This window comes from Oncorhynchus tshawytscha, linkage group LG14, assembly GCF_018296145.1.
Source record: "Oncorhynchus tshawytscha isolate Ot180627B linkage group LG14, Otsh_v2.0, whole genome shotgun sequence".
In the NCBI taxonomy this organism is placed as follows: Eukaryota; Metazoa; Chordata; class Actinopteri; order Salmoniformes; family Salmonidae; genus Oncorhynchus; species Oncorhynchus tshawytscha.
The window spans coordinates 28807962-29080523 of NC_056442.1; the positions used below are offsets into that span (position 1 = coordinate 28807962).

The 272562-nt window shown below is 43.2% G+C and overlaps 6 protein-coding genes across 22 annotated transcripts in view; 4 read left to right on the plus strand and 2 right to left on the minus strand.

Annotated features, from left to right (window-relative positions):
* The first annotated feature begins 17950 nt into the window (after window positions 1–17950).
* Window positions 17951–34131, plus strand: zgc:113279 (uncharacterized protein LOC553749 homolog). 2 transcript variants are annotated; one of them, XM_042297295.1, is made up of 10 exons: window positions 17951–18527; window positions 19730–19851; window positions 19963–19987; window positions 20534–20580; window positions 20707–21467; window positions 22930–23035; window positions 28104–28250; window positions 28529–28589; window positions 30266–30429; window positions 31378–34131. In XM_042297295.1, the coding sequence occupies exons 1-10, from the start codon at window positions 18308–18310 to the stop codon at window positions 31393–31395; spliced, it is 1671 nt and encodes a 556-aa protein (XP_042153229.1). In that variant the 5' UTR covers window positions 17951–18307; the 3' UTR covers window positions 31396–34131. The 2 variants fall into 2 exon arrangements, with proteins under 2 accessions (XP_042153229.1, XP_042153228.1); XM_042297294.1 differs by lacking the exon at window positions 31378–34131 and having other exon boundaries at window positions 30266–30742.
* Window positions 34132–38248: 4117 nt separating this feature from the next.
* Window positions 38249–42765, minus strand: atf5b (activating transcription factor 5b). Its single transcript, XM_024444882.2, has 4 exons — window positions 42513–42765; window positions 41491–41727; window positions 40007–41192; window positions 38249–39443 (listed from the first exon to the last, which is right to left on the minus strand). The coding sequence occupies exons 3-4, from the start codon at window positions 41170–41172 to the stop codon at window positions 39257–39259; spliced, it is 1353 nt and encodes a 450-aa protein (XP_024300650.1). The 5' UTR covers window positions 41173–41192; window positions 41491–41727; window positions 42513–42765; the 3' UTR covers window positions 38249–39256.
* A 22096-nt stretch (window positions 42766–64861) lies between these two features.
* LOC112267386 (alpha-2-macroglobulin-like) lies at window positions 64862–94551 on the plus strand. Its single transcript, XM_042296558.1, has 36 exons — window positions 64862–65263; window positions 67728–67911; window positions 69235–69391; window positions 69626–69678; window positions 70412–70432; window positions 70608–70776; window positions 70936–71020; window positions 71233–71347; window positions 71481–71592; window positions 71675–71784; window positions 72350–72517; window positions 72681–72917; window positions 73250–73313; window positions 73599–73744; window positions 80841–80990; window positions 81506–81715; window positions 81969–82044; window positions 82314–82455; window positions 82681–82906; window positions 84978–85104; window positions 85592–85713; window positions 86217–86268; window positions 86425–86508; window positions 86793–86969; window positions 87338–87419; window positions 87682–87838; window positions 88386–88460; window positions 90036–90201; window positions 90280–90476; window positions 90693–90908; window positions 91116–91234; window positions 91676–91766; window positions 91951–92019; window positions 92233–92338; window positions 94068–94107; window positions 94244–94551. The coding sequence occupies exons 1-36, from the start codon at window positions 65163–65165 to the stop codon at window positions 94245–94247; spliced, it is 4410 nt and encodes a 1469-aa protein (XP_042152492.1). The 5' UTR covers window positions 64862–65162; the 3' UTR covers window positions 94248–94551.
* Window positions 94549–197216, minus strand: LOC112266940 (pleckstrin homology-like domain family B member 1). 15 transcript variants are annotated; one of them, XM_042297277.1, is made up of 27 exons: window positions 197138–197216; window positions 171739–171840; window positions 166661–166784; window positions 163827–163997; window positions 150790–150915; window positions 132443–133992; window positions 117287–117547; window positions 116079–116225; window positions 115684–115821; window positions 115086–115145; window positions 112910–113038; window positions 110346–110501; window positions 109942–110052; window positions 109308–109397; window positions 108179–108304; window positions 105675–105833; window positions 105101–105247; window positions 103974–104090; window positions 101158–101260; window positions 100662–100754; window positions 99737–100022; window positions 98199–98289; window positions 97793–97939; window positions 97458–97677; window positions 96688–96773; window positions 96493–96522; window positions 94549–95615 (listed from the first exon to the last, which is right to left on the minus strand). In XM_042297277.1, the coding sequence occupies exons 1-27, from the start codon at window positions 197162–197164 to the stop codon at window positions 95475–95477; spliced, it is 4938 nt and encodes a 1645-aa protein (XP_042153211.1). In that variant the 5' UTR covers window positions 197165–197216; the 3' UTR covers window positions 94549–95474. The 15 variants fall into 15 exon arrangements, with proteins under 15 accessions (XP_042153211.1, XP_042153210.1, XP_042153213.1 ...); XM_042297276.1 differs by having other exon boundaries at window positions 117236–117547; window positions 197138–197215; XM_042297279.1 differs by lacking the exon at window positions 197138–197216 and adding an exon at window positions 187826–188064 and having other exon boundaries at window positions 117236–117547.
* A 4613-nt stretch (window positions 197217–201829) lies between these two features.
* mfsd1 (major facilitator superfamily domain containing 1) lies at window positions 201830–213603 on the plus strand. Of its 2 annotated transcripts, XM_024444897.2 has the most exons (16): window positions 201830–202030; window positions 202263–202315; window positions 202794–202906; window positions 203512–203554; window positions 204290–204357; window positions 204455–204563; window positions 204681–204783; window positions 207451–207549; window positions 208046–208157; window positions 208941–208997; window positions 209375–209531; window positions 209863–209960; window positions 210161–210273; window positions 210367–210414; window positions 210570–210630; window positions 211479–213603. In XM_024444897.2, the coding sequence occupies exons 1-16, from the start codon at window positions 201868–201870 to the stop codon at window positions 211480–211482; spliced, it is 1401 nt and encodes a 466-aa protein (XP_024300665.1). In that variant the 5' UTR covers window positions 201830–201867; the 3' UTR covers window positions 211483–213603. The 2 variants fall into 2 exon arrangements, with proteins under 2 accessions (XP_024300665.1, XP_024300666.1); XM_024444898.2 differs by lacking the exon at window positions 211479–213603 and having other exon boundaries at window positions 210570–210634.
* Window positions 213604–226035: 12432 nt separating this feature from the next.
* The window catches only part of LOC112266944, a 101734-nt gene continuing 55207 nt past the window's right edge, over window positions 226036–272562 (plus strand). Inside the window, exons 1-5 of the mRNA XM_024444901.2 lie at window positions 226036–226202; window positions 226457–226547; window positions 237872–237939; window positions 238048–238134; window positions 241649–241796. Of these exons, the coding sequence (XP_024300669.2) occupies window positions 226180–226202; window positions 226457–226547; window positions 237872–237939; window positions 238048–238134; window positions 241649–241796 (417 nt within the window). The 5' untranslated portion in view covers window positions 226036–226179. The remainder of the gene's footprint in view (window positions 226203–226456; window positions 226548–237871; window positions 237940–238047; window positions 238135–241648; window positions 241797–272562) is intronic.

A 272562-nucleotide genomic window follows, 5' to 3' on the forward strand; every position in this document is an offset into this window, starting at 1 on the left:
AAACTATTCCTACATGTATCTACACCACAAGACCAAAAGTATGTGGAAACCTGCTCGACAAACATCTCATTCCAAAACCATACATCAATATGGAGTTGGCCCCCCCTTTGCTGCTATAACAGCCTCCACTATTCTGGGAATGCTTTTCACTAGATATAGGAACATTTCTGTGGGGACTTGCTTCGATTCAGGCACAAGAGCATTAGTGAAGTCGGGCACTGATGTTGGGCGATTAGGCCTGGCTCGCAGTTGGTGTTCCAATTCATCCAAAAGGTATTTGATGGGGTTGAGGTCAGGGCTCTGTGCAGGCCAGTCAAGTTCTTCCACACCAATCTCGACAAACTGTTTCTGTATGGACCTCACATTGTGTACGGGCCAGTAACCGAAAGATTGCTAGATTGAATCCCCGAGCTGACATGGTAAAAAATCTGTTGTTCTGCCCCTGAACATGGCAGTTAACCCACTGTTCCAAGGCTGTCATTGCAAATAAGAATTTGTTCTTAACTGACTTGCCCAGTTAAATAAAGGTTAAATAAACTGTTGCCACAAAATCTGGCATCTCTCAAACCCAGATCCTGCCAGATGGTGAAGCGTGATTAATCACTCCAGAGTCCAATGGTGGTGAGCTCTACACCACTCCAGCCAACGCTTGGCATTGCGCATGGTAATCTTAGGCTTGTGTGCGGCTGCTCAGTCATGGAAACCCATTTCATGAAGCTCCCGACAAACAGTTATTGTGCTGACGTTGCTTCCAGAGGCAGTTTGGAACTCGTAGTGAGTGTTGCAACCGAGGACTGACGATTTTTTACGCGCTTCAGCACTCGCAGTCCCGTTCTGTGAACTTGTCTTGCCTACCACTTCGCGGCTAAGCCGTTGTTGCTCCTAGACATTTCCATGTCACAATAACAGCACTTACAGTTGACCGGGGCAGCTAGAAATTTGAAGAACTGACTTGTTGGAAAGGTGGCATCCTATGACGGTGCCACGTTGAAAGTCGCTGGCTGTGTGCTCAATTATATACACGTTGCTGAAATAGCCAAATCCACTAACTTGAAGCGGTGTCCACATACCTTTGTGGATATTGTGTATACAACACAGGTAACGGTGGACTTTAACCGAATTACATAAATGACATAAATTGCCCCACACTATGCCAAATACTTTAACTGCTAATAATTAACATTTTCCACTAGGTCTTGCTATTCACTGTAACGCACTACCTTTTGCCCTTGATTACTTAAAAGTGACAGCAGTTTTTAGACATTGACTTTATGTTTTATTTCATCTCTAGATAAACCAGATTTTCTGTGCATCTGTCTGAGTGATGCATTCTTTTTGATCAAATGTTAATCAGTAGGTGTTCTGTAATGTTTAATATGGTCATGACAGACAACTAGAGGACACTAAGGAGAATGTTCATATTGATAGTTTAGAAGGTACAACAGTTGGGAAATCCCCTCTTTCTACCCAAGAAAGATGAAGTCTCACGGATGACAAATTTCTTAAAAACAAGTTATGGCAAATCAGTTACTGTACGAGTGACTCTGTAGGCTAATACACGTCATGTCACAGAGGATTTCACAAATGTACAGCAAGTGTGTGATTCCTATGGGGATCATTTCCTTCACAGAGCTAACTATCATTTGTAATGCACCTGAGCAGCATCTGCCGTTGGACACACTGAAAAATGCTACAATGCTACACTGTTTCCAAGTACCATAATACCCATGGCAGAGTATGCTGTACAGTACACTCTCCCTGAGAATCCTCTGTCATCTTCTCACTCATAGACATCAGCCATGGGTCTCAAATGCACGCGGACAACACTTAGGCAAGCGCTCCACCTCCTAGCCACAGATTTGTGAATCACTAGATTATTCTAAATTATTCACTAGATTAACTCTGTGAGGATGACAATGTACTGTACAACTTATGATGGTTTCTACGTTGTGAACAAGACATCACCTGTGAAACTTGAGCAATTTTGGGATACTGTAAAATGGACACACACGTTTGCATACACGCTCTAATTTTCATAAATGAACTATTGATCAAGTTGGATTGAAACCCTTCAGTGCCCTTCAGTGCCTCACTCCCTCATTCTGTGGCTGAACAATGATAAATGGTGCCATGAGAGGGACTTTCTCTGTTAATATTGGTTAAACAACAGCTTTCCACTGAAGAGTACCTACTGTATAATCAAGCAGCCAGCCATGCAGCCAGGCGAGCAGTCAGTCAGTGGACCACTCACAATGTTATTTTTCTTCCAATAAACATCTGAAGCAAAATAGCCAATCTAGGTTGCATTTGTCACATGATTACAACAACATCAGAGAACTGCATAAAAAGGTACATTTTCTTGGAGACAGGAGATCTGAAGATTTTCTCTCTCGAAATGCACTCTTTATCAGGTAAGACCCAGATACAGACAATGTCGAATTAACAATGGTTTAATAATCCAACAGGGGCAGGCAATAGACAGGTCAAGGCAGGCAGGGGTCAGTAAACCAGAGGTGGGGCAACGGTACCGGACGGCAGGCAGGGTCAGGGTCAGGGGCAGGCAGAGTGGTCAGGCAGGCGGGCTCAGAGTCAGCACAGACAAGGCAAGGGTCAAAACCAGGAGGGTGAGAAAAAGTGCTGGTTGACTTGACAAACAAGGTATAAATACACAGGGGATAATGGGGAAGATGGGCAACATGTGGAGGGGGTGGAGACAATCACAAAGACAGGTGAAACAGATCAGGGTGTGACACTTAGGTAACAGGGTTCCAAAAAGGGTTCTTCGGCTGTCTCCATGAGATAACCCTTTTTGGTTCCAGGTAGAACCCTTTTTGGTTTCAGGTACAGCAGAAACCTTTTGGGTTCCATGTAGAACCCTCTGTGGAAAGGGTTCTTCATGGAACCCAAATGTGTTCTACCTGGACTCAAACGAGTTCTACCTGGAACCAAAAATGGTTATCTCATGGGGACTCCGGCCGCAAAACCTGAACCTATTGGGGAGGGTCTGGGTGGGCATCTGTCCGCGGTGGCGGCTCTGGTGCTGGACGTGGCCCCCACTTCACCATAGTCTTAGTCCGCCCCATTGTCCGCTTCCGTGGCCTCCTAACCACGGCGACCCTTCTAAATTACCCCACTTGACAGAGGGGCAGCTCGGGACAGAGGGGCAGCTCGGGACAGAGGGGCAGCTCCGTACTGGCTGATGACTCTGGCAGATCCTGGCTGACTGGTGGCTCTGGCAGATCCTGGCTGACTGGTGGCTCTGGCGGATCCTGGCTGACTGGCGGATCCTGGCTGACTGGCGGCACTGGCGGATCCTGGCTGACTGGCGGATCCTGGCTGACTGGCGGCCCTGGCGGATCCTGGCTGACTGGCGGATCCTGGCTGACTGGCGGCACTGGCGGATCCTGGCTGACTGGCGGCACTGGCGGATCCTGGCTGACTGGCGGGACTGGCGGATCCTGGCTGACTGGCGGCACTGGCGGATCCTGGCAGACTGGCGGCACTGGCGGCTCCTTGCAGACTGGCGGCACTGGCGGCTCCTTGCAGACTGGCGGCACTGGCGGCTCCTTGCAGACTGGCGACACTGGCGGCTCCTTGCAGACTGGCGGCACTGGCGGCTCCTTGCAGACTGGCGGCTCTGGCGGCTCCTTGCAGAGTGGCGGCTCTGGCGGCTCCTTGCAGACTGGCGGCTCTGGCGGCTCCTTGCAGAATGGCGGCTCTGATGGCGCTGCGCAGACGGGCAGCTCAGGCGGCGCTGGGCAGACTGGAGACTCCGGCAGCGCTGGAGAGGAGGAAAGCTCTGGCAGCGCTGGACAGGCGGGAGACTCCGGCAGCGCTGGAGAGGAGGAAGGCTCTGGCAGCACTGGACAGGCGGGAGACTCCGGCAGTGCTGGACAGGCGGGAGACTCCGGCAGCGCTGGACAGGTGGGAGACACCGGCAGCACTGGACAGGCAAGGCGCACTGTAGGCCTGGTGCGTGGTGCCGGCACTGGTGGTACTGGGCCGAGGACACGCACCTCAGGGCGAGTGTGGGGAGCTGCCACCGGAGGGCTGATGCGTGGAGGTGGTACCGGATAGACCGGACCGTGCAGGCGCACTGGAGCTCTTGAGCACCGAGCCTGCCCAACCTTACCTGGTTGAATGCTCCCGGTCGCCCTGCCAGTGCGGCGAGGTGGAATAGCCCGCACTGGGCTATGCAGGCAAACCGGGGACACCGTGCGCAAGGCTGGTGCCATGTAAGCCGGCCCAAGGAGACGCACTGGAGACCAGATGCGTAGAGCCGGCTTCATGGCACTTGGCTCGATGCTCACTCTAGCCCGGCCGATACACGGAGCTGGTATGTACCGCACCGGGCTATGCACCCGCACTGGGGACACCGTGCGCTCCACCGCATAACACGGTGCCTGCCCGGTCTCTCTCGCCCTCCGGTAAGCACAGGAAGTTGGCGCAGGTCTCCTACCTGGCTTCGCCATACTTCCTGTGTGCCCCCACCAATAAATGTTTAGGGCTGCCTCTCGGGCTTCCTTGCCAGCCGTGTTCCCTCATATCGCCGGCTCCTCTCTCCGGCTGCCTCTGCTCTCCTAGCAGCCTCCACCTGTTCCCATGGAAGGCGATCCTTTCCCGCCAGGATCTCCTCCCATGTGTAGCAACCCTTGCCGTCCAATACATAATCCCATGTCCATTCCTTCTTGCGCTGCTCCTGCTTCCGCTGCCTGTCACCACACCGCTTGGTCCTGTTGTGGTGGGTGATTCTGTAACGGTTTTCTTCTGGTGAAGGAGAGGCGGACCAAAATGCAGCGTGGTTATAATTCATGGTTCTTTAATAATGAAACCATACATGAATAAACTACAAAAACAAGAACCGTGAAAACCCGAAACAGTCCCGTGTGGGACAAACACTGACACAGGAGACAACCACACACAAAACCCAACACAAACCAGGCTACCTAAATATGGTTCCCAATCAGAGACAATGACTAACACCTGCCTCTGATTGAGAACCATATCAGGCCAAACAAAGAAATAGACAAACTAGACATATAACATAGAATGCCCACTCAGATCACACCCTGACCAAACAAAACATACAAACATACAAAGCAAACATTGGTCAGGGTGTGACAGTATTGGCAAAACTAGGCAACAACAGATTGAACATGCTTGAACATCCATTAAAAACCAATGATTTTAATATGATTTTATGTGAAGTTAATGTGGTAACATGTGCAACATGTGATAAAATGAAACTACATGTGACAACATTTGAGCACATGAGGAAACATGATCTCATGTGAAATAAATGTGACAACATATGGATGCAATATTTTAACATGGTATACTATGAAACTACACGTGAAAACCCATTTTAACTGTCATTATTTTAGGAATATGTTACTTTACTTTAAAATGCATAATTTACATTAATTCAATTTAAACAGTCATGGTCCCCTGCAGGTTTTGTCTTGTTCCCGGCTTGTTCCAGGAACGTCTCCAAGAACATTTGTAGAACGTTGTGTCATGGTCCCCTGGATGCTTTTGTGTAGTTGCGGTGAAAATACAGTAAATCTACAAGTTACTGTATTTTTACAGCTAAATTAAGGCGCTAACGTTAGAAGACAGTATGCTGCTGTACACTGATTACTTGGGACTGAACCTCACTTGTGAATTGAACTCGCAACCCCTTGATTGCTAGCTACCTCAAGTTCCTGCTACTCCCCTAGTTCTGTGGACATAACTGAGATTGGCTATACATATATTGCCAAGACTATATTTTTACACTTTGCCTAAAGTAAATACAACAACTTGAAGGTGTTATTTCTATAAAATGGCAGTATGCCTCTCTATAATGTGCCATTTTGTACTCTGATCACACTTAGGACTCAACCTTAAATGGGATTGGAAGTATAACCTCTCGGTCACTAGTAACGGTAATGTCCTGCTACACCACCAGGTCTGTGAGCATAAAAGAGACATGACCATAGACTCATTGGCAAGAGTGCATTTCTGCACTTTGCTAAAAACGTTGTTAAAAGCTGACATCAAATCAAACTTTATAGAATGGAATGCAATACAATGTGCTTCACAGCAAAAAGTACAAATTAAAATAAAAACTTAAATATGTACTACACAACAAACATAAGAGGATAAAAAACTAAAGGAAAACAATAAAAACTGAACTACTAAAAAGCACCCTAAGGAAAAGCAAAGCTAAAAAGGTCTGTTTTAAGATCTCTTTTAAAAATGTCCACAGTTTTGGCTCCAATCAGGTTCTCTGGCAGTCTGGGGGCATAATAACTAAAGGCTGCCTCTCCATGCCTTTTGGTCCTAGGCTTTGGGATAGTTAAAAGGCCACTGCCAGAGGACCTGAGGGACAAACTGGGTACATAATGGCAGACATGTATTGGGGTGCACAATCGTAAATTGATTTAAAAACCAACAGAAGAATCTTACAATAAATTCTAAAACTCACAAGCAGCCAGTGCAGAGACCTTAAAACCAGTGTGATGTGTGCTCTCTGTCTGGCCTTGGTCAGTACCCGTGCTGCAGCATTCTGTTTGTTTTGCAGTTGACCAATGGCTTTCTTGGGTAGACCAGACAGGAGAGCATTACAGTAGTAAAACCTGTTTGTAATAAAAGCATGGATGAGTCTCAGGTCTCAATGTTCCTCAGGTGGTGAAATGTGCAGCCAGATTCTCTCTCTGTGCTTTGGCTCCAACAATAACTGCCCCAGTCTTATCTTGATTTAGCTGGTTCAGCTGTGAGTCATCAAAGTTCTTCAATCACGAATACAGTCTAATATTTTATCCGCAGAGCTAAAACTCTCTGGTGACATAAAAATGTAACGTTGTGTGTCGTCTGCAGAGCAGTGGAAATAAACGCTGTGCTTTCTGATAATGCTGCCAAGGGGGTGACATATATAAACGAAATAGTACCGGACACCGTGCTCAATAGTGTTGAATGCAGTACTCCAAGGACAGACAGCTGTTTGGCATCTGTGTGGGCACAAAAATAATGTACCACTTAATGTACCACTTAACTTTAAGGCTTTCTCTCTGCTGTGGTGGGCCTGAAAACCAGATCGGAATTGAAAATAATAACGTAGCTGTCTGAAAACCATTTTCTCCAGAATTTTTCTTAAGAATGGAAGGTTAGAGATTGGCTGAACATTTCTAAGAACTGAAGAATCTAGATGACTTTTCTTCAGAAGTGGTTTCACCATAGCAGTGCAGTGGGGAAAGTGCCTGTGAACTGGTAGTGATTAACAATAGCTTACACTTCAGATACAGTTCAAATCAAATCAAATCAAATTTATTTATATAGCCCTTCGTACATCAGCTGATATCTCAAAGTGCTGTACAGAAACCCAGCCTAAAACCCCAAACAGCAAGCAATGCAGGTGTAGAAGCACGGTGGCTAGGAAAAACTCCCTAGAAAGGCCAAAACCTAGGAAGAAACCTAGAGAGGAACCAGGCTATGTGGGGTGGCCAGTCCTCTTCTGGCTGTGCCGGGTGGAGATTATAACAGAACATGGTCAAGATGTTCAAATGTTCATAAATGATCAGCATGTTCGAATAATAAGAAGGCAGAACAGTTGAAACTGGAGCAGCAGCACGGCCAGGTGGACTGGGGACAGCAAGGAGTCATCATGTCAGGTAATCCTGGGGCATGGTCCTAGGGCTCAGGTCCTCCGAGAGAGAGAAGGAGAGAATTAGAGAACGCACACTTAGATTCACACAGGACACCGAATAGGACAGGAGAAGTACTCCAGATATAACAAACTGACCCCAGCCCCCCGACACATAAACTACTGCAGCATAAATATTGGAGACTGAGACAGGAGGGGTCAGGAGACACTGTGGACCCATCCGAGGACACCCCCGGACAGGGCGGTTCGTTGCTCCAGAGCCTTTCCATTCACCTTCCCACTCCTGGGTAAGACTACACTCAATCATATGAAGTCAGAAGTCAGAATTTTACATATATCTTAGCCAAATACATTTCAACACAGTTTTTCAGAATTCCTGAAATCTAATCGGAGTAAAAATTCCATGTCTTAGGTCAGTTAGGATCACCACTTTATTTTAACGAATATGAAATGCCAGAATAATAGTAGCGAGAATGATTTATTTCAGCTTTAATTTCTGTCATCACATTCCCAGTGGGTCAGAAGTATACATACACTCAATTAGTATTTGGTAGCACTGTCTTTAAATTGTTTAACTTGGTTCAAATGTTTCAGGTAGCCTTCCACAAGCTTCCCACAATAAGCTGGGTGAGTTTTGGCCCATTCCTCCTGACAGAGCTGGTGTAACTGAGTCAGCTTTGTAGGCCTCCTTGCTCGCACATGCTTTTTCAGTTCTGCCCACAAATGTTCTATAGGATTGAGGTCAGGACTTTGTGATGGCCACTCCAATACCTTCACTTTGTTGTCCTTAATCCATTTTGCCACAACTTTAGAAGTATGCTTGGGGTCATTGTCCATTTGTAAGACCCATTTGTGACCAAGCTCTAACTTCCTGACTGATGTCTTGAGATGTTTCTTCAATATATCCACATCATTTTCCTTCCCCGTGTTGCCATCTATTTTGTGAAGTGCACCAGTCCCTCCTGCAGCAAAGCACCCAAACAACATGATGCTGTCACCACCATGCTTCACAGTTGGGATGGTGTTCTTCGGCTTGCAAGCCGCCCCCTTTTTCCTCCAAACATAACAATGGTCATTATGGTCAAACAGTTCTATTTTTGTTTCATCAGACCAGAGGACATTTCTCCAAAAAGTACGATCTTTGTCCCCATGTGCAGTTGCAAACCGTAGTCTGTCTTTTTACGGCGGTTTTGGAGCAGTGGCTTCTTCCTTGCTGAGCGGCCATTCAGGTTATGTCGATATGGGACTCGTTTTATAGATACTTTTGTACCGGTTTCCTCCAGCATCTTCACAAGGTCCTCTGTTTGATTTGCACTTTTCGCACCAAAGTACGTTCATCTCTAGGAGACAGAACACGTCTCCTTCCTGAGCGGTATGGTGGCTGCGTGGTCCCATGGTGTTTATACTTGCGTACTATTGTTTGTACAGATGAACGTGGTACCTTCAGGCATTTGGAAATTGCTCCCAAGGATGAACCAGACATGTGGAGGTCTACAATGTTTTTTCTGAGGTCTTGGCGGATTTCTTATGATTTAGTTTGTTAACAAGAAATGTGCGGAGTGGTTGAAAATTGAGTTTTAATGACTCCAACCTATGTGTATGTAAGCTTCCTACTTCAACTGTATGAAATTAAAAACTGTTTTGAAGAAGGTGGTGGGGATAGGATCGAAATAGGATCGGGATAGGATCGGGATAGGATCGGGATAGGATCGGGATAGGATCGGGATAGGATCGGGATAGGATCGGGATAGGATCGAGAAGGCAAGTAGAAGGCTTAAGTTGTGATTTCACTTTCCTGAGCATGTCTGTGTCAACCAGGGAAAATACATTCATAGTGCCTTTGCGTGGTAGGCTACAGGGCACATATAATTAAACTTCTCATCAGGTCTTGCTTGACTGATACCTAGCCTAATGTTTATCTTATCTCTGAAATATGCTGCAAACTCATCACATTTAGATGTGGAGGAAAGTTCACATAGGTTTGTGGGGGTAGAATTTATCAGGCCATCAATGATCAAGAAGATGATCAAATGATTCTGATTATTAGTGATCAAGTGTATGTGATAACAAAGAGCCATATAATATTTAATATATGGCTAGTCACCATGTCATTGTAATATTCACTTCCCTGCTACACCATCAGGTTAGTGAGTGTGCAGATTAGCTACAGTAAATTACTGTGAATTATTCAATCATCTAATTGCAACTGGTTGAAAGTAAGTCATTGAAAATTAAAATAAACATTAACTTTCTGTCAACCAGCTGCCATTAAGCTACTGGAAAATGCAGAGTAACCTCTTAACAGTACAGCGATTGCAGAACTGATGGCAGAACTGAGTGTCAAAAGAGGTGCTCGACCTTCTACAACATAACGATAAACTAGAACACCATTTCCACTAATGGTTGCCACAAATACAGCGTATTTTAGACCGTGGCCCTAAATATGCTACTGGATCCCCACCATTTCTAAAACATGTGTTTTTGGAACACTTCACATGTGACATTTCATATGTGAAAACATTTGTTTTTAGAACACTTCACATGTGACATTTCATATGTGAAAACATTTGTTTTTGTAACACTTCACATGTGAAAAGGTGTTTTTGGAACAATTCAGGTGACATTTGACACGTGAAAACATGATCACTTGAAATGCATGTGTTTTCTCCATAAGGCTGAGGACTGTGTTAGGATTGTTGTAAGATGTTCTCAAGACGTTTGTTTTATCAGTCGTCAAGACATCGCATGATGTTCCTTAAGGCCCCAAACCATTTATAATCCAAATAATGGTATGGTTGGTTAAAGTAAGTGGTACGCTGTTCAGCTAAAATACTTCCCTATCTGGGATTTGAACTCACAACCTCTGGACTGAAGATGCATTGATCTTTCTGTTGCACCAGTAAGTCTTCAGCAATCACCTACCTATAATACATCTTTGCACTTAGCAAAAGAGCGTGATCTTTGCTACTATTTCAGTTAATCTGACTACTCTCATCATTGATTTAATTGACTTATTTCAGCCATTTAAGGGTTTTCTGTATAGTCTAATGTTGGTGGGGTATATTATTCTGCTCAATGTTATTCAATGTTGAACACACTGTATGTTACCTGTTTTTGTATTCACATGTGAAATGTCACATATAAAGTGTTCCAAAAACACATTTTCACATGTGAAATGTCACATATAAAGTGTTCCAAAAACACATTTTCACATGTGAAATGTCACATATAAAGTGTTCCAAAAACACATTTTCACATGTAAAATGTCATGTGAAATCATGTGGTTTTTCTGTAAGGGCTAACTCAATGACAAACATCTTTAGAAAAGTATGATCCTCGATGAAAGCATTTTGACATGATCTATTGAAACAAATATAAAGATGACTTACAGCCCCAACAGAGCGTGTAGAGGCCTGTTTCATAGTGCCTATAGAAAGTCACTCTCCAATAGACCCACCCAACACATTCACAGTGCTCCAAGTATCAATGACATGTGATTCATATCCCTGCTAATGCGAGTCAAATGCTAACGTACATATTTGCTCAAGGAACATAAACTGTAAATCTGAATGTGTTATTTCAAGGAGAACTTTCTGCAAATTGTGGATGAGTAGTGGTACAGTAGGTGCTGAAATATGTCTTGTAGGTTTTCCCTACACTCAACCAACCAGTTTAACTGTTACATTCATAAACAGTTTTCTGGGAAGTTTTCTGAAGTGATGGGATGATAATTCCGCATTCCTAATGGAAAGGAATACAACCACAAGTTCTGACTAAATGGTCTGAGTACAGTTTATTGGTTACACATGCCTTGGCCTATTTAAATCCCTGCATAGTAGATTTTAGTATGAAAGTCGAACATAACCCCATATAACACCAAGGGACCCCAAAAGGCTAGGGCCGGCTCTGACTACATGTGTGGGTCTGGATGTGGGTACACAGCCCCTCATCACGAGGTCAGATTTTTTTCGTGGCTCCCCACCCCGATCAACGTTGCCCATCCCTATACTATTTCATTGGACATTGTTCTTATAAGCTGAAACAGTAACATAAACTGAACCACCAAGTTTCGACTTACTCAGGCAAAGTCTGCTAAAATACCATGGTTTAGTCTTCAAACTTCAGTACCTTACTCACTAAAATAAAAATGTATGAATTGGTAGTCCCTCTCCTATTATTCCAATACACTACTGCCACCTAGTGTAGATATGGACGAATTACCACAATACACCAAGGTCCCACACTGTAATACAGTAACTATAGGGCAGGCTATACTGTATCACAAACAGCAGAGGGTGCAATGGGATTTGAAACAATGATGTAAATCAAAAAAATATACACTTACAAATGTACACTTATAAAAACATCATAGTAGAACTCAAATGATGAAGTAGTTTAGTAGGCTAAATGCATTGTTAGCCAGCGAGGAGGACAAGCGGAATCAATGAAATACAATTGAGATTTACTCAAAGAACCCAGCCTACAGTTTCTTGGAGACGTGATACTATATTTATAGACTACTTGTTCAAATCCTGTAGATGGCAGTGTTTTACTGCTATACACCAAGGGTTTTTCTCAACCCTCTCTTTTCTGAGCCCTATTGAACTCAATACTTCCCAATTGTGTGTCCTTTTCTGCCCCAAGTGTGCACTTGTTCACTTCCCTTCATTTGATTTACAGTAAAAGGAAAGGCCTGTTAAAGTGGAATTTACACAAATCCAGTGGGTTTAAATGTGTGGGAGAAAGAAAGGAATGCCAGTGCTAGTAGCAAGGTAGGAATTGTGACGCAGGGTCAATTACAGTAAAACTCACTGAGGCCCTCTAGTGGTCACCATTTCCCTGATTGAGGATTGCTGTTGTGAAGAAATGTACAGGTTTGCATAGTATAATAGGCCAACATTTTCACAAGTACAAATATGACAGTACTTCTGAGTGGTTGGTGTCAATTAGAAAAGCATCATCGACAAAACAGTCAATTACATAGCCATTATTTCAGGGTAAGGGAACAGAGAAAAACGACTAGAGGGTAACCTGTGTCAGTACAAGTAGTTATTTCTGTTTATCAAGAAAATACCAAAAAGAGAGCACCTATGTTGTAAACACTGTATAACCACTGTATAACCTGTATAAGCTACTTTCTAGCCAGTTACTGTACATAGTAATTAGTCCTGATTCAATTTCCTGAGATAATGTAAACAGACTGATGGCCCAAACGGGCTGATGGCTTCGGAAAACACTTCAGATGTGTACAAAATTAGGTCTGATTGGAAGGTCAAACAAGGGACTGCATTCTTTGACAGATGATAGGATGATGCATTGACTCTTGCCAACTCCTCATCTTCCTGTGCTAGTGTAGCGCATTGGGATATGTGAAATGTACTCCTCAGCATTAAGTGTCTCGCTTGCTTCGTTTCATTAGCTAGCTTCTGAGGTGGCGCGATCGGCTAAGACGCTTGAGGAGGGTGCTCACGTGTGTTTGCAAGGCAGAGGTCCTGATTTCAAACCATTTACGGGAGGAAGTGGTTGTTGCTACGCGTGCAGTGCAGTGCAATGTCCTTTACAGTGGTGCCTAGTGACTTGGATCTACAGTTATGCTCAGCTCAATGCTGGGGTCTCTGTTGAGTGAGTTTGAGAGGTGAATGTAGTGCATGAGGATGTGTGACACCTACTCCTCAGCCTTTTATGTCCCGCTTGCGTCGCCTCATTAGCTAGCTTTTGAGGTGGCGAGATCAGCTAAGATGCTTGAGGAGAGAGGTCACGTGTCTTTGCAAGACATAGGTTCCGAGTTTGAGCCAGGCAGATATGGGCCATATCGGGAGGAAGAGGCACTGGCTAAACAAGCAGCGTAACAACATTTACACTAGGTCCAAACACATTCCTCAGTGTCCACTAAGGGTAAGGTGTTCCCAGACAAAACAGACCCATCGTGTTACAGGTGTTCCCAATCCCCAGACAGACAGATTAGTATTTGGGGTTAATGTCTTATTGGAAGATCCACTTGCGGCCTATTGTCAGCCTGCAGAGGCAACCAGGTTTTTGTCAAAAATGTCCTGGTAGTTGGTAAAGTTATTGATGCCGTTGACCTTAACAGGGGCCCCAGGACCAGTGGAAACAAAATATCCCCAAAACATCAAAGATCCCCCACCATATTTTAGCTAATCTTTATCAAGGATGTCAATAATTATGGACACCACAATAGACAGACAGACAGACAGACAGACACAGACAGACAGACAGACAGACAGACAGACAGACAGACAGACAGACAGACAGACAGACAGACAGACAGACAGACAGACAGACAGACAGACAGACAGACAGACAGACAGACAGACAGACAGACAGACAGACAGACAGACAGACAGACAGACAGACAGACAGACAGACAGACAGACAGACAGACAGACAGACAGACAGACAGACAGACAGACACTTACAGCTCTAAAAGACTCAACAAAAAAGCTGGTCCTAAAACTCTTGATCCATATCTATTGAAACTTGATGCTGACTACATCACTGAGCCCCTTACCTACCTCTTTTATCTCACCCTTGAGCTAAATGTCATCCCCAGTGCTTGGAAGTCAGCTTGTGTTCTGCTCCTGTTAAAGGCAGGTGAACCCTGTAACCTAAATAACTGCAGGCCAATTTCTAAGCCATCAATTCTAGATAAAATCTTGGAGACCCTAGTGTCTAATCAATTAAATAAGTTTTGATGTATCAATTACATTTTATCGAAGTTTCAATCAGGTTTAAAAAAATAGTATGGTAGCTTATGGTTCAAGAGTTACCTGTCAGCCAGAACTCAGTTTCATGGCAAGGTGTCAAATGCTAGTTTTAATTTTTATGCTGATGATACAGTCATTTTTTGTTGTGCAGCAACACTGATTAAGGTCTTTGAAGATTGTTTAAGGTCTGATTAAGGTCTTTGAAGATTGCCATTAATATTGCTTAGGCTCAGCTCTGTCAACTGAAGTTGATGGTTTTCACATTTTCCATTTAAATGACATTTTAGTAATTTAGCAGACACTTATCTGTGAGGGACCTACAGTTAGCACATTCATCTCAGTGGTGGGTGGGACAACCACATATCACAGTCATAGTAACTACATTTTTCCTCAATAGCTATCAGCAAAGTCAGAGCTAGTGGGGGGGGGGCTCATGGTAGATACATTTTACATGACATTCTCTGGCAATAGCTCTGTTGGACATGTAGTCAGCGCACACTCAAAACTTGACAACTCGTTAGCATTGTGTTGTGTGACAAAACTGCACATTTTAGAGTGGCCTTTTATTGTCCCCAGCGCAAGGTGCACCTGTGTAATGATCATGCTGTTTAATCAGCTTCTTGATATTCCACACATGTCAGGTGGATGGATTATCTGGGCAAAGGAGAAATGCTCACTAAAAGGGATGTAACAAATTTATGCACAAAATTTGAGAGAAATAAGGTTTTGTGCATATGGAAATTACTGGGAACTTTTATTTCAGCTCATGAAAGATGGGACCAAGACTTTAGATGTTGAGTTTATATTTTCGTTCAGTGTAGTTTCAGTGCAATACTGTGTAGGCCTAGACCTAATGTGTTCAATACAGCTTGGCTCTCTGGAAAGAGAACAGTTGGACGAAGAAATAATATCCTAAATGTGACACACCAACCGCCTCTTATGCATAATAAAAGTATATCTTGACATGGCTATAGGGATATAGGCTATTCGTTTCCAAATGAAAAAAATGTCAATAAGAGAAAAGACAGTGAAGTATGGTAGGCCTTTTGCACGTTCGAAACTGAGGGACAAGGTAGGCCAGTACAGTAAATCAAATCAAATCAAATGTATTTATATAGCCCTTCGTACATCAGCTGATATCTCAAAGTGCTGTACAGAAACCCAGCCTAAAACCCCAAACAGCAAGCAATGCAGGTGTAGAAGCACGGCTGTAAGGCTGTAGGGTTTTTTCTTGTGGGTTATGAATGTTGAGTTAGTCGAAGATCCTCTCCGAGAGCTCTCAATGCACCACAGAGGGAAGCAACAACCTATTTTAGTCCTAGTCCTAGCTGCCTTTATGTTACGTCAATCCAGTCACTCTCAACTTGTGGCGATTTTAGCCTGATTTTTGCATGCCAGAAAAGCCACTACACAACACAAAAAATACATTAATTGCATTATAACGGTGACAAACGGTGCCCACAAACATTAAGCTGTCCCAACATTTTACCACTGCTATACCTGGCTATCAGTGGAGCCTTGTCTGGCAGCGAAACAGTTCATTCAGCGTTATTTACTGCCTTTTGAAAAAACATAGCTGATATGGCTGACTTGCTTAAACAAATGTGGTTTCTAATGACAATTGAGATGTACAAACTATGGCATAAGGGGACGACAAGCGGATAAAAGGCAATCTGTAATTTCGATTAAGACAATGAGCAAGTTAAGATGGGCGGAGTCAATATAACTATTTGTTTAGCACTTTGAAATTTACAGCAACATAATTCATTACATTTTTTTATTCGTTCTTTCAGTGTTCTCCCTGTACACCAAGTCAGAACCATAGGATAAATAATGAAAGCTCTTACAATATTCGATGATTACATTTCTCTAAAACAGGTTATAGGCTACATGTGCATTGTGCACCACCAAGTCAGAACAGTAGGCAAAATTAAGCGGGGTAAACAGACCAAATGATTAGGGTGAGGCACATGGGCTACTAACATCTTACTACACAACATACAGTTAGTATTACTTTCTTAGCTATAGTATACATATCTCCCTGGCATATTACATAATTTATACAGCATCATACAATACATTTTTGGACCTTGTTGTGCTGTGCTCACTTGAACAGGAAGGTGGCGCAGTTTCCTTTGTGGGAAAATGTTGTCATCAAAGTCTGGCATTCTCTGGATTTTTGGCGCTTTCAAAAGGTTGAATTATGATGATGTCATTGATCTTCAGGTCGTAGCTCGAGAAAGAGGCCAAATTTACAATTCCGAGTTTGATGACCGTTCAAAATGTATTTCCCCAGCCGGAGCTAATTTATTCCCAACTTCCCAGTTGTCTTGAACTCACTGAAGTCAAGTTTTCGCAGTTCCGAGTTAACAGTTGTTTTGAGCACGGCACAAATCATGCTTCATTGACAGCATGGTCAATGTTGAACTTGGAAAAGTGGGCCCACACTGATTCCTTCCAAACCACTTATTGAATTTGCGATTTCCAACTTGTTGTGTAATGTTTATGTCCAATGGCCGATGAGCACCGATACGTTTTATCTATAATTTCTCTTCATTATTTCTCTTCATATGATAAGGATTAAAGAGGATTTGCCTGTAGACTGTCGACTTGATTCATGATGATGACTGCTAGCTAAGATTTTGAAAGTGTGATGTTGACATGATCAGTCCAATCAAAAGCTACTGTACATATAACGTGATTTGACATAATTTTATCTGTGGCCAATGACCTTGAGCCTTCTTGGATGGGCACTTCTATGGCAGTACCCAACGGGCTATAGAATTTTTGAGGTCTACCCTTACACTTGGCAGTTACGTAGTGTCCCCATGAGTGACAGAACATGGAGCCAATCACGGCGCAACGTATTTTCTGCTGGCTTGCCCCACCACCACAGAAAGCACTGAGCTAGGCTGAACGGCTTGCATTTTGGTGCCTTACTCAAGAAAACAAAAAGACCATGTTTGTATGCTGCTTTATTAACTCAAATATTTATATATATATATTTTTTACATTGTTTGCAAACTGATATGTGACACATATTAATGCCAAAATAACATGTTTTTATATAATATTTTTTTTGCTAAAAATGTGGGGCTCAAAACAGGAGGGCCTCTGCCCCACCTGCCCTGAATGACAGGTCGCCACTGCTCTAAACCTCCCAAAAACATGTTTAATTTAAGCAATAAGGAAAGGGAAAGGGGGATACCTCATCAGCTGTACAACTGAATGCATTCAACTGATATGTGTCTTCCACATTTAAACCAACCCTACTACAATAAGCCAGAGGGGGTGTGGTATATGGCCAATATACCACGACTGAACGCTGTTCTTATGCACAACACAACGCGGAGTGCTAGGACACAGCCCTTAGCCGTGATATATTGGCCATATATCACAAACCCCGGAGGTGCCTTATTGCTATTATAAACTGGTTACCAATGTAATTAGAGCAGCAAACCCATGGTATTTGGTCTGATATACCACGGCTTTCAGCCAATCAGAATTCAGGGCTCGAACCACCCAGTATATAAAGTCATACAAATGTTTTGTTTTACAGGGTCAGCCATAGTAGTAAGCTGCCCAAGGAGCAAATTACAGTTAAGTGCCTTGCTCAAGGGCACGTCGACAGATGTCACGTGGTTTATTCAAACCAGGGACTTTTCGGCGAATAGCCCAAAGCTTTAACTGCTATGCTACCTGCCGCCCACTGACCTGAAAAACAGGTGATAAGAGCAATTTAGAATTCGCTCCACCAGGTGCTTTGTGTAGGGCAGGCTACCGCCTCACTGAGGGATTTCAGACAAAACAGACCTTGAACGCGGGTATTTACACTCTATGACTCCCAGGTAAACAGTCTGTTTCAATATCTTGAGAGTTCTCCGTTTGATTTTGTTTCCAACTAATACATTACCCCACTGCTGCAAAGGAGAGCGATATGCGTGGGCGATATAAAAGTAAGGAGAACGCGGGCAGTGAATGCATCCATGCTTTTGAGGGGAAACGGGACATTGGAAACGGGCTGTTTAGGAGTTACGACTCACCTATGCCAGGAGAACCTGCCAGCTACTCGGAGGGGCCAAATTCCCCAAATGGAGGTATCCTGACCAGTTTGGACGACGGGAATGGGCCTTCGACAATGAACTCTTCTTGGACAGGTCAGCACAATTTAGTGAATGCATTTCTTGTCTAATCAAATGTAATTATCCAACCAAATATCATCATTTAAGAAGTTGACATGCATAAATGTTTTATCATAACCTTACTGAAAATGAGAATGACCACTTTAATGCGTCAACTTGTGTTGAGTAGTCTACATTAGACTAAAAGGTGCAATGCAAAAGCTTTTTGGTAACACCTTACATCCCAACCTGGTCTCAGAGCATGTATATTATTCTGTACGAAATCCAAGACAGTCCATTTAGTATGATATGTTACGTTTCGTATGGCATGTATTAATTTGTGGATTTAATTTATGAATTACAATCCGTATGATATGTTTGCAAATTTCCTAAACTTACAAAATAGTAAGAATTACAATACGTACAATCCGTTACGAATTTGCAAGATACATGATATGAATTCCAATTTGTTGTGGCTAATACTAATTTTAGCTAGCTGGCTAGGGGTTAGGATTAAGTTTAGGAGTTTGTTTTTTAAAATGTTTTTATTTAAACAGCAAGTCAGTTAAGAATAAATTATTATTTACAATGACAGCTTAGGAACAGTGGGTTAACTGCCTTGTTCAGGGGCAGAACAACAGATTTTTACCTTGTCAGCTCAGGGATTCGATCTAGCAACCTGTCGGTTACTGGCCCAGCGCTCTAACCACTAGGATACCCGCCGCCCCCATTAGCTAAAAGGTTAATGGTTAGGGTTAAGGGAAGGGCTAGCTTACATGCTAAGTTGTTGCAAAGTATATAAAAAAGTAGTAATTATTTGAAAAGTTGCTAATTACCTAAAATGCTAAAGTTGTCAGTGAGGAGATTCGAACACGCAACCTTTGGGTTGCTAGTTACCTGTTTTATGTAACTAATTTGAGTGTCGCCGAAATAAGTTTACTATGTTATGTGTAGTCTATGAGAGCAGGCTGCACATCCAGGTATAAATTTCATATTGTCTTACAACAAGCAAGGCTCACACTGTTGGTTGTTCATATACGGTACTGTGCAATCTATAGGATTCATACAGTACATGTGATACATTTTTGTAAATTACATTAAGTCATATTTTAGGCCTTACTTTTTGGAATGAGTGATACATTTTAGGATAATATGATCATCAGATATCATGTTTCTTTTTAGGCTGTCTGAATTCACAAATCAATTGCATTCTGTTGCAATATGGTTTTATTCATCAGGTCCAAAACGCTCCAACTATGACGGTGAGAAAAGGTACCTGGGAGTCAGGGTCAAAATGCCTGTGAGAGACATGCTTAATAAGATTCGCATAGCGAAGGGAATGGACCCCAAAAATATCCAGGTATGACATACTGTATATTCATGGTGGCTAAATTGCTTGGAAGATCATTTCCACATTCCCCAGTCAGATGTTTTGACATATTCACAGTTTATCCTTTACGTCTTTCTACAGGGTAACTGCGGCAAGGCATTGAAAGGTTAGGAAAAAAACTCCTAAAAATTCTATTATGCTTATGTTCTTGGCCTATAACAAAGATTTAACACTTCTGGCTGTCTCCTCAAAAGTGTGTCTTGTTCTGCTCCGGAATTAGGGTTGTTTACCTTCTGAAAACATTGTGTCATAAAGTGCTTGGTATTGGGTGAGGCTGATCACACGAGGTTCACATTTATAAAATGTAGTCAAAACTTTACTTAAAGCCGATAGATATAATGCATAATGATGTACACATCAATTAGTAGTAAGACATACGCATATTTTACGTCTTAGCATTGTTTCATAATAATACAGTATATCACAGCCATTTTGAAAAAGAGACGTGTTGGATTCTGATTTCTAACAATACAAGTTAAAACGTGTTACTGATATTTCATCATTACAATATGAACATAAATAACACAAACTGTCACAACAACAATTATGTACTATTACACAAGCATTTATGTTGTGGGTAAGGGCATGCAACAGCAAAGATACTGTCAACTTCATGAAACCTGCTTTTCAAAATTCCTTATATTCTTCACAGGAGAGAAGAAACGGGTAAATACCAATAGAGATCGCAGAAGTAGCAAGGTGAGTGATTTACAGTACATCATATGAATAAGCCTACATGTCTTTTCACCAGGTGTGCCTTGCTCTAACGTGGACAGCTCAGCACTCAACACTGCATACTTATTATGTGTGGCCGCTGTGTTTCAGAGAAAACAACCTACAAAGAGCCTGGAGGAACTCGCCATAATAGTGGAGGTGTTGGAGGAGGATCTCAAAGCCAGCAAACCATACAGCCAGTCTAACACGTCTGAGTCACCTGATTACAGCCCAGAGCCCAACGTGCAACCATGGAATAGTCCAGAGCAACTCCAGCATAGTCACTCAATGAAGTTCAGTCAGGAAAACAAGATGCCACAACAAGTTACAAACTACTGTATGTCAGAGCTAAAGCTATCCCGCTCAGCACACAATCACAACACTAGTGTTCCTCCGTTGAACTCCCAAGGGCGGTGTATCAACGACGAATCCGACAATATGATGCCCAGTCCAGATTCATATATGACTTACTCCCCCAGCAGCACCAGTGAATGTCAAGTGCCATCTCCCCAATATTCGGGCTTTGCTAGCCCCCTGTCCCCCAGCTATGAGTTAGGTCAGGATGGAGGTAGTGACTACCAGGATAGCTTTAGCCCCCAGTGCCAGGATAGCTTTAGCCCCCAGTGCCAGGATAGCTTTAGCCCCCAGTGCCAGGATAGCTTTAGCCCCCAGTGCCAGGATAGCTTTAGCCCCCAGTGCCAGGATAGCTTTAGCCCCCAGTGCCAGGATAGCTTTAGCTCACATTGGCTCAGCTACATGGGCCAGAATTGGAACAGCACAGCATACTTCTGGAACCAGCTCCAGAGGGAGGAGAGCTTACTGGCGGTGGTCTCTGACACAGAGGTTCTGGCCACAGACAGGAACGGAAGGACGTAAGTTGAAATCACAATTGATATTTTAGCCTTTTCGTATTACTGAGCCTTGCTGAGCTGTAGCCTGGTCTTGTTAGGCATCCACCAGAGAAACTAGCACAGTGCGGTTCAGGTCGGCACAATAGTGTGAAAAGGGTACATGTGTCTGATACTGTATCAGTGCTTGCAGACAGTGCTAGTACATCGTAGATACACCAACTGTTGATTTAAATTGTATACCCCGGGAGGCTATAGCAGTATAATAGCTGTAATGTTATGGAGTTTCAGACAGAAATGTGAGATGGTATCACTCAGTTTGTCACTAAAGGCAGTGTACAGAGCCTTTATGTGACAGTATGGTGAATGGATGCTTTGTAGTAATTTAATGAGATATTTGTTGTCCTAAGATAAACAGTAACCTGTTACAGACATATTAGTTTTCCTACAATAATTCACAAACACCCAAATTATGCCAAGACATACTGAGGGTATCTAATAGGCAGCAGTTAAGTGTTAGTGTTGTTACGTTCCCCAGCAAGAAAACCAAAAATTGTCGCTCAAACAGAAGGAGGAACTAGCAAAGAGTCATTGACGAATAGGTGGGGTTTTAGGACAACAACTGGGACCTAAAACACTCCCACTAAATTTGCCCAAGAGGCAAACAAAAGAAAACCCACACCAAACTTAAAGACAGGAAGCAAACCAAAAAGTGGAGCAAAATGAAAACATGGAAAGTCAGATAAAGGATTGTTTGTCTAGAAATCAAATGGGGAAAGCCAACTAAAGGTGTTAACCCGCCACATCTCTCAAGACAACTGGAGCACTGGGCCAGCCACTCTAAATATCACATGGAACAGCACCGGTGAAACACCTTCCGACTAAGGAGATGGACAAGCCAGCACAGGTGTAACACATACGGACTAACGAGGTGACACCAATCGATGTGCCCCACATGCTAACGTGCTAACGTCCAACCTCAAAATATAAATGGAAAATCCTGTAACAGTGTTCCGAAGAAATTTCCTCATAAAGTACAATACCATCATGACTCATGGGGCGTTGTCTAAAATTGCACAAAAAGTAAACAATGACTGAAAATCCATGACCAATGTTGGTATAGGAGGACAATAGACAAATAATTGTTTGAATGGCTGACTTTAGTGACAAACACAGCAAGAGGTATCTATCTAATGTACATTTTGCTGTGAAATGTCATGTTCTTGATAGAATTGATAATTTAAAAAATATATTATTACTTTCAAGCTACCACTGATTCGAATCAGACTTGCATGAATTATCATTGGCCAGCCACAGAACAAAACAAAATTCCCACATTGTTGATGTACGATTGACATGCTGCTATGTATCATCCAGTACATTCATGTTAAAATGTAATTTAATGCATTCATGTTGTTAACCATTCAAACTCACAGTGACATTTATGTGAGTACACTATAAATACGTTTATTGCTTCTTTCTTTAGAGCTCTCCACAGAGTTGTGGGTCAAGGCAAGAGGGCCCTGGGATATGTGATTGCCAAAAGGATGGCAGCTCTGAATAGGCTGGATGTCAAAGACTCAGAGGGAAAGGTAAATCAAATGAAAAATATAGCATGACTTATATTGTTTTCTGGTTGTTCAGATTCATTCAGACGTTCAGATAACTTTGAAGCAACTGTATACTACTGCTGAGCGATTAGTGCTTTTTGAGGTTGGTTCGGTTTCTGTTAGTTTATTAAAAAAGAATCACGTTTTTCGATTTCAATGTACTTTTTTAGTTTAGACATTAAATGCACTAGGCATTATGTGGGTTGAATGCTTTAACACAGAATAAAATAATGAATAAAAGACCCATTATGGTAGTGGCTGCCCATTTACTGCTTATCACTTATTATTAACCCTCGTTTATTCACATTACTTTAATAAAATATTTGTTTTATTTGATGACTTTATTATGTCATTCTGTCATCTCTATAAGTCATAATGTCATCTCTATAGAGCTGCTGCCTACGCTGTCTGACAAAATCACTTTTTTAGTAGTTTTTCAAAGTAAATAAGGCATACTTTCATGACTGGGGAATATCAACTATCAATCGCTTAGATCATATATTTTCAGCTAGAGATACAGTGCATTCGGAAAGTATTCAGACCCCTTGATTCAATCTACACACTATACCCCAAAATGACAAAGCTGGACAAAGATTGTTTCTTTAGTGAGTCAGATGCGAAGGATATAATGTTGCTCCCAGACAAGGCTCAAATCCCCGTCATTCACATGAAGAAAAGGAAATACTAATTGCGCAGATCAGCGTGCCTTGTGAGAATTTGTTGCCTAGTGGTTAACCGCCTCTACCGTCCGATCTATTAGCCAACATGCAATCACTGGAGAATAAACTGGATGAGCTCCGTTCAAGACTATCCTACCAAAAACGGTAATATCTTATGTTTCACAGAGTCATGGGTTTTCCAAGTGTTGGCAGGACAGAACAGCTACATCCGGTAAGACGAGGGGTGGGGGTGTGTGTCTATTTGTCAATAACAGCTGGTGCGCGATGTCTAATATTAAGGTAGTCTTGAGGTATTGCTTGCTTGAGGTAGAGTACCTCATGATAAGCTGAAGACCACACTATCTACCAAGAGTTTTCATCTATATTTTTCATAGCCGTCTATTTACCACCACAAACCGAGTCTGGAACTAAGACTGCACTCAACGAGCTGTATAAGGCCATAAGCAAACAAGAGAATGCTCATCCAGAAGCGGTGCTCCTAGTGGCCGGGGACGTTAATGCAGGCAAACCTAAATACGTTTGACCTAATTTCTACCAGCATGTCACATGTGCAACCAGAGGGGAAACAACTCTAGACCACCTTTACTCCACACACAGAGACGTGTACAAAGCTCACCCTCCATTTAAAAAATCTGACCATAATTGTATCCTCCTGATTCCTGCTTACAAGCAAAAACTAAAGCAGGAAGTACCAGTGACTCCCTCAATACTGAAGTGGTAAGATGACGCGGATGCTACGCTACAGGACTGTTTTGCTGTCACAGACTAGAAAATGTTCCAGGATTCATCCAATGGCATTGAGGAGTATACCACCTCAGTCAGCGGCTTCGTCAATAAGTGCATCGACGATGTGGTCCCCACAGTGAATGTACGTACATACCCCAACCAGAAGCAATGGATTACAGGTAACATCCTCACTGAGCTAAAAGCTAGAGCTGCCACTTTCAAGGAGCAGGACACTAATCCGGACGCTTTTAAGAACTCCTGCTATGCCCTCAGACAAACCATCAAAAAAGTGTCAATACAGGACTAAGATTGAATCTTACTACACAGGCTCTGATGCTCGTCGGCTGTGGCAGGGCTTGCAAACTATTACGGACTACAAAGGGAAAACTAGCCGTGAGCTGCCCAGTGACTTGAGCCTACCAGACAGGCTAAATGCCTTTTATGCTCGCTTCAAGGCAAGCAACACTGAAGCGTGCATGAGAGCACCAGCTATTCTGGATGACTGAGTGATCACGTTCTCCGTAGCCAATGTGAGCAAGACCTTACCTGGATGTGTACTCAGAGCATGCGCGGACCAACTGGCGCCACCCATAGCACTCACGTCAGTAGTCATGAAGTGCTTTGAAAGGCTGGTCATGGCTCACATCAACACCATCATTCCGTAAACCCTAGACTCACTCCAATTTGCATACAGCCCCAACAGATCAACAGATTATGAAATCTCAATCACACTACACACAAAAGGAATGCTGTTCATTGAGTACAGCTCAGCGTTCAACACCATAATGCCCACAGAGCTAATCACTAAGCTAAGGACCCTGGGACTAAACACTTTCCTCTGCAACTGGATCCTGGACTTCTTGACAGGCTGCCCCCAGGTGGTAAGGGTAGGCAACAATACATCTGCCACGCTGATCCTCAACACGGGGGCCTCTCAGGAGTGTGTGATTAGTCCCCTTCTGTACTCCCATTTCACCCACAACTCTGTGGCCAAGCATGACTCCAACACCATCATTAAGTTTGCTGACGACACAACGGTGGTAGGCCTGATCACTGACAACGATGAGATAGCCTGTAGGGAGGTCAGAGACCTAGCAGTGTAGTGCCAGGACAACAAACTCTCCCTCAACGTGAGCAAGACAAAGGAGATGATTGTGGACTACAGGAGGGCCGAACACGCACCCATTCACACCGATAGGGCTGTAGGGGAGCCGGTCGAGAGTTTCCAGTTACTTGGTGTCCACACCACCAACAAACTATCACGGTCCAGACACACCAAGAAAGTCATAAAGAGGGCACGACAATGCCTTTTCCCCCTTCAGGAGACTGAAAAGTTTTGACATAGATCCCCAGATCCTCAAAAGGTACTACAGCTGCACCATCGAGAGCATCCTGACCAGTCGCATCACCACCTGGTATGGCAACTGCTCGGCATCCGACCGTAAGGCACTACAGAGGGTAATGCATACAGCCTAGTACATCACTGGGGCCAAGCATCTTGCCATCCAGGACCTATATAATAGGCGGTGTCAGAGGAAGACCCTAAATATTGTCAAAGACTCCAGTCACCCAAGTCATAGACTGATCTCTCTGCTACCGCACGGCAAGCGGTACTGGTACGCCAATTCTAGGTCCAAAAGGGCTCCTTAACAGCTTCTACCCCCAAGCCATAAGACTGCTGAACAATTATTCAAATTGCCACCCGGACTATTTGCTTAGCCCCCCGTCTTGTTTTTACACTGCTGCTACTCGCTGTTTATTATTTATACATAGTCATTTTATCCCTACCTAAATGTACAAATGACCTCGACTGTTATTTTATTGTTACTTTTTATTATTATTTTTACTTTGTTTATTTTTGTAAATATTTTCTTAACTGCATTGTTGCTTAAGGGCTTGTAAGTAAGTATTTCACAGTAAGGTCTTGACCTGGTGTATTTGGCGCATGTGACAAATAAAATTTGATTTGAAGGACATTCAGAAACTTGTCCTAAAGCCACTCCTGCGTTGTCTTGGCTGTGTGCTTAGGGTCGTTGTCCTGTTTGAAGATGAACCTTTTCCCCAGGCTGATGTCCTGAGCGCTCTGGAGCAGGCTTTCATCAAGGATCTCTCTGTACTTTGCCCCGTTCATCTTTCCCTCGATCCTGACTAGTTTCCCAGTCCCTGCCTCTGAAAAACACCCACACAGCATAATGCTGCCACCACCATGTTTCAGTGTAGGGACTCTGGAGCTCTGTCAGAGTGCCCATCGGGTTCTTCGTCACCTCCCTGACCAAGGCCCTTCTCCCCCGATTGTTCAGTTTGTCCGGGCAACCAGCTCTAGTAAGAGTCTTGGTGGTTCCAAACTTCGTCCATTTAAAAATGCTGTAGGCCACTGTGTTCTTGGGGACCTTTGCAAAAAAATCTAATAACCTGTTTTCGCTTTGTCATTATGGGGTATTGTGTATAGATTGATGTGGAAAATGTTTTCTTTAATCCATTTTAGAATAAGGCTGTAACATAATAAAATGTTTAAAAATGGAAGGGGTGGGAATGCATTGTACCTCTCTGTCCCTCTTGTGCGTTCTCTCTTCTTTCCGTGTCTGCTCCGAACAGAACAGACACGCTGGCGTTCTACATCTCACAGTTCGGACACACCCCTGCCCCTCGTCAGATGTAGCTACTGTCCTGCCGATACACGGAGAAGCCAGCCAGCTCAATATTATCAGTGTGGTCCTTCAGCCACGTCTCGGTGAAACATAAGTTATTACAGTTTTTAATATCCAGTTGGTAGGATAGTCTTAATCGTAGATCTTCCAGTTTGTTTTCCAATGATTGCACATTGGCCAAAACTACCAAGCGTAGTTGTGGTTTACCTACTCGTCAGCAAGCCCTCCTCCTCCCTTTTCTCCAAATTTTCTTCACGCTGATGACGGGGATTTGGGCCTTGTCTCGACAAAGCAGTATATCCTTTGTGTCGGACTCATTAAATAAAAAATATTTTGTCCAGTTTGAGGTGAGTAATCGCTGTTCTGATGTACAGAAGCTCTTTTCGGTCTTAAGAGATAGTAGTAGCAGCAACATTATTATGTACAAAATGAGTTGCAAAAAGAGTAAATGAATTGCACAATTGTTTAGGAGCCCGTAAAACAGCAGCCATCCCCTTCGGTGCATTATGTATTAACCAGTTTATAATAGCAATAAGGCTCCTCGGGTTTGTGGTATATGGCCAATATACCATGGCTAAGAACAGTCCAAAGAACAGCCCTTAGCCTTGGTATATTGGCCATATACCACACCTCTTAGGGCCTTTAATCATAGCAGTCAAAACAATTTAAATCGACATCCGTTGATAGAAAATAATCTGGAGAGTTTAATAAGGGCAATTTATTTTCTCTTGCAACATTCTTAACATTCTTAAACTTGCAAGAATTATTATTTTGATGGAAAAACGAATTTAGCTTCTTAGCCTAAAAATGACGTAGATATTCCCTCTTAATTCGCTGAATAAAGGGTTTCATGGATAAATGTGGCAACTCCTCCATTGCTGAAAAAAATGGGCTCGTTTTTAGGCCTTGTGGGTGGGTTTTCTGAGATCTTTGGTTTAAAATGTTTAGCTCAACCTGGCAATGCTGGTGGATTAAGCCCCTGACTTCTGTTCCCAGACTGCACTTCACCTGGCTGCCCAAAAGAACCAACACCTGATGGTGGCTGATCTGATTCACCTTGGTGCCTGTGTGAACGAGAAGGACAGGAGTGGAAAGACATGCCTGCACCTCAGTGTCGAGAATGGATACATTCGAGTTCTGGAGGTAAATATAGCCATCTGACTTGCAATACTGACAGGCCAAACCTGTTCTGTGAGCTGAGCTCTTTAAAGGATAGCTTCAAATAGTATTTGAAGTATTTTTAGGAGATACTTTAAAGTTTCCTTTTAACGTGCTACCCTGTCATTATGATTCATGTAATTCTACTGCATCACCTTCACAACCCAGTATGTCAGGTTTGGTTTGTTCCCTCAATTAAATTGATACCCTGAACCTCAATAAGATCTTATGGTGTCTAATAGCATACATATTTCCTCTTTTAGGTTCTGAAAAATATGATGAAAGAAGGGATTTATGTAGATGTCGAAGCTACAGATAATTATGGTATGTTTGGCTTTCTTGTTCTATTCAGAGCGTTCCGTTTAAAAAAAACTCTTAATGTAAGTCTTATATTTAAAGCTGCAATATGTAACTTTTTGGGTGAGTTATAGATCTTTCATTCTCATTGAAAGCAAGCCTAAGAAATGGTTGATCTGTTCTATGTGCTCTATTTCTGTGCTTCCCTTTCTTAAGTGTAGTTTTTGCATCTTTTACTTTCGGTTTTGTACACCTGCTTCAAACAGCTGATAAGACAATATTTTGTGTTTGAGAATATATTTCACAGAGGTTTAGATGGTACAATTGCTTGTTTTGTTACATAAACTGAAATTAAGCAAAATTATTCGAATTTTAGCAACCACGGAATGGCGGAGCAAACTCTGCATATTGGACCTTTTAAAACGATAGTTCACTCCAAAATGAAAGTTTGTCATATGATTCAGACCTCAAAAGTACTCAAATGTCAAGATTAATCCACATCCCACGGCATTAGTTGTGCAGATTGAGCTATATGCCTCAACTACAAATGAATGGAAAAGATAAGCACAGAATAAAATCATCTTTTATATTTTCCATTCATTTGGGACTGAGGCATATAGCTGGATCTACACAATGTCCTGGAAGATGGAATTATCTTAACAAAAGACTACTTTTGAGGTATGAAAACATTTAGTTTAGAATGAACTGTCCCTTTAGGAATGCTCATTCAATATACTACCTGAGGGGTCAACAAGGAACAGTAATGCTAGCCTATTCAGCTGGTTATATTCACATCAAAAAAGTTGATGATTTTAGATTTACAGTATATACAGTGCCTTCAGAAAGTATTCACCCCCCTTGACTTATTACATATTTTGTCACCCATCTACACACAATACCCCGTAATGACAAGGTGAAAACATGTTTTTAGAAAGGTTTGCAAATGAGTCAGTACATGTTAGAATGACCTTTGGCAGCAATTATAGCTGTTAGACTTTCTCTGTAAGTCCTAAGAGCTTTGCACACCTGGATTGTACAATATATATACATACCCAATGTTCTTTTCAAAATTCGTGAAACTCTGTCAAATTAGTTGTTGATTTTCATGTTTTGCCATAGATTTTCAAGCAGATTTAATCAAAACTGTAACTCGGCCTCTCAGGAGCATTCACTGTCTCTGAAATCCCTGAGCAGTTTCATTCTTCTCCGGGCAACAGAGTTAGGAAGGACGCCTGTGTCTTTGTAGTGACTGGGTGTATTGATACACCATCCAAAGTGTAATTAATAACTTCAACAAAAGCAGACATTATTTTTACCCATCTACCAAAAGGTGCCCTTCTTTGCGAGGTATTGGAAAACCTCCCTCAAGACATTTTAGCTTTCAATTTGTAAATAATTAGCAAAAATGTCCCTAAAATATTGTTCCACTTTGACTTTATCGGGTATTGTGTGTAGGCCAGACACAAACAATCTCAATTTAATACATTTAGAATTCAGGCTGTAAAATGTGGAAAAAGTCAAGTGGTATGAATACTTTCTGAAGGCACTGTACATTGAAAAATCCACGACCACAATGTCATTGTCATAACCCATGTTTCATACAGTGATAAATTCCCCTCTGCCTTACATACTTTGATAGGTTTTGGGTGGTTGGTCTTATTCTACAATGCCTCATGTCTGTGCTTGGTGTGTATTGCGGTCAGGACTCAGTGTGTTTCAGTGTGCAGCAGTGGCTCTGAACGTCACCGTGCGAGAGCTGGAGAAAAGTGTGGCACCTAGTCAGATGAGACTCCACACACTACGCAAGGAGCAGATGATGGAGACACTGGGGTGTCTACTGCAAATGGGAAGCTACCATCACACTCTGGTCAGTCTCCCTATAATATAGGCGGCTAAAGTTTTTTCCATTTGGAAGTCATAATGTGTTTAAGTTACTAAGCTAAGAATGTGTTAAGTTTGAACGAATCCACACAAATATACAGATACTGGAGTACTTCCATAACCATTCATGCTCTGTTTGCTTGACAGAGTTAAGCCTTGAAGTGCAGGAGATTAAAATGCTGTCAACTACTCTCCCTCAGGATAATCAATCAAATGTATTTATAAAGCCCTTTTACATCAGCTGATGTCACAAAGTGCTATACAGAAACCCAGACTAAAACCCCAAAGAGCACGGTGGCTAGTAAAAACTCCCTAGAAAGGCAGGAACCTAGGAAGAAACCTAGAGAGGAACCAGGCTCTGAGGGGTGGCCAGTCCTCTTCTGGCTGTGCCAGGTAGAGATTATAACAGAACATGGCCAAGATGTTCAAATGTTCATAAATGACCAGCATGGTCAAATAATAATAATCACAGTGGTTGTAGAGGGTGCAATTGGTCAGCACCTCAGGAGTAAATGTCAGTTGGCTTTTCATAGCCGATCATTCAGAGTTAGAGACAGCAGGTGCGGGGAGAATGTGGGGGGAGAATGCAAACAAAGTGGAAGCAAAATGGAGTCCTACAAGCTCATGCAAGGAGTGGTCTCCCGACCCAGTAACGTGAGCTACTTAACTTGTTCACTATTTTTCATAAGATTTTCAAGGGGGGTTGTAGACAAGAGGCCTTATTTATAGTACTGTACATTTTAGTTTGTCTTTGTTTTATTGCACACACAAATGTAAATGTCATTTCTTGCTGTACTAAAATAATTGTGTTTTTGATGTATCAAACACAGTTTGATTTGGTTACAGTTTGATTTAAAAGGGTCCTCCATGAAATGAATAGTTTCCAGAATCTATTAGATTTATGGTTCTAATTTGGTGTTTATCTCTTTCTTAGGGGAACTACGTGACTTAGATGGTGTCCATCCACACAGCTGTTCCTTATGAAATTATGTGTGCATCTGCCAAGCAAGGCATGCCAGAGAACTGACAGTTAATGTTTCTGAGTTGTTACAAGCTTGAACTTGTCTTGGAGTAAGGCCAATGTGGTTTAGAAAGCCTTTAATTACCTATCTCTTTGTTACGTGGCTTTAAAGTGAGAGGCTTTCTTCAAGGCAAGGTACAAGTCTTATGTAAAGCATCCAAGGTTTTATGTAAGCTGAAACACAATTGTAAATTGAGTGTTTTTGTGGCTTGCGTTAAGACTTTGGTTGCACATTAGCTGGTTTCTGTGAAACTTCCACTGTTTGTTACATTAAAGTAGCAACATGTTAATGCAAGTTAAGCTCAATTTTATTTGGTGAATGTGTTATTGGTGTTGTATGTAATACAACAAGGGAGTCAAATTCTTTCATACTCACATCTTGGAGGGAAAGTGATAATGTTCAAAGCAACTAGTAGCAGCTAGTCGCCAACATGTTGTTACACGGTTGAAAAGTAGATTATACGTGTGTATGGGTGTGTGTGTGTATATTTCTATTCTGTAATGAACACCAAGGTTATCAACAATATTCTTATGTGTATAGGCCTATATGTTGAATGTACGTTAAAGGTGAAATCCATAAGTTGGTCTCAGCCGATGGAGAGGGTCATTGCAAGTGCAAAACAAAAGAAGTAGGGGAACAGGCACCTTCATTGGCTTAAATCAAACCACATTGTACTTTGTGACATTTCCACAGGAGACAAAGAATTTGTCATTTTACTGCTTTGTTATACATTTTAGTCTGGTGTCGCGTTATATTACCAAGATGGTCATCTCGTTCCAGACACATTCAAGGCTTGTGGTAATGTGTGTGGTTACAGGTTTTTGAAATTGTAGTGAAGTGTCATTTAAAAAAATAGATATATATCTTAAAGACATTCACAAAATATAATTTACTATGAAGCAAAAAGGTTGCTCTTTATTTCACACAGTAAGTCGGCATTGCTCTTTTTGTATTGATGACAGTACGTTCAGAGTGCGGTCAGGTGAACTGGTCCACTAGTACAACCATGAATCTCTGATCTTTGTTGTTTTTATAGTGGCGCTTGGGTGTTAACCCTGAATTCTTTGACTAAATCCTTTGGCATTTTATAATCCCATTAATATGCTGGCTGTATATCCCATACTTCCGATACGATAGCTTTTTATTAGTCCCTGAAAGGACCTAATTTCTTCACTTAAAAATATTTGGTGGTTTGCATGGTGTTGTTTTTGTAAGTAATGGTTGTGATGTAGCTGGCTTCATTTCAGCTCCAACTATTTAAAGCAGTTTTTATGTGCACTTTTTTCTTATAGTTGTAATGGTATAGTTGTTAGTCATTTTTATTACACATATAGTAGTATGTAGTTGTAGTGGTGTAGTAATTGTATTTGACATGCATTTTTGTTAAAGTTTTATGGTAGGACTAGTAGTAATTGTAGTGTTGTGTGGCTGCAGTAGCAATGTAGCTGTGGCTGCAACAGCAATCATAGGAGTTGTGGTAGAAGTAGTGAAAGATGTGGCGCAAAGAGAGTAGGAGCAGTACTGGCTGATACTTTTAGTAGGAGTTGTATGGCCTTGGTTCACAGCATTCATATGAAGTTCATGAAAACCCTTTATTTTCTTCTATTATGGTTTTGTTATTGTTTCGTACATGTAGCGCTTTAACAGGGGCTGAATTGGGACTATGCAGGTGGTGGAAATGTCCCTGATTTCTATGGAATATATTCAATTTCGACTCTATCCTGTCTACTAACATTTGGTGATAGAGCTCAACAATCCCCAATTCAACCCCTGGCATGAATATACAGATGTAGGATCTTAATTTGACCCAGTTTGCTACAGCAGGAAAATAGTCCTGCATCAACAGGAAATGGGAATTATGATGTGGATTATAATTAATGGAAATATATGAAGGGATACATTATTTTTAAGGAAAAATGTCAAAGTATAAAGGACAAACTTCAGAATCCTTTTTAAACCTAAGTACACAACACAATTTACTTTTCCTGCATTGCAGGAAAGTTCTGCACAGAACAAATGAAGATCCTACACCTGTAAAGTAACTATTTTATCCCACTATAAAGGGAATATTATCTGTAATCTGGTGTTTGGTATGTAATGTTTTATATATATTTGTATACATTGATCAATATAATGGAAACATGTTTTTTTTGAATGAGATATATGCACAACTCAGATCTTTGGAATTGATTAGAGATGTTCAAACTGAAATAATCAAGATTAACACACAGATCTCAGGTTAGGATTCAGCTAACCTCGTCCCCAGGCTCCGGGTCAACAGAGAGAGCGGGCTGGGGATGAGAATAGGATTCAGTAACAATAGTCAGGCTAATATAGCCATCCATGTTCATTATTTCTGTATTTGTGTGCAATTCTAATTTAGACTGGTTGTCTTGAGGCTTTGTTGATCAACGAATAAGCTGGAAACTAATAGGAATGCAAGCAGCTATACATTTGTTTTTATCTTGCTGGAGGAGGGTTGTTGAACAAATGATAGGCTGTCACTCACATATTTGGGTTTAGTGATGCCTGAGTGTATAAGATGTTTCTGGTGGTGCACTGTTCCTGAATGGCTACATAGCTGTTGCACAGCCCCTATATTAAGTTGATTCATGTATACCACTTTCCCATGACCTTTATTAAAGATTAAAAGCAATTTTACCTGAGGCCTTCGCCTTGTTTCAGTCTGATTACAGTGTTCCAACATGATCTCGCAAGCTTACATATTCATTCACGCAACCTGGTCTCAGAATTTCGTATGATTCTGTATGTAAATCCAAGACACTCCATTTAGTATGAAATGTTAGGTTTCGTATGGTATGTTTTAATATGTTGATCTCCGTCACCCATTTCGAATGACATTACAATTCATATTATGTTACAATATAATCAATATAAGCATTTTCACACTGAAGTCGTTTAGTACGCCCAACTGTAGTCAGGTCAAGACCCTGGTGAGGATGACAAGCACACAGATGAGCTTTCCTGAGACGGTTTTAGACAGTTGTGCAGAAATTCTTCAGTTATGCAAACCCACAATTTCATCAGCTGTCCGATGGCTGGTCTCAGATGATCCCGCAGGTGAAGATGCGGATGTGGAGGTCCTGGGTTAGCGTGGTTACACGTGGTCTGCGTTTATGAGGCCGGTTGGATGTACTGCCAAATTCTCCAAAACAACGTTGGAGCCGGCTTATGAAAATGTAATTCTCTGGCAACAGCTCTGGTGGACATTGCTCCAGTCAGCATGCCAATTGCACACTCCCTCAAAACTTGAGACATCTGTGGCATTGTGTTGTGTGACAAAACTGCACATTTTAGAGTGGCCTGTGCAATGATCATGCTGTTTAATCAGCTTCCTGATATGCCACACCTGTCAGGTGGATGGATTATCTTGGCAAAGGATAAATTCTCACTAACAGGGCTGTAAAAAATGTGTGCATATTTTTTTAGGAACATTTCTTGTATCTTATATTTCAGCTCATGAAACATGGGACCAACACTTTACATGTTGCATTTATATTTTTTGTACGGTGTAGGTAGACATATAAGGCAATACAAAACTCTAAAAACACACACTGTATGGTCAAGGCCTCTTGAATACTTTTCATGCAAAGCATATACAGAACAAAAATATAAATGCAACTTGTCAAGTGCTGGTCCCTTGTTTCATTGTCCCATGTTTCAGTGGGTGGGCCTGGCTCCCAAGTGGGTGTGCCTATGGCTGCGCCCCTGCCCAATCATGTCAAATCCATAGATTAGGGTCTGATGAATTTAGTTAAATTGACTGATTTTCTTATATGAACTGTAACTCAGTAGAATCTTTTAAATTGTTGGATGTTGCGTTTGTATTTATTTTCAGTGATTGTGGTCTGAGAAAGTTTGATGTTTGTGTGACATTTCTAAACCCATGTGGCTCACTGAAACAGTGACTGACACCCGCAGAAACATTACAGAGAAGACAGGATGCTTTGATAAGGCATTATTTAAGTTATACAAAACTTGTCCAGATGTTCAAAGCACTTTACATTGTATGGCGCTTAACTCCTCCCTTCCATTACCAATGTGTTGCACACACCTGGGTGACCATAGAGACCACAGAGAATCAGGATTTTATCTTAATATCTTATCTGATGAATGATAGCTTGTACAGAGTCGTGCCCCTGACTTTAACTGCCCTGGGACAATGAGATGTCCTTGAACCAGAAGGAAGAGTGCCCCCTACTGTCCCTCCAACATCACCTTCAGCAGCATCTGGTCTCCCATCCAAGGATCAAGCAGGCCAAACTGTGTTTCAGGGGAATGCCAGCAGTGGGATACATGGTGGTATGGCTGCAATTCACATCTATAGTCACACTTCTGAGAGTCTTCAACGCTGAGCTGGACATCCTGTGGTGAAGACATGAATTACTGCCCTGAATTTTTTTTAAATTCTGTTCAAGTTTCTGTCTGTCTGATCAGGTGAACAATGTATTATGTTTCACAGCGATAAAATGTATAATCTTTACTGATCTAACTGCAAGTGTAACTGAATGAACCTCCAAATGTGCTATACTATCAATACAAATTGAATCACAAAACATTAGAAGAGGATATCACTCAACCACCCTGTGAGAAGACAGTGAAGCACTAGAGCAAGATATACAATTTTATTCATTCCAGCAACTCCCTATTCTAACTTTGATCTGCAAGAATTGTGTAAGATTGCCTCATACTTTCAGAGGCCCATGTAGTATGGATATGGAGAGGTTTCGCACACCCTCCTAGTGGTGGTTGATGAGATTGGGAACTTATGTTGTCACTTCAAGAGACAGATACCGGTCTTTCTCAGTGTGACTTTGGCCTCTGGGTATGCAGTAGATTAGTACTTTAGCTTCATTCCAGTCATAATTGTTGTATTGACCATTATGTAGAAATATGAGACCAACAGATTGTTGATGTATGTATGTATGTATGTATGTATGTATGTATGTATGTATGTATGTATGTATGTATGTATGTATGTATGTATGTATGTACGTATGTATGTACGTGTGTATGTATGTCTGTATGTATGTATGTATGTATGTATGTATGTATGTATGTATGTATGTATGTATGTATGTATGTATCTATGTACGTATGTATGTATGTATGTATGTATGTATGTATGTACGTATGTATGTATGTATGTATGTATGTATGTATGTATGTATGTATGTATGTATGTATGTATGTACGTATGTATGTATGTATGTATGTATGTATATGTATGTACGTATGTACGTATGTACGTATGTATGTATGTATGTATGTATGTATGTATGTATGTATGTATGTATGTATGTATGTATGTATGTATGTATGTACGTATGTATGTATGTATGTATGTACGTATGTATGTATGTACGTATGTATGTATGTATCTATGTATGTATGTATGTATGTATGTATGTATGTATGTATCTATGTACGTATGTATCTATGTACGTATGTACGTACGTTCTGTATGTACGTATGTATGTATGTATGTATGTATGTATGTATGTATGTACGTATGTATGTATGTATCTATGTACGTATGTATGTATGTATCTATGTATGTATGTATGTATGTATGTATGTATGTATCTATGTACGTATGTATCTATGTACGTATGTACGTACGTTCTGTATGTATGTATGTATGTACGTATGTTCAGTATGTATGTATGTATAACTGACCCTTTCTGTGTTTTCCTCCCTGACTTTACACGAGAGAGTGTGTTCTCCTAATACTGTAGTGACTGTTTGCAAGCATTACAGAAATTGAGTTTGTGTTAAGAACTATTTCCCTGTAATTTCCCTATAAAATATCCCATATTTCCCTGAAAAACACAAGACTTTATGGTGTTCAGAACTTTTACTCATTTTCAGCATTATATGATTAATCATTTGTTACTGTACATTCCTCTAGTGGTGAAAAATAGATTTGCTTACTCTCCCTGCAATGCAGCCAACCAGACCAGAGGGAGTGAAATCTTGGTTCATAACAGACACAGAAGGGATGGGCATCTCGCATTCCTACTCTTGTCTGTCACTTTGAAACTACGGCCTAAATAAAATGCATAGCCTACTGGGATATGAAGGAATCGAATAGGTGTATACAAAATGGTGATACAGCACTACACCTAACCTTTCTATCGGGGTCAGGGTTTCGGCCATATTGCTACAACAATCTGATTCCTTCAAAACTACACACCGACATATTGGCAGGTCGAGATGGATCCCCAATAGCCTGGTGAAACCAGCCTGATCGCTGCGTTCACCATTCTGTAATATGTGGAGTGAAATAGAATGGTGAATGCAGTTGGTTCTAGCAGACTAGAGCCACAGATTGTGAGAAGACAGCTTTCACCTGGTCAGGTCTGCATGAGTTTGAGAGGGTACCTTTCAGTCTGGATAATGCCCCTGCAATGCCCCTTACCACCGCATTGGGTTTGTACGTGTTTGAGCGGATACTTTTCGGCCTGTGTAATGCCCGACACAGCGGTGTCCGGGATGATGGTGAGACTCCCTATTGACCTACCTTGATGTTGTTGTTTATTTGCTGGACTTTGACAGACATCTAGTCCACCGTTAACAAGTCTTCCAGAAGATACATTAAGCTACATGACCAATCACTGTTAGCTGGGCTATAAAATAAAAGTGCACTCCCTCTGTGGGTCCCACAGAAATGGATTGAGCAACACTGATGTAAACTGTGTCTGACTTCTATAACAGTGTAATAACAATGTATTGTAATAACAGTCCACAAAGAATACATGATAAAAAACATAACTAGTTTATTTGGCTGCAATTTACCTCATAGTTAGTTACCAGACATCATCATCTATCAAACAAGCAGACCTGAATTGAACACATACTCATCAAATAAGATTCTCATGAAGACATTATGCCCAACAACAATTTATTGTTGTGTCAACAGGTGATTGTTTTTTCGCAAAATACAGCCAAGAAAAAACCAAGATGATAAAATAGTGAATGCCATGTATATTTTCCCCATTATGTAAAAGTGGACAAACATCCTGAGTATGATTCAATATTTGAGGGGGAAGCTCTGTAGAAATAGTCAGCTAATGAAGCTGAAACAGTTAAAGCATGACTTGAGAAAATGCTCTATGGAAACCATTATATCAGGAAGCCATGCAGTTCAGAGAATGTTGTCATTTTCAAATAACAATCAATCATGCTTTTTTAACAATCAAACATGCATTTGGGTACTTTAGCAAGGTCTAGGTGGTTTCCTACATGTTCAACATGAGCATTTTAGCAATCAAATATTCTAGTAGTTTGCAGCATTTATTAATGACCTTTTCCACAGCATTTTAAACATTCCTTCTTCAGTCCCTTATACCAAATGAGTGGAAGAAGCAAAAGGGTACTTAAATTAATAAATAAAACAAAACGTACAATATCACAGAATAAAGCTTCCTTCCTTTATGCTGCCATTGAGTGTCAATAACACAGACATAATTCAATCGCTTCTATTATTGTTAAAAAATGACAGTTAAACAGTCAATCATTGCAAGCTCAAACAAGGCAGGTCAGTGTCACAGTGGTCACGGACAGTTTATTTTAGTTCCCTCCTAAATTCAACTAAGGCCTGAAGTCATTCAGGGAAACATTTGTAAAAATACATTGTGTTGTTTATTGTCTGTAACAATAATAAAGCGATTATATTATCTATTTTTTGAAAAACTACCAAAATCATGCAACTATAATTTTGAACAAACAAGTGCTTTTGATGTGAGTGCTGGTGTTGTGGGTGGGAGATTAGGCACTGGCATCTTGCTTTAGGCGTTGACTACGTGCCTTGTAGACCTCGATGAGTAAATCTTTGACATATTGAATCTCTCGTTCCACTGACTCCGCCTTGTCGCGGAGCTCCCGGTTGTGTTCCTCCAGCCCATGAAGCTCCTCCTCCAGTATGTCCAGCTCCGCCCTCTTACGCAGTCGATACCTACAGTTTACAAAATACCAGGGTCAGCTTGCACCTGCTGTACCGTTGGAGCCCCCTCCCCTTTCCCCTTATTTTGTCCCTCTCTCAGTCCCCACCACAAGTGGCAGTTGCCAACCTATCCTACACCCACAACATCTCATCTATCTTTGTAGAAGTAACCATGACTTGTCTGAGTCACTGAGCTACAGTAGGTTGGCAGTTCAATATCAGTTCTCTCTAAGAGATAGAGAAAGCTAGTGTCATGAATTTAACATGGACATGTTTTCCCAACCTCATCCCTTAAGTGCTAGATTTCCGGATATGTATCTATGAACATCCAAGATAGCAGGTCCTATTAGAAGAGTTCAGATTTCAGATTTTATAAACACATTTATATCTGAGAAATTATTGTAGCACTATCACACCAGTGAAAAGACACAGTGATCCCATTCAAACCAGAGATGAAGGTCTACTTAAAATGTGCACAGACATGTTTTTGGTCAGACTTTAAAAAATTACCAAACATTCTATCATCACAGTTTTTATTTAAACTTTATAAAATCAGTACATTTTTCACAACATACCTGTGAGCAGCTGTTTTGTTCTGGTCTCTCTTCTTCTGCTTCCGTTCTCCGGTATGTACTTCCAGAGGGACAGCGACAAGGCCTGGTTTGAGGCAGCTCAGGGAGCATGGATCTTCCTTTAGCCTCTGTACTGCTTGCCTGTGAATGGGCGAGTCCACCATTGGCCTCTCGCTCTCTCCTCTTGACAGACATTCGTAGCTTTGGTCTCCAAGACATTCTGGGAAGAGGTAGTGGCCATGCTGGGGCTCTATACCATGTACTTGTGTAGGCTCTTCGATTTCACTTATAAAGCTATAAGGCTCTGTATCCGCAATGTTCGGGTGGTGGTGGTAATAGCCACCGTTTGCCTCTGGCTCTTGAGGAATACCTCCAGAGAGTCCACCATCTTTGTTGCAATGAAAGACCTCCAGCCCCATACCATCATAACCCCTGCCACTAACCTTCATTCCATGCATCAACTGTCCTTCTCTCTTGGGGTGGGTATCGAAGGACCCACCCATACAAAAACTTCTGGTCATCTCTTCACTGCAAAAAACGTCCTCTGTAAAACAATAACTTTCCTCTTCCTTCAGCAATACACCACATTCTCTGACTTTCTTTACACTGCCAATGTTCTTCCCAACTCTCTTCAATGTAGAAAAGTGGTTAACAGCAACCTCGCTTCCTGAGGAACTTCCTTTGGCACTCCAGGTGTCATGCTCAAGTTCCTCTCCAACTTTGTTGACACCATCTGAAACTATTCTTCGGCAAGTATTGTATGAACAATGATGACAGTTGTATGGGGATTGTCTAGCCATTTTGGGTCTTCCAATGGGACCACCACAGAAGCTTACTCGGTCGAGTTCCCCTGTTGCCAGGGTAACAAACAATGGGCTGGTTTCTGATTGGTTGCCACTGTACGAAGCATAGGGCAACTGGTAGTAAGAATGGGCACCCATTGCTTGGGCACCTTTGTCACATTTTGGTGATTTGTCCAATTTGGTTGAAGTCGATTCAGACCGGAAGTAATCCTCAAGCTGAGCAAGCTCCTCTTGCAAAAGAGAGGTCATGACCTCCAAGTCAGAGGGCACCTTGACATCATGTTCCAACGGTGAGGGCGGAGAAGATGAGCTACAAGAGGATTCAGTAGTCGACTGGAACGAAGACAAATCAACTTTTTCCGTCATCCAGTCCGTCTGACCATCACCTATGAAAAAAAAATATTTTATTAAAATATTGAATTCAAATGTCCATATCGCAGGCATAAAATTAAATGAGGATTTTTTTTAAACGGTCCTTTAATTTCAGACGATAAACGATAAATGTAGAAAAATATATATATATATCCTTGCGAAACTAACCGATCATTTGAAAATAATTGAACGCCATCGTCTTCATTGGGAAAATATCCACTTAGCTTCACTCATTGTACGACATTAGCTCGTACTGCAGTGCGGTTCCACCTGGAATGTGGAAAAATAAAAAAGCGTCTTGCCGTAACTCACCAATTATGTGCTGTCTCTCCGGTAACTCCACCCCCTTCCTTCCCTAGGATTGGCTGACGTTAGCTTGTTGGGAAGAGGGAATGATGAGGTCGACCGTGCAAACAAGAGGAATTTTCCTGCGAAGGATCGATATCGCCATCGTGTCTTTTATTTCGGTCAAAATGGTGAAATGCACTAAGTGTGCGAGGGTTCCAGAGAAGCGTCACTATGGACAGAGTGGTGGGAACACTTGAAGACCTGTGAATGACAAAAAAATCTACTTAAAACAATCAACAACTCTACTGAATTTCCACACCCAAACACCCCATTTCACCCCACTGCCACACCCCCAAAACCACCACACACTAAAAACAACTGTTAAAATTGTACAATTATCAGAGGGTCTTCACAGACCAAAAATGGTTGAAGATTCCTGATAATTGCATTTTGCATCCATAAACCAACATCTTAGTTTTCACATTACGAAACTACTGAACTTTAGGAAAATAAGTTAGGTTTGGAAATCTGTTTCAGGGCTATATAATATTGTCTCTTTGAAAACTCACTCCCCTCATAAAATGCAACTATAATATCTCAACAACATATCAAATTGTATTTGTTATAATCCATTTCACAGTCCAGGAAAGCAGTGCCTACACGACAGTATAGTAAACAACGTTTATGTTAGTTAGCCTATGTGTATTCTATATCAAATATTAAAAAGTATTATTTTTTCCTCTCGTTCCAACTATTATATGTTTATGTTTTAAATATATAGCAAATTTCTACATTTGACAAATATAGATTTTACTAGTAGCCCACTGATAAAATATTTTTCAGTGGCAGTTCTCACCTCTGAGCTCAGTAGGCTACTGTAAAACTGTAGATTCTAAATATCTCTGTTAGACTAAAAGGTCATTACAATAACCCCAACATCATTTCAGAAATGGTTAATAAAACAATTACAATGTCAAAGCTAACATATTGAACACATTATACTGGACAACAACTGTAGAATAAAGAGAACAAATAATTTCACTTACCCCATTATTTCTCAATAGTATAGTTGTTTGGAAGTGCGTTGCAAATGCAAAGCACAACAACTAGTGACAGGGAGGTCAATTTAATAAGTCATCTCTTACTTAGAACACAATGACCTCATTTGGTGTGTTATGAAGACGATGAGTTTCAAACAGAAAGTTTAGGGATCAGCAACTTCTTCTGGAACTACTAAATCCGGACCGTATCACACTGTTACAAATCAATCCGCAGTTTACATTTTACCCCTTTTATCGCGTCATATCCAAGGGACTTTCCACCCTGTTATTTCCAAAATACATATTGTAATAAAATGGAAATAAAACGATGTAACTTTACATTATTTACATGTAAATAATAATATATATTTACATTTCTACAACCACACTTGGGTTGCAAAAACGCAATTCACCTCAGGAATCATGGCATTTTTAAGGATCATATTTCCGAGCTAATATCTTGTTAGTAAATAAATTGTCACCCACAGAGAATGTCCTACATAAAGCACTCTGTAATAACGGACACGGTTTATAACGGACTATTTAGTCACACACACGGGAGGAAGGATACAGTCTTGCAGTTGGAAGGTGTAACTTTTGTTGCAGCACTGTTGCATCAGTTACGCAGCGGGTTCGCCGAATGTTGTAGGATTGTGGTCACACTATTGGTTTATCTAGACTAAACCTCTTATTGGTCGATTAGGAATTGTCAAATTATTTTTAATCGTCATAGATCCAATGGTATTTTGTATATGTGTGTACAAGTAGTAAGGTGATAGAGGCCACCTGCCTCTTTCAGTATTTATTATTTCCTCCATAAGACATTACCTCTTTAATAGTTATAATAAGAAGGTTGCAACCTATAACTTTACGAATGAGCAAATTCTATTATAAATGTAATGCACTTTAGTGTAATCAACCAGAGAAAAACTTAGTAGGCTGCTAGCCATCAATTTCATCTCAACTAAAATGGTCAAACTTCTATAAAAAAAGTCTTATTAACATATTTTGTGTGTAGAATATTAATAAAAGTAAAATAATAATTCCAAAGGGCTATATGGTTAGAAGGACAAAAGGACACACAGGAGGTCAAAGCAGCTTACACTTGACTTTATCTCTCATTAGTACAACAGTTACACCACTCTCTGTCTGGAGTTGCTATGCATTTTCCTCACTGAGAAACCAAAAGCTGATTGAAGCAGCCATGTCTTCCTGTTGCTATAGTAATAGGGAACACTGCCCCCCTTTGAAAACATGCTTTTTGGCGTGTCTGTTGCCAAGGGTTTAAAATAATCCCCTTACCTCTGCGCTTACAATGTTCTTGTTATTGCACTCATTGCAGCTTTTGTGCATACAACCTCTTAATTCTTTGCATTTTTAATATTCGTGCCATGAAGTTCATGAAAACTTCCTGCAGTCGTCTGACCCTTTCTACGTCTATTCTTTCTCGACGTGTGGAACCTAACCTGCAACCGATATTCTATTGTAATATATTAAAATTAGACTCTTATCCATTCCCAAAATAATGCACAAAACCGGTCATAGTATAAGGATACAGGACACACTTTTTTGTCTTTTTTGTTTGCTTTCTTCGCTGTTTCAATTTCTCACAGCATTAACCATCTGATAGGAGCAGAAACGCCACCTGGTGTTATCAATAGCATTGTTGAGGAATGTAGTCCACTTGCTATTGTAGTCCATTTGTTATTGTTTAACATCTCTCCAGGAGACCAGCACTAGTAATTTGGAATGTAACTATTATAATCATATGGAAGAGTACTGTTGCTTTTTGAGAGGTTCTTTAAGATTTGGAATAGTGGAAAAATTAAACATGAAACACCCAATTAACACTGATGCATGCTATCACGAACGGATGTTTGTGTGTGTGGATGTGGACAATGTGCAAATATTTTCATGTTTTTTTCCTTTTTTTCAGTTCGAAGAGGTCACGGAGAAGGTTTATATTATAACAGGCATATTGTATGCATATGATATGCGTTCCGTAGTCACATATCATCTCGTATGCCGTACCTATATAATTTTATGCTATATTTTATACATTTTCTATCTAAATTTCATTTATTGAAAATAATACAAATCATATTTTCTGCTGCAAAAGCGTTGCCCTCTCTGCAACTACTGTACAAGAATCTTTGGGAGATCTGACCCTACATCATAGAGAGAACTGCTTTCAAAGGAGGGCTTGCACTTCGCAAGTATGGCACATTGGTAACAGTTACAGCATAGTTTCATCACCAGCTCCCTACGAATCCTGCTTACATTAACTTTTTACGCGGATTGGCAATATGGGAAGCAACACTACAGGTTCCTGCCAATGCAGTGGCACTTTTGAAACCTTTAATACACCCTCCCTCTCACATGACTTGTGTGTAAGATGTCATTATAGCGATTAAATCCTGTACTATAATAAACAACGGAATTGCTTCCTTTACTTGGTGTAGGTATACATCCTTTACAAAAATCTATTTGTATAGAATAGTCCTGAAAAATTATATCAGAGGCCAATTTGCAAAGATATGACCTTTAATTTGATGAAACCTTCTTGAAAGTCAATCATCCCTGAGGAAGCTTGGTAGAAAGAGGGAGTGTCATTCTGTCATCTTATCATGCAGCACAATGTCATGCAATGTACTGCATTGTCAAATGTGGTTCAATCTCCAGCAGGAACTAAGAACTTCATCTTTTGTAGGTCTGTATGACATTCAGAAGAAGAAATCATCTCTCTGTTTAATTAATACAAATGCTTATACATTACTTACAAAAATACTTTGAATCATATTGACATTGAGCCTGAATATTAATACCATAACATATCTTACCCTGATATGGATGGTAAAACTAGATTTTTTTAAAAATTGTTCACTGGGCCAAATGCATCACTTTAGGATATTATCACGCTTTAGGGAAGACCCAGATGCAGACAGTGTCGAAGTAACAAAAGTGTATTACTACAGGAGGGGGCAGGCAAAACGACAGGTCAAGGGCAGGCAGAGGTCAATAATCCAGTGTGATGTGACAAGGTACACAACGGCAGGCAGGCTCAGGGACAGGGGAGGCAGAATGGTCAAAACTGTGAAACTAGAAAACAGGAGCTAGAAACAGACAGGAGCAAGGGGGAAACGCTGGTAGGCTTGACGAACAAAATGAACTGGCAACAGACAAACAGAGAACAAAGGTATACATACACTAGGGATAATGGGGAAGATGGGCAACACCTGGAGGGGGGTGGAGACAAGCACAAATACAGGTGAAACAGATCAGGGTGTGACAGATATTGTATTTTAATTTGGTTTAACAGTATTGCTGTGCTGTGCTTATTTCCTGTACACAAAAGGTGAATGATGGTGGCAGAACAAAGTGCAGTGTTCTGGAAAGTCTGGTTTGAGCTTGAGCAGGAATATTGAAGTAGAGGCTAAAGACAATTGTTAAGCATGCATTTTAAAGCTTCTCGGGTTCTCATTACATTTCATTTCTCATTTCATTTCATTAATCATACCGGTGACATTCTGTTCACCTTCATCTTGAGCTCCCTCACAATCACCTTCAGTCAGTAACTGATAGTGGCTCAGATTGGGGAGGTAGTTAGTATCCTATGCCCCCAGCCCTGACTATGAGCTGACCAGGACCAGGAGAGCTAAGGAAGCAAACCACAAAATAACTGTATGTCGCTCTGGATAAGAGCGTCTGCTAAATGACTAAAACGTAAAAGGGTTGCAGTTACATGTTCAGATAATGTTACAGGATTACTGAATCTCATTTGAGTACTGCAGTCTCACATAACAATATGGGTTGAAATAGACAACAATCCAGTGATTTCAAGCCATTGTAGTTTCATCACAGCAACAGAGGAATAATAAGCCTTGAATTTGATCTAAGAGCCAAAGAGAACAAGTGTTTTACAGTATTCAAATAATGTTATTTTCCCTCCCTCAGCACCTTACTTACTCCCACCCAACAGTCTATTGTGAATCCCACCCTGAGAATATTTTTGGAGTGCCAGTCCACTAGGGGTTATCCTGAGGGATTATAGATACTAAATACTGGATAGGGAACCCAGAATGGGTATGAAACAGCAACAGGGATGCTCCTCAACAGCAGTACTGCCATGATCAGTCACTCTTCCCATGACAACAGGGGCCTCTTGAGCCTCAGCAGCAGTCTGGGTCCATAGGGAACTAACAGGCAGCAGCAGCCAGCTGCTCTCCTGTGTCATCCACAACCACAGGCTCAATCAGTCCCTCATCAACAGGCCAGCCACATGGAGACAAAGCTCCCCAGTCTCCACACACAAGTGCATCCATATGGCTTCTAAATACTAAAAAGAGCTGATGTGTGCTCTGATGAAGATTCGTTGTCAGAATGTGTCAATGGGCGTTTGTTTTTGTCACTCTGATTGTGAACATTTTGATGAAGATGCAGCAGATTCAACTCAATACAGTTGAGTTGTAAGAGCAGGATCACTTCAGAAGGAGCCTCAAGGAAAATATAGAGTAGACTTGTCTACTTGGGGTGATTCAGATACTGCATTACAATACCCTTGAATTAGATATTGATCAGTATTCGATATTGACCAGAATGTACTATTATTCTGAATTACATTGTTTAAATATGTTCATCTATCAAGTGCGCAATGATTCCTCAAAATGAGCCCATCCCAAAAATGAAGAAATACTAAACAAGGATCTCTGCCAGGGGTTCTTGATATAATACTGTGCTTGAGTCTGCTGCCCTCTTCTGTTACTTGCTGTAGATGATCGTAGAACTGACACATCGTCTTCAATACATTAATAAGGAGATCCTTGAGGACCACTTCTCAAAAAACAATTATGTTGAGAAGAAACAAAGGATTGTCCAGCAACAACAATTAAGAGCACGCACACAACACATACTGAATCTTGTGTGTGTATCTGTGTGTGTACGTGCGTGTGTGTGTGTTTGTTTTTTGTGGTGCATGTGTGCGTGTGTGCGTTTGTATGTGTGTGTGTGTGCATCTTCAAGGCAGAGTGTGGTGTTGTGGTTCACAAGTCTGTAGGAGCTGGGCGTCAAGCCATCAACAACTCTAAGGTTCACAAGGTGCTCTCTTCTCCAGCCCCATCAAAGGTTATTACTGGACAGGGAAATATGAACAAATCTATAACACACAGTGAACGATTGGCAAACGTCTTCTCACAGAAAGAAAATAAATTGTATACTGGTTCACATTTCATATAGACAGTAGGATGTCTTGAGAAATGTTCATAGCCCTAGAGCTGTCTAATAATATCCTGTCCTATCAGACCAAAAGAATGTATGAGCATGCAGCCTCTTGGGGAGAGGCTTTTCCATATCCGTTGGTAAATTCCTCTGTTTACCTCCCAATGTCTGACTGTGCTTTCTGTCTCTCTTTAAAACCATCATTAGGTGTGCTTGCTGAAGCCAAACACAACTTTAGAAATGTTTCATACTTATTATTAATGTGCTTGCTGAAGGCAAGACCACTCCAGATGTCTTACATATTCATATTATTAATGTGCTTGCTGAAGGCTAGACCACTCTAGAGTTCTTACATAGTTGTGTTATTAATGTGCTTGCTGAAGGCTAGACCACTCTAGAGTTCTTAAATAGTTGTATTATTAATGTGCTTGCTGAAGGCTAGACCACTCTAGAGTTCTTACATAGTTGTATTATTAATGTGCTTGCTGAAGGCTAGACCACTCTAGAGTTCTTAGATAGTTGTATTATTAATGGGCTTGCTGAAGGCTAGACTACTCTAGAGTTCTTACATAGTTGTATTATTAATGTGCTTGCTGAAGGCTAGACCACTCTAGAGTTCTTAAATAGTTGTGTTATTAATGTGCTTGCTGAAGGCTAGACCACTCTAGAGTTCTTACATAGTTGTGTTATTAATGTGCTTGCTGAAGGCTAGACCACTCTAGAGTTCTTACATAGTTGTGTTATTAATGTGCTTGCTGAAGGCTAGACCACTCTAGAGTTCTTACATAGTTGTATTATTAATGTGCTTGCTGAAGGCTAGACCACTCTAGAGTTCTTACATAGTTGTGTTATTAATGTGCTTGCTGAAGGCTAGACCACTCTAGAGTTCTTACATAGTTGTGTTATTAATGTGCTTGCTGAAGGCTAGACCACTCTAGAGTTCTTACATAGTTGTATTATTAATGTGCTTGCTGAAGGCTAGACCACTCTAGAGTTCTTACATAGTTGTATTATTAATGTGCTTGCTGAAGGCTAGACCACTCTAGAGTTCTTACATAGTTGTGTTATTAATGTGCTTGCTGAAGGCTAGACCACTCTAGAGTTCTTACATAGTTGTATTATTAATGTGCTTGCTGAAGGCTAGACCACTCTAGAGTTCTTACATAGTTGTATTATTAATGTGCTTGCTGAAGGCTAGACCACTCTAGAGTTCTTACATAGTTGTGTTATTAATGTGCTTGCTGAAGGCTAGACCACTCTAGAGTTCTTAAATAGTTGTATTATTAATGTGCTTGCTGAAGGCTAGACCACTCTAGAGTTCTTACATAGTTGTATTATTAATGTGCTTGCTGAAGGCTAGACCACTCTAGAGTTCTTACATAGTTGTGTTATTAATGTGCTTGCTGAAGGCTAGACCACTCTAGAGTTCTTACATAGTTGTATTATTAATGTGCTTGCTGAAGGCTAGACCACTCTAGAGTTCTTACATAGTTGTGTTATTAATGTGCTTGCTGAAGGCTAGACCACTCTAGAGTTCTTACATAGTTGTGTTATTAATGTGCTTGCTGAAGGCTAGACCACTCTAGAGTTCTTACATAGTTGTATTATTAATGTGCTTGCTGAAGGCTAGACCACTCTAGAGTTCTTACATAGTTGTGTTATTAATGTGCTTGCTGAAGGCTAGACCACTCTAGAGTTCTTACATAGTTGTATTATTAATGTGCTTGCTGAAGGCTAGACCACTCTAGAGTTCTTACATAGTTGTGTTATTAATGTGCTTGCTGAAGGCTAGACCACTCTAGAGTTCTTACATAGTTGTGTTATTAATGTGCTTGCTGAAGGCTAGACCACTCTAGAGTTCTTACATAGTTGTATTATTAATGTGCTTGCTGAAGGCTAGACCACTCTAGAGTTCTTACATAGTTGTGTTATTAATGTGCTTGCTGAAGGCTAGACCACTCTAGAGTTCTTACATAGTTGTGTTATTAATGTGCTTGCTGAAGGCTAGACCACTCTAGAGTTCTTACATAGTTGTATTATTAATGTGCTTGCTGAAGGCTAGACCACTCTAGAGTTCTTAAATAGTTGTGTTATTAATGTGCTTGCTGAAGGCTAGACCACTCTAGAGTTCTTACATAGTTGTGTTATTAATGTGCTTGCTGAAGGCTAGACCACTCTAGAGTTCTTACATAGTTGTGTTATTAATGTGCTTGCTGAAGGCTAGACCACTCTAGAGTTCTTACATAGTTGTGTTATTAATGTGCTTGCTGAAGGCTAGACCACTCTAGAGTTCTTACATAGTTGTGTTATTAATGTGCTTGCTGAAGGCTAGACCACTCTAGAGTTCTTACATAGTTGTATTATTAATGTGCTTGCTGAAGGCTAGACCACTCTAGAGTTCTTAAATAGTTGTGTTATTAATGTGCTTGCTGAAGGCTAGACCACTCTAGAGTTCTTACATAGTTGTGTTATTAATGTGCTTGCTGAAGGCTAGACCACTCTAGAGTTCTTACATAGTTGTGTTATTAATGTGCTTGCTGAAGGCTAGACCACTCTAGAGTTCTTACATAGTTGTATTATTAATGTGCTTGCTGAAGGCTAGACCACTCCAGAGTTCTTAAATAGTTGTGTTATTAATGTGCTTGCTGAAGGCTAGACCACTCTGTTTAAATTTGCATAAATTAGCATAAAATAACACACCAACAGTAATAGTAACTCACAAACTGTTCTAGCTAGAGACACCAAATCAACTTTCACATGTTCAGGCTATCCTGTCATAGCAATCAATCAATCAATCAAACAAACATTCCAACTATCTATAGTTTTTCAACATTTAAAAATTGCCTACCCCAAGGTGGTAAGGGTAGGCAACAACACATCTGCCACGCTGATCCTCAACACAGTGACCCTTAGGGGTGTGTGCTTAGTCCCATCCTGTACTCCCTGTTCTCCCACAACTGCGTGGCCACGCATGACTCCAACACCATCATTGGGGCGGCAGGGTAGCCTAGTGGTTAGAGCGACTAGTAACCGAAAGGTTGCAAGTTCGAATCCCCGAGCTGACAAGGTACAAATCTGTCGTTCTGCCCCTGAACAGGCAGTTAACCCACTGTTCCTAGGCCGTCATTGAGAATAAGAATTTGTTCTTAACTGACTTGCCTAGTAAAATAAATGTTTAAAAAATAAAAAAATGTTTTGCTGACGACACAATGGTAGGCCTGATTACCAACATTGATGAGACAGCCTATAGGTAGGAGGTCAGAGACCTGGCAGTGTGGTGCCAGGACAACAACCTCTCCCTCAACGTGAGCAAGACAAAGGAGCTAATCGTGGACTAAAGGAAAAGGAAGGCCGAACACTCCCCCATTCACATCGACAGGACTGTAGTGGAGCGGGTCAAGAGCTTTAAGTTCCTTGGTGTCCACATCACCAACGAACTATCATGGTCCAAACACACCAAGACAGTCGTGAAGAAGGCACGACAATGCCTATTCCCTCTCAGAAGACTGAAAAAATTTGGCATGGGTCCTCAGATCCTCAAAAAGTTCTACAGTTGCACCATCGAGAGCATCCTGACTGGTTGCATCACTGCTTAGTATGGCAACTGCTTGGCCTCTGACCGCAAGGCATTACAGAGGGTAATGCGTGGGGCCCAGTACATCATTGGGGCCAAGCTTCCTGCCATCCAGGACATCTATACCAGGTGGTGTCAGAGGAAGGCCCCAGTCACCCAAGTCATATACTGTTCTCTCTGCTACCACACGGCAAACAGTACCGGAGAGCCAAGTCTAGGTCCAAAAGGCTCCTTAACAGCTTCTACCCCCTAGCCATAAGACTGCTAAACAGTTAATCAAATGGCTACCTGGACTATTGACATTGACCCCATGATACTGAAAATGTCCTTATACCCATCATGAGCTTGCTACAACCTAGCCTATGAATAAAGGTTTACAACATAGGTGCACACAGGTTGAGAGAAACATTTGAGATGACAGACAGGGACACATGGACAGACAGTGACACATTCAACAACTTTAACATCTTCAAAACTTTGTAAACTATAACAATTCAAATTAGAATGACTTAGAATTGGTTAAGAAAGAACAGACTGGTCTATACAGACAACAGGCAGAATGTGTTATGCACAAAGCTTGGCAAAATGAATACTTCAACGAGCCAGTCAGCTCAATGAGTGCTTTGCAAACCTTACAGCAGTCGAATCAACAGAGGGGATAGTCCATACAGACCAAAAGGTAATTAACAATACATATCACTCTTTTTACTCTGAATTGTACTCATCACAGGTTAAACATGATGATACTGATTGCACCAGTTTTCTAAATAATGTACAACTCAGACAACTCAGACATCTCCCTAATCCTGCAGCATCTCAATTAGATGCTCCAATCTCTTTGGCTGAGCTTAAAGAGAGAATACAAAACTAGAGCATAGGAAAATCACCAGGCTATGATGGATTCACAATAGACTAATAGAGTTATTGACTGTTTTTTGGGCGCAGTTGGGGAAGCCACTATTTAATATGATCCAGTTCTCTGTGTCCAGAAGGTAATTCTTAATAGATGTAAACAAAGCAATTATCTCGCTTTACTTAAGAAAAATAAAGATTCATTAGAGTGTGCTCACTATCAACCCCTATCACTGTTAAATTCAGATGTCAAACTATTTGCAAAATTAATGTCTCGAAGACTTGAATCTTACATGACAAATTTAGTTCATCACGTTCAAACTGGCTTTATAAAAAGTTGTCTGGCCTCTGACAACATCTGCCGTCTATTACACATCATTGACACAGCTGAAAATGTGGAACTACCTGCTGCTGTTCTTTCACTTGATGCCAAAAAGGCCTTTGATCGCCTTGAATGGCACTACCTCTGGACAGTACTCAAACATATGGGCTTTGGAGATTGTTTTATCAATATGATCAAAGTACTGTATTCTTACCCATCCACTATGGTGCTTCCTGGGAAATGATGTTCTAAACAATTCCCCATTGACAGAGGGACAAGGCAAGGCTGTTCTCTCAACAGCTTACTCAACAGCTTACTCTTCGCTTTATCACTAGAACCTTTGGCTCAGGCAGTCTGTCAGTCCACACATGTTCCTATCACTGCTCACAACTCTGACCACCATATCTCCCTTTATGCAGATGATATTTGATAGTATATTTTGGAGACGTTCCTCCTTCTCTACCTTTCCTTCTCAATATCTTTAAAAACGTCAGTTCAATCTCAGGTTACAACATTAATTGGTCAAAATGTGCACTATTACCACTGAATGAAGATATGAGGAATACCTCCTTGTCCCCTGACATCCCAATAGTAAGCCATTTCAAATACCCAGGTGTTGACATCTCCCCGTCCTTACAGATCACCACCGATTTGAATAGTGTTTAAAACAAATAGAGTCTGACCTGCAAAGGTGGTCTCAATGCCCATTATTCAAGCTCTGTTCATACATGCATTTCCATCGTTAAGATGAACATACTTCCACGGATAAACTTTTACAGCCTTATGATTCCCCTTTCACATATTGGAAGAAACTGCACACTTTGATCTCCAAATGTATATGGAAGGGCAAGCGTCCTCGGATCAAAAGGTACTGAGACAGAAGTGTTCTGGAGGCCAAAATCGCCCCAATCTCCCGGCCATCAGCATGGTGAGGTAGGCTATCTTGGAGTGATCCAAGGGGAAGGAGGGCTGAAGCTCAAAGACGAGGGCACACTGACCTAGGAACACCCGACAGGTGTTCCGGAGGAGGTAAGTGAGGCTCCCGAGAAGGTGGATTGACCAATGAGATGGCGCTGCTAGCGGCTGTGGGGGTTACCACATTGGCAGGCGGCCTCCCAGACAACTGTGGAATTGCTCCAGCAAACTGTCCAATGCCCAGTCATGGCGTTCAGACAATATTTGTACCCCCACCACAAAGCCACGAAGCAATGCTTACCGATGGTGGTTTCTTGGGTGGAGATGGCGTTGCGCAGCTGGCCCAGGTCTGCTGGGTCAGTCATGGCCAGTTTGTACTATCAGGAATCAAGGTAAGACCCAGAAGCAGACTGTCGAAGTAACAATGTTTATTATAGCAACAGGGACAGGCAACGACAGGTCAAGGCAGGCAGGGGTCAATAATCCAGAGTATAGGGGCAAAGGTACAGGACGGCAGGCTCAGGGTCAGGTCAGGCAGAGGTCGGTAATCCAGAGGTGGGGAAAAGGTACAGGACGGCAGGCGGGTCCAGGGTCAGGACAGTCAGAGTTGTTGGGCAGGCGGACTCAGAGACAGGACAGGCAAGGGTCAACACCAGGGGGGCGAGAAAAGGAAAGACTGGGAAAAAGCAGAAGCTGAGAAAAAATGCTGGTTGACTCAACAAACCAGATGAACTGGCAACAGACAAACAGAGAACACAGGTATAAATACACAGGGGATAATGGGGAAGATGGGTGGCACCCGGAGGGGGGTGGAGTCAATCACAAGGACAGCTGAAACAGATCAGGGTGTCACAGGGTATGACTCTACGAGCTTGGTACACCTGTATTTGGGGAGTTTCTCCCATTCTTCTCAACATATCCTCTCAAGCTCTGTCACGTTGGATGGGGAGCATCGCTGGACAGCTATTTTCAGGTCTCTCCAGAGATGTTCGATTGAGTTCAAGTCCGGGCTCTGGCTGGGCCACTCAAAGCTACTTCTGCGTTCTCTTGGCTGTGTGCTTAGGGACGTGGTCCTGTTGGAAAACATTCCCACAGCATGATGCTGCCACCACCAAGCTTCACCGTAGGGATGGTGCCAGGTTTCCTCCAGACATGAAGTTCTCATGGTCTGAAAGTCCTTTAGGTACCTTTTTGGCAAACTCCAAGCGGGCTGTCATGTGCCTTTTACTGAGGAGTGGCTTGCTGTCTGCCTGCAGAGATGGTTGTCCTTCTGGAAGGTTCTCCCATCTCCTCAGAGGAACTTTGGAGCTCTCTCAGAGTGACCATCGGGTTCTTGGTCACCTCCCTGACCAAGGCCCATTCTCCCTCGATTGCTCAGTTTGGCCGGGTGTCCAGCTCTAGTAAGAGTCTTGGTGATTCCAAACTTCTTCCATGTTAGAATGATGGAGGCCACTGTGTTCTTGGGAACCTTCAATGCTGCAGGCATTTTTTTCGACCTTAAATCAACAGGTGTATGACTTTCCAAATCATGTCCAATCAATTGAGTTTACCACAGGTGAACCTAATCAAGTTGTAAAAACATCTCAAGGATGATCAATGGAAACAGGATGCACCTGAGCTCAATTTCGCGTCTCATCCCAAAGGGTCTGAATACTTATTTCAGTAAGGAATTTTATTTTTAATACAACACTCTAAAAACCTGTTTTTGCTTTGTCATTATGGGGTATTGTGTGTAGATTGATGAGGATTTGTTTTTATTTAATCTATTTTAGAATAAGGCTGTAACGTAACAGAATGTCAAGGGGTCTGAATACTTTCCGAATGCACCTTATGTTCTCATGTTCTCTGTGGGTGGGAAGGGGAGGGGTGGGGGGATAAGTGTGTATCTGTGTAATGTCTGTTGATTTGTGTTTTTCTGTCTTGTCAACCCCAAAATTATAAAACTTGATAAAAAAATGTCTTCTTCATAAATCATTAATATCCCAGCAAACAACAATAGCAACTCTTGAACCATTCAAGTTAAAGACACCAAACTAACTTTCACAAGTTCAGGCTATCCTATCAATAAATCAATCAATCAATTGACCCATCTATCTACTTTTCAACTATAACCAGTTGCTACCATACCACCCTTTTAGGCCTCACTCCCCACTATCTGAGATATTTGCTGTAGCCGTCATCCTTCACATACAACACCCGTTCTGCCAGTCACATTCTGTTAACGGTCCCCAAAGCACACACATCCTTGGGTCGCTAGTCTTTTCAGTTTGCTGCAGCTAGCAACTGGAACGAGCTGCCACAATTACTCAAACTGGACAGTTTTATCTCAATCTCTTCATTCAAAGACTCAATCATGGACACTCTTACTGACAGGTGTGGCTGCTTTGCGTGATGTATCGATGCACAACCTTCTTGCCCTTTATGCTGTTGTCTGTGCCTAATAATGTTTTTACCCTGTTTTGTGCTGCTGCCATGTTTAATTAATTAATTGTTTAAAAAAAAATCCCAGCCCCTGCCCCCACAGGGCCTAGCAAGCACAAACATTTTCTGTAGATTTATATACTGAACAAAAATATAAACGCAACAAGCAACAATTTACAGTTCATACAAGGAAATCAGTCAATTGAAATAAATTCATTAGGCCCTAATCTATGGATTTCACGTGACTGAGCAGGGGCGGGCCAAGGAAATGAGGATAAGTTTTTCCCCACAAAATAGCTTTTTTATATACTCCTCAGTTTCATCAGCTGTTCGTGTGGCTGGTCTCAGATGATCCCGCAGGTTAAGAAGCCGGATGTGGAGGTCCTGAGCTGGCGTTGTTACACGTGGTCTGCGGTTGTGAGGCCAGTTGGACGTACTGACAAAATTAGCAACGTTGGAGGCGGCTTATGGTAGAGAAATGAACATACAATTCTCTGGGATCAGTTCTGGTGGACATTGCTGCAGTCAGCATGCCAATTGCACACTCCCTCAAAACTTGAGACATCTGTGGCATTTTATTGTGTGACAAAACTGCACATTTTAGAGTGGCCTTTTATTGTCACCAGCACAGTATTGATCATGGTGTTTAATCAGCTTCTTGATATACCACACCTGTCAGGTGGATGGATTATCTTGGCAAAGGATAAATATTCACTAACAGGGATGTAAACAAATTTGTGCACAAAATTGGAGAGAAATATGCTTTTTGTGTATATGGAACATTTCTGGGATATTTTATTTCAGCTCATGAAACATGGGTCCAAAACTTTGCATGTTGCGTTTATATTTTTGTTCAGTATAGTTATTATGATTTGCCTTCTGCTGGAACCTCTAGCGCAAAAAAAGCTAATGCTACCGAGACTAAAGCAACTTTAAAAGGTGCAGAATGTCTCCAAGTTGCTTGAAAAAAACGTTTTGATACTACTTATACTTTTCACACTACAAATAAATGTGCATGAATCCCAATGCATTTCAATGATAGAAATGCCATTCAAACTTTAAAACGTGCAGACCTGTCTGGAATAGGTTGATTGTATACAGATTTTTGATAACATTTTTAATACCATTGGACACCCTTTAGTTTGTCCATTTTCATCTCACACGTTTTTCCATGAATTTTTCAAACTTTAAAATTTCAATAGCTCCTTGGTCATGTGACCTACTGACTTCAAACAAGGTTCAGAATATCCACTCAGTGGGCCTACACATTGCACACCCTTTAGTTTGTCCATTTTTATCTCACTCGATTTTACATTCATTTTTCAAACTTGAATTGATCCTTGGTCATGTGACCTACTAGACTCAAACTTTAGAATGTCCACGGACTAGCATTATATATTGCACACTCTTGTTTGTGTACTGTAAAATCATGCAGTGTACCGTACATTTTTCATAGTTTTACATTTCAATAGCTCCTTGGTCAATTAGACACCTAGGAAGCATGTGGTGGATATACACCCATATTGCATAACCTCTAGTCATGTATCTTCGATATTGTTGTTCATTAATATTAGTTTGACAATTAGTGGGTTCAGTCCAGTGTTGTGTTTACCCTTTTCTTTAATATTTATCTTTAATAATTGGTAGTTCTAAGTACTTATTTTCCCTATTTTTTATTTTATTTCTCCTCAGTATTTAACAGCTGTACAGATAATATCTCCTTTCATCATTAATATCAACCATAAAGGAAAGGGTAAAGTACGAGAGTCATGCTATTAATTGTCCAAAGCAGAGATGGAGAGTGAGCTAGTGAGGTAGGCTTCAGTGGGTTTGCTGGTCAATACATATATGAACATGTAACCACAGTAATGGTGGCCAGTAAATCAATGAATAAAAATGTCATTTTGGCAAATTAAACAGAAATTATAGACCTTTAATCTTTTCCAACATGTCAGACACTTTTCTTCAAAGTACAAAACATTTCACAGTGTTAACTTTCTCTTTATCCCTGGTTGATGTACATTTCAGAGCCTCTTCAGTGTGGATTTCAAACAACAAAGACTGCACCAAAGTGTCTTAAAGTGTGTTTGTCATAATAATATCTGATAATGTCAGTTGTTGAACATAATATTTCTATTTGCAATAGCAATTTATGGTATATGCAGTTGTGGAATATTCCATGTACTAACACTACATGTAGGACGGACATAAGACATTCCCACATACAGTAAACACAAACAGAGGCATTTTTCAGCTATGATTTTACCACTCAGAAGCCAGAATGGATATGACAATGTGGCCAGCACAGGATGTAATACACCCTTAAAGCAATCTACTTTTTGAACTTCTTGACTTCTTAGCTGGTAAACTGCTACTGTGTGTCAATAAAAGAGGCCAAATTAGGGGTTAGTGTACTCCAGTAAAAAAGTTCTGGTTTAGATTAAAAACTATTTCCCTGTGTCCCCGTTCATAGGGGCATGAGAGACTAGTCAGTGGTAGAATTGAGTTGGCACTTTATTGACCCAAACATCCACAGACCCACAAGGTTGAAGTTACTCATGGTAAGTAATTTTTTTTTTTTTTTGCATTGACGCATTGTGTCATCTAACTGTGAAATAATAGGATCCAAAATGTTAGGAAATATTTGTTCCCATAAATACATAGAAGGATGTCTCGCCTCATACCTCTGACACTTTAGTCAGGCTGCCAGACTGTAAAAACTGTATGATGGGGCCGGCAACGGAGTTCCTATTGACTAAGCACACAGAGCCAATCAGGAGAGAATACATACAGGTCAAGGGTGCCAATTGAAAGCCAAGGGGTGTGTCTGTGCCTTTTGGATTACTCTCTCTTTACAGAGAACCCCTGTGGTTCAAGTCAAGAGCTACCCTTCCCCTTTCAGTCTGCTCTGCATATGTCTGAAAGTGACAGAGCCAGCAGCCAAGAGAGTTTTTCACTGTATGTCATAAAACATTAGTACACTTATGAATGTACAGTTGAAGTCAGAAGTTTACATACACTTAGGTTGCAGTCATTAAAACTCATTTTTCAACCACTCCACACATTTCTTGTTAACAAACTATAGTTTTGGCAAGTCGGTTAGGACATCTACTTTGTGCATGACACAAGTATTTTTTCCAACAATTGTTTACAGACAGATTATTTCACTTATAATAATAATTCCAGTGGATCAGAAGATTACATTCACTAAGTTGACTGTGCCTTTAAACAGCTCGGAAAATTCCCAAAAAGTATGTCATTGCTTTAGAAGCTTCGGATAGGCTAATTGACATCATTTGAGTCAATTGGGGGCAAACTACCTGCCCTCCAGGACACCTATACCACCCAATGTCACAGGAAGGCCAAAAAGATAATTGAGGACAACAGTCACCTGAGCCACTGCCTGTTCACCCCGCTATCATCCAGAGGGCGAGGTCAGTACAGGTGCATCAAAGCTGGGACCGAGAGACTGAAAAACAGCTTCTATCTCAAGGCCATCAGACTGATAAACAGCCATCACTAACATTGAGTGGCTGCTGCCAACATACTGACTCATCTCTAGCCACTTTAATAATTAAAAATTGGATGTAATAATGTATCACTAGTCACTTGAATTAAAAAATGCCACTTCATATAATGTTTACATACCCTACATTACTCATCTCATATGTATATACTGTACTCTATACCATCTACTGCATCTTGTCAATACCATTCGGCCATCACTCATCCATATAGTTATATGTACATATTCTTATTCATTCCTTTACACTTGTGTGTAAAAGGTAGTTGTTGTGAAATTGTTAGATTACCTGTTAGATATTACTGCATGGTCGTAACTAGAAGCACAAGCATTTCGCTACACTCGCATTAACATCTGCTAACCACGTGTATGTGACCAATAAAATTGGATTTGATTTGAAGGTGTACCTGTGGATTTATTTCAAGGCCTACCTTCAAACTCAGTGCCTCTTTGCTTGACATCATGGCGAAAACAAAAGAAAGACCAAACGCCTGAAGGTACCACGTTCATCTGTACAAACAATAGTATGCAAGTATAAACACCATGGGACCACACAGCCGTCATACCACTCAGGAGGGAGACGCGTTCTGTTTCCTAGAGATGAACGTACTTTGGTGCGAAAAGTACAAATCAATACCAGAACAACAGCAAAGGACCTTGTGAAGATGCTGGAGGAAACAGGTACAAAAGTATCAATATCCACAGTAAAATGAGTCCTATATTGACATAAACTGAAAGGCCGCTTAGCCAGGAGAAAGCCACTGCTCCAAAACCGCCATAAAAAAGCCAGACTACGGTTTGCAACTGCACATGGGGACAAAGATCATACTTTTTGGAAAAAATGTCCTCTCGTCTGATGAAACAAAAATAGAACTGTTTGGCCACAATGACCATTGTTATGTTTGGAGGAAAAAGGGGGAGGCTTACAAGCCTAAGAACACCATCCCAACCGTGAAGCACAGGGGTGGCAGCATCATGTTGTGGGGGGGCTTTGCTGCAGGAGGGACTGGTGCACTTCACAAAATAGATGGCATCATGAGGTTGGAAAATGATGTGGATATATTGAAGCAACATCTCAAGACATCAGTCATGAAGTTAAAGCTTGGTCGCAAATGGGTCTTCCAAATGGAGAATGACCTCAAGCATACTTCCAAAGTTGTGGCAAAATGGCTTAAGGACAACAAAGTCAAGGTATTGGAGTGGCCATCACAAAGCCTTGACCTCCATCCTATAGAAAATTTGTGGGCAGAACTGAAAAAGCATGTGTGCGCAAGGAGGCCTACAAACCTGACTCCACCAGCTACACCAGCTCTGTCAGGAGGAATGGGCCAAAATTCACCCAACTTATTGTGGGAAGCTTGTGGAAGGCTACCTGAAAAGTTTGACCCAAGTGAAACAATTTAAAGGCAATGCTACCAAATACTAATTGAGTGTATGTAAACTTCTGACCCACTGGGAATGTGATTAAATAAATTAAAGCTGAAATAAATCATTCTCTCAACTATTATTCTGACAATTCACATTCTTAAAATAAAGTGGTGATCCTAACTGACCAAAGACAGGGAATATTTACTAGGATTAAATGTCAGGAATTGTGAAAAACAGAGTTTAAATGTATTTGGCTAAGGTGTATGCAAACTTCCGACTTCAACTATATGTAAAATGCTAATATGTATTAGATCCAGGACAATGGAATAACTAAGACCTGAATTTTAATGCAGCGTGTTCCGATTCCTCGTTCTCTTTCTGTCCAGCAGGGTTAACTAAAAACACTTGGCCTGATGGTTCATGCAGATACTGGGGAAGCAATATAGAAATGTATTGATCCCTTAAATGATTTTACTATTAAATCACCCATATCACAACCCTCATACCTCTTCACAAAAATGTACCTAAATCAATTTTGGGAAAAGGATTTTACACAATGGACTTCCCGTGGTTCTGGTTCACATTTAAGAAACTCATGACAGCATTGTAGTTACCGAAGTTCACCTGAAATAAATAATTTCACGTTTGCCACTAAGCCAAACATTTTTTATCAATAGTTAATCCTTTAAAATTCCACTAACAGATTGTATTAGTACCTTGGGCAGACTTTGCTTGCGCACTGAACTTCTTTCTCCATTTAGAATGACTTGGGCTGAGTAATGATTTAGGGTGTAACTCTTTGTCCCGTGACCACAGCTTTTTGTGGTGGCTTGAAAGTACCATTCGGTTGTTTGTTTAGAAAGTAAAACCACAAATGCTTTGAATGTGAAGAACATTATACAAATAATTAAGCAACAACTAAATATGCACAGACATTTCAGAGAATGTCGGTTAGTTAGACAGGATTGTTTATCGAGATTTAAAACAAACATAATTACATTTGCATTTGTTTTTATTTGTCTAATATATTCTGCCTAGATTCAATTTATTGGGTCATTGTCACATATAAACTCAGCAACAACAACAAAAAACATCCTCTCAATGTCAACTGAGTTTATTTTCATCAAACTTAACATGTGTAAATATTTGTATGAACATAAGATACACCAACTGAGACATAAACTGATCAAGTTCCACAGACATGTGACTAACAGAAATGTGTCCCTGAACAAAGGGGGGTCAAAATCAAAAGTAACAGTCAGTATCTGGTTTGGCCACCAGCTGCATTAAGTACAGTAGTGCATCTCCTCCTCATGGACTGCACCAGATTTGCCAGTTCTTGCTGTTAGATGTTACCCCACTCTTCCACCAAGGCTCTTGCAAGTTCCCGGACATTTCTGGGGGGAATGGCCCTAGCCCTCACCCTCCAATCCAACAGGTCCCAGACATGCTCAATGGGATTGAGAGCCGGGCTCTTCGCTGGCCATGGTAGAACACTGACATTCCTGTCTTGCAGGAAATCACACACAGAACGAGCAGTATGGCTGGTGGCATTGTCATGCTGGAGGGTCATGCCAGGATGAGCCTGCAGGAAGGGTACCACATGTGGAGGAGGATGTCTTCCCTGTAACGCACAGCGTTGAGATCGCCTGCAATGACAACAAGCTCAGTCCGATGATGCTGTGACACACCACCCCAGACCATGATGGACCCTCCACCTCCAAATCGATCCCACTCCAGAGTACAGGCCTCGGTGTAACGCTCATTCCTTCGACGAGAACCACGAGAAACGCGAATCCAACCATCACCCCTGGTGAGACAAAATCGCGACTCGTCAGTGAAGAGCACTTTTTGCCAGACAATCTGTTCCAGCGACGGTGAGACATCACTGGCAACAACGTCACCTATGGGTACAAACCCACCGTCGCTGGAACAGATTGTCTGGCAAAAAGTGCTCTTCACTGACGAGTCGCGATTCTGTCTCACCAGGGGTGATGGTTGGATTCGCGTTTCTCGTCGAAGGAATGAGCGTTACACCGAGGCCTGTACTGCCTTAAAACAGGCCTACAAGCCCTCAGTCCAGCCTCTCTCAGACTATTGCGGAGAGTCTGAGCACTGATGGAGGGATTGTGCATTCCTGGTGTAAGTCGGGCAGTTGTTGTCGCCATTCTGTACCTGTCCCGCAGGTGTGATGTTCGGATGTACCGATCCTGTGCAGGTGTTGTTACATGTGGTCTGCCACTGCGAAGACGATCAGCTGTCTGTCCTGTCTCCCTGTAGCACTGTCTTAGGTGTCTCACAGTACGGACATTGCAATTTATTGCCCTGGCCACACCTGCAGTCCTTATGCCTCCTTGCAGCATGCCTAAGGCACGTTCACGCAGATGAGCAGGGACCCTGGGCATCTTTCTTTTGGTGTTTTTCAGAGTCAGTAGAAAGGCCTCTTTAGTGTCCTAAGTTCTCATAACTGTGACCTTAATTGCCTACCGTCTGTAAACTGTTAGTGCCTTAACAACTGTTCCACAGGTGCATGTTCATTAATTGTTTATGGTTCATTGAACAAGCATGGTTGTCACGCCCTGGTCTAAGTATTTTGTGTTTTTCTTCATGTATTGGGTCAGGCCAGGGTGTGGCATGGGGTTTTTGTATTGTGGTGTGTTTTGTCTTGGGGTTCTGTTGTGTTTGTATTGGGATTGTAGCTAGTGGGGTTATCTAGCAAAGTCTATGGCTGTCTGGAGTGGTTCTCAATCAGAGGCAGGTGTTTATCGTTGTCTCTGATTGGGAACCATATTTAGGCAGCCATATTCTTTGAGTTTGTCGTGGGTGATTGTCCTTAGTGTATTTGGTCCTGTCTCTGTGTTAGTTTACGTAAGTATAGGCTGTTTCGGTTTTCGTTACTTTATTTGTTTTATAGTGTTTGTATTTAGATTCGTGTTACGTTTGTTGAATAAACATGGAGCGCAATCTACACGCTGCATTTTGGTCCGACTCTCCTTCACACCTAGAAAACCGTTACAATGGTAGACAGTGTTTAAACACTTTACAATGAAGATATGTGAAGTTATTTGGATTTTTACGAATTATCTTTGAAAGACAGGGTCCTGAAAAGGGGACATTATTTTTTTGCTGAGTTTATATGCCTTGTTAGGGAGATTAAGTATCATACATAAGGTGTTATGTAGTCAAAAAGTGTGTTTATCTGACAATACTGTGTTTATGTGATGACACATCTTCACTATTTACTTAAAGTGACAGAATAAGGGCCATAAATATTCAGGTGTACATCAGAAACATTCAGCTCCAATTCCACTTAAATACATAATGATATTACATGTCCTTAGACTTGGTTAGGTGCACATCTAATGTACTTCTATGTTCATCATTAATACTGTATGAATTTTTTTTCTCCACGATATGTTTAGAATTGTGATTGAAAAAAATGCTTATTGTCATGTTACGACTAGTATTTATTACCTCATCCACAAGCTATTTGTGGGGCTGCAGAGTTTTAAACTCTGAATGTTGGAGAAGGAAAGAGGAATTTTTGTCTGTAGACCTCACATCAGCAACCACCACCTCGCAATTGTTTCTTTGCCACAGAGCTGTGACCTGCAATATGCAAATAAAACACATTTAGAAGAGTTATTGTCCTCTTAAACATGAACTGAAAACAAACTATCACAATCCTTTAACATTTGGAGAGAAAAAAACATACCTGGCCTACAGCCTCATTGTCTTCGAGTGGACATTCTGAACCTTGTTTGAAGTCAGTAGGTCACTTGAACAAGGAGCCATTTCGATTTTAAAGTTTGAACAATTCATGTGAAAACGTGTGAGATGAAAATGAACAAACCAAAGGGTGTGCAATACAGAAGGGTAGTCAGTGGACATTCTGACACTTGTTTGAGTCAAGTAGGTCCTATGACCAAGGAGCTATTGAAAATCGAAAGTAAAAAAGTGTGTACTTTGTTTACGCTCCCTAACTAATTCGACTAGGAATACCAAATAGTGCTCACATTTCCACATGTTTATTAGCTTTGGAATGCGAATGAATGTCCAAATCGTGAAAATAATGTTGTGCGCAATTTTTCCAACATGCCACTTATTTGGAGTCTTTGGCTCAAGTGGATTGAAAGCGCGAATATCGAACTGGAAACTTTCTTTACCTCGGTGGATGTTCGAGGGGGGAAGAGTTCCTGCAGATGGAATGCCCATATGCAGGAACGGCCGAATTTTGGGAAAAATAGCTTGAGGTATTTTGGTGTCATTCTGACCATCCCATTTCTCGCGGGGCTGTGACTGTTTGAGAACTTCTTCGGAATTGGGAGGAAACGGGAGGTGGTTGCCGTGTGCCAAACTATTTGGAAGGGAGTGACACAAGAGGGTGCATTTGGGTATAAACAGCACCGTTTGTGCAACTTTCCTGACCATCTGGACGAGGGAAGGGAGCATTTCGAAGTGCGGAGGATGTGTACCACGGTTATGGCCATGGCTCTCAACTTCCTTTGCCTTGTATTTATCACATCAGTAATTTTACGAACTGCGACATCGAGCACCTTCAATGAATCGTAAGTACGCTACAAAACATTTCACGTACAGTAGTAGGCAGTAGAAGCAAGTAGTATTTTCGTCATTTAATTGAGGGATTAAACTCACAACAAGAAATTGTTGTTTACATGTTTGGTTGCATACCACAGTCTATAATCAAATTGAGGAATTCATTATTCTCCAGGCTATGCACCTGCAGATGTAGGGTAGGTCACCTGAGCAATATAATTATTTTAGTTATAAACATAATATTACATAACAAAATCGTGTATATACCTACTGCACTGATATAGCTGAATATCAGATTTTAATTGTCTCCATTTGTGAATAACAATATATAAAAAAGTTGGAAGTGGGAAGGCCACAGGGACAGGAAAAGTACCATTCTCTTTCTTTCTTGCACGTGAGAGGCTTTTCATACCTTATGAGACATGCTGGCAAGCAGGCCTGTACATTTGTGGGTTACAAATCCGACTTGTGATAGTCCGTATTAGTGTGCTTTCCTCCAATGTTCCTCTGTGCAATCATCCCCAACAGGGGCTTCATGCACCCTCAAAATCATACAAAGTATGTAAGGATGGCTGTGGGGGGTGTGGTCCATAGGGAGCTTAGGCCCCTGGCCTGAAGTTGGAGAATGTGGAATGTTGCTTTTCTAAAGTCTCCCAACTTGCCAACAGGCATGCCAGCTAAGAGTAGCTTGCTTGTCTAACTTGATTGATAGCCTGAAATGGCTTCTTGGTAGCTTTATAAGGTTATGACACTGGGAACATATCTGGGCCAGCTAATGCCAACTAAATACAATTGCTAGGTGGTTAGTAGTATCATAGAGAAACAACAAAAATAATAACGGCCCTAAGCACACAGCCAAGACAATGCAGGAGTGGCGTTGGGAAAGGTCTCAATGTATTTGAGTGGCCCAGCCAGAGCCCGGACTTGAACCCGATCAAACATCTCTGGGGAGACCTGAAAATAGCTGTGCAGCGATGCTCCACATCCAACCTGACAGCGCTTAGAGGGTCTGCAGAGAAGTATGGGAGAAACTCTCCAAATACAGGTGTGCAAAGCTTGTAGCGTCATACCCAAGAAAACTCAAGGCTGTAATTGCTGCCAAAGGTGCTTCAACAAAGTATTGGGTAAAGGGTCTGAATACTTCTGTAAAGGTGGTATTTCAGTTTAAAGTTGTAATACATATGAACATTTCTATGAACCTATTTTTGCTTTGTCATTATGGGGTATTGTGTGTAGATTGAGGGGGGGGGACAATTTAATCAATTTTAGGAGAAAGGCTGTAACATAACAAAATGTGGGAAAAGTCAAGGAGTCTGAATACTTCCCAAATGCTGTGTGTGTGTGTGTGTACACAATCATTCAACAGTTTGGAATTAGAAATGTCCTTGTTTTTTAAAGAAAAGCACCTTTTTTGTCCATTAATATAACATCAAATTTATCAGAAATACAGTGTAGACATTGTTAATATTATAAATGACTATTGTAGCTGAAAATGGCAGATTTTTAATGGAATATCTACATAGGCGTACAGCGGCCCCATTATCAGCAACCATGACTCCATTGTTCCAGCCAATCAGAATGAGCTTTTCCTCACAAAAGGGCTTCATTACAGACAAGTACTATTCAGTTTCATCAGCTTTATGAGTGGCTGGTCTCAGATGATCCCGCAGGTGAAGTAGCCGGATGTGTAGGTTCTGGGCTGGCATGGTTACATGTGGTCTGCGGTTGTGTGGCTGGTTGGAGGTACTGCAAAATACTCTAAAATGACATTGGAGGCGGCTTATGATAGAGAAATGAACATTAAATTCCCTGGCATCAGCTCTGGTGGACATTACTGCAGTCATCATGCCAATTACACGATCCCTCAACTTGAGACATCTGAGGCATTCTGGTGTGACAAAACTGCACATTTTAGAGTGGCCTTTTACAAGGTGCGCCTGGATAATGATCATGCTGTTTAATCAGCTTCTTAATATGCCACATCTCTCTGGTGGAGAAAGGAGAAATGCTCACTAACAGGGATGTAAACAAATTTGTGCACAAAATTTGACAGAAATAAGCTTTTTGTACGTAATGGAACATTTCTGGGATGTTTTATTTCAGCTTATGTAACATGGGACCAACACTGTACATGTTGTGTTTTTATATGTTTGTCCAGTGTGTATATGTATATCTATTTTAAACAGTACAAATCTGAGTGGGCATTCTGCCTTTGTTCACCAATACATGGTTGACAGACCATCAAACAACTAATTGGTATTCCCTCCAACACTGTCTGAAACGGAATCAATTGTGCCCTCAATTTCTCATTGTTTGGACTCTGAGTGGGGCACATAGCCAGAGACAATTAAGGTCACTTTGTCCCCAACTTTAAAAAATCAGTAGGCTACAAAGGAACTAAAGAGCTGTTTGAGTACACTGCCACTTAAGTGTTATTACCACAGCTGCATTCATGCTGACTCTTTCCCCTTTTAGGATTTACTTGGTGACGGTCAGCTCGGAGGTGGTAGGAGGGACCACAGAGAAACTTTGTGCTCAGGTCCACCAAGCCACAGAGCCTCTGTTGTTGAATGTGTCGCTGGAAATGGAGGGTGGCAGCGGCACCATTCTACTGGAGGAAGACGTAACACAGGACTTCTATCGCTGCATCTCCTTCCAGGTCAGCTGTAACTGTGCTGTGTTCAGCAGGCTACAACGTTGTGGACCACTCTGATATAAATATTTCATGTAGAACCAACATGCCTCTCTGACATGTGGGTTAAGGAATCATGCCAGCCCTATGTATGACATTTCTAACTGCAAAGTTCCACAACGATGTGAGCTACTGACTGTGGCCCTATTCTATCGTCTCTCATGCAAAAGCATCCCGACCACAGTCAACAAGCCAATGGGTTAAATGTTGACATCATTTCTTTACTTGACTAACACTGACCTGAGTCATCAGCTTTAATAGTAGCTGACACTTTGAATTGGGTCTCTTTCCCATCAGTGTTGGGTGTTACACAACTTGTGCCTCGCTTCATATTGATTTTAGTTGAACAGTTACCCCTATCAGTTGTACATACACTGAGCATACCAAACATTATGAACACCTTCCCAATTTTGAGTTTTGACCTTAGAACAGCCTACATTTATCAGGGCATGGGCTCTACAAGGTGTCAAGGGTTCCACAGAGATGCTGGCCCAAGTTGGCTGAATGTCCTTTGGGTGGTGGACCATTCTTGACACATCACACACAGGAAACTGTTGAGTGTGAAAAAAACAGAAGCGTTGCAGTTCTTGACACTAACTGGTGCACCTGGCACCTACTATCATAGCCTGTTCAAAGGCACTTATCTTTTCAATCTTTTGTCTTGCCAATTCACCCCCCGAATGGGGCACATGCACAATCCATGTCTCAATTGGCTCAAGGCTAAAAAAACCTTCATTAACCTGTCTCCTCCCCTTCATCTACACAGATTTTTGAAGTGGCTTTATCAAGTGACATCAATAAAAGGGATCATAGCTTTCACCTGGATTCACCTGGTCTATATATGTTGTGGAAAGACCAGGTTGTTCTTAATGTTTTGTACACTCAGTGTATGTAAGATTACAGTTGATAGAATCTCCTGGCTCTTCTTCTGTGGTCATTTTGTCATCTAAACAAAGTACTATTCATACTAGCTTTTAAGTTACCTATGTGCATTCATTCAACAAAACACATTCATTTCAGTCTTTTATTTTGAAGAGTTTGGTTGTAACTCCATCATGTTATGTGGAACTCAACTTGAATTCCAGGCTGGGTGTTGTATGCAAAATGATCAAACCTATGAAAGGCAATAGCAGTTATATTAATCATACTTTGCTATGCTGAGGTTATCTACCACTTAACAAAAAGCCCTCTGTTCTCAAGCTACTCAGTCAGAGAGCCATACTTTGGTTAGGAGCTAGAGGATTGTAGAAGTTCTACCAAGCTTCCATTCTTCTGTTCTTCATATTGTAGGTACCCCCAGTGAAGGCTGACAGTGTGGCCACTGTTCTTGTCAGCATCAAGGGGAGGAAGGATGAGATGAGTAAAAAGACCAAGATCCTTATCAAGCCTAAAAGGTTCTTCACCATTTTCCAAACAGACAAACCAGTCTACAAACCTGGACAGACAGGTAGTTAGATACAATCTTTGATGAACACTGAAACTGACCCTTCCTGAGTTATTACTTGTAAATGTACTAAACTGCCCCTTTTGTCTGGGCCAACTGTTGATTTTGATTGATGATTATGCATATACTTTACAGTATATTTGTGAGGCCATCAGAAAGGTCCTTCCTGAAATGGATGATGGATATACTGTACATAGACAGATACTATATAGACAAATGTTTCTACCCCTTTTCCAGTCAAGTTCCGAATCGTCTCGCTGGATGCCAGTTTCTTGTCATTCAATCAGATGGTAAGTTACTCTTTCAATGTTGTTCAATATAAATACAGTTACTCTTTCAAAGCATTTAAGTTGGGTTGAACAGGACAGCAGTGTTAGTCAGCTTTGGAACATTCTAGGGAGGTGTAGTTTGGGAGAGGTTTACTGTAGTTGAGTAAGAAAGGCAAGTGATGGAGCAATGATTTCTTCCTCTTGCAGTCCAATTTTGTCTACTATTATTTTATTTGTTTAATGGGTCAGTGTGTGTGTGTGAGTGTGTGTGTGTGTGAGTGTGTGTGTGTGTGTGTGTGTGTGTGTGTGTGTGTGTGTGTGTGTGTGTGTGTGTGTGTGTGTGTGTGTGTGTGTGTGTGTGTGTGTGTGTGTGTGTGTGTGTGTGTGTGTGTGTGTGTGTGTGTGTGTGTGTGTGTGTGTGTGTGTGTGTGTGTGTGTGTGTGTGTGTGTGTGTGTAGGTGGCTCAGCAAACATGTGGTCAGAGTTCATTTGGCCTGGCTGTTTGAGCAGAGCATCTGAGTCAACATGAGATCAAGGCCTGCTCTGTACTGTAACTCTGTAGATAAAGATGCCTGTACTGTAGAAACTGTTTTGGAAAGTTATGAAATGTTTGTTTTAAACCCATTTCCTGAAACGATAGTAGTTTCCTTTAGGCCTCCTGTGAAAATAATTTGAAAATAAGTTTGAAAATGTTTTTTGGGACAACTTTTTTTTTTTTTTGTTAACTGCTGAATGTTTTGTTTCTCTTTTCTAGTATCTAACAGTGGAGCTTCAGGTGAGACTCCATTCAAATCCATTGCAACTAAAAACCAAAGCTGTATATAACATAAGCAATAATAATGACATGATCTCCCTTCAAAAATGTTACCTGCCAATATGTACTGTGGCATGATTTTATACAATGCCTAACAAAAATACCTACCTTCAACCTATTATGAATCTATATACAGGACCCAAACTCCAACCGCATTGCTCAGTGGTTGAACCAGTCAACAGTGAGTGGAATTCTGGACCTGTCCCACCCCATGTCCGCAGATGCAACGCAAGGAAGTTACATCATCACTGCATGGAATGAGAAGGGAGAGCAAACTTCCCAAAACTTTGACATCAAAGAATATGGTGAGGAAATTGGCATGGGATAAAAAGAGAAAAGCATGGGGTAAAAAAAATCAGATTATATTGTTTTTCATGGTGATTCCATTGTGGTCTGGGAGTATGTTTTTGGTGTAGTTCAACAGACAATGAGGAAATAACATTTGATATGTATTTTTTTTACAGTTTTACCCAAATATGAGGTCAAAGTCTATCTACCCCAAACAATCACTATTCTGGACAAGCAAGCAACACTGAGAGTTTGTGGAAAGTAAGTGCATAAGATGATAGACAGTAAGATGATAATGTAAACTGGAACACTTTATGGACAGAATATTAAGCCTTAATTTGTGTGTTGCATAGACTACACTTGCTATATACTGTCCCATGTTTGATACTTGCTCATGTTCATAGTTGTTTCTATTTTTACAACACGTGATTGCCATTCTTGAATTGTTTTTCTTCTGTTGACTTTGTTTCTAGATACACTTATGGAAAACCAGTGCTGGGGTCTGTCACGGCGAAAGTTTGCAGAAATATCATTCAATATCGCTGGTTATATGATGATATTAATATCTGCGAGTTGTATCTTATGAAAGTAAGTATTTTTTTATTCTTGTTATGCCAAATTCTTTGATGACGAACACTCACTGTGGGGAAATGTTGACGTTTATAGACGTTTTCGTAGCGGATTTAAGCTGAGCTACAATAACTGTACTCATTCTGCCTAGACCGACACAACTGGTTGTGCAACACAAATTATTGACGTGACCCGGTTCGGTCTAAATGAATCAAAGTTTGATGACTTCGAAGTGGAGACTGAGATGGAAGAATATGGAACGGGTAGGAGAGAGCCTTATCTTGAATGTAGAGGTGTTTACATGCTCAACTGTTGACCTCTGACCCTTGCCTGTGTTCTCTCCAGGGGTCATCCTTAAAGGTAGGGGCAAGGCAAGCTTCACCAATGTCATCATAACTGTTCGTTTTGAGGACGTGCCCCAAGCATATAAACCAGGAATTGCATACGAGGGGAAGGTGAGGACAAACTATATTAACAAATGCCTTTTTAATAACACTGCAGAAAATGTTTTACTCAGAAAAATGGATTTGAACATGAAGTGGTGATAAATGTTAACATGTAATTTGGAGCATCTAAACTAGGCTTTTGATGTCTTGTATGCAATGGGAGTATACATTCAGTATGTTGGATGTCTAAACTAGGCTTTTGATGTCTTGTATGCAATGGGAGTGTACATTCAGTATGTTGGATGTCTAAACTAGGCTTTTGATGTCTTGTATGCAATGGGAGTGTACATTTAGTATATTGGATGTCTAAACTAGGCTTTTGATGTCTTGTATGCAATGGGAGTGTACATTTAGTATATTGGATGTCTAAACTAGGCTTTTGATGTCTTGTATGCAATGGGAGTGTACATTTAGTATATTGGATGTCTAAACTAGGCTTTTGATGTCTTGTATGCAATGGGAGTGTACATTTAGTATATTGGATGTCTAAACTAGGCTTTTGATGTCTTGTATGCAATGGGAGTGTACATTTAGTATATTGGATGTCTGCAGTCATCCTGTCCTGTGTTTTCAGATCAAGGTGACCGGTCCCGACTCTAGTCCCGTTCCCAATGAGCCTGTGTATCTCTTCCTACAAAACAGTGGCAAATCTGAGAACTGGACTCTCACCACAGACAGCAAGGGCATTGCTTCCTTCTCTCTAGACACTTCTCTATGGAGTTCTGATTCTGTCTCTCTGTCGGTCAGTGGTCACTCACTCATGTTTTCCTCTATTAAATATTTAATGATATTATTTAAATATTAAATTCTTTGTTCTGAGTGAGATCATTCATTTCTCCTGATGTATTCTCCAAGGTTACTACAATTGTTTATTTTTCATATATTTTCTGTGTTTCTTGAACCAGGCTCGTTATCAAAAGGTTGAGGAGGATTATCCGTACGAGCAGGGTGTGCGTAGACCAGAATATTCATCCGATTACCAATTCACAAGAAAATTTTATTCTAAGAGCAAGAGCTTTGTGAAGATAATGCAGGGCAAAGGGAAGTTCTCCTGTGAGAAGGACGGTATTGTTCTTGCTCGCTACATAATCCAAGGGGTGGAGCTGAAAAAGGGACAGACGACCCTGGACTTTTTCTATCTGGTAAGATTAAAGGGATGTTTCACTCAAAATACAACCTAACATGATTTTTACACTTTGTCTGTGGCTTTGGGATATAAATTTTACTTACTTCGGTATTTGATTGTCATATTGTGTTGCGTCTGGAAATATTTTAAGAATGGCTCGGGCAAACCGTACAGTACTTTACATGCAGTTGAAAAGTTAATCATTGGTGATATTCAGTAATTTTACACTTCAATAATGCATTAACTTCAAGATATTTGCTAGCAGATCTCCCAGTTTTAGCCAATGTTCCAGTCTCCCTGGGTCACTCTCTGGTTATTAATGTTGATGCTGCCACCTGGCTGTCCCAGGTTATATCTAGAGGCAGCATTCAGCAGCACGGCCATCTTCCGGTGACCGTTACAGAAGGAAAAGGTAAATACATTGGACTTGGATTCTCCCGAATGTTTCTTGACGTTTTTCATTAGAACTTCTCAGAACCCCACTTGATTAGAGGACATGCCTAATGGCATTAAGCTGGCATGGGATAAAAAGCTGTCACGACAGGATTCAATCATCCAGATTACATCTTCAATACAAGCTCTTACTGCACAGTATATTTCAAGTTCATACGCTAATCAGAGAACACAATGTTCGTATTGGATGATTGCTGGTTTACGGTGACTTAATGGCAATCCCATTGTCCATCTCTTATTTTAGTAAACCAAGGGGAGCTGACTCTCTCGCTGCAGCGGATGCCTGAGCTGACCCCTTTTGCCCAGGTAGTGGTGTACACCGTGTTGCCTGATGGGGAGGCAGTAGCAGACAGCCGAGACTTCCCCATTCACCTCTGCCTAAAAAACGAGGTAGGCAACTCGGCATCTTTTGCCAGCCACATGAGATGTCAAAATGTCTCATCAGAGAGCCTGAGCCATGTATATACTGTATATTGGGGCAACATGTGCACTATCAATTTCCAAAATGACTTTGCATCAGACTATGATATGAAATGCTTCAACTTGTCCTCTTTGATCATCATGTTCGTCGGGCCTGTTTCTATCCCTCTAGCATTTATTATGTTGTGTGGGCTTTATTCCAATATTCACATCAGTATGCTACTATACTTGAAATGAACCAATGTGTTGGACATGTATGCTAGTATACAGTGCCGTCAGAAAAGGTTCACACCCCTTTATTTCCCCCACATTTTGTTGGGTTAGCCTGAATTTAAAATTGATTTAATTTAGATTTTGTCCACTGATCTACAGACAGTACCCCGTAATGTCAAAGTGGAATTTTGTTTGTAGAACATTTTAGAAATGAATAAAAAATGAAAAGCTGATGTCTTATTAAGGCAGTAATGTATTCAACCCCTTTGTTATGGCAAGTCTAAATAAGTTCAGGAGTAAAAATGTGCTTAATTAATCGCATAATAAGTTGCATGGACTCATTCCGTGTTCAACAATATTGTTTAACATGATTTTTGAATGACTACCCCATCTCTGTACCCCACATATACAATTATCTGTAAGGTCCCTCAGTTGAGCAGTGAATTTCAAACACAGATTCAACTACAAAGACCAGGGAGGTTTTCCAGTGCCTCTCAAAGAAGGGCACCAGTTGGTAACAGATGCTGACAATCCCTATGAGCATGGTGAAGTTATTAATTAGGCTTTACTACAAAGATACAGGTGTCTTTCCTAACTCAGTTGCCGGAGAGGAAAGAACTGCTCAGAGACTCTACAATACTAACCTAAATGACAGAGTGAAAAGAAGGATGCCTGAACAGAATAAAAGTATTCCAAAACCTGCATCCTGTTTACAAGAAGGCACTTAAGTAATTCTGCAACAGAATAATGCAAAGAATATGAAGCGTTGCGTTTGGGGCAAAACCAATACAATGCTTGTCATCAGCAAGGGCTAAGAAACAGAATACAGCTATAAGCACAGGCAAAATCCTAGAGAAAAACCTGGTTCAGTCTGCTTTACAACAGACACTGGGAGACAAATTCACCTTTCAGCAGGACAATATCTTAAAACACAAGGCTATTTCTACACTGGAGTTGCTTACCAAGACGATATTGAATGTTCCTGAGGTTTGGTTATTATTATTAATATATATGTATACATTTTGAAGGCGGAAGTTTACAAACACTTTGGTTGGAGTCATTAAAACTCACAAATTTCTTGTTAACAAACTATAGTTTTGGCAGGTCGGTTAGGACATCTACTTTGTGCATGACACAAGTAAATTTTCCAACAATTGTTTACAGACAGACAATTGCACTTATCTTGGTCTTGGTTGATTTCTTTTGAATTTCCCATGATGTCAAGCAAAGTTTGAAGGTAGGCCTTGAAATACATCCACAGGTACACCTCCAATACCGATGGCCCGGCTAGCTGTCTGAATCTCCGTTACCCCAACCAACCTCACTACTCGCTGGACCCTTATGATCACTCGACTAAGCATGCCTCTCCTTAATGTCAATATGCCTTGTCCATTGCTGTTCTGGTTAGTGTTTATTGGCTTATTTCACTGTAGTGCCTCTAGCCCTGCTCATTATACCTTATCCAACCTTTCAGTTCCACCACCCACACATGCGATGACATCACCTGGTTTCAATGATGTTTCTAGAGACAATATCTCTTTCATCATCACTCAATACCTAGGTTTACCTCCAATGTATTCACATCCTACCATACCTTTGTCTGTACATTATACCTTGAAGCTATTTTATCTCCCCCAGAAACCTCCTTGGTCGTCTAGAACGTCCGGAACAGAGAGTAAAAGGAGGTTTCTGGCCTGTTCAACCTCTCTTTCGTGTCGTCTGAGATTCCCAAAGATTGGAAAGCAGCTGCGGTCATCCCCCATTCAAAGGGGATGACACTCTTGACCCAATCTGCTACAGACCTATATCTATCCTACCCTGACGCCTTTCTAAGGTCTTCAAAAGCCAAGTCAACAAACAGATTACTGACCATTTTCGAATCCCAACATACCTTCTCTGCTATGCAATCTGGTTTCAGAGCTGGTCATGCACCTCAGCCACGCTCAAGGTCCGAAACGATATCTTAACCGCCATCGATAAGAAACAATACTGTGCAGCCGTATTCATTGACCTGGCCAAGGCTTTCGACTCTGTCAATCACCACATCCTCATCGGCAGACTCAATAGCCTTGGTTTCTCAAATGATTGCCTCGCCTGGTTCACCAACTACTTCTCTGATAGAGTTCAGTGTGTCAAATCGGAGGGCCTGTTGTCCGGGCCTCTGGCAGTCTCTATGGGGGTGCCACAGGGTTCAATTCTTGGACCGACTCTCTTCTCTGTAAACGTCAATGATGTTGCTCTTGCTGCTGGTGAGTCTCTGATCCACCTCTACGCAGATGACACCATTATGTATACTTCTGGCCCTTCTTTGGACACTGTTAACAACCCTCCAGATGAGCTTCAATGCCATACAACTCTCCTTCCGTGGCCTCCAATTGCTCTTAAATACAAGTAAAACTAAATGCATGCTCTTCAACCGATCGCTGCCTGCACCTGCCCGCCCGTCCAACATCACTACTCTGGACAGTTCTGACTTAGAATATGTGGACAACTACAAATACCTAGGTGTCTGGTTAGACTGTAAACTCTCCTTCCAGACTCACATCAAACATCTCCAATCCAAAGTTAAATCTAGAATTGGCTTCCTATTTCGCAACAAAGCATCCTTCACTCATGCTGCCAAACATACCCTCGTAAAACTGACCATCCTTCAGATCCTCGACTTCGGCGATGTCATTTACAAAATAGCCTCCAATACCCTACTTAATAAATTGGATGCAGTCTATCAGTGCCATCCGTTTTGTTACCAAAGCCCCATATACTACCCACCACTGCGACCTGTGCGCTCTCGTTGGCTGGCCCCTTCATACTCGTCTCCAAACCCACTGGCTCCAGGTCATCTTCAAGACCCTGCTAGGTAAAGTCCCCCTTATCTCAGCTCGCTGGTCACCATAGCAGCACCCACCTGTAGCACGCGCTCCAGAAGGTATATCTCTCTTGTCACCCCCAAAACCAATTCTTCCTTTGGCCGCCTCTCCTTCCAGTTCTCTGCTGCCAATGACTAGAACGAACTACAAAAATCTTTGAAACTGGAAACACTTATCTCCCTCACTAGCGTTAAGCACCAGCTGTCAGAGCAGCTCACAGATTACTGCACCTGTACAGAGCCCATCTATAATTTAGCCCAAACAACTACCTCTCCCCCTACTGTATTTATTTATTTTCCTCCTTTGCACCCCATTATTTCTATCTCTACTTTGCACATTCTTCCACTGCAAATCTACCATTCCAGTGTTTTACTTGCTATATTGTATTCACTTTGCCACCATGGCCTTTTTTTGCCTTTACCTCCCTTATCTCACCTCATTTGCTCACATTTTATATAGACTTATTATTCTACTGTATTATTGACTGTATGTTTGTTTTACTCCATGTGTAACTCTGTGTTGTTGTATGTGTCGAACTGCTTTGCTTTATCTTGGCCAGGTCGCAATTGTAAATTAGAACTGGTTCTCAACTTGCCTACCTGGTTAAATAAAAGTGAAATAAATAAAATAAATAAAAAATTGACTCAAATGATGTCAATTAGCCTATCGGAAGCTTCTATAGCCATGACATAATTTTCTGGAATTTTCCAAGCTGTTTAAAGGCACAGTCAACTTAGTGTATGTAAACGTCTGACCCACTGTAATTGTGATACAGTGAATTATAAGTGAAATAATCTGTCTGTAAACAATTGTTGGAAAAATGACTTGTGTCATGCACAAAGTAGATGTCCTATCCGACTTGCCAAAACTGTATTTTGTTAACAAGAAATTTGTGGAGTGGTTGAAAAATGAGTTTTAATGACTGCAACCTGAGTGCATGTAAACTTCCGACTTCAGCTGTACAATGACACCTTTGTTTTTAAGCCCTTGATTTCTAAACCCTTGATATTATTGGATCTGATTTTAATCGCTTACATTTCGATGGCCATAATAAATAGATATAGTGATAGTGGACTACCTTGTTTTACTCTTCTTGACAGTTTAATACTTTTTGAGAAGTAGCCGTTATTTACAGTTGTACACCTAGGGTTATTATCCATAACTTTTAACCTATTTTATGAGATTCTCCAAAATGGAAATATTCCAGGCATTTCTATATAAATTCCAGTCGTACTTTATCCAAAGCCTTTTCAAATTCAGCTATGAATGTTGCTGTTTTGACTTAAATCGGCTTGAAAATCTTTCGCAAGACTTGAAAATGGCTGTCTAGCAATGATCAACAATCAACTTGACAGAGCTTGAGGATTTATTTTTATGGGCAAATATTGTCAATTCAGCTGTGCATTGGGCTGTTGCGGTGACTGTATTACCGCCGCTCCATCGGTCATGAAGGCAGTCAAATTCCACGTGACCGTTTAGTCACGTTAATTAGGCTTCTCCAAGTTCTGATGCTACTGATGGTCATTAGTAGCCTACCAAACTTGCTAACTGCCTGGTACTCGGCACTCTATTGTCCCTCTAATCACTCTGACATCAATGCAAATGTATTGAAAATTGAATCAAACACTTAATGAGAGCCCATGAGCTCATTTTGCAAAACATTTCTATAGGCTATGCGATTGCACGAGAAAACAACAGTGATTGCCTCTACTAAAAAGAGGAGGATTCCATCAGCTTTCCTATAGACTAGGCCTACTATATTTATTTCTCAACTTTCCTAATGTTAAGCACATTGTTTATCTTTAGAACAAGAGTATAGCCTACCCGGCTGGCATGAAAATGAACCATGGGAAAAGTGTCCTCCATTTGTTATTTAAGTGCTTAGATGAATTTTTTTCCTGCTGCCCCTGTTTCGAGACTGGACCACTATCATGCACCTTTCTAAATCCAAACAAATTTCTCTCACACATTATTTAGTATGTAAAGTCAAGATTAAATCAAGAATAGGCTAATATTGTCACCCATCAGACTATCACTTGTGAATTATATATTATCACTTGTGAATAATGCCCAGCATAAGAAACTGCCTTTTTTTGCACTTTAAAAAAAATCATAGTCGCACACCTCATGTAGCCTAGTCCATAGGCCTATATGTTTTGACAAGGGTTGTATCACAACTAAAGTGGCCAAATAACTTCTTAAAATGAAGCGCTTTAATACGCTTTACAAGGGGTTTAGAGCCTGACTGGCATACATAAGCAGCGCGTGAGTTTGGGGAAGAAAATGTTCACTATAAGAATGCACCTTTCTAATAAAAGCATTACATGCATAATCTCATTTGCGGTCAATTTTGATAATGGTGTTTTCCCGCTAGTGGAACATTTGCGCTTATAGCCTACTGCCATGTGCGCTTTGCTGCGCTTATATTTTGAAGAAATAGGCTAATAGTTTATCAACATTTTAAGCTGAACGTTCGGATTTGTTTCGTCAGCCACAGTGCGTAAAAAATATTTTTTTATGCTAGAGGTTGTATTAATTTGGGATTTATTGCACCCCACAACTTTCCCAGACTATGTTTGGAATATTTATTTATTGCACGGAATAGAATAGGTCGACTTTTGTACTATAGGGGATAGAAGATTGACAAAAGCTAGAGCTTTTGCTGTTCGTTAGGCCTACTCATCTTGTTGGCAAACAAAAAGTAAATGTGAACAGTTCTTCCATTATCTTCAATATGCACCTCGCAATTGTATAAGGACGAGCGCAGTTGCATCCCCGATGTGTCTGTCTTCGCTTGTAGCCAGTGAGAGAGGTCCGATCACGTGACGTAGAGCCATGTGAGTGAGAGGCGCAGTCGAAGGGCACAATGCAGCACTCCGGGCCGCAAAAGGCATGGATTTTTTTTAGGGTGCATTACAGCCACAAAGGGGATGCCGCCGTGAAATGCGAGGCATTATCAAGTGCTTGTCAAATTGTGAATGAGAGACTGATGAAGTGTGTCCATCCTGCGCTATAAACAAAGCAGAGCTTATGCCTTTCAAACGACTTTTCAAATGATCATTAGTCATCATGCAGCCTTACAATGTATTAAAAATCAAAACATATAGCCCAACGTTTGTAGAACAACTAAAGTTACATTAATAACTCTAAATTAAGCATATAGGAATACCTATTTCTTTGTTAACCGCTCAACACAGAATAGCCACATATGCGTACTCCCTCAAAACGTTTGAAGAAAATATTTATATTTTATTCAGCTTTGTTCAATTGTATTGTTCATACTATAAAATAATATCAAATAATGCCATGGAATTATAAGCAAATCATGTCTGCTAATTAACTAGTGTAACTCATAGCCACATCAGGACCTAACATAAGGACAACTCAGAGTATGCTGTTCTGTTCTTCTGAAATGGACTACATTTTCTTCATATCATGCTTCTTTAGACCTGTCTAAAATAAATAATGGATTTATTGTGAAGGTGTAGGCTATATTACATGGATTTATTAGACTTTTTAAAATGGATGTATGCTATGTATGTAAGCCAGGAGATGCTAAATGTTTGTTCATTAACGGTCAATTACCATGAGGCCGAACAGTTATTTGCTTGACAATCACCGGCTGACAACATTTTGTGACTGCCACAGCCCTAGGTGCGCAATAACTCAAAAAGACTCACAGCTGTAATCGCCACCAAAGGTACTTATACAAAGTATTAACTCGGGGGAGAAATACTTATGTAAATTAGATTTCTGTATTTAATTAAATACATTTGCGATCATTTTCTAATAACGTGTTTTCACTTTGTCATTATGGGGTTGTGTGTGTGTGGATGGGTGAGGAAAAAATACATATTTAATCCATTTTGAATTCAGGCTGTAACACACAAAATGTGGATTATGTCAAGGAGTATGAATACTTTCTGAAGGCACTGTAGATATGTTTAAACATTTTCTGTGATGTCTCATCCTTTTCTCCTCTCCAGGTGTCCCTGAAGTTCTCGTCCCTCCAGGAGTTGCCAGGGGAGAAGACCTCTCTGAGCCTCCAGGCCCACCCAGGGTCTCTGTGTTCTCTCAGGGCCATCGACCAGAGTGTGCTGCTGCTGCAGCCTGAACAGGAGCTCAGCCTAGACTCTGTACGTTCTCCATGGTTCTGCATCCCAAATGGCTCCCTATGTAGTGCACTACTTTTAACCAGGGCCTCATTGTGGACAGTGCACTATATATAGGGGGCCATTTGGGACAAGACAGCCCATCACATTCACTTACTAACCATTGACTCACCACACTAAGCTGAAGCCTAACCATGATCACACACACCACCTTTGGCATTGTTTTTGTGCACCCATGTTTTTCAAGGTGGGATTCGGCTCATTTTCAGCTTCCTCTAATCATGTCTATACCACTGTCTGATAATTAAAGTTTAGAAGTTTTAACTTGTGGGACTATTTAGTTGGTTCTGTTGTACCACTAAATTGAGTGCAGATAAAGTATTGGCTATATGCATTTAACCCAGGTGTTATCCTATGCACTAACATTGTCCTAACTATGTACTGACCCTATGACCATGCACCGACCACGCTCTGACTGTCAAGATGCTGCGGGTTATTAAGTCAGTATTACTAGAAGTATATTACTTCCCTCTCTGCAGGTCTTCAGTCAGCTGCCTGTTCAGAAGTTGTCTGGATATTCATACATGGTAGAAGACCCCTACCCATGCCTTCGATATCCTCCAAGATTTGAAGAGGCGACGATTAGGCCCCTTCCACCTGTACCAGAGTTGGTTGTACCTGATTGGGGGAGACGCTCATTCAGGTTTGGCCCCAGCGACGACAAAAACGATGTCTACAGCATCTTTAAAGTATGAGACTCAAATAAGTTTGTCTGTTTTGAAAATGTATATGAAAGACTCAGGCTAAAATGGCATCTTTGTAAAGTAGACACTGAATTAATTAAAATAGAATGCTGTCTATGAAGTGACTTTTCAGAAATAAGTAAAAAGATGTTTGGTTTTAAATTGATTCAACCAATACCCACATAATTGAGCAAAACTGAAATACAGGTATGATCTGGCCTTTACACTGACTGTTCTATTGCTTTACTTCTCATTTTAGGAAGTTGGAATCAAGATCCTGACCAACTCTGACGTGAAAAAACCTTACCACTGCAACACAGTCTTTCCAATGGAAGGTATTCTGTTTATATACTGTGTATGATAATACTGTGTTCTCAACATGGCTCATCCTAATATAGCTACTACTGTACCTTTTCCAAATTATATTCTGTCTACACACCATTTATATTCCCACTCTAATATCTACTTGAATTGTTTGTTCTTAAACTTTTATTTGTATTGTTGGACCTAGTAATGCCAGTGTTTCGCTGCACCTGACAAAATGCCTGCAAATCTGTATTTGATATGCTAATGTATAAACCTTCCTAGTCTCAACCTAATGAAGGATTTGTTTCTATTTACAGCTCGTCCATGAACATGATGCCAAATGAGGAGCGCGCACAACCCTCTGGTGCCTCTGACAGGCCTAAGGAGACCGTCCGCACGTACTTCCCTGAGACCTGGATCTGGGACCTGGTTCCTGTGGGGTAAGCTTTCTGACAGACGCCATATTTGTAGTCCAACACACATTCCTTTCCATGGGGTGCTGGGCTGACCATGCCTACTAAAATGGCAATACTGAAACCACAGGCATGTCTTTGTCCTAGGGGTTGATTTAAAAATAATCACCTAGTCTGCTATTTTATTGACCATGTTATGTGTTCTGATGTTAATATACATGGTTTTTATTGCGCCTTTTTCACCACGACCAGACTTACAGGAAAAGTGAATGTTGAGAAGACTGTCCCAGACACCATCACTAAGTGGGCTGCAGGGGCGTTCTGTACTTCCTCAGTGGGTTTTGGCCTGGCTCCCAACACTGGCCTCACTGCCTTCCAACCCTTCTTTGTGAGCCTGACGCTGCCCTACTCTGTCATCCGGGGGGAGATGTTCACACTCAAGGCCACAGTGTTCAACTACCTCTCCAAGTGTATCATGGTAAGCCCTCCCAGGGTTGTCTCTTTCTTTACCTCTCCAGTCCCACTTCATTTGGGTAGACCAGGGGTAGGCAACTAGATTCAGCTGCAGGCCAATTTGTGTTGGAGCAAATGGTCGGGGGGTGGGGGCAGATGATGACGATAACGAAACAGCATCGACTGAGTTCCTCTGTCCAGTGTCAGTTATTTTGCCCATCTTAATCTGTTAAACAGCATCGCAAACTGAGTTCCTCTGTCCAGTGTCGGGTTTATTTTGCCCATCTTAATCTGTTAATTTTATTCTGGTTTGGCCAGTCTGAGATGGCATTGAATTTTCATTTTTCGAGTTTTCTTTGTTTCTGCCTGTAATCAAACCCAGAAATGATACTCTAGTCTAAAGAAGGCCAGTTTTATCAGCACAACAGTTTTCCGCTGTGCTAACATAATTACAAAAGGGTTTTCCAATGATCAATTAGCCTTTTTAAAATTCTAAACTTGGATTAGCTAACAAAACCTGCCATTGGAACACAGGAGTGATGGTTGCTGGTAATGGGCTGATGTAGATATTCCATTAATAAATCTGCCGTTTCCAGCTACAATAGTCATTTTATAGTTAGTAGTTTTTTAAAACAATTTTGTACATTGTATAATAGTGATGACAACTCAACTATGAAATAACACATGGAGTAACAAAATGTTAAACAAATCAAAATAGATTTTGTATTTGAGATTCTTCAAAGTAGCCACCTGTTGCCTTGACAGCTTTGCACACTCTTGGCTTTCTCTCAACAATCTTCAGGAGGTAGTCACCTGGAATGCATTTCAATTACCAGGTGTGCCTTGTTAATTTGTGAAATTTCTTTCCTCTATAATGCGTTTGAGCCAATCAATTGTGTTGTGGTATACAGAAGATAGCCCTATTTGGTGAAAGACCAAGTCCATATTATGGCAAGAACAGCTCAAATAAGCAATGAGAAACAAGTGTCGTTCCTTTAAGACATGAAGGTCAGTCAAAACAGAAAATGTCAAGAACTTTGAAAGTTTCTTCAAGTGCAGTTGCAAAAACGATCAAGCGCTATGATAACTGGCTCTCACGAGGACCGCCACAGGAAGGGAAGACCCAGACTTGCCTCTGCTGCAGAAGATCAGTTTATTAGTTACCAGCCTCAGGAATTGCAGCCCAAATAAAGCTTCAGAGTTCAAGTAACAGACATCTCAACATCACCTGTTCAGAGGAGACTGCATGAATCAGGCCTTCATGGTGAAATTGCTGCAAAGAAACTACTACTAAAGGACACCAATAAGAAGAGACTTGACCAAGAAAAACAAGCAATTGCTATTAGACCAGTAGAAATCTGTCCTTTGGTCAGTCCAAATTTGAGATGTTTGGTTCCAACCGCCATGTCTTTGATACGCAGAGTAGGTGAACGGATCTCCGCATGTGGTTTCCACGTGAAGCATGGAGGTGTGATGTTGTGGGGGTGCTTTGCTGGTGACACTGTCTCTGATTTATTTACAATTTAAGACACGCTTAACCAACATGGCTACCACAGCATTCTGCAGCGATATGCCATCCCATCTGTTTTGCACTTAGTGCAACTGGACAATGACTCAAAACACACCTCCAGGCTGTGTAAGGGCTGTTTGAGCAAGAAGAGCAATGGTGTGCTGCATCAGATGACCTAGCCTCCACAATCACCTCAACCCAATTGAGATGGTTTGGGATGCATGGACCGCAGAATGAAGGAATAGCAGCCGTACTGGGGCTCAGCATATGTGGGAACTCATGAAGCTGGTTGAGAGAATGCCAAGAGTGTGCAAAGCTGTCATCAAGGCAAAGGGTGGTTACTTTGCAGAATCTAAATATATTTTAACACGTATTTTTTGGTTGTCATAGTTATGATGTCTCTATTCTACAATGTAGAAAATATAAAGAAACCCTTGAATTAGTTGTTTTTGCTAAACTTTGGGGGAACAAATCACTCACGAGCTGGTTTTGGCCCATGAGCTGCCTGTTGCCGACAATCTATAGACGCTCTGACGTTTTTGAGAAATCTAGTAAAGTTGCAATTGACCCCATGTGTTTCTCCTAGGTGAAGGTGACTCTAGCTGAGTCGAACCAGTTCACAGCCAGGCCATGTGAAGGCTGCCAGTACACACTGTGTCTGTGTGCTGAAGAGAGCAGGACCTTCAAGTGGATCCTCACCCCAACTGCTCTAGGTGAGCCATACAGTACTCTGCCAATCTATCACAAGGCTCTTGCAATAGACTCCATGTACTCCCTACACCTAGGCCCTTACCCCCTAACCCTTTGTTTGCAGAGCTGTAAGGTGTTAGAAATATGGTAGAAGCTCCACTACACTGCTTATACCCATCCACACCTTTCAAATAGTGAAGGGTTAGGGCCAGAGGGGTAGGGAGTGATTTGGAAGCAGTGATGCTCCTGTAAGACAGGGTTGTTGACTTCACACAGCTCTCGTTAGACTGAAATTTACGTTGTTGACGTTTATCTGATACACAAATTCCTTGAATATGACATGCTCAAAGATCTCCCTCAGGGGTTATCAGAGAAATGGAGGGATGGAACAAAGGAGGGAACAGTTGAGGCTGGAGGTAGTGGGTGAAAGGGAGCAAGCTGATGGAGGGGCAGGTTCATGTGTGACTGGTCTAGACTGGAATGTTAATGTTTCCCTGGACTGAACTATAGGGGAGGTGAGTGTGAAAGTGAGCGCCGAGGCATTGAAAACTGAGAAGCTCTGCGGCAACGAGGTGGCCACGGTGCCAGAGAAAGGACGTATTGACACCGTTGTGCAAACACTGCTGGTGGAGGTGAGTGTCTGTCCTGTATAGCAAGTCCACTGTTTTTCTCCCACATTAATTAAAAAGAGATCTGGGTTTTCAGTAACACTAGGGCAAGGGTGACTACAGTACAATTTATATCCCCTGCTATTTTATGTTACATATTTTGATGCGAGGAGACAAACCTGGTTTGGTGTTTCAAGCCCAAATGCAGTTAGACTCCGGCCCATGCATAATAACTTGAAAATGTGTATATATTTTTAAGAAATAATTACTTGGTGCATATATTTTACATTTTAGATTAAGCTGTATAGCTGGACCTACACAACAGACAGTCTGGGATGTAGACTTAGCTTAACATTGGTCTACGTTTCAGGTTTAAAACGTTTGATTAACTTTGATTTTGGAGTGAAATGTACCTTTAAGTGGTTACCATATAAATTCTATGGTAGAATTAACTTGCGTTGTCATCATGAGACTTTTTAAAAATGTTTTACATATCTTTTGGTGCCGTTTCCCTTTCCCGCTATCAGGCCGAGGGAACCCAGGAGACGGTCAGCCACAACGCTCTGCTCTGCCCTGCAGGTAATCTCCTGGCGTCTATCAGACATACGTTCTCATAATTACCCCGATGATTAAGTTGACGTGCATTTGTTGTGGTTTAGATGACAGATACTTTTTAATTGGTTAAAACGGTTCTCAAGTCACTCAGTCTCTTGTTTATCTGTCTCGCGTCACCAGAGGGCCCAGTGGAGAAGGACATCTCTCTGAAGCTGCCTAAGGTGTTCGTGGAGGGCTCTGCCAAGGCCTCCCTCTCAGTACTGGGTGAGAATTATCCATCTGTTTTGCTGAATTTTCACACCTAACTATTTTAAGTTCTAACATTTTCAGGATATGTTTTCCATTTTGGTGCAGATGAAGTGTAGGCAAGGATTTTTCATCCCTCTATTCATGGAAGTGGATATTCCACCTGCAGATCTATGATTGCCTTAAGGTTATGGGTGAGGATCAGGATAAGCATTGGCTATTTTTATGGTTAAGGTAAGAAATGGGCCTCTGCTGGTCGACTATCCACTGCGATTGTCTCAATGGTTGGTCTCTTTCACCAGGTGACCTGATGGGTCGGGCCATGAAGAACCTGGACAGCCTGTTGCAGATGCCCTATGGCTGTGGAGAGCAGAACATGGTGCTTTTTGCTCCCAACATCTACATCCTCAACTACCTGCAAAGCACCAGGCAGCTCACCAAGGAGATCCAGACCAGGGCCACAGGCTTCCTAGAAAGTGGTGAGTGAGCTGGATCCAGTTCAGTAAGGCACAACATGTGTTGCAAAGAAAACCAAGCAATTATCAGACCTGTTCAGTTACAGCCTAAAAATGACAATCTTCTTACTGGACACAACCCTGGTGACATGGACTGCAACGGTTATTGAAATGTTTAATGGCACACGTAGCATGCCCTGGGATATGACAATATAATTTGCAGTAAGCCTTGTACTTTTTAAATAAGCTGTCTGGTCCTGTGTGCATCTCACCTCTGACTAGCAACAACCTGTTCTTTATATTTGGCTCTGAACCAGTTAACGTCACCTTCCACATACAGTACAAGTCCCTAGAAGGAGTGTCTTTGTTCATTTGGCCATTTGTGTTTGCAGGCTACCAGAGAGAGCTCAACTACAAGCATGACGATGGCTCCTACAGTGCCTTTGGGAAGAGCGATGAGTCTGGAAACACGTGGTCAGTTCAATTGTCCTAATACCTTCTTACATTATTCCTCAATTTACTTCTCTTTTTTTTAAGTCATGAAAATGACGTTAGATTATAGGGGGTTGCAGTATGTTATCAAGGTAAGAATGTGATGGTCTCAAATACATACTAGTATGTGCTATCGCAAATATAGTTGGCTTCAGCACACACAGTATGGCTACTAGCTTCTGTTATCGAGTCTATGATCCATAGTTTAGGCAAGGCTCACGACATCTGACCTGTGTCCACTCAGGCTCACCTCCTTTGTGCTGAAGTCCTTTGGAGGGGCCAAGCCCTACATCTTTGTGGACCCCGCCCACATTGCCCAGGCCAAGGCCTGGTTGGCCAGTCACCAGCAGACGGATGGCTGCATCGCGTCAGTGGGGAAACTCTTCCATAACGGCATGAAGGTAAAGGGGAGTCAGACCTCAGTGGGTAATAAGAGGAGTATTATACTGCTGCCACCAAATGTGAGAAGGTGACGTTATGGGCAGAGATTCAGCAGGAGGTTCTGGTGCAAGTGTCCCCTTCTATTTAGAGTGCAATGGTGGAGTCTGCATAAAATCCTAGATGACTAACAAACAAAAGACTTGATAACAACACATAGGTTAACATCAAATATGAATACTTTACATACTTCATATTGCACTGACTTGTAGCAAAATGTACTGTTCAGGAGGACCTTAGGACCCCACGTGTGCCCCAAAGGAGCACATACTGAGCACAAGAATCCCAAGCATGTTTTAGCCGGTCCTGAGAACACACCACCTCCCTAAAGGGACCTCAGTCTGACTAGTCCCAACAGCATTTGTGCATCTCCAAAACAGTACAGTTTTTTTGTGCACCATTATGTGAATGTTTTAAACAGTGCAATGTTTTTACCTGATATCAATGTGACTTTGAAACTAACACCTTGGAGTACTGTATGAAGTTTACTGGCATCCTTTGCTGTCATAGGGAGGGGTTGGGGATCAAGTGTCACTCACTGCCTACATCACCGCTGCACTGCTGGAGCTGGATGGCAACACTTCTGTGAGTTATCACCTCTTTCATATCCAAGTATTTAAAAAAAAATCTTATTGAATAACAAGGCCACATTTGGTGCTTTTATCAAAACATGAACGGCCCTAGTGGATATTTCTGCTTAGCCGTCCAACTACTTCACACAATTCTAAATAAGATGATATCACCCACAGAACACCTCACTTGCCATATATTCTAATTTGTTAAACATCCCAATATAACAGTTCCTTCTGGAAACGTATTCAGAATTTTGTTACATTAGCCGTAACATTTTTTAAATCCTCAGCGATCTACACACACTACACCATAATGACAAAGCGAAAATGGGTTTGTAGAAATGTTTGCAAATGTATTGAAAATTTAAAAAAAGATTCCTTATTTACACAAGTATTCAGATCTTCTGCAATGAGACTTGAGATTGAGCTCAGGTGCATCCTGTTTCCATTGATCATTCTTGAGGTGTTTATACAAGTTGATTGGAGTCCACTTGTGGTAAATTCAATTGATTGGACTTGATTTGGAAAGGTGCACACCTGTGTTTATATATATATATGTGCATGCCAGAGCAAAAACCAAGCCGTGAGGTTGAAGGAATTGTCCATTGAGCTCCGAAACAGATTGTGTTGAGGCACAGATCTGGGGAAGGGTACCAACACATTTCTGTAGCATTGAAGGTCCCCAAGAACAGTGGCTGCCATCATTCTTAAATTGAAAAAGTTTGTTACTAATAAAGACTCTTCCTAGAGCTGGCCGCCTAGCCAAACTGAGAAATCGGGGGAGAAGGGCCTTGGTCAGAGGTGATTAAGAACCTGACGGTCAGTCTGACAGATTTCTGGAGTTCCTCTGTGGACATGGTTGTCCTTCTGGAAGGTTCTCCCATCTCTGCAGCACTCCACCAATCAGGCCTTTATGGTAGAGTGTCCAGATGGAAGCCACTCCTCAGTAAAAGGCAGATAACAGCCCACTTGGGGTTTGCGAAAAGACTCTCAGACCATGAGAAACAAGATTCTCTGGTCTGATTGAACTCTTTGGCCTGAATGCGAAGGGCCATGTCTGGAGGAAACCTGGCAACATCTCTACGGTGAAGCATGGTGGTGGCAGCATGCTGTGGGGGTGTTTTTCAGTAGCAGGGACTGGGAGACTAGTCAGGATCAAGGCAAAGATGAACAGAGCAAAGTACAGAGGTCCTTGATAACCTGCTCCAGAGTGCTCAGGACCTCCGACTGTTTTGCCTCTGGAGAGACCTGAAAATAGCTGTGCAGTAACACTCCCCAACCAACCTGACAGAGCTTGAGAGGATCTGCAGAGAAGAATGGGAGAAAATCCATAATATGTTTTTGTCCAATTCTTCTCTGCAGAGCCTCAAGCTCACTGTACACAGTATATTCACTAGTTAATTTATTTATATTGCTAACATTCAGTACTCATACCCGTATTAAAAACGTGATAAAAGGGCTGCGTTGTATTCATTAGGGAGCGCAATGGACAACCCATTTCTATTGGTCCAGATATTCCCTCATTTCAATCAGTGTTCCTCTGTTTGGTGCCTAATAAACACAATCCTGTTGTCTGTTGGTGTGTCAGGACCCCATGGTGGAGAAGAGTTTGATGTGTCTGAAGGCAGCAGTGTCTGACAAGCTGGAGAACACCTACACCATAGCCCTGCTATCTTACACCTTCACCCTGGCCCAAAACCAGGACATGAGGGCCAAGCTCATCACCCACCTGGACAAGATAGCTGCTACCTCCGGTATGTCTTGTCTCTTTGTGAAAATGTATGTCTCTACCTTTCTGACTGCTGGGAAACTGACAATGAAAATTCCCACAGGTGGCAATCGTCACTGGGAGAGAGCAGAGGCTTCTGGGACGAAGACTGACTCTCTGGAGGTGGAGATGACATCCTATGTGCTGCTGGCGCTGCTCTCCGGTCCCACCATGCCAGGCTTTGGGCTGGAATACTCCATTGGCATCGTCCGATGGCTGGCCCAGCAGCAGAACCCCTACGGAGGATTCGCCTCCACACAGGTACTCTATTGGTCTGGTAGACATTTATTCACTCTAGCAACTCCTCTGCCAATAGATCCTACTGTTAGTACATGGATCACACCAAATCCTTATTTGTATATGAAATGTAGCAAATTGGACATTTGTATTAAAGCCTTTACAATCATTTCACAACACATGGATTTCCTTGAATTGTTGTGCTGAATTTGATTTCCCCCCCCCGCCCTCTGTCACCAGGACACAGTGGTAGCACTGCAGGCCCTGGCCAAGTACGGTGCTGCCACCTTCCGTCCAGAGGGCGCTAGTATAGTCAGTGTGAGCTCGGCCGGCGGCCTGAAGATGAAGTTTACTGTGAATCAGAACAACAGGCTGCTCTATCAGGAGGAGCAGCTGAGGGAGGTCCCTGGGGACTACAACATCAAGGCACAGGGCAAGAGCTGTGTGTTTGTGCAGGTCAGGCTCCAGTCGTTTTTCCCTTTGCTGCCTCTCAGTACTGCATGTACTGAGTATCTGGTTTGTGTTCAGTAGAGCACACTGTTGCACAAAAACTAACGTTTCAACCCTAGAATTTCAGCATTAATGGTAATGCATGTGTACTACTGTTCATTGAAATGTGTATGTTGATTTCATGCATCTCAGTAGTATCGTCTGTCTTTTCAGATCGCCATGCACTACAATATTCCCCCTCCTCCTGACTTCTCTGCTTTCAACATCTCAACACAGACGCTTGGGAAATGTGACGGCACCAAGAAATCTCTGATCGTGTCTGTGGCTGTCAGGTACAGTGGTATTCCTTTTACCCTTGAAATAGCAGCTGAAAATAATGACTGAACCACCAGTGTGTAGATGCATTTTAAAATGCGTGTTTAAAGCTGCACTAACTTTTTCGGCGACCTGACCAAATTCATGTAGAAATTAGTTATAGATCTGTCGTTCTCATTGACAGCAAGTCGAAGAAGTGCTAGATCTGTTCTGTGCTTCCCATTAAGTATCGTTTTCATCTTTTCCTTTCGGTTTTGAACGGCATAAAATAAAACCTGTTTGGTTACTGAAAATATATTTCAAAGCGGTTTAGATGGTCCAATGATTTTCTTGTTTTGTCACTAACTTTGCTAAAATTTGACTAGTTAGCTTAAGCTATCAGGAAATGTCAGAGCGATTCCTGCATATTTGCACCTTTAAGATAATATCCATCCTTCATCTGACTCTGTGACTGACAGGTACAATGGTCGGCGAAAGGAGACCAACATGGTGATCATCAATGTCAAGCTTCTCTCCGGCTTCGTCCTGGACAAGTCCTCCCTCGGGCCTGTGAGTCAATAAGAGAACCTCAGTTTAGGGAACACTCCTGGCCCTAAGTATAATCCCCTTGAGGATTAGTTGATGTATAACATGATAATGGCGTCTGTTCTAATTGTAATGCCAGTATTTGTCCTTCGAACGTTTCAGTTGAACTGTCTATGACACAATCTTATCCTGTGTTCTGTTCTTCCAGTTGAAAAATGACCCCACTGTCAAACGTGTTGACCTGGAGGAAGGACATGTCATCATCTACCTAGATGGGGTAGGAACATGAATAATGAATGTTGCATCTAAACGGGGCTGTCTTTATCGGTTACAGAACCAAGTTGGATGTGGTCTCATTTGCATCTACACACTGGATTTAACTTGAACAGTAACATCAAAGTAAGACTGTAGTGGAGGTTTTACACAGTAACACTATGTGAATCTATAACATTGAACTGCAATGTCAAATGTATTATTCCTTTTCTTCCAGCTCAAGCAGAAGGAAACGAAGACGTACAGCCTGGCCATAGAGGAGGATGTGCCTGTGAGGAATCTGAAACCAGCTGTGGTGAAAGTGTATGACTACTACCAGACAAGTAAGAATTCCATCTAACACAGTGAAATGTGTAGGGTTGCCAAGAGCTTTAAATAAATGACGTGGTTTTCCCAAAATCCCGACTGGAGGATTCACAGAAAAGGGAGAATAAGCAGGATATCCATTATCTTCCAATCAGGATTTATGGAATACCAGGGTATTTAAGTTTCCTGTAATTCTGCAACCTTAAGTGATTTCATTCGCAGAAAACATTGTGCTCCCCAAGGGTTTTCATAAACTCATACTCTTTCTCAAATGGAAAAAGATTAACACTGAACTAGATATTAGACCGTGTGTCAAACCCATTCCAGAGGGCCGAGTGGGAGTTTTTGCTCCGCCCTTGTAAATGTTTGAATTAAGGTGACCTATTTGTTATTTTACCAGGTAAGTTGACTGAACACATTCTCATTTGCAGCAAGGACCTGGGGAATAGTTCCAGGGGAGAGGAGGGGGATGAAATTAGTAAGGAAGTCCCCTCACCTGGTTGTCTACGACTTAATTGAGAGAAACTAAATCCAGCAGACGAGGCCCTCCATTAAATGAGTGACACCCCTTGGATTAGACCATAAGTGTCAACTTGTTAGCTTTTACTAGAAATGCACTGTGATGCAAAAAAAATGTCCTCACTGTCAACTGCATTTGTTTTCAGTAAACTTAACATGTTCATACAAATATTTAAACAACTAAGACATGTTACTCCACCAAGGCACCTGCAAGTTCCCGGACACTTCTGGTGGGAATGGCCCTCGCCCTCCGATCCAACAGGTCCCAGACGTGCTCAATAGGATTGAGATCCGGGCTCTTCACTGGCCATGGCAGAACACGCACAGAACGAGCAGTATGGCTGGTGGTATTGTCATGCTAAGATGAGCCTGCAGGAAGGGTACCACATGAGGGAGGATGTCTTCCCTGTAACGCACAGCGACGTTGAGAGAGCTTGTCATTGCAGGCATGTCCGACGATGCTGTGACGCACCGCCCCAGACCAGACCACGACGGACCCGCCGACTCGATCCTGCGCAAGAGTACAGGTCTCGGCGTAACGCTCCTTCTTTCGATGATAAACGCCAATCTGACCATCACCCCTGGTGAGACAGAACCGCTACTCGTCAGTGAAGAGCACTTTTTGCCTGTCCTGGCTGGTCCAGCGATGGATTGCGCCCATAGGCGACGCTGTTGCCAGTGATGTCTGACGACCTGCCTTAAAAACAGGCCTACAAGACTTCAGTCTGAGCACTGATGGAGGGATTGTGCGTTCCTGGTGTAACTTGGGCGGCAGTTGCCATACCGATCCTGTGCAGGCGTTACACGTGGTCTGCCACTACGAGGATGATCAGCTGTCCGTCCTGTCTTAGGCGTCTCACAGTACGGACATTGCAATTTATTGCCTTGGCCACATCTGCAGTCCTCATGCCTCCGGCGCATTCACGCTGTCTATAAGCTGTTAGTGTATTAACGACCATTCCAGAAGCATAGGAAAGTGTTAACTCTTACTAATCTTTGATAAACAAAGGGATGCTTTTTTTTTTGTCTAATGGAATACCAGTTTCCAAACCACCTCATTCTCTGAAATATTTGCTACTGGCATACGTGTCAAGGTTACGTACATAACTCCGGTTCATTGAAAGGAAACAAGACATCACCAGTATGGGCCCATTTGTTCACCCCTGCAGTGGGAATGAATTATCATTATAAAGGAACTGACCTCCTGTTCCTCTTTTCTGTTCTCAGGTGATGAAGCTGTGAGTGAATACAGCTCCCCGTGTGCAGAGTAGGTACATAACAAACTACATTTCTAATACTTTCATTTCACAAACTGAAATTTGTCATATCTAAATTTGTCAGTTAAGCTATGAGTAAAATCCTAGGCAAAGCAGGGAATAGTATATTGATTGTCATTTTCACAGGTGATCGTCAATGAAGTGTGACAGACAGCCGATCAAGCTGACTGGACCTGGGCTCAGCCAATTGCTTTCCTATTTAGGAAGCATGTTTTTTTGGCAGAGCTCATAAAATGGAGGGGTTCTATTTGGTGCATACAGTTCCTGGTTACACATTGACCAACTTGTAATCTGTTTAACATTAAGTGAACACAATTGAATAGCTGGGCCTTAAGATTTTACCTCTACTTCTGTTGTAATCCTGCTAAAGTGATTGTAGTGTTTCTACTGCAAATTGAAATGTTAATAAAACCATGCTATGGATTCAAAACAAATGTTACAGAGTCTGGTTTAATAGATCTGAATTGAGAATCCATACATGAAAGTGTACAGTCAACATATGGTGTGTCAGATGGGAGCTATGTTCAACAGTGCGGGAGACTAGATGTATACTGTTAACTGAAGAGCCTTGGCCATTAGACTTCTTTTGAAATGTATTTTTGTACAATACTGGTTGAATGAGTGACATTTTACAGTATAAAACCTTTTTCTAGCATTGAACATTTGGTTATACCCATTTCGGTTTGGGGAAAATATATCAAGGTCTTTTCTCACACTTGAGTGACATGGTTAACCATAAACCATAAAGAAATACAACGTCAAGCTACCAGATCATGACATTCTAAAGCGGAAGCAATTTGACCTGGCGTCACCACCTATCCAATCAGATCTACAGGGGGGCTGGAACTTACTGTTCAGTGACAATAACTGACTAGGATTATGACCAAGGCACAGAATGATTAGCATTATTGTACTGTTTGGTCTCAGTGGAATGGCTGTCATCAGGACTTGGCAACATTAGTGGAATCTAGTTCAGCAGTAAGCCGATGGCTCAACAGTTCGTCTTCCTCACTGGTTTCAATGAGGTTTATTCTCCACTATTCCAGTGTAAAAAAAAAAAGTGAACTATTAGACACTGATACACAAAGTAGGTCTCAAGCAAGAGCCTGTAACACTCAATTTGGCAAAAATAAAGGCTTTTGAGCAGAAAGTCTGACATTGGTTATATACAGTGTCTTTTTCAATCTGCGGGCAGAAGTAGAAAAACGTCTATTGTAAAGTGATTTCAAAATAGATACAATGAACGTAACAAGGCAATTTCCCAATACTGGGAGAGGATAAGGCCTGAGTCTATTGAAGTGTGTCCCAGCTGTCTCCTTATGATCGTTTCACTGCTAGGCCACCGTACACAAGTCTCTTAGTTCATGAACTGCGTGTAGCCCTCTGCTCCAGTTACTATAACATCCATCCATATCCTCATGGCCTCCGGGGCAGAGGCCACCATGTAGTAGAGTCTGTCGTGAGTCTTCACACAGAAGGTCAATGAGGGATTGGGGCTCTGGGATTGCAGGGGAGAGAGAGGTCAAAAGGTCAATAATGTGGCGATGACATGGTCATTTAATGACTCGGTTAGAGCGTTGGACTAGTAACAAAGGTTGCAGTTAACTAGGCAAGTCAGTTAAGAACAGTAGGTTACATTGTCTCCGATTCAACTACAGTACTAGAGCTTGGTTACAAATAAATGTAGTGCACCCATTGTACTAATTCAATCATATCTTAAACAACCCCAAAACCTGTGTATTACATTTGCCCATATCTTTTTTTTCAAAAACTGATCGTCTCGATGGACAATGGGGCATCTATGCCGACAGTCACACTACTGAACCGGTTAATAAGAATTCAGCCTTACGCTGCTCCACCACACACGCCTCTCTTTGAAACTAAGGCAGGAGCTCAGAAAAGTGCTGAAGGAGAGTCAAAACAGGATGCAGTATAGTCCACACACCATAAGACACCCAATGCACATTTTACAGTTGCACACATGCACTTAGTTCATAAGCTATATACACACACACCTGGATAATCCACCCATATTTAGTCTGTTTTAATTGAAGGGACAGATTCAAACAACCAATTCCACAGAGGAAGGGAATTATCACTAAGGCTTGCTTTGGCAAACAACTCCAATGCAGGAACTAAAGACGAATGTGAGGATCCAGAGGTGCACTGTTCTGTAATGGCTGTGGGTTTTCATTGTGTCTTGTATTAAACATGCATGATCACACCCCTGGTGGGTATTCAATGGAATATGTAGAGCTGACACAAATCCTTATTCCACATGATACACTTCTGTGTAAACAACCAAACACGCACTTGGGTAAAGAGGGCAGAGAACAAGCAATGGGTGAGTTCACTGAGACAAAAGTGGTACGTACATTGGTCAAATTGAGGTTGAAAAATATTTTCTGTGAAACCAGTCAGTAAAAGCAAAAGAGTGAAGAGAAATGAAAGCGTGGAAGAAGCACAGTACAGTATTGCATCAGTACAGTGAAAGTATAAAAAGAAAAGTGATTATAGAATTCATTTGGTTCCGTATAAAGATTGTTCTCCGAGTGTTGGGTAGAAAGTACCTTCGTGGCGCTACGCAGGTGATCGTAATAGACCTCTTCAATGGCCTGGAAATAGATGACTCCTTTCAGTTTGGTCTCGTGCTTGTCTGTTGAGTAAATTAACATGACAAAATGCTTGGGTAAAAATATCACATTTGCGATTTCTAGAGTAGTTTCTTTGATGACAGAGAGAGAGAGTCATGGAATATACTATATGTAGTGTAAAGGGGCAATGTTTCCCCTTTAGTGGAGACTGCATTCACAGTAAACACGGAATGTCTGCTTAAATCAGAAATGACCTTTAATTTATAAATCGCAGAATTTGTAACGCTTCAGCGTTGCAGATTGAATAGAGCCCCTGATTTCGAAATTCTACCCTTATGGTAAAATATAGCAGCTCATTTCATCAACCACTACAAAAACACAACCAGGGGTAACTTTATGCCCCCTTTACCTTCAGGCATAAACTGCACTAGATCCTTGCTACAGAAAAATAATAAAACCGTAACTTTCTAGGAAAAGTAGTTGCAATTTTAAATTGAATAATTATTTTATAATTTGCATATTACTGTATCTAAAGCCTGCTACCAAAGCACTACCCACAAATGTGTATTTCCCTTCTGTATCCTAATGCTCATATCTATCAAACTCATTTACACCACCTTTCACAAATACAGTCTACATTAAGGTCAAAGGGTATGAATATGCCATCTACTGTATCTCCCATTGGCTCGATCCGAGCATTAGCAGCGCACTAATGTGTTTGTATATAAATGGCAGCATTTTCTTACCAACGTAATAGGACAAGGTCCTTTTGAGGCGGTCGAAGACAAACCAGCGTTTCTTCCACGACTTGATCTTGCCGCCCATCTTGACCAGGTAACCCTTACACATCTTGTCTGTGAGGATCACGTGGTGAGAGGTCTCCACGTTGTGGCCGGATGACTCGATGTGGGAGCGCAGGTCAAACTCCTCCTTGCGGATGGGCAGGTAACGAGTCATAGGACGGGCCTGAGGAAAGGAGGAAACAAACTTGTAACGAGTGTTTCAAAAGCCTGTACGACTAACAGGATGAGAGAGAGATCTCAAACTGTATATTCTTTTTGTTATTGTGCCTCAGGCTCACCTGGGAGAAGTTCTTGCTCCTCATCTTCACCTCCTTGTCCACCAGCTGCTGCCTGTGCACCGTCTCGTCCTGCAGCCTCTTCTCAGCCTCCTCGCGCCGCCTCCTCTCCTCCTCCAGCATCTGCCTACGGGCATGGCTCTCTCGCTCCTGGAGAGAAGGTGGAAAAAGATCATGAACATAGGCCCTTTTTACATCAGCAGTTGTCACAAAGTACTTTACAGATACCCAGCCTAAAACCTCAAACACCAGGCAATGCAGAGGCACAGGAAAGAATGCAGGAAACTGGGAAGAAAGAGGAATCAGGCTCCGAGGGGTGGCCAGTCCTAATCTGGCTAGAACACTGAAGTAAAACATCAGTATGGGATCTGATAGGAAGCTAGCCATGGCATGTGAGGTAGTGTCTTACTCTGGATTCTATGAGCCTGGCCTTCTCTAGGTGGGCTTCCTTCAGCATCTTCTCCATCTCCTCGATCTTCAGCGCATCCATCCCACTGGCACTGCAAACCAGACACAGTCAGAGATACATCTCAAATAGCAATGACATCCATGGGTTACAGTGTATTAATACTCTTAAGTCCTAAAACTGTGTCCCGTTCGGAAAAACCAGCCCCAAAATGGCTAAAGATCATCAAGCTTCTTACATAGGAACCAAGTAAGTCCTAAAACACCGTTCATCACTGGTCATAGTAAGTTACTATGTGGACACTAACTACCACAAACAGTTATTAACTATCACCGAGTGTTATAAAATGGGTCATGAAATGTGTAACTGTTTAGAGATTCAATGCTGTATACACTGGAAATGTCCCGTCTTGGACAGGTTGTGTTCATTAAGGTCAACATTCTAAAACGTTTTGCAACAGAAGACGAATGACTGTTTCTCATTGGACATGTCCAGATAGTAACCTCTCTGCTTTGGACAGTTTATTTTCCATTTCCTGCCTACTGAACACAACCCTAATGAGTGCTTAGGCCTGACGATTACAAGCCATCTTTGATGTCCTGTTTTAGAGTGGAGAAACAGCTGTGCTTTCACCAGGTGCAAAGGGAATGGACACATCTGTCTTGTCTGTGTGCGACCACACAGTCACTCACCCAAATGTTTAACTGGCCAAAATACAAATGTTGACTTTTAACCAATCACAGACAGTAAAGGGAACATCCCTTCTGCTGTAGCCTACACATGTATCCAGTCTTGCATCCCAAATATCACCCTATTCCCTATATAGTGCACTACTTTTGACCAACGCTCAAAGGCTCTGGTCAAAAGTAGTGCACTATATAAAGAATAGGGAGCCATTTGGGCACAACCCAGTGTGATCACCTAAGCCAGGATCATAAAATATGGTGAATAAATTATTTGGGAGAAAGGCAGTGTTCAGCAAACAGTCTCTGGCATGTGTTTACGGAAGAGCGTTTCGCTGTTCATAATGGTCGGCGATAATTCATGCACGACAACAAACTTGACGAGTTCTGTATGAACTGGGAAAACCTTTTGACTGTGATAAAGACGGCATGTTTGAACTAGATTTAGAGAAATATTTTCAATTTTTCACACTATCGTGTCGACTGAAACCAAACTGCGCTGCCTCGGATACTTTACACATCGACCTTTTCCGCATGGTTCCAGCACACCAGCTCAGGACAGACAACCTGGGTTAGTTCTGCTCAGTAGTGTAAAAAGCCCTCTATTGTACGTTAAATATCCACTAGAATAGTGATAACAGTGGATGGACAACAGCTGAGCAGACACACAGGCTTCTTTTGTCACTATTAGACAGACTAATGATACGCGACACAGCTTAACAGATGGTGCACAATTCACAGTCAGACCGGACGTGGGGAGGAGTCATTTGACCCATGTGGTTACTTGTCACAGATCTCTTGGCAGAAATTAGCCAGTGTGAGTGTATTCCAGGATATGCATGTGTGTGTTTCTCTGACCTGGACATGTTGTCAGGGGAGCAGGCAGAGTTGTTGCCTGTGGAGACGCTGGTGTCCATGCTGTCGGAGCTCTCCAGGCTCAGTGTGTCGTACGGCTGCTCGCCCGCCGATGGCGGCTGGTGGTGCAGGATGGAGTGGTGCACCATGGGAGGGCCGTGGGCGTGTGAGGGGGCGTAGAGGTGGGTCTGAGAGCCGTGGAGCGCATCCCACTGGCACTGGGCCTCCACTGCAGCCCGCTGCTTCAGCTCAGCCAATCGACGCCGCTGCTCCTCGATCACCTGTTGGCCTGAGGGTGGAGGGAGAGAGCTGATCTGTGGCTTGCTTGATCACATCCAGCAATACCCTATCATGTCAGTTCCAGGATATATGGCAGCGCTCTCAGCATGCAGACACACACTCACCCCCTAACCAACTCTCTCACACACACGATTCATATCCACTTGCCAAGCAAAAAGTCATGATCATCAGCATCACCCAGCTATGAAGGGGCAGTAAACCTAAAGATTACATGGACTCACAGGCAAAGTAGGATACCACAGGTCAGCGACAGATGAAACCAGGCCCCACACATACATATGTTGTATGTTTGATGTACTTGGCATTATCAAAAGCCCAAGCTCAATTCAGCCAGCAACATGTTTCCTCATCACCAAAGCTTCCGTATGTACAGTAGCAGCAAAAATACAAATACTACATGATCAAGTCATCTTCAATTCAAAGCCATGCTCGCTATCCATGATATAACTGACAGACATCTAAAAACAGCTGAAAAGTTAAAAGGGGAACAAAAGGTGGCCCCGACAGTTGAAAAGCACTGCTTCCACCGAACGCATGCATTGTTGATTCTCAGCAGGAGGATGGAGACAGACATGAACATGGAGAAGAAGGGAGAGTTTATATGAGTTGAACACGAGACCAAACCCACTCCCAGGTTGAGTGGTCTGTCTGTCTATCTGTCTGTCTGTGGGATTGTCCATGGTGGAGCAGGGAGTCTCAGACGTGGAAGGCAAGGAGGACTCTGTGACAGAGTGGAGGACAGTAATGGAGAGAGGGATGGTTGGGATAGAGGAACGGATGGACAGGGTGACAGAGAGACAAACAGGACAACATGGTGGTTAAATAGGAGCTGGAGGAGGCAAGCGAGAGAGGGGTCGCAACCATGGAGGAAGAGACTGGGTGAGGGGGAAGTGGGGTGATGGAGACAGGGACAGGGTGTGGTTTCTCTGAAGCATGACAGGAAATCTTGAAATAACAAACAACAAATGTGGTTAACAGAAACCTGGAGAGGACCATCTTAAACACATTATAACTATACTAGTTCCATGTTGATGTTTACTGCTGGAACCCTAGAAGGAAACTCTTGCCTCAGACCAGAACATGGGACAGAGTAGCCTGGTGTAAACCTCCCAAAAGGCGGTTACCTTTCTGCTGTAAGGCTAGCGCTCTCTTGGTCTCTATGTCCTGCATGGTGGCAGCCAAGTTCCGTGGCAAACTGCCTGTACTGTTGGGAACCATCAGTGGGCTCTGGAAGGACACAAAAGAAGGAGAGTGATTGATTAAATTCAAAATTGGGGTGGCAGGGTAGCCTAGTGGTTAGAGCGTTGGACTAGTAACCGAAAGGTTGCAAGTTCATATCCCCGAGCTGACAAATCTGTCATTCTGCCCCTGAACAGGCAGTTAACCCACTGTTCCTAGGCCTTCATTGAAAATAAGAATTTGTTCTTAACTGACTTGCCTAGTTAAATAAAGGTAAACGAAAAAACAACAATTAAAAACGCATACAACAACATTTCAATGCAATGGAAGTACACATATTAAAAACCATCAAGGTTTACACAAAAATACTTACTTCCAACGTGGTTGTCACTGACTGGCCAAGAAGACATTCAGTGAATGGGACTTACATAAAACATTTTAAAATGTTATTATTTCACCTGTATTTAACCAGGTAGGCTAGTTGAGAACAAGTTCTCATTTACAACTGCGACCTGGCCAAGATAAAGCAAAGCAGTGAGACACAAACAACAACACAGAGTTGCACATGGAATATGCTATGCATTAACCTTTGACGCATGACAACAGCTACAGATAAACATCAAGCTCTCGTTCTTGTGAGCAATATAATCTAATATTATCAAATGTAATCTGATACTATCATGTAACACATGCCTACCGTTGTTTACCAGTATGTAACCATATGCTAGGTCTAATCAATCACCAGGTGACCGGAGCAGGATACATACACGATATACACAAAAGTATCTGGACACCCCTTCAAATTAGTGGATTCGGCTATTTCGAGCACACCGCCATGCAATCTCCATAGACAAACATTGGCAGTAGATTGGCCAGTGACTTTCAACGTGGCACCGTCATAAGATGCCATCTTTCCAACAAGTCAGTTTGTCAAATTTCTGACCTGCTAGAGGTGCCCCGGTCAACTGTAAGAGCCATTATTGTGAAGTGGAAACTTCTTGGGGCAACAACGGTTCAGCCACGAAGTGGTTGGACACACAAGCTCACAGAACGGAACCGCCGAGTGCTGAAGCGCGTAAAAACATCTGTCCTCGGTTGCAACACTCACTACTGAGTTCCAAATTGCCTCTGGAAGCAACGTCAGCACAAGAACTGTTCGTCGGGAGCTTCATGAAATGGGTTTCCATGGCCGAGCAGCCGCACACAAGCCTAACATTACCATGTGCAATGCCAAGCGTCAGCTGGAGTGGTGTAATGTGTGCCGCCATTGGACTCTGCAGCAGTGGAAACGCATTCTCTGGAGTGATGAATCACGCTTTAGCATCTGGCAGTCCGACAGACAAAATACGGGCGGATGCCAGGAGAATGCTACCTGCCTGAATGCATAGTGCCAACTGTAAAGTTTGGTGGATGAGGAATAATGGTCTGGGGCTGTTTTCATGGTTCAGGCTATACCCCTTTTAAAAAAGGCATAGCGCTACAGCATACAATGACATTCTAGAAGATTCTGTGCTTCCAACATTGTTGGGGAAGGCCCTTTCCTGTTTCAGCATGACAATGCCCCTGTGCACAAAGCGAGGTCCATACAGAAATGGTTTGTCGGGCCTCCCGGGTTGCAGTAGTTAAGGGCGCTGTACTGCAGCGCCAACTATGCCACCAGAGACTCTGGGTTCGCGCCCAGGCTCTGACGCAACCGGCCGCGACCGGGAGGTCTGTGGGGCGACGCATAATTGGCCCAGAGTCGTCCGGGTTAGGGAGGGCTTGGCCGGTAGGGATATCCTTGACTCATCCCGCACCAGCGACTCCTGTTGCGGGCCGGGCGCAGTGCGCGCTAACCAAGGTTGCCAGGTGCACGGTGTTTCCTCCGACACATTGGTGCGGCTGGTTTCAGAGTTGGATGCGCGCTGTGTTAAGAAGCAGTACGGCTTGGTTGGGTTGTGTATCGGAGGACGCATGACTTTCAACCTTCGTCTCTCCCGAGCCCGTACGGGAGTTGTAGCGATGAGACAAGATAGTAGCTACTAAACAATTGGATACCACGAAATTGGGGAGAAAAAGGGGTAAAATTCACACACAGAAAAAACACACAAAAAGGAAAAAAAAAAAATGGTTTGTCGAGATCGGTGTGGAAGAACTTGACTGGCATGCACAGAACCCTGACCTCAACCCCAATCGAACACCTTTGGGATTAATTGGAACTCTGAAAGCAAGCCAGGCCTAACCGCCCAACATCAGTGCCCGACCGCACTGATGCTTTTGTGGATGATTGGCAGATAGTCCCCGCAGCAAAGTTCCAACATCTAGTGAAAATCCTTCCCAGAAGAATGGAGGCTGTTATAGCAGCAAAGGGGACCAACTCCATATTAATGGCCATGATTTTGGAATGAGATGTTCAACTGGCAGGTGTCCACATGCAGTGTACCTTCAAATTGATTGTGCACAAGGGCCCTATGTGCTTGTGGCCTTTCTCATGGAAACTGAACTATTATGATGAAGCTAGCTAAATCACAAGATTACAGCAAATGGCTGCCTCAGAAGAGTACTACACAATCCAGCCACGAACTTGACCACCCTCCACCACCAGTACCTTCTATTTTCATTTGGTTGTATGCATTTTAGGCCTGAGTAGGCTGCAATTCAGATTTAGCAGCAAATATGTACTATTCAAATGAACCTTAAATAATAATAGTTGATTACTACATAATCACTGAAGACCCTACTAGCCAACCAGTAGTGATGGAGCGGAGGTGATGAGGTTTACCTTGGAGGTCGTGTTGCGTCCCAGTGTAGTGGCTAAGTACTGCAGATGGGATCCGGAGCCTGCTTTGGGTTGATGTACCGTCTGTCCAGCATCACTGTCCAGCTTGGAACGGAACACCTGGGAGGAGGAGTGAAGACGGACCAGGATCAGCTATCAAAACGCCGTAGACTAATTTTTTGCGGTTACCGCACACATAGTAAAACATGTATTACATTAAATGGAATGAGGAATATAAACTGTGGTGCTTATTCCAAACTTGTCTGGTGGGAGATGCTGTGAGAAGTAGAGAGTAAGAGTACAAATACAAAACAATTAGGTTTCTTTAGCGTTTCAAAAAAAGGCACATTTATTGACATTTCAATTCAACCAACATATTGATTGACATCTTTGAAATGCTAAAGCAACCTACTTTTGATGAGTGAACTTTAATTGCTACTACTACTACTACTATCATCAGACACAGCCAGAGACAGTGATTATTACGTCAGCACCAGCAGCATCCCTTTTATTGGTGGTCCTTTGATTCCTCCCACAGGTTTAATGACAGAGTCAGTGTCAAAGTGCTTTACTGGCAGATGTCGGTGTGTAACCACAACCTTCAGGTGGTTTGTCCCACAACCTCAGTTGGCCATACAGTATGAGGTCTTATGGCTTTTCATTGTGCCAGTAAATCATCAGAGATTGATTGTAGTCTAGGCTATACCCAGGTTAGGGTCAATTTAGTTCTTGGAATTGACCTCAACCCTTTGGCTGTGCTTGTGTGTACTGTAGTATAACCTGGTAGTAAATTTAATACAATGCACATAATACAGGATCATTTTTGAAGATTCAACCCGGTTGAACATTTTATATTCCAGTGCAATGTAATGACATCCATGAGTGGTACTACTGCTTGATTGAATACTGACAAAACATACTAACAGATTACCGTAAAGCATGTGGAAGGTGCTCAAAGAATTCACAACGCATGAGTGACATGCAAGACCAGACAGACCATCATTGATATATTAAATCAATCAACAAAGCACAATGCACTTGGAAAAGCCATTTTCATGGGAAGACAGAACAGAAACAATGGAAGAGGGGAGGAAGAGAAAGGAGGAGACGGCAGCGCCTCTGAGAATTACCTGCATAGGCCTGCGAGTGGAGAGAGGTTTAGCTGGGAGAGGGGGAGGGGGGCAGAGCTGGCTGCTCTCCACAGCAGCCATCACCTCCTGGTACCACTGCTCTAAATCGAGAGTGGGGATTTGAGGCCTACTGCACTCAGGCTGATACTGGAGGGCCGCAGTTAAGAGTCCACAGAGGCAGCAGAGAGGCAAAAAACAGAGTGGACAGAGCAAGGGAGTGGAGGAGGAAGAGAATTAAGAAAATAAAGCATTAATGAGCAAATAAGAGGATCTGTTAAAGTGATAGAAATATAAATCTTTTTCTAAATGTTATGTTTTTTTGTGTGTGTCAATGTTCATCTTCTTGAAATATCAGCAAATGCTAACATAAAAGTGTCTCAATGGGGAAACACTGGTTGAAATGACGTCAATAGAACCAGTTTACAACCAATTACAAACATGATTGAAAACTGGTTGTAATGATGTCATTCCAACCAGCTTTGGCCACTGGGGTAGAGGGGGCATTCAGGGCATCTTCAAACAAGAGGTGGAGGAGAGGTGGGTGAGAAGAAACAGAGCGAGAGACCAGACACACCTCAACAGAGAGAGAGGGGGAGGAGCCGTGACGAAAGGAGAGGCAGGAGAAGGCGGGGTCTCCAGCTCCTGACTGGAGGGGCCGGAGAGGAGAGGTAGGGGAGGACTCGACCTTCGGCATCCCAAAGAACTGAGTTAACTGGCCCACAGTCACGTACTCCTTTCATTCAGGGAGCCACAGATAGTAAGGCAGACAGGAGGTCAAAGGGCAAAGAAGGAAAGAGGGAAACAACGGCAGAGGACACGTCAACAGGGAAAAAAACAGCAGCAACAAGGACAGCATGTGAAATAAATGGCAGTAAACCTGACTCACACATGGATAGTCTTTCTATAATATCAACCCATCGTACCATCCAGACCTGGCTCAAATACATATGTCAAATACTTGAGCTGTGCTTGATTCAGTTTGCCTGGTACAATGGAATCAATGAAAAAGCTCCAAAAGTGCAAGCCCCAAGCTAAATCAAGCAAGTACTTGAATGCATATGACATCCAGTGCATTCGGAAAGTGTTCAGACCACTTCCCTTTTTCCACATTTTATTACGTTACAGCCTTATTCTAAAATTGATGACAAAGCGAAAACAGGTTTTTTGACATTTTTGGGAGACTAGTCAGGATCGAGGGAAATATGAACGGATCAAAGTACAGAGAGATCCTTGATGAAAACCTGCTCCAGAGCTCTCAGGACCTCAGACTGGGGAAAAGGTTCATCTTCCAACAGGACAACAACCCTAAGCACACAGCCAAGAAGATGTAGGACTGGCTTCGGGACAAGTCTCTAAATATCCTTGAGTGGCCCAGCCAGAGCCCGGACGAACCCGATCTAACATCAAAAAGCTGTGCAGCGATGCTCCCCATCCAACCTGACAGAGCTTGAGAGGATCTTCAGAGAAGAATGGGAGAAACTCCCCAAATACAGGTGTGCCAAGCTTGTAGAGTCATACCCAAGAAGACTCAAGGCTATACTCGCTGGCAAAGGTACTTCAACAAAGTACTGAGTAAAGGGTCTGAATACTTATGTAAATGTTATTTATTTTACATTTTTAATACATTTAAAAAAATATATATATTCTAAAAAACCTGTTTTTGCTATGTCATTATGGGGTATTGTGTGTACATTGATAAGGGAAAACAACTATTTCATCCATTTTAGAATAAGGTTGTAACGTAACAAAATGTGGAAAAAGTCAAGGAGTCTGAATAATTTCCGAATGCAATGTATGTAGTTGATCCAGGTCTGGTAACATTATCCTCATTCAGTAATGCAGAAGAGCTGATTATATCAAGGACAGGGCCATTTAGCAGAAAGCCAATACACTACAGTAAGCTACCTAGAAGCGGACAGCTAGAGAGAGGAGCAACAGGTGAAAGAATGAAAAGATGGAGTGAGAGAAAGAGATAAACAGAAACTGAGGGCAAGTGATAAGGAGAGAAAGAGAGAGGCATAGTGAGAGAGAGAGAGGGCAATGGTACCTCGCAGGGTACAGCTGCATCTAGGGTGAGCGAGAGGCCGTGCTGAGCAGAGGTGGTGAGTTGGGTGTCATGGCAATCACTCCCAAACATCTCATAGACATCAGAGAGCTTCATGTACTCCTGAGAGCCAACGCAAAGCAACGCAAACCAAACAGGACAAGAGGCCATGAGCTCACTCCATGACACGTCCTTTTCATAATATGCATACTCATATACACACGGATGTGCACCCATATCAAAAATGTGCTCGTGCAGATACACACTTTACAACCTTCCGGGACAAGCTGCTGTTTTATCGTGTTTTTAAAACAAACACATAAGCTTGTGTGAAAAGCACAAATGGAAAAAAACAAAGAACACAGCATTTCTCTACCCTATATTTTCCCAAGGCTCACAGAGAGCTGGAGAAGTGAAAACACGTGGTGAAAGAATACAATAACAGACATGTCAACAAGGTCTACCCATCTTCAAAGGATAGCAAAATGCTAATAGAGAGAAAGAAGTGCACTACACAAACCAAACAGAGTAGTACACTTCAATGAGAGAAAGCACTGTGCATGTGAGCCTCTGGCTAAACCTTCACACAAACACAGCATCTTAACATCCCAGTTGTAGCAAGAGTTGTTTATGCTTTTTCCCCATTCTAAAAGTTGAAGAGATAACATCAATTAAAATGTCCATAGTTCATCCAACAGACCAAGTATTTCATAAAGACAAACAATGACGGCATTCAAATCAGTATTGTACTTCCAGCGCCTCACACCGAATGTGTTTTTACATATGGGGGGTGGGGTGCAATTTGCTGGGAGTGATTTGGGTGTAACAAGACATAACTCACAGACCTCTGAAAGGCCCACTCCTTAATGAAAAAACAACATTAAAAACACCAGCCCCGGAACTTAGTTTCCTATAAAGCTGTAAATATCAGAGAGTGGGCCTTTAAGTTTTAGACGAACAGACTGTGCATAGGGGGGTTACAGTGAGTGAGCTCAGGTGTCATGCAGGAACAGTTACACTGACAGTCTGGTTACCTCTGTCGGGCTGCCCCCTGGGTATAACTGAGAGGCGGCGCTTAAATAGGAAGCAGCGGGACGGCAGAGAGGATGCTGGGAGTGGGAGTCCTCTAACAGGTCAGTCTGGCTGATATGGAGCAATTCCTGTTTCAATAGGAAGTCAGGGACACTGGTTTCAGCTCCTGTTGCTGTAGTGTACAGTTACGGTGTGTGTCCTTCTAACGTACACTAGGTGTCAATACAGTACTGGGATAATAAGTGTCAATCACAAAAACATAGGTGTTATGTACAATGAGTGCCCCTGTAAGGGTTATACTCAGTTTAATAGGGCTAGTTTACAGTTGTCTAAAAGAGCCCATTATATCCAATTCAACAATGAAACTGATAGGCATCTCATGTAATGAACTTGCTCTAAATACATGAGAACGCAGGTTGATAGGTTATGTCCGAATGGGAGTTTAGCACGAGACTAATTGGTTCATGTTTTCAGAATAAACAACGCAGCCCAGGGATTCAGGCCAGATTTGTATCTCGCTGGCCTGAGTTGAGATATTATGTGCAATCCACCATCAAATTGCAGATGTTTCCAATCCCAAAAAATACATCAGTCGGATCTGAATTATCCGATCAAACCAGTTTGACAGATGTTATCAACTGTATCCGACCACAATGTAAAACAAGGTCATACTTCACAAGCCGACACTACATCGTGTTAAACACAGTAAATAAACGGTTACTCTGGCACACAAGCAGTAGAACAAGCACACACCAGACCAACACCTGAGGTAAAAAAGTCCCATCGACCAGTTAAACAACCTCAACTATGAAAACCATAACATTTCTCTTAATGGCACAGTCTGTCATTTTGTACTTCAAGTAATGTTGCACTCATGGGAAATAAATCATTGAGGACAACAGATGTATCATAGAAATCTAGTAGCCTACTATTTGCAAATGAAAATATCTAGGAGTGCATTTTCTCCCATTATTAATTTTTGTTGGTAGTCTTTGTTGGTCTTTCACAAATGAAGGAGTGTGGCTTTTAGACAAGTGATCAGAGTGGAGGTCCGTTCATCCGTCTGGGTCATGATAGATAACTGATATCTGTAGGAGTGACCTCTTAGTCGGTAAGATAAACACCCCTCACCTCTTTCATGGTGCTGGAACACTTAGGGAAAGACCTTCCTCCGGTAAGGCTGAGGTACCTCTTCTCTAAGGCCGATAGCCTCTCTTTCTCCTGGAACACAGAGACACCAGAAACACATGAGACTGTGACAAGACCAAAGGACAGCTTACCTCACCCATCACTATGCCCTGGTTACAGTATGCTCGTATTAAGACACAGCTTCTTGTACCTTTCAGTAATGTAAGTATGTAAGTATCTGACTCTGTCCTGATTATGGATTGCCATAGTTTCTTTACCAAATTAGAAAATGTGCCACTGCAGAGGACAAGCCGGGGACAAGGCAGCACATGTGCCGAGTAATGAAGTGAAATGACAACAAATGGGAAATCCGCCAACAAGCTCTTAATTAATTGACTTAATGTGGCTGGCATGGCACATTGCCCTGCATGTGGTAATGCCTTTGTGTGCGATTCTCACATTGTCAAACAAGACCAGAGAGCGATAATGATTCAAATTAGTTATTTTCAAAAGTGGTTTCATGGGAATCACCAGTCCAATGACAAAAAACGTAGTAATAACCAACAATGTCATTTCTGTATATGTGTAGATTGTAGAGTGGCTGCTGGAACAGATATGAACTGTATTGTAATGTTACCTTATGGAGAATCTGCAGGGTAAGGTTCCTGTCCTTAGCCAGCCTGTCACACTCCTGAGACGCCTGCTGTCCCAGCTGACTGGCCTGGCCTTCCAGAGCTGCCACCTTGTCCTGGAAGACATGTTTAGAGCGGTATTGCTGAATTAAAGGGGTACTCAACAAGATGACAAATATACACGACACCAAAAACAAAGCAGTAATCGTCTAGCATGTCTTTGTCAGGTATCCCCACCAACACCATTCTTGACGTGAATAATCATACTATTTACACTCAACCTGGAAAGGTATTTGGCCATCATCAGAAATTAGGAAGTTTCTCTGACAGACATTCATATTCACAGCTCCAGATATGATGAAGGGTTGCCAGAATAGATAGGAGCAGCCATTGTGGTCCAGTCCATTACCTTCCTCTTGGCCACGCTGGTGTGGTACTCGGCCCTCTCCTGCAGCAGCTGCTGACTGATGGTCTCCCTCTCCTCCTCCAGGCTGCTTTCTCTCTCCAGCTGCTGGAACTCCAGGTCCTCAAACTGTTTTGTCTCTGACTCCAGGGTCTCGCCCTCCTGTTGAACCCCACACAGAGCCCATCACAATGGGTTACAACCACACCAGGCCTCAGCCTCCTATACCGTTTTCACACTGCTGAGCCAAGCAAAGCCGAGCCAAGCTGTATTTGGCTGGCCTGGTAACATATTCATCCATTCGCCATAGATGCTAGAATTGTGCTAGAAAGCACAATGTGTGGAGAAAATACCCGAGCCAGCAGAGTCTGGTGTGGTTGGCACAATAGTGTGAAAAGGGTTCTAAAGTACCAACAACTACCAACCCCAAGAGACAGACAGACAGACAGACCCACAAGGTCACCACAGGGTCACCCCCTCCGCCCCCCTGGCTCTCTCCAATGACCATGCTCCTGAGCCGGGGCGGTCAAGGCCCAAGCCAAGCCAGCACAACCAGGGGCGGTAGGCCACAGAAAGAACGTGATTCAAAAGAGTACTGCGTTGTCATTTTAGACAGACTAAGCTGCATATGGAGGTTCTATCTAAGGATTGGTGGAGTTCTGTTTAGCACTATGACTACTTTGATAGACTTGAATATGATGTTGTTTGGGTTAACTTTACTATTAGACTCTTTATTGTGTCCTAGGTTTGTACTTCACTATGCCACCAATACAAAAGCACCATACCCTTGTGAAAATTATGTGGTATACACAGCTATCAATATTACAGGCATTCTGCTCATGTGAGTCTAACAAGTTGGAACATTTTATAGCCCAGTAGTTTGATTGATTGGTGACAAGCAGTCTTCTCTGCTGCACCAATACTAATCCCAAAAATGAGAAACCAAAAGGGCCACTATCTATATGTTACGAAAGGTAACTGTGCTTTTACTGTAGTAATACTTAAGTACTATCTTCTATACTGCATTTTATAGCTGATTTGAATGTGAGAACCCAACTGAATGTCTTGACAATTTAGATCAATAAACCCAAGAAACACACACATATTTGTGAGAGAGGGCCACTTATGCTTTGAAGGGGGAAAGACGAGGGCCTGCCCTTGTGGTCAGTTCATCGGAGCGTTACTGACGATAACGATTGAAGGCTCGGGGCGTCGGGAACACTTATGTCATCACTGACATCTCCAGACCCTCGTGTTTGGAGAGCAGGTCACTTAAGGGCCCCTGTCGTACCTCTGAAGGATGTCTTCAGCAAACTTGGGACGTGTTCATCAGTGCACGCAACGGAAAACATTTTTACATGCATTTTTGTCCATGTGCTCCCCCCATTTTTCCTCATGTCAAGTCACTCAGCCAATGTGTCATGCTACTCTACGTGGATAGGACAGCAAAGTGAATAGAGCTAACGTGCTAAATGTAATTGGCTGATAAATAGTTGCACCGCCTGACAAAATGCAAGATTCACTTTCTATGGACTGACTTTTCAGAGCTGACGATATGAAACATTATTCAGACACAAAACACACATTTCCATTCAGAGGAAAGATTTGAAAAGAGAGTAGGACAGGAAGTGGAGGTGGTAAGTGTCAACATTAATAGATTAGTAAGCAGTTATTAAGGGGTTATAAGCCATCACAAATCAAGAAGAGAGGGATGCTTCCAGTCTCAGAGACTGTATCAACCAGACAGACAAAACACACTCCTGTGTGAAACGCATGCAATGCACATATGACCCAGAAATCACCACAATGCAGCACCTCGCCCCGACGGCACCAGAAGCCATTTTGACACTCCTCCCGTTTGCTCAGAGGCAAAGCACATAGGTGTGGTGGAGAGAGGGGAAATTCCAGCAGCTTGTGGCATTAGCACGTAGGCAAGGGGCTAAAGGGGTAAAGGTCCCAGTAACTCTGAGGAGATATGCACCAGGTCTTATCATACCAAGATAGTGTAGCCTACTATGCAGCAATCACCGACTGGCATCTGGCATAATCATTAAGGGCAGATTTCCCGTACACAGATTAAGCTTAGCCCAGAGCTATAAAGCACTTTCAATGTAGAATCTCCATTGAGCATACTTTTTAGTCCAGGTCTAGGTTTAATCTGTGTCCAGGAAACCTACCCTAAATTGGTATGTCATCTTCTTGGATGTTAGGAATGTTTTACATTAGTTATCATAGAATTAGAATTCCAGTTCAGTATCTTTGACAGTTAAGTGCAGCATTCTATGCACTATATCCAGGAGCTCAGTAGACATACTTGTAAATCCATAAGTACACAACTTCTACTTCTCCTGAACATGTAATTCTCTTACGGGGTACTTTAATAATCTGGAGGTAAGTATACTCTAATAGCGATGTGGCGCTGCTGGAATTTCCCTTGATAAATGGTGGATAGGTGTAGCTCTGAGACAAGGGTGGAGGGAGTGGGTGGGGGCGTGGTACGCTTGCTCTCTCTGGTGGTGGGTCTCAGGGGTGGTTGAGCTGATGGTCTTGGTGGTGGATTGACGACTGACCCTTCTGAGCTGTTCCTGTAACTGCTCCCTCAGTGACTCGGGGCAGTTATGAAGCTGGTTCTTCAGCTCACTGTAACCCTCCTGGAGGCTCGCCAGGTCTCGGCGCTCTGCGTCAACATTTTCCCTCTCCTAGATAGAGAACACACCGTCCGGGGTGGGAGGGAGGAGATGAAGTGGGGAACAACAGAGAGAAAGCAAAAAATGCACACCTGCTCAAATCCACGCCATGCAAAAAGCTTCCGATGTTAGAGGTCACAACAGTGGATAAGCCAAAAGTGACATGGGGCATCTATGGAGTTTATAATACTGTGAAATCAATCCCTCAGTGACTACCTTTAAAAGTGCTGGACTGCAGGGCCGTGTTCATTAGGGCACAACGCTGAAAACCTTTTAAAATGTTTTGCAATAGAAAGCAAAAATGTCCTCCTTGTTTAAGTCAGTTTTCCCCACCATTCGGTGCCTAATAAAACATGTCCCATGCCTCAAACAGGTCTGAACAGACTTCTTGTTCACAGACATTTCTAAGTTGCAGGGTTCGATGCTCATGAAAACACTGGTCTGCGATTGAAAAGGAGATGTTGCTATTTCATCAAACATGAAATGGGAAGTGTATTTGTTTTGGCTCAGCTGTTTTTTCACGTCAGATTGCTCTATTTTGGGTGGTGACTTTTTTCTGAAGAGATTTTCATGTGGCTTTAAAATGATGATGATTATTGTTATTATTAGCCCATCCAGATTCTCATGTGACTTTGGTATGAATACTTTAGGCCAGTCCAGTTAGTTTTGAACAGGTTTAGAACTGGATGTAGGCATTGCCTGAATGGTCTTTGTTGTTATTGCATTTGAGTGCAGGCGGTGTCAGCATGGGTAACTCTAGTGCTCTACACCACTGCCCTACTGACACCCAGGCTGTGATATCAAAACCCCTGGAGGGAATAGAAGCTCGCAATAGGCTTCCCGCGTCGGCTCTCCTCGCCTACTTCGAAACGCAATGGATGGTCAAAATGGAAAAACCTTGGATATCTTCCTCCAACATGTTTTGAGAAGAAGAGAGGATGTGTGGAATAAGGAGAGACAGAGTTTGGGTCTGATTGTAGTGAAAGCGCCTTGTAAACTACCTCGAGAGGGCCACCACTGTATAGCCAGTAGACTAGACCATGCAGGAGAGAGAGGGAAACGTTCTGCAGAATCTTTTTTTATCATTACTGCATTCTCTAAAGTCACTGGGTGGGAGAGGGGTGTGGGTGATGCTTTGGGGTTGGAGTGGCACTCCTTTTCTCCAATCTGCCTAACTGTCACCCTGCTCTGGCTCCTCCTCTGTCTGTGACCAATGGCAATAAAAGAGAAGAGAGAAGAGACAATACAATACAGGTCGTTTTCCTAGTTGAAGCTTTTGTTTTAATTTGTAGCTGAGACAGAACCGTGAGACCCTGACGGTCTAACTTGGACACAGGAAGCAGGACACTCTCCGAAATGGTCAGTAATATACAAATCACAAGATTTAAAAGAACCTTAAGGAAAGCCAAGAAAATCCCCCATTTCAGGTTGTCAGTTTAAGTGTGTCTACATAAAGCCTATAAGAGTGGAGTGACATGACTAGCTGAAACAACAGAGTTGTGTAAAGCCTTCAAATAGAGACCCTCTGTAATGTTGTAAACTATGTGGTGGACAGATATACTTTTAGTAGCCAGCCACTCATACCCACTAGCATCCAGTCCCAGCTTCAGCCAAGTAGAAACCCAAAGGACCGATTCATACCTATGTCCCAAATGGCACCCTATTCCCTACAGAGCCCTATGAGTCCTGGTCAAAAGTAGTGCACTATATAGGGAATAGGGTGCCATTTGAGAGACATTTAAGACAAGTGCTAATAACCTACATGGATTTCAGGCTGACAGTGGGGGAGGAGAGAAGGTTGCTGAGTGAAGCAGTGAGAGGATTAGAAGTTAATGGAGGCTGGTTAGTGGAGCTGCAGAAGAAGAAGAAAAGCCCTGGCGAGAGAGAAACCACCAAGGGAAAATAAAGGAAAAAAAGACAGAAAAAACACCCATACTTAAGTCTAAGCACCATCATCCACAGCTCTTCTAAGGTAAAACATCAATGCATATAACAGGTGAAAGGTTGGAGCATTCCTCGCCGGGGGGGAGGGGTTGAAGAGCGAGTGCTATGGCTGTACCTTGGGATGGCAAAACCAACTAGATACGGTCTTGGGAGGCCATCCAGGATTTGGCAATGCCTTTAAGGTATGACAAGAGACCAGAAAGGCTGTTCAGTCCCTTTGAGGCTTAGAAGATGTATATTCAGTGATGTGAAACGTTCGGAACGCTGCAGATAGAAATATCACGAACAGAAGAACTGTCATGAATCCCTTTTCTATCCGTCAGAAGATCGTATATCTGTTCTACAGGATACATTTCTACGTGAATGTTCTGTAACGTTCCATCCTCCTGAACAGGCCCTATAACAGACAGTCCAGCGCAGGGAAAAGCGGGTTGGGTTGTGTCTGTTGTGTTTAAACACAATGTTGAGATCAATGAAGATCTCACCTCCCTGTCTGCATACCCACCGTCTTTCCAATAAGGACTGTCTCAGAGTGCAAAAACAGCTCACTAACAAAAGCACTTTTTCTATTGGTTTTCTCCATTAAAATACAACACCGTAACATTGGAATGAGAAGTTTATAAGTTGAGCAAGAACTAATCTGCAGGTGGTAAGACTGCTTAATGTGTACAGGACAGTATGCTTGGTGTGTGTGTTTTCCCCCAGGGTCCGACCTTGTCTTTCTCCCTCTGGATGGCATTCTCCAGCTCGTTGAGCTTGTGTTGCAGCTGTCCGATGATCTCCGTCTCTGCCTCTACCTGGTCCAGTTCTGCCTGCCTCTCCCCCTGCAGCAGGGCCCGCTCCATCTCTGCCTGGGAACGGGACACACCCGTCACACATGAGCCCCCCTGCTCCAATCACATAGCTTCCCCACAGACAGCAGACCAATCACAGCCTAGCGGTGCGTGTGACATTCTATCACTTTCTGCTTGTTTGTGTCACTAAACATGCATGAAGCACACACACACACACACACACACACAACAGTTTAATTTTATCTTCCCCACATATCATTCCTTATATTAGAAGTAGCCTACTATCTGGAAATTGAACTGATGGACTTTCTTACCTCCTGCTTGGACTCCTGTAGCTGTTGCTCCAGCTCTGTTATTCGTGATTTGAGCTCGTCGACTCGGGCCAGCACTCTGACCCTCTCGTCCTCCAGGTAACCCAGCTCTGTCCGCTCCACGCTGCCAGAAACAGACTGCTCCTCATGCTGAAGGGGGAGAGAGACAGAAGAGGCAGGCACATTGTTGCATGTAAGTGCAAAGAGCATGGCCCATGTGCAGTAGTTAACTGTTTCAGACTATGTTGCATGCACACACACACACTGATCCACACATTAGGGAGGGACTATACACATCACATGTCTCCATGTAAAACACTGTTGCTTGGCAAACAAATGTCATTATCTTCATGCTGTGTCATTTTGACCATCAATCGTTTCAGAATTCTTGGTCAGGCCATGTCTAGGTCAGGCCATGTCTAGGTCAGGCCATGTCTAGGTCAGGCCATGTCTAGGTCAGGCCATGTCTAGGTCAGGCCATGTCTAGGTCAGGCCATGTCTAGGTCAGGCCATGTCTAGGCCAGGCCATGTCTAGGCCAGGCCATGTCTAGGCCAGGCCATGTCTAGGCCAGGCCATGTCTAACAATTTCCACTTTCAATGCATGCAGTAAGTGCTTTCATGCTGTTATATCAACGGCATGCATGTAGTTCCCATAGTAAGTACTAGTATGTCATGCCTGTAGTTCCCATAGTAAGTACTAGTATGTCATGTCTGTAGTTCCCATAGTAAGTACTAGTATGTCATGCCTGTAGTTCCCATAGTAAGTACTAGTATGTCATGCCTGTAGTTCTCATAGTAAGTACTAGTATGTCATGCCTGTAGTTCCCATAGTAAGTACTAGTATGTCATGCCTGTAGTTCCCATAGTAAGTACTAGTATGTCATGCCTGTAGTTCCCATAGTAAGTACTAGTATGTCATGCCTGTAGTTCCCATAGTAAGTACTAGTATGTCATGCCTGTAGTTCCCATAGTAAGTACTAGTATGTCATGCCTGTAGTTCCCATAGTAAGTACTAGTATGTCATGCCTGTAGTTCCCATAGTAAGTACTAGTATGTCATGCCTGTAGTTCCCATAGTAAGTACTAGTATGTCATGCCTGTAGTTCTCATAGTAAGTAGTAGAAATGATGAAAGTGATAATAGACGGCCCTACGTCTGACCTGGTATCGGTCTCCATTGTGGAGGGCCTGTGGAGGAAGTGGCGTCCTCACCTCCTGATGGGTGCTCTCTGTACTGCTGCACTCCTCCTTGAGGTTCTCCTCGTCGCTCTCCCTCTGCTGTCTCTGGGCCATGCTACGATGCAGCGAGCCGGCCCCCACCAAGCTGTCCATAGAGGGTCTCCTGGCCGCCCCCTCCCCCGGTCCCAGGCTCCCAGGGAAGCCCATCCTCTCCTCTGCCTCGCCCCCAAAGGGCCCGTCGCCCTTGTTGTACTCGGCGCACAGGTTCAGGATGGTCTCTAGCCTCTGCCTCTCCTGTGGACAGACAGAAGCAGAGGAACTGATTACATCCAGCCTCTGCTGCAAAGGGAAATATGTCCTCCTCCTCGCCCCAAATCTCATTTCCTGTGTGTGTGGCTGCCACTGATGCCAATCTGGAAATGAGCAATTCAGAGGTGGGTGGAGATTAAAAGGACCCTTCCCCAGAACCCACCTTCCCCCCCAGTGATGGCATCTTTCCTGTGTGGAGGAACCAGGTCTTATCAGGGACAGATCTAGCTCCAGCCATGGTTAGGCCAGACCAAGCCTGTCTAATATGAAGTACAGAGCACACTCCTACCAAACATAACAAAACTCCATTAACCGACATGTCTGTGGATGCTGGTGTGTTCATAGTTAATGTGTCATTGTCTATAGCTGACGCCAAGAGCCAGGTCACGTGGTCAGGGAAAACCCTAAATTGAAGGCAATGGAAGTTAGCAGTTTAACAGTAGGTACTATCCTACGACCATGTCTTGATCCCAATGAGCAGACATATAGGCTGCCCGTTAGAGGTCGACCGATTAGTCGGAATGGCCGATTAATTAGGGCCGATTTCAAGTTTTCATAAGAATCGAAAATCGGTATTTTTGGACACCGATTTGGCATATATATATTTTTTTTACACTTTTATTTAAATAGGCAAGTCATTCTTATTTTCAATGACGGCCTAGGAACAGTGGGTTAACTGCCTTGTTCAGGGGCAGAACGACAGATTTTTACCTAGTCAGCTTGGGGATTCAATCTTGCAACCTTATAGTTAACTAGTCCAACGCTCTGACAACCTGCCTCTCATTGCACTCCACGAGGAGCCTGCCTGTACGCGAATGCAGTAAGAAGCCAAGGTAAGTTGCTAGCTAGCATTAAACTTATCTTATAAAAAACAATCAATCATAATCACTAGTTAACTACACATGGTTGATGATATTACTAGTTTATCTAGCGTGTTCTGCGTTGCATATAATCGATGCGGTGCGCATTTGCGAAAAAGGACTGTTGTTGCTCCAACGTGTACCTAACCATAAACATCAATGCCTTTCTTAAAATCAATACACAAGTATATATTTTTTAAACCTGCATATTTAGTTAATATTGCCTGCTAATATGAATTTCTTTGTGTCACTTCTCTTGCAACAGAGTCGGGGTATATGCAGCAGTTTGGGCCGCCTGGCTCGTTGCGAACTTTCTGAAGACTATTTTTTCCTAACAAAGACAGCCAACTTCGCCAAACGGGGGATGAGTTAACAAAAGCGCATTTGCAAAAAAAGCACAATCGTTGCACGACTGTACCTAACCATAAACATCAATGCCTTTCTTAAAATCCATACACAGAAGTATATATTTTTAAACCTGCATATTTAGCTAAAAGAAATCCAGGTTAGCAGGCAATATTAACCAGGTGAAATTGTGTCACTTCTCTTGTGTTCATTGAACGCAGAGTCAGGGTATATACAACGGTTTGGGCCACCTGGCTCGTTGCGAACTAATTTGCAAGGATTTTAGGTAATTATGACATAACATTGAAGGTTGTGCAATGTAACAGGAATATTTAGACTTATGAATGCCACCCATTACATAAAATACGGAATAGTTCCGTATTTCACTGAAATAATAAATGTTTTGTTTTCGAGATGATACTTTCTGGATTCGACCATATTAATGAACTAAGGCTCGTATTTCTGTGTGTTATTATGTTATAATTAAGTGTATGATTTGATAGAGCAGTCTGACTGAGCGATGGTAGGCACCAGCAGGCTTGCATGCATTCATTCAAATAGCATGCTTTCATGCTTCAAGCATTGCGCTGTTTATGACTTCAAGCCTATCAACCACCGAGATTAGGCTGGTGTAACCGATGTGATATGGCTAGCTAGTTAGCAGGGTGTGCGCTAATAGCGTTTCAAACGTCACTCGCTCTGAGACTTGGAGTAGTTGTTCCCCTTGCGCTGCATGGGTCAAAGGTATTGTGCCAGCAGCATACCACTGCTGGCTTGCTTCTGAAGCTAAGCAGGGTTGGTCCTGGTCAGTTCCTGGATGAGAGACCAGATGCTGCTGGAAGTGGTGTTGGAGGGCCAGTAGGAGGCACTCTTTCCTCTGGTCTAAAAAAAAAATATCCCAATGCCCCAGGACAGTGATTGGGGACACTGCCCTGTGTAGGGTGCCGTCTTTCTGACGTTAAATGGGTGTCCTGACTCTCTAAGGTCATTAAAGATCCCATGGCACTTATTGTAAGAGTAGGGGTGTTAACCCTGGTGTCCTGGCTAAATTCCCAATCTGGCCCTCAAACAATCACGGTCACCTAATAATCCCCAGTTTACAATTGGCTCATTCATCCCCTGTAACTATTCCCCAGGTCGTTGCTGCAAATGAGAACGTGTTCTCAGTCAACTTACCTGGTAAAATAACGGAATAATAAAAAATGTGTAACGCTGCTTCGAGCTTGGCTGTTGTCGATGTGTTCCTGGTTTGAGCCCAGCGAGGAGAGGGACGGAAGCTATACTGTTACACTGGCAATACTAAAGTGCCTGTAAGAACATCCAATAGTCAAAGGTATATGAAATACAAATCGTATAGAGAGAAATAGTCCTATAATAACTACAACCTAAAACTTCTTACCTGGGAATATTGAAGACTCATGTTAAAAGGAACCACCAGCTTTCATATGTTCTGAGCAAGGAACTTAAACGTTAGCTTTCTTACATGGCACATATTGCACTTTTACTTTCTTCTCCAACACTTTGTTTTTGCATTATTTAAACCAAATTGAACGTGTTTCATTATTTATTTGAGGCTAAATTGATTTCATTGATGTATGATATTAAGTTAAAATAAGTGTTCATTCAGTATTGTTGTAATTGTCATTATTACAAATAAATACATGTAAAAAAATATTATTATTTAACAATTTTTTTAATTTTTAAAAATCTTTTTAAAAAATCGTCCGATTCATCTGTATCAGCTTTTTTTGGTCCTCCAATAATCGGTATCGGCGTTGAAAAATCATAATCGGTTGACCTCTATGCCCATGCACCCCTGAAACAACAGCTTGCCAATCTCCAGAGCTCCTTCTCAGGGGGTCTCACAAACACAGTGATTGTAGAAACAGGTGACATTCTAAGCTCTGTGCTGGCCCACCTCTGAGCAGTGATGGACTGCTGAATCACCAGGTGACATCTGAGGTGACCTCTAACCCCTAAAGGTCAACTGGCCCCTGCTGTTAACCCCGGGCTGCAGACGCAGCGTCTCTGGTCTGACAGAGACACTAGTAGCCTTTTCACTCTATTGTGTCGAAACCAACTGTACTGACTTGAACTTGGATTGTCTTTTTACATTATTCATTCCAACACAGTTAAGGGAACCGGGCCAGCTCAGTACAGTTCGGCTCGACTAAGCAGTGTGAAAGGGGTATTAGGCAATCAGTAGAATACAATGATCGGACAGAAAAACAGACAAATAATATTATAAAATGTAAATCACAAATGTTTTTGTTTTTTTCAGATGAGGTATGTTTTGCACTTTCAGACGAAGGAGACGTTTTGATCAACTTTGCGGTGCTGTTTTTATTTCCATGAGATCAACATTACTCAACCAAAACAAACTAGTTACACCTAACTAACTAGGAATACATGCAGTACATGACTAATGTTGTCAGGTGGTAGGGGGAGGCAGGCTCTAGACCTGTTTGATGTGCCCTCATTCCCTGTGATTTAGGTAAGTGGGGTCCTCTGATGGGGGTTCTACACACCAAACCCTACATTAGCTTAACCTGTAATCTGAGCCAGCCAGCTTTACTTAACAGAGGGTTAGAAGAACAAGCCCTGGGCTACAATATGTTCACTAGAGATATGAGGGGGAAGCACAACAACAGTGGAGCCTCCATTTGCAATGCACAACACCCACATCTCACTGGCTTTCTTCTGAAAATGCCACCGTGCCTTCCCTCTCTGAATTCAATGATTAGGGAATTAAGCCTAATAAATGCAGGCCTGACAACATCAACAGCTGACGCAAACATAGGAAATGTGGCGTCTCCTGTTCTTGCATTTTTTGTTTGCTAAGAATGTAGTCTACTAAGGGACAAAGTATACAGACAGCAGGCATTCCTGGGGTTTTAAAGTTTGAATGGCACAACAAATCCAGCAGCTTTTCTCCTTTTCTCTCATACCATGTAACAGGACCTGGCTGGTAGTGCAAGGCCCTGGGCTATAGCGAATCACAACTGGGTTCAAATAGCATTTGTTTTGGTTTTCAAATACTTTGAGCATTTGATCGACCCTGCCTGGAGTGCCATACCGGCAGGTTTGCACTTTTGGGACTATCCCATTGCCAGACAGTGCTGCTTAAATACTTGGAAGAAAATACTATTTGAACCCAGGTCTGCAGAGAAAGTATACTGTATGTTCTCTCTATTCCCACCACCTCACTTCGTGCATGTTTACTTTTTGCAGACTGTCTCTTTGATACTGTTAGAAGTTAAGCGACAGTCAACATAATCGCTGTGTCATTCCACCAGACTGAACATAGTAGGCCTACTGTCTGGCTAGGTTCAAAGAGCCTAGACAGATTTATGTTGCTGTAATAGCTTGGGGGCGGCGGGTATCCTAGTGGTTAGAGCATTGGACTAGTAACCGAAAGGTTCCTAGATCGAATCCCAGAGCTGACAAGGTAAAAATCTGTCGTTCTGCCCTTGAACCCACTGTTCCTAGGCCTTGATTGTAAATAAAGAATTTGTTCTTAACTGACTTGCCTAGCTAAATAAAAATAAATAAAAACCATGGTGTTTATCTGTACATAAATCAGCATGACAGTGTTGTAACCTGCACATTATGGGATATTCTGATCTTATGTTCAGTGACTGGTTGCCAGGACTTTGCTTTCTCCAGCAAATTGCTAGTACGTTTTTTGCAGGCAGAGCTAGTTCCTAAAAATAGCTTTAATGGTGGAGCACCCCGACTTCTAATGCACCGTTTCAGCACCTCACCTTCTAATGCAGTTTCAGCACCTCTACTCTTCTTTGAGCATAAAGTCCCCTCTTTTGTTTTGAGCCATTTCTATGCTTCACGTTATTAAGTTTTGTTTATGCGTCTTATAATTTCGGTTTTGTACATCAGCTGAAACAATATTTTTGGTTATGGAAAATACATCTAACAGCGGTTTAGATGGTACAATGATTATCTACACTATACTAGCTTATTTTGTCACAAATTGAAATTAGGCAAACAAACATTTTAGCAACCAGAAAACGGCAGAGCGATTTCTGCATAGTGCAACCTTAAAAAAATATAAATTCCCTCAGTTTATGAGCCTCAAACGGTCTCCGTAGATGTCATTAACTGGCTCCCCTGGGGTAAAGGCATGACTGAGGCAAGGTGTTACTAGAGATTTCCTAGAACCTTTAATGCACATGATACAAAGACCTGGTGGCATAGTCGGAACCCGTGGAGAGGAGGCGAGGGCGACTCAGTTGGCCCACACGGAGTATGGATCTCCAAGTTGGCCCACACGGAGTCTCACTCTGATCCTGCAGCTTCCGATCCCTGTAGGTCTAAGTTACTGACTGGTTCCAATCACAGTATACTGTAGCATATGGCTTCCAATCCACAGTCTATTAAACACATGGCTGTTTATGGTCTAGCTCCCACTAGTCTAGTGCATTGACACTATTATGTGACACACAGAATTCCAAGAGTTTCCTTGAGTTCCACAACCAGCATCCATACAACACTATGTAGGTCAAATATACACTGAACACAAATATAAATGCAACATGTAGAGTGCCGGTCCCCTGTTTCATGAGCTGAAATAAAAGATCCCAGAATTGTTCAAGACGCACTAATAGCGCATTAATACATTACTCTGTATATATTTTTTCAGTATATGTAGGCCACAGACCTAATACTAAACAAGGTCTGCAACGCTTTATATAGTATAAACAGTGAGAATAATCAGAAACGGGTTAAAAGCTACATAAATCTGAATAGAGACAACTGGTCAACCGATTTCAAAGATTCTGTTATAGATTTTGATTATTCAATTAGACTCCCTCATATCTAAGTTGTTTATTTAGTTGTATAAAGTTCACCATGTTCAAGAGTTCAAAAACAACTATCAATTATGAAATCAACCAATGAAAATTCAATTTGATTATCTACAGTACAGCAAATAAAAGTCGGCAAATCCAAGTGGGCTACTTACTCTCATTGTGGACATGTGAAAAGGCACAGCTCTAGGAGGTCAGTGAGGCTCATTGAAATCACACTCAAACAAATCCAAGTGGGCTACTTACTCTCATTGTGGACATGTGAAAAGGCACAGCTCTAGGAGGTCAGTGAGGCTCATTGAAATCACACTCAAACAAATCCAAGTGGGCTACTTACTCTCATTGTGGACATGTGAAAAGGCACAGCTCTAGGAGGTCAGTGAGGCTCATTGAAATCACACTCAAACAAATCCAAGTGGGCTACTTACTCTCATTGTGGACATGTGAAAAGGCACAGCTCTAGGAGGTCAGTGAGGCTCATTGAAATCACACTCAAACAAATCCAAGTGGGCTACTTACTCTCATTGTGGACATGTGAAAAGGCACAGCTCTAGGAGGTCAGTGAGGCTCATTGAAATCACACTCAAACAAATCCAAGTGGGCTACTTACTCTCATTGTGGACATGTGAAAAGGCACAGCTCTAGGAGGTCAGTGAGGCTCATTGAAATCACACTCAAACAAATCCAAGTCTCTCTCCCTGAGACAGATGAACAAACACAACCCTTCTACAGAGTCCCACCCTCAAACCCTTCCACTGTCTCCAGACCTGTGTACACAGGGAGGTGTTGGGCTGACAATGAAAGACCTTTAGTGCCCTCAATAAACAACAAGCCTCTGACTCACATTCCTACCTAGTGTACATACTGCATGTTCTCATTTCCGACCTATTCAGATGGAGTTTAATTCGATGTTGCCTCAGCGTTGAGGTAGCGTTGTGCGGTAGTAGCAGGTCCAGCTTGCTAATAGGAGGAACACGGACTGGATTTCCCAGCCAAACTAGAGACTTATTCCATATGGGCCTCTTTCCTTATCTGCTAAAGCGTGACTCAAGGAATAAGCTCAGCCACAAGCCTAAGCCACATCCAGAGTCTGTCTGCTTCATAGGAAAATACTTTATGAGAAGTGAAATACTGACCCATAGCAGGGTCCATCCCTACTATGGCCAACCTGGGATTTGAACCCACAGACCCAGAAAAGCCTAGGTCCAGGTTGACAGTACTGCTCTATAGTCAAACTGGTTGCAATTCAGAGATGGCAGTTCTTTCCACCAACGTTCCAATTAGCCATGACTCATTCCTGGATATTTCATGTTGTTCTGCTATGTTTACGGAGTCATTCTTCCTCCCACCGCCATTTACAATTGGTCAAATTGTGACCGCACAACACAAACTCGCGGCAAGCGCTCTATGCATCATTAGCTTTCCTTATCATATTAGCAGAATGTATTTAGCCTGTTAAGCTAACCGAGTGGAAGTGACTAAACGAGTAAATGAAGTGTACAGTTAAGTCAGTCAAAGGAGATAACGCTGCAGCAAAATGTCAGGGTAATTGCTTGGCATGTGAGAGATCTGGAAAAGAGTCTGGAGTGAGGATAAAGGGCATGGATTAGGCATCTTACAGAAAGTGATTGATGCTCCTCGTTGGGACATTCCAGCACACTCATTTCTAGCCAGCTATTTCCAGGCATTCCCCGAGCACCGGGACTCGGTCTTTCTCTCACTCTCGCAACATCCTCTTCCTTTGAGTAAGTCAGTATCTTTCCCACCGTGCCACTCTCCCTAACAATTAAAACGACTAGGCCTATTCTTTGAATCCAAGCATCTCTTCCTCATTTTTGCCTTCTTTCCAATGTGAATCAGTGATGTGTCAGTCTCTCGCTCTTCTTTCTACTTTATTTCTGTTCCTCTTTCTCTCTCTCTCTCTCCGTCTTCTGTCCTTCTTGCTATGCACTTCTGCATCCTTTTCCCAGTGAGCAAACTAGTTACAATGACGTCATTATGACGCCTTTTCTAATGGCATGGTCAAATTACACAAGAGTGTACAAAACACCTTCCTAATATTGAGTTAAAACTCCACCCTCAACAACCTTAATGTGTCAGTGCATAGACTCTACAAGGTGTCAAAGCGTTCCACAGGGATGCTGGCCCATGTTGACTCCAATGCTTCCCACAGTTGTGTCAAGTTGGCTGGATGTCCTTTGGATGGTGGACCATTGTTGATACACACGGGAAACTGTTGAGCGTAACCCGTGTTCAAAGGCACTTCATTATTTTGTCTTGCCCACCCTCTGAATGGCACACACACACAATCCATGATCTTTAACCTGTCTCCTCCCCTTCATCTACACTGAGCACTAATGGGAGCGGCAGCTTCAAACAGCCACATGGAAGACTAGCCCTCCAGCAGCATGTTGTGCTGGTGTCTGTGTCCCAAATAGTACCCAATTCACTATATTCTGTAGTACACTACTTTTGACCAGGTCCCATAGGGTAAAATAGGGTGCCATTTTAGAAGCTAACTAGCTTGACAAACCTTTCTAACCCCTGGGTACTGCATAAGCTTTGCAAATAGATATGTGCTAGCCTATAGGCTAGTTCTATAGGGCAGCAAGTGTGTGTTGTGCCCGACCTCCACTCCACAACATCTAAAAGGCAAAACAATGCACTACAGGAGTCCATGGAAGCACCAAGTCTACACCACCATACAATTAGAACAGCTTTTCTGATACTGCAGCATGCTTTATATGATCTTCATAAGACCAGGTTTGGCCAGGTGAGGTTGAACTAACGTACGGTCTCTCTCTCGCGCTCTCTTCCTCCCTCTCTCAGCTGGGTCCGTCTGAGAAGACAGAACCCACTGGCACGGCAGGATGTCGACTAGCTAAACGCAGACCTCACAGCTACACAGCAGAAGAATGACCCCTGACCTCCAAGCATTTACACCCTCAGGTTGGAGTTCACTGTGGCCTAGGTTGTGTTCATTAAAAGGGTCATTTCACTCAAATAACAAAATCACATATTGGTTTCCTTACAATGGAAATTATTCCCCCGTTTCAGTCTGTTTGGTTCCTAATGAACACGACTCTAGAGTCAAGACAATCTCTCAGTGACAGACGCAGGTGTCTTGAAGCTGACAGTGTTTGACAGTGAGTGAATAGGATGCCCTTTGAAAGTAAGCGTAAGAGTTTCATGGTATGTTTCTCTGGGAGAATTGAATCAACTCAAGTAAGATCATCTCAGCACAACCATTGTTAATTCAACAATACAGACTTGGAGATCAGGCCTAATGTAAAACGTTGCTTCTACAAATACACATGTAATCTAGCTGTGCATGTTGCGCAAATCTCCAAAGTCTAAAAACTGTTTCAAACCGTAAAAAGCCCTGAACAAAACACACCCACCATCTTCAGCAAACGCAGGAACACACACCCCTGCTGGTCCCTGCTCTGTCCCGCTCTGTGTGCTTCCGATCCGCTTCCACTGAGGACTTTACGTCAATCGATTACTGGTCCTAGATCAGTGTAGTATGTACAGTAAACTGTGGCTGTACTATGGTTCTATTGCTAGGTTCTGTTCTCAGTCATTCACCTCACGTTTGAACCGAGCTCAGATGGAGATCCTTCCCCTGTCCTCAGGCCAAGGGGGAGGGGCTTACAAACTAGGGAGAGGGGTCAGAGGTATTTGTTTACAATGCTCTGGTCTTGAGACTTGTTTCTGCACTCCCTTGGAAGACTGTAGAGATGGAGCTCTACTAAAATAGAGTACGGTGAGAATACCAACTCTAGTGGAAAGACTAGCCTTTCTAAGACAACGTTTTTTTGTTCTTGTTAAAAAAACGTTCCTTTTTTCAGACAGAGGTGTCCTCTCCTAGGGCTGTCCTCTCCTAGGAGAGAGCTGTCCTCTCCTAGGGCTGTCCTCTCCTAGGGCTGTCCTCTCCTAGGGCTGTCCTCTCCTAGGGCTGTCCTCTCCTAGGGCTGTGACAATTGTGGAATTTTTGGTACAATTAATTGTCATGAAAATGGCTGCGGTTACTGGCATAATTTACATTTGTAGAAAAACAAAATGTTTTGCTCTTGTATTGCATCATAGTGCATCTTTGAAAACTCGCTACGAGGGAATACAACAACAGCTTTGGTGGCACCCGTCTCAAAAACAAATGTTTTGATCGCTTACAACTTTTGGAAATTAAGGTTCTCCACTCAACTGTGATCTGCTTGTAAAATAATTCACCCAATTAAACGTAAAAATTAAAAACTGCTTTTGGGTAAACTTTATCTACTTGAAAATAAAGTTGAATCCCCCTTCATATAAAATGAATGTATTAAGACGGTTATGACGAAAACAAATTTCAGTTCACGGTTATGCCCATAATTGTCATTTTACATGATAATTGTGACAGCCCTATGACCTCCCCCTTCCCTGAATGTTCTCTGAATGCAGATAGCCTAACATATCTTCGTGCCCCCATCACGTCGTCTGAAACAACCAACGACTGCTTTAAAACAGCATGGTAGCGTGTCGTATTTGGAAAATCGTGACAATGGTGCGGTAGAACTGACACAGAGAACCTAAACACAGACACGGAGCATATTTACAGACTAGATGAAAACAGCGTCCCTTCAAAAGGAGTCTGAATGAGAGATTTGCCACTGACCCAGATTATCTATGAAGTGAGTAGACAGTATCTTCCCCCACCCTTTCTCTCACTCTCTTTTCTCAATCCAGCTGTGAGGATCACTATAATCTGCCCTGGCTAGTAAACTCGATACCCACCGTGCTTTAAACCCCCCACACACACCCACACACACGCACGTATAAGCTTTCATGGATGGTTCATATTCTAGGCCTAATGGTAGTTAGAATTATAAAGTCATATACTGGTAGAACTACAAAATATAAAAACGCCATTAAAATCAACCCCAGCTGCTTGACCACAGAACTAGACCAGTGACAGAGAGGCCATTGTTCTCGGTCTAAACCTAGGCCATGCTGCCCGATGACAGGACGATACGGGCGAGAATATGTTTGGTGCGCTGGGTATAGTCGGTGTGCTAATCCATGTGAACACTGACAAGGATGCCAGTCATGCAGAGGAGACCTCGCTCTCTCCCGTGAAGAGGCGACCGCTCTCTCTGACATTCTCACCGACTTTGAAATGTCTTTCCCTTCGATGGGAATTCTTCCCGGACAGAATTGCACAAGAGACAGGGAAAGAGACCGACGTAGAGAGGAAATAATGCCCTCAAGGTAAAGCAGTATAGAAACTTCAATGAAGGTCTTAAACTCTTCGGGAGAACAAATATTTCCCCTCGAGCTAGAGAGAACTAACAATAATAGTCTAAATTGTATCCATGCACATTTTGAGATAGTCAGCTGAAAAAATGTGGCTATTTTTGTTTAGCTACGTTTAGAAATGTCCCTGCGAGCATGACGAAACGTCAGAATTATAAGGTAATGGAATATGTGATGTCGTCATCCTTGGACCACTCGTTACAACATTGAGGTCATCTTCAGTAGACTGCCGTTTTCACAACCCTGTCTGTCTGACAGTCAGCCAGTGACTAACGCCATATGCCTAGTGTGTTGGCCAAGGCAGCGCTTCACTAATCAACCATGTATAGCACTACAACTCAAAGGCAGCTCAGACGTGACAAATTATCTCCTTAACTGCCTGCACTCCTACATGACATAGAGCTCACCTCTGATTGGCTGGCAAAAATAACATCTTAAGATACCGTTTCACTGGTTTATGTGACACACGATACTTGGATGAAAGAGAATAAAGGCGCTGTATAAACATTGTAAACAGATGGTATGAATGACGTCGTCCCTGGTGAACACTTATGTTTTCTCGGGCCACAGAACACATAAATGTCTTTCCAGATCACAGAAATAATTGAGTATCCTTGGTACAGTAAACAAGTCCTATGTATAAACAGCGCTGTTAGTTTATCAGGACACCAGAGAGCCTGTGCTGCCTCTCTCTGCAGGGATAGATAGCTGTACCCAGCATACCCCTTTGCTTCAGGCATGACACTGATCCCCAGGGTCTGACTGACTGCATCCGGAAATAACTCAGCGACAAAGGGCAGTTAGTTACCCCTGGCCTGACTGGACCTGCAGCATGTTGCTGGGAGACTGACAGACTGACTTCTGACAGACGGCGAGCAGGCAGACAGACAGACGGTCCTTGGGTACAGAAAGTGTAGCAAATATAGCCTTGATGAATGGACTGTAAATTGCCCCCCACCTCCCCTCCCCCCATGCCCCTCCAAAAGAAATTACTGTGCCAGTCACATGGCGACGTCCCCATCCACCCCCCCACTGGCAGCTCCAGTGAGAGACACTGAGGACCTGTGTCACGCTTGGCTCGCTGCACTGCCTCTCGCCGTCTCTCACCACGGCAGGAGTCTAACGCCTTCCACTTACAAGGACCTTATGTCATGGTTAGCTCTGCACAGTTCGGTCTGGGTCTTGTTGCTGGATCTCAAAGACCAGGACAGAACAGAATCTTTGGGTGGATTTAAACAGATGCAGAAATACCTCATGGTAATAATGGTTACGGGATCCAAATCCTTAATTCAGTGCTGCATGAGCTGAGCACACCTGGGTTCACAATGAATGCATATAATACTCGCACTCCCCTCTTGATCCCGCAATGAAAATACTAGCATACCAGTTGCAAAGCTCATATGCCAGGGTCTTAATCTTGTTATAACTGGGATAGCTAGCTCATTAAGCTAAAGCCTAGGCACTAAGCTAAAGCCTAGGCATTTGCTCAGGGAGCTAATGCAAACCTTCTGGCTTCAGACTAGGTTACTAATCATGCAGGCATTACGTAATTCACCAAACCAACCCTCTTACATGTTGAAAGTCCGACTGGCAGGTGACAAAGAAAACGTAAGTCTCTACAATCTGTCCGCATTCGTAGTACCTCCCTTTCTAAGTTACATTACTTATCTGCATGGCTTATGTACAGTGGTGGGAAAAGTACCCAATTGTCATAATTGAGTAAAAAGATACCTCAATAGAACAAGTCATCCAGTAAAATACGAGTAAAAGTCTAAAAGTATTTGGTTTTAAATAAGTATTACAAGTAAATGTAATTACTAAAATATACTTAAGTATCAAAAGTAAAAGTATCAATAGTTTCAAATTCGTTATACTGTATTAAGCAAGCCAGACGGCACCATTTTCTTGTTTTTACAGATAGCCAGGGGCACACTCAGCCATCATTTGCAAAAGAAGCATGCATGTTCAGTGAGTCGGCCAGATCAGAGGCAATAGGGATGACCAGGCATGTTCTCTTGATAAAGGTGTGAATTTGACCATTTTCCTGTCCTGCTAATCATTCAAAATGTAGCAAATACTTTTGAGTGTCAGGTAAAATGTATGGAGTAAAAAGTACATTATATTCTTTAGGAATGTCGTGAAGTAAAAGTTGTCAAAAATAGAAATAGTAAAGTAAAGTACAGATACCATAAAAAAAACTCCTTAAGTAGTACATTCAAGTATTTTTACACCACTGCTTACAGTATGTACATTCCCTGTTATTCCTTCTGCTATTTACATTCTGTCCTTTGTCAATATTTCCCAGTCTAATGGCACAAGGTTAAGACCAAAAGTCGTTATGGTTCGCTGTAATAACCATCATTTCAATTGAAACCCCATCCATACAGAGAGAATCGCAAATACAATTTAACTGATAGGCCTAAAGGTTGGGGGATCTTGTTGTCCTTAATAAAAAAGGAACTATTATTAACTTGATCTAGATTAGAAAATTGCCTTCTTCCTGACAATTGCTTTTCTCGTTGATTTGAGAAAGACATTTCTCTAACATTTAGGGCTACAGCCTATTCCAACACATGGGGGTGACAGAGGAGACAAAGACAGATTGTGTCCATTCTGGGATTGCCAGACATGGTTTTACTGCTGTATAATGGAAGTAATGCTCCTGTTGGGAACCATAGGGTAGCCCAGTATACACAGAGAGGCTAGGGCACGTCATTCCTCCTCTGCACAAAAGAACTACCCTCATTTTGGCAGCAGCACCCTACTCATAGAAATAGAATGTACCCATGACTGTACCTTCATATTGTCATGTTTTGAAGGGGGTTCCCCATTCTAGTCATTCTATTACTACTAATACAAGGAGGTAGAAAAGAGTTTATCACACAGCATATAAAAGCATGTAAAAGTATTTTAAGGGTCATTGTCTCAGGCGCTTCATTAGGGACATAAGTCCAAGTCTACTGCTCCCTCCCTTTAGTGCAAAAAGGGACAACAAACAATGGGGTTGCTTTGGAAAAACATGGCTGCTCCGTCACCGCACGTCAGCAGTTAAGATAGTTTCACTCCTCGCTTTTCCTCACAAATTTGGACTTCCCGGTGCTCTCCACTCCCATCATTTTAGGTTAAACAAATGGTTATCTGGTGATGTGGAGGAACACTTGAGTGGAGACAGACTAAACATGTTGGTTAAAAAAGGCTATAAGCCGAACTACAGCTCAACAGATCCAGTTGCAAAGAAACTTCAGGTTTTGTTGTTGTTTTTTAGGGTGGGAATTCACACCCTTTCATATTTTATTTTTATTTGATAGATAGTGGCGTGAGAGACGGAGACAGAAAGACAGAGAGATTTTTGTGTCAACGTCTGGAGCTGGATAAGGGGCATATTTCCCAGGCAGCTGAGTTATCTCCTTGAGGACCAGTATCAAAATGAATGGTAATTGAATTGATAGCATTACTTTGAATAACTTCTAGTTTGCTATTACCCTGTACCACATAGGTCAATGATGAATTGTGTGGATAGGTAGCCTAACTCAAAGCTAACAGTAGGCTACTACACTTACCAGTCTCTCCATCTCCTGCTCCCTGAGCCTCTCCTCTCTCTGGCGCCGGTGGTACTCCAACAGCTCGTCCTCGTTGTCGCTGATCTCAGAGATGCTGTTTTTCCGTTCCCGCATGCCCGGGTGGGGGCCCCTCTGATCCCGGGGGCCCCCGGACATCTTCCTATGGCCCCTAGGGCTGGCGAGAGGCGAAGAGCCAGGTAGGGAACCCAGGCTGTAAGCAGGGGAGAGGGCGTTCCCAAAGCTGGCCTTCCTTCCCCCTCCCCCACTCTCCATCATCATCAGCCCCAAGGTAGGGGAGGGGCTGCGGGCTCGGACCACACTGCCGCCAAACTGGTCCTCCGGGGGGGAGCCGGCCTTGCGTCGGAGCGCGGGGCTCTCCGGGACTCCCAGCTTCCCCAATGATGATGGGCTCTCGGGCGTTCTCAACATGGGGATACTTCCAGGGAGAGCCCCGGGGAGAACAGGCACCCCTCTGCGAGCCATGGAGGGGCTGAGAGGGGGGAGCTCCCTCATGCTGCTGCCACCACCGCCACTGAGGTCGAGGTTCCTGTGGGAGAGCCGGGGGCTCTTTGGGGGCTGCAGCGTGAGAGGGTGGGGGAAGGGGTGGTGCTGCTGGAGTGGAGAGCCCCCCTGGATTATGTGGACGATGGGGTCCAGGGGAGGCTGGAAGGCCCTGCTGGACTGGGATAGCAGCTGTCTGGAAGAGCTGGAGGTGAGGGAGCGGTCCGCCTGCTCTCTGAAGGGGCTGGCCGGACGCTCCTGGAGGATGGTGCCCGTTTTCGTCCTGGGACTGGATGGTGAGGAAGCCGTGGCGGCATAGGGGGAATTGGAGGTGAGTCTGGGGTTACTTGGCACTGCGTTCCTGCCCATGTACCCGGCATCGGCTGATGCAACAGATAGGTGGGTCAGTCTAGGGCTCTCTGAACCCATCACCCCTGGGCTGTCCAGGCTCTGGCCTCTGCGAGCCGGCTTGGGGCTCTGGGGGGCCTCCAGGAGACATTTCCTCTGGAGCCTGGGGCTCTCAGGAACCCTCTGCACCCCACCGCCGGGGCTGTAGTTTGTCATTATGGTCCTTGGCTGGGGGATGGGTGGTGTAGTTGCGTAGTTGTAGCTGGATGAGCGGACCGGCACGGGGGGCAGGGATAGGTCCTGGGGGTCCAGGCAGCCGCTGGGAGAAGGGCTGGTGTAGCTGCCTGCGCTGCTGGCCGCCGAGGGAGAGGACAGAGGGGAGAAGGGCGGGGAGGTGTTCTCATAGCTAGAGCCCACTGACATGGCCCCTGGGCTGGTGGGAGGGGAGAGGAGGTAGCGGCCTCCTCCGTTGACCATGGGGGACAGCGGGGAGTGGGGGATGGGGTGGTCTGGATGTTTTGAGTCTGAAGAGGAAGGCTGGGGATCATCCATGACTAGGGAGTCCATGATGTCCTGGAGGTCCTTTTCGATGGAGCTGACGATGGCACTATGCTCGGAGCGAGGGACTCTCTCACCGGGGGCTGGGTGGTGCGACTGGGATGCTCCTGATTGATGGTTCCCATTGACCAGGCTCTTTGAGTCTGTAGGGAAAACAGAACTAATATCACTCACTAGGCTATACTATGAGTGAAGACTATGACCACTGCAATATATACGGCAAAAAAAATGTTTTTTACAGTATGGTATATCCCTGAAAATATGACAAATAGAAACAGACATGGGCTCTAAGAGCTGAATAGATGAGATGATATTGAGAGAATTGAATGGACCGTAAAGTTCATAAATGGACTGTATCTTACGGTTGCACCACCACTCATTTATATAAAGTGCCTTGTTACTTTGATTATAGAACCTAAGCCTTTAGCACAAGTACCTTCAATTGGCTTCTATGTTTTATTGGTTGGTTGGTTGGTTGGTTGGTTGGTTGGTTTAAGCCATCAATTACCTTAGAGCGCTTCTAAATTTAAACCTGCCCACTGCCCAACTTAATCCACCCAAATCACAATTTGCATGAAGAAATGCTAATGAGAAAAAGGAAAGAGAAGAGAAAGATACAGAGCGGTGACAGAGACCAAGAAAGAGTGAGAGAAACAGGGGGAGAGATTGAGAGAGAGTGAGAGAGAGACAAAGGCAGCAAAAGACAGGCTCTGGAAAGATTGAGGGGAAAATGTGCCAGTAGAACTCAATTACTGTGTGGCTGGAGAGCAGCGCAAGCCAGGGCACAGTGGTAATTCAATCGAAATCGCAGGCAACCCTCAGTCTCCCCATAATGTCAACGTTGTAGATTAGGGAGCACAAAGGGACATCCAGGTGTAATCTATGGTATTAATATGATATGCTAATAGGCTGCAATCAAGAATAAGCAATGTGATCATTTATTTGTATGATGGCAGGTAAGCCTAGCGGTTAGAGCGTTGGGCCAGTAACCGAAAGGTCGCTGGTTCGAATACCTGCGCCGAAAGGCACTTACCCCTAATTTGCTCCAGGGGCACCGTACTACTATGGCTGACCCTGTAAAAGAACATTTCACTGCACCTATCTGATGTATGTGAAAATAACACTGCTGGGTTTTCATGTTCAACAGTTCCCCGTGTGTATCAAGAATGGTCCACCACCCAGAGGACATCCAGCCAACTTGACACAACTATGGGAAGCATTGGAGTCAACATGGGCCAGCATCCCTGTGGTACACTTTCGACACCTTGTTGACTTGACAAATTGAGGCATGTTCTGAGGGCAAAGGGGTGGGGGGGTGCAACTCAATAATATTATTTTTGTTTATGTTTGGTATACTCAGTATATATAAACAAATTAGTGAGATCATGCATCTTTGGCAACTCTTGTATGTGGACATAAGTACTGTATGTGGAAATATGTACTGTATGCATGTGAATATGACCATATTTCTGTAACATAGATATCATGCACATGTCAAATATGAAAGCCATTCCAAACAGCTCTGTTTCAAATTTGGTACTTTCAGTCTAGAATAAACAAGCTACCGTGTATCACTGCAGTAAATAACCATCTTCATTTTGATTTCTATTCATAAATATGACCTCATAGCCCTGGATGATGAAGAGGCTTTACAAATAATGCATAAGCACTATTTGTTCAGCAAAGAGCTGGGAGTAGGCTATCTGCCTGGTCTTTCTACAAGCAGAAAAACTATTCAAGCATCATGTCATTTTGAGTGACAGCACGACCACCCCAATACATGTTGGTGTAAATTACAATTATATGATATTTTTTCGGTTACTTGGTTATTCATTTCCCCCGTTATTTTTTCATCCCAGAACAGGCCACATGGTCGTATGATGTCGCCAGCATTTCGATTGTGAAACGTCTCAGAAGATGAATAGACCCACAATGTCAAAAACGTAGAGAATGACCGTGAAAATACATTAGTCTCTGTCCCTGGACAGCGGTAAATATTAATAATTATCAGTACTTACATGAATGGGCAAGCCTGCGACTAAGACATAATGACTTATAACCCAGCTAAAAACCCAAACGCTGGAGCCGGCATTTCTACCTCAATAAAGCTGCATTTACCGAAGCCTGTCGTAGCCTACCCGGCTCTCCGCACCCGGGAAGGTTGACAGAGTGATATTCCAGCCGGGTTTCGTGTGCAAGGCGCCGCTACCTTGCTAGCTCGCTCCCCCTCCCTTCCCTGTCCACCGTGCTGATGTGACCGCCTGGTAGTTTACGGAGGCGGGAACTATTGCGTCTGTTTTTCTTCTTAAAGGGGCAGTGCAGTCAAAAACGTGTTTTATATATATTTCCACACTATGAGCTTGGAATATTGCTGTGAAATTGTCTAAATTTCACAATTGTCTAAACATCAAACATTCTTATAATACCTTTTGAGTGTAAGAGAAGTTTGAAAAGACTGCCTGAAATTTCAACTCATTTTGTATAAGCGAGCTTCAATGCCATACAACTCTCCTTCCGTGGCCTCCAATTGCTCTTAAATACAAGTAAAACTAAATGCATGCTCTTCAACCGATCGCTGCCTGCACCTGCCCGCCTGTCCAACATCACTACTCTGGATGGCTCTGACTTAGAATATGTGGACAACTACAAATACCTAGGTGTCTGGTTAGACTGTAAACTCTCCTTCCAGACTCACATCAAACATCTCCAATCCAAAGTTAAATCTAGAATTGGCTTCCTATTTCGTAACAAAGCATCCTTCACTCATGCTGCCAAACATACCCTTGTAAAACTGACCATCCTACCAATCCTCGACTTCGGCGATGTCATTTACAAAATAGCCTCCAATACCCTACTCAATAAATTGGATGCAGTCTATCACAGTGCCATCCGTTTTGTCACCAAAGCCCCATATACTACCCACCACTGCGACCTGTACGCTCTCGTTGGCTGGCCCTCGCTTCATACTCGTCGCCAAACCCACTGGCTCCAGGTCATCTACAAGACCCTGCTAGGTAAAGTCCCCCCTTATCTCAGCTCACTGGTCACCATAGCAGCACCCACCTGTAGCACGTGCTCCAGCAGGTATACAGTGGGACAAAAAAGTATTTAGTCAGCAAGTTCTCCCACTTAAAAAGATGAGAGAGGCCTGTAATTTTCATCATAGGTGTACTTCATCTATGACAGACAAAATTAGGAAAGAAAATCCAGAAAATCACATTGTAGGATTTTTAATGAATTAATTTGCAAATTATGGTGGAAAATAAGTATTTGGTCACCTACAAACAAGCAAGATTTCTGGACCTCACAGACCTGTAACTTCTTTATTCGGCTCCTCTGTCCTCCACTCGTTACACTCGTAATTGGTGGCTGACTAAATAATTTTTTGCCCACTGTATCTCTCTGGTCACCCCCAAAACTAATTCTTCCTTTGGCCGCCTCTCCTTCCAGTTCTCTGCTGCCAATGACTAGAACGAACTACAAAAATCTCTGAAACTGGAAACACTTATCTCCCTCACTAGCTTTAAGCACCAGCTGTCAGAGCAGCTCACAGATTACTGCACCTGTACATTGCCCATCTATAATTTAGCCCAAACAACTACCTCTTTCCCTACTGTATTTATTTATTTTGCTCCTTTGCACCCCATTATTTCTATCTCTACTTTGCACATTCTTCCACTGCAAATCAACCATTCCAGTGTTTTACTTGCTATATTGTATTTACTTCACCACAATGGCCTTTTTTTGCCTTTAACTCCCTTATCTCACCTCACTTGCTCACATTGTATATAGACTTATTTTCCGACTGTATTATTGACTGTATGTTTGTTTTACTCCATGTGTAACTCTGTGTTGTTGTATGTGTCGAACTGCTTTGCTTTATCTTGGCCAGGTCGCAATTGTAAATGAGAACTTGTTTTCAACTTGCCTACCTGGTTAAATAAAGGTGAAATAAAATAAATAAATAAATTAGGCAGTATAAATTAATTCAATTCAATTCAAGGGGCTATATTGGCATGGAAAACATAAGTTAATGTTGCCAAAGCAAGTAAATTAGTAAATTAATAGACCAATAACAAAGAGAGTTTCGACCCTCTGTCAATGACAGCTAGTTGTCAAGTTACATATCCCTCCCATTAGGCTACTCCAATTAGGTCCCTAACTCAAACCACTCTCAGAATGTCCAAGATAAATTGTGTATGATAAATAGCCTTTTGCTAAGAAGCTATTTATGTTTATTTTTGCCATTTTAATTTAAAACAATCACTGTAGCTAGGTTTCCATCCAATTGGCGACAGAATTTCATGTAAATATTCTAGAATCTGCATAAAGAAAATATGCAAATTTTCCCACCAGTGCTGTTTCCACCAAACAGACTTGTTGCAGATAAAAATCAGTGTGTGATGACAGTGCACACAAAATGTATTTTTTCACTTACATTTTCATGTACCAAATAAATGTGTTGTGATGTGTTTCCATCACATTTTCACCTCTATAGATAGTTGTCACAAAAACTGTTCCATTAGCAAATATGCCTACTCTGGTCTGGGAACCTGCGCTCTAGCCCACAGCTTGCAGATACAGTGCGGGTAGGCCAGTCTACATGAGATTATGGATAAAAGCGATAACAGATTACAAAGGAAGACCCAGCCATGATGTGCCCAGGGCGCTATTCCAGGGCGCTTTCTCAGAGCATGTGAAGACAGCTGGCAGGTATATTCCCGGTCATTTTCAACATCTCCTTGTCCCAGTCTGTAATCCCAACTTGTTTTAAGATGACCACCATCATCCCTGTTCCCAAGAACTCTAAGGCTTCATGCCACAATGACTGCCACCCTGTAGCACTCACATCTGTAATCATGAAGTGCTTTGAGAGACTGGTTATGGAACACATCAACTCCATCACCCCAGACACCCTAGAACCACTCCAATTTGCAATAACGCCCCAACAGATCAATAGATGACGCAATCTCAGTTGCATTCAACACTGCCCTCACCCACCTAGATAAGAGGAATACATACTGTATGTGAGAATGCTGTTCATTAAATACAGCTCAGCTTTCAACACCATTGTCCCCTCCAAGCTCGTCACCAAGCTTAGGACCCTGGGACTAAACACCTCCCTCTGCAACTGGATGAGGAATACATACTGTATATGAGAATGCTGTTCATTAAATACAGCTCAGCTTTCAACACCATTGTCCCCTCCAAGCTCGTCACCAAGCTTAGGACCCTGGGACTAAACACCTCCCTCTGCAACTGGATCCTAGACTTCCTGACGGGCCAACCCCAGGTGGGGAGGGTAGGCAACATCAACTCTGCCACACTGACCCTCAACACAGGGGCCACAAAGAGGTGTGTGCTTAGTCCCCTCTTGTACTCCCTGTTCACCTATGACTGCGTGGCCACGTATAACTCCAACTCCATCATCAAGTTTGATGACGACACGACGGTGGTAGACCTGATCACTGCCGACGATGAGAGAGACTACAGGGAGGTGGTCAGTGACTGGCAGTGTCCCCAACAATAACCTCTCACTCAACATCAGTAAGACCAAGGAGCTGAGCTCCCTGCTATCCAGGGCCTCTATATCGGGAGGTGTAAAAGGAAGGCCCGGAAAATCATTAAAGAATCCAGCCACCCATGCCATAGACTGTTCACTCTGCTTCCGAACGGCAAGCGGTACCGGTACATCAAGTCTGACACCAACAGGAACCTGAACAGCTTCTATCCCCATGTCATAAGACTGCTAAATAGCTAACAAAATGGCTACACAGACTATCTGAGTTGACCTTTGTATTTTATTCTTATTATTGCACTGTCTATGCACACTCACAGGACTCTACACACGACGCACACTGATACTCCAACACACGGCGTGTGTGACTCACAAGTGACGCAGGGGTTTAAGGCACTGCATCTCAGTGCAAGAGGCGTCACTACAGTCCCTGGTTCGATTGCAGGCTGTATCACATCCGGCCATGATTGGGAATCCCATCGGGCGGCGCACAATTGGCCCAGAGTCGTCCGGGTTTGGACGGGGTAGGCCGTCATTGTAAATAAGAATTTGTTCTTAATTGACTTGCCTAGTTAAATAAAGGTTAAATTTAAAAAATACAATCATCATACAGTACCCTCGGAAAGTATTCAGACCCCTTGACTTTTTCCACATTCTGTTACGTTATAGTATGTATTTTAAAATGGATTAATCTACACACAATACCCCGTAATGATGAAGCAAAAAAAACAGGTTTTATACATTTTTGGAAATGTATTAAAAAATAAAAAATTAGTTGACAGTGCATGTGACAGCAAAAACCAAGCCATGAGGTTGAAGGTATTGTTCATAGATCTCCGAGACAAGATTGCGTTGAGGAACAGATCGGGGGGAAGGGTACCAAAACATTTCTACAGCATTGAAGGTGCCCAAGAACACAGTGGCCTCCATCATTCTTAAATGAAAGTTTCGAACAACCAAGATTCTTCTAAGAGCTGGCCGTACAGCCAAACTGAGCAATCAGGGAAGAAGGGCCTTGGTCAGGGAGGTGATCAATAACCCAATGGTCACTCTGACAGAGCTCTAGAGTTCCTGTGTGGAGATGGAAGAATCTTCCAGAAGGAAAACCATCTCTGCAGCAACACCAATCAGGCCTTTATGGTAGAGTGGCCAGACGGAAGCCACTCCTCAGTAAAATACACATGAGAGCCCGCTTGGAGTTGCCAAAAGGCACCAAAAGGCACCTACTCTCAAATCATGAGAAACAAGATTCTCTGGTCTGATGAAACCAAGATTTAACTCTTCGGCCTGAATGCCAGGTGCCACGCCTGGAGGAAACCTGGCGCCATCCCTACAGTGAAGCATGGTGTTGGCAGCATTTTGCTGTGGGAATGTTTTTCAGCAGCAGGGACTGGGAGACTAGTCAGTATCGAGCAGGATCGAGGCAAAGATGAACAGAGCAAAGTACCGAGATCCTTGATGAAAACCTGCTCCAGAGCGCTCAGAACCTCAGACTTGGACGAAGGTTCATCGTCCAACAGGACAACGACCCTAAGCACACAGCCAAGACGGGGCAGCGGCCTATGTCACGGGCGGTGGCCTATGTCACGGGGTAGTGACCTATGTATATTTGTAAACAACATCTGGTGCACAATATCTAAGGAAGTCTCAAGGTTTTGCTCGTCTGAGGTAGAGTGTCTCATGATAAGCTGTAGACCACACTATCTACCTAGAGAGTTTTCATCTGTATTTTTCGTAGATGTCTACATATCACCACAGACCGATGCTGGCACTGAAACCGCACTCAATGAGCTGTATACCGTCATAAGCAAACAGGAAGACACTCATTCAGAGGCGGCGCTCCCAGTGGCCGGGGTACATAATGCAGGGAAACTTAAATTAGTTTGACCTAATTTCTATCAACATGTTAAATGTGCAACCAGAGGAAGAAAACTCTAGACCACATTTTACTCCACACACAGAGATGCGAGCAAAGCTCTCCCTCGCCCTCCAATTGGAAAATCTGACTATAATTCTATCCTCCTTATTCCTGCTTACAAGCAAAAATTAAAGCAGGAAGCACCAGTGACTCGGTAAATAAAAAAGTGGTCAGATGAAGCAGATGCAAAACTACAGGACTGTTTTGCTAGCACAGACTGGAATATGTTCCGGGATTCTATTGATGGCATTGAGGAGTACACCACATCAGTCACTGGCTTTATCAATAAGTGCATCGACGATGTCGTCCCTACAGTGACTGTATGTACATACCCCAACCAGAAGCAATGATTACAGGCAACATTCGCACTGAGCTAAAGGGTAGCGCTTCCACTTTCAAGGAACGGGACTCTAACCTGGAAGCTTTTAAGAAATCCCACTATGCCGTCCAACGAATCATCAAACAGGCAAAGCAACACAACAGGATTAAGATCGAATCATACTACACCGGCTCCTATGCTCGTCAGATGTGGCCGGGATTGCAAACTATTACAGACTACAAAGGGAAGCCCAGCCGAGAGCTGCCCAGTGACACGAGCCTACCAGACGAGCTAAATAACTTATATGCTCGCTTCTAGGCAAGTAACACTGAAACATGCATGAGAGCATCAGCTGTTCCAAACGACTGTGTGATCACGCTCTCCGCAGCTGATGTAAGACCTTGAAGCAGGTCAACATTCAGACAGACAGATTACCAGGACACGTACTCTGATCATGCGCTGACCAACTGGCAAGTGTCTTCACTGACATTTTCAACCTCTCCCTGTCTGAGTCTGTAATACTAAAGTCCTTGTGGTCAAGAACACTAAGGTAACCTGCCTAAATGACTACCTTTAATGACTACCTTTGAAAGGCTGGTCATGGCTCACATCAACACCATCAGACCCATTCCAATTTGCATGCCACCCCAATAGACCCACAGATAATGCAAGCTCTATTACACTCCACACTGCCCTTTCACACATGGACAAAAGGAACACCTATGTGAGAATGCTATGCATTGACTACAGAACAGCGTTCAACACCATAGTGCCCTCAAAGCTCATCACTAAGCTAAGGACCCTGGGACTAAACACCTCCCTCTGCAACTGGATCCTGGACTTCCTGACGGGCTGCCCCCAGGTGGTAAGGGTGGGTAACAACACATCCTCCGCGCTGATCCTCAACATCAATCGTCAATAGGGGGGCCCCTCAGGGGTGCGTGCTCAGTCCCCTCCTGTACTCCCTGTTCACTCATGACTGCACAGTCAAGCACGACTCCAACACCATCATTAAGTTTGCTGATGACACAACAGTGGAAGGCCTGATCACCGAAAACGATGAGACAGCCTATAAGGAGGAGGTCAGAGACCTGACCATGTGGTGCAAGGACAACAACCTCTCCCTCAACATGATCAAGACAAAGGAGATGATTGTGGGCTACAGGAGATAGAGGACCGAGCACGCCCCCATTCTCATCGACGGGGCTATAGTGGAGCCGGTTGAGAGCTTCAAGTTCCTTGGCGTTCACATCACCAACAAACGAACATGGTCCAAGCACACCAAGATAGTCGTGAAGAGGGCACGACAAAACCTATTCCCCCTCAAGAGACTGAAAAGATTTGGCATGGGTCCTCAGATCCTCAAAAGGTTCTACAGCTGCACCATCGAGAGCATCCTGACGGGTTGCATCACTGCCTGGTATGGCAACTGCTTGGCCTCCGACTGCAAGGCACTACAGAGGGTAGTGCGTACTGCCCAGTACATCACTGGGGCCAAGCTTCCTGCCATCCTGGACCTCTCAGCTTAGAGACAGTGACCTTCCAAGGTAAGGATGGAAAGTGTAATTTAACAATTCGCTGCCTACAATAATGCAGGCCTATTATTATCATGTTTGGTAACATTGCCCATGTATTTATTTTCAGAGTTCCAATTAGTTGTAAAAATGTCTCAGAACTCTGCTGAATTTCCTCAATTGAAGGTCAGCTAAGTTAACCTCGGCTACTTAACATTACTAGCTCGGTATTTGAAGTTGTTATATTATCAGTAGTAGTCTATTATCAGGTAAAAGCTTATGCTTATTATTCATAATTTCTCAAATTATTATTATTAGCTAATCATTCAGTCAAATACGCTATGCTAAAGCCATTGAATCTGTCTTTGAGCGTTAAGGGACGTTAATGGCTAGTTCGGTCCACGACATTATGTTATTATACTTTTCAATCTTGAAATACAAGGACAAATGTTATTATACAGTGACTGAAATTTTGCACTACGCGATATTCACTTCCGGACTTGGAGAGAGCACAAAGCGTTGTAGAACGCCCCTCTGAATAACGGGCGTGGTTTTGGCTTAACTGCGTTGGGGAAAAAGCAAGAAGCAACTCTACCTACATGTACATATTACCTCGACACCGGTGACTCTGTACCAGTTCCCCCTGTAAATAGCCCCGCTATTGTTATTTAACTCCTGCTTTTTAATAATTCGTTCTTTTTATCTTACTTTTTTTTAAGGTATTTTCTTAACTGCATTGTTGGTTAAGGGCTTGTAAGTAAGCATTTCACTGCAAGGTGAAGACAATGCAGGAGTGGCTTCGGGACAAGTCTCTAAATGTCCTTGAGTGGCCCAGTTAGAGCACGGACTTGAACCCGATCAAACATCTCTTGAGAGACCTGAAAATAACTGTGCAGCAACGCTCCCCCTCCAACCTGACAGAGCTTGAGAGGATATTCAGAGAAGCATGGGAGAAACACCCCAAATACATGTTTGCCAAGCTTGGAGTGTCATACCCAAAAAGACTCGAGGCTGTTGTCGCTGCCAAAGGTGCTTCAACAAAGTACTGAGTAAAGAGTCTGAATATGGGGCAGCAGTGTAGCCTAGTGTAGCCTAGTGGTTAGAGCATTGGACTAGGAACCGAAAGGTTGCAAGTTCAAATCCCCGAGCTGACAAGGTACCAAATCTGTCGTTATGCCCTTGAACAGGCAGTTAACCCACTGTTCCTAGGCTGTCATTGAAAATAAGAATGTGTTCTTAACTGACTTGCCTAGTAAAATAAAGGTGAAAAAAAAATATTTATGTAAATGTAGTATTTCAGTTTTTTCTAAATAATAAATTAGCAAAAAATTCTAAACCTGTTTTTGCTTTGTCATTATAGGGTATTGTCTGTAAACTGATTTAATACATTTTAGAATAAGTTTGTAACGTAACAAAATGTGGAAAAGTCAATGGGTCAGAATACTTTACGAAGGCACAGTATATGCTGCTGCTACTCTGTTTATCATATATTCTGATGCCTAGTCACCTTACCCCTGTACATACAGTATCTCCCTATATCGATCCAGTATCCTTTCACATTGTAAATATGGTAGTGGAACTGACCCTGTATATAGTATGCTTACTTACTTTATCGTGTTTTTCTTATTTTTATATCTTGTGTGTTTTTGTTCTACCTTGTTATTTTTTGTATTACATTGTTAATGATTACTGCTAGTGATGTACCGATATTACATTTTTTGGCCGATACCGATATCCAATATTTTTCTTGCCAAAAAACCCGATACCGACAACCGATATTTACAATTTTAGCTGCCTTTTAAGCATTCTAGTACAGTTAAATAGTTAACACACACACATGGACGCAACGGTCTAAGGCACGGCATCTCAGTGCAAGAGGCATCACTACAGTCCCTGGTTCGAATCTAGGCTGTATCACATCCGACCGTGATTGGGAGTCCTATAGGGCGGCGCACAATTGGCCCAGCGTTATCCGGGTTTGGCCGGGGTAAGCTGTCATTGTAAATAAGAATAACTGACTTGCCTAGTTAAATAAAGGTTACACACACACACACACAGGCCAAACTGTTATTTTGTTGGCATTTACATATGCCCCCATTACCAGTAAAACATAATCAAAACCTATGTCACGCCCTGACCTTAGTATTCTTTGTTGTTTTGGTTAGGTCAGGGTGTGACATGGGTGATGTATGTGTTTTTGTACTGTTTTGTAGGTTTATGGGGTCATTTACTATCTAGGTGTTTATGTAAGTCTATGGTTGCCTAGATTGGTTTTCAATTAGAGGCACCTGTTTATCGTTGTCTCTAATTGGGAACCATATTTAGGCAGCCATCTTCTTTGGGTATTTCGTGGGTTATTGTTTATGTCTAGTTGCCTGTGTTAGCACTCGTTATATTTATAGCGTCACGTTTGTTTATATGTTTCTTCATTAAATAATAGAAGATGTATTCATATCACGCTGCGCCTTGGTCTCTTCCATTCAACGAACGTGACAACCAATTTCTTTCACTTACTTGCTGTGCTATTTTGTTGTTAATTTGTTCAGTCGTTTCATTCTCAACCAGGATTCTATGGAACGCCGTTTGGGTCTTTGCGTGTCAAAAAAGAAAACAATGACCAGTAGATAACACTATTTTCCGTGTCAAATAAGCTTGTTGACCAATCAGGACCTGAATATGACTGCACGTCACATAATAATTTAACGCATCCATTCATTTTTTATGTTTTTATTACACTATCACTTGTATTTCATGTCACAACGATTCATCGATACTTATGCTATGATGCTGGTAAAGTTGTCTCGCGCACCTACAGTGCTGGTCATAAAAAAAAGCCAGTTAGCTCATGGATGCAAACAATGTTCTTCCCCAGAAACATAGCAAAATGACATCTGTTTCAGTAGCAATAGTTAGCTAGCTAACTATATAGCTAGGGGTCATCCTCTAAAATAACCCTAATTTATAAGACAGTTTTTATTTGATTAATCGTGGTCGGACCCATCTATGTGAAGCTAGCCACAATAAGGATTAGCCACAATAGTGGACTTTGCGGTTAGCCTTCAAAATAAAAGTATTGCATAATTCTATTTGTATTCATTTGCATCACTGTCAATGGCATACTTTCATTTTGAAGGCAAACCACAAATTCCAATATTGTGCCTAATCCTTATTAGCTTCACAACACATAACCAAGTCCGGTCGAGCCACACTAGCCAGATGAAACTAGCTGGCTGCTTATAACGTTATCTTAGGCAACCGGGTTAAGTAGCTGGCTAGCTATTTATTTTCATAAACTGAAGTTCATTTTCAATAGGCGAACAACAAGTGGCAACCTAGCTAATACTAATAATTGCTAAGAATAATGAAAATGACTGCAGTTTCTACTGGTCATTGTTTTCAGGCTGGTTGTATTGGTGCTAGCTAGGTACCAAGCTAAAGCTAGCTACCCCAGAAGTTGCAGTTGAACAGATGGTTTATTACCAATGCAGTATTGTAAACACATTGTTAGTGGCCAGTGTTTGCAGACTTTTTTGTACAGCTTTGACAATGCTACTGTATCTTTTTTTGACATGCGAAGACACAAACGGCGTTCCGTAGTATGTATGTCTTGAAGCTAATAGCAGTGACGCTATTACTGTGTAACTCCAGTAGGGCAACATCTGAAAAATAGCTCACTTGGTAGTGTGTACCGGTGCTCGACCAGTCGGCGAAAGCCAACATCACCTACAACAGAGAACGGTTGATTGTCAAGGGCAATGAATTGCATTATCTTGGCTTTAATGGATTTCACCTTTTGAGCTGTCTCGCTGAAATGTACTTGCTCTTTCAAATGACTGCTCGACTTGTTGACTGCTCGATCCACACAGCAGACATTGTGGGCTAGGTTATGAATGCTGTGTTGCACATGTAGCGCAAAATTTTACATGGTGTCATTACGGCATGTACCTACATTAAATAGGTATGAACATCAGCTTTGACATCTTTAGCTAATATCGTCCGATTCCGATATGTTCACCGGTATATTATGCATCCCTAATTACTGCATTGTTGGGGTTAGAGCTAGCTGTCACGACTTCTACCGAAGTCGAAGCCTCTCCTTGTTTGGGTGGTGGTCGAAGTCACCGGTCTTCTAGCCATCATTGATCCATTTTTCATTTTCCATTGGTTTTGTCTTGTCTTCCTACACACCTGGTTTCAATCCCGTTCATTACCTGTTGTGTATTTAACCCTCTGTTTCCCCTCATGTCTTTGTCAGAGATAGTTTGTTATTCAGTGTTGTATTGGTGCGCGACGGGTCCTCGTACCCACTTTGTTTATTGTTACATTTAGTGTTTGGAGTGTGTTTTCGTTTATTGTTATTTAATAACTCCATTACACTCAGTTTGATTCTCCTGCGCCTGACTACCCTGCCACCTATACACACACACGACTCTGACACTAGCAAGAAAGGCATTTCACTGTACTTGTTCATGTGATATTAAAACTTGAAACTAGTATGAAATCATACTGTCATTCATACTTAATTTAATAATATGCCTAGGCTATATAGTAGTGAGTCTTCTAGGTTATCTAAACGGTGATACATTTCCTTGCCTAATGTCATTTTTACTGCATAGACAATGAACCAATGGATTTTGACTACAACAAATAACAGTTGTAGAATGTGTAAGCTATATTAGACATTTTAGGCAGAAATGATGGGATATTAAGATGGATGAAGATAATAGATAATGAAGATAGAGAAGGCATTTAAATCCCCTGTTAACTACACAGGGAAATGGTGCGGTGCAGGAACGTTTGAGGAAACACACAGGAAGTGGAGATGGGAAGATAGTAGAATAGGGTAGAGGTTTAAAAATAGAAACAGTAAAAGATACCCCTCAACTTAAAATAAGCCGTGTGGAGCCAACAAAGCTGTCTGCCTGGCTGGCATATGAATGAGCCTGGTAGGAAATGTGTCGGAGCTGCTCACTGAGGGTGGCTGAAGAGACTAGTGCCTGTCAGAACTCTAACTACTGTATAGGCCTACTGCAATGTGCGATATGTGAGTGGGGGTTACCAAGCAAGCACTAGAAATTATACTCATAAATCAGATCTAGCAACCTTAATGTGACACACAATAATACACAGTTTAAGTACGTCAAAGGTAAGAACAGACCCTCTCTAGCGACCACACCAAGGAATGCACATCTAAGGAGATATGAAGCCTTTTTAACAACAGCGGAAAGCATTAATTAACAAAGCAGGAAGTTCAACACCCAATATGTATATGCTCCATACTTAAGGCAGGGGGCACATCGTCAACGCACAAAAAAAATAAGGAAATAACAAGATGCCGGGACAGATCCCCAAGAATCAAATCAGTTATTTGTCACGTGCGCCGAATACAACAGACCTTACAGTGAAATGCTGAATACAACAGGTGTAGACCTTATAGTGAAATGCTTACTTACAGGCTCTCACCAATAGTGCAAAAAGGGTACTAGGTGAACAATAAGTAGGTAAAGAACTAGAAAAAAATGTAAAAAGACAGGCTATAAAAGTAGCGAGGCTACATACAGACACCGGTTAGTCAAGATCCCCCAAAGGCGGCCAAGAAGGGGAAACACACTCCACTGTGCCTGCGAGGAGAGGATAGGGCAGGGCTAGGCAGCTGAACACTTCTGCCTAGAGACCAGAGAGGAATGAGATGCTCATAAATCATGCATGGTGTGAAACCAGGGCCAGCAGGCCAGGCAACCAGGGTTCTGTTGCACCCTGTCTTCACCAAAGCCGGAAATGGAAAGGCAATAAGGGGCCTTCTGTGGCGTGTGAAACTCAGCACCTGTAAGGGAGCTGCCTCCTTATCCACGGTAACAATCTGAGCCCTTAAGCTGTGTGGAGACACAGAAACAAGGACCTTGGTGGAGGAAGTGTAGTTTATTCAGTGTATTTTCACTTGAAGGGGTATTAAAAATGTCTTTAAAATACCTTGCTTACCTTTAGATTTAACCCAGTAGTTTATATTCAATGTGTGTCATTGCACTCCAACATTGATCGCCATAAGCTGACATCGGCCATATATTCTGAGTATTATGCAAGTGTTGTATTTGAGAGGGTTCAAGTGAAGTGTCTGCTGTCCGGACCTCTGGCAGTCTCTATGGGGGTGCCACAGGGTTCAATTCTTGGACCGATTCTCTTCTCTGTATACATCAATGAGGTCGCACTTGCTGCTGGTGAGTCTCTGATCCACCTCTACGCAGACGACACCATTCTGTATACTTCCGGCCCTTCTTTGGACACTGTGTTAACAACCCTCCAGGCAAGCTTCAATGCCATACAACTCTCCTTCCGTGGCCTCCAATTGCTCTTAAATACAAGTAAAACTAAATGCATGCTCTTCAACCGATCGCTACCTGCACCTACCCGCCTGTCCAACATCACTACTCTGGACGGCTCTGACTTAGAATACGTGGACAACTACAAATACTTAGGTGTCTGGTTAGACTGTAAACTCTCCTTCCAGACCCATATCAAACATCTCCAATCCAAAGTTAAATCTAGAATTGGCTTCCTATTTCGCAACAAAGCATCCTTCACTCATGCTGCCAAACATACCCTTGTAAAACTGACTATCCTACCAATCCTCGACTTTGGCGATGTCATTTACAAAATAGCCTCCAATACCCTACTCAACAAATTGGATGCAGTCTATCACAGTGCAATCCGTTTTGTCACCAAAGCCCCATATACTACCCACCATTGCGACCTGTACGCTCTCGTTGGCTGGCCCTCGCTTCATACTCGTGGCCAAATCCACTGGCTCCATGTCATCTACAAGACCCTGCTAGGTAAAGTCCCCCCTTATCTCAGCTCGCTGGTCACCATAGCATCTCCCACCTGTAGCACACGCTCCAGCAGGCATATCTCTCTAGTCACCCCCAAAACCAATTCTTTCTTTGGCCGCCTCTCCTTCCAGTTCTCTGCTGCCAATGACTGGAACGAACTACAAAAATCTCTGAAACTGGAAACACTTATCTCCCTCACTAGCTTTAAGCACCAACTGTCAGAGCAGCTCACAGATTACTGCACCTGTACATAGCCCACCTATAATTTAGCCCAAACAACTACCTCTTTCCCAACTGTATTTAATTTGTATTTATTTATTTATTTTGCTCCTTTGCACCCCATTATTTTTATTTCTACTTTGCACATTCTTCCATTGCAAAACTACCATTCCAGTGTTTTACTTGCTATATTGTATTTACTTTGCCACCATGGCCTTTTTTGCCTTTACCTCCCTTCTCACCTCATTTGCTCACATTGTATATAGACTTGTTTATACTGTATTATTGACTGTATGTTTGTTTTACTCCATGTGTAACTCTGTGTCATTGTATCTGTCGAACTGCTTTGCTTTATCTTGGCCAGGTCGCAATTGTAAATGAGAACTTGTTCTCAACTTGCCTACCTGGTTAAATAAAGGTAAAATATATATATTTTTTTTTTAAAGTGCTCACAAAATGTCTCTTGTAACATCCAGATAGACATCTACGTTAGATTTTCTGCTTATTTTTTCAGAAAATATTTTAATCTAGTTCATACACAGGTAGGGCCTATACCTTGGGTGTGTCATGACAGTACTGTATTACCTGTGACAGTACTATATTACCTTTGACAGTACTATATTACCTGAGTGGATTCTGTAGTTCCCACCGGAGCCCTTGCTTCCCCCTGGCATCATGCTCTTCATCCTGAACGCCTCCTCTGGGTGGTTGAAGCGGAAAAATACTGACTGGCCAAAACACAGCATACAGCCTGTAAAAGAAAACAGCACTTGTAAGGGAGGTGGTTCAGTGAACCATGCTTGCACAATGAGTAACTTTGCCTGAGACCTAAAGACTTGCATTAACTCCCCAAGGCCAGGCTTGTCACATTGATATCTGTCATCTGTATCTTCAGTTCATCAGCTTTAGCTTCAACTGATGTTGCCTCCAATATAAGTCTGGACAATGTTACTGGAAATATACTTGATCTTTTCAGCAGTAGTGCACTACATAGGGAATACGATTTCACTTGGGATGCATACAGTGTGTACAATGCAGCCAGATGCCTTTTTATTCCATGGCAGTGGGGAAAAACAGTTGATTACTTCACAGGCTCTGACTGGACAGGACGTGATTAGGACACAGACACAGGTACAGCTGAATTACCGTGGTAACTATCACATCAGTGTAGGGAGACGAGATGACGCCAATGCAGCGAAGAAGCAGATACATTTTTTTTTTATGTCGACAGAGTTGAGCTTAGCTTTAACTGTTTGACAAATGGGAAAATTTGAAAAGTTTCAGGCCCTTTCTATTATATATGATGTTTATGTCCACATTTGATAATAAAATATGAAATGAATGTCTCTGGGGAGGCAAACATAAAAACAAGTGATGTGATGGGTAGTACTGAGACGTATTACATTTTATAACCGTATTACTTAAGATTGTAGAGAGCGCCACATCAGCTGAATATCTGTCTGTACACGCTCTCTGTTCTTCTTCAGGAGACAGAGGTTGTGCGTTTTGGCAGGCCTGAGTCAGAGCCAAGGAGAACAGAGGCATGGCTTTGGCCTGCATCAACACGATTTGAGGGAGAGAAAACTCAATCACGCCCAGTGTCAGACCCACCCTTCAAATGACATAGCCCCGGGCTACAGCCCTCACACACTGTAAGCCAACTCTACCTCACAACTCATTGGCTATTCAGAGAGCACACGCGTGCTGTACAGACTTGATCCAAAGTATTAATAGCATAGATGTTGCACATCATACCATCAGGGTCATATAAACGTAAAAATTGCAACGCGAGGAAGAAAAACGCAGTTATGTGTGATTGCAATTACTTGTATGCGGTTGTATCTGACACCACAAATGAAGTTCCATAGGGGAAAATAAAATAAACTCTTTAAAAGTATGTAGTCTGTGCAGAATGCAGATACGAACTATGAATACAGAACTGTATTGGTCACCCACAGCAGAAAAATTCTGTCAGGCTAACATGGCCTTGTTAACTTTACCCAATACAGCTGTACAGCTCTATTGGAATACAGGCAGTGGATGAAGAAGCGTGATACTTGGTTGCTGATGTTAGAAGAAGGAGACTGGTTCTCCTGTTGTTTTCATCACACGCTGAACTTCACTGACTGTTTGCCTCTGTTCTGCCCTTTTTCCTTTTCCCTTAGGGACAGATCCAAAGATCTCGGCAACCAAAGGACCTCGTGTGCCTCTCTGTCTGTGGCTTCCGGTGAGTGTTAACTAAAAGTGTCTGCTGCACCAGAAAAAAGCACACACACACCCACAAACGGACATATATTAAAATCATATCAGATTTGATTTGTCACATGCTTCAGTAAACAGGTGAAATGCTTACTTACCCGGGCAAAGCAGAGAAAAAAAAAAGAGAAATACTCAAAAAATAATAACACAAGGAATAAATACACAATGAGTAATGATACACACACACATTACATACACACGCCTGCACACACACCACAGGCCCAGGGCAAAGGGGTAACAGTGCTCCATCCTGCTGCCTCTACAGCTGAGCAGTGACACGACAGGCCATCAGGGATCAGACAGGCAGGATGAGGCAGCAAACCACACAAAGAGCTGCTCGTTTACACAATTTCCAAGCTATAGCAGTGTGTGTGTGTGTGTGTGTGTGTGTGTGTGTGTGTGTGTGTGTGTGTGTGTGTGTGTGTGTGTGTGTGTGTGTGTGTGTGTGTGTGTGTGTGTGTGTGCTCTCATAAGCCTATAACCAGGAGTGAACAACAGAGTGAGACAACACATTGGACAAGCACAGGCATCAAGTGTGTCAAGGACATAACAAGTTCAAGAATTTCCAATCTCTCTCAACTAACAACCGTTGAATAGCTAGCTAGGGCGAACCTTGAAATATGACTCATAAGATTAATTAATTTCTGATAGTTTTTCTTTCCTCAGAGGGAGGAGAGCAAAACCATTACATCTAGTCATGTACTGGTGGTTGATCATAACAATGCAAGGAAAATATCGCAAAATAACCGTATGATTTGTTGAGTGTAAGTTAGTGTACAGACAACAACACTCTGAAGATCTTCCTACAATACAACAGCTGCATAAATGGCTAGTCAGTAGCCACCTGCAGTGACAGGACAGGGTCATTTTCTGTGAACCACATCAATGTCAATTAAGACTCATCAATTCAGCCATTACAGACCTAATTATATTGATGGATCCCTTGGCATAGGGAAACACTAATCAACAGTATGTGTCTATAGATTTAACACAATTTGTCATTGGGCAAAGAGAAAAAAATATAGTTTTATAGCTAATCTCTATTCCACAGATTTTGCCATGAGGCTAAGAGAAAATGTTGCTATGTTAAAGCTAATTTCCTGCAATTTTGCCATGGGGCAGAGAGGAATGTGTGCAGTTTTATAGCTTATCATGCTATTCTATACATTTTGCCATGAGGCTGAGAGATTTAGCATTTTTAAAGATTAGAGGTAAAATATCCAGTACCAGTCAAAGATTTGGACACACCTACTCATTCAAGGGTTTTTCTTTATTTTTACTATTTTCTACATTGTAGAATAAAAGTAAGACATCAAAACTATGAAAGTGTGAAACAAATGTATATTTGAGATTCAAGACTGTTAAAGCTGGTTGAGAGAATGCCAAGAGTGTGCAAAGCTGTCATCAAAAGCAATGGGTGGCTACTTTGAAGATTCTGACATATAAAATACATTATGATTTGTTTAACACTTTTTTTGGCTACTACATGACTCCATATGTGTTATTTCATAGTTTTGATGTCATCACTATTATTCTACAATGTAGAAAATAGTGAAGATAAAGAAAACCCCTGGAAAGAGTAGTTGTGGCCAAACTTTTGACAGGTGCTGTAGGTGTGTTACCTTTTTATTTGCTCAATCTGATTGGGTGGACATGGCTCACCAGTGGGTGGGCCTGGCCCTCAGGCCTACCACTGCCTAAGCCCGGGGAAATTGCCTGACTGGAATCATAAATTAGATTAAGCACACAGGTCTAATCAGAATACGGGACACATAAAATAGCATGCTGTGATTCTCCTGCCTTGTTTTCATAATTAACTATCTTTCACAACAAATAGTAATTGAGTGAGTCAATACCATTAGCAAGATCCCCAGGCGATCACTATGCTGGAATTCAATAAATCTAGCAGTCATCTTTTGCAGATATAGCTACTGTACAGAGGAATAGATAAATGGAGAACGTCTTTCGAGACATAAAGATTGATCGATGTTGGTACCACATTGAGCTTGAATCATTTGCATCTTGTCATCAGACTTACCTGGATGTGAACATGTGTCTGGAGACTGGAGGCTTCCATACTTAACTTAATCTCTTTATTCACAATTTCTCTGTATTAAGAGTAGGGCCCAGAATATTTCCAAACCATTTGACCAGACCGGGGAAAACTCAGGGCACTAAGTAATGAGCAACCTAGTAAGACCTTAGGATAAATTATTGATATGATAAGTGATTGTGTGGATGTTGCTAATATTTTGGCAACACAACACTGAAGTGTGAGAGGCCTCCCCTATGTAAAAACCCTCAGGTTGTGAGCTCCTCACTGCAGCACCTCCCTTTACCTCCATGCCCTGTTCATGCTGTCCCACCATGCCTCTGTCCAGGGGCTCCTCCTCAGCTTATTTCTACTGAGACAGAGCTGTTGAGCAAATGTCAATCTACTGACTATTAACCAGACCACTATTATACCAAATCATAACACAGAGATACCTAACCCAACTCACTAGGTGGTCCGTGGAGATCTCCACTAGAGCACTTCCATAACATTATAGGGGTCACATTCCCATTGGACATTCCCTAGTCAATCACCTTTGGTTAATCATAGGAGAGGACAGAGTATAGGCAGCGGGTGCACTAAACCAGTGACAGGGTTGTAGAATAGATCCTTGGGTGATCATGTTCCCCTATAGGGATCTCCACACCAGGGGCAGACTGGACATACTTCTGGCAAATGCCAGTTGGGCTGTTCCATTTTTAGACCAGATGGTCTGCCTAACATTTTTTTTGTGCAAAATTATCATTAGCTGGCTCAAAAATGGGCCGGTGTGGGGGTCTCAAGAGGAAAAATTGACGATTTTTGGTCCCAGCTCCTCTCATGCTCCCAAGTGGCGCAGCAGTCTAAGGCACTACATCTCAGTGCTAGAGGCATCACTACAGACTCTGGTTCAATTCCAGGCTGTATCACAACCAGCCGTGATTGGGAGTCCCATAGGGCAGCGCACAATTGGCCCAGTGTCGTTAGGGTTTGGCGGTGTAGGCTGTCATTGTAAATAAGAGTTTGTTCTTAAATGACTTGCCTAGTTAAATAAAGGTTCAATTAATAAAAATAATAAAAAATGTAATCCGTCCATATGTTTTTAGCTCTCCTCAGACTTGAAGTGTAGAACCCTTTCACCAGAGACAAGCATCTCATGGATTCCAATAAGAGATGGGATTAAGAGCAATATTTCATTACTCTGTTCAGCAGAAGGCTGAGCTTAAAAAAACCTCACCTCTGATCTCCAAACAGCACGAGAGTGCAACGTTTATTCAAGTTCTTTGCTAAAGCGACCTGACAGTAAAATATGACACGTTGCCATTTTTATAATTAAAATTCATGACGTCATTTGGGTGAGGACACGGTTCAATGGTAAATGAAAAAAAAACTTCACAGAAAATAATGAATTGGTGCTGTTGGAAGAGAACGGGACTGGCGGCTGAGCAGCCAAGATCCTTACAGTTAATCAGCGAGATTGATTCTCTCAACATCGCGAGGCAGAGTTCTCCTTTACCACTACATTAATGGCAGAAGTCATTGGGTTCTCATCACAGTGAGTGCACTTTGGGAATGGCTCCAATGTATATCTTTCTTATCTCGTATGGGGCTGTCTCTGCAAGTTACCATATTCATGTTATTCAATTAGAACCAAAACGTTAACCATGTATCCTACTCAAGAATAAAGACTTAAGAGAAGTCAACGGGTGATTTGACATGACTATATTTTCAATATTCTAAACCGAAAAGCACAGATGAGGTTGTCTGAGATGGGTGTGGATATGTCTTTACTTCAAGGGCACTTTGACACAACTAGAAGTGACACCAACGAGCACAGACCATTATTCCCTGAAAACACCTTGGCACTGGCAGGGATTCAAATCTCCAGGAAATGACAGACCCTGATCTGCAAGGACAACAGCATCACCTCAAGAGATATTCTTTCATGAAAAACTGGTAGATGAATGTAACCATAGGAGAAGGTTGGGTTGGCATACCTGAGGGGTACTACATTGTCTTATATCACGGTAGTGACACATTTAGACCACATTCCCTGGAGTTAAACCCTTGCTTGAACCTTGTCAAGCAACAACATGAAAGCATTTTCATATCATCATTTTAATGTAGTATAGCTTGCCAAAAATATCTTCATTATTAAGCCTTGGAAAGTGAGCCATTGGGACCACTGAAATAAGATATAGGAAACTTGGCTGATAGCAAATACTTCTGATTATTCTGATAATGTGAGGGCATGTAAAATAGCGATCAGCTGAGATGTTTCAGTTGGCTTCAACAAAGGAAGACTCCCTTTGACCTAGAGTGTCAGACATCTCTAAAGCAGAGGACATCCTGGACAAAGGGATGCCAAAAAAGTAAGCAAGACAGTTGCCATGGCATTGTTGTGTTTTACTGCTTAAGGAAAAGCCAGACACTTTCAAGCTCACCAGTTAATCACTCAATGCTTTAGCCAATGCAGAGGACATAAAGTGCAGCCATACAATACCAAAAGATAGATAGGAGATTCACAGGAAAGCAGTGGAAGTTCATCTGAGAAGAACACGTTCTCATATTGTCCATTCTATTTTCACCAACATAACTGAGTTGGATGTCAGAATTAGGATGTCAGCCTACTTTTTAAAGGTAGCCTATACAGCAATACCCGATGAGAAAGTACATTTTAAGCTTGTGAATAATAAATTGAATGATGGTGTCAGTATTTTGGTAAGACACACTGCTGTTCATTTGGTGCTAAAATAAGTAACACAGTCAACCATCTACAGTATATCATGTGGCATTTGACACCACCGATAAGGATTTCAGGCTTCTTCCTCTTCATATACTTTCATAATTGAGAAATGTATTCAATAACATCTGTCCCAGATACAATATATTGAAACTATCTGCCACCTTCTGTGAGTGGCACAATGAGGTGTGAGGGGGTCTGGTAACAGATGTGCACTGAACGCACTCTCACCCTCACCTCCTTTTGCCGGAACATCATAAGACAATAAATACTCCTGCTGGTCATGTCAGTGAAACAGATGGCTATGGGTTACTTCTCTATCCCCGCTCTGTGGACGTGGCCTCACAAACAGAGGAGTCCAGGTCCCACCAAGCATGAGCAGGAGGATATGGGGCTCACCAAGCTGAAAAAAAGGAGGGAACTGTATGACAGCCCGATGCTTGTTTGCAGAGGGGGTGCACCTCATGTCTCTTTACTTCCTATGCATACAATGAGGGTCAATGCAATGTGTCAGAAATGACAGAATGTTGGACGGGGGAGTTTTGAGTGGGCTTGCTAATATGAGAATAGACCGCATCTAGATTCTACACAGGGTTAACAGCATGCTTAGGTCACATCGACCAGGAATAGAAATGTATCCCGTAAACAGGCATCCGGTGACCATGACAAAATGAAAAGGGATCACTGTAGTGTCATAGTCGGGGATTTGGCTAGAGGTTTCACCCTGTTTTTCTGTCTGTAAATTGAACTCAGGTGGATGAGGAAGTTCAGTGGAATAAACAATACTATTGCAGAAATATGAGATAAAAGTAATCTTCAAAGTTGACAAATATATATATATATATATATATATATATATATATATTACAAACAAAACAAAATCACATATTTTGTGCGGAACCAACGTGATGTATTGCCATTACTCAATATTAATACAAAAGATCAATGTTATTTTACTGGTGCAATGGTTCAGGTACATCATATTTTTGACAATATACGTTATTGAGAATACTTTGTATCATATATGCATGATTCGAGATTAGGGTCAAATGTATAATTTGGATGTTACAATGTAATACCTGCTGTATAACGACTATAGCGACTATAGCGAATCAAGCGACTCGCTTTCGGTTTGTGGGCCTTAATTGATGTTTAAGCAATTGCAAAAAAAATGTAGATATAACACACAGTTGAAACACTCTACAGCATACACATTATCTTTAATTCTGAAGAAAAGCTTACTTTAAATCCAAATGAAAGTCCTCTTGCCCTCCGCTGTTAACATCGCAGCTGCTCCTTTAAAACGAGCCACGTGTTTTTCCTGAACGGCAAATGATTGTTGAAGAACAGAAAGCTTTAATGCGTGCTTGTCTTGACGATTCTTTTGGTTATGATAATATTTATCAGTATTCTTCCACAGGCTACTCATATAGTTTTACGTTATGTTTTCACAAAGAGCGCTCTCCACCTGCCTTCTATTGGAGCCAGCAGAAAAATGTGTTAATTCAACGCGTAGGGATGCAATCCATTTCAGTTAAATATTTTGCGTTACAATTCGTTGTTGTCTATTGTTCCTTCCAACGCAGCCTCGTGTATTGCCCGATTTCACAGTCAGTCACTAACTATCGCAGTAGGCTACACGCGCATGATTGTTTCACCGTGACTCCTGGCAGCGGGAGAGATGGTTGGTGTTGAAACCGCAGCTGTCTTCGACAGGCTCAAACTAATATCCACACCAGAGAGAAAGAGAAAAGGGGTTGGTGTAGTGTAGGGGGGGCGGCAGTAACCCTGAGTCAGATCTCCTTTGTGCAATCCCAAATCTGTCTCGTCTGAATCAACCTCACCCATTTCCTCCAATAGTAGTTGTGTATCCTCTGAGTCTGTCTGACTGTCTACCAGGTTAGTCATGGCATGACTTTCTGTTAATGATACACTATATGGCCAAAAGTATGTGGACACCTGATGTTGGAACAGAGCTGTTGGGACTTGCTTCCATTCAGCCACAAGAGCACTAGGGAGGTCGGGCACTAATGCTGGGCAATTAGGCCTGGCTCGCAGTCGGCGTTCCAATTCATCCCAAAGGTGTTCGGTTGGGTTGAAGTCAGGTCTCTGTGCAGGCCAGACAAGATCTTCCACACAGATCTCGACAAACCCTTTCTATATGGACCTCTGCTTTGTGCATGGGGGAATTGTCATGCTGAAACAGGAAAGGGCCTTCCAACAGAGTTGGAAGCACAGAATCGTCTAGAATGTCATTGTATGTTGTAGCGTTAAGATTTCCCTTCCCAGGAATTAAGGGGCCTAACCCGAACCATGAAAAACTGCCTCAAACCATTATTCCTCAAAAAGTATTTAGTCAGCCACCAATTGTGCAAGTTCTCCCACTTAAAAAGATGAGAGAGGCCTGTAATTTTCATCATAGGTACACTTCAACTATGGCAGACAAAAATAGAAAAAAAATCCAGGATTTTTAATGAATTTATTTGCAAATTATGGTGGAAAATAAGTATTTGGTCAATAACAAAAGTTTCTCTCAATACTTTGTTATATGTCCTTTGTTGGCAATGACAGAGGTCAAACGTTTTCTGTAAGTCTTCACAAGGTTTTCACACACTGTTGCTGGTATTTTGGCCCATTCCTCCATGCAGATCTCCTCTAGAGCAGTGATGTTTTGGGGCTGTTGCAGGGAAACATGGACTTTCAACTCCCTCCAAAGATTTTCTATGGGGTTGAGATCTGGAGACTGGCTAGGCCACTCCAGGACCTTGAAATGCTTCTTACAAAGCCACTCCTTCGTTGTGTGGTGTGTTTGGGATCATTGTCATGCTGAATGACCCAGCCACGTTTCATCTTCAATGCCCTTGCTGATGGAAGGAGTTTTTCACTCAAAATCTCACGATACATGGCCCCATTCATTCTTTCCTTTACACGGATCAGTCGTCCTAGTGCCTTTGCAGAAAAACAGCCCCAAAGCATGATGTTTCCACCCCCATGCTTCACAGTAGGTATGGTGTTCTTTGGATGCAACTCAGCATTCTTTGTCCTCAAAACACGACGAGTTGAGTTTTTACCAAAAAGTTATATTTTGGTTTCATCTGACCATATGACATTCTCCCAATCTTCTTCTGGATCATCCAAATGCTCTCTAGCAAACTTCAGACGGGCCTGGACATGTACTGGCTTAAGCAGGGGGACACGTCTGGCACTGCAGGATTTGAGTCCCTGGCGGCGTAGTGTGTTACTGATGGTAGGTTTTGTTGCTTTGGTCCCAGCTCTCTGCAGGTCATTCACTAGGTCCCCCCACTGCACTGGTCTGGGATTTTTTTTCTTGTGATCATTCTGACCCCACGGGGTGAGATCTTGCGTGGAGCCCCAGATCGAGGGAGATTATCAGTGGTCTTGTATGTCTTCCATTTCCTAATAATTGCTCCCACAGTTGATTTCTTCAAACCAAGCTGCTTACCTACTGCAGATTCAGTCTTCCCAGCCTGGTGCAGGTCTACAATTTTGTTTCTGGTGTCCTTTGACCGCTCTTTGGTCTTGGCCATAGTGGAGTTTGGAGTGTGACTGTTTGAGGTTGTGGACAGGTGTCTTTTATACTGAATTCTTTTATAACAAGTTCAAACAGGTGCCATTAATACAGGTAACGAGTGGAGGACAGAGGAGCCTCTTAAAGAAGAAGTTACAGGTCTGTGAGAGCCAGAAATCTTGCTTGTTTGTAGGTGACCAAATACTTATTTTCCACCATAATTTGCAAATAAATTCATAAAAAATCCTACAATGTGATTTTCTGGATTTTTTTCTTCTCATTTTGTCTGTCATAGTTGAAGTGGAACTATGATGAAGATTACAGGCCTCTCTCATCTTTTTTAAGTGGGAGAACTTGCACAATTGGTGGCTGACTAAATACTTTTTTGCCCCACTGTATATATATATAGATATAATATAGAAATAAAATTATTCCCTCAAAAATCATTATTTCACCTTTCACCCCCAGGGGTAGAAGGGGATCTGTTGGAGTAAGAGGTATGGAATAAAAATAGCCATATCCCCGCTTGGATTTACAAGACAATCCAGGTTGGGGGACACCAGGAGATAGCCAGTGTTATCATTAGCCTCCAACTGTTAGCTCTCTTGTTACTATCTAAAAATTGAATGAGTTAGTTTATGACTACCAAATTGCTGTGATTCTATGGAGCCAAGAAGCTGCTGAGATAATGTAAGTACTGTGACTAATGTCAGAGAGGAAGGGCCTGGGAGGGGAGGGCCTGTTCCTTCAGCATAAATTCTGAAATCCTGGTGAAAGAATGTGATGTATTGAAAATCAAGAGGTTTCCTCCCAATGGAACAATATTTTTTTATTTAACCTTTATTTCACTAGGCAAGTTACAAAATCTTATTTACATTGACGGCCTACCCAGGCCAAACCCTAACGATGCTGGGCCAATTGTGAGCCCAGCACCATCCGTCCATGTATATACATATAAGGTACCAGTCAAAAGTTTGGACACACCTACTCATTATAGGGTTTTTCTTTATTTTTACTATTTTCCACATTGTGGAATAATAGTGAAGACATCAAAACTAGGAAATAACACATTTGGAATTTTATTTTATTTAACTAGGCAAGTCAAGGCAAGTCAAGAATCTCAACATCAACTGTTCAGAGGAGACTGCGTAAATCAGGCCTTCATGGTCAAATTGCTGCAAAGGAACCACTACCAACGAACCCCAATAATAAGTAGAGACTTGCTTAGGCCAAGAAACATGAGCAATCGACATTAGACCAGTGGACATCTGTCCTTTGTTCTGATGAGTCCAAATTTGAGATTGGAGGAGGAATTGTGATGATGTGGGGGTGCTTTGCTGGTGACACTGTCGTGATTTATTTAGAATTCAAGGCACACCTAACCAGCATGGCTACCACAGCATTCTGCAGCGATACGCCATCCCATCTGGTTTGCGCTTAGTTAGTGGGACTATCATTTGTTTTTCAACAGGACAATGACCCAAAACATCTTCAGACTGTGTTAGGGTTATTTGACCAAGAAGGAGAGTGATGGAGTGCTGCATTAGATGACCTGGTCTCAACAATCACCTGACATCAACCCAATTGAGATGGTTTGGGATGAGTTGGACCTCAGAGTGAGCGAAAAGAAGTGAACAAGTGCTCAGCATATGTGGGAACTCCTTCAGGACTGTTGGAAAAGCATTCCAGGTGAAGCTGGTTGAGAGAATGCCAAGAGTATGCAAAGCTGTCGTCAATGCAAAGGGTGGCTACTTTGAAGAACCTCAAATATAAAATATATTTTGATTTGTTTAACACTTTTTTGGTTACTACATGATTCAATATGCGTTATTTTGACTTGACAGAGAGAACAGGGGAGTGACTTGTGATACATCAGAGACTCGTGATACATCAGAGAGAGTGTACTTTGTTATAAAATACAGCAGATAACATTCAAATAATAATTAAAAACAATTGGGAATCATCCAAAGTGATACTCTACTACGCCAAGTCTTCCCAGAGCCACCAGTCATAAGCTTTAATAGATGTCCTACACTAAATGACAAATTAGTCCACAGCTATCTTCCTGGTGACTCTCAAAAACTTGGCTAGACCACAAACCCAGGGGCTCTTTTAAATGCAACCATTGAAGAAATATTGTACAGAAAAAAAAAACATTTAGTTGACACAGCTTCTAAAATGGAGTATCAGGTCAAGCATTTCATTAACTGCAAAACCACTCATGTCATCTACAGATTGGAATGTCCACAGTGCAAGGTGTTCTACATTGGACGAACAAAGAGACGCCTTTAAGACCGCTTAGCGGAACACAAGTACGCCATACGGGTAGGTAATGAAGACCGTCTTGAACAGCTAAACCAGAGGGAAAGTTCTTGGATTTACAAACTGCAGCCCACTAAGTACCCTGGTTTAATGAAGATATGGATTTACAAACTGCAGCCCACTAAGTACCCTGGTTTAAATGAAGATATGGATTTACAAACTGCAGCCCACTAAGTACCCTGGTTTAAATGAAGATATGGATTTACAAACTTCAGCCCACTAAGTACCCTGGTTTAAATGAAGATATGGATTTACAAACTGCAGCCCACTAAGTACCCTGGTTTAAATGAAGATATGGATTTACAAACTGCAGCCCACTAAGTACCCTGGTTTAAATGAAGATATGGATTTACAAACTGCAGCCCACTAAGTACCCTGGTTTAAATGAAGATATGGATTTCTTACCTTTCCTGTAGGGTTGTGATAGGTTTATTTATTGTCCTCTAGTGGACATTTTGCTCCATTGCCCTCAGCTATGTTTAGACGGTTGTTGTCCATGTTTACTGTGTTCTAGTGTACTATGGAATAGATTGCTTTCCTATTTTTGCCCAGTTTCCCTTCCTCCTATTTTTTTATACGCATTATTTCATTGTTTGACGTCTTCACTATTATTCTACAATGTAGAAAATAGTAAAAATAAAGAAAAACCCTTAAATGAGTAGGGGTGTCCCAATGTTTGACTGGTGCTGTATATAAAGTATATATATAGTACACAAATACTCCTTGCCATTGAGGTTCATTTCAACGAGTTGTTTGTTTGTTTGTAAGGAGCCATACCTTGTGACAGGCGGACCGGTTTGGTGACAGGAAGCCCGTCTGTGGCACACTGGTTCCCACAGGGGTGGAGAGTGATGATCCCTGCCCGGTTCTCTATGTAGCAGTGCTGGGCGGCAACTCCTGGACCCTGGATGCTGATGTCCATCGCCCCATGGCCCAACGTGGTCCTGCCTTCAGGAGCAACACCCAGAAGAGTATGAGAAAAATATGGACACTGTAACTAGAGAGAGATTCTAGCCTGGTGGTAGCCTGATCTGTTCATACAATAAAAGGAGTCGGCTAAAGAAGTACTAAAATGTTACTGCCAGGCTAGAATGATCCCTCAATGTTCATAGAAGCAGTCTCATCAAACTATGTTGCCAAGAGAAGAATGTGGCTGTATGTTGACTGTGGCTGTTTGTGGCTGTAAATTGAACCTCAACTACAGTGTTTTACTTATTGTGTTCAACGTCCATGTTGTTACTGTATAATGACAAAGTTACCTATTAATTAAGTGACAGAACAACTTGGAAGAGAAGTGAAACCCTGAAAATAAGTGAATGATTGCGTAATCTTGTTTCATTCTGGTTTAATCCGTTGTACAAGTCTTTGTAACTCATGGTGAGAGTCAATGTCATATCCAGCAGTCATTCATTAAACTAGGCAGACATGCTAAATAGAAATGCTTTGTTGCTAAATCACATTCCACCCTCCACAACCCCCTCCTTCCGCCCCAAAACATACCCTGTCCAGCCTCATCTCTACTGGGGCTCCAGATAAGAGGAGAAAACCCAGTGGAATGTCACATCACAGTGCAATACGCATTCTCATCCTCTCTCCCCCCTGGACCAAGGCTTCCTCCCAAATAGCACCTTAATCCCTATAACGTGCATTACTTTTGACCCAGGCCCATAGGGAATAAGCTGCCATTATATAGGGTATCTGGTGTCATTTGGGATGCAGCCTTTTCATTGCATTCCATACCCAACTCCCCGCAGAACTCCAGACAAACCGAGAGGGGCTTGGAGAAAGGAATTCCCCAGATGAATGGGTAGCAGTGGTGGACATTGCAGGAGGTGGGGTGGGGGTACTAAAGGGGTGTTAGGGAGGGATGGTGGTGGGGGTTGAGGTCAGGGCCAAATTGTGGTGTAGATATTGGGGGCGGACGAATAGTAGAAAGAGGGTCCACGGCCATTGGGGACATTTTTATATTAAAACACATTTCCTGCAATTGTACACAGCTCGATATGACTTATTATGCATCTCTTGGGTTTTTTTTTGCGGGATATATGGACGGTTTTTTGAATACACAGTATAAGTGGAAGGATAACTGGAAGGCCTCCCCCAAATCTTTGGAGGGGGGGACAGCTAACCTGCATTTCAACACATTTTGCCATGGTGCAGAGAGAAAATGTTGCAGTTTTAAAGCTATTTTCCTGCAATTCTACATATTTTGCCATGAGGCTGAGAGAAAATGCTGCTGTTTTAAAGTAACTGTGTGGCTACCCAATGAGCATGGGCTACCCAGTATGCACCAGGTCCATTGTTAGCAAGGTTCCGTCGGTCCCATAGTGATGAATGACATTGTTTTGATACTGTATGTTGCTCAAGATGGCTACATTAGCATCAAATATGGGTAGCTACCGTGAGGGTATGGACTTCTGTTAAGGTTACGACATTATGTCCTTGCTAACAATGGACCCTGTGCTAATTGGGTAGCCCGTGATCATGCTACCCAAAGTAATGAACCACTTCCGAGATGGGGGCGAAGGACATTGTGTACCGGTGTCCTAGCTAGCTAGCTACTTCCATCGTCGTAATGTTAACAGAAGTTCAAACTCTTTCGGTAGCTACCCATAGTTGATGCAAACGTAGCCACACAGTAATTCGTAACTATGGATCTGACAGAACCTACAATGGACCCTGTGTATATTGGGTAGCCGCATCTGGCCAGCGAAAATCTCACTTTTAAAAGTTAATTTTCTGTTAACTCATACCCAAATAATGTGGTTGACTCATCCCATACTTGTATTTGTGTCCAAAGCATACATTGGAGAGAAAAACACTTCAAAAACCCCACCTCAAACTTGTAACTCAAACAGACTATTTAAAAAATGCTTGCACCATTCCAACACAGAAAGTTGCTTTTTAGCATCATTAATTACCATTTCGCTGGACAACTGGTGAAAGGAAGGAAAGCTATTTAACTTAATTATTGATAATATTTCACAGAAATCTGGAAACACTGGACAGTTACATTAAAGGTCGACTTTGGGCATAAATGCAAAAATAAAGGTTTTATTTCCAATTTTTATTTATGACATTTTTTATGTATTCACATGGTATGATCAATGCACCATCATATCAGGTAATTTAATGCTAAAACATTTTTTATAATGAGTGAATAAGATATTTAGCTACAGAAGTGCCATTTCTTAGTGGTCTCTACTTATTCCATCCAAAAACAAATCCTGTGAAATTACCTCAATACATACTGGAGAAGTTACTGGCTACCTACAAGTGGCTAGCTTAGCTAACGACCTAGCTACATCGGTTGCGGTGTGCATGACCAGAATGACACATCGATAAACCTTCAAGGGCACATCCCATTTCTGTTTGAAAATTGAGAAAGAGTAGGAATTGGACGGTTTTTCAAGCCCACAGTCGACAATTAAAGAACATTTCATGCAATTCTACGCATTTTGCCATTGCTTATGACGTATGATATCGGGGGGGCCCCCATTTTTTAAAATAAATTATTGGGGGGGACGAATAAACCTGTTCTGCCATCGGGCAATTTCACCGATGGGTTGAGGGGTTATGGTGGGGGCTTTCAGAGTGAAATATTAGCTCACCTTCAGGAAGGGGCAGCAGTGTGATGGCCGTACTGAGACGGCCACTGCCCAGACTGACCAGATGGGGGCGCTCTGCCTGGACCTTCAGCCCCTTGCCGCCCTCAAACAGATCCAGTGGCGTGCTCTATGAACAGAAAGGTCACAGACTCAATTATCAGAGTATTAACTCCATTTGGCCTCACATGGCAGTCTACAGTGCATTCGGAAAGTATTCAGACCCCTTGACTTTTTCCACATTTTGTTATGTTACAGCCTCATTCTAAAATGGATTAAATGTTTTCTTTTCTTCAATCTACACACAATACCCCATAATGAAAAAGAGCACAAGCTTGGCACACCTGTATATGGGGAGTTTCTCCCATTCTTCTCTGCAGATCCTCTCAAGCTCTGTCAGGTTGGATGGGGAGCGTTGCTGCACAGCTATTTTCAGGTCTCTCCAGACATGTTCGATCAGGTTCAAGTCCGGGCTCTGGCTGGGCCACTCAAGGACATTCAGAGACTTGTCACGAAGCCACTTTTGCATTGTCTTGGCTGTGTGCTTAGGGTCATTGTCCTGTTGGAAGGTGAACCTTCGTCCCAGTCTGAGGTTCTGCGTGCTCTGGAGCAGGTGTTCGTCAAGGATCTCTCTGTACTTTTCTCTGTTAATCTTTCCCTTGATCCTGACTGGTCTCCCAGTCCCTGCCTCTGAAAAACATCCCCACAGCATGATGCTGCCACCACAATGCTCCACCGTAGGGATGGTGCCTGGTTTCCTCCACATGTGACACTTGGCATTCAGGCCAAATAGTTCAATCTTGGTTTTGTCAGACCAGAGAATCTTGTTTATCATGGTCTGAGAGTCCTTTAGATGCCTTTTGGCATCCAAACGGGCTGTCATGTGCCTTCCGAGTGGCTTCCGTCTGGCCACTCAACCATAAAGGCCTGATTGGTGGATTGTCCTTCTGGAAGGTTCTCCCATCTCCACAGAGGAAGTCTGGAGTTCTGTCAGAGTGACAATCGCGTTCTTGGTCAGTTTGCTCAGTTTGGCTAGGCAGCCAGCTCTAGGAAGAGTCTTGGTGGTTCCGAACTTCTTCAATTTAAGAATGATGGAGGGCTCTGGGTTCTTGGGGATCTTCAATGCTGCAGACATTTTTTGGTATCCTTCCCCAGATCTTTGCCTCAACACAATCCTGTCTCGGAGCTGTACAGACAATTGTTTCGACCTCATGGCTTGGTTTTTGCTGTGACATGCACTGTCAACTGTGGGACCTTATATAGACAGATGTGTGCCTTTCCAAATCATGTCCAATCTATTGAATTTCCCACAGGTGAACTCCAATCAAGTTGTAGAAACATCTCAAGGATGATCAATGTTAACAGGATGCACCTGAGCAAAATTTCGAGTCTCATAGCAAAGGGTCTGAATACTTATGTAAATAATGTATTTCTGGTTTCTATTTTTAATGCATCTGCAAAAATGTCTAAGAACCTGTTTTTGCTTTGTCGTTATGGGGTATGGTGTGTGGAAAAGGGAAGGGGTAAAGTTGTATGTTAATGATTGGAAGCAGACTTAATATCATCAAATATTTTGTAAAAGCCAAATGGGATAGAGAATAGACCTTTAGACAACTACCCTCAAGCTACAGTTGGCCTTTTGACTAACCATTAACACACCCTCAATGGACGGATGCTCCCTTACACTTCAAAAGACAGTCACACAATACATGTTCACTATCCAGACGAACAGTCAGGACAAAACACGACATTATATGACCATGTTGGCTATTCAGAATGATCCCTTTCATTATTTCTCTATTCATAAGCACAATATGTTTCAACACTGTTTTAGCAGCTACACTGGATCACAGGCCTACATTATGGTTCATTTCATAGCCCAGGGACATCCAGCCTGTATGAATGTATTCTCTGTGTGATGGCATTGCTCTAGCTGGCTGTTGGTGCTGTTTACATATCGCTTTATACAGAGAGAGTGTGAGCTGTGAAGGAGCCTAGTTATGCCCGCAGAGCAAAAACACCAGCATGGGGTTTTGGGCTTTGGGAGAAGGAGTTGTCATGGTAACAGCACTCACTTGAAACCGCTGAAGCACTGAGAGCTGCAATTAAGAGATTACTTCCCGGGAAAACATTTCATATGAGCTAAGTTGTGAAGAACCTCTTTGTCATCATCATCATAACATCTCTCTGAATGTGTAGCACACTTGGGGTTTGTATTTCATTTTAGTCCAAATTAATTCATTTGATGCCTAGGCTACTCTAACATTGTACTGCAGAAGACTAGAGGGAGTAAAATGGTTGAACCCAGTTATCATTAGCCCAATGTATGGCATGCTACTTTGAGTCTGTTGCATATCCTTGCTGATAATCTTTCTCATTCACCCGCTTTACAATCAACCCCTGCACACCAAGCAGCAGTATGACAGATCATGAAGTCAGCCTCTCCGTTGGGTGGCCACCCATGGCTGTCCAAATAGGATGATCTACCTTCAATTAGATCGATCAGTTAAAGCTGGGCCCGGGTGAAGAGGATAGGGGTGATAGATGATAATAGTTTTAACGCGTAGGCCAGCTAGCAGTAGTGACCAGATGCAGTAGATGAGGGCCCAGGAGTGCTGTGGGGGATAGCGTAATCACATTTTGGACTAGTAATAGACCTAATCACCATGCCACCATTTTGTAGTAGGTGATGAAATGTTGAAATCCCACATGGCCTCTTTGTCACTGTCTACTGGCTGTCATCAGGGTGGTGTTCAGTAGGGACAAAACATTTTGAAATGGAGTGAAACAGATGCTAACTAAACCTGTCCAATAGAAATAACAATTTTTATTTTCCATTGCCAATTTGTTTTGCAACAGTGTGCCCTACTGAACACAACCCCCCAAAATCCTCATTAAACCTTACTGAGACGTCTCTGAAAAAAAACATCCAAGTGTTTCCTGCTTGATAGGCCAAAGGCCTTACTGTAACAAGTTCAATCTCTTCTGTCAGCCTCCCTTTGATATTTTTCACTTTGATGTCTTATGCTGGTTTAGTCATTCTCTCTCTCTGCATGTCAATATAGGTTACTGTATTAGTGGCACCCAGCTGCAGTTTCCTGTGTGCTACTGCTCCCCTGTGGCACTCCAGAGCTCTGAAACTCTGTCTACTGCTTTAAGCCCTGAGCCTATCCTCCTGCCTCCCGTTCCCTCTCTAACTCTCCAGCCCCTCTCCCTCTCTCCACTCTCTATGTCCACCTCATCTTTCTCCTACTTCACATTTCTATTACCTTCCTCCCTCCCCCTCTCTCCTCTCTCTCAACCCCCCTTTCAAACTACAAATTGCTAATTGCATTATGGACCACCTGACTTGATGTACAGCTGATGTAGGACTATATTACCCAGACAGGAAGAAGACATTCAATGTTAGTATCCCTTTTTACAAATCAAATTCCTGGCGGTTTAAGCGCTGCCATTTGCTCTCCATGCCCATTATAGCTGTTCCTTTTTACCTTGATTGGTTGTTTCAATCTATTTTTATCTATAGCAGGGGTTTTCAGGAGCAGACTAGCAGCCCATTGTGCTATAAAGTTGTAACACACATTAGGAGACTCAGACTCTGATGTCTACGTTTAAAAAACAGTGATCTGTAGCTACACTGCATCATATCACACCTGCATTCAAATACTATTAGCAGTACTTGACTTGGGCAGGAGCTCACTGGAACTGAGTACCTCCACCTAAAATGTTCTTCTTCTTGTGTTTCTGCACCTTCTTTAAAATATTAGCTCAAAAGTTTTGAGAAGTTCCTGCACCTAAATATAAATGGTACCAGGACCAAAAATAAGTACCGCCACCTATTTCAGTCCAAGTCCAAGTCACTGACTATTTTACATCTTTCAAATTCCTTAAGCGTTTGCTTTAGCCTGCCTGGAGTGCCAGATGGGTGGAGTTTGCACTTTTCAACTATTCTATTGGTTCCATTGCGCCAGGCAAGTTCAATCAAGCCCAGCTAAATTATTTTAAAATGATTTAAAATAGTATTTGAACCCAGGTTTCAGTAACACAGAGCCATACCAATTCCAGGTGGCTACAGAGGCAGCTTGTTACAGACTCATTGTTCTCTTATCTAGATAGTCTTCTGGGAGCCTTGACATGTCACGCCAGTGGACACAGTAAGAAGAGAGGAGAAAATGCCGTGGGTATGGTTTGACATTGGAAACATTTAACAAAATTACACATCACGATGACGGCCAGGACTTTGTTTCCAACGTTGCTTGCCAAGTTTATAGCATCGCTCACACAATGGCCTCACAGTCCCCCTCCCCATTAAGAGAACACTCATCACAGAGTGGTAGTGAAGGGCAGGCTGTGGTTAGAGAGATGAGACTGCAGAATACACACATATACATACACACCCAGACACACACACACACACCCAGACACACACACACACACCCAGACACACACACACACACACACACACACAGACACACACACACACCCAGACACACACACACACACAGACACACACACACACACCACACACACACCAAATGTTAGGAACACCTTCCTGATATTGAGTTGCACTAAATTTGGCCTCAATTAGCGGGGCATGGAGTCTACAAGGTGTCGAAAGTGTTCCACAGGTATGCTGATCCATGTTGACTCGAATGCTTCCCACAGTTGTGTCACGTTAGCTGGATGTCCTTTCGGTGGTGGACCATTCTTGATACACACAGGAAACTGTTGAGTGTGAAAAACCCAGCAGTGTTGCAGTTCTTGGCACAAACCGGTGTGCCTGGCACCTACAACCATACCTCATTCAAAGGCACTAACATCTTTTGTCTTGCCCATTCACCCCCTGAATGGCACACATATACAATCCATGTCTCAGTTGTCTAAACGCTTAAAAATTCTTTAACCTGTCCCCTCACATGATTGAAGTGGATTTATCAAGTGAAATCAGTAAGGTATCATAGCTTTCACCTGGATTCACCTGGTCAGGCTATGTCATGGAAAGAGCAGGTGTTTTTAACGCTTTGTACACTCAGTGCATACACACACACACACACACACACACACACACACACACACACACTCACCTGTAACACCTGATGGGTTTGCCGTCCACACTCAGGCAGGTTCCTGTTCAGACTGTCCATATCTATTGCGTTGTCAATCACCCCCTCTGACACATGAGGATCCTATGGAACAAAACACAACACACCTGTGAGAGGAACATATAACAAACAGAGATGAAAGGATTCTGAAGGATTCAAAGGCCTTCTGCGGTTACTGACTCCTGCTGTTTACAAAAGGCAACATGAATCATACTTTTTAATCTACTTTTTGTGTCTCTGTCTCGTCTTATGTGACGTTTATACTGTACATGCACGGTCATTCACATGGGTCTATACATTACAGGTGAAAGAGAATGGTCCAGAATGCTTAACTAGCCATGGCCAAAGGGACTGTGAAATGTCAGACCTTACAAGTGATCAATGAGTACTCTCAGAGAAAGGCAGACCCTGCTGATTGGGATTCTCCCTTCAGCCCCTCTCAGCCAGGATGAGTCAGTAATGTGATTCATTAGATGAGAATACACCACACACAGGAGACAGTGTACAGATTCTGCTGATATCCTCTATTACCTCACTTTGCCAACAGACAGAGACACAGGGTGATCTCCCCTGAGACCTGACACAGGAATGCATTGCAGCCTTCTTTCGTCTGTCTGTCTGCCCTCCCCTTAGTCTCTACCACACCCATCCCCTTATCCCACAAATTCCTTCTCTCTTATTCATTTCTTTTTGGCTTTTCCACCGAGTCAGCCCAGAACAGATTGCCGTACATACTTTTCCATGTCTGTATTTGTACGTGTCATAAATGACCAGATTTGAGAGTGAGCGTATGTGAGACTAAGAAAATACTTATGCACCCATTGTGGGCAAATTAAGTCGAGAAAACCACAAGTAAGGTTGTCCAACACAAATTTATAGTCATCTTTGTACATTTAAGTGCCTTGGACGGAAGTGTTCTCAGAGTAATTAGCATCCCTAAAATGATGTGCAGGGTTGGTAAATACACTACATGGCCAAAGGTATGTGAACTCCCCTTCAAATGAGTGGATTAGGCTATTTCAGCCACACCCGTTACTGACAGGTGTATAGAATCGAGCACACCGCCAGGCAATCTCCATAGACAAACGTTGGCAGTAGAATGGCCCGTACTGAAGCGCTCAGTGGCGTTCAACGTGGCACTGACATAGGATTCCAACAAGTCAGTGGTAGATGCCAGGAAAATGCTACCTGCCCGAATGCATAGTGCCAACTGTAAAATTTAGTGGAGGACGAATAACGTTTTTCATGATTCAGGCTATGCCGCTTAGTTCCCATGAAGGGAAATCTTAGCGCTACAGCATACAAAGACATTCTAGGCGATTCTGTGCTTCCAACTTTGTGGCAACAGTTTGGGGAAGACACTTTCCTGTTTCAGCATGACAATCCCCCCGTGCACAAAGCGAGTTCCATACAGAAATGGTTTGTCGAGATCGGTGTGGAAGAATTTGACTGGCCTGTACAGAGCCCTGACCTCAACCCCATCGAACACCTTCTGGATGAATTGGAACGCCGACTGCGAGCCAAACTTAATCGCCCAACATCAGTGCCCTATCTCACTAATGCTCTTGTAGCTGAATGGAAGCAAGTCCCTGCAGCAATGTTCCAACATCTAGTGGAAAGCCTTCAAAGAAGAGTGGAGGCTGTTTTATCAGCAAAGGGGGGGACCAACTCCATATTAATGCCCATGATTTTGTAAAGAGATGTTCGACGAGCAGGTGTCCACATAGTGTCTGTTTCTGATGTATCCCAATCCACAACATAGATTCAAATGTTCTTTATCATCAAGTTTATCCTGTTAACGTGATAGATCTCTGCCAAAAAAATCACTAAGATGTCTGACATTACCTATAGAAATGGCAAAAATGAACATGTCAACAAAGAGTTTAAAAAAACACTATGATCAGAACAAAACACTTCAATCAAAGTTATATTTCACATGACTATACCTACTAAGAAAATACTGTGTGTGAGAGAGACCGAGGAACCTCATGATATAGCCATCACGTCCCTTGTCATATCTTACAGTGCAGTTGTAGGGCTCTCCGGTAATTACCTTTCACCAGTTGTCCAGCAGTTATAGGGCCTCCATTGCGAAAAAATTCTTACTCTCGACTACAGAGTGAGCAAATTAGAGCTTCCTTCAAAGCTGCTACAGTACCTGCTACTTGCCAGCTGCTATACCTATTGTTGAGGTATCATCTACCTCAACAATCACCCCTGATTCGTTACATGCTCCCATTCACTGCACGGACCTGTCTGTCCTTGCTATGCTGAACTAAGCCAGCATTCTTGCCTGGCAGCCACAAGCCCTGATAACAGAAGGAGAGAGGGATGGAGAGAAGGACAGAGACAAAAATTGAGAAAAAGAGAAAATTGAGAGAGGATGAGAGGTGAGGGGTAGAAATAGCCTTTAGAGTGATTATACGGTATTATTAACACTATTAGGGAAATATAAACATGCAATAACTCAGAGTGTAACTCCATGAAGGCAATGTAGGTCATCTGGAGAGCTGGATAGAGAACATACAATAGGCCATCATATCTCTCTCTCTCTCTCTCTCTCTCTCTCTCTCTCTCTCTCTCTCTCTCTCTCTCTCTCTCTCTCTCTCTCTCTCTCTCTCTCTCTCTCTCTCTCTCTCTCTCTCTCTCTCTCTCTCTCTCTCTCTCTCTCTCTCTCTCTCTCTCTCTCTCTCTCTCTCTCTCTCTCTCTCTCTCTCTCTCTCTCTCTCTCTCTCTCTCTCTCTCTCTCTCTAAAGATCTCTCTGACACAGATTAAAGGAGAAACAACAAGATATTACCTCCGTAGACATCCTATGGTAGCTTATGTAAAAATATTATCTCACTACTGTCCAAACATACCATTTGGAGGTTTCATCATGCACATGAAACCACGTGGGACAATATTCTCCACAGATATCAACCCATGGCCATGAATTTCCAATAAAGACGTGGGACAATATTCTCCACAGATATCAACCCATGGGCAATAAAGAGACGCGTTGTGCGCGCTTCCGAAATGCGGATGCGTCGGAAATAAATAGCAATTAGAATAGAAATGAATAGTCTCGTATGGAGTAAGGTAATGATTGGCTGCATGTTCCTTCCTACCCAGAGGATTACTCAACACTGGCATTAGAACTGAGGTGGGCTGGAGAGAGAAAGAGAGTCAAAAAGACACACACACAAATACCCTGGTGTTGCTGAACAATCCATCAATTCTCTTACAAATGCCATATCTGCTCACATGACAGATTTACTATAACATTTATGGTTCTTGTCATAAAATATTCACTGTCTCCATAAAATGTAAGCACTCTCTCCCTGAGACCTGCTGTGTTTCTCACCCGGAGATGTTTCACTCTGAGAAAACATCTCTGCAATCATCTGTTCTGATAGTCACACTAGCATACTACCTAGAATGAAGCAATGTATTGGGCACATATTCTAGCTAAGTGGTATGTTAGTATGGACATTGGAACGTAGCCTACATGTCAGGGAACAGGTTAGAGAGGAGAGGACAGTAGTTCTAGTAGTAGGCACCATGTACAGCCTACTATAGGAAACCAAGTGGCTGCACATAAATACTTGGCATTTCAGGGAACATATATTCATGGCGACAATTGTACTCTGCAATGTCCCTTGGCGCTTCACAACTGGATGTGGCTGGAGCCAAACAGCACCTTCTGTTTTTAGAGCGAGGCCACAGAAATGTAGCAAACTACCATGGGAAGAGTTTCAGCATGTATCTTTCAGGCAGCCTTTACCAGATACCTTAAATCAGATGATATAAAGAAGATTCATGCTACTTGCGCGATATCCACAATGCAAGGATATGCCTACAACAATACAATTCAAGAAGGCAAAGGTTAAAAATGTCGTCCCCCATGAATGATGCAGCGCCCTCCGTGGGCCAATCAGTGATCTCTATGGCAAGACGAATCATTCGCCAAAGTTTTGTCTGAGATATCGAGTGGGTTAGCTAGACTCATATCCCTGAGCATGTGTGCCAAATTTCATCACTCCGAGTCAAACAGATCAAGAGATATAAACGTCTGCCTGTTATATCTCCACTGTGGGGTCGATATGAATGTTCTTGCATATGTTGAGTCTTGACAGTGTTTGCAACATGTGTACCAAATGTGGTTACAATACGAATATACTTGACTGATTTATATGCATTTATGTGCCATAGCACGCCCATGTGAATGTTTATTGGTCAATAGCGGGGTTAGGGGCATGACCTTCAAAAGTTTGCAGTTTCAATCGCCATCTGGCCAATCAGTGTATTTTTGTAAACGCCAGATCTCTATGGCAAGACGCATCATTCATCCAACTTTAGTCAAAATCAGGCCAGTGCTGTCTGACATATTGCGTGTGATGAACATACGCACTTACTAACACGTGGAGACAGAGCCACAGGCCCCTCCCCGATTTCATTGTGGGGGACAGTTAAGAAGTTGCAATAGTCTACGTACTGAGGGGCTAGGGTCAGTCTGTTATATCCAGTGTAATTCTTCTGTCTTATCTGGTGTCCTGTGTGGATCTGAGTATGCTCCCAAAAATTATCTCTCTCTCCCTCCCCTCCCAGATGGATCTGAGCCCTAGGACCATGCCTCAGGACTACCTGGCCTGCTGATTCCTGGCTGGACCCAGTCCACCTGGTCGTGCTCCAATTTCAACTGTTCTGCCTGTGGCTATGGTGTCATGACTTCTGCCGAAGTCGGTTCCTCTCCTTGTTCGGGTGGTGTTCGGCGGTCGACATCACCGGTCTTCTAGCCATCGCTGATACATTTTTCATGTTCCATTTGTTTTGTCTTGTTTTCACACTCACCTGGTTTCAATTCCCGAATTACATGTTGTATATGTTCCCTCTGTTTCCCCCATGTCATTGTCGGGAATTGTTTATTGTAAGTACCTGTGCATTGTGTACCAAGGGTACAATAACCAAGGGTCAAAAATAACCATACATTGAACAATAACAATAAGCATACAGTAGAGTACATGTGCAGGTTGATTGGTCTGTCAGACACTGTCCCTCATCTTATGGCAGGCAGTAATGTAGTGTGCTGCCAACCCACAGCTCTCTGCGTCCATCCCCAACAGGATGGGTAGCCTACGCTCATCAGAGAGGTCTTTGAAACCTTGAATAAGGGTTTCAAATTTGGGGAAATGACAGTCTCTAATTGTTTTATATTTTTGACATTTTATAAGGAAAATGCAGCTCTGTCTCAGGTTCTGCTGCTGTGCAGTGGTTGCACAGCCTTTCCTCTACAGGGAGCCAGGTTTTCCTGTGTCTACCCTTCTCAATGGCAAGGCTGTGCTCACTGAGCTTGTACTTGGTCAAGGTTTTTCTAAGGTTTTGATCAGTAACCATGCTCAAATAGTTTGCCATGGTGTACTGTCAAATTAGGGCCAGATAGCACTGCATTTAGCTTGTGTTTCCCAATAAGCAATGTAGTTTTGTTTTGATTGTATTGTAATTTGTTTAATTCTGATTGATTGGATGTTCTGGTCCTGGGGCTTCAGTGTGTTAGTAGAACAGGTTTGTGAACTCAGGACCAGCTGGATGAGGGGACTTTTTCTTTGCTCAGCTCTTGGCATTGCAGGGTTTGGTAATGATATGAGAGGGGGTTACTGTATTTTAGATGTTTCCAAAACTTAATTGCTCTTTTTTTGAGTTTTTATTATTAGTGGATATTGGCCTAATTCTGCCCTGCATGCATTGTTTGTAGTTTTCCTCTGGACATGTAGGAGAATCTTACAGAACTCTGCATGCAGGGTTTCAATGTGGTGTTTGTCCCATTTGGTGAAATCTTGTTTTGCAAGTGGACTCCACACCTCGCTGCCATAAAGTGCAATTGGTTCAATTTGAATGAGTTTTTTTAATGGCGTAGAATGCCCTTTGTGCTTTCTCTCTATTCATTCACTGTCTCATCAATCTGAGCCTCATTAAGGTGTCCAGTTGAGCTTATTTTTAAACCTAAGTAATTGTAGTGTGTGCAGTACTCTATATATTTTGTACCAAATGAGAACTTTGGTCTGATCTGAATCTTCTCTGGAAAATCATTATTTTAGACTTTTTGTGGTTTACTGAAAGCGCCCAGGTCTGGCAGTACTGCTCTAGCAGGTCTAGGCTCTGCTGTAGGCCATGTGCTGTGGGTGACAGCAGGCATAGGTCATCTGCGAAAAGTAGGCATTTAACCTCTGAATTGTGGAGACTAACACCAGGGGCTGAGGATTTTTCTAGAATAGTGGCCAATTCGTTGAAGTAAATATTGAAGAGTACAGGGCTCAGATTGCAACCCTGGCGAAGACCCCACCACTGGTTAAAGAATTCTGTTATTTTCTTGCCAATTTTAATACTGCACATATTGCCATTGATTGAATTGTTGTTGTCATATGTTTTACCCCCTACACCACTTTCAATAACCTTGTAGAACAGTCCTGTATGCCAAATAGAATCAAATGCTATTTGGAAGTCGATAAAGCAAGCACATATTTTGGTATTATTTTGGTGGACATGTTTATCTATCAGGGTGTGTAAGGTGTAATATGATCAGTCGTGCGATGTTTTGGTATAAATCCAATTTGGCTTTTACTCAAGACATTGTGCTTATTAAGGAAGTTTAGAACTCTTACATTTATAATACTACAGAAAACCTTCCCCAGGTTACTGTTCACACAAATGCCTCTGTAATTGTTAGGGTCAAATTTGTCTCCGTTGTTAAAGATTGGGGCTATGAGTCCTTGATTCCAGATGTCAGGGAAATGACCTACATGCAGGATCAAATTAAACAGTTTTAATATAACCAATACAATTTTTTGCACTAGTGAGTTTGAGCATCTCATTTAGGATGCCATCAGGTCTGCATGCTTTTTTAAATTTGAGGGACTGAAGTTTCTTATAGAGCTCCTGGTCAGTAATTGGGGAGTCCAATGGATTTTGATTGTCCTTTATGGCTTTCTCTAATCCATTAAACTTCTCATGAATTTTGCAATGTTCTGCATTTGTGTCAATTTGAACGGTGTTGTAGAGTGTTTTAAAATGGGTTGTCCACATGTCATCATGTTGTATTGCTTATTCCTCTTGTTTCGCTTTATTTAAATTTTTTCCAATTTTGCCAGAAGTTGTGTTTATGTTTATTGACTCCTCAATTAGTGTAAGCTGCTTGCTGTTGTACTGTGATTTTTTTGTTCTGAGAGTTCGTTTATAGAGTTTTAAAGTCTCACAGTAATGAAGGATTAATTCACCATTATTTGGGTCTCTGTGCTTTTGGTTGGAGGTGTTCTAAGTTTTATCCTTATAATTTTACAATCTGCATCAAACCAGTTGTCATCTGTGGTCTTTTTTGTTTCGTTTTTTATCAATTTCAATTGTGCTTCTTTTGCCTTTTTGCCTGAATATGTAGTTGATGTTTTTTACTGCTAGATTGATGCCTTCTTTACTGTGAGTGAATGTGGTATCCAGAAAGTTATCTAAGAGTGTTTGGATATTTTGGTTACAGGTTGCTTACTGGTTTTCTTCTGTGCTGTTTTGGGCCCATCTGTATGAATGTTTGATGTTGTACAGCTTACTGGGCTGTGAATGTGTGGTTGTTTCCATGTCTGTTCTTTTGAGGATCAACGTAATTTGGCTGTGATCAGACAGAGGTGACAGTCAATGACCTGAGAGAGAAAGGGTCAATGTCTGTAATCATATAGTCTACTGTACTGTGGCCAAGAGGTGAGCAGTAGGTGAATCTCCCCAAAGAGTCCCCCGTAACCTACCATTGACAAAGTACAGACCCAGGCTTCGACAGAGCTGCAACAGATCCCTTCCGTTTTTGCAAAACGCAGCCTCATATGATGTAAAATGCATCATACCGGTTGTTTTCCTTTAATGCAAATAGTTTCATTGATAATCAAAATCTGATTGTCATTGTTTCCATCTGGGTCATGTTCAGTAGGACACACAGTTTTCATTGGACAAACTCAGGTAAGTACCTCTCCATTCAAAACGTCAAAAGATTTGTACCTGGGACAGGCGGGAGGGGTATATGTCCTAATATGGACACCATACAGGAGGCTAAACAGTGAGCAGCATCAAAGGCTTCCCTCCCTACTCTTCTTCTCTTTAACACCAGTGAGATATATGACTGTTTATTATAGGCCACATAGAACAAAGGGAATCTGAAATAGGCAGGGTACAATGACAGTCAGGGTCAGTGGTTGAGGTTGGTCAGTCTAACCTAGTAACAAAGAGAATGAGAAACAGTACATTTAATTTGTCTAAACTGAGATGATCTACTTAACTAGATAACTGGCCCCACAAGTTTGGATTTAGTTAGAATTTTCACAATTTATTGTAAAAACCATTCAAAGCTTTCAAATCATAACAGAAATCTAAGAATAGATTCATGAACAGCATTGGTAAATGGGATACAACCAATGGATGTGGCCTTTCAGACAGAATAAAAGGTTTCCACTTTTGTTTTTGCATATGACTAAGAGTGTTGTCTTTGGCCATTTGTTATGTGAGCCAATGCACAGTATTTAACTCAAGTTATGGTTGACATGTATAGCTAAAACTGGCCAGTATGATGGTACTTTCTCATAAAATTCTCCATATAACATAAGCAAAAGCACCTATGAAAAGTTATTGTCTGATTTTAAAATAAGGTTGAAGAAAATGGGACCTGAGAAAGTCAATAGATGGACGTGTTGCGTGAACTGTGAACCATATAAGAGACTGCATCTCTTCATGGAACGATCCCGGAAAGACAGAGTGACAGCAAGAGGAAAAAGATGACAAACAAAGAAGGACAGCTAGAAGAGGTTGACCACAACGTTTCTGAGTGTCACTATATGTGGACATCCTGTGTGGCCGACAGAGGAAGCATTTCCTGTAGGGCTGAGGCCAAGGCCAGGGTCCGATAGTGGCCTCTGTCACTTTCATATAAGGAACAGAAGGATATAAGGGACAGCACAAGGATCTCCGTGTGTAGTTCGGGAAACCCGTCCAAGAGATCAGGATGCAACAGACTAAAATGCAAACGGGACTTTTAACATTTACTAACAACAGATGCAGATGTTTTAAACATTAAATTAGAGATTTGATATGTACAATGATCTCTCCACTAAATGGTCACTTACGCTCCTGATGCCGAGTTATATGTTACAAGTGCAACTATTTCTGATTTACAATGAATCATTCAGTAGGAATAATAGGAGTGTCAAACCAATCGACAACACGTTCCGCAAGCAGCAAAAATATAAACACGGGTCAAAACGAAGATAAAGCAATGATATCAATATTGACATGCTCTGCATTGCCTGGAAGAGTTTTTGTCATTCCTTCCTCAGCTGATGGTGTGCTCTAAACACACAGTCTCAGGGCCCTGGCCCAGAGCTATCTGTTTTGGACCCCAGCCACTCTCTGCTGCAGGCTAAACACACCACCTGCTCCACCGTGGGGAACAGCAGAGCTACAGAACACAGGCTCACAGATCATCCTACCCTTTGTGAAAGCCGTTGAAGGTATGACACTTTAATTAATGACAGCATACATGTGTCGTAATGCTTTAGAACTTGTTTATACATTTTCAGTTGATTTAAAATGGCCATTAGTCACTTAATTGTGATCATTATGAGATGATAAGACTGTATAATGGGTCTTACATTCTTATGACAAGCCTCTTCATAATACTTGTTGGTCATTACGATATGGGTGACTACATGTTATGCTGTGTGACTGATTCCTCACCACTGCACTGACATCACTGAACAACTCCAGCAAATACTGGAACTACAGTGATGTAGCTCAGTGGATAGAAGAGGAACGCTATAATTATTGGATTAACGTTTCCATACAAAAAATGTGTCCTTCACATGCAGAACACAAAGCGCTATCTAATACATGCACGACCAGCAAGGCAAGCTTGACTAAAACTAAACCCCTGGCTTAGATGCCAGGTCAACCGTTAGGGAGTGAGTCATTCTTTCTCCAGCTCTGATATTTCCTTACTGCCATTAGGGGATAGGGCAGAGGGAGTTTGAGAGTTAGTGGTACCATGGTATTCCAAATGCGGGTCATTGCTCAAAAGTTCCGTTGACTTTGGCTGTTTGTTTCCCAAAGACACAGAGCTCTACAGGAATTCCTGTGCTGGTCGGCACAAAAAGCTATTTTCAATGTCCATAATCCCCCAGAGGAGAGAGGGAATGGACTAGGCTACTGGACCGTCCACCACTCCACTAGGTTACAGGGCCCAGCCGTTCCACACTGTTGCCCCACCACACATGCTGATACAGACAGCACATGGCCAGGGAAACCCCCAGGGAATTATTGGACAATGTGTGTGAGAACACAGCTGACCGACAGCCTTTGGGAAACAGATATCCTAGCCACATGATGTAAAGAGAGAATAACCAAGAAAGATAGATTGAGGGGAAACCATGTTGATTAGTATACATATCTGGTCTCCAAATGTAAAATTTCTACTTTCCATTTCCACAGTCCAACTGTTATTGTAAAAAAAATGTTTTAATGAATTATTTTTTAAACCTTTTTTATTTTTCTCCCCAATTTTGGTCTTGTCTCATCGCTGCAACTCCCCAATTGGCTCGGGAGGCAAAGGTAGAGTCGTGCATTCTCCGAACCATGACCCGCAAAACTGCGCTTCTTAACACCAGCCAGCTTAACCCAGAAGCCAGCCGCACCAATGGGTCGGAGGAAACATTGTTCAAGTAACAGAGATCCACCTGCAAGCACCCGGCCCGCCATACACAAACTCTCCCCTAACCCGGACAACGCTGGGCCAATTGTGCACTGCCCTATGGGACTCCCAATCACAGCCGGTTGTGAAACAGCCTGGGATCGAACTCAGATCTGTAATGACGCCTCTAGCACTGTGATGCAGTGCCTTAGACCACTGCACCACTCGGGAGGCCCCCAACTGTTTTTGTTATACAATGAGAAATAATATGACAATCAGTTACACTATGTCTTACAACATGCCAACTATGAATCTCACTAAAGAATCCAATTCTTTCTTAACTAATTTATCCAACTGTACATTTCCATGTTTACAGCTCTATGCTCCCTCTTACCTTTGGTACAACCTCGATTTTAGTATGGAGCTTTCACGCCAGGAGTACTCTGACCCCAATGTTAGCTGGACAGAGATAATGCTCCATCTCTCAGGTCAGTGTCCTCAGCTGGTCAGTGGGCAGAAACATCAGTGCCATGGCTTTCTGGATCCTCAGAACAGGCTGTCCCAGGACTTGCTCAGTGTACACAGAGTTCCTCCTTCTTCAACTGAAAATTATCCAAATGGAAACGACAGCAGGCAAATGCAGCACTTCTCTCTCGCTCTCTCTAAGTGAGTCAAAAGTCTGTAACTCCATACCAGCCAGGTGACGTTTGGCTAGAGTCACAACTGCTGCCAAACTCTTTGGTACCAGGCTGTCCCTCTCCAACAGTATTTTGACTGATGTATTGGTCTATTCATTAATCTTGCAGTCCCTCTTAAGAAATAAAAACAGACAAAGAGGAGCGGCGAGCCAGGAATTTGAACGTGGTGTTGCCAGAATAAGCTGAGTAACAAGTACACAAGGCCCTGTGTGTCAGTGCAACAAAACAGCAGCCACCCTCCCTCCTTTTTGGAGTTGAAAGGCAGCCCTTTCACACAGTATGCTGCTTGTCAAGAGTGTCACAGACCCACCCTGCCCTCTCTCCCTTTGACTCTCACTTTGTCCTCCTCATCAAGTGGCAAATGTCAGTCAGTTACAAGAGAGAGGTCTTCACAAATTAGTTCAGAAACCCAGTCTGGTCTAAAAAGGGAAAAGTGTTGGCTGTTGTTGTTGCTAAGGACAGCACTATGAGAAGACGGAGTAACAAGGAAGAGGTGGAAGCAGGGTGGGGGGAGGAAACGACAGTGTGGGATATATCCCTTTGAGTAATGGAAACTGCTCCTCTGGATGGACGGACAGCCATCCTCTTCTCCCCCTCCACAACATTCAAGAATCTCCTTCCCAAAACAACTCTATTTCTGTAAGGTTGTGCTTTTCCCTTCTCAGTCAAGCATGTGTTCATGAACGTAGCCCTGTTTCTTTGTGTTCTGGAACGTAGCCCTGTTTCTTTGTGTTCTGGAACGTAGCCCTGTCTTTTACTTTTGTTCATTGATTTCACCTGTGTGTGTTTCTCACCTGGTCTCATCAGCTCCCTATTTAGTTCAGTTCTTTCTGTTTGTATGTTTGTGAGGTATTGCTTGTTTTTGACTGCCTATCTGTGTTTGACCATTGCCTGCCTGCGACCACGATTCCTGCCTTCTGCGAAGGCTTAATAGACATCTGCCGTGCTCTGCGGGTGAATCTACTCCTTTTTCTCCTACTCCTATTCATTGCAATTTTGAATTGTTCATGTTCAGACAACATGCAAAGTGAAATCACAGATTCCGACCTGGTGAATATGAATGGAAAGCCTGCAATATATCATAGTACTCTAGCTCTTGTTTTGGACAAGCATCTTGTGTTCATATGTAGTCAAATGATGTGGACTATAATGAGACATTTTCCAGACAAATAGCCAGAGAGAGAGTGGTTCAATGTTCAACTGTGTTAAATGTTACCAGTGTTACCACTTACATGATGACATCTCGTTTGGACCGCCAACCATGTGTTACCGTGACAACACATCTGGAAAACACCCCAACGATCAGTCTGGCGTGTTCTCAGATATTGCACCAGTAATAATGATGATCAGCTAATGTTGGGTTTCAACTACCACCAAAGAAATCTATGAATGCTAATATGGTTAGCAGACGCTTTTATCTAAAGCAACTTATATAACTGTCAATTTTGACAGTGTGTGTATATCTGGACCAAGAAGGAATGGAACCCACAACGCTGGTGTTACTAGCCCCATCCTCTACCCCTCTGAGCCATTGGAACCACCAATTTGAAGATATCATTATGAAGACTTATGATCAGCTCACTTCCCAAGTCCTTGCAAACAGGAAATAACTGACTCTGAAATAGAAAAAAGATTTTAAAGGATGATTCAGTCTGACACTGATTATGTCTTTGTTTTGGATGAAGGACTTGCCTCAAGGTGAGGAAAAAAAGATGAAGACTGAGGAAAGGAAATCACATAAGGAAAGACCTTCATCCAGTCTGCAGTATCTATAAAGATGGATATCGCCTGGTAGTGTGTGAAGCCCAGATGTTGCAGCTGTTGGAAAGGCCTGAAGTCCCCGGAACACACAGCTGTTTATAACAACAACACTCTCTCACAGACAGGTATCCTCACAGCTTGGGAAACTCCTCATTAGATAAAAGGAAGACAAATCTACTATACTGAACAAAAATATAAACGCAACGTGTAAAGTGTTGGTCCCATGTGCAGTTATTTCACACAACACAATGCCACAGATGTTTTGAGGGAGTATGGAATCAGTATGCTGACTTCAGGAATGTCCACCAGAACTGTTGCTAGACTTTAATGTTCATTTCTCTACCATAAGTCGTTTCAGAGAATTTGGCAGTACGTCCAACCGGCTTCACATCCACAGTCCACGCGGAACCACGCCAGCTCAAGACCTCCACATCTGTCTCCTTCATCTGCGTGGTGGTCTGAGACCAGCCACCGGACAGCTGATAAAACTGTGGGTTTGCACAACCAAATCATTTCTGCACAAACTGTCAGAAACCGTCTCAGCGAAGCTCACCTGCGTGCTCGGCATCCTCACCAGGGTCTTGACCTGACTGCAGTTCGGTGGCATAACTGACTTCAGTGAGCAAATCGATGGCCCCTCGCACGCTGGAGAAGTGTGCTCTTCATGGTTGATGAATCCCGGTTTCAACTGTACTGGGCAGATGGCAGACAGCGTGTACAGCGTAGTGTGGGCGAGCGGTTCGCTGATGTCAATGTTGTGAACAGAGTGCCCCATGGTGGAGTTATGGTATGAGCAGGCATAATCTACAGACAATGGACACAATTGCATTTTATCAATGACAGTTTGAATGCAGAGAGATATCGTGACGAGATCCTGAGGCCCATTGTTGTGTCATTCATCCGCTGCCATCACCTCATGTTTCAACATGATAATTCACAGCCCCATGTCGCAAGGATCTGGACACAATTCCTGGAAGCTGAAAATGTTCTTCCATAGCCTGCATACTCACCAAACATGTCACTCACTGCATGTTTGGGATGCTCTGGATCGACGTGTACGACAGTGTGTTCCAGTTCCCGCCAAAATACAGCAACTTCGTACAGCCATTTAAGAAGAGTGGGACAACATTCCACAGCCCACAATCAACAGCCTGATCAACTCTATGCGAAGGAGATGTGTTGCGCTGCATGAGGCAAATGGGGTCACACCAGATACTGACAGTTTTTTAAAATCCATGCCTCTACCTTTTTTTTAATGGTATTTATGACCAATAGATATCTGTATTCCCAGTCATGTGAAATCCATAGATTAGGGGCTAATGAATTTATTTCAATTGACTGCAACTCAGTAAAATCTTTGTAAAATGATGCATGTTGTTTATATTTTTGTTCAGTGTATATGACAGCTAGTGCTCTATTGTATACAATATATAAGATATATCTGTCAAAAATAACCTATTTCATCTTGTTTATATACTTCCCATTTCATGTTTATTTAAGAGACAGTGAGGAAAGACATGGAAGTAAGGAGGAGAAAGTGTGTTACTGTGTTAGAAGGGCATTGGCCAGATTTGACCTCACACCAGCATACATATGCCCTGAAGCAAGCGTCATTAACCGCTTGAGCACACCAGAGTAGACCACTTATTTCTGTTCTGTCAATACTGTGCATTTCTCTAATGGTGTAAATGGGACCATGCATCTTATTAGATCATTATGTAGTATCAAAAAGGTTATTCCCAGGAAACTCTGAGTGTATAATCCCATTCAAGGTAGCCAGCTGCAGTAATTAACAGGCCGGTGCACAGTACCCACAGCAGAAGTGGGACTGGTGGAACAACACAGTAACATTTGACACAGTACAGAGGACACACTGAAAGACTGGCTGGGTGATTACAACATGGCCCTGATTTCTGTGAGAACAGAACAGAACAAGCTTTCATAACAAAGGAGTTATTATTGCAGTTTAAGTCCGTTTCTAGGGAACATTTCTCTCTGCTAGGCCCCCAAAACGTTTCTGACCCACTGCAAAACCACTCTCTCACTCCCTCCCTCTCTCTATTTCTCTCAATAGCATCCACTGTTTAAGGAGTGGGAAGAAGCAGGGACTAAACGTGGCAATGACTGTTGCCTCTGTAACGGGTCTGTGCCTGCCCTCTCTCTCTCTCTCTCCCTGTCTCTATCCCCTGTCTCCCTTTCTCTCTCCATCTCCCTCTATCCTCCTCTCCTTCTCCCCACTCTGAAAAGAGAAGCTGCAAAGAGACTATGAGAGAACAGTTAGAAGAGGCAGAGGTACACAGACATGATCATTGTCTGTTGGTCTCCATCGTAGCCAGCTAGCAAAGCATTACCTAGTTAATCTGCCCTGTAGATCTCAGCTTCCAGTGTGCAGACTCAGGGGAGGACAACCCAGGCTTGTATTGTGTCTGTCTGGGGCTCTGATAAACCAAGGCCAGTCAGAGGACCCACTCCTGGAGGTTGGCATTGACACAAACAACCAGATGGGGTCCAAATAAGGAATAATGATATCCAACCAAGAGTGACTATACAAATTCCCCACGATCTCTATGAATTATAACATTTCGTTATAGATTTAGTTAAGTTTGTTTAAACCCTTTCCAATTCAACAATAAAGTATCCCAAGATAAACAAGCATATGATCCACTAATTTGTTCATTCATGATTCTCCTTCTTTTAAACCAGCAACAGCAAATAACAAATAAACTATATTGAATAACATGCCAATAGATCAACTCTTGTCAAGGGACCTTTAGAACAATGACAGATCTACACATGCAGCCAACACAAAGTGAGTAATGTGTCTCACCTGGAGTCTTTCAGACAACGCTACTCTCCCAGCTGATTGTCAGTCTGAAAAAGTCAACCCTTCTAACAAAGCATAATGGAAGTTTACTTCACCTGAGGGTAAGTTTCCAGCAACAACAAGAGAAAAACGTCAGGACTGAGCGCAAACACAGCTTGTCACAAAGAGGGCACCACTGTCAGTCTTCTTCACGTACAGCAAAATCCAAATAAAAAAGCCTGGATGGAATCCAAAAGGGGGAGAGCGAGAGGTGCAGCAGGAGGTTTTTTTTGCGGTCAGTCGCTCCGATGTTTGAGAGGCTCTCCCTGTCCTAAACACACTCTCTCACATCACACTGTCATGACAAAAAGAGTGACAAAGCAATGTGTCCTGTGCTATGCTCTGCTGACATGGTCTGTCCCCCCCCCTCTATCTCTCTCATTCTCCCTCCCTCAGTTTTCCTGTGCTGTCAACCACTCCTAGCAGGACACAAGGCAATCATTCTTCTGGCTAAAGAAACCCTTACTTGTTCTCACAAAGCAGAAACAGAAACAAGTTCACCTTGAGTCACTGGCATATTTTGGAGGAGGTTGAAATTATTATAACCATTAGATAGATGCATGCACTCTTCACTGAAACAGCCCCAAAGACGCATCCAATTAGTTATTTTGACCTACTGTGTTCCTGCATTTTAATACCAGATACCTCACTTCTTCAACATAAAATAAATAACTATATTTATTCCTTAAACTTTTATATTGGAAACTCTATATTTTTTTGCAGCTAATATAGATTGACTGAGTCAAATATGAGCAAGCGACCAGGTGTCACTGAGAGAAACAGTAAGTGGTGAAAACAACATAAAATATAACAACTAGTTGGGGCAGTTATTAATCACATGTCTATTATTGTCAAAGTGAACATAAACTGCCTTTTGTAGATGCTCAGAGCCTTGGACTCAGCTGTCCAGTGATGCTGCTGATGGTCAGCCTGGCTCTAACACAGACAGAATACAAACACCCAAACAACATAGCCACAAATATAGCTCCCATAGCCTCATAAAAAGCCTGGCCCTAACACAGACAGAATACAAACACCCAAACAACATAGCCACAAATATAGCTCCTATAGCCTCATAAAAAGCCTGGCTCTAACACAGACAGAATACAAACACCCAAACAACATAGCCACAAATATAGCTCCTATAGCCTCATAAAAAGCCTGGCTCTAACACAGACAGAATACAAACACCCAAACAACATAGCCACAAATATAGCTCCTATAGCCTCATAAAAAGCCTGGCTCTAACACAGACAGAATACAAACACCCAAACAACATAGCCACAAATATAGCTCCTATAGCCTCATAAAAAGCCTGGCTCTAACACAGACAGAATATAAACACCCAAACAACATAGCCACAAATATAGCTCCTATAGCCTCATAAAAAGCACACCATTTTCCTGATAAAAAAATATACATTACTGTTTTACATTACTGCGCTGTTCTGTGAAGAGAGCAGTACGCAGCGTTGTACGAGATCTTCAGTTTATTGGCAATTTCTCACATGGAATAGCCTTAATTTCTCAGAACAAGAATAGACTAACGAGTTTCAAAAGAAAGTGCTTTGTTTCTGGCCATTTTGAGTCTGAAATCAAACCCACAAATGCTGATGCTCCAGATGCTCAATTGGTCTAAAGAAGGCCAGTTTTATTGCTTCTTTAATCAGAATAACAGTTTTCAGCTGTGCTAACATAATTGCAAAAGGGTTTTCTAATGATCAATTAGCCTTTTAAAATGATAAACTTGGATTAGCTAACATGACGTGCCATTGGAACACAGGAGTGATGGTGGCTGATAATGTGTCTCTGTACACCTATGTAGATATTCCATTAAAAATCTGCCGTTTCCAGCTACAATAGTCATTTACAACATGAACAATGTCTACACTGTATTTCTGATCAATTTCATGTAATTTTAATGGACAAAAAATGTGATTTTCTTTAAAAAACAAGGACATTTCTAAGTGACCCCAAACTTTTGAACGGTAGTGTATATATACAGTACCAGTCAAAAGTTTGGAGACACGTTCTCATTCAAGGGGTTTTCTTTATTTTACTATTTTCTACAATGTCTAATAATAGTGAAGACATCAAAACTAGGAAATAACACATATGGCATCATGTAGTAACCAAAAAAGTGATAAACAAATCAAAATATATTTTATATTTGAGATTCTTCAAAGTTGCCACCCTTTGCATTGATGACAGCTTTGCACACTCTTGGCATTCTCTCAACCAGCTTCATGAGGTAGTCACCTGGAATGCATTTCAGTTAACAGATGTGCCTTGTTAAAAGTTCATTTGTGGAATTTCTTTCATTGTTAATGTGTTTGAGCCAATCAGTTTTGTTGTGACAGGGTAGGGGTGGGTATACAGAAGATAGCTCAATTTGGTAAAAGACCAAGTCCATATTATGGCAAGAACAGCTCACATAAGCAAAGAGAAACTATATTAAGTTATTAAGTTAAGTCAATCAGGAACATTTCAATAACTTTGCAAGTTTCTTCAAGTGCAGTCGCAAAAAAACATCAAGCGCTATGATGAAACTGGTTCTCATGAGGACCGCCACAGGAACAGAAGACCCAGAGTTAACTCTGCTGCAGAGGATAAGTTCATTAGAGTTACCAGCCTCAGAAATTGCAGCCCAAATAAATGCTTCATGGAGTTCAAGTAAAAGACACATCTCAACATCAACTGTTCAGAGGAGACTGTGTGAATCAGGCCTTCATGGTCGAATTGCTGCAAAGAAACCACTACTAAAGGACACCAATAAAAAGAGACTTGCTTGGGCCAAGAAACATGACCAATGGACATTAGACCAGTGAAAGTCTTTGTGAGACGCAGAGTAGGTGAACGGATGATCTCTGCATGTGTGGTTCCCACCATGAAACACGGAGGAGGAGGTGTGATGGAGTGGGGATGCTTTGCAGGTCATTTTGCCGCGATACGCCATCCCATCTGGTTTGAGGTTAGTGGGAATATCATTTGTTTTTCAACAGGACAATGACCCAACACACTTCCAGACTGTGTAAGGGCTATTTGACCAAGGAGAGTGATGGAGTACTGCATCAAATGACCTGGCCTCCACAATCACCCGACCTCAACCCAATTGAGATGGTTTGGGATGAGTTGGACGACAGAGTGAAGGAAAAGCAGCCAACAAGTTCTCAGCATATGTGGGAACTCCTTCAAGACTGTTGGAAAAGCATTCCAGGTGAAGCTGGTTGAGAAAATGCAAAGAGTGTGCAAAGCTGTCATCAAGGGTGACTACTTTGAAGAATCTAAAATCTATTTTGATTTGTTTAACACTTTTTGGTTTCTACATTATTTTGTATGTTTTATTTCACAGTGTTGATGTCTTCATTATTATTTGACAATGTAGAAAATAGTACAAATAAAGAAAACCCCTTGAATGAGTAGCTGTGTCCAAAATGTTTACTGGTACGGTATATATTGAGATGGACATGAAAGAGAAATTCAATGAAAGATGGAAAAGCATCAGCAGGCAGGCAGAAGTGGGTCAGATGTTTGGAAAGTCCTTTCAAACTTGGAGAAGTAATTTAAGATGGAGAGAACTATTTGCCTACAAAGTTAGCTGTGGATTGGAAAGCAGCGGCACTCTTTCATCGACCTTGCGTGGTCTGTACTTCGCTAAGTCTAAACCGTCTATTTACATGTAATTACTCTCCCCACAGAGATAGGCTTGCACAAAGCCAAATTCCCCCCCAAACCACTGTGTGTGTGTGTGTGTGTGTGTGTGTGTGTGTGTGTGTGTGTGTGTGTGTGTGTGTGTGTGTGTGTGTGTGTGTGTGTGTGTGTGTGTGTGTGTGTGTGTGTGTTTGCAAATGATGAGGAATTATTTTGAGCTTGAACTAGGGAATGAACACCTGCACATGTATTGTAGGTATGGCATACAGTACCTATATCAAAAAGATTCATAATAAATGCTACTCTGCCCATGTACATTACACAGATATTAGACTTGAGATGAGAAAATAAGGTGCACCTCATTATCTCTTTAACCCCAATTAATGATTGTTGTATTGACCAATACTGTCTGAGTTCCTCTCCTCGTCCAGGTGGTTGTATTGACCAATACTGTCTGAGTTCCTCTCCTCGTCCAGGTGGTTGTATTGACCAATACTGTCTGAGTTCCTCTCCTCATCCAGGTGGTTGTATTGACCAATACTGTCTGAGTTCCTCTCCTCATCCAGGTGGTTGTATTGACCAATACTGTCTGAGTTCCTCTCCTCATCCAGGTGGTTGTATTGACCAATACTGTCTAAGTTCTTCTCCTCGTCCAGGTGGTTGTATTGACCAATACTGTCTGAGTTCCTCTCCTCATCCAGGTGGTTGTCTTGACCAATACTGTCTGAGTTCCTCTCCTCGTCCAGGTGGTTGCAACAGAGTGCTTTCTCTACATCCACATCCATGACTATTCTATTGATCGCATAAAGGATCTTTAGATACATGGAGCAGGCGTTTGCCTAGAAGCTTTGCCCCTCGTGGCTCGCTTGGACAGCCTTGGTGTAGGTGCAAGCTGGTGACGCTGATAATCGTCAGTCTTTTCCACATCCACATGCTTGCAGTGGATGGCCTCCAGATTGAGGGCCTGACGAAAACTAGGACAAAGCAATTGGCTAGATTCTGCTCTGTTCCAGCTGTCGTGGGCACCCCAGCTGTTTGGAGAAGGAGGTGCTTTCTGTACCATGCATACAGGCACCTATGACATTTTTGGATCCTTTTTTTTGTACATTTGATTGGTTGATTCAAATGAAGTATTTAACGTGTGTGTGTGGGTGTATTTTGAGCATGAACTAGGGAGAATGAGCATCTCCGAATGTATTGTAGGTATGTCACACATGATCTTCACTTACTCCAGACCATGTCCCTGTAAATACCCTATAAACACACATAAAGATCTCAGGAGCCCCTATTAAATATGCTCTTTAATAACAGCCCACTATTGATCTGCATACTGCAAACACATAGGCTGCAGGATAAATTGCACCCTAATCAAGTGCACTATGTAGGGAATAGGGTTTAATTTGGGATGCAACATACAGTACACTGTTAAACTAAATGAAGACACAACAGGCTGTGTCAGTAAAAAGCTTGCCCCTGTTTTCCTTTCATTTGAAATGAATAGCATATTTCGCCTACCCCCCTCCTACTCAATTCCCATTGGCTGTTAGGAGCATGTATGAATGGCCCAGGGCCTAATTTGAAGTAAACCTTCATTACAGACGTCAAAGGGATTGATAGGCACTGACTTGATCCTTTGAGCTGGTTTCAGCGTCTCAATCGGTGAACAAAACAACCTATTCCAGGTCTGGAACAGTACTGTAGTCAGGGCTGGAAATTCATGGAGTGATTTCAGACTACAATAGAGTAGGAATTCAGAGATTCCAAGGATATGGGTCACCGTTTCTCCAGAAGTACAAGTAGATTATTCAATATTTCTACTAGCTGCAGGCTAAATGTGTAAAATGTTACTATTCTGTAGCCACATATCGTTTCACGTTTGTTACTTAGTATTTTCTACATTAACATCAGCATAAAGTAAGAACTCAAGATGACCATGTGAATAGGTAAATCACTGTTAGTAGTAGATGACTCTCCATTTTAATGGTGTTATGCTGGAATATGACAACAGACCACATTGAGTAGTGTTGCCGTGAGGGATTTAAACAACCAGCAAAACTCACTATCCCTTCATGTTTTCTCCCATTCTAGTTCACACTCTGCAACAGACTGCTGAACAGCTGGAAATGACCAAGAATCAGTTGGATATTCTATCTAATCAACATGAGGGCTGTATGTACTGTATGAAGCATATCAGAGTAGGAGTTGTGATCTAGGATCAGGTCCCTCCTGTCTATGAAATCTTATTCATTATGATCTAAAAGTCAAAACTGATCCTACATTCGCACTCATACTCTGAGATTCCTGATTCATATGGCCGCAGAACCATACAGAGATATACAGAAGAGCTCTGAATATGATGCAACAAGAGTGCCACCCAGTGGGAGTTTAGTGTAAAACAGTGACAGTTTAAAATTAGAGGTGGAAATCCTAAAATGGTATAAAACATGGGCTATAATATGATTAACTAAGTCAAGAAACCTAAATATGTTCAGATAATGGAGGTACAATACATAATTCATTCCACTTGTCTCTGTGAAATGATTGAATCTCAAAAAAAATGTTGACAGAAATAACAAATACTATAAAGAAAACAGTGGTTTTGTTTTAAGATTCAAATAGCAGTTTCACTATATACCTTTGTATACCATGCGCTGCTTTAGGAAATGAAAAACAAATAGGATTGCTAGGCCTCCGTAAAATAACATGTGAGTGTTACGATAAGGAAGACCCTAACAAAAGCAGGCTGACGGTCTGTTTGGGAGTGGGTCTCTCACGCACAACAGCACCACTACGGTTTGAAGCATCATGGGAAGGAAATTCCACATACACATACACATACTAATAGAATGCATCCAATTTCCTCTTCCCTCTGCCTCTTCCTCTCTGTCTCTCTCCATCTCTGCCTCTCCCTCGCTTTCTCTCTCTCTCTCTCTCTCTGTATCTGTCTCCCTCTCGCTCTCTCACTTTCTCTTTGTCTCTATCTCTGTCTCTGTCACCCCCTCTTGCTCTCTCTCTCTCTCTCTCTCTCTCTCTCTCACACACACACGCACACAGACGCTCTCTTTTTGTCTCCCCCAGACATACATTCTCTCTCATGGCCCAAGCCAGTGGTGACCCATCATTCAGGGTGGTGGGGCAGAGACCCACCTGTTTTGAGACCCACATTTTTTTTTAAAAACGGTTTATTTTTAAATATATATATATATATATGGTACCAGTCAAAAGTTTGGACACACCTATAGTACTCATTCTAGGGTATTTCTTTATTTTTACTATTTTCTAAACTATGAAATAACACATATGGAATCATGTAGTAATGAAAAAAGTGTTGAACAAATCTAAATATATTTTAGATTCTTCAAAGTGAAAAAGAAAAAAAGGAATTTCACCTTTATTTAACCAGGTAGGCAAGTTGAGAACAAGTTCTCATTTACAACTGTGACCTGGCCAAGAATAAAGCAAAGCAGTTCAACAGATACAACAACACAGAGTTACACATGGAATAAACAAACATACAGTCAATAATACAGTAGAAAAAAAATCTACAGTGTGTGTGTGCAAATGAGGTAAGATAAGGGAGGTAAGGCAATAATAGGCCATGGTGGCGAAGTAATTTCGGCAGATAATTTTAAAAGGAGAGGGTCCAGATTGTCTAGCCTGGCTGATTTGTAGGGGTCCAGATTTTGCAGCTCTTTCAGGACATCAGCTATCTGGATTTGGGTGAAGGAGAAATGGGGAGGCTTGGGCGAGTTGCTGTGGGGGGTGCAGGGCAGTTGACCGGGGTAAGGGTATCCAGGTGGAAAGCATGGCCAGCCGTAGAAAAATGCTAATGCAGAACGCCACAGGATGTTTTTGTGCTGGTCAAGGGCAGTCAGGTCTGGAGTGAACCAAGGGCTATATATGTTCCTGATTCAACATTTTTTGAATGGAGCATGCTTATTTAAGATGGTGAGGAAGGCACTTTTAAAGCATAACCAGGCATCCTCTACTGACTGGATGAGGTCAATATCATTCCAGGATACCCCGGCCAGGTCGATTAGAAAGGCCTGCTCGCTGAAATCTTTTAGGGAGCATTTGACAATGATGAAGGGTGGTTGTTTGACAGCAGACCCATTACGGATGCAGGCAATGAGGCAGTGATCGCTGAGATCTTGGTTGAAAACAGCAGAGGTGTATTTGGAGGGCAGGTTGGTTAGGATGATATCTATGAGGGTGCCCGTGTAACCAGCCTTTGCCTTGATGACAGTTTGCACACTCTTGGCATTCTCTCAACCAGCTTCAGGAGGTAGTTACCTGGAATGCATTTCAGTTAACAGGTATGCCTTGTTAAAAGTGGCAGACTTGAAGGGACAGATAAGGCAACTGGCATCCTGGATGACATGTGAGAATGACCAAAAATAGGAAGTTCCTTCTCAGGGAAAAAGAGCTCAATACTGTTTGTATTTGTTCACATTATCCTGATTTGCCTAAATCAAGAGAACAACACTGAAAAGTGAGTGATCTGCCAACCTGACACTAAAGACTACTGAGCAGAAGTACTGACAGAGTACACCATGTATACAGTATATACAGTGGCAAATGTATTTTAGTAGGCCTAATTAATTGACACATTACAGTGTAGTGCTTCTCTGGGCGTCCATGAAATGCCAGAGATTTGATGTCTTTATCAGATTAGTCCAACTGTTCAGAGTAGAAAGGATACTGACAGTCTTATGATGATATTCTACTACACCATTAAACTCCTACTCAAAGGTAACTAGATTGCCCGTTGTTGACACTCAACCCCAAGCCCTAACCCAGGCAACCTCCAACCAGGTTGTGTTATCTTTCCCAGGAAGAGAAGCCCGGTGGCATAATTATCACCTGGGTGTAACCACATGGGCCACAACAGCCGGCCTCCTTTGAACTGCAGCCCTAAGGTCAATGTCCACCGCCTGTGAATAAGTGGCCTTAATCATCTCTAATCTACTGAGTAAATACAAAAATTCAATCTCCTGTGTGAGTATTAGATAGGATTAATCAAGAGGGTGGATAACCGTATAATGGTATGTCAGAGCATGGGCAATTACAGTTTAAGATGGCCAAACATGTGACACAGAGGTGACATGGACACTACACAACTGTTGAATGTTGAATTTCAAATATAGTGTTTAGAAATACAATTGAAGTTTTCTAGTACTTAACACTTGACAAATATTGTTGGAAGTTTTTACAGTGCTTATAAAGAGGTTATAAAACAACAAATAAAAATAAAGTATTCAGGTTTACATTAGTTTTAAGTTAACTAAGCTTGACGTAAAAAGAAAATACAGATTTAGCAAATACGTAATAAAGCAATAACATAGCTAGAACCATGCGTCATACTAGGACCATGTATTTTGGTCAATCATGTCACATGACCTGGATTTGAACCTTTATTTTAAGCCTTTTCCAGAAATGAGAAATAGACCAAATATGAAAGCAATTGTTTAAGGATGGTGCTGGACCATGTGACGTAAAAAGAAAAGGGGACAGTTTAATAAAAAAGCTTTAAATAAATGTTCACATTTAATTACATTTAACCTTTATTAACTAGGCAAGTCAGTTAAGAACAAATTCTTATTTACAATGACAGCCTACCCCAGCCAAACCCGGACGACGCTATGCTAATTGTGCACCACTCCATAGGGCGTGCACATGCACTGACTAAAACAACAACTTCAGAGAATAGTAGCTTACCTTGAAGCGGACCATCTTGAGCATCATCCTCGAGTCCAGGTGAAGACGCTGCTTCTTAAATGCAACAGATTCTCAGCAGGTCCAGAAACACTTCCAGTTCTACCTCCACTGTGCACAGTTTAGACTGTGCTCACCAAACCATGCAGTAATCACACCACAAATACCAGTGTCTTAAACACTGTCCTGATGTTAGTTTTCTGACAGACTGAATCCTGAAATCAGACTCTCTAACAACATACCAATGATAATGGTGTTCTGTTGAGTCTATTGTCTGTGGCCTGCTCTCCCCACTGCCTCTCTCTCCTTTGAGACCCTTTACAAAGCCTGGCTCAGTGCTTATCTGCCTGTTCATTCATTTGCAAAAAAAAAGACACACCCTCTTTTATCACTGGAAGAGCTGCTATTAGCACCCCCCTCCTAACCCTCCTTCCCCTTATTTTTCCACGGTTGCCCATCTGTTTGAATGACCACAAAGGATTTGCCTGTCCCCGTGTCAACAACCATTTCCATCTACATTTGTTTTATTTAATATCTCCCTCTCTGTGGCTTCTAATGTCATCACCCAGTCTGTTTCCATCCATGTTTTCCATGATCCAATCCCCTACAAACTTCCCCAGCCGACTCTCATCCTTTCAGCTGCTCCTCACTCCTAGTAATCAAGGAACAAATCAGGTCAGCCCTGAACTAATCCAATGCATGCTTATTCATTCATGCCTTCTTATTTATTGCACTAGCCGTTTGAACTTTAAAAATGTTTTTATCAAAATGCGTTTTTTGGGCAGAAATGCCTTCTCGAACATGGGAACGTTCATGTGCCTTAATATCAAACTTGTATGCCATCTGTAAATACAAATACAATAAATTACGAGCCTGGTTGGTTTAGCCACAGAAAAACTTCCCGCTAGCCGTGACTGGCTGAGATAATGAGTGGGCGGGACATGCCGAAAGATGAGTTTGGATTGGTCTGACTGGAGCTGGTCAGTGTGTCTAGGTAACCGTGTTGAATGTGGCTTTAAAAAAAAGTATTGCGTAGTAAAACTGCATAAACCTAATGTCAAGTTAAAGTGTACTGTTAGCTAGCTTATGTTAGCTGGCTGGCTCGCTAGTGAACGTTATGTGTATGCTCTCCACTTTCTAGAGGACCGAGTTTTGAAATCAGTGGAATTCAAGTATGATAGCTAAGGAGATGGAGAAAACACCCGTCTGGATTACATCTTCAAACCAAGGGCAACCATGCATGGCATCAGACAGGAGACGAGTCCAACCATGATGCATACAGGTAAGATAGTGTCACGTCTGCTCCTCCCCCCCACCCCCACGGCGCTTGAGGGCGCCAGGCTGCCCTGCATCACTCACTCCTATCATCTATTACGCACACCTGCTACCCTCGTCACGTGCATCTGCGATATTGGACTCACTCATCATCTGCTTATTTCCTCCCTTCTATTTGACAGTTCCCTTGTTTTGTTCCCCGCTGCTGTGTTGATTGTCTTTTGTTTGTGTTATCTGTTTGCTGACACTGTTCCTGTCTCGTTCCATGTCCGTTATTTATGAAATATTTTACTCCCGTACCTGCTTCGTCTCTCCAGCGTCATTCCATGTGACAGAATACAGCAGCCAACATACGAAGCATCGGGGAGTACTGGCGTTCCGGTTGGTATGGTGACATTGACTCTGGGTCGCCGCCGATAGAACCGGGGGTGCTTAGCCAGCTCGTTGGGCTTCCACGCCCTAGCTGGCTAGAGAGGTTTCCTTGCCCCGGTTGGCTTGGATGGCGCCCATCTCACATCGGGCCTCAGCCGGATCGTCAGTTCTTGTTTGCCCAGCCGGTCCAGGAGTTTGTTTTATTGTTGTTTTTGTTGGTGACGTCGGGGTGGATTCCGCCACTGATGGAACCGGGGTTGCCTAAGCCAGCCCGTCGGGCGTCCACGCCTTGGCTGGCTCGAGAGGTTTCGTTCCCTCGGTTGGCTCGGCAGGTTTCCATCCCACTTCACGCTCCGCTGGATTGTCGGGCTCCCTCTCTGCAGCAGGATTGACAGGCGTCTTTCCTAAGCCGGATGTTAGGCTACGATGCCTCGACCGGCTCGCCAGGCTCCCACGCTATTGTCCGTTCGTCAGGCTTCCACACCCCTACCGGCTTGCCCAGCACCCATGTCTCGGCTGGTTCGCCGGGTGGTGCCTGAGGAGAAGTCTGCCTCATGTCTGCTCCCGCTCCCCGGCGCTTGAGGGCGACAGGCTGCCCTGCATCACTCACTCCTATCATCTATTACGCACACCTGCCTTCCTTCGTCACGCGCATCTGCAATATTGGACTCACCTGGACTCACTCATCTGTTTGTTTCCTGCCCTATATTTGTCAGTTCCCTTGCTGCTGTATTGATTGTCTTTTGTTTGTGCTACCTGTTTGCTGACACTGTTCCAGTCTCGTTCCATGTCCGTTAATTATTAAATGTTTTACTCCCCGTACCTGCTTCGTCTCTCCAGCGTCATTCCATGTTACAGATAGTCTAGCTAGCTACATTTTCAGATATTACACATTTCTAATTTTGACAGAAAGTGGTTTCATTTCAAGTGTACTGTTTGCTAGCTAATGTTACCCAGCACATTTGTATTACTTTTGAATGAATTATATATAGCCATTGATTCTTACATTTACATTTAGGTAATTTAGCAGACTCTCTTATCCAGAGCAACTTACATTCAAATAAAGTAGATAAAAACAACCACATATTACAGTCATTGCAAGTTTTTTTTAAATGAAGCAGCTACCAGCAAAATCAGTGCTAGTAAGAAAAGACAACTGTGATTGTTAGTGCAAAAAATAAGTATACAGTGTTAGTTTATATATATATATACATACACAGTTGAAGTCAGAAGTTTACAAACACCTTAGCCAAATACATTTAAACTCAGTTTTTCACAATTCCTGACATTTAACCCTAGTAAAAATTCCCTGTCTTAGGTCAGATAGGATCACCACTTCATTTTAAGAATGTGAAATGTCAGAATAATAGTCGAGAGAATTATTTATTTCAGCTTTCATTTCTTTCATCACATTCCCAGTGGGTCAGAAGTTTACATACACTCAATTAGTATTTGGTAGCATTGCCTTTAAACTGTTTAGCTTGGATCAACCATTTTGGTTAGCCTTCCACAAGCTTCCCACAATAAGTTGGGTGAATTTTGGCCCATTCCTCCTGACAGAGCTGGTGTAACTGAGTCAGGTTTGTAGGCCTCCTTGCTCGCACACACTTTTTCAGTTCTGCCCACACATTTTCTATAGGATTGAGGTCAGGGCTTTGTGATGGCCACTCCAATACCTTGACCTCGTTGTCCTTAAGCCATTTTGCCACAACCTTGGAAGTATGCTTGGGGTTATTGTCCATTTGGAAGACCCATTTGCGACCAAGCTTTAACTTCCTGACTGATGTCTTAAGATGTTGCTTCAAATATCCACATAATTTTAATTCCTCATGATGCCATCTATTTTGTGAAGAGCACCAGTCCGTCCTGCAGCAAAGCACCCCCACAATATGATGCTGCCACCACCGTGCCTCACGGTTGGGATGGTGTTCTTCGGCTTGCAAGCGTCCCCCTTTTTCCTCCAAACATAACGATGGTCATTATGGCCAAACAGTTCTATTTTTGTTTCATCAGACCAGAGGACATTTCTCCAAAAAGTACGATCTTTGTCCCCATGTGCAGTTGCAAACCATCGTCTAGCTTCTTTTATGGTGGTTTTGGAGCAGTGGCTTCTTCCTTGCTGAGCAGCCTTTCAGGTTATGTCTATATCGGACTCATTTTACTGTGGATATAGATACTTTTGTATCCGTTTCCTCCAGCATCTTCACAAGGTCCTTTGCTGTTGTTATAGGTTTGATTTGCACTTTTCGCAACAAAGTACATTCATCTCTAGGAGACAGAAAGCGTCTCCTTCCTGAGCGGTATGATGGCTGCGTGGTCCCATGGTGTTTATACTTGCATACTATTGTTTGTACAGATGAACGTGGTTCATCAGGTGTTTGGAAATTGCTCCCAAGGATGATCCAGACTTATGGAGGTCTACAAAAAAAAATCTGAGTTCTTGAGTGATTCCTTTTGATTTTCCCATGATGTCAAGCAAAGAGGCACTGCGTTTGAAGGTAGGCCTTGAAATACATCCACAGGTTCACCTCCAATTGACTCAAATGATGTCAATTAGCCTATCAAAAGCTTCTGAAGCCATGACATCAAATTCTGGAATTTTCCAAGCTGTTTAAAGGCACAGTCAATTTAGTGTTTGTAAACTTCTGACCCACTGGAACTGTGATACAGTGAATTATAAGTGAAATAATCTATCTGTAAACAATTGTTGGATATATGACTTGTGTCATGCACAAAGTAGATGTCCTAACCGACTTGCCAAAACTATAGTTTGTTATCAAGAAATTTGTGGAGTGGTTGAAAAACGTCCGACTTCCTCTGAATAGAAATATATATTGTCAAATTAATTAATTTCATTCAATTATCTAATATATGAATGACCCGCCTTAGCAATCACCATCGTATTGAATATTCTAAAGTAGAATATGTAAAGATCAGCGTTTTGCTCCTTTATGGTCATTCGCTTGTTGCTGAACTCTTTTGCTCTCCTTTGACTGCTGCGCTCAGCCGAGACGAGTCACGTGTATGTCATATGACTGTCTGCGCCGTATTATCATTTTTCCTTCCTTTCCAAAACACAGACGAAGATGGCGGAAGAGCGACAGAACCTTTTGGACGATGAAGGGGATATCTCGTCTTCAGGTCCTAGAAATGAAAGCGGACCGGTTAGACCGATGTCCGCACTCTGTGACCCGAGACGGCTGCCTCACCGCATTTTCGTCCTGCTTTTTATGTGCTTTCTGGGATTCGGTGAGCAGGGCGGTTCCAACGAAATTCCAACCAAATTCTTTGGAGAGAGTTTAGGCTTCATTCAGCTAACTGACTATCAGACTAATTGCTTTTGGATATCAGACTTTGATTATCTTTCACAATGATGTCGCCTTCTATGACTGTATCAATCAAATACGAGCTGGTTTAGAATGTACAGTATCAGCACTTTGATGTATCAATTCTACCCACTGACAGCGTTACTTTGTTTCAGGAAGTTACTTCTGTTATGATAACCCCGCTGCTTTGCAGACTCAAGTCATACAGGTGAGGAAGGAGGACTGAAGTTTCCGTCTGTCACATCATGTCACTCCATCGTCATTGTAGCCTAGCCTGCTGTATGCCAGAGCCTTCCTCCGATGCTTCAGTATGGGAAATAACTATAGTTATTGTAGTTATTCTAACTCTATGGACACATTCGAGTTATATGGATGTCTGACTCTTCATGACACCACCATGATGTTGTAAGCTTGCTGATAAGTGAAACAAAGCAGTGTGTCACAAGGAAATGGCCCATTAGAACTAGCACAGCTACCTTTCTCTCGTCATCGTGCTCAAAGGTTTTCTAATACTGTAAACAACAGACGAACATCAGGTCATACCAGTTAGCGTATGGTTGGTCCATGCACTCTCAGTTCATATTGGTGTTTTTTCTTTGCCTTTGTTTTGCTTTCTTAAAGAGACCTTTCTAGTCATTTGGGCTACCAATGCACTGACATTCTCTGTCCTCTCTGGTCTGCACCAGGACATGAAGCTCAACACGTCCATGTTCATGCAGCTCTATGCCTGGTACTCCTGGCCCAACGTGGTGCTCTGTTTCCTGGGGGGCTTCCTCCTCGACAGGGTCTTTGGCATCAGGTAGGACCACAGGTTACTAGTTAAGCACGACTGTACTGACACCTGTTCCCTACATGATGGAATACTTGGTTATCGCCATCCAAGGATAACCGTCTTGTACTGGCGCGGACATGGTATTTAACCTCTTGCATCCAGTGACTACCTGGTTACAGTCACATAACGCATAGTGCTGTGCTTCTCGGAGCAGAAACTGTATGTGTACAATACATAAGTTGAGATTTATACCCTAGGATCCTTTTTACGTCACATTTGTATAATCTGTTTTCGGATTCTGTAATCACCCTGGTGTGTGGATGCTGGTTGTAGGTGTGTTTTTCCCCACACTGTCCTCCATGGCCAATACAACCTGTGTACCTACTGTAATATGGGTAGTGTTTGTCTGCCAGTGTGTTAGTAGGAAATCCCTAGTCTCACCATGAACCTCTGACAACAAAAGATGCAGGGGTAATTGTGTATGGAGGATTAATTTGAATCCATAATGAACTAGGGCTGTCATCTCCAGCAACACAAGGAGAGATAACATTGTGACGAACATGTTTATATTCACTTCAAATGATCCCCATGTAAACATAGTTTCTGTCACTGTGCTTCGCCTCTTCTGGTAGGCTAGGAACGATAATCTTCGCCCTGTTTGTCTGCGTTGGACAGGTAGGTGCACACCACATGATGGAGATGTGTTTGAGAGCTGCTCTTCTACAAAATGTGTAGTACAAATTCAATTGATCTATTTCCAGTGGTAATCTAGAGTGAATTCAGAAATGATTCAGACTCCTTTTAATTTTTCTACATTTTGTTATGTTACAAATTTATTCTAAAATGGATTAAATAGTTTTTTTCCCTCCATTAATCTACACACACTACCCCATGGTTTATACTTGTACTTCACTACATTCCCAGAGAAAATATGTACTTTTTACTCCCATACATTTTCGATGACACCCAAAAGTATTTGTTTACATTTTAAATGCTCAGGCAGGACCGCAATATGGTCCAATTCACGCACCTATCAATATAACGCGTTATCATCTCTACTGTCTCTGATCTGGCGGACTCACTAAACACAAATACTTTGTAAATTGTGTGAGAGTTGGGGTGTGCCCCTGGCTGCCCGTAAATAACAACAAGAAAATGGTTCCTCCTGGTTTGCGTAATATAAGGAATTTGATGTAGAGCATTGACATTTACTCCAGTATGACAATTGACTGTTTTATCCCCCACTGTACTTAAGTACATTTCAAACCAGATACTTTTATACATTTTTTTTAGTCAAGTAGGATTTTACTGGGTGACCTTTACTGAGCCATTTTCTATTTAGTTATCTTTACTTTTATTAAAGTATGACTGACCATTGAGTACTTTTTCCACCACTGTGTATTTCCACAGGTTATAGTTGCTGTTGGGGCACTTCTAGATCTATTCTGGTTAATGGAGATTGGACGCTTTGTGTTTGGGTAAGATGTATTTTAGACTATTTTGTCACTGAGCTAGTCCTTGCTACAGCTCCAAGCCACTTCTCTCCCCCTAACTAAGTGCTCTCTCTCTGAGTAGGATTGGAGGTGAGTCTCTGGCTGTGGCCCAGAACACCTATGCAGTGAACTGGTTCAAAGGGAAGGAACTCAACTTGGTGTTTGGTCTTCAGCTCAGCATGGCCAGGCTGGTAAGAACATGCTAGAAGCTAAATATAACGCCCTATATAGATAGATACAGAAGCACATACTTAAGGCTTTATTTATGTGGCTGATCAAGGAGTGTTGGGTTGTCTCCTCTCCCTCAGGGTAGCACGGTCAACATGAACATCATGGGCTGGGTGTACAACCGTGTCGCTGACCTGGTCGGCTCCACAGGACACACCACTCTGGGAGTCTCGCTCATGATCGGTGAGTTAAGTGTATGTGTTTAGTGATGTAGGGGTCAGCTGTTAGTTCACCCGCACCCACCAGCAGTTGATAGTAAAGCGATTGCGGGTGGGTTACTATGTGAAAATCTGAGCCCCACACCTGACCCCAACCCGCAAATATTGAAAATCTCTATATATTTTTGTCTTGCACACTTTATTGAACCATTACATTTCTCTTGAGCATATTAAAAGGATTGCACTTATTGAACAGCAGCCTATTGTTTTACTGAAACAAAACCAAATGTGAAACAATGAATGCATCTCTTGTAGGCCGACTGCACGGCTGTTTAAAAAAAATTGGGGTTTTAATTTATTGAACAATGTTTTTTCTTGAGCAATTGAAAATTCTTAGGCCTATTGAACAGTAGCCTATCATTTTACTGAAAGGAAACAATAAATGGACATCTTGTAGGCTAACCGCCTGTGTGGGCTAATCCTATACCGGTATATGATTCTTTTTTTTTTTTTATGAATGGGGGGAAGAAAAAAAAATTGGCTTCAAAGATCAATTGGCTACAACACAACAAAGTTTGGAAAATGAAAGTACCCACTGACCAGTTATGAGGCTATAATTGCCTACTTTGTCTTGCTTTTTTTTGCAGCACTGTTAATTTAACAGAATAGCGTCCCCTGTGCCGGGTTTCAGTCGGTTGCGCCTGGTTTCAATAACGTGCCCGGCAGTACTGAAGGCGCATTCACTCGATGTTCTTGATGCTGGAATGCAGAGAATTCTCTTTGCAAGAGACCGGAGTTGAGGGAAGGTACGCTCCTGCTTCTCCCAGAAAGCAAGCAAACTTTCCTCCACACAATCCTCCAGGGAAAAGTGAGTGCTTTGTACCTCTGGATTTCGTCGATCTCTTTGGCTTCTCTCGTCCTCCCAGTCCAGTCTCTCGTCCTCCCGGTCTCTTTACAGTTGGAAATGCAAGCAACTACTCCGTAAAGTGAATATTTAATAAGAGTAGGCCTAGTAATACTAATTATTATTATTATTATTATTATTATTATTATTATTATAATAAAAAGTTACCTTTGCTGAGATCCTCTGTCCGTGGTGGTGAAACTCCATCAGTGTCGGCGAAAGGCAGGTCCGTGGTGTTGAAACTTGACTGGGGAGTGGAGCGGCTGGCTCTGTCAGTCTCCTGGCTTGGTCATACACAGCGACTTGTTCTTTGTTGGGGAGCATCTTCAGTGTTTTGAATCTTTCCCAAACACTACTTTTCTGGCCTCCCTTCTCTTTACTTTCAACTCTCCATTCTGCAGCTTATTGATTTAAACTCCGACACCATCCTTCATTCCTCAGTGGATCCTCAGTGGGTTGATGTTAAATTTTTCTGCCCAAGTTCCCAAAAGCGTTTGGCGATTGGCACATTTATTTGGCAAGCATACAGTTAGGCCCTATATCTTAGGCACTAATGCCTGATTAAAAAAAACTCAATATAACTTAGATGGACACCAGAATTATACATTTATGTATTTTTTAAAAACATTGCATTGTTTCTCTTCATTCCACCCGCCCTTCATCCACACTATATTGAATGAACCTAAACCCACCCGCCCTGCTGATATAACCGCAGGGACTGCGGGTTATGAGTCAACCTGTGCATCACGTGTGTGTGCTTAGTATTTTATTAGGATCCACATATAACATGACATAATACAGAATCACCCTTTGTGTGTGTGTGTGTGTGTGTGAGTTAGTTGCGTGTCAACATTTGATCAGGAGGAGTGAGAGCTAAATTCCCAGGCCTGCTGTCTACATTGAGCCTCAGGTTACATCTCCAGCCCAGACAGCCCTGCCTGCAACACCATACCACTTCTATTACAAATGCTCTCTAATCTCTGCACAGAGAGGGATGGAGAAAAGAGGGGAGGGAGAGGAAAAAGCATTCCCCCCCCCCCTGTCATTTGTCTGATGAATCACGTGATGGAGGTTTCAGTTTCGTGATGCTCCGCCTCACTTCTCTTTTCACTTCTCCTTTCATGGTGGGTGTCCTCACTCGCTCCACGGGAATAAGAGGAGCCCAGCAGTCTGTGTGTTCTCTCCAGCAGGACTTAACCATACAGTCCTGTAACATTAGAATGGAATAATGGAGCCCCAGTAGATATGTGCTGATGCTTTACAGAAACTTCAGATGAACATTAAGCCTGTGAGATGGGTCTAATATGTCCATATCCTACTGTTAATTCAAACCAAATCCTACTGGATTTTGCCACATACTTACTGAAATTTCACCTGGTTAATAGAGAATATTTATTGGACTACAAACCCCTCTACTGTAGAGGGTGGGATGTGATGTGAGTGAGGGAGTGTGATGTAGAGATCTTCGATTACCCCCAAGAAATCAAAAGCATTCTGGCAATCGCTCTCGACAAAATCTAAAGTAAAACTTTTTGAGCTACTTTTTAATCTAATTACTCTGACTGTTGGTCCTAAAGGAAGCAGTCATGCTTATTTAGACCGAACTAGACGGGGCTTTAAAGACCCTTGGCAGGCTCTTCTCCTGAGGACTTACCCTATTGTGCTGCTGTAGGTTCATGAGCCACACCTACCTGTTCATAGCTGATGTAATGATTTTCCTGGCCTTTATCCCCCCTCACCCTTTCTCTCTCTTGCTCGTGCTCTCTCCATCTCTCTCTCCTTCTCCAGCTGGGGCGACATGTATATTCTCTCTGGTCTGTGCTCTGGTGTTGGGATACCTGGACAAGAGGGCCGAGAGGATCCTCAACAAGGAACAGGGAGCGACCGGTGAGCTAACACGGCAGTCAGTGACTGCCTCCGATGTGTGTCCCAATCAGAGCTGAACTACACCGGATAATGGCATTGACTGGGATGATGGTCATTATCTATGTGCTATGGTTATCATGTCCACTGTATTCTGACAATGTTGGTGTGAGGAGGGCGGTGGTAGAGGGTAGGTTCCTTCTGTTTACCTGTCACCATTAGCCAATCTAATTTTGCCTTGATGAATTTAGTTGATTTAAGGAGCTCTATCCACCTGGGAAACATCAAACTCCCCATTGTGTTGCATGTAATCTTGTCAGAATTGATTACTGGGAAGTTAGCCTGTGTTTCTACCATGCTCAGCGTTTCCCTGGGCTGGCTTTAGTGTGACGGGGCGGAGGTCACGGGTCATAGTACTACTTCCTGTGGGTTATTGCCTGGCTGTCACACTCCTTTCCCAAGGGGATGCTTTAGCCAAGACAGGCTCGGTGTGTTGAACATGTGTTTTGTGTGTGTGTAGGGGAAGTGATCAAGCTGACGGATGTGAAGGACTTCCCCTTCCCACTGTGGCTCATCTTCATCATCTGTGTGGGCTACTACGTGGCCATCTTCCCCTTCATTGGACTGGGACAGTGAGTAGCACACAAACCATCAGTCATCATGTCTTATCAGTCAAAACCCTCACCAATATTGCCAGCTTTATCACAAGTAGTTATTTGGGCTGCAAGGTGATTGTAGATCAGGGATTATGTGCTGCCACTTGTTCATGCCTGTCCCCTCAAATGCAATGTCTATTCTCCATCATGTAAAATACCTTGAGTGAATATAATATAATGAACTCTTTTGGAATAATGTTTTGCTCCCAAGCTGATTTTAAATCATTAACTTTTAGAGACCATGTAATCTAACTCCCTGAGTGGGTAGGAAAGAGAGTACTAGGAAGAGATTGGGGGGGGAGAGATACAGAGAGAGATGCGAGATATGGGGGAGAGGGATATGGGGGGAGAGTGGCGATGCCTGTTGAGCAAATGCATGTTATGGAATTAATTTTTTTATACAATACTTACCTGGCTGCTGGAGTCTGTTCAATACCATGTGCTGCGGTTCACCAATGTGTGGACCAGGTGCAACTCTACTTGGTAGCTGGCTGGAAGGGATGGTGGGTGATTGGTGTGTGTGCGTGCGCATGTGCTTGTGTGCTAAAGCACTCTGAGGAACTGGCAATTGCTCCCAAAGGCCCTGTATAGCAGCGTAAAGAGCACATTCCTCTGTGTTGAGTTGTAATGAATGCCTATAGAACAGGGATGTGCTTAATGTGGTGGTGGGATATGTTGCAGTGATAGTATGGACATACTCCGTACCACTCTGGTCTGGTGGGACTGTTCTTCTCACCTCTGTCGGTCTTCCCCTTGCAGGGTTTTCTTCATTGAAAAGTTCAACTTCTCACCTCAAGAAGCAAGAGCAATTAACAGGTAACACACAACTCTTTACCCTAGTCTGAGATGCCGGAGTAACTAATAAGACCAGTGATTCAATTTGGACAGAGTGAGGATGTGCCACTCAACTTTTTGTGAGGAGTTCTTCAAATGAGGTTTGTTTTAGCTCTCATCTCACCTCAGACTATGAACAGTCACAACACATTGTAACTGTGTCTCTGCCACCCTTCTAAACACAATCACTATCTCTCCCTCTGTGTCCCCTCTCTCCACCCTCTCCCTCTGTGTCCCCTCTCTCCACCCGCTCCCTCTGTGTCCCCTCTCTCCACCCTCTCCCTCTGTGTCCCGTCTCTCCACCCTCTCCCTCCGTAATCCCCTCTCTCCACCCTCTCCCTCCGTGTCCCCTCTCCCAGTATTGTGTACATCATCTCAGCCCCAGCCTCTCCTGTGTTGGGCTTCATGGTGGACAGGACAGGGAAGAACGTGATCTGGGTGCTGTGTGCCGTCGTCACGACACTCATAGCCCACATGATGCTCGCCTTCACCTTCTGGAACCCCTGGATCGCCATGGTGATGACCATTCTCCATTTTATTACCGTTAGAATGGCGCAGAGTGGTTCACAGCAGAATATGACCTTGGAGACATTTAGTAGGACATTCACTAGAAACCTAGTGTATGCAGTGATGAGCGGTGGGCCAGATTTGGATGCGCAACCTTGGATCACTTGGTCCTTTAACAGTTGCTTTTGTTTAGTCCTGCAAGACAATTACATCCTGCTTCCAGATGAATGAATTCAGATTTTAGATTTAGTTTATACATAGTAATTGAGTTGTATTGTGACTGGGTAACCAGGTATAGGGAATGGTGTTGATAATGGTACTGTGTATCTGTGTCCTCCAGTCCCTGTTGGGTTTGTCCTACTCCCTGCTGGCCTGTGCCCTGTGGCCCATGGTGGCCTTCGTGGTGCCAGAGCATCAGCTGGGGACCGCCTATGGCTTGTAAGTACACCTGCTCCTACCCACCCTTTCTGTGTAACCAGAAAAGTGCTTCATACCTACAGGCGTTTGCATTCTATCCATTATTTGTGACTGTGATGATGATGCTGTTGATGTTGTAGTTATTATTGTTGTTGTTGATGATGATGGTTGTGGTGATGCTGCTGTTGTTGATGATGACGCATGGCCTTCCTACCTCCCAGCATGCAGTCCATCCAGAACCTGGGCCTGGCTCTGATCTCCATGGCAGCAGGATCTATTCTGGACAACAAGGGATACCTCTTCCTGGAGGTCTTCTTCACTGCCTGTGTCTGCTGTGAGTAACGTGTGTGTGTGTGTGTGTGTGTGTGTGTATTGAGTCAACCAATAAATGTGTGTCTCTCTCTCTCTCTCTCTCTCTCTCTCTCAGTGGCGCTGATCGCGGTAGTGATGCTGTACTTTGTTGATTATCTACGAGGTAAGAGAGCTGGGAGCGGGCCTCCTGACACCATTAAACCACTCACAGTGGAGTGTGCCTTATGATATCACCACTAACCATGCTCTTTGATATTCTTCTCCCACCCTTTCTCTCCTTCTCCCTCTTTTCCTCTCCCTGCCACTCTCTCTCTTCAGGAGGAGATCTGAACCTCTCAGCCTCTGCCAGGGCCAAACTCCTGAAGGACTCCAATTCAGAGTGAGTATCCATGACCTTTCACCTCTCTCCCCCCTCTCCTCCTCTCACACTCAAATCAAATGTATTTATATAGCCCTTCGTACATCAGCTGATATCTCAAAGTGCCGTACAGAAACCCAGCCTAAAACCCCAAACAGCAAGCAATGCAGGTGAAGAAGCACTTAATAGACGAGCCACTGAATGTTAGGTTCTCAACCCACTCATGAGGAAGGCAAGGACCTTTTATCAATCTATTATTAAACATCCAACTGGTGCTGAACTAAAAAGAAAAGCCTACAACTGTGATATTCTTCACTAGGGTTCCCAACCTCTCTCACCTTATCTGAATGCTCAGAGATAGTTGTAAGAGAAGCTCTACCATATATGATCCCAAGTGGGTTGAATGAAAACATTTGAGGTTTGTAGTTAACATTCTGAATTAACATGTGCAAGCGTCGTATATCATTTGACCGCTCTGGATGAAGTAAAATAGATTTAGACTTTGAGCAACTCTTGCTATAGACAAACTCTTGATATAGACAATCTGCATAATGTTTTCATGCTCCTTAACCAGTTCTGGCTCTCCTAAGTCGGCATACACTGTTTCTGGGTGTGGCCCATGTGTTGAACCTGCTTCTGCTCGTATGTGTAGTGTCACTGCTCGGCCCAATTCCTCTCCAACACATTGTCCCTTTCCCTCTGCCCTTGTTTACTTGCCCATGCAGATGTGAAAAACAGTATGAAGCTGTTTCACTTCTCAACAAGGGCAGTAGAGAAGGACTGGATTTATGGTTCTAAATGGTCTGTGTCTGGCTGTGTGCTGAGTATCCCAGACTAATGCATTGGCCCTGTCCTGTACTGTTTTCCAGGTGAGCGGTCACACAGTCCTGGGCCCTCTGTACCAGCTGGCTGCACGGACATGACCACAGCTGTCAATCACCTGCTAGGGGGCCTGTCTGCACTACTCACTTCTCCAGCCTTGCATTGTCACTGACCCCTCCCAGCAACATACTGACCCCTCCCAGCAACATACTGACCCATCGCAGCTCAGATGCTGACCCCTCTGCTCTGACATCACATACCAACGCCGCCGCCTCATCGTCTCTCTGACTGCTCCCTCCAGTGGCTGTGTCAAGGGCTGGCTAATGACTGATTGGTGTTGTGTGCATGCTTTGGAACCTCAAACCTCAGCACCAATCATACTTTAATGTCAGTAGAGCGGGGCACCAGAAAGCACTTTTTAAAAAGTTTATAAATGTCTAGAACAAGACTCCAGGCTGAGTGACTTTTACTTCAGACATGTAAAGTTATTCACCGATAACTCACATCCAGATATGTCTTTTTGCTTAGTAAAGTCACCCACACCATAAAAGGTGAAATGGTTAGATTTCTTCATCTTTTAAGCATCTCTCTCTAAAACCAGGATGTTAGAAAGTACTTAGATTGTCTATCAATGTTATGTATGTTTTGAAAAAGGAATATTGATCAGATAAGTATTTGACATTTTCACTTCCAAGTTTTTGATTATCAAAACAAACAGTTGGTGTGCTTAACTTCTATACGCCCATAAATGTATAATCATCATGAAGAAAATGTCATCAAATAGGGAACACGAAACCAACCAACCAATCTCCTTTCCCGGCTTTTGTATAGCGTGAGGTCATTCTGAACAGTAATCATATACACATGATCTAGTTTGACAGATTTATGCTGGAGGATTTCAGAATCGGCATTGGGTTTAGTTCTTTATAGCGTTGTTCCTTCATTAATTCCTTTCTTTGCTCCTGGCTGGTCATAGAGGCTCGTAAAACGTTACACCGTCACACTGTCACACCGTCAAGGCTTTATCACTTGTCAAAGTGATAAAGAAATTTTAAAGGGAAACATTTTATATTTCAATTCACCCAATGTACAAAAATAACACCACATTTTGAAAGCAGCAGTTTTACATTGACCTTTGAGAAAATGACCTGGTTATGTGTATGAAGGAGGACTTTTAACAATACTATAACATTGGCAATTGGGTGGAAACCCTCTGCTGTACAACTGAATGAAAGGATAAATACTTTGTTTTGTTGATGTTTATTGATCATTCTCAGGAAATTGCCAAGAGATACTTTCATATGTTGAAAACCACTAAATCAAATGATCATTCTAATGACAAAATCACTTCAGTCTTTAATCCTGAGTCAGTTTTCTGCAGGACAACCTGAGCTTGAACCAAGTGGCCTGTCGTAGCATAGTATTAGGTCAAATTATTGTGGTAGAGGAAGCCTATCCATATACCATTGAAGTTGTGATGGCTGTTTGTTTGTCTTAGCTGCAGAATAGTCTCTGTGTAAATTTCACTAAGAGTGCTGTCTGTTTTTGAGTTGAACTAACAAATGTCTAACGGCTCTAAATAACATGTTCTATTGCCTAGAACTGCCTAGAGCACGGGGCTCCAACCCTGTTCCTGGAGAACAACGCTCCTGTAGGTTTTCACTCCAACTCCAGCTCTAAATAACATGTTCTATGGGTACTACTGCCTAGAGCACGGGGCTCCAACCCTGTTCCTGGAGAACAACCCTCCTGTAGGCTTTCACTCCAACCCCAGTTGTAACTAACCTGGTTCAGCTTATCAACCAGCTAATCGTTAGAATCGGCTGTGCTGTATTAGGGTTGGAGTGAACCTACAGGACGGTAGTACTTCAAGAACAGGGTTAGAGCCCCCTGGTCTCGAGGTACCATGTGTAGTCTTACATTTCATAATATACTTGTTGTAATTTTAAATCGCCACAGTTAGAATATTACACATTTAATGACAATTTGGTTAAAAAAAATAACTAAAACAAGCGGATGTTCTTGTTACATAGCTGATGTTCACTGTGGATGTTAAATAACATCAGGCCATTGTGTCCTTGCCAGATCTGATTGTCATTCTGTCGGATCAAATTGACTTTTATATACAACAGTATTGTCTCAGGACGGCAAATAAAAGTTTGTAAAAACAGACCCATTTGAATTATTTTCACCATGATGATGATTATTCCACTCCCCCTGCTGTCCATGTAGGGTTGAGAGGAGTCAGAGGGTCAGTCAGCAGACTGAGGAGAAACTGCCCAAACTCAGGCCCATGTCTGCTTTTGGCCTGCGCAACTGCTACCTCCCCCCACACACACACACACACTTTACACACATAGATGCTAAATTCCCTTCTCCTTCCTCCAGATCCCAGATCAGTACTGTACCCACCTGTCCTCACTGGCAGGAGTGTACTGAAGTAATGCGGCCTACTCTGCACTTCACCCCCTCGACATCTAAACCCAGCCTGTCCATAGCTGCAGGAATCGGTTGGGGGAGGTTTATGTCAGTCCGCTAATACAGGACTACTTTTGTGAGAAAAAAATATCCCTCCCAAACATGTAAAGTGTTGGTTCCATGAGCTGATAATTGAATGTTAATTCCTCTACCATAAGTCATCTCCAACATAGTTTTGGAGAATTTGTCAGTACATCCAACTGGCCTCACAACCGCAGACCACATGTAACCACACCAACCCAGGACCTCCACATCTGGATTCTTCACCTGCAGGATCGTCTGAGACCAGCCACCCTGACAGCTGATGAAACTGAGGGCTATTTCTGTCTGTAATAAAGCCCTTTTGTGTGGAAAAACTCATTTTGATTGGCTGCGCCTCTGCCCAGTCATGTGAAATGCATAGATTAGGGCCTAATACATTTATTTAAATATACTGATTTCTTTATATGAACTGTAACTCAGTGAAATTGTTGCATATACAGTATATATAGAGAGTTTTTATTTTTACTATATTGTAGAATAATAGTGAAGACATCAACAACTATGAAATAACACATGGAATCATGTAGCAACCAAAAAAAGTGTTAAACATAGTTTGTCTTCACTATTATTCTACAATGTAGAAAATCATTTAAAAAAGAAAACCCCTTGAATAAGTAGGTGTCCAAACTTTTGACTAGTACTGTATATGTACACAGTGCCTTCGGAAAGTATTCAGATCCCTTGAGTTTTTCAACATTTTGTTAGGTTACAGCCTCATAACGTTTATTAAAATGTTTTTTTCCCCCTCATAAATCGACACAATGCCCCATTATGACAAATCAAAAACCTTTAAAAAATGTTTTTTGTTTGTTATGTATTACAAATAAAAAATGAAATATCACATTGCCTTAAGTATTCAGATCCTTTACTCAGTACTTTGTTGAAGCACCTTTGGAAATGATTACAACCTCAAGTCTTCTTGGATATGACGCCAGAAGCTTGACACACCGGTATTTGGGGAGTTTCTTCCATTATTCTCTGCAGATCTCTAAAGCATTGTCAGGTTGGATGGGGAGTGTTGCTGCACAGCTATTTTCAGGTCTCTCCAGAGATCAGGTTCAAGTGCTGGCTCTGGCTGGGCCACTCAAGGACATTCAGAGACTTGTCCCGAAGCCACTCCTGCATTGTCTTGGCTGTGTGCTTAGGATCATTGTCCTGTTGGAAGGTGAACCTTCGCCCCAGTCAGAGGTCCTGAGTGCTCTGGAGCAGGATTTCATCAAGGTTCTCTCTGTACTTTTCTCCATTCATCTTTGCCTCAATCTTTACTAGTCTCCCAGTCCCTGCTGCTGAAAAACATCCCCAAAGCATGATGGTGCCACCACCATGCTTCACCGTAGGGATGGTGCCAGGGTTCCTCCAGACATGACGCTTGGCATTCAGGCCAATCATGGTTTAAATTTTGGTTTCATCAGACCAGAGAATCTTGTTTCTCATGGTCTGAGAGCCTTTAGGTGCCTTTTGGCGAATTCCAAGCGGGCTGTCATGTGCCTTTTACTGAGGAGTGACTTCCGTCTGGTCACTCTACCATAAAGTCCTGATTGGTGGAGTGCTGCAGAGACGGTTGTTCTTCTGGAAGGTTCTCCTATCTCCACAGAGGAACTCTGAAGCTCTGTCAGAGTGACCATCGGGTTCTTGGTCACCTCCCTGACCCCAATTGCTCAGTTTGGCCGGGCAGCCAGCTCTAGGAAGAATCTTGGTGCCTCCAAACTTCTTCCATTTAAGAATGATGGAGGCCACTGTGTTCTTGGGGATCTTCAATGCTGGAGAAATCTTTTGGTACCATTCCACAGATCTGTGCCTTGATACAATCCTGTCTCAGGGCTCACCGGACACTTTGTTCGACCTCATGGCTTGGTTTTTGCTCTGACAACTGTGAAATCTTATATAGACAGGTGTGTGCCTTTCCAAATCATATCCAATCAATTGAATTTACCACAGGTGGAGTCCAATCAAGTTGTAGAAACATCTCAAGGATGATCAATGAAAACAGGATGCACCTGAGCTCAATTTCAAGTCACATAACAAAGGATCTTAATGCTTATGTAAAGAAGGTATTTCAGTTTTTTATTTTGAATAAATTAGCAAAATTTTCAAAATGTGTTGCTTTGTCATTATGGGGTATTATGTGTAGATTGCTAAGGCTTTTTTTCTTCATTTCATCCATTTTAGAATAAGGCTGTAAAGTAACAAAATATCGAAAAAGTTAAGGGGTCTGAATACTTTCCAAAGGCACTGTGGTAAATTCAATATATATATATAATGATTTATTTATTTTTAATTAGGGGGTGCTGCTGCACCCCTACTTCCTGTGGCTATGAGTCTGTGTCCATGTCTAAAAAGGTACAAAAGATCCTCCACTAAAATGTTCTTTCAGGTGCTTTATTGAATCGGCTTTCTATTCCGCAACAAAGTCTCCTTCACTCACGCCGCCAAACTTACTCTAGTAAAACTGACTATCCTACCGATCCTCGACTTCGGCGATGTCATCTACAAAATTGCTTCCAACACTCTACTCAGCAAACTGGATACAGTTTATCACAGTGCCATCCGTTTTGTCACTAAAGCACCTTATACCACCCACCACTGCAACTTGTATGCTCTAGTCGGCTGGCCCTCGCTACATATTCGTCACCAGACCCACTGGCTCCAGGTCATCTACAAGTCCATGCTAGGTAAAGCTCCGCCTTATCTCAGTTCACTGGTCATGATGGCAACACCCATCCGTAGCACGCGCTCCAGCAGGTGTATCTCACTGATCATCCCTAAAGCCAACACCTCATTTGGCCGCCTTTCGTTCCAGTTCTCTGCTGCCTGTGACTGGAACGAATTGCAAAAATCGCTGAAGTTGGAGAATTTTATCTCCTCACCAACTTCAAACATCTGCTATCTGAGCAGTTAATCGATCGCTGCAGCTGTACATAGTCTATCGGTAAATAGCCCACCCATTTTTACCTACCTCATCCCCATACTGTTTTTATTTATTTACTTTTCTGCTCTTTTGCACACCAATATCTCTACCTGTACATGACCATCTGATCATTTATCACTCCAGTGTTATTAATCTGCAAAATTGTAATTATTCGCCTACCTCCTCATGCCATTTGCACACAATGTATATAGACTCCCCTTTTTTTCTACTGTGTTATTGACTTGTTAATTGTTTACTCCATGTTTAACTCTGTGTTGTCTGTTCACACTGCTATTCTTTATCTTGGCCAGGTCGCAGTTGCAAATGAGAACTTGTTCTCAACTAGCCTACCTGGTTAAATAAAGGTGAAATAAAAAAATAAAAAATGCAGTTACTGATAAGCTATTGCTGTACCTTGTATACATTGCTATGAAGCCACACTCATGCCTTTTGCTTGTTTATTACAGTTTCTAAGCTAATCACTAAATTACATTTGATAGTGTAAAAGAGCTAATATATACATAGTAACTATATTTGTATCTTTAAAGTACTATTTGGTGTAATAATATGTGTTTTCCATGCCCTGTAAGTGTGAAGTCTCTGAGTGTTTTTTTGTTGTCTGCATGTGCCTCAGCAATGTGGATATGTTTTTCAACTGTGTCAACACCAGAGGGCACTATTTATCTGCGATACGATATGTAAGTCAATGTTAGAGTACCTCTGAATTTGAATGGACTACCTTTTGTTGAACATGCCTACAGGTGAGAATATTACCTTCGTGACTGAATACATTGAAGGTGTTTGATTTGGTATTGTTATGAGTTCTGTACGTTGCTGTTTGTGAAATGGAAAAACGTGGTTACAAAAAACTATCGAGAAAAAGGTGTCCTGTATATTATTCATTTCCAGAATAGGCTACAAAAGCCCTTGAGAACACATCAGATAATGTTTTTTTAACCTCTCGTCACTTTGACTAAGCAGCTGAGTATAGTCCAGTAGAGGCTAAGATGGACCCATCTCTATGAAGCAGGCCTGCCAGAACAAATGGGCAATTCTGTGCCAAAAGGCATAGAACAAAATGGCCAATTTACCTATTAACAGAAAATAATTAGCTGTTTTTCTGACTTGCAGAGAAGAAAAATCAGAAAATCAGTCATTGATATCTGGCAGTACCAGAGAAGGTTGGTACTACAGTTGCAAAAAAAAGTATGTGAACCCTTTGAAATTACCTGGATTTCTGCATAAATTGATAAAAAAATGATCTGAACTTCATCTACTGTAACTCACACAAATACTTAAACTAATAACACACAAATGATTGTATTTTTATTGTCTATATTGAATACATCATTTAAACATTCACAGTGTAGGTTGGAAAAATTATGTGAACCCCTAGGCTAAACGACTTCTCCAAAACATAGTCAGGAGTCAGCTAACCTGGAGTCCAATCAATGAGATGAGATTGGAGATGTTGTTTAGAGCTGCCCTGCAATATAAAAATGTGAGTTTGCTATTCACATGGAGCATTGCCTGATGTGAAGCATACCGTGAACAAAAGAGATCTCAGAAGACCTAAGATTAAGAATGGTTGACTTGCATAAAGATGGAAAGGGTTACAAAAGTATCTCTAAAAGCGTTGATGTTCATCAGTCCACATTAAGACAAATTGTCTATAAATTGTCTAATCTCCCTAGGAGTGGCCGTCCTGCAAAGATGACTGCAAGAGCACAGCGCAGAATGCTCAATGAGGTTAGGAAGAATCCAAGAGTGTCAGCTAAATACGTACAGAAATCTCTGGAACATGTTAACATGTCTGTTGACGAGTCTACGATACCTAAAACACTAAAAAAAGAATGGTGTATATATAAAAAATATATTTTAAAAACATTGCTGCACGTCTGAAGTTCGCAAAAGAGCACATGGATATTCCACAGCGCTACTGGCAAAATATTCTGATGAAACTACAGTTGTGTTTCTTGGAAGAACACAACACTATGTGTGGAGAAAAAAGACACTGCACTCCAACATCAAAACTTCATCCCAACTGTAAAGTATGGTGGAGGGAGCATCATGGTTTGGGGCCTGAACAACTTGCTATCACCGACAGAAAAAATGAATTCCCAAGTTTATCAAGACATTTTGCAGGAGAATGTAAGGCTATCTGTCTGCCAAATAAAGCTCACCAGAAATTTGGTGATGCAACAGGACAACGACCCAAAACACAGTTGTAAATCAACAACAGAATGGCTTCAACAGAAAAAAAATACGCCTTCTGGAGTGGCCCAGTCAGAGGCCTGACCTCAACCCAATTGAGATGCTGTGGCATGACCTCGAGATTCGTTCACACCAGACATCCCAAGAATATTGCTGAATTGAAACAGTTTTGTAAAGAGGAATGGTCCAAAATTCCTCCTAACCGTTGTGCAGGTCTGATCTACAGAAAACATTTGTTTGAGGTTATTGCTGCCAAAGGAGGCTCAACCAGTTATTAAATCCAAGGGTTCACATACTTTTCCCACCCTGCTCTGTGAATGTTTACACGGTGTGTTCAATAAAGACATGAAACATATAATTATTTGTGTGTTATTAGATTAAGCAGACTGTGTTTGTCTATTGCTGTGACTTAGATGAAGATCAGATCAAATTTTATGACCAATTCATGCAGAAATCCAGGTAATTCCAAAGGGTTCACATACTTTTTCTTGCCACTGTATATCTGGTTATACCCTGCACACCACCGGATGGACCATCTTACTCCTAAATAACTGGACCCAGAGCTGCTTCCGGTGCATGTACAACCCAGGATGTACAGCAGTGGGTATGGGCAGCTGTTGAAGCTGACAAGGGGTTTTCATATCTTATAGCCGATCATCACCAAGTTGAGGACTCTACAGTCACTGGACCTATAGACTTGTATGAACAGGTACACTGTCCGTGCAATGTGATGTTTCACCAAACACAGCACGAACATCAAGCACACCACCAGAATGTTGCGTATGGACTTGTTTCGAATCTCTGTCCCTCTCTCCCGGTGAATTGTCCCTTCCAGCCCGGTAGAGCACTCTCATATTGAGCAGTAACAGATCAGAGTAATCATAAAAGGTTCCAGGAATCCAACAATGTCCAGAAACATGTCGTAAGGAAAGTAAGTATAGAACTGGCCAGGGTCGGTCATGCCATAGCATACAGTCATGTTGTTGCCCCGGTGTGGGCAAACACAAGGGTTGGTGATGTCTCTATCGTCACCAGGACCCAAACCGAGCCAGACGTTAAAACTGACAGCTTTTCGGTCCTGAACTGGAGCGCAGCAATCGGGTACTACACCCCCGAGGAACCAGTGCACTTCTGTGTGTCCAAAGCTATATTTTAGAAGAGATTTACAAGTATATGTTTGGGTTTTCCAAAGCTTGCCTTCAGTGAAATCCTACATGACCTCTCATGACACACAGTGTGGTTTTTTTTTTACCTTTATTTAACCAGGCAAGTCAGTTAAGAACACATTCTTATTTTCAATGACGGCCTGGGAACAGTGGGTTAACTGCCTGTTCAGGGGCAGAACGACAGATTTGTACCTTGTCAGCTTGGGGGTTTGAACTCGCAACCTTCCGGTTACTAGTCCAACGCTCTAACCACTAGGCTACGCTGCCGCCCCGGTGTAAAGACTGCTGTGACCAGAGATGACTGAATGCTTGAATCCCTGTTTGTTTACGCCTTGTGTCTCCTTACCCAAGCCTCAACCTGTGTGCCATTACTAAGGCATCAACGTCTCCTAGATGAATGGGCAAATAAAGGACGCTCTCCAGGAATCGATTATTACCAGGGCTACATAAACCTTGCACAGCAGAGTCCGTGGGTTACCAGAGGGCGTATGTGTAGATCAGGACTATTTTCTTGTACTTCCAGTGACAGTGTAGATGTAGCTTTGTAGACAAATGTCACACATACACACTTCTTTTCTATTAACCCTATCAGTTCCGAGACACCTCCAAAAAATATGCTTTTTGTTTTTCTGACTTTAATTTCTCTGCATGTCCAGACCTTGTAATTAAGTGTAAATGGTATTTTCAGGACAACCAGGGATACAAGTAGAACACAAAATAATTTGACATTAACAGTTGCATTCATTCATTTTTTTACCATTATAATAAGGTCCGCCAAAGGAAAAACCTGATCAAATGAATTTACAGAGCCTTCAGGAAGGATTCACATCCCTTGACTTTTTCCACATTTGGCTGTTACAACCTGAACATAAAATGGATTACATAGAGATGTGGTGTCACTGGCCTACACACAATACCCCATCATGTCAAAGTGGAATTATGTTTTTAGAAATATTTACAAATTAATTAAAAATAAAAAGCTGAAATGTCTTGAGTCAAGTATAATATAATATATAATAGTAGTATAATAACCCCTTTGTTACGCTAAGCTTAAATGAGTTCAGGAGTAAAAATGTGCTTAACAAGTCATAAGTTGCATGGACTCTGTGTGCAATAGTAGTGTATAACATGATTTTTGAATGACTATCTGATCTCTGCACCCCACACATACAATTATCTGTAAGGTCCCTCAGTTGAGCAGTGAATTTTTAACACAGATTCAACCACAAAGATCAGGGAGGTTTTCCAATGCCTCTCAAAGTAGGGCCGTTATTGGTACTGTAGATGTGGAAAAAATAAAAATGGAATATGCATTTGATCATGGTGAAGTTATTAATTGCACTTTGGATGTAACTGGATCCTGGACGTCCTGACGGGCCGCCACAGGTGGTAAGGGTAGGTAACAACACATCCGCCACGCTGATCCTCAACACAGGGGCCCCTCAGGGGTGCGTGCTCAGCCCCCTCCTGTACTCTCTGTTCACTCATGACTGCACGGCCGGACACGACTCCAACACCATTATTAAATTTGCAGATGACACAACAGTGGTAGGCCTGATCACCGATAACAACGAGACAGGGAGAAGGTCAGAGACCTGGCCGTGTGGTGCCAAGACAACAACCTCTCCCTCCACGTGATCAGGAAAAAGGAGATGATTGTGGACTACATGAAAAAGAGGACCGAGCACGCCCCCATTCTCATCAACAGGGCTGCAGTGGAGCAGGTTGAGAGCTTCAAGTTCCTTGGTGTCCACATCCCCAACAGACTAACATGGTCCAAGCACACCATGACAGTCGTGAAGCGTGCACGACAAAACCTATTCCCCCTCAGGAGACTAAATAGATTTGGCATTGGTCCTTGGATCCCCAAAAGGTTCTACAGCTGCACCATCAAGAGCATCACTGCCTGGTATGGAAACTGCTCAGGCTCCGACCGCAAGGCACTAAAGAGGGTAGGGTGAACCGCCCAGTACATCACTGGAGCCAAGCATCCAGGACCTCTATACCAGGTGATGTCAGAGGAAGGCCCAAAAAATTATCAAAGACTCCAGCCACCCAGTCATAGACTGTTCTCTCTGCTACCACACGGAAAGTGGTACCGGAACGCCAAGTCTAGGTCCAAGAGGCTTCTAAACAGCTTCTACCCCCAATCCATAAGACTGCTGTACATCTGGACAAATGGCTACCCAGACTATTCACATTGCTGCCACCCCTCTCCACACCACTGCCACTCTCTGTTGTCATCTATGCAGAGTCACTTTAATTAACTCTACCTACATGTACATAATACCTCAAATAACTGGTGTCCCTGCACATTGACTCTGTGCCGGCACCCCCCTGTATATATTGTTATTTTTTACTGCTGCTCTTTAATTACTTGTTACTTTTATCTCTTATTCTTATACATATTTTTTAAAACTGCACTGTCAGTTAGGTGCTCTTAACTGTAAGGTCTACACCTGTTGTATTCGGCGCATGTGACTAATACCATTTGATTTGACTTGATTTGATGTTGTATCAATACACCCAGTCACTACAAACTCAGTTGCCGGAGAGGAAGGAAAACCATTCAGGGATTTCACCATGAGGCCAATGGTGACTTGAAAACAGTTAGAGTTTAATGGCTGTGATAGGAGAAAACTGAGGATGGCTCAACAACATTGTAGTTACTCACAATACTAACCTAAATGACAGAGTGAAAAGAAGGAAGCCTGTACATAATAAAAAATATTCCAAGATATGCATCCTGTTTTCAATAAGGCACTAAAGTAAAACTGAAAAAAAAACTATTGGCAAGAAAATTAACTTTATGTCCTGAATAGAAAGCATTATGTTTGGGGTAAATCCAACACAACACATCACTGAGTACCACTCTTCATATTTTCAAGCATGGTGGTGGCTGCATCATGTTATGGGTATGCTTGTCACTGACAAGGATGAGGGAGTTTTTTTAATGAAAAGAATAAATGGAATAGAGTTAAGCACAGGCAAAATCCTAGAGGAAAACCTGGTTCAGTCTGCTTTCCAACAGACACTGGGAGACAAATGTACCTTCCAGCAGGACAATAACCTAAAACACAAGGGAAATATAGACTGGAGATGCTTAGCAACATGATATTGAATTTGGACTAGTTACAGTTTTGACAAAAATTGGCTTGAAAATCAATGGCAAGACTTGAAAATGTCTGTCTAGTAATGATCAATAACCAACTTGACAGAGATTGAAGAATTTTGAAAAGAATAATGTGCAAATATTGTACAATCCAGACTTACTCAGAAAGACTCACAGCTGTAATCGCTGCCAAAGGTTATTCTCTCATGTATTGATTGGGGTGTGAATACTTATGTAAATGAGATATTTCCACATTTAATTTTCAATAAATCAGCAAAAATTCCTAAAAACATGTTTTCACTTTGTCATGATGGGGTATTGTGTGTAGAAAATTGATTTAATCTATTTTGATTTCAGTCTGTGTCGTGTCTTTAAATGAAGATTTTTTGTTTTTATCAAAGATTCTCTGTAATTAGTATTACACGATTAAACTGATTAATCATGTAACTGTAATTAACTAGGAAGTCGGGTCACCAAGGAAAATATTCAGGTTACAAAGTTATCATTTTCCTAATATGACTTTTCAGATATTTTCATATCTGATCAATAGTCTTCTGAATTAATGACTTATTCTTTATTTTATCTCACGTTAGTCTCATTCCAAACGTTGTAAATTGTTGGTTATCTGCACGAACCCAGTCTTCACTATGAGTCATCCAGACATCAATTGTCTTAAATCATTTATTTATTACTAACTAAACAATCACAGAAGTGCACACACAAACAAACAGTAAATATGGTTACAAGAAATGATTGGGGGATGTGCCCTAGTGGGCTAAACTGGCATGGCAGCTTGGTGTACAAAAGGGAAGTGGGGGTCGACTGAGATAAAACAACACACAGTTGATAATTACAACATTTGAAATTCGAATCCTTTGCACATGAACGCTCACTCATTCGGGAACAATTGCAATCAGTATATATATTTACGCTCAGTGTGTCGTCGGGGTCTCTGTTGAAAAGTTTGTTTCTGTTGGAGAGTTTGTCTGCCCTCTCTGTCGTGGTTAGAATGGATAGTTCAGAGTGACATTCATTCATGTCGTTATAGATAGACGCTTCGGCGGTTGTCCGTCTTGATACCGTTCAATGATACTGAATTCCTAGCTGTAGACTAGTAATTAATATCAAAGACTTGTTCTTATTCTATTAAGTCAATGACACAATGACACAGTAGAAAAAAGAAAGTCTATATACAGTGTGTACAAAAGGCATGAGGAGGTAGGAAATAAATAGGCCATATGAGCAAATAATTACAATTTAGCAGAAATAGGGAAATAAAAGTCTCCAACTTCAGCGATTTTTGCAATTCGTTCCAGTCACTGGCATCAGAGAACTGGAAGGAAAGGTGGCCAAATGAGGTGTTGGCTTTGGGGATGATCAGTGAGATAAGGGCTTGTTGGTTAAGGGCTTGTAAGTAAGCATTTCACGGTAGGATCTACACCTGTTGTATTCAGTGAATGTGACAAATACAATTTGATTTGATTTGATAATTACTGTGTAAGTCTATGGAAGGGGGTGAGAACCTTGAGCCTCCTAGGTTTTGTATTGAAGTCAATGTACCTAGAGGAGAACAGAAAATAGTTGTCCTCCGGCTACACCATGGTGCTAGAGAGTGCTGTTGTGGCTACCTTCGTTACAAAATAGGGTATTTTAATCAGTTATTCGGTGATCTAAAAAGGATAACTTTTTTAACATGTCATTGTTTTGGTTTTTATGAAATTCACTGAGTAGGATGGTGCACATTTTTAGAGGCTGATGGTGGTGGTGGTCATACCCACTTTTCTTACCTTCCTCATCAGAGAGGAGCTGTTGTGTCTAGTCCCTGAAGATGCCATGGTTGTGACGGCAGACACACACAACTCCTTGACTCCAGCTACTGGCTGCTCTGTAACAGATGGACCTTACCTGCTTTTGTCCACTTTGCTTACCTGGTTTAAGTTAGGTAAAACCTAACATAACTGACCTGCCTTGATCAATAAAATCACACTAAGCTACATTTAAAAGGCTAAGCCAAGAAGCTAAACTGATGAGGAATTACATTGTTTCCAAGTTAATGCCACTGATAATAACATATACTTACTGTTGGAGACCCACAGACCCACAACTGTAATTAACTAGGAAGTCGGGTCACCAAGGAAAATATTCAGGTTACAAAGTTATCATTTTCCTAATATGCCATACTCTCCCACTGCCGGAGATTCCAACCGGATGCTTCAGATTTATACATCCGGTGAAACATCTGGCTCCTCGTTCTATCTGTGCCGCCTATTTATAGGGTTGGGCACTGTCATACATTACACAATATACTGCAGCGTTTTGCTGTCATTACATTGACAAAATGTAATCATCAATGTGCTTTGATTTTCATGAGGACTTTTCGGAAGAAAAAAAATAATGGCCACGAACAAGGACACCTCAGACAAGCCTAAAGCTTCATCAGTATTCTATTGTCAAATAAATACATGGTATTCAATCTATGTGCCCAGCATATTCATCTCCCATGTCTGACTCCATGACTCGCGACTGAAGGTCCCCTGGCGGCACATGAGGATTGTAAATTCCTTCCCGGTTAGCCGTAAGTGAGATAATATATATTTTCCCGCCATGCTTTGCAGAGAGAGCTAACAAACTGGTGATTTATGTTGATTACAGGACTAAATTACTCCCCCTTTGCCGCGACACACATGCAGTATATAACCTATCATACACGACCCTAACATCTTATTGGATGAGAGAACAATTCCCAAGTCGGCTCTTTCTGACAGTGGGGCTACTCTACTCTGCACTCTCCGCTGCTGTCTCTCTATCTGACCGTGGCATAGCCAGCTATGTTGAGGACCGGCAATTATCGGTTAGTCAATCATAATATAGGCTGTTGATGCGTCATGCATGTTTGATAAGTGACGTATTCTGTTTCAATTTAGTTTGAGTAATGGAATCCTACATCAAGCTCTAGCGAGCAGAACAAGCTCTATAGGTTTTTGCCAGCACCTATACGGAGAGACTTACTATAGTCAGCTGCTTCTCACTCCGAGACATCTCTATTTTACAGTGAACATTTGGACATTAGGCTAATTGGCATAACTTTTGCTTGTGTCATTCCAGGAACATGTATCAAGGGGAAGGCACGGGGCTGCGTGGCGGGAGTCTGGCTGGCGCGCGGGAAAGGAAGCGTTTTGCCCTGTGCATCAACCAGGTAGGCTACACATCAGTATCCAGCAGTCACGTTGCTGTTTCAAATGCATTTACGTCGATCGTTTAAAAATGACATTGTAGCCTATGCGTTAATGACTTACGCCATGTTTACGATTATTCTGTAACCTACCTATGGTAGTTCTATGATTTTGAAATGCATTTTTGTTAATTATTGTTCTGGGTCGTTTTGTGTGTATGGACTTCCGTTGGCTGATTTCAGGTGGTTTGAGCATTGCTGGGATTGATAATGTGTTAAGAGTGGTCTCTGGGCACACAGAAAAGCCTTCCACTACTAGAACATAATTTTAGTCTCCTTCAACAGCTGTCTACTGTGCAAAAGGTAGCCTACAGTGAAGCTGAAAGTCTTCCAATCTAGCACTCAGTTGCACCAAGTTATAAAAACCCAACCCGCTCAATTAACTCTGGGAGCTGTTCTTTCAGCACCATGGACAGCGAAGCCCCGTGTCTGTAGTCTCTCTCACTCTATCTCTCGCACTCATACTTTCATTTTCTTCCAACTGTCATTTAATGAACTGTCTACCAGCCAATTCAACTAATACAGTAGACTGAATCAATTCCGTGTGTCATTCATCGTTGATTTCGAGTCGTGTGCTGGCACTTTTCTCCGTCTGCCAGCCGCATCTGTAAAAAGGTCTCATTAAAATCCTGTCCACCAAACTCCACACTCCAAACAACATGTTCCAGTCGAGAAAAGGCAAATGCAGACGACCTCTAACTCCTTAATTAAATCTCTGAATAGAATCTGATTCATTTAGTGCATCTAAAGAGATAACCTAGGCCTATTTGTGCAAAGGTGTTACATGAGGGTGACCAGCAGAGTTTCACCACTTTTGGTTCATGGGAGAGAAGGCACATTTTATTTTCTATTGAAAATGATCCTGGTGATTAGCCCCAAAATAATGGGAACAGCTCTTGCCTAAACAAGTCTATATGGTGCGCAGGAATAGTCACAAGACGCAGACCAAAGTTGACAGTCTGACTGACACACAGCGGAAGAAACAACTTTCAATGCTTGATCTATTTGTCTGTGTGTGTCAGTGCGTGCGTGTCCGTGCGTATGTCCGTGCATGTGTGTGTCGTGCGTGTGTGTGTGTGTCCGTGTGCGTGTGTCAGCCTACAACAAATCCACCTGGCCGCGCGCAGCTCGTGAATATGTAATGCCAATGATATAGTGCAGCGCTTTATTAGGCTTGGGGGATTATTGAGAACGAACGCCTGAAAGCACAGCCCAATCCCGTATCTTCTAATGCTGTGCTATGTTATACTCACGCTGTCAGTGTGGTGATCACATGCTGTGCTTTTCGTCCCTGTTCACTTTGTTAGTTTTCAGATATATAGGCTACTTGGTTGTTCACAACTCTCATTCTAGATCAATGATGTTTTTTTGTAGCCTTCTTACACTCCTGCAGGATAGGATAGTGGGCTATAGGATCTCCTAACATTGTACGGTCTTAGCAACTACAGACTGGTGTTAGTTACCCACAGCATTAATACACTCAAAAATAATTCCTAACCGTTCCAATCAGCAGCCGGCTAGACTCAAACTATTTGATTTGACTGTTGTATTTTGTAAAATGTGAAGAAATCAGTAACCTCTAGCCCCTACAGCGACCAGAGGATGTTAATACAGCCAAGACAAGGAGGACATGCTTAGAATACTATTCACTAATTTAAATGATAAGATAACAATGCCAGAGTATGGTACCTCTGTATCTGACAGAGAATTATGTGAGGTGTGGCAGTGGGGAGGGTGAAGGTTATCGCGGTGTCTTGTGTTGTATAGATGGATTTCAGAATTAACCTGGAAGAATCCTTTGAAGGGTGTAGGTAGAGCACTGGTCCACTAAATCCCATTCAACATGTAGATAGTGAGTTTACAGGATTAATGAAATCCTGCCTAGTGGAGTTGGTATGGTAGTGACATCTACTGTAAAAGCCTATAATGTGTGAAGAAGGGGGTCATATTTCAGAAGTACATTATCGTCTCTGTTTCCCCGTGGGACTCCACTCTGCTGACTGCAGTCTGTGTTACCCCGTGGGACTCCACTCTGCTGAGTGCAGTCTGTGTTACCCCGTGGGACTCCACTCTGCTGACTGCAGTCTGTGTTACCTCGTGTGACTCCACGCTGCTGAGTGCAGTCTGTGTTACCGCGTGGGACTCCACTCTGCTGAGTGCAGTCTGTGTTACCGCGTGGGACTCCACGCTGCTGAGTGCCGTCTCCGTTTCCCCGTGGGACTCCACTGTGCTGAGTAACATCTCCGTTTCCCTGTGGGATTCCACTTTGCTGACTGCTGTCTCCGGTTCCCCGTTGGACTCCACTCTGTTGAGTAACGTCTCCATTTCCCCGTTGGACTCCACTCTGTTGAGTAACGTCTCCATTTCCCCGTTGGACTCCACTCTGCTGAGTAACGTCTCCATTTTCCTGTAGGACTCCACTCTGTTGAGTAACGTCTCCATTTCCCTGTAGGACTCCACTCGGTTGAGTAATATCTCCATTTCCCTGTAGGACTCCACTCTGCTGAGTAACGTCTCCATTCCCTGTGGGACTCCACTCTGTTGAGTAACGTCTCCATTTCCTTATAGGACTCCACTCTGCTGAGTAACGTCTCCATTCCCTGTAGGACTCCACTCTGCTGAGTAACGTCTCCGTTTCCCTGTGGGACTCCACTCTGCTGAGTAACGTCTCTGTTTCCCTGTAGGACTCCACTCTGCTGAGTAACGTCTCCATTTCCCTGTAGGACTCCACTCTGTTGAGTAACGTCTCCATTTCCCTGTAGGACTCCACTCTGCTGAGTAACGTCTCCATTTCCCTGTAGGACTCCACTCTGTTGGGTAACGTCTCCATTTCCCTGTGGGACTCCACTCTGCTGAGTAACGTCTCCATTTCCCTGTAGGACTCCACTCTGATGGGTAACGTCTCCATTTCCCTGTGGGACTCCACTCTGTTGAGTAACGTCTCCATTTCCCTGTGGGACTCCACTCTGTTGAGTAACGTCTCCATTTCCCTGTAGGACTCCACTCTGCTGAGTAACGTCTCCATTTCCCTGTAGGACTCCACTCTGTTGAGTAACGTCTCCATTTCCCTGTTGGACTCCACTCTGCTGACTGTCGTCTCCATTTCCCTGTAGGACTCCACTCTGTTGAGTAACGTCTCCATTTCCCTGTAGGACTCCACTCTGTTGAGTAATGTCTCCATTTTCCTGTAGGACTCCACTCTGCTGAGTAATGTCTCCATTTCCCTGTAGGACTCCACTCTGTTGAGTAATGTCTCCATTTTCCTGTAGGACTCCACTCTGCTGAGTAATGTCTCCATTTCCCTGTAGGACTCCACTCTGTTGAGTAACATCTCCATTTTCCTGTAGGACTCCACTCTGCTGAGTAACGTCTCCATTTCCCTGTAGGACTCCACTCTGCTGAGTAACGTCTCCATTTCCCTGTAGGACTCCACTCTGCTGACTAACGTCTCCATTTCCCTGTAGGACTCCACTCTGCTGAGTAACGTCTCCATTTCCCTGTAGGACTCCACTCTGCTGAGTAACGTCTCCATTTCCCTGTGGGACTCCACTCTGTTGAGTAACGTCTCCATTTCCCTGTAGGACTCCACTCTGCTGAGTAACATCTCCATTTCCCTGTGGGACTCCACTCTGCTGACTGCCGTCTCCATTTCCCTGTAGGACTCCACTCTGCTGACTGCCGTCTGCATCAGCTGAAGTGCTTCAGGGTTGAGTCTTAATAACCCGTCAGCGGACAGCAAACACATCCCTCTCCTCTCCCCTCCGCATGCCTGCTGCACCTTGTCATCTGACTTGGGAATGTGTTGCTCCCTGTGTGTGTCTCTGTGTGTGTGTGTTTGTTCGCTCCGCTACACTGACTGAGCGGGTTATTCTCTTAATAACATGTGTAACAACGTTTCTCGAATGGCAGGCAGATGACTGAAGTGTGTTCTCAGACTCTCAGACTGATGAAGCTGAGCTCAGTGGAGCATTCAGTCATCACACGCACACACACACACCTTCCACCAGTCTTTTCCCAGCCCTTCTGGCAATGCAGCGGCTCACTCACGTTCCATTCCGTACACGCACACACACACACACACACACACACACACACACACACACACACACACACACACACACACACACACACACACACACACACACACACACACACACACACACACACACACACACACACACACACACACACACACACACACACACACACACACACACACACACACACACACACACACACACCTTCCGCCAGTCTTTCCCCAGCACTTCTGGCAATGCAGTGCTCACTCACGTTCCATTTCATTAGCATATTGTGGAAGACTGGTTTGGGCTAAATGACTGAGCTCAGTCTTTGATCACTGTGAGAGCCAGGCAGGTCTGCCCTTCCTCTCTCTCTCACCATATGTTTACCAAGGCAGCTCTCCACTGGCTAATGGCACCAGGGGAATAGTCCCAACCGCTCCATTTTGCATTTTGATAGACCATATGATAATTTTCTCACTCTCGCATTTTCCATCACGCCAGCCATCCCTCTTCCTCTCCATTCCCTCTTCCCTTTCTCCCAGGTTCTCACTCCCCTTTTCTGCTCCTTCCCTCCCAATCACTCCTCATCAGCTCTTCCATCTCCGTCCTCCCCTAACACCCCATTCTCATGCATCCAGCCTGGATATGTGTGTGACTTTGTCAGTGTTTGTGTGTGGCTATGTGTGTGTTGTCTGTGTACATTTATATATGTGTGTGTGTGTGTGTGTGTGTGTGTGTGTGCGTGCGTGCGTACGTACGTGCGTATGTGTGTATTTATTGATCAAAATGTACGTTTTAAGGGGCCGATCAGGATTGTGGTATTATCCACTTTTCTTTCCTTACTCCCCAGAAAGGAGTTGTTGTGTCTAGTCCCTGAAGATGTGTGTGTGTGGGTGTGGGTGTGTGTACTGTAAGTATGAGTTTCAGGGGAGAAGATATCTCTGAATCGCATTCATAAAACCAGGGCTATCTCCAACACGTGAACATGGGGTTGTCTCTCCCTTAATGGACTGCTTAATTATAAATATTAAATGTATTCCATATCTGCATGCGTGTTGTCGCCTCCAAGGTAGCTCCTTATCGCTGCTTCCTTGATCAGTTTCCACTTCCCTCCTTGGCTTGTCTATTGATGTGTGTTCAATAGACAAGCGAAAAGGAGCTGCTCTGTCAGAGGATCCTGGGAGCCAGTGTGGGCTATTACACACATCATCCTGTCTGTCATCTGTCTGTGTCTGTTCGTCTGTCCACCCATCCCCCTCTGTCCGTCCGTCCGTCTCCCCCTCTTCCTCACCATGCAGAGATGTTCCTATCGACACAGAGAGTGGGACTGGGAGGCATCTAATCTAGCCACTGCTGTTGTTTTATCTCACGGTCATTACATTCAGGTGGCAAATTGACTTTCATCCACATGAATTGTTCCAGTTTCCACTCAAGCCGTGTAATCATATGATTGTGTCCATTATATGTACATATCCCTCTTAGTGGAAGTGATTGCGTTCTAAGAGACCCTTTTCCCAAGTCATGCGAATGTAAGTGTTGCATTCCATACATCCCCTCCTGCCAGCGCAGCTCATTTAAATTGATTTCCAATTTCCCAATCTGTACTGATACAGCTCTTTTCCCTGATTGGACATTTCCCCCGGCCAAGACTGGTAGATAGATAGCCATGATGCATACGCTACACAGCAATCAGATGCGTGTGTGGATTCCAAAATTGTGTAGCTTGTCCGCACTTAAAAAGGGGTTTCTTTTTAGTGTTTATTTAATTTAGGGGTAGGTTAATGGGACAAACGTTTCGGTCTTGGTCAGTGTCATTGGCGTCTCCTCTGAAGGTGTGCGTCATTGTGGGCTCGTTAATGGTAATGACCGATAGGTGCGTTCATGCGTCATGTTATGTTATCCTGTGTGTGTCTATCCATGTGTAGCATTCTTCAATGTGTGTTCTCTTCTCCTGTTCTCCTCCATGTAATCCACATTTCATACCTGTTATGCAGTTGTGTTCTATAATAAACCTGAACTTGAACTTATGTCCACTAGTGTGTTCTATAATAAACCTGAACTTGAACTTATGTCCACTAGTGTGTTCTATTTGGTCTGTGTTCTGTTCCCATCATTCTGTTTTCTTTTCATCAATTCACCCCTGTGATGTGTTTTCCTCATCTCTCTCTGTGTGTGTGTGTGTGTGTGTGTGTGTGTGTGTGTGTGTGTGCATGTGAGCATGTGCATGGGACGGAGGACGATACCAGAGTCTGAAGGGCATCCACCAGACTATTCCTCACACACTGTGTGTGTGTGTGTGTGTGTGTGTGTGTGTGTGTGTGTGTGTGTGTATGGGACGGAGGACGATACCAGAGTCTGAAGGGCATCCACACTGTGTGTGTGTGTGTGTGTGTGTGTGTGTGTGTGTGTGTGTGTGTGTGTATGGGACGGAGGATTCCAGAGTCAGGGCATCCACTGTATTCCTCACACACTGTGTGTGTGTGTGTGTGTGTGTGTGTGTGTGTGTGTGTGTGTGTGTGTGTGTGTGTGTATGGGACGGAGGACGATACCAGAGTCTGAAGGGCATCCACCAGACTATTCCTCACACACTGTGTGTGCGCATACTCAAATTATCGGATGTGTGTTTCCCATCGATCTCTCTGATAGAACTGGGCCTCTGAGAAATGATGATTTTAATAACTAAATTAAAGGGCGGGGGAGTCGCTGGTGTGTGCTGTGTTTCCTCTCCGCTCTTCCTTCCCTCCTCTCTTACTGTCGCACTGTTTAATTCAAGGCATTGTAATGTAGCTTGTTAAGAGCCATCTCAGCTCTTCTACATAATGTATTGAGCCCTGTGTTTAAAGACTAGATCAATGGTTGCTATCATTGGCCCACATACGGTACAACATAAGATTCCTATAAACAGTCCCTCTGAAGTTATCTTACTCTGCTCATTTGATACCCCCCTCTCTCTCGTACTCCCCCCTCTCTCTAGCTCTCTCTTTCTACCTCCCTTCATGTTCATATCAGGCTGAAGTTGACAGGCAATCAATGTCGTCAAACACAAGCCAGACAGACACCGCCTCAGAGACGTGAAAAATGTCACTCCCGAAATAACCAGGCTGAATCTGATGACACTTATCCTCATTTATCCTCCTGACTGGGGTAATGGTAAACACAAGGAGGAACGAAAAGTTCGACTGAAAAGAGTTGTCTCCGTGCAAAACTGGTAGTTTGCATTGTTAAATAGGATCTGTCAGTCTTGTTTGGAGGGTCTGAGTACACAGAGCAAACCAGAGAATAAAAACATGGTGAAATATAGGTTTTATTTACAGTGCAGCCTATTGATAACCGTAGCCTGAACAGACACAAAACAGGCTAAACCATTGGCACCTAATCAAACAGGTAGCATTTAGACATCAAACAACGTCCATAATGATAACTGCAGTCACTGACTATAGCAGAATGGAATATCTGCAATGGTACAACATTTATCCCAAATGTAAATATACCAATAGAATTACCGGTGTCACCAACCCAACAGTGAGGAAATGTAGCGTAATGGCCGCTGTTAAATATAGACTGGCATTGTGCGGTGAAACATCGGAAGCCATTCAATTTCAATGGGAGAAAAGAGAAGCGGAGTGGGCGAGGGATCGTTGAGCGAAGCGAGCATGGGGCGAGGGATCGTTGAGCGAAGCGAGCATGGGGCGAGGGATCGTTGAGCGAAGCGAGCATGGGGCGAGGGATCGTTGAGCGAAGCGAGCATGGGGCGAGGGATCGTTGAGCGAAGCGAGCATGGGGGGCGAGTGATTGTTGAGCGAAGCGAGCATGGGCGAGGGAGCTGAACAGGGCAGGACTGAAGTTGGGGAAACTGAACTTTATGCAAGTCGTCTGCTATATCCCAACGCGAGTGACCAAACGAAGGCCACCATAGCTTCCAGACTCTACTAGATTGGTTGACAATGGCTGTTGATACGTAGCACTACCTAGCTTGCTTGATAGCACCCACGAGGGCCAAGCTAGCGTGGCTATACGAGTGCTGCTTATATAGTAAAATTCCCCTGTAACAGTGCATTTCCACATAACACAATAATTTGGATAACCACGCTATCTTGGCCCTCATATGGGTGCTAGGAAGCTAGAAAGCAGGCTAGGTAGTGCTATGTGTAAACAGCCAATCCAATAGAGGCTGGATGCTATAGTGAGCTTTGACTGGTAAATAGTGTCGCGATATCGTGGAGTATTTGCATAAAGTTCAGCTTTCCCTAACTTTGGTCCCGCCCCCGCTCCCTCACCCATCCTTGCATTGCCCAACAGTCCCCCTGTCCACTTCCCTTCCCTCCATTGAAAATGAAGGGGACTGTTGTTTTATCGGCCCCATCGTGTAACGTGGAAAAGCACTAATGCATGCGCACTAGTTTCTGAACAGTGGCGCGACACACAACGGTATATGGAGAACAACAAACACAGGTTGGGATTGAAATAACTGTGTTTACATGATTCAAGATATTGCTACAATGTATTACAGAGAAGTTGTTTGTGTAGTCTATTATGTGCATTGTCGGAACTAGAAGCACAAGCATTTCGCTACACTCGCATTAACATCTGCTAACCATGTGTATGTGACAAATAAAATGTGATTTGATTTGATTTGACATAAACGTGTGCTACAAAGTTGACAGATTGTTAGAGTTCCGTTTGTGTTTTGTGGCTCAGAGATTTCAAGTAAAAGTGTAACCTCTCGTGTAAAATATCTCAGTGTGTTCAAAGATACTTGTGTTTTTAATTTAACACAAGGACGTGCACCCCAACGATAAGACCACTTGTTGCAACACCAGGCTGGCCTACAGTTGGCATGTCTGAACATGAAATCCCTGTTGTCCGGACTTAATGGAGAGCGAGGAGCATTCAGAATAACCTGATTCAGATAACAGAAAGGAGCTCGATACACACACGTACAAAAAAATAAAAAACACATGCCAGAAATAACATGTGTAGACATGAACACACATGTACAGTATGATCAAATCAAGTGAAAAACTTAACAAAATAATGAGTAAAAATGTATTTCCAGGCATATGTGATATTCTACGTTTAACATGTGTGCTTTTGTCACCTGCGGGATTAGACCTAGAGGACCGGGTTTCTCTTCCAATGTATATTTATGATCCATCTCAGAGTATTGACCGTTCAATTCAAAATAGGTCTGTCAAACATTTAAACCTTTAATCAAAGGATTTGCTGTGATTAATCACCATTAATTGCAAATTCAGAATTTGCGCAAATTGAGCTGTAATTTAAGAATTTTATACAAAAAGCATTACAACAATTTTAACGTCTTGACTTTGTCCAAAGTAGCAGTTGGCAAAATCTGGTAAATTGATAAAGCACACATTCTTTCATCTCCATGTCAACTTGTTTTGACATTACATTGTTGTTTTTAGTTTATAGATGTATTTAGTTTGAATGTTTTCAGATAATGCGATTAATCACAATGAAAACAATTTGTGCACTAAAATTACAAAAGTTAACTTAGAAGCTCTGACAGGCCTAATTCAGAATCATCTCTTTGTGTCTGTGTGTGTGTTAGCAATGTGTAGCTTTTTGGCAGTCAGGAAGTGCAGATGCCAGAGAAGCCACAGGGGCCAAGCAGGAGCCAGTCAGAGGCCAGTTGCCAGGGGCCAGCCCCGTCTGTGTCTGCCAGGCAGGGAGCCTGTGGGGTCTATGCCATCCCCTCCTAAACTTCACTTAGACAGGACAGACAGATGGATGCATTCATGAAGCCGCTTCACTCCATCTCTCCCATTCACTGGCCTATCAGCTCTGGCAGCAGGCAGGGCACATAATGTATGTGTGTGTGTGTGCTCTTACAAAATAAAAAAACATGAAATCTGCAGTTTCACATGTGAAACCATATTTTCACATGTATTACATTTAGAGTTCACATGATAGCACCATCTATTAACACATGAGGAGAATAACATGGCAACACCAGCTTTTAACGTGTGAGGAGAATAACATGTTTGAAAAACATTAACATGTGAAATCACATTTGCAGATTCACATGTAAGAACAATCCATAAGTATAAATCTCCCTTTCACATGTAGAATTGCAGGTTCACAACAATCATGTGAAAACCCAATAATAATAATAATAATGTGGGTGCTTATAGTTGTCCTGTTTCACCCAAATATGTATTATACACAAGTGTGAACTGGAAGTGTTTTCTGCTTATCCCAACTCCCCGTGAGACACCCTCAGAGAGCGGGGTCAAGGCCAGGGTCAGCCATTATCAACAGTAACCCTGGAGCAATTAGGGTTAAGTGCCTTGCTTAAGGGAACATCGACAGATGTTTCACCTTGTTGACTCAAGAATTCCAACAAGCGACATTTCACAACGCTCCTTCGCCCTAATTCACCCCCACATGTGAACGTGAGATTTTCACCCGTGGAGTGTTCTTACATGTGAAACTGCAAATGTGTGTGTGACTGTGTGTTTTGACCCGGCTTCCTATCCTGAATAGTCTACACAGATACCGTCCTTTCTGCCCTGCTATCAAATCAAATGTATTTATAAAGCCCTTCTTACATCAGCTGATATTTCAAAGTGCTGTACAGAAACCCAGCCTAAAACCCCAAACAGCAAGCAATGCAGGTGTAGAAGCACGGTGGCTAGGAAAAACTCCCTAGAAAGGCCCAAACCTAGGAAGAAACCTAGAGAGGAACCAGACTATGAGGGGTGGCCAGTCCTCTTCTGGCTGTGCCGGGTGGGGATTATAACAGAACATGGCCAAGATATTCAAATGTTCATAGATGACCAGCATGGTCAAATAATAATAATCACAGTGGTTGTAGAGGGTGCAACAAGTCAGCACATCAGGAGTAAATGTCAGTTGGCTTTTCATAGCCGATCATTCAGAGTATCTCTACCTCTCTGAATGATCAACTATGAAAAGCCAACTGACATTTACTCCTGAGGTGCGGACCTGTTGCACCATCGACAACCACTGGGATTTTCTTGGTCATTATCGAAATGTCTGCATTTCAACATCATTCCAACAAGAAAACACATTTGAGAGAACACAAGTCTCAACAAGCAGACAGAATAGAGAGCGTCTCCCTCCGTGCTCCTCCAGACAGTGTGAGTGGGTGGTAGTACCATTACAGACGGTGTAACACCAGGACAGAGTAGTTATGACTGAATCTTGCAGGAGCATTTTCATCTTCCCTCTTATCCTCCATTCAAGAAGAAAATGCTCATGTCTTTCTGTGATCCCGTGTAGGAGGAGGAGAAGAGGTACCATCGCTTCTGCAACCATGGTGGAGGACAACAAATGCTTAAGATGGAGAGGTATAAAACACTTAACCAACCGTGTACTCGACACAGCAGTAATGTTACTTTCAAGTGCCTTAACTCAGTAGACTTCCCTGACTGTTCTTCCCCTGTGTGTCACTGTAGACATGTTTACCTGAGGAGTGAGGAAGCGGATGACAACAGTCCTCGTTGCCTTGAGCAGCAACGCTACTGGGAGACCAAGGCCATTGTGTGAGTACCACCTGTAGTACTGTACTGTGTTTAATACACACCACCAGGAGGGGGCACTGTGGAGAGAAACTGGTGGCAGTGGAACTGTGTTTGTAAATGTTTTTTGTTGTTGTATTCCTCCTTGTATGTAATAGTTTGTGTTGTGTGTGTGTGTGTGTGTGTACATGTGCCCCCTGGGTATGATCAGGTTTGTCCCCCTCTCCCCTCTGTCATTGTGTATGCCTGTCACCCATCCTTTCCCAGGTGTGTTGTTGTGGTTGTTGTGGTGATGACATCAATCCCACCATGGCCTTAAACCAATTCACCCGCTGACTGGCTTTCTATGGCAGGGTCAGAGTTCAACAGCGTCTGCTTGAAGCCAAAGCCTAAATTCAACACCATGTGAGAGGAACATGAACCCAACCTTTATAGCTGTGGTTATAGGGGGTCAGCTATCACCCCAGGTTACCTGCTCTGGAAGGACTATGAGGCTGGAGTAAACACATTTAGGAGGGAATGGATTGAGGGGGGGGGGTATGGAGGGATAAAGTAAAACATTTAGGAGGTAATGGATTGAGCGGGGGTTTTGGAGGGGGTAAACACATTTGGAGAATGGATAAAGTAAACACATTTAGGAGGGAATGGATTGAGATCGGGGGGGGGATGGAGGGATAAAGTAAACACATTTAGGAGGGAAATGGATTGAGGGAGTAAACACATTTAGGAGGAATGGATTGAGGGGGGGTATGGAGGGATAAAGTAAACACATTTAGGAGGGAATGGATTGAGAGCGGGGGTATGGAGGGATAAAGTAAACACATTTGGGAGGGAATGGATTGAGAGGAGGGGGGTATGGAGGGATAAAGTAAACACATTTAGGAGGGAATGGATTGAGAGTATGGAGGGGTAAACACATTTGGAGGGATAAAGTAAACAAAGGGAACATTTATGGAGGGATAAAGTAAATGGATTGGAGGGATAAAGTAAACACATTTAGGAGGGCGGGGGGGGTATGGAGGGATAAAGTAAACACATTTAGGAGGGAATGGATTGAGGGAATGGATTGGGGGGTATGGAGGGATAAAGTAAACACATTTGGGAGGGAATGGAATGGATTGAGGGAGTAAACACATTTGGGGGGGGAATATGGAGGGATAAAGTAAACACATTTAGGAGGGAATGGATTGAGAGCGGGGTATGGGGGGTATGGAGGGATAAAGTAAACACATTTAGGAGGGAATGGATTGAGAGCGGGGGGGGGGTATGGAGGGATAAAGTAAACACATTTAGGAGGGAATGGATTGAGAGCGGGGGGGGTATGGAGGGATAAAGTAAACACATTTAGGAGGGAATGGATTGAGAGCGGGGGGTATGGAGGGATAAAGTAAACACATTTAGGAGGGAATGGATTGAGAGCACATTTAGGGGGGTATGGAGGGATAAAGTAAACACATTTAGGAGGGAATGGATTGAGAGCGGGGGTATGGAGGGATAAAGTAAACACATTTAGGGATGGGGAATGGATTGATTTAGAGGGAATGGATTGAGGGGTATGGAGGGATAAAGTAAACACATTTAGGAGGGAATGGATTGAGAGCGGGGGGTATGGAGGGATAAAGTAAACACATTTAGGAGGGAATGGATTGAGAGGGAATGGGGGGTATGGAGGGATAAAGTAAACACATTTAGGAGGGAATGGATTGAGAGCGGGGGGGGGTATGGAGGGATTAAAGGGATAAACACATTTAGGAGGGAATGGATTGAGAGCGGGGGGGGGTATGGAGGGATAAAGTAAACACATTTAGGAGGGAATGGATTGAGAGCGGGGGGGGTATGGAGGGATAAAGTAAACACATTTGTATGGAGGTAGAGAGAGGGAGGGAGGGAGGGATGGAGGGAGGGAGGAAGGTGGACAGAACAAGGGATAGAGGGGGGGGTAAATTAATTGGAGGGTGTATGGGTGGTGGGATGGAGGGGGTATAGAAGAAGTGAGGGAGGTGGGAAGAGTAAACCTATTGGTTTTGAAGCAGTGGGTTATGGCTTAATTCAATTTGTTCCATTTGGCTCAGCTGGCTCAGCTGGCTCCCTGCTCCGCTGAAGGTGAATGCGTTTCTCCATCGGGTAATTGATCCTACACGTCACCCTGGACCCTGGAGCTGGGGGTATTGGAAATAGAGAGAGGGATAGAGGAGAGAGGGAAGAGAGAAATAAAGAGAGAGATGAAGTGTGGGAGAGAAAGAGAAAAATGCAATATGCCACGCTGTGATGTGGTTATCAAGCCTCTCTCCACTTTCCAGAGGGAATCACTGTATACAAGGGCAGTGATATGACCCATTGAACCAAGCAGACACACTGTCCTCACTATCATGGGCGCCATTTCCCCTTAACCAACGGTAAACTTACTCTGTTGTATCTTGTGTTTTAATCTGGAAGTGCATCACTTAAGGGCTGTGTAGAAATGCCCAGGAGATTTCTTCTAATTATGTCCATGGCGGTTGGTGCCGTTTAAGATCAGGGAGGACAATGTATTTTTTCATGAGCATGGCCTTATTTCTATTACAGCATATTGGATGACTGTCATTCATATTCCATTCACCCAGCGCAATGTAACAGTGATAGGTTTAGGCTACGACATGATACTTGAATTTGCCCTGTACCCATCATGAGGTTGCTACAACCTAGCCTACAAATGAACGTTTATAACATAGCTGCACAGGTTGAGAGACAAATTGGAGTAATCAAGGTGACAGACAGTGACACATTCAGTACCACCTTGCACAATCTTAGCAATGAACTATAGCTCTCTCGCTCTCTCTCTCTGCTGCTTCTCCTTAACTTTAAGAAATAAACGTGTTTAAAACTGTTCAACTATTGTTTTTCTCTGTCTTTGAGTCAACTACTCACCACATTTTATGCACTGCAGTGCCAGCTAGCTGTAGCTTATTCTTTCAGTACTAGATTCATCCTCTGATCGGATGGACAACATGTCAGTTCATGCTGCAAGAGCTCTGATTGGTTGGAGGATGTCCTCTGGAAGTCGTCATAGTTACCGTGTAAGTCTATGGAAGGTGGTGAGAACCATGAGTCTCTTAGTTTTTTTTATTGAAGTCAGTGTACCAGAGGAAGGAAAATAGCTGTCTTACGGAGACACCATAGTGTTAACCTACAGAGTGCTGTTGAAGCTACTGTAGCCCTTCATTGCAAAACAGTGTTTTAATCAGTTATTTGATGACATGTTAATATATTTAGTATAGTTGTATCTTAAAAGTATAACTTTTTTCATGGTTAATGTTGACATTTTCCAGAAATTCACTGAGTAGGATGGTCCTCCCCTTCCTCCTCTGAGGAGCCTCCATTGTGTGTGACCTTGACCAGTGAGAATCTCAGAATGTGCTTGTACAATATAGAATGATACTGATATTGTGGTCTGTACAGTTATTTCTATTCCAAAAACAGCAGCAAAGTCAATCTCACATTTCAGTTCCAGATTTGACCTCTCCTTATCTGTGATTTATAGATTTGTTTTTCTACCCAGAATTCAGCGGGCCTGGCGGGCCACCCTGTACCGCAAAGTGAGCTGGCAGGGGGACTGTGAGAACCGTATGCATCATCAGCTTGGGACGGAGTCACTGGAGCCCTACCAGACAGCCGTGATGGATGAGTTTGGCCAGGACCTCTCTCTGGTAAGACCGAGAGCTTCTGGTTGTATGAATGAGCTATCTCTGCTATCTCTGCAAACTACCTTGTTGGGCCAGCATAGTTTAGTGGCAAAAGTTCTACTGGAGAATAAAAACAGATGGATGGATGATTGAAGAGGAATTGTATTTACCTCTCAAAAAGCTAACGGATGAGGGCCTCAGCTGTTGGTGGCATGAGGAAAAGGAGGGTGGATGGATGGAGGGAGGAGATGGAGGGAATAAGGGAGGTGTGTACGTCTGGGGCACGGCGGGGGTGGTGGCGGCGTAGGATGTGAGGAGTGTTGGCGAGGTGCCCAGATCCTTAGACGTTAATTTGCAAAGGTGGTTGATTGATTAATGAAGTGCCTCTGCTCTTGTCCTCACCCCGTTTCACCCCTAGAGAGGGTGGAGGGGAATTAAACAGTGTTTCACAGGGCGTGGCAGGAAAATAAAAGGCAGGGAGGAAAAATGACATCATGGTCTGCAGATCAACAGAGGATGGGAATAAAGCAATAAGGGTTTAGAAAAGGGTAGGCAGAGATGGAGGGATTGTCATGGAAACCAAAACAAAAGCCCAAATAGAGTGAAGGGTTAAGAGAAGGATTAAGAAGGTGAAATATGGACAAGGGGAAAGAGGGAAGGGGACAGAGGGAGCCACACGTTAGATATAGATTGGACATACTGTACATATGGACAGAAATTACCTCAATCAACAGAGAGGGGAACCTTTCATTGCGAAAGTTATTGAGAGTTTGTTAGCCTGAAACTTAAGTCTCTTTCTGCTGGGCTAGCACAGTGGCGTTGTCATCATTTGTCCTGTTATTTCTGCTTGGCTAGAGATGGTACACAACAATAATTAGTCTGCAACGTGTCCGTGTGTGGGTGTGTGTCTGTATCTGAATGTGTGTGTGTGTGTGTTTGTGTGTGTGTTTGTGCGTGTTTGTGTATAAGCGTGTGTGTATGTTTGTGTATAAGTGTGTGTGTGTGTGTGTATAAGAGTGTGTGTGTGTGTATAAGAGTGTGTGTGTGTGCTTGTGCGTGTGTGTGCGTGTGTGCGTCCTATGAGACACTGTGAGGAAGCAGATGGGCCGTGTCTCCTGTTGGAGGCTTCCAGTAGTCAAGGAAGTGTTGTGTTGTTATAGTCTGTTTGTTCTGGATGAGGAGGTTTGTTCTTCATTAGTACACAAGCAGATGTAATATAACATCCCCTTCATTAGAGGTAGAACAACTGTAGCTGAATAATGACACAACCACTTTCTCTCTACGGCTCAGTCCTTCCCTGGCTGTTTGGGGGGGGTAGGGATCCCTGTCTGTGTCCTTCTCCCTCCCTCTCAACCCCCCCTCTCTCTGGGTGTGTCTGTGGAGCTATCTGAAAGACTCATCCATCACAGAGAGGCCAACACTGCAGTGTGTGTGTGTGCTTATATGAGCCCTGGGCCCTAAGGGAACTTGCCACTGGCCTGGAGAGAAGGGGATGTGAAGGTAGGGCTTCTAACATACATAATGCATTATATAGTACATGGAGCAGGGATACAGAATAACACACATTAATACAAATCCAGTCAGGTCCAAATAGAACAACAGAAATACAATAGATACTGTAGATACTATAGAGAAACTCAAACATAAATCACCAATAGCTACCATAGTTAATTATTATCATGATAGGCACACCTATTCACACACTGCTTCTCAGAACCTTGGCATTTGGAGATGTCAAGGTTTCTCCTCTTGATCTATACACTGTATTGGTGTGTGTCGTGTGCACACTCACCCCAGCCCCTATGTATCATTTACAGTCCTAACGGGGCCAGCTAACTGATAGAAAATCACTGGGTTTACCATGGAGGTGCTGCTGTGATGGCCAGCCTATGGGCATCCCTGCTGCGGACGACTCTGCCTACAAGGGATCACCCTCTCTGACATACACACTCTCGGATAAAATAAAGTTAGAAATAAAGTGAGACGCTATTGTGGGCTGGGTTGCTTTGAGTTATATTCGGCATGTGGATTTTTACACACTCAATATGTGACATTACTGACAATGTCACAATGTTTGCAGTGTCCGTAAAAAGCTGCCGTTTGTGTGTGTGTAGCGAGAGCAGGGATCAATGTTTGAGTAAGCATTTCTGCAGTATGTGTGGGAGATCACTCATCTTTCAGATCCCAGTGTCTAAGGGAGTGAAGGCTTATTTCTCTCCCTCCTGTCATCCCTCGCTCTTCAACACACAGGCACATTATACTCCCATCTCTACAGACAGACACGAACAGATGACTCGTTTTATTGGTGTCAGTTGAAGGCACATTTTAAAGGATGAGTAAGTCATTTCAGAAGCTAGCAGATCCATCACTTACCAACAACAGCTGCAAACCCCAATAAAACTACATCCCATTTTGAAGTTCCCTTTCCTTGCTTTGTCTAACCACGCGATCATGAATATAGAAAATACATTTTGTGGGTCAGAGTATATTATCCATTTAGTTTCATAACACAAATGTTTGCTGGCAAGTGTCGCCTGACCAGGCAACTGCAGGGGGGTTGCCTACAACACGTGCCTGGGAGGGAGGCAACGTCTGCATCGTGTGCATCGTGCAACCAATGCTCATTATTCAACACTAGGTTCAGACAGAACAGCTAGCGCGAAAGCTGAAAGTGCTTAGATACTTCTCCCTATTAGCTAAAATAATCTAAATAACTACATGATGGCATTCACTAATCATAAATAATTTTCATATCACAGAAATGTGGGTACATTTGTGAACATCGAACTCATTTATGGCCAGGTACCACAGGCTGCAATGACATTTTTGCATCTACCGATCAATTTTGAGATTTGTTGGTATTTTGGTCCATTAATAATTACATAAAATAAACTGTCACATTTTCTTTTCTTTAGTTTATCACAGTCTACTACCACCATCAACATTTTAATTAATTTTAAGCACTTTAAAATGGACATACAGGGGGGGGTTATCTAGTGATTAGATTTCTAGGTTGGTGGTTTGTGTGGTTCCCAAATAGAGGCAGCTGGTAATCGTTGCCTCTAATTGGGGATCATATTTAGGTAGGTTTTCCCCCCACCTGCATTTGTGGGATATTGATTGTTTGTGTGTTTGGGCACTACGTCCTTACGGTCTTCATAAGTTTTGTTTGGTTAGTTTCACTTAAATATGTGGAACTATACTCACGCTGCTCCTTGGTCTGCTCACCTCCAAGAATGTGACAACTTCACAGGAGAGCCATTTCATGTGCCTTAATAACAGACTTGTATGCCGTCTGTAAATGCAAATAAAATTGTAAAATTACGAACCTAGCTGGCTCACTAGCTAACGTTACGTGTATGATCTTATGCGTATCTTAGAGCCATTTGCTTTGTTAGTTATAGTTAACTAGCTAACATTAAACCTGGCTGGTTGGCTCCCTGCAGATTTATGCAGGGTAGTAACATCATCAGTTGGGATTATGGTTCATTGTTTAGCTAGCTAGCTACATGTCTTAACAAAAGACTCCACTATGCAAGTAACCATTTCAATAGAATGTCACTGCGACAACTGTTGATAGACGTAGCTGGTAAATTCACAGAATAACTGACGAATTTACGAACGCTCAACACCAACTGAATATGGCTGGCGTCAGTCAACGTTGTCAAAAAGCGTAAATTGTTGTCAGCAGTGGGTGGGGCTAAAGCTTAAGAGGGTGTGAACGATTCTATCAACTTTCAAAGCAGAGGGCCCCCCGGGTGGCGCAGTGGTTAAGGGCGCTGTACTGCAGCGCCAGCTGTGCCATCAGAGACTCTGGGTTCGCGCCAAGGCTCTGTCGTAACCGGCCGCGACCGGGAGGTCCGTGGGGCGACGCACAGTTGGCCTAGAGTCGTCCGTGTTAGGGAGGGCTTGGCCGGTAGTGATGTCCTAGTCTCATCGCGCACCAGTGACTCCTGTGGCGTGCCGGGCGCAGTGCGCGCTAACCAAGGTTGCCAGGTGCACAGTGTTTCCTCCGACACATTGGTGTGGCTGGCTTCCGGGTTGGATGCGCGCTGTGTTAAGAAGCAGTGCGGCTTGGTTGGGTTGTGTATCGGAGGACGCGTGACTTTCAACCTTCGTCTTTCCCGAGCCCGTACGGGAGTTGTAGCGATGAGACAAGATAGTAGCTACTAAAACAATTGGATACCACGAAAATTGGGGAGAAAAAGGGGTAAAAATTAAATAAAAATTAAAAAAACTTTCAAAGCAGAATTACTGTCCCATTGTTCAAATGCAGTGTTTGATCTACCATTTGGTAGCTCTTTTATCCAATGTAAAAAAAACACAGTTACACATTTTGCTGCAAAACCGAAATCCAATTCATCCCAAACCATCTCAATTGGGTTGAGGTCGGGTGATTGTGGAGGCCAGGTCATCTGATGCAGCCCTCCATCCCTCTCCTTGGTCAAATAGCCCTTACACAGCCTGGAGGTGTGTTTTGGTCATTGTCCTGTTGAAAAACAAATGATAGGATGGCGTAATCGCTACATGCTGTGGTAGCCATGCTGGTTAAGTGTGCCTTGAATTCTAAATAAATCACTGACAGTGTCACCAGCAAAGCACCCCCACACCATCACACCTCCTCCAAGCTTTACAGTGGGAGCCATACATGCGGAGATCATCCGTTCATCTACTCTGCGTCTCAGAAAGACATTGCGGTTGGAACAAAAAATCTCAAATTTGGACTCATCAGACCAAAGGACAGATCGCCACTGGTCTAATGTCCATTGCTTGTGTTTCTTGGCCCAAGCAAGTCTCTTCTTATTGGTGTCATTTAGTAGTGGTTTCTTTGCAGCAAATCAACCACGAAGGCCTTATTCATGCAGTCCTCTGAACAGTTGATGTTGCAATGTGTCTGTTGCTTGAACTCTGAAGCATTTATTTGGGTTTCAATCTGAGGTGCAGTTAACTCTAATGAACTTATTCTCTGCAGGAGAGATAATTCTGGGTCTTCCTCTTATGTGGCAGTCCTCATGAGAGCCAGTTTCATCATTGTGCTTGATGTTTTTGCAACTGCACATGGAGAAACTTTTTAAAGTTCTTGAAATGTTCCCTATTTACTTATCTTCATGTCTTTCTCTTTGCTTATTTGAGCTATTCTTGCCATAATATGGACTTGGTCTTTTACCAAACAGGGCCGTCTTCTGTATAACAACCCTACCAACACAACTGATTGGCTCAAACGCATTAAGGAAAGAAATTGCACAAGTTAACTTTTAACAAGGCACACCTGTTAATTGAAGTACATTCCTAAAAACCCTAGACTCACCTCATGAAGCTGGTTGAGAGAATGCCAAAAGTGTGCAAAGCTGTCATCAAGGCAAAGGGTGGCAACTTTGAAGAATCTCAAATATAAGATATATTTTGATTTGTTTAACACTTTTTTGGTTACTACATAATACCATACGTGGTATTTCATAGTTTTGATGTCTTCGCTAGTATTCTACAATGTGGAAAGACCCTTGAATGAGTAGGTGTGTTCAAACTTTTGACTGGTACTGTACATCAATCATTTCCAAGCTCACTATTGAATTACACATAATTGAAAAGCTCATTTCATAGAGTGTTACAAACTGGACTATATTTAGTAACTTACTTTGAAGAGATGGTGATTAGGTTTAAATAGCCATTTGGCGTCTAATCGGCGTTTGGTAGTCTAATTTCAGTGTACTTCCCACACACCAATACATTTTTCTCAGCATCAGACCAAATTGTGTGTGGATATGCTTAGATACATTCTCCAGACTTAGGGAATTGTTGATATGTTGTCCATTTTTTATTCTAGATAACATTTTCTTTGGAAAAAAAATTCACAATTTTCTTTTTGTATTTTACAGATAGAAAGATCCAAAAAGGATTTATCTATAATCTGGTCCAGACCGGTCCTGGAGTGTCTTAACAAAATATTTATGCTGACTTCATCCAATGTCCAGAAAATGATATTTGCGTCTACATTCAGCTGGTAAAAGTTGATTGTGATATGATTAAGAGAAAACAATTCCCTATTTGGGTGTGGTGCCTGGACTCTAGCTATTTGCCTATTAGCTTGTTTACTGTCAAGCCCAGCATCTCACTAGCTTCCTGGGCTGTTTCTCACCTTTGTATCCTTTGGACGAATTGAGATGGTGTCACGTTAGTCGTAACGAGGAGACCAAGGCGCAGCGTGGTAAGCATACATAACTCTTTAATGAAAGAGAGACCACTGAACAAACCAACGAACCGTGACGCTATATGGCTAGTGCAGACCAGGAAACTAAACATTGAATAACAACGCACAAAATACCAAAGGAATATGGCTACCTAAATATGGTCCCCAATCAGAGACAACGATAAACAGCTGCCTCTGATTGGGAACCAATCTAGGCAACCATAGACATATAAACCCCTAGACATACGAAAACCCCTAGACATACGAAAACCCCATAGACAATACCAAAAACTAAACAAACCACCCTCATCACACCCTGACCTAACCAAAATAATAAAGAAAACAAAGATAACTAAGGTCAGGGCGTGACAGATGGTGCACATAAAGTAAAGTCTCACATACAGACATTTGTGAACACACACTCATGTACGCGCACACATCAACACACACTCTCTTAAGGTCTATAAAGTGATGCTCCAAATTAGCCATTGATTTTGTGAGAAACCATTGAGGGTTGCTGGGAGATTTATCATGGGCATATGGTAGTGCGAGCAGAGGGGTCATATTTCTCAGGGAAAGGAGGAGGAACAGATGGAAAAAGTGATGGAGGCAGGAGGTCAGAGTTCTGGTATGATATGGAGGATATGTGTGATTATAAGTCTAATAACACTGCTGTATTTAGAGGCTCTGGAGTCTCGACATAGAGGCAGAGATGTACAAGAGTGTGTGTGTGTGTGTGTGTGTGTGTGTGTGTGTGTGTCCCAGTTTTGCTCCATCACTAACCTGTCCCACCCATTCTGAAGATTTATGTATACTATTACAGCTCAGGACCAACACACAAACACTGGCACACACACACACACACACACACACACACACACACACACACACACACACACACACACACACACACACTGGCACACACACGCAGACATGGCACACACACACACACACACACACACACACACACACACACACACACAAAGTCACGTGGATGTGATTAATGTTGGGTATCCGACGGAGACAACATTTAGCTGTTTTTAAGCTAATTTCTTGCAATTCTACACATTTCACCATGGGGCGGAGAGAAAAGGTTTCAGTTTTAAAGCAAATTTCCTGCATTCATTTTGTTTTGCCATTGGGGTGAAAGAAAATGTACTGCAACTCTATACATTTTACCAAGGCTTATGCCGTGTTCTTATGCTATCTGGGTGACTCAAACTTCATCAAAATCAATGGGGGCCCCATGCTATGACATTTTTTACATTTTAGATTCTCTCAGACTGCCTAGTTTTTATTTATGTGATTTTTAGTTCTCAAAGAGGATCTTATTTAAAAACATATATAGGTCCATTATCTTTATCTTTATACTTTCTATCTGGTTTTAATCATTTACGTTTACATAGATTTTTTTGGACCACCCCGAAAATGATGTATACTCATGTAATTATTTTTGGGGAGAGTGGCAGCAATGCTGCTAAATGAATATAGTGGAAACACTGGTGGTAGAAATGAGATGAGATGGTGCTGAAGACGGTCACTTTTTTATAATGTTAAAGGGCAATTCCACCACATATTCATTATATCCAGCACCAAACCAGTGTCTACACACTGTGTGTGACAACAGCTTGTTTCTATGATCTGTGGTCTGTGGCCAATTGTATGCTGCCCTATGGGACTCCCGATCACGGCCAGTTGTGATACAGCCCGGGATCGAACCAGGGTCTGTAGTGACGCATCTAGCACTGAGATGCTGTGCCTTAGACTGCTGAGCCACCGCGCATGCTCTGTTACCTGAGGCTGCACTACACACCTGCACGCATGCATGCATGCACACACACACACACACACACACACACACACACACACACACACACACACACACACACACACACACACACACACACACACACACACACACACACACACACACACACACACACACACACACCAACACTTGCCCTCCATCCTCACTTTTCTACTCCCAATCACAATCATCCTTGTCCTCCCCTGCCTGTTCTGTGTGTCTCTGGGGCTGGGCAGACACATCAGAGCATTGGGGGTTATGTGTGTGTGAACCACATGGGTTTTCCCCATCTCCCACTCAGATCCACTGATACACTGGATACCTATAGCCAGAGAATCCTCTTCCATAATCAGATCCCTGGAGGGGGTGGAGAGAGAGAGAGACCCTCTGGAGGAGTATACTCAAATCAAATCAAATGTATTTATATAGCCCTTCTTACATCAGCTGATATCTCAAAGCGCTGTACAGAAACCCAGCCTAAAACCCCAAACAGCAAGCAATGCAGGTGTAGATGTATACTCTCTCTCCTTCTGCTTTCCCTCTCCTTCTGCTTTCCCTCTCCTTCTGCTCCCCCTCTCCTTCTGATCCCCCTCTCCTTCTGATCCCCCCCCCTCTCCTTCTGCTGCCCCCTCTCCTTCTGCTCCCCCTCTCCTTCTGCTCCCCCTCTCCTTCTGATCCCCCTCTCCTTCTGATCCCCCTCTCCTTCTGATCCCCCTCTCCTTCTGATCCCCTTCTCTCCTTCTGATCCCCCTCTCCTTCTGATCCACCTCTCCTTCTGATCCCCCTCTCCTATTCATTCCCTCCCCTCTTCCCCCTGCCAGTATTACTGTCCATTAACCAAATCACAGAGATGGTCCCCTGTGTTTGTGTGTGTGTGTTTGTGTGTGTATGTGTGTGTGTGTGTTTGACACTGCCCTGTATTAGAGGAGACAGAGAAGGCAGAGGGAAGAGGCCTTTGGAGGACTGAAACTCCAGAGTGGAGAAATAAGGGAGATTTTCCCAAAGCAGAGAAAGAGGAGAAGAAAGAATGAGTAAATCTCTTATCGGGTAAAATAACGAAAGAAAGAAGGCCCTTCCCTTCAATCTCTGTTAAGAAGCAGTGCGGCTTGGTTGGGTTGTGTTTCGGAGGACACGTGACCCTTGACCTTCGTCTCTCCCGAGCGATAGACAATGTAGCGATGAGACAAGACAGTAACTACTAACAACTGGATACCATGAAATTAGGGGGTAAAAAAAAGAAACAGTTATTCTCGTGTCAAAATTGACTATAAAGGATAAATAAGATAAACTTTGGTCATAAAGTCAGTCTCATCTAAGACGGCGTTTGGAACATTCGTGTGTCACAATGGGTAAAAGAAAGTTGGGTTTTGATTTGACGATGTCTATTTGCCCGCTAACATGGGGTAAACAGCTGCGGGGATTGCTCTCTATCCAATAGCATAGACAGTGAGATAGACCTGCCCAGCATCTCTGACTTTGTTTACATAAGAGAACAAATTATCCTTTTTAAACTGGAGAAATACTGCATCAAACATCTTAGTTATATGTAAATTAATCTGTAAATTAATTACAGATTTCTTGAGTTCTCTTAGATTCATTCTGGGGATTTTGAGGAAGTGAACTAGGCTTCCGCGTCCACGGTGTCTCATTGGGGTCAAACATCATTAACCAAACAACGAATCGGTCACGGAACACACCTCCATGACTGAGATCTTGTTTTTCTAATGAGCAACAGAAAAAGACACCTGCCAATCACCGTGTTCAGTGACTCTTTAATAGACATTGTGTAAGTTAGGTTCATATGCGTGTGACCTTGTGTATGTGTGTTTGTGTGTACAGTATGCGTGTGACCTTGTGTATGTGTGTTTGTGTGTACAGTATGCGTGTGACCTTGTGTATGTGTGTTTGTGTGTACAGTATGCGTGTGACCTTGTGTATGTGTGTTTGTGTGTACAGTATGCGTGTGACCTTGTGTATGTGTGTTTGTGTGTACAGTATGCGTGTGACCTTGTGTATGTGTGTTTGTGTGTACAGTATGCGTGTGACCTTGTGTATGTGTGTTTGTGTGTACAGTATGCGTGTGTCTTAAAGTGAATTGGAGGGGGATTTTCTGCTCTTTTAGTGTGTTTATTCTGTATGATTCTTCCTCTCCAAGGCTCAGAGGGGAACGTGATCATCTCAGTGTGTGTGTGTGTGTGTGTGTGTGTGTGTGTGTGTGTGTGTGTGTGTGTGTGTGTGTGTGTGTGTGTGTGTGTGTGTGTGTGTGTGTGTGTGTGTGTGTGTGTGTGTGTGTGTGTGTGTGTGTGTGTGTGTATGTGTGTGTGTGAGTGTATGTGAGTGTGTGTGTGTGTGTGTACTCTAGCAGATAGGGAGATAAACTATACCACTGAAAGCCCTAGAGGAAGCATGGGAGGGAATCTATCTCCAGCTCTCACACAAACACATTTGATCTTCATCCATCCTTTCTATCTCTTCTTTTTGATGTATGAACAAGGGATGAAGCAGAAGAGAGGTCATCCTCTCATTTGCTATGTGTGTCATCTCTTCACCCTCCAAAGGAGAAAAGGAGCAATGAGAGATGAAGGGGTGGAGAGAGAAGAGAAACGATTTCTGATCACACTATGGACAGCCTACTAGCATGTTAATGTGTGTGTGTGTGTTTGTGTGTGAGTGTGTATACAGTGGGGCAAAAAAGTATTTAGTCAGCCACCAATTGTGCAAGTTCTCCCACTTAAAAAGATGAGAGAGGCCTATAATTTTCATCATAGGTACACTTCAACTATGACAGACAAAATGAGGGAAAAAAAAAGGATTTTTAATGAATTTATTTGCAAATTATGGTGGAAAAGAAGTATTTGGTCAATAACAAAAGTTTCTCAATACTTGTTATATACCCTTTGTTGGCAATGACAGAGGTCAAACGTTTTCTGTAAGTCTTCACAAGGTTTTCACACACTGTTGCTGGTATTTTGGCCCATTCCTCCATGCAGATCTCCTCTAGAGCAGTGATGTTTTGGGGCTGTTGCTGGGCAACACGGACTTTCAACTCCCTCCAAAGATTTTCTATGGGGTTGAGATCTGGAGACTGGCTAGGCCACTCCAGGACCTTGAAATGCTTCTTACGAAGCCACTCCTTTGTTGCCCGGGCGGTGTGTTTGGGATCATTGTCATGCTGAAAGACCCAGCCACGTTTCATTTTCACTGCTCTTGCTGATGGAAGGAGGTTTTCATTCAAAATATCACGATACATGGCCCCATTCATTCTTTCCTTTACACGGATCAGTCCTGGTCCCTTTGCAGAAAAACAGCCCTAAAGCATGATGTTTCCACCCCCATGCTTCACAGTAGGTATGGTGTTCTTTCGATGCAACTCAGCATTCTTTGTCCTCCAAACACAACGAGTTGAGTTTTTACCAAAAAGTTATATTTTGGTTTCATCTGACCATATGACATTCTCCCAATCTTCTTCTGGATCATCCAAATGCTCTCTAGCAAACTTCAGTAGGGCCTGGACATGTACTGGCTTAAGCATGGGGACACGTCTGGCACTGCAGGATTTGAGTCCCTGGCGGCGTAGTGTGTTACTGATGGTAGGCTTTGTTACTTTGGTCCCAGCTCTCTGCAGGTCATTCACTAGGTCCCCCAGTGTGGTTCTGGGATTTTTGCTCACCGTTCTTGTGATCATTTTGACCCCAATGGGTGAGATCTTGCGTTGAGCCCCAGATCGAGGGAGATTATCAGTGGTCTTGTATGTCAAATCAAATCAAATCAAATTTATTTATATAGTACATCAGCTGATATCTCAAAGTGCTGTACAGAAACCCAGCCTAAAACCCCAAACAGCAAGCAATGCAGGTGTAGAAGCACATCTTCCATTTCCTAATAATTGCTCCCACAGTTCATTTCTTCAAACCAAGCTGCTTACCTATTGCAGATTCAGTCTTCCCAGCCTGGTGCAGGTCTACAATTTTGTTTCTGGTGTCCTTTGAAAGCTCTTTGGTCTTGGCCATAGTGGAGTTTGGAGTGTGATTGTTTGAGGTTGTGGACAGGTGTCTTTTATACTGATAACAAGTTCAAACAGGTGCCATTAATACAGGTAACGAGTGGAGGACAGAGGAGCCTCTTAAAGAAGACGTTACAGGTCTGTGAGAGACAGAAATCTTGCTTGTTTGTATGTGACCAAATACTTATTTTCCACCATAATCTGCAAATAAATTCATAAAAAATCCTACAATGTGATTTTCTGGATTTTATTTCCTCATTTTGTCTGACATAGTTGAAGCGTACCTATGATGAAAATTACAGGCCTCTCTCATCTTTTTAAGTGGGAGAACTTGCACAATTGGTGGCTGACTAAATACTTTTTTGCCCCACTGTACATGTGAGTGTGTGCGTGTGTGTACATGTGTGAGTGTGTACACGTGTGAGTGTGTGTATATATTTGTAATTGTGTGTTGAGGAATGACTTCTTAGCCAAGAGGAATCCCATTGCTTTGAAGTTGTGTGTGTATAATGGGCAGTGCGGAGCTTTGAAGCCACTGTGAGATGAGGATATGTAGGTTGAAGTGGATAACATGGAAATGCACTTACTGTGTTTAGGAATTCTATTTGTGTGTATATTTTCACATGTGTATTTTCTCTCTGATGTACACTATGTGTTTAAAGTGGAACTGACATCGTTTTAGCAACATGAAATCCCCAGGAACAATATGACTCTTTTTTTTTTGTAAAAGTTTCTGACAAGCGAGCACTTAGATATGGTCTTTTTCACGTTTTCATACTTCCATAGAATGTTTGGGAATTTCGTCCAGTGAGCCATTTGTGAACATTCCGTGTGTTTGTACAATTAATAGAGACTGCAGTGAATAAAACCTAATAAAACGTGTCGGTCTTGTCCAGGACAGGACTCTACACAGACAGGTGCACCATAGCCAATCAGAGCTACAGTAGGCCTATATGCAAATAACTGAGAGATGCATGCTAACTGTGGATAACAGTTGTTCAAGTTCAGTATACTGTAGCAAGCTGGCAAAGCGATCACATCTTGCTAGCTAACCAAATGACACCGGCTCTCCGAAAGTACTTCGAAACATCACTATTGTATTGACTGTCACACCTTGATCTCTTTCACCTGTCCTTGTGATTGTCTCCACCCCCTCCACGTGTCGCTTATTTTCCCCAGTGTATTTATCCCAGTGTTTCCTGTCTCTCTGTGTCAGTTCGTCTTGTATGTATTTCAAGCCAACCAGCGTTTTTCCCGTTCTCCTGCTTCTATTCTCTTTTGCTAGTCCTCCCGGTTTTTGACCCTTGGCTGTTTTCTGGACTCCATACCCCGCCTGCTTGACCATTCTGCCTGCCCTGACCTCGAGCCTGCCTGCCACTCTGTACGTCTTGGACTCGTGCACGACAATTCACTTGCCTACCCCTTTTGGATTGTTAAATAAATATCAAGACTCAAAACATCTGCCTCCCGTGTCTGCATCTGGGTCTCGCCTTGTGCCCTTATATTGACATTCCCTGCCTTAGTTACATTTGTACGTTTTTGTCCAAAATCTTGAGTCATTGAAACTGAAGTGCATCCTGAGTGGATGGAGGCAGCAAACAATGGACCAGGCCAGCTGGTAGCAATATATTTTGGACTACCAAGAAATGTGTTGGGGAATTCTGCAACAATGCCTTATTCTATGTCATGGAATTTTGAGTCAAACATAACCTATTTTTAAAACCTGGTTGTGTAGCATTAACTGTGAATTTGACACTTTTGCAACGGTGGTGGCTGCTGAAGGGAGGACGGCTCATAATAATGGCTGGAACGGAGCGAATAGAATGGCATCAAACACATGGAAACCATGGAAACCATGTGTTTGATGTATTTATACCATTCCGTTCCAGCCATTACCAAGAGCCCGTCCTCCCCAATTAAGTTGCCACCAACCTCCTGTGATCTGCAAAGTAGTTACAACGCTGTCAGTTCCACTTGAAATAGTACAGTTAGGGTATGTTATCAATGTGTGATCCCCTCGTCTCTCTGTATCAGCTGAGTCCTTTTCACCCAGGGCTATAATCACTCTACCTCTCTACACCATCAGCTGATCAATAAACCCATCACCACAATACCCATCAGCACACCTGCACCACGCCTCCAGGGGACAGAGATGGGTAGAAGAGGGAAAGGGATTGAGGAGAGGAAAAGAACGATTCTACAGGATATGAGGAATGGGAAGTAGAGGAGAGAAAAGGAGAAGAGAGGAGAGAAAGGCGTGTTTAACCACTCCTCCTGTTATCCCTGCTATCCCTGTCTGGGATGTGTTGGCTGGTGTCCTCGTGTAGAGTCCTAACTGTGTAGCAGCTCTATGATTCCCCATTATAAAGCACTAGAAAAGACCTCATCAAGATGTCATGGGTACAGGGACAGCCCCAAATAGTTCGGAGAGTTTTTAGCTACTGTATGTTTATTTAACGGCCACTTAGACACTGTTGTTCTACACCAATGAGCATGATGGTCTCTCTCTCTCTCTCTCTCTCTCTCTCTCTCTCTCTCTCTATCTCTCTCTCTCTCTCTCAGGGATATATGTGTGTGGCAGCTCTGCTCTCTAAATCTATCTCTTTAGAACCTGAGTGAAGGCTAGCCTTTCTTTGCCTCTTTCCATCTATAAGGGTGTGTTTGTCCCTTAAGGCATCTACCTTCCTGTCCCCTCTCTCTCTTCCTCTCCATCATCTCCTCTTCTCTCACCTGCTTACGTGAGCTCCTATGGTAGGTGCCAATCCTCTGACTGGCTGCTTCCTTTGAGAGAGAGAGAAAGATAAAGGGAGAGAGATAAAGAGAGAGAGAGAGAAAGAGAGAGAGCGAGAGAGAGAGAGAGAGAGAGAGGAACACAGTGAGAGGAACAAAGTGTGGGACAGAAGGAGAGGAAGCAGCAGCTGAATACATATTCGCACTGATTTCTTCACTCTGCAGGAGACCAGCATGCATCTGGTATTGTAATTTACACCTCCTTTTAGCTGCCTTTCTCTCTCTCTCGTTTCTCCTCACTCTCTCTCGTTTCTCCTCCCTCTCTCTCATTTCTCCTCCCTCTCTCTCGTTTCTCCTCCCTCTCTCTTACTATCCCAGTCTTTTGACTTCATCTCCCTGTCATGTCATTTGTCTGTTCATGGAGCAGAATGCCTAACATGCTGTGTCTTTTTCTTTCATACACTCCCTCTCTCAACCTCTCTCTCTTTTCTCTCAATTTTTCTCTCTCACTTTATGCTAACATCTATTATGTGGTGAGATTTCAGGCAATGTGTAGAGTGTTTACTGTTGCAGTGGTTGTGTGTGTGTGTGTGTGTGTTTGTGTGTGTGTTTGTTTGTGTGTGTGTGCGTGCGTGCGTGCGAGTGCGCGTGCGCGTGTGTGTAGTGTGTGGTGTGTGTTGGCCTGGGGAACATGTCATTCTCTGTAGGATTATTTACAACTGCTTCTATTGTTACTAAAAAAAACTGGAATATGGATCAGCATTCTGACAGAGAGAGAGGGAGACAGATGGTGACGAGGAGGAGAGAAGGAGGAGTAGAGCAGAGACTAGAAGGCTATAGGGGACCGAGGAGAGGTGGGGGGGATATGAGTGAGATGACAGGCTGATCTCTGAGAATAATGACTTGTCCTTCGCTCTGTTCTTTTCTCCTACCTCTTTCCTCTCTTCAATTATCTCTCTTCATCCAGTTGTCTTTCTTCATCTTCAATCTCGCTTTTTCTCTCCTTTGCACGTTTATTAAATCTCTTTCTCTCCCCATCAGCTCTCCTCTGTACATAGTTGGTTTAAGTGGTTAATCAGATCTATCATCTGATTGGTTGAGATTACGTTCTATCTGTGATGTCCTTAGGGAACCCATGGTTCATTCCCTAATTTCCCTTAGAGGAAATGAGAAATGGATGGAGTGAGAGAGAGAGAGAGAGAGAGAGAGAGAGAGAGAGAGAGAGAGAGAGAGAAGAGAGAGAGAGGGAGGGAATGAGGGAGGGGGAGACAGAAGGTTAAACACTGTTTTACTCCGTTTTCCACTGATTTAGGAGTAAGCAGGCAGCTCAAATTTGGCTGAAACACTTCAATATTGTGGTAGAGGCTAGAGAGAGAGACGGGGTGAGAGAGATAGAGAGAGAGATGGGGTGAGAGAGATAGAGAGAGAGACGGGTGAGAGAGATAGAGAGAGAGACGGGGTGAGGGAGAGAGAGAGACGGGTGAGAGAGAGAAAGGGTGAGATAGAGAGAGAGATGGGTGAGAGAGAGACGGGGTGAGAGAGATAGAGAGAGACGGGGTGAGAGAGATAGAGAGAGACGGGTGAGAGAGAGAGAGAGACGGGGTGAGAGAGAGACGGGGTGAGAGAGATAGAGAGAGACTGGGTGAGAGAGAGAGAGAGACGGGTGAGAGAGAGACGGGGTGAGAGAGATAGAGAGAGACAGGTGAGAGAGATAGAGAGAGATGGGTGAGAGAGAGACAGGGTGAGAGAGAGAGAGAGACGGGTGAGAGAGAAATGGTGAGATAGAGAGAGAGAGAGACGGGGTGAGAGAGATAGAGAGAGACGGGTGAGAGAGAGACAGGGTGAGAGAGATAGAGAGAGACGGGGTGAGAGAGATAGAGAGAGACGGGTGAGAGAGAGAAAGGGTGAGATAGAGAGAGAGTCAGGGTGAGAAAGAGAGAGACGGGGGGAGAGAGAAGGGAGGTAAATGTACATGTGTTCTGTATTATTTCTCTGTACCACTGTCCCCCCTCTCTCTCTTTCCCTCTCTCTCTCTCTTTTCCTCTCTCTCTCTTTTTTCCTCTCTCTCTCTCTCTTTTCCTCTCTCTCTCTCAGCATGATGACCGTTAATTGCTTTGTCTGTCATCTGAAAAATTAATGAAACACTTCTCCATTTCCCTTCTCTACAGAGGCACACAAATACTTATCTTGTTTCTACACTCTCTCCCTCTTTCTGTCTTTTTCTGTCTTTCTCGCTCTACACACCCTGTCTCCCTGTAATACACTCATATAGCTGCAGACCCGAGGCGGGACCAAAAAGTAAAATATAGAAACCCGTTTCGAATTGGACCTGGGGCTTTCCTATTGAGACCTATTCCGAACGGATCCGGGGAAAACTAAACCTGTTCTGTATAGACCTGGTAGGATCCAGACTCGGTCCAATCCGAGTGAGGGAAGCAGCAGAAAATTGCATTTTTAAGCTAATTTTAAGTTAAAGAGAAGTGACTTTCTAGCAGAGGCCGTGCTGTGTGTGTACGCTACTGTTACCGAGTGACACGGAACAGGGAATAGGGAGGGAGAGATGAGAGACAGCAACCAACCAAGCCGAGTTGCGCTATAGTCGACTAAAACCTGCCATAGCTCGATTATTTATCATTCAACATGATTACGTAGTACCTGTCTTTGCTGCTTTAAACCGGGAGAAGCTAGTTATGCTACCTAGCTAGCAGCTAGCTAGGCTAATTGATGCTACATTATCTTTCTCTTCCTACATTTACAAAGAACAACAACTGACTCATTCAGAATATGAAGTAGCAGCCTACCTGTTGGCTCGGGGTCGCTGTAACCTATCCTTTAACTTTTAATTACATCATTTTAATTCCCTTTTTCAGTAATTAGATATCTCCTCATTTCTGCCCCACCTGTGGAAGCTTTATGACTGCAGCCTATTGCCACTTTGGTGACTTATGATTGGCCAACAACAACATGTTTACGTACACCCCTCTCGTGAAAAGCAAAGAGCAGCAGCGTAAATGATCAACTTCTCTCTCTCTCGCTCGCTCTCTCTACTACAGCAGTTGTGTTCGGATCTGTATGGGTCGTTCCAAACAAGTCAGTTGAAATTACATGTGAGACCCGTGACAATAAGATCCGACCTAGACCCGTCACATTATTTAGAATTCTGGATCCGGACCTGCTTGGGTCCCGGATCAGGTCTCGGGTATTCAGGTACAGGTGGATCCATGAAGACCTCTAGTGCAGACACACTCTAAATGCCTCTATGCTCTCTATATAACACACACACACACCACACATAAACACAACACCCAATCCTACTTCAACCCTGCTGCTGTGCACCTGTCCTGGACTGTCTGTTGTACAAGGTCAGAATACTGACAATGTTTTACACACACACACACACACACACACACACACACACACACACACACACACACACACACACACACACACACACACACACACACACACACACACACACACACACACACTCACACACACCACACACACCACACACACACACACACACGCACACACGCACACACGCATACCCTTAGTTGCCTTTGTAGTGTGTATGCAGGAGGCAGGGGGTTAGATAGTAGTAGAACTGTGGTTTGATGCAGTGTATGAAGTGTGCATCTCAATGCTGCCCTGTTTGCTCCAGAACAACACTAATTACTGCCTCATTAACCTCTGATGGAGGTGCTGCTCTCCGCTGCTGTGGGCGTGTGGTGTCACCTCCTCAGGGAGAAGTCCATTTAGCTGTAATCCTATGTCTACTGTATGGTAATGATGCTCCATGTCAACCATCCCTCTCTCCCTCCCTCCCTCGCTGCCCAGACACACAGAGGGGAATCTTCAAAAGCACCGCATTCACATTGTGTGCTGGTTGCAATGTGCCCTTGCGCTATGTCTTTCAGCAGTAAAGTGACAATGAGCAGGGAACACCTTCAAGAAAAGAGAACAATTCCACACTATTGTATTCACATATAAATACGTTGAGAGGAGAGAGCCATTGTTTCAGTTCATACTCACAGGCACACATAAACACACACACACACACAACCGGCGCCGACAGAGATGGCCGCCTCGCTTCGCGTTCTTAGGAAACTATGCAGTATTTTGTTTTTTTAATGTATTATTTCTTATACTTTTACCCCAGGAAATCTTAAGTCTTATTACATACAGCCAGGAAGAACTATTGATATAAGAGTAACATCAACTTACCAACATTACAACCAGGAAAACGACTTTCCCAAAGCGGATCCTCTGTTTGGACCACCACCCAGGACAATGGATTGGATCCCAGTAGGCGACCCAAAACAACGGCGCCGCAGAAGGGGCAGACGGAGCGGTCTTCTGGTCAGGCTCCGTAGACGGGCACATCGCTCACCGCTCCCGAGTATACTACTCGCCAATGTCCAGTCCCTTGACAACAAGGTAGACAAAATTCGAGCAAGGGTTGCCTTCCAGAGAGACATCAGAGACTGTAATGTTCTTTGTTTCACGGAAACATGGCTCACTCGAGACACACTATCGGAGTCGGTACATCTCTCTGGTAAGAAGAAGGGCGGGGGGTATGCCTTATGATTAATGAGACATGGTGTGATCATAACAACATACAGGAACTCAAGTCCTTTTCCTCACCTGACCTAGAATTCCTTATAATCACATGTCGACCGCATTATCTACCAAGAGAATTCGATTATAATCACAGCCGTATATATGCCACCCAAGCAGACACATCGATGGCCCTGAATGAACTTCATTGGACTCTATGTAAACTGGAAACCACATTTCCTGAGGCTGCATTCATTGTAGCTGGTGATTTTAACAAGGCTAATCTGAAAACAAGACTCCCTAAATTTTATCAGCACATCGAATGCGCTACCCGGGCAGAAAAAATCCTGGACCATTGTTACTCTAACTTCTGCGACGCATACAAAGCCCTGCCCCGCCCTCCTTTCTGAAAATCTGACCACAACTCCATTTTGTTGCTCCCAGCCTATAGACTAAAACAGGAAACGCCCATGCTCAGGTCTGTTCAACGCTGGACCGATCTGATTCCACGCTTCAAGATTGCTTAGATCACGGGATATGTTCTGCATAGCATCGGACAATAACATTGATGAATTCGCTGATTCGGTAATTGAGTTCATTAGCAAGCGCATTGGTGATGTTGTACCCACAGCAACTATTAAAACCTTCCCCAAACCGTTGATTGATGGCAGCATTCGTGCAAAACTGAAAGCGCAAACCACTGCTTTTAATCAGGGCAAGGCGACGGGAAACATAACCGAATACGAACAGTGTAGCTAATCAAACAAGCTAAGTGTCAGTATAGAGGCAATGTTGAGTCGCAATTCAACGGCTCAGACACGAGAGGTATGTGGCAGGGTCTACAGTCAATCATGGACTACAAAAAGAAAACCAGCCCCGCGGCGGACCACGATGTCCTGCTCCCAGACAAACTAAACAACTTCTTTGAGGACAATACAGTGCCAAAGACACGGCCCGCTACCAAAACCTGTGGACTCTCCTTCACTGCAGCCAACATGAGTAAAGCATTTAAATGTGTTAACCCTCGCAAGGCTTCCGACCCAGACAGCATCCCCGGCCGCTTCCTCAGAGCATGTGCAGACCAGCTGGCTGGTGTGTTTACGGACATATTCAATCAATCCTTATCCCAGTCTGCTGTTCCCACATGCTTCAAGAGGGCCACCATTGTTCCAGTTCCCAAGAAAGCTAAGGTAACTGAGCTAAATGACTCATAGCACTCACCGTAGCACTCACCTCCATCATCATGAAGTGCTTTGAGAGACTAGTCAAGGATCATATCACCTCCACCCTACCTGACACCCTAGACCCACTCCAATTTGCCAAATCAAATCAAATCAAATTTATTTATATAGCCCTTCGTACATCAGCTGATATCTCAAAGTGCTGTACAGAGACCCAGCCTAAAACCCCAAACAGCAAGCAATGCAGGTGTAGAAGCACGGTGGCTAGGAAAAACTCCCTAGAAAGGCCAAAACCTAGAAAGAAACCTAGAGAGGAACCAGGCTATGTGGGGTAGCCAGTCCTCTTCTGGCTGTGCCGGGTGGAGATTATAACAGAACATGGCCAAGATGTTCAAATGTTCATAAATGACTAGCATGGTCGTATAATAGTAAGGCAGAACAGTTGAAACTGGAGCAGCAGCACGGTCAGATGGACTGGGGACAGCAAGGAGTCATCATGTCAGGTAGTCCTGGGGCATGGTCCTAGGGCTCAGGTCAGTTAAAACTGGAGCAGCAGCACGGCCAGGTGGACTGGGGACAGCAAGGAGTCATCATGTCAGGTAGTCCTGGGGCATGGTCCTAGGGCTGAGGTCCTCCGAGAGAGAGAAAGAAAGAGAGAAGGAGAGAATTAGAGAACGCACACTGAGATTCACACAGGACACCGAATAGGACAGGAGAAGTACTCCAGATATAACAAACTGACCCTAGCCCCCCGACACATAAACTACTGTAGCATAAATACTGGAGGCTGAGACAGGAGGGGTCAGGAGACACTGTGGCCCCATCCGAGGACACCCCCGGACAGGGCCAAACAGGAAGGATATAACCCCACCCACTTTGCCAAAGCCCCCACACCACTAGACGGATATCTTCAACCACCAACTTACCATCCTGAGACAAGGCTGAGTATAGCCCACAAAGATCTCCGCCATGGCACAACCCAAGGGGGGCGCCAACCCAGACAGGATGACCACATCAGTGAATCAACCCACTCAGGTGACGCACCCCTTCCAGGGACGGCATGAGAGAGCCCCAGTAAGCCAGTGACTCAGCCCCTGTAATAGGGTTAGAGGCAGAGAATCCCAGTGGAAAGAGGGGAACCGGCCAGGCAGAGACAGCAAGGGCGGTTCGTTGCTCCAGAGCCTTTCCGTTCACCTTCCCACTCCTGGGCCAGACTACACTCAATCATATGACCCACTGAAGAGATGAGTCTTCAGTAAAGACTTAAAGGTTGAGACCGAGTTTGCGTCTCTGACATGGGTAGGCAGACCGTTCCATAAAAATGGAGCTCTATAGGAGAAAGCCCTGCCTCCAGCTGTTTGCTTAGAAATTCTAGGGACAATTAGGAGGCCTGCGTCTTGTGACCGTAGCGTACGTGTAGGTATGTACGGCAGGGCCAATTCAGAGAGATAGGTAGGAGCAAGCCCATGTAATGCTTTGTAGGTTAGCAGTAAAACCTTGAAATCAGCCCTTGCTTTGACAGGAAGCCAGTGTAGGGAGGCTTGCACTGGAGTAATATGATCATTTTTTGGGGGGTTCTAATCAGGATTCTAGCAGCCGTATTTAGCACCAACTGAAGTTTATTTAGTGCTTTATCCAGGTAGCCGGAAAGTAGAGCATTGCAGTAGTCTAACCTAGAAGTGACAAAAGCATGGATTCATTTTTCTGCATCATTTTTGGACAGAAAGTTTCTGATTTTTGCAATGTTACGTAGATGGAAAAAAGCTGTTCTTGAAATGGTCTTGATATGTTCTTCAAAAGAGAGGGTCCAGAGTAACGCCGAGGTCCTTCACAGTTTTATTTGAGACGACTGTACAACCATTAAGATTAATTGTCAGATTCAACAGAAGAGCTCTTTGTTTCTTGGGACCTAGAACAAGCATCTCTGTTTTGTCCGAGTTTAAAAGTAGAAAGTTTGCAGCCATCCACTTCCTTATGTCTGAAACACATGCTTCTAGCAAGGGCAATTTTGGGGCTTCACCATGTTTCATTGAAATGTACAGCTGTGTGTCATCCACATAGCAGTGAAAGTTAACATTATGTTTTCGAATAACATCCCCAAGAGGTAAAATATATAGTGAAAACAATAGTGGTCCTAAAACGGAACCTTGAGGAACACCGAAATTTACAGTTGATTTGTCAGAGGACAAACCATTCACAGAGACAAACTGATATCTTTCCGACAGATAAGATCTAAACCAGGCCGAACTTGTCCGTGTAGACCAATTTGGGTTTCCAATCTCTCCAAAAGAATGTGGTGATCGATGGTATCAAAAGCAGCACTAAGGTCTAGGAGCACGAGGACAGATGCAGAGCCTCGGTCCGATGCCATTAAATGGTAATTTACCACCTTCACAAGTGCCGTCGCAGTGCTATGATGGGGTCTAAAACCAGACTGAAGCATTTCGTATACATTGTTTGTCTTCAGGAAGGCAGTAAGTTGCTGCGCAACAGCCTTTTCTAAAATTTTTGAGAGGAATGGAAGATTCGATATAGGCCGATAGTTTTTTATATTTTCTGGGTCAAGGTTTGGCTTTTTCAAGAGAGGCTTTATTACTGCCACTTTTAGTGAGTTTGGTACACATCTGGTGGATAGAAAGCCGTTTATTATGTTCAACATAGGAGGGCCAAGCATAGGAAGCAGCTCTTTCAGTAGTTTAGTTGGAATAGGGTCCAGTATGCAGCTTGAAGGTTTAGAGGCCATGATTATTTTCATCATTGTGTCAAGAGATATAGTACTAAAACACTTGAGCGTCTCTCTTGATCCTAGGTCCTGGGAGAGTTGTGCAGACTCAGGACAACTGAACTTTGAAGGAATACGCAGATTTAAAGAGGAGTCCGTAATTTGCTTTCTAATAATCATAATCTTTTCCTCAAAGAAGTTCATGAATTTATCACTGCTAAAGTGAAAGTCATCCTCTCTTGGGGAATGCTGCTTTTTAGTTAGCTTTGCGACAGTATCAAAAAGGAATTTCGGATTGTTCTTATTTGCCTCAATTAAGTTAGAAAAATAGGATGATCGAGCAGCAGTAAGGGCTCTTTGGTACTGCACGGTACTGTCTTTCCAAGCTAGGTCCACAGACGACGCAATCACAATCACACTGCACACTGCCCTAACCCATCTGGACAAGAGGAATACCTATGTAAGAATGCTGTTCATCGACTACAGCTCAGCATTTAACACCATAGTACCCTCCAAACTCGTCATCAAGCTCGAGACCCTGGGTCTCGACCCCGCCCTGTGCAACTGGGTCCTGGACCTCCTGACGGGCCGCCCCCCCCAGGTGGTGAGGGTAGGAAACAACATCTCCACCCCGCTGATCCTCCTCCTCCCTATCCACATCGATGGAACAGTAGTGGAGAAGGTGGAAAGTTCCTCGGCGTAAACATCACAGACAAACTGAAATGGTCCACCCACACAGACAGCGTGGTGAAGAAGGCGCAACAGCGCCTCTTAACCTCAGGAGGCTGAAGAAATTCAGCTTGTCACCAAAAACACTCACAAACTTTTACAGATGCACAATCAAGAGCATCCTGTCAGGCTGTATCACCGCCTGGTACAGCAACTGCTCTGTCCACAACTGTAAGGCTCTCCAGAGGGTAGTGAGGTCTGCACAATGCATCACCAGGGGCAAACTACCTGCCCTCCAGGACACCTACACCACCCGATGTCACAGGAAGGCCATAAAGATCATCAAGGACAACAACCACCCGAGCCACTGCCTGTTCACCCCGCTATCATCCAGAAGGCGATGTCAGTACAGGTGCATGAAAGCTGGAACCGAGAGACTGAAAAACAGCTTTTATCTCAAGGCCATCAGACTGTTAAACAGAAATCACTAACATTGAGTGGCTGCTGCCGACATACTGACTCAAATCTCTAGCCACTTTAATAATTAATCATTTGGTGTAATAAATGTATCACTAGTCACTTTAAACTATGCCACCACGCACGCACGCACGCACACACACACACACACACACACACACACACACACACACACACACACACACACACACACACACACACACACACACACACACACACAAAGCGTTATAGATAGGGGACACTTTCAACAATAGCACTGCCTTGTTTAGAATGGCCATGGAGATACAGGGAGTTAGTATAAGTGAGGGGTGTTGACTGTGTCACTGTATGTGCCAGCTGGTTATATTTAGCTCCTTATCTCCCAGACGGACTCTCTGTGCACACAGTCGCCTAGCAGAGCTGACTGTTCTGAGGAGAACAGCAGGAGATGGGGAGCAGGAGGGGGAAAGGGAGATTGGGAGCGGGAGACTGGGAGTGGGAGACTGGGAGCAGGAGACTGGGAGCAGGAGACTGGGAGCAGGAGACTGGGAGCGGGAGCCTGGGAGCAGGAGACTGGGAGCAGGAGGGGCCCTGGAGACTGGGAGCAGGAGGGGAGCGGGAGACTGGGAGCGGGAGACTGGGAGCAGGAGGGGAGCGGGAGACTGGGAGCAGGAGGGGAGCGGGAGACTGGGAGCAGGAGACTGGGAGCAGGAGACTGGGAGAGCGGGTGACTGGGAGGAGGAGACTGGGAGCAGGAGGGGAGCGGGAGACTGGGAGCAGGAGACTGGGAGCAGGAGACTGGGAGCGGGAGACTGGGAGCAGGAGACTGGGAGCAGGAGACTGGGAGAAGGGGGAGACTGGGAGCAGGAGACTGGGAGCAGGAGGGGAGCGGGAGACTGGGAGCAGGAGACAGGGAGCAGGAGACTGGGAGCAGGAGGGGAGCGGGAGACTGGGAGCAGGAGACTGGGAGCAGGAGACTGGGAGCGGGAGACTGGGAGCAGAGGGGAGCGGGAGACTGGGAGCAGGAGGGGAGTGGGAGACTGGGAGCAGGAGACTGGGAGGCGGGAGTCTGGGAGCAGGAGACTGGGAGCGGGAGACTGGGAGCAGGAGGGGGAGCGGGAGACTAGGAGCAGGAGGGGAGCGGGAGACTGGGAGCAGGAGACTGGGAGCAGGAGACTGGGAGCGGGAGACTGGGAGCAGGAGACTGGGAGTGGGAGGGGAGCAGGAGACTGGGAGCAGGAGACAGGGAGCGGGAGACTGGGAGCGGGAGACTGGGAGCAGGAGACTGGGAGCAGGAGACTGGGAGCGGGAGACTGGGAGCGGGAGGAGACTGGGAGCAGGAGACTGGGAGCAGGAGACTGGGAGCAGGAGACTGGGAGCAGGAGACTGGGAGCGGGAGACTGGGAGCAGGAGACTGGGAGCAGGAGACTGGGAGCGGGCGACTGGGAGTTGGAGACTGGGAGCAGGAGACTGGGAGCGGGCGACTGGGAGTTGGAGACTGGGAGCAGGAGACTGGGAGCGGGCGACTGGGAGTTGGAGACTGGGAGCAGGAGACTGGGAGCAGGAGACTGGGAGCAGGAGACTGGGAGCAGGAGACTGGGAGCGGGCGACTGGGAGTTGGAGACTGGGAGCAGGAGACTGGGAGCGGGCGACTGGGAGTTGGAGACTGGGAGCAGGAGACTGGGAGTTGGAGACTGGGAGCAGGAGACTGGGAGCAGGAGACTGGGAGCAGGAGACTGGGAGCAGGAGACTGGGAGCGGGTGACTGGGAGTCGGAGACTGGGAGCAGGAGACTGGGAGTTGGAGACTGGGAGTTGGAGACTGGGAGCGGGAGACTGGGGAGCGGGAGACTGGGAGCGGGAGACTGGGAGCAGGAGACTGGGAGCGGGAGACTGGGAGCGGGAGACTGGGAGCAGGAGACTGGGAGCGGGAGACTGGGAGCAGGAGACTGGGAGCGGGAGACTGGGAGCGGGAGACTGGGAGCAGGAGACTGGGAGCAGGAGACTGGGAGCGGGAGACTGGGAGCGGGAGACTGGGAGCAGGAGACTGGGAGCAGGAGACTGGGAGCGGGAGACTGGGAGCAGGAGACTGGGAGCAGGAGGCTGGGAGCGGAAGGGGAGCAGGGGACTGGGAGCAGGAGACTGGGAGCAGGAGACTGGGAGCAGGAGACTGGGAGCGGGCGACTGGGAGTTGGAGACTGGGAGCAGGAGACTGGGAGCGGGAGACTGGGAGCGGGAGACTGGGAGCGGGAGACTGGGAGCAGGAGACTGGGAGCAGGAGACTGGGAGCGGGAGACTGGGAGCAGGAGACTGGGAGCAGGAGGCTGGGGAGCGGAAGGGACTGGGCAGGGAGACTGGGAGGGGACTGGGAGCAGGAGACTGGGAGCAGGAGGCTGGGAGCGGAAGGACTGGGAGCAGGGGACTGGGAGCAGGAGACTGGGAGCAGGAGACTGGGAGCAGGAGACTGGGGAGACTGGGAGCGGGAGACTGGGAGTTGGAGACTGGGAGCAGGAGACTGGGAGCGGGAGACTGGGAGCGGGAGACTGGGAGACGGGAGACTGGGAGCAGGAGACTGGGAGCAGGAGACTGGGAGCGGGAGACTGGGAGCAGGAGACTGGGAGCAGGAGGCTGGGAGCGGGGACTGGGAGTTGGAGACTGGGAGCAGGGGACTGGGAGCAGGAGACTGGGAGCAGGAGACTGGGAGCAGGAGACTGGGAGCGGGCGACTGGGAGTTGGAGACTGGGAGCAGGAGACTGGGAGACTGGGGCGACTGGGAGTTGGAGACTGGGAGCAGGAGACTGGGAGTTGGAGACTGGGAGCAGGAGACTGGGAGCAGGAGACTGGGAGCAGGAGACTGGGAGCAGGAGACTGGGAGCAGGAGACTGGGAGCTGGGGCGACTGGGAGTCGGAGACTGGGAGCAGGAGACTGGGAGTTGGAGACTGGGAGTTGGAGACTGGGAGCGGGAGACTGGGAGCGGGAGACTGGGAGCGGGAGACTGGGAGCGGGAGACTGGGAGCAGGAGACTGGGAGCAGGAGGCTGGGAGCGGAACTGGGAGCAGGGGACTGGGAGCAGGAGACTGGGAGCAGGAGACTGGGAGCAGGAGACTGGGAGCAGGAGACTGGGAGCAGGAGACTGGGAGCGGGAGACTGGGAGCAGGAGACTGGGGAGCGGGAGACTGGGAGCAGGAGACTGGGAGCGGGAGACTGGGAGCAGGAGACTGGGAGCGGGAGACTGGGAGCAGGAGACTGGGAGCGGGAGACTGGGCAGGCACTGGGGAGGGAGACTGGGAGGGAGACTGGGAGCGGGAGACTGGGAGCAGGACACTGGGAGCAGGAGACTGGGAGCGGGAGACTGGGAGCGGGAGACTGGGAGCGGGAGACTGGGAGCTGGGGAGACTGGGAGCAGGAGACTGGGAGTTGGAGACTGGGAGCGGGAGACTGGGAGTTGGAGACTGGGAGCAGGAGACTGGGAGTTGGAGACTGGGAGCGGGAGACTGGGAGCGGGAGACTGGGAGCGGGAGACTGGGAGCGGGAGACTGGGAGCAGGAGACTGGGAGTTGGAGACTGGGAGCAGGAGACTGGGAGTTGGAGACTGGGAGCGGGAGACTGGGAGCGGGAGACTGGGAGCAGGAGACTGGGAGCAGGAGACTGGGAGCAGCAGACTGGGAGTTGGAGACTGGGAGCAGGAGACTGGGAGCAGGAGACTGGGAGTTGGAGACTGGGAGCGGGAGACTTGAGCTGCTGCCGCCATTCTGTGTCTGGTACAGTGGAGGAACATGGTGGGGTCTGATCTGTATGACTCTTCTGCCCAACCTCTGCTTGCATCACAACATTGATCTCCTCTTTCTTTCTTTCTTTCTTTCTTTCTTTCTTTCTTTCTTTCTTTCTTTCTTTCTTTCTTTCTTTCTTTCTTTCTTTCTTTCTTTCTCCTCCCTTCTCTTTATTCACCCTTCTTCTGTTCTCGTGTTTTGAGAGACAGAATGAGGTAACAGAGTTTTGATGAAAGCAGATTTTCTCTGCACTCTGCTGTGTGCCTTGTTTCAAAGGCGTGTGATAGTACTGCTGGCTACATTACATCAGACTATGTCTCTCAAGCTCCTGCCTGGATGGGGACGCTGGGAAGAACAGAGAGAGAGGGTAGGAAAGAGGGGTAGAGAGGGGGAGGAAGGAAGAAAAAAGGAGGGAGAGGGAAGGGGAGTTCAGTTCAGTTCTAGTGCTGGACAGAGTGTGTGGCTGCTCTAACAGTTCTAGGGCTGGACAGAGTGTGTGGCTGCTTTAACATTTCTAGTGCTGGACAGAGTGTGTGGCTGCTCTAACAGTTCTAGTGCTGGACAGAGTGTGTGGCTGCTTTAACAGTTCTAGGGCTGGACAGAGTGTGTGGCTGCTCTAACAGTTCTAGTGCTGGACAGAGTGTGTGGCTGCTTTAACAGTTCTAGGGCTGGACAGAGTGTGTGGCTGCTTTAACAGTTCTAGGGCTGGACAGAGTGTGTGGCTGCTTTAACAGTTCTAGGGCTGGACAGAGTGTGTGGCTGCTTTAACAGTTCTAGGGCTGGACAGAGTGTGTGGCTGCTTTAACAGTTCTAGGGCTGGACAGAGTGTGTGGCTGCTCTAACAGTTCTAGGGCTGGACAGAGTGTGTGGCTGCTTTAACAGTTCTAGGGCTGGACAGAGTGTGTGGCTGCTTTAACAGTTCTAGGGCTGGACAGAGTGTGTGGCTGCTCTAACAGTTCTAGGGCTGGACAGAGTGTGTGGCTGCTCTAACAGTTCTAGGGCTGGACAGAGTGTGTGGCTGCTTTAACAGTTCTAGGGCTGGACAGAGTGTGTGGCTGCTCTAACAGTTCTAGGGCTGGACAGAGTGTGTGGCTGCTCTAACAGTTCTAGGGCTGGACAGAGTGTGTGGCTGCTCTAACATTTCTAGGGCTGGACAGAGTGTGTGGCTGCTCTAACAGTTCTAGGGCTGGACAGAGTGTGTGGCTGCTCTAACAGTTCTAGGGCTGGACAGAGTGTGTGTGAGGTGTGTTTGGTGGTGGTGGAGATTTTTAGGCCACTGTTCATCTGTGGAGGTCAGTCGGTCTGTCTCATTCATGTGGATCAGCGTGTGTAGCTGGTGTGAGCAGGGTTCATCTTTAGAGCTTGTTCTTCTGTGTGGGCCAGTTACTCCACCCTATGCCAGAGTACAGCCCTGCTGCTACACACACACTGGGAGGGAGGAGATAACTCTTCCTGCTCACCACACACACACACACCTGCGTACACACATACACAGACATATACACACACTTAAATTCACACACACACAGAAATACACGCACACACACACATAAATACGCACACACACACATAAATACACACACGCACACACATAAATACACATACACACACACGCATACTCGCACGCACGCACGCACACACACACAGACACACACACACACAGACACACACACACACACACACACACACACCACAAACACAGGGAGGTAAAAGTTATACTTCCACATACTATCAGTCTCATACCCATACCCCAACATCTCCCCTCTCTCTGTCTATCAATCTCATACCCATACCCCCACATCTCCCCTCTCTCTGTCTATCAGTCTCATACCCCCACATCTCCTCTCTCTCTCTGTCTATCAGTCTCTACCCATACCCCCACATCTCCCCTCTCTCTGTCTATCAGTCTCATACCCATACCCCCACATCTCCCCTCTCTCTGTCTATCAATCTCATACCCATACCCCCACATCTCCTCTCCCTCTGTCTATCAGTCTCATACCCATACCCCCACATCTCCCCTCTCTCTGTCTATCAGTCTCATACCCATACCCCCACATCTCCCTCTCTCTCTCTGTCTATCAGTCTCATACCCCCACATCTCCCCTCTCTCTGTCTATCAGTCTCATACCCATACCCCCACATCTCCCTCTCTCTCTGTCTATCAGTCTCATACCCATACCCCCACATCTCCCCTCTCTCTGTCTATCAGTCTCATACCCATACCCCCACATCTCCCCTCTCTCTGTCTATCAGTCTCATACCCATACCCCCACATCTCCCCTCTCTCTGTCTATCAGTCTCATACCCATACCCCCACATCTCCACTCTCTCTCTGTCTATCAGTCTCATACCCATGCCCCCACATCTCCCCTCTCTCTGTCTATCAGTCTCATACCCATACCCCCACATCTCCCTCTCTCTCTGTCTATCAGTCTCATACCCATACCCCCACATCTCCCCTCTCTCTGTCTATCAGTCTCATACCCATACCCCCCATCTCCCCTCTCTCTCTGTCTATCAGTCTCATACCCATACCCCCACATCTCCCTCTCTCTCTGTCTATCAGTCTCATACCCATACCCCCACATCTCCTCTCTCTCTGTCTATCAGTCTCATACCCATACCCCCACATCTCCCCCCCTATCAGTCCCCCACATCTCCTCTCTCTCTGTCTATCAGTCTCATACCCATACCCCCACATCTCCC

Coding starts and splice junctions, on each gene's coding strand:
- atf5b (XM_024444882.2), bottom strand. CDS start 41,172: ATGACGGAAAAAGTTGATTTGTCTTCGTTCCAGTCGACTACTGAATCC. Junction 39,444..40,006: donor AACAAAACAGCTGCTCACAG/GTATGTTGTGAA, acceptor TGTAAACTGTAG/GTATCGACTGCGTAAGAGGG.
- mfsd1 (XM_024444897.2), top strand. CDS start 201,868: ATGGCGGAAGAGCGACAGAACCTTTTGGACGATGAAGGGGATATCTCG. Junction 202,316..202,793: donor TGCAGACTCAAGTCATACAG/GTGAGGAAGGAG, acceptor GGTCTGCACCAG/GACATGAAGCTCAACACGTC. Junction 204,358..204,454: donor ATTGGACGCTTTGTGTTTGG/GTAAGATGTATT, acceptor CTCTCTGAGTAG/GATTGGAGGTGAGTCTCTGG.
- LOC112267386 (XM_042296558.1), top strand. CDS start 65,163: ATGTGTACCACGGTTATGGCCATGGCTCTCAACTTCCTTTGCCTTGTA. Junction 70,777..70,935: donor CTTTGACATCAAAGAATATG/GTGAGGAAATTG, acceptor TTTTTTTTACAG/TTTTACCCAAATATGAGGTC. Junction 72,518..72,680: donor CTGATTCTGTCTCTCTGTCG/GTCAGTGGTCAC, acceptor TTCTTGAACCAG/GCTCGTTATCAAAAGGTTGA.
- zgc:113279 (XM_042297294.1), top strand. CDS start 18,308: ATGCGTGGGCGATATAAAAGTAAGGAGAACGCGGGCAGTGAATGCATC. Junction 18,528..19,729: donor AATGAACTCTTCTTGGACAG/GTCAGCACAATT, acceptor TTTATTCATCAG/GTCCAAAACGCTCCAACTAT. Junction 28,590..30,265: donor CGAAGCTACAGATAATTATG/GTATGTTTGGCT, acceptor TATTGCGGTCAG/GACTCAGTGTGTTTCAGTGT.
- LOC112266940 (XM_042297276.1), bottom strand. CDS start 197,164: ATGATGCTCAAGATGGTCCGCTTCAAG. Junction 150,916..163,826: donor ACCGGTCCGCCTGTCACAAG/GTATGGCTCCTT, acceptor TTTCTTTTACAG/GCTGTATGCTGTGTTTTGGC. Junction 97,940..98,198: donor CCAGGCTCATAGAATCCAGA/GTAAGACACTAC, acceptor CCTTCTCTCCAG/GAGCGAGAGAGCCATGCCCG.